Here is a 286,840-nt window from a genome sequence, read left to right on the forward strand (position 1 = left end):
TATAGGGCAAGGCTGTGCTATGGGTGGCTTGGCCAATGGCAATCTCAAGGGGGACAAAGAGGAATAACAATGAAGCTTCGTTACAGTATGATTACAAATGCAATCTCAAGACATTCCTTCCATCTAAGTCGACAATTATGTGTTAAGTGTTAGGAATTTTCTTTGGAATTAACACACGATGACCTATTTGGATTTGCTAAAAGTATCTCTCAAAAGCTTGTACAATGCCCAATATAATCAATTTGTCAGATAGGTCTGTTAGGAATTTGATCGAAGAACGAAAATATTCCTAAATTTTAGTGATCATGCTCATGTTTCATGTTAAAAAATCAAACTCAAAAATCTGAACTGATTGGTGAAGGACGGCCACGTGAAGATATATAGCATACGCGACCCATTATTAAATAATGTCATATAAGATTTCAACATTCATTCTCACGTGTAAGCTGTAGGAGCGCAGCATGTGGAATTTGACTAATAGGAGATAGATACACAAACGAGAAAGGGATAGCATGTTAGAAACTTAGTCTTTATCCTCTTTAAACAAGGACAAGTACTAATTACTTTATATATTTCTCTTAAGAATATAATGTTTAATCTATTCTAAAAATTAGAAATCAACAAACGAAAGAAAAACTAAGTAGACCTAGCTAGCCTCATATATGAGATACTAAGTACCTATTTGAATTGATCTTTACTTGTTACTTTTTGTTTAGTATTTCGATACTCTAACGACTTCAAATGACATAATTTTTTTTTTGGGTCAATAAATGACATAAATTAAGAGCCTTTTTATTTAGGATTAGTTGAAACTAGAAAGACCTCGCCAAATTTTAATATACTATCCAAATTTCAAAGAATTATGGAAAAAATCATGTGTAAATCAATGTACCAACATCTAAATGTTGTAACAGTTTCGAGCGGGTTAAGTGCATCTATTGTGAGATTGACATTTCCGTTAAAAATTAAAAGTAAAGGTCTATCTTGAAACGGCCTAAATAGCCAAAACAATGATGGTTGATTACGGCGGACTCAAGGTTGGCAAGTCAATTCTTATAAGACATGCGCAATTACGTAGGAAGATCATCATGGAACCTCGGTTGAAGTCTTCAATTACTGTGAATTAAGGTTGCATTTGTCTTGTAAAAAATAAATGATTCAGTAAATACTTACCAGAAATTGATCGTTTGTATCACTTATAAAAATGAATTAATGAGAAAGATTTTCATCGTTCTGAAAAATATCTACACCTAAACTCCTGTCGATAACGCAAACTTTTTCGAGTGACTAATTATTTCAAGTCATAAAAACGATTATTTAAAAAAAAATATTTTTAACATTTATTTTTCGAGAAACGATGGTTTTTTTTTAATATATATATTTAACATTCATTTTTTGCGCAAAAAATATGTCGAATCAATGCATTTTTTCCATTGACCCTGCTAAAGTTTTGTCGTGACAAGTCATGCTAGTTAGATAACTATAAAATAATCAATTGGCACGATGAGCTGAAAGCAATCGATGCTTTGCTAGGTCCTAAAAAGACTTGTTTAATCCTGTGCACAAACAGTACAGAAACAAACCAAGACAAAAAGCAAAAATTGCCAACAATAATAATTAAACGAAGAATCCCATTTCTTCTTAATTAATCCATAGTTTGGAATAGATTTGTATGTGTCACGTGAGCTTTGGTGATGTGTACCGGCAAGCCATTCAGAAGATGTAGCTTTTGGAATTGAAAAAACCTATTGATTTATTCAGTTTAGTTAAGATATTTTCTATTATTGATTTCCCTTGCCTCCCCACGACTCTCCCACTTTTTTCTGGAAGTCAATGATCTCGACGCTTAAACCGATATGGGCGTTTGGGCATCGAGACAATGCCCCCGTCCACAATCAGAGGACCTTGATCTGGAAAATTGAATAAAGATTTCAAAAGTGCCGGATCAGATGCTGACATAGAACTAAATTCAATTCCCATGGCTTAGTTCAATTTCATTTGATCTTGTCATCTGAAATTATATATCAACTACCCAGATTGGTAACATATGAGACGTGAATCCCCACGTCATGTAGAGGTTTTTGAGGTTTCAATAATAGCCCCATTTCTAATGTGTGCACATTTAATGGTGGGGTGGATTAGGTTAGTTTGAAGTGTTAAACCGGGTTCCAAATCCTACGGTCGCTTGGTGTTAAATGAGTTTCAAGATCGATTTGAGTTGGGTATGTAACGATATGGTCCGACAGGAAAGGAGAGTGGTCATCGGCCAAATGGCTCGGACAAGGAGCAGCTCCCGACTGGTTTTAGGATGGAGAAAGGGTAGAAATGAACCAATTGCACATCGAATAGGGAGAGAAAGTGTTTGAGTTATATATGTATGAAAAAAAGAATTAACTCGCAAATGCGCCTTTTGACGTAATGGCAACCTTTGCTCTCTCTCTCTCTCTCTCTCTCTCTAGGTCCAATTAACTGATGAAGACGTGAAGGCGCCTTTTGACGGCAATATTTTCAATGAAACTCCAATGTTAAGCGTGCTCAAGCTAGATCACTACAAGGATTGATGACATCTCGGGAAAGTGTTTGCATATACGTCAAAGAACAAAACTGTGAGACTCGATATGGGACGGGCCAAAGTGGATAATATATCAAGTGAGTTAATCTAAAGATATCACGGGGTGTCATTACGTCGTTGTGTAACCCGACTCTAGACATTTTGCGCATTTTTAAGTGTATTTTGAATTCATCTTACTTAGGAGTAAGCAAGACGAATCGACTGAATTGAAAACCACCCGGATGGGCCAATTATGTCCAATTTTCAAGGGTATTGGTCCGGATCCCGATTCCATAAATCTGGTTCTCGGTTCCCCCTTAACTGGGCCAATTATTTTATATTTTATTTTTTTAACTTCTTAAATGAAAACCTAATAATCCTCCATTGTTTTTATTTCTTAAATGCAAACTTAATTTTTAATTAATATATTAAATATTAAAGTTTGTATTACTCACCCCTACTAATCATCCACTGGTTCTATTGGACCGTTGGTGATTGATCACTCCAATCAAGTCCGGTTCTAAGACCATGTGATCCGATTTTCGGTTCTTGGACCGGACCAGACCGGGCCGGGCTGAGAACCGATCACCTCTAGTTTTACTTTTTTTTTTGGTCGGATCATCTAGTCTTACTTAGTCGGGTTTGTTTTAGGACTCCCCATTTGAAAATTCATCTCGGATTTCTGAATTCGAGTCGCCATTGAATGTTGAATTTTAAGTAGAGTCACTCGTTCCAAAGCCATCCTGTGTCCATCCCATCGTGAAACGTCAACCAGGGGAAGGATATAGGTGACGATAGAATGATGCAATAGTGAGGTGCGGAACAAATTTGCTATTTTTGGCCAGTGATTAAGAAATAAAATTCACCTTATTGTAGATTCTACCCGTTTGGAAGATATCAAGGTTGCTTTTTCTATTCCCATGTAAGGTAGGACCAGAATCAAAATAAGAAAAATCCATCGAAGTTTGCAAAATGCAGTAAAATAAGGTCATGATAGCTTCTTACATGTGGCATGAGAAAATTAATGAGGTGGGGGTTTAGTTTTCGTGCCACTTCTACTCACTAGTTCCGTCCAAAAAAGACCGATTCAAAGTTGTTTTCATTCCAAATTAGAGAACTTTCCCCAACGACCTTCTTTCATCCGGTTCTAACTTCTCCTCTGTTCATTAATCTTATAAACCGGAAATCGGATCGAAAACAGGAAAGAGACATAAGTTTTTTTCTCTTTCGATGTCTGCGCACAATTATTTTATTACTTTAAATATTTTTGTAATGAGACAATCCTAGCAAAAAGGTTATAAATGTCAATTTATCATGTACCCACAAACGATGCGCGCGTTTTTTTTTGCTAATATATATAGCGCGAACCATTATTGACATGAACATATTAAGAAAATATTGTCTTCTAATAGTTGCGACTCATACGGAAAGATTGCGGATAATAAAAGTACGATATTAATTGATGGACCATAAATGAGATTACTGACCACGGCTAATATGCCGTCCTTTTGGTGGGTCAAAGAGAAGTTTGGAGGCATGCGACAGAGATTGAAATGTGACTAAAGAACGATGCAGGCATGACGTCTGAAACGTCTACAAATATAGTAACAAGAGCAAAATTCAATGCAAGCAAGAAGAAAAATACAATACCAACTTGTCAAGAAATCATTATATCATGATGCATAGATTATTAGGAGTTATTACGTAAAAATGACGCTGGGATGATATCATCAATGTCTACATGCTTATGTATCGTCGGGGGAAAGAGATCAAATATGTCAATAATCATAAAAATCAAACGAACTTGTCTAAAAATAAATGTACTTCAAAACTAGGATTGTTTCTTTAAAATATAGCACGGAAAAAGTACAAATGGTAAAACAATATCGATGTGATGAATAACATGTATGATTATCGGCATTACAAATGCAAATATAATGAATCTAAGGCAAGGGGCTCGAAAAGAAAATTCTTGGATAATCGACATAATTATCTCGAAAAAAATCATGATCGAAAAGTGTTACTACAATTTTTTTTATAAATAAAATTCATAAATGGTAAGTGGAATATAATTAAAACTGGTCACCCAGGAAAGAATTATCTTTTTTGCAAAAAATAATAATAATAATAATAAAATCCATAAATTAATAATCATCGGTACACTTATCTGTTATATCTTAGTAATAATAAAATTACAAAAAAATGTCTAAAAGATTGAAAAGATTCAAATTTTAGAAGTTCAATTTTTGCATCTATCCCACGACCGAGATAGTTTCGGCCAAAAAAGATTTTGAACCCAACACCTTACGGCATGAGCATGCGTGGATACCTTTACTAATATATATAGTGCCAACCACAATTAACATGAACATTATTGAAAAAAGTTGTCTTTTAATAGTTACAACCTAAGTTGCATGGACACGCGACGCGATGCGACACGACACGAGCTCCGACAAGTCATTTCTAAAAAAAATAGAGAATTTCGATACTTTGGGAGACATTATATATTAAATGTGCGTGCGTGTGTGCGTGTGTCTGTATATATATAAATATATATGATAAATTATTTATATATAAAAATTTAGCGATGAGTTTTTTCTTCTTCTCTTCTATTAGGAATTCACGATTAGGTTTTTTGAGGTCAGTTGGATATATAAATTAAGTATATATTTTTTATGGATTTATATTTTGACCCGTAATTTATTGAAAAAATTTAAAATTGACCCCGTAGATGTCGGAATGGCATGTCGGGATGTTGGACTTGCATGTTGCTAGCGTGTCCGGAGTGCTAACCATGTGTTGGATGTCCGACTCTTGTTGACCATGTGTCGGTCGCGAGTTGAAGAGTGTCGATGTTTCCTAGGTTACAATTCATACGGAAGGATTGTGCACAATAGAAGTATGATATTAGTTGGAGGACCTTAAATGTAATTGCTAACCACGGCTAATTTACCTTTTCTTTGGTAGCGCAAAGAAAAGTTCATTAGATATATTGGAAATATTGAAATGGGACAAAAAACTGTCAATAGCTTTTACATGGGAAAAAATTATTAAAAGAGTTTCAAATCTATTGCAATTATGTCAATTCAGTCTTAAACCATTTGCGATTATGTTAATTCAGTCCACATGGAAATTTTGGGGACGTAATATTTTAATAATTTTTTTGAATTTTGATTTTTTTCCCCTTCCATCTTCTTCCTCCAACCGATCGCCGGACCTTAGCAATCGGCTAGAGGGAGCCGACGAGGCTCACCGGCCTAGATCCGGCGAGGTCGGTCAACCCTTTGGACGATCGCCGAGGTCCGGCGATCGACCGGAGGAAAAAGAGGGAGGGAAAAAGAAAAGGAAAAAGAAAATAATTTTTTAAAAAATATTAAAATATTATGTCGCCGACAGGCCGATATTCATGTCAGTATTGGCCGACAAAAATTTACAGGATGGACTAAATTGGCACATTTGTAAAAGGCTTAGGATTGAATCGGAAAAAAAAAAAGTTTAGGATTTTTACTTTTTTGAATGAGTGTTTAGGATTGAATTGACACAATTACAATAGTTTTAAAACATTTTTGATAATTTTCCTGCTTCTACATATAAACAAGGTAATAAAAAAAGGTACGAGAATGTGATTGTTGACATCGAAAACGTCTACATATATGGTAAAATAAGAACATACAATGCAAGCAAGAAGAGAGATACGGAATGAACTTACCAAGAAATAATGATATCATAATGCACCGGGTGTTAGTATTATTACGTTAAAATGACGCTCGGATGACATCGACAATGTCTAAATTCCTATGTATCGACGTGGGAATAGGTTGAACATGTCAATAATTATAAAAGTCAAACGAAATTGTACTTCAAAGCAAGGACTATTTCTTTAAAAATGTGGCCGGAAAAAGTGCTAGTACTAAAACAATGTCGATGCGATGGATAACCAGTCTAAGGCAAGGGGGCTGAAAGAGAAAGTTCTCGGATGATCGATGGAATTATGTCCAAGAAAGTCGTGATCGTGAAATTGCTACTACATTTTCCTGTAAATGAAGTTCATGAATGGGTAAGTGGAACATAACTAAACCTAGCCGCGCAGAAAAGAGTTATATTTTTGCTAAAAGAGAAACGTGAAAATCATTTAATTAATACTTCCATTTTTATCCGTCATTTATTTAGAATTTCGAAATTCGAATCTTTTCAATCTTATATACAGTTTTCCAAAAAAAAAAACTTTCAAATCTTGAAATATTTTTCTCTTTTCATATGCATGCACTATGCAATTTCTTCGCATTGGGAATAATATCTTTTAATTAATTAATACTTCAACTATTTTGGAGCAAGACAATTTCGCAATATGTTTTAAATGTCAATTTTTTTGCACACATGAAGACGGTCGGTACTCCTACTAGTGTATATAGCGCCATTAATACTATTAAGAAAACATTATCTTACCATAATAAAAACTCAAAACTAAATATTGTGGATAGTTAAAGTATGATATTTTTCGAAAGGACCTTAAATGAGATTATTAACCACGGCTTATCTGAAAGAGAAGTTTAGAGATATATAATAGAGATTGACGGTGACTAAATAACGATGCAGGCATGACGTCGACAACGTATGCATATAAATAAGCAAAAGAACAAGCGTGAGAATTTAGATTGTTTGACATCCGAAACGTCTACAAATAAGGTAAAATAATGAAATCCAATGCAAGCAATAAGGGACGGGCAAGATGAACTTATCAAGAAACAATGATATCATAATGCGCAGATTATGAGGGAATTATTACGTAAAAATGATGCTGGGATGACGTCGGCAATGTCTGTTTATGTACCTATTTATAGCTGGGTATATGAGGTTGAACATGTCAATAGTAACTTGAAATCAAACGAAATTGTCTAAAAATACATGTATTTCAAAGCAAGGATTAAATTCTTCGAAAATATTGCCCGGAAAAAGTGAGATCAATAAAAGGAATATCGATGTGATGACTAGCATGCGTGGATATTAACATTACAACTACAAGTATAATGAACCTAAGGCGAGGGTGATCAGAAAGAAAATCCTCGGATAATTGATGGGATTATGTCGGAAAAAAAATCATGATCGAAAAGCGTCACTATGTATAATAAAATTCACAAATGGGAGAGGGAGAGATAGTTAAACTTGGTCACCTAGGGAAGAATTATGAGAATTACCAGAAATGTGTCTTGCAATTGTGCCAATTCAGTCTTAAATATTTTGCATTTGTGTCAATTTAGTCTATTCGGCTAATTTTGACCGGAAATCTTTGAAGTGACATGACTGGCGCTGACATGAATAATTTTTAATAGCATTTTAATATTTTTTTGAATTCTTTTTATTGTTTCTTTTCTTTCTCTTTCTTCTTTTATCAGCCGGTCACCGATCTTTGGTGAAGCTCGCCCTCGCCGGCCACTTGCGAGGGTGAGCCTCGCCCACCCCTAGCATGGTCAAGAATATACATTGGTGGGCCCACCATTCACTGTAAAAGTTACAAAGTTAAAATACGACGATCGTTTGGAGAAAGAAGAACGGGAGAAACAAAAGAAAGAGAAATAAAGAAAAGAAAACTGAAAAAGAACTTTTTTTTTTCGAAAATGCTATTAAAAGTCGGTGCCGGGGCCTCGCTTCATTAGCGGCTTTCGACCAAAATTGCCCTGAAAGGACTGAATTGATACAACTGCAATAGGTCTAAGACTTATATATATATTGATTTTCCCTCTTTTTGAGAGAAAAAGATAAATGAAAAGTACATAAAAGGGAAATAAAATCGACCGGAAGTATAAATTGCAAGGCGACGATTCCTATTCCTCAAACAATGTTAACATAAATGGAAGTATAAGTACACACAGCTCACGCATGACGAAATCAACGTTTAAAGGTCGACCGGATTCGAGCATTCGACGGGACTATAAATAGGGGAGCCTCATTCGTTCTCCCTCTGTCAAACGCTTCGCAGTCCATCACAGATCGGATCACCATCTTCCCAGATTACGCCTAGGAAGAAACTTGAACCAGAGCTCCCCATCAATGGCCACCAAAGTCTACATTGTGTGAGTAGTGCTGTTTCTTTTCATCGCTGCTCTGTGGCTTTCATGGGGGTTTTTTCTGTTCTTGTTTGTGGTGCTCTGTTTTTGTTCTGTTTGACTGTGAATTTCTTTCTCTACCTCTTTCTTTTGCTTGTTCTTGCTCCTTGGTGATCGGGTCTCGAGTGTAATTTCAGCCCATTGTTCATTGACGAGAGTTCTTTTGACGATTTTTCTCTTGTGGATCTCAAGAAAATTCCGGGCTTTGGTCTTGGATGTGTTGCTGGTTCACTCTGTGTTTTTCTGTTCTTTTGGAGGATCTGAAAAGCCTTCTTTACTGCCAATGAAGCACTGACTAATGGGGTCGAATTGAAGATAAAACTATTTCTAGAGCAAAATTGCTTCTTTTTGATTGATGGCTGCAAGTTCGTGATCTCTCATTGATCACTATGGAGCGATTTCGAGTTCCTTGTGGGCATCGATTTGTTAATTTGCAAGAAGCCAAACTGAAAAGTGATGGTGAAGTCCGACCAAACTTTTGAATCATGATTGGAGGAAGAAATTGCAAGAGACCTCGCCCGTGCTTTTCTTTTTGCCCTTTGAGCCCGTGTGGTCCCCCCTGCAATTCATCATTCTTTTGATTAGCTTGCACTGCAATATTGTAATGTGGCACCAATCTCAGCTATTGCTTCTCCTTTTTTCATTTTTTAATAGTTTCTGCTACTTTTTCCTGTCTCTTCTATGGTCACTGCATGAACAGAATGAGCATGATTCTGTATGTGACTAGTGACCAAGTTCTAGTTTCCATTGAGAGTGTGATTTTGTTACATGAACTGTGGATTTGGGCCTCCGGATGCAGTTACTATTCGATGTACGGTCATGTCGAGAAGCTCGCAGAAGAAATCAAGAAAGGCGCCGATTCAGTGGAAGGAGTAGAAGCAAAATTATGGCAGGTATGAATTCCATGTCAAGATCACATCTTCAACTGTAGTTGTCGTAGTTGAAACAATGCTTCCAACTTCTATTGTTTTGACCCTGCGAGAGATTGATTAGGAACAAGAGCAGGTGTCCTGAGTTTGAGCATTTGCACAACTTTTTCTTTTCTGTGATCTTAAGGAAGCATTTTCGTCTGCAGTTGCGTGACTGAATGGTTTTGGCAAAAATGGCAGGTTCCGGAGACATTGCCTGAGGAGGTTCTGGGTAAGATGGGCGCTCCGGCGAAGAGCGATGTGCCGATAATCACTCCGAACGAGCTCGTGGAGGCCGATGGCGTTATGTTCGGCTTCCCGACCCGGTTCGGGATGATGGCTGCCCAATTCAAGGCCTTCATGGATGCAACCGGCGGCCTCTGGGGCTCGCAGAAGCTGGCAGGCAAGCCCGCAGGGATATTCTACAGCACCGGGTCTCAAGGAGGTGGACAGGAGACCACTCCGTAAGTTGCCGATTCACCGACCGAGTTTGCGAACATCATTCAATTTCGATTTTGTTCATAGACTCATTGCCCGATTTCTCCACTGACGTGCCTTGGTTCGATCAGATTGACCGCGATCACCCAGCTGACCCACCACGGCATGATCTTCGTCCCCGTTGGGTACACCTTCGGGGCGGGCATGTTCGAGATGGAGAAGGTGAAGGGGGGGAGCCCATACGGCGCAGGGACTTTTGCCGGTGACGGCTCGAGGCAGCCTTCGGAGCTCGAGCTCGGGCTCGCGTTCCACCAGGGCAAGTACTTCGCCAACATCGCAAAGAAGCTTAGGGCCTCTGCTTAAAATTTCTACTCTGATGACATGAAAACTCCGTGTATCTGTTCTCTTCAAGTTGCCTCGGCTTGCTACATCCGCATTGGAATAAGAGCTTTTCAAGATGATGAAATATTTTGAATGTTACATATTTTTTGGTCTATAGTTTATTTTGATTACATAGTATTTAGCCAACTGCTTCGATCGGTGAAGAGTACGCACGTGACGATATTCCTGAACCTATATAGACATTTTAACAAAGAACAATGGGCAGTGATACTATTGTTAATGTGCTATATAAGCTGGCTAGAAACTTATAAATCAATCACCGACTTTGATAAACTATTGTTCCCGAGATACTAATCAAGTTGTTGATCGTGTGGCGAAGGCCCATCAACTAAGGGTGCGCATGGCAACACTTCCGCTTCAGAAATCGACTTTTACTCTAGAAGTTGATTTCGATAATAATAATAAAAAAAGCGTTCGATAATAGGACAAAATTTCTGCTTATGAAATAAAAGTTCAGTTGGTAGTGGTTACTAACACAAAATCTTCTATGGAAAATTACTATCGGCGGCCGAAAAATTTCTACTTCATTTTTAGTTTTTTTTTAAAATTTCTTTAAAATATAATTTTTATTATTAAAAATATTATATGATTTTTAAAATTAAAAAGTATTATTTATTTTTACTCCGGCGGCGGAGGTGGGCGGTGGTAACGTTGGTGGTCGGAGGGGGACGGTGGTCCCGGTGTCCAGAGGTTGTTGTGGGAACGGTTGGGTGGGTGGCGGTGGGCAGCGATGGCGGAGACGTGATTGGAAGAGATAAAAATGAAAGAGGCCGAAGTGAGAGAGATATTAATGTTGAGAGATTTCTATTTCTGAAAAAGAAGCAGCATTTTTTTTTTTAAACTTCTGGAATTGGCTAAAAAATAATTTCAGAAGTAGAAATTTGCTTCAAAAATAGAAATGTAATGCTGCGTAGCGAAACAAATTTCTGTTTCAAAAGTTACATTACCAAACATATTTTTACTTTAGAAGCACTTCTGGTAGAAACTCAATATCAAAAGTGTTACCATGTGTGCCCTAAACCCCCTCACTATCTTTGGTCTTCGGTATATTTTGATTTCGAAAAATCTTGTGACTCAAGTTCTAGTTATTTATGAAAGTAAGATCGTTATTGACAAAAAAAAAAGCCCTGACTTTTGGGTTATGGATTTTAATTCGACAGATTATTTTAAAAATTTATTAATATTTAAGAAAAATCAAAGCACTTTGAATAATATATTATTAGTCCCTTATTGTCTTGTTCTTGCTTTTACATTAACGCAGTAGCACCACATGTGCTCTTGGAGGGCCCAAATGAAGATGTGGCCATTGCTTTTGCCAAAACAATAGTATAACCAAAGCCCTTCTCCTTCTAAAGTATGATTATCCTTGCTGTTTTTCATTAATATGTTGTAATTATGACCATATATGTTTTCATTTCTGATAATTCATTTATGCCCCTATGAACCTATCAAGTGTCAATATCAATCCAATACCATATGTATTCATTTCTGGTAACTTATTGATGCCCCCATCAACGTATCAAGAATCATTCCCTAGCCAATACCATTCGAATTTGTGGGCACTAGAGTACATAAATTACGAGTTACCGATGTCCTTCGCTTAAGGATTAATCTCTTTCCTAAAGTATTATTTGGTATTGTGCGACTTTTTATTGGGTTAATTATCAAAAAACAGTGCCGACCGAGTCTCCATGTTCGTGCCCCTGAATTATGAAAAATTAAACATCAGGGGAAGAACATTAGTTTCGGAGGCAGTGGCAATAGTTATATATGCTGGTATTGAAATTATTAGAACTTAATCGCGCGTGCGAGGGCCAGATCTTGATTAGCTATACATGTGGGCGACGTTAAATTTGCATAAGCTTGCATCGCACCGGGATAAATTGACTTATAAGTTGATAAGCCTTGTGAGATTAATCGCATCATACCCGGAAAAAGAAGAATGTACAAGATAACTAATTAATCGATAACAAAATAAGTCTGTTCAATATCTTCAAACGAATTAGCAAATTTACATTTAAACAAGTCACGAATGTATAGCCCTATTATTCAATCCCAGTTCCTAATGTATAGCAATATACGTATATATATGTGTGTGTACATATGTATGTTTCAAAAATTAAGAAACTAATGCCAACAGTTCCACCTGAAAAAGCAACTTATATTCCCGGTTCCAAACCTAGTCACCCTTATCTTCTCAGTAGATGGCCCAACCCTTGTCTCTCCTATTCCTTTTGCTTTGCTTTTCCTTTCCTTTCCCCCCTCATGACAGCCAAGCTAGAGAGGTCTCCCGGCTTTTGTGTCTTCCTTTACTCCTTTCTGAACTGAACTGAAGTCAATGTGTCCTCCAAAGTAATGCCTGTTGAAAGAAGTGATCGGCTGCTGTAGTCAATTGTCTCAGTGTTCACGATTCCTTTATTTTTCCTGGCCGAGTCATCCTTCTCTAAGTGGGATTTCGCTCGAGGGTCGGCGCCCAAAATTGCGGCATCATACTGGTTGCGACCGGGAATGTGCTGGAAATCGGCACCAGACATAGGCCTCTGCTTCTCAGGTCTAGTTTAGAAAGCCCTAGCTGATCGTCTTTTCGTTTTCCTGGAGCCTGCCAATAAAATGGACATAAGAGTTTGGATCGGTTTACTACTGATACATGATGGATAGAACTAATTACAGAATAAATCTATCTTGTTGAGAACTTCAGATCGTCTAAGTTTTAAATTTTATGATTCATCGATTGTTACAATGGGGTTTAGACCGACATATACAACATAGAATTAAGGATCCAGACCATGTAGGCAACTGGCTAATTTATGAAATGACTGCAGAAGCCTGTTGAATGAAGAAGGATTTTATGCTATACTTAAATCTCATGACATGTTTACCGCATCCAATGTCTGCTTGACAATAACATCACATATAGTACCATATAGTCATTAACTTGTTATACGAAGCACATGAATACATTATTAGATGGTAATATGCAATGAGCATAGTAGTAATATTTAGTGTTGCATAGATGTTGTACGAAGCAATTTTTAAGTAGAACATTGTACCTCAATTGGCGCTTCATTTCCCATGTATGGAGAACACAAAACCTGAAATTTGTGAACATAAAACACATATCGTCAGAATGATGCAAGAGCTGGATATGGTCCAGCATTTGCTGTTAGCTAGGGAAAGCAAATATTTCCTTCATAACAACATGGATTTAACAAAATGAAGAACAAAACGTACACTGACTTGATCGTGTAAAAATTTGATATACTCGACGGCTTCATGGAGAACTGATGCCGTGTCTGTCTGAAAAAAGAGAAGAAAGCAATAGAAGCAAATCAACTTGAGGTGAATTAACTGGCTGGAGCTCAGAATTATTCATCTCCGTAAAGTAAAGTATTTCCATTTTTGTACTCCTGTATCAAGAAGGATAAGTGAATAATGCTGAAGCGAACCTTTCCAAAAGGCGAAACTAGTTGCTGGAGCGCGGTCACTCGGTCCCCTAGCTTCTCTTTTCGCACCTGTTAACAGATTCTTGTGTTGAAATTCGAGTTCTTGATATCTTAAAGTGACATAGATTTTAACCGGTTTGAGGTTGCATCAGTTGTTACTAAATTGGTTCCCTATGCCCTTACCTTGAATGTGGGTAACGGTGATGGTGTTTCGAATCGAGGCCTTTTAAACACAGGTCCAACGCCAATATTCTTCGCCGGGGAACCCAAGTCTCCTACATCTTCACAGCTGGTCTACGCTTACCAAAAGGGAAAAACAAAAAGCAGCTACATATTCATTCAGTCTCAAAGCCCTAGCTAATATCCCCCAGGGCCCAAGCAACTCAATGTCAACAATCCCAAAGAGTTCATCTCACCTTCGGGCAACTGGGTTGTTCCTCTTCCAGCGTAGGATGAACAAATTGTGCAGGCAGTGATGAATTGATAAAGGTAGATTCATTCCGGGCTGAGTTGTTGAAGTGCAAGCCACTAAATTGCTGCTAAAAAAAGAGAATTATAAGTGAGCAGCATTTCCATCATCAAGGTAATAGTTTTGCCTAGTTAATCTGTTGAAGAGGGTGAGAAAATAACAATTACCTGGTTGTTCAAGGGTAATGACGGTTGATGCTGGTGATGTTCTGGTTCTAAAGAACTTTGGATTGAATTTGAAGGGTAAACATAAGAAGTGAATGACCCATCGGTAGACATAACATGACAAGTGGGTGCACAATGACTCTTCCGCCAGTAATCAGTCTGAATTTGATGTGAAGAATCATCAATCATCACCTCCTTTTCTTGATTGTTGTTGTAGTCTAATGTTGAACTCGCCATGTCTTCTTCTTGCAGCTTGGAATTAACGGTACTGCTTTCATCAATTCCACTGGATTGCCTGCGCAATCATCAACATGAATAATATAAATTCAGTTACAACATGCTTGATAATTATTCATAATTCCCTAAATTCGGCATCTATATATGGCCCCCTTTTCTCCCTTTATTCTTTTTCGCACTATAAATATCATAAGCGCAGAACTTCCTTGAACTCATCAAAATACATTCTATTTAAACAAGTATCTTTAAAAAAAAAAAAACAAAAAGATCAACCTAGTAATTAATAGTTGGACAAACATCCCTTAGCTATAGCTTATTAGTTGGCGTGAATTGATGTCTGGTTGTTGTCGCCGCGAGCAAGAGTTTAAGAGATCAATCTAGTAGTGATCCAATCTTATTAGGGAGCTCTAAAGGTCGAACGGTCTGATTCCTCCGTGAAAGAAAGTTAACCATATGAATGATAATACTAATAATATAAGGAAGTTCATACTCACAGTGCAGTAAGGTTCCAATCAGATGATGCAGAAAAAAGATCAAACCCCATCATATGCAAGCTTGTGGAGTCCATCATACAATCTATTTGATGAGCTGTTTGCATGAAATCATCTTGGAAAGCTATGGATCTATCATCATCATTCAGTTCCTTACTACACCTTCCAATCTTGATGATCTCCATCATATCCGCCGAACAGTTGCTGAAACTTCTGCCCTCGATATCATTTGGCTCTCTCATCGAACACGGGGATGATGAGAGGAGCACGTAATCTCTTGGCGGATTCCACCAGTTCTCACCACGCATCCCCATCTCGAAATCTTCCGACATCACCGACGAATCGAAACAAGCAGATTCGAGTCCAGGAATTCCTACCTGTTGTTGCCTTCTTTTTGGTCAATATCTTCTTGCAATGGTCTTGAAAAGCCGGTGGTCTTTTTCTGAGTACAATTGTGGGTTGAATTTATATAAGCAGAAGCTGAAACGCTGAACCCGGTTGACATTTCTAGGGACCATTGGCCGAACGACAAAGAGCGGACTTATTTGAATGGAATTTTCTTATTTTATTGTAGTTTTTCTATACGTAAGTTATGCATTTTCATTGCTTCAAAGCAGGGAAAAAACCCTCAAAGCAGGCAATACAGATGACAAAAATATTATTATTATATTGTTAAGCATATATGCTTATAAAAATATTTATTTTCTCACATAGTCGTTATCTTTTGGTCTATTTATATATCTTGGTCGTCCTTTTTTAAAGATCGTCGTTGCTAAAGAATATTGTTCTCTATGAATAAAGGGACAAGGGTGTGATGACAGCATTTGATATCTGACCCACCTCACGTCATAGTTTTTCCAACTTTTTCTTTAGATCCACCGGCTGATAACTTTTGAGCTTTTCAAGGGAAAGAGTAATAGCAGGTTAAAAAGATTGACCAAGCTTGGCATACAAAGTTCTATGTTATGATACAAAATTTGTTGATTTAGTATAAATCATGACGGGCAAATGATGTAGGTCACGTAAGTTTTTTCAATATCCATCTTTATAAACTTTTTATTCCCTAGCATCATATCATTTACTACAGTGACAATTAACGGTATTTGTTGTCCTTTATTGTAAAACGTAATCGATATAATACTAAATTGGGAGGATCCATGTCCAACCGAAAAAAATGTCGTACACTTTTAGTTTTTCCCTTAAACTAGGTTTTATTTTCATCTTCAAGTTCTTGATTGATTGACAATATATGATCCTAAAATTTTCCGTTGACCCCGCCATGATCGAAAGATAGGATTAATTCATTACGCTAAGTTGGGAAGAAAATGAGGATGGCCTCTTGATTCTTGAATGGTTAGTTGGTAGTAGTAGGTCCAAATCAAATCGAATACGGTTCTATATAATTGGGTAAAGTCTCCATAATCTATAAGCTTGTAGTGGATTTTCTGGGTGTTGCTTTCGAAACTTATGTTCGCATTTTCCGGCATAAAGTTATGTGGGACAAATGAATCATTGAACAGCCAACCGGATTGTAGGCATACATGCATCAATATTACCTTTCATAATGCAAACCGAGTTGTCCCTTTCGTGAAGGACCACAAATTATCACCGAATCCCACCTTTTATTTTTAGTTATATATATATAATGTTAAAGAACTTTTATTTGGTGCACGAGTTGCTAAAATAAAATTTAATTTCATGAACCATCCAACCGTTTGAAACCCTGTTTTTCTAGAGATTATTTTTGACAATTGACATGGAATGATGAGCCAGCTTGTTTGACCATGGTTGGTACTTTATAATCCATGAATAATATGCGTATAATCCCTGCATGATTCGTCATCGCCATAGACCATCACCTAATAACATCAAGTGATTGTTTCCAGAAATCGATCTAAGAGAAGAACGATGACAACAGCTTTGATCTGCAAAAAGGGTTATGGTGAAGACATCATCAGACGTCTAGAAATAGGATCGGTTATTACCTAAAGTCCACACCAGCTTGGTCAACGACATTCTAGTGTTTGGGAAGTTAGTTCCTTCATCTAATCCGCAAAAGGAGGCCATTAGGAATATAATCATAAGATACTCGCCACGTAAACTTAACATATATTCTGTCAAAAAATAAAAGTTAAGATATATAGTTAATTTAAAAATATTGATTATTCGATCCATTGTAAAATTATGAGCTCACATTCTGTAAAATTGGCAAGATTACGTTATACAAAGCATAAGACTTTTCAAAAATCAGCTTCTTATTATCTAATTAGCTGTTAAACAACGATTTTACTGACTAGTTTGGCTTCGTCATAAAAATTCATCTGACATATATACATGGATTTTCATGACATCTTTTTAAAGAAAATTTGAGATGAAAATCCTCTTTCAAATTTTCTTTTCATGCTGCATGTTAGTCAAAATGAAAATTTCATATTTAAGGGTGTGTTTGGTTTGAACAAAATTTCATGATAAAGGATTTTTTTTTTTTTCTGGGAGATCATTTTTCGAGAAAATGTTTTCTTCTTTTCAGGTTGGAAGGTTCATTTTATTGACTTTAAGCGTGCACATAAATGTTATCTTGGACCGTAAATGATTTTCTGTTGGCCGATCATTTTCAAGACACCAAATACGTGAAAGTCCATAAAACTAATGAGCGAGTAAATAATATATCCAAACAAACACGCCTTTAAGTAGGATCCAGAACGGTATTTGAGTAATAACAGAATTTTCTCAAGGCGGATTTGGCCGACAGTACTCAATTGAATTCTGTCGGTCACTTGCGAAAGGTTAATGTAGTCAAAAGTAGGGTCAGGGCGGCGGGGGCTTGCGGCAACATCCAGGGACCCCCCCTCCTCTTCGATCTTGACACCTCCTTTTTCCAAATCATGATTTGGCATCTTCTTTTTATGGTTTTTTCAACTTTTTTCCTTCTACCCCTTTTTCGAGTGTCCTTAGGGCCAATCTCTCGAGTGCTCACAGATGTCCTCATCTTGCTTTACAAGATGAAGAATCCTCACGAGTACACATGTCGTTTGAAACGCACCCAGGTCAATAATCTTACTGTCCAGTATTTTTTTTTTTTTCTGTTGACATTAACGTATGGCACGAGACAATAATGCACATCACTGTATAAATAGAAGTCCGTGATTGCGAAAGTATTCTCAAGCTACAACTTGCCAGTGATTTGAGGATGGAATGTCTCCCATATGGTTGAACAATTTCCTCAGACTCTAATCACTTGGCTGCGAGCAATTGGCGAGAGGGAGGACGCCGCATCGCGGGGGGGTGGGGTGGGGGATAGGGGTGGAGGTTGCCGACAATGATAGGCTCGTCGGTGAGGATCATAAAGAGGGTACTTGAAATTCGGATGAAACTTTCTCAAGATTCGAAAAAGATATGTTGCCCACTTATCATAATTCTCTTATTGAGCTAGTTAATATTCCTATAGATAAATATCATGAAAAACCCCCAAATTGATATATTTGTAATAAATTTATCCCAAACTAAATTTTGGATGGTAATTTAATGATAATTTACCCCGAAGTTAGTGGGTTGTGGACTCGTGAGTGTCGCGTGGATTTTGAAAAATATGGCTTAAGACCTATTTTTTGGGCCTTACTTTTTCTCAACACATTTCAACCCATTAAAAAAACAAAAAGGGGTTATCCATGTAAAGTTGGGTTTCTTGAAATTGAGTTAGAAAATGGGTACATGACCCATATTGTAGGCCCTACACTAAACCGTTATGAATTTTCACTTGAACTTATCATGTCAATTGCGTCATTGCCATTTATTATCCAATTCAGCAATTTCATGGTAAAAGCTGACGGAAGTTAATGGAGAGTAAATATGTCTCGAGTTCATCAATTTGGGATTATAAGGGACCCAAAATTTAGTTTGGGATAAATTTATCACATATGTATTAATTTGAGATTTTTCGTGGTGTTATTTCTATTACTATTATATTTCAAAACCGTGCAAATTGGCTGTTATATCTTGGTGCAAGAATGGCTTTTACTTTTAGGCCACATCCCTGGATTTTCCACACAACTCCTTGCTTGAATGTTTTCTCTTGATGTTCAAACTGGAATGACCCTTGCGGGCCTCGTGGTTCATGCCAATAGCAGCTCCAACACGCCTACCATCCCCGAAAGAACTTTCCAAAAGGCTAGTATGACATGGAATTTGTTAACAGATACTTTCAATTGTGCTTGTCAAATAACTAATTGACATAGTACTATAATTTTTATTACATTAATTATGGTCGCGCAGTTGTTAACAGGATCCTTGTTATTCAATTGAAAAGCTAGCTCAGACTAGCCACGTCATTCCAAACGTACTTTGTTTTTCTCCTGCGTAAGCCAAAACAAAAGCGGATCGATCTGAATAATAATTGGAATGTAGGGCAGGAAAAATAAAATAGGTCATGTGAAACAAGGATTTATAAAAATTAAAGATTGGTCTCCTTTTTCATGCTCATTTTCAGGGAGTTCCTCGAATGCAAACAACTTTTGTTAAACTGCCGATAGGAACATGGATTTGGTCAAGCCATCTGCATATAAAGAAACGTTTAATTTTCGCCCCTGAATCTGTTTAAAGTGTAATTGCAGTTTAGCTGCCTCTCACGACCATTACTAATAAAAGCGTTTGAACCTGCCTCTCATACGACCCTCCTCGGAACCAAAAGATGTGAATGGGATAAAATAATCATCGTACACGCACTCTTTGTGCTGAAACATGGTATTCTATGAACCTAATGCATATATTAAATTTGATATAGATCATCTGATCTAATAGGATCCGTGCAAGGTCGCATATTTTAGATGTCGGATTAGATCGGCCGGTTCAACCACGTATCTACATGTTCCTTCATTCCTATTCATATTCTATGCCGGTTGTAATGAAAGCCGGTGAAACCAGCCAAAACCAAGTTGGGCCGGTCATACCGTGTCATTGAGAACTGGGTCCTTGATTTCGTAATATAAGTGAGAGATGTTGGGGTGTTCCTACACCGGTTGTGGAAGAAGTTAATGCCAGATTTATTGTTAACCTAAGTTCTGATACCAGTGTCGGCGATAAGAGAGGCCCAAGACCACCCAACAAGAGATTGAGTCGACCGAAGTTTCAAGCTTATGTATGGATGGAACGCAATTTGGTAATCATGCATATATAAAGTCACTTCATTTCTCAATTGGAAAGAGATTTTCGAAGTTGAATGCCATGAAACTCAAACTCGAGTCCCCATGATACACATCGAGAGCTCATATTAGCTGAGCCACGCACCTAAAATTTACGCGCATATTATTGTATGCCTTTAACTCACCTCTATATATAAACCGGCCGGCTCTTCAGTCTAGTCTCCGGTACAAATTTTATAACATCGGTAGGATCCACGCAGGTAATCATCTTCAGTGCTTCGGATGTACCACACACTCAGATACTAATTTCTCCTCCGCTCATGCCTGTGGCAAGTCTTGATATGACATGGGAGCACGACGCGAACACAACATCAACTTATTGAGAGAATGCAACGCGACACGACACGCATTAATTTGACACGACATGACTTAATTTGAGACAAACATGAATTGACAAATCTTTGGCCATTTTGAATGACAAGAACATTGTAATTAGACGTGGCCGGTTCCTCAAAAAGGTGGAACCGGAACTGGCCCTTGAAGGGCCGGCTTCGGTTCCGGTTCGGAACTATCGGTTCCTAGGCCCAATAGTTCTTTTTCCTCGGGCCTTCTCCCTTTTTTTTCTAATTAAAAAAACCGAGTCAGAATCGGCCCGGAATCGGTAGTTCCGGGCCGGTTCCGACAATTGTGGAACCGTGGGCCCGGTCAACGGGCCGGTTCCGGGCCCTGGTTCATTTTGGCTATGTCTAATTGTAATCACGTTGGAACGTTTTTGTAATGGAAGACGATGACACTATTCACCACGAATGTAACGTGGGAAGCCGAATCACTAGTCCTCCCATATACACGCTACTAATTCACCGGAGAAAACGCAGAGATCCATGGCAACTTAGGCATAACGAACACGAGGACTTGAGAATAAACCCAACTTGAAGATTTACTCCTCAGAGATATGTTTAGAACGAATATATGGCTATCTTTATTTCGTGGAAAATTTTCCGAGAAAATACTTCCCTCATTTTCTGGTCTTTGGAGTGCTTAGGAAATGTTTCAATGGATAACCCATGATTAAATTTAGGAAAATGATACGTTTAAGCCAAACACCAAAACATACTGCTAATTTCTTGGAAAATGACTTACTAGAAAACATTTTTCATAAATGTTACATTTTTTGTGAAACAAACAGAACGTATTTTTGCCATAAACGGCTTATTCTCACCAGATTGTATCGATGGGTTATTTGGTAGACTAGTTCGAGAGGATATAGTTTCTCTGTCAAGCTCATGTTGTAGATTCATTTTGCCATAAAATGGACTCTAGAGATCCATATATGGTGATTGAAATCCATACAAAATCTGCAAATATATATAATTCCACAACCAAATATACAATCATAACCTAAATAAAAGAGAGACCAGAAGGTCATAAAAAATAAAGGCTTGGGAAGAGTTTGCTTGTTCATCGGCCTTCTTTGCCTCATCTCTCTTTGATTCGCAGGTATTGTTAGCTTCTGTTTCATCTTTATCGAGTTTGTTTCTATTTCGGTTTAGACCATGCTTGAGACTGGAAAGCTCGAAGGACGAATTTATCTGTTCGATCAAATTAAGGAAGCACCTTGTCCTTATAATTTATATTACGTATTACGTGGATTGCTAAAAATTTCTTGAATTCTTCAGTAACATCAGTTGCGAGGGATATCAAGCAAGAAACGGCTAAGTATGTTGACAATGGGCCGTGTTCAAAGTTCCCGGACTGCAACAAGGCTTGCAACGAAATGTGGGGGAAGAGTGGGTTCTGCAAGGATGACGGAGCCGGCAATCGTTGTTATTGCTTAATTACTTAGATGTAATTGCATAACTTTGAGTCATGTGCATCTTATGATCACAAGCCCCACAAACCATCGACCACCTTTTCCTCCTTCGTGGCTGGACAAAAGCAGTATGGTCCAACCTAAGCATTAACTTAAAAATCTTCCCTTTGGGCATTACTCGTATGGACAAGTGGGTAATGGAGGTGCTCAGCTCAAATCGGGACTAACTCCTTTGTTTACGTTTCTTCTTTTCTCTTCATTGATTGGTGAACATTGCACACTTCGCAAGCTTGCCATGTGTACATAATATTACTATAATCCGATCTATAGTTGAAAAAGTTATTTTTAACTTTTGGGATCCTATAAGCTCTCCTTTCCCAAATTTCATGCCTATTCGTGTTATTGGCCTCGAGAAAAGATGAAATTTATTAGGCAATTTTTCAGTTCAATCTTCGCAAGATCAATTTTCAAAATGGAGGTGACAATTCATAAACCATCAATGTTGTGATACACTGTTTCCATTTCGACACAGGCATGACATCAAACTACAACTATTCGTAATAGTTGTGGTGGTGATGTAGTAATCCGAGATAAGGTAGATGAACTAAGACAAGTATAGTGTTGCATAACCTCATGGACAGTGAATCTTCTCAATTTGTAACACTGATAACTGCTTAGGCTTCTTAATTGCTTATGATAGCATGAGTTGTTTATGTAGACGTTCCCTTCATTCTTTTCACGTTGAAATGACTATTTAACACATATGTACCATCTACTGGTCCATTCAAGTCTTAATGATCCCACCTTCCACAACTTGTTCACCTTCTATACAGGCCAATCCAAGTCTTAAGGATCCCACAGTTAAAACATGTTCCCCTTCTATACAAGTCCATCTAGCTTTAGACACCCTTTATGTCCAATACCCTGTTCACCTTCCGTAGAAGCAGAGCATTACCCGCCTTCATACATCGTTGTTCCAAACTCGATTTATATTCATCCGTGCATCTACAAATGTGCTCTATACAACTAATGAACGCATTATTAGGCTTTGAGTATTTTATCATTTTCAAGTTATTGAAAATTTTCTCAACAACCTCTCCCTTTTGTATGATTACAAAACAATATCTAAATTTCAATTTTCATACTTGTTCACATGACAAATGAATAAAATTTTTGAATGCATGGAATGTAAAAGAGATTTGCCTATTATGCCGAAATCATATGAGTTTAGAACAAGGCATAAAAAGCAAGCATTGCAATTTCTAAGGTCCGATGAATATGGTAAAGAGATAAAATGAAATGAAATGAAATTTAATATTTTATCATGGGCGTACAACGTCCAAAGTGGACACATATTAATGTGCCAAAAATGCACACATGATGCTCATGCTTTTTTGTTTTAATTTAAAAAAAAAACCGCACATGGTCAACAATAGTTGCTGACCTTGTGCGGTGTACACAATCAACAACTGTTGCTGATCGTGCGCATAGATGCATGCTAGAATGTCGGGGCCTTTTAGACTCGGGCCAGCCATCGATCGACTCGAGTGTGCGGAATCTGGGTACATGACAATTCTCTGGTCTAGGTGCTTGGATAGGGGTATATCGTGGCCGAGTAGGGTCCATAGAAGCCGAGCTCGAGATCCACTACTCGTGCTGAGTTCCTCTGCTGTCCCTAGGGCCTGAATAGTGCATCTTTCTTTAAGAAAATAAAAGCAACTTTATTATACAATACTACGAAAAGTATTTTCAAGTTCACTTTTAATTTTCAACCAAACTCGAAAAATATTATTATTTTCTTGGAAAGTGACTTCCTCGAAAATAATTTTCAGGAATGTCACTTTTTCCGGAAACAACAACAACAACTTAAATTCCCAAGATAATGTTTCATTATGTCTTTGGTAAATGGCTTATTCTCACCAGATTTGATCAATGGGTGTAAATTTGTTAGACTAGTTCGAGAGGATATAGTTTCCAGCGAATGCCTTAGTAACTAATAAATGGAGATAACCTGCCCTTGGTCTGAATATAGAAATGAAATTAGTTGATTACCAAACAAGTCCAAAAAAAAAAAACAAAATGTGCACCCAAATCCCCAAAAGTAGAAGATGAAGAATTATGAAGAAAGTGTACAAAAGTGCAATATCCCACGAAATGCATATTCAATGGAATTTAATTTAAAAACTTTCCGAATGACATGAAAAGCTTATCCTAACAGATGCAATTTATAGAAAAATAACAATATGCCCTCAAAGAATTCTCTATCAGGCTCATATTTCTAGATTCAGCTTGGCCATAAAATAGGCTCTAGAGATTCATACATGGTGATTGATATCCATACAAAATCGGCTAATATTGTATGGCCTCAATTTCCATATATGTAAGGTGGATGTTGTGGTGGTAGACATGGTCAAAATGAACCGGGGCCCGGAACCGGCTCTCAAGGGCCGGTTTCGACCCGGTTTTTTTTTTTTTTTTAAAAGGGAGGAGGTCCGAGGAAAAAGAACCATTGGGCTTAGGAACCGGCGCTTCCAAACTCCGAACCGGAACCGGCCCTTCAAGGGCCGGCTCTCATTCCACCTTTTTTAGGAACCGGAACCGGCCACGTCTATGTGGTGATGCTCCAATTGCATATACATTGTTAAATTATGTCTCGAATTTGAGCCTAGAATCCGACTAACTAAAAAGATTTATTTATATTTTGTTGGAGAAGATAAGCATTATTACTCGTGACCTGTTTGACCAATCAAGATATGCTGAACTTCTTGATATCGGGGCACTACAGGACAAAAAAGAAAGGTGGCACTCATATATTATGATGTTATGTTATTGTAGGGCCCAGAGAGTTCAAACGAAACAAAACAAAAGAGAGAGGAAAAAGCCTACGCAAGTTATCTGAACATGAAATTGTGGGGCCAAGTTTCGTCAGAGAGAAAAGTAAAATAAAAGGGCGTGGGTGCTTTATTTTACTTGGACTGCAGCCGCTCGATGGAAGGCGAAGAAAGAAGCGACGCGCACAGTGACGCTGTTTTTGATTCCACGGAGGAGTTCTGAATGCGGGGATTTTAGTGCCGTGAGTTCTACATCCAAATTGAATTATTATATCCAATTAAGATTTGCTTATTTGTAAATACTTAAGGATTTGGCTATAATCTAGGTTTGGAAAACACGAGCGTATTGAGCGATTGTAACTCCGATTCTTCAATTATAGTGGATTGTTCTTACTGGCTCTTCCCGTGGATGTAAGTACCAATATTCGTACCGAATCACGTAATCTTTGGTGTCTTTTATCGTTCCTCGTTAGTTTTCTACGTTTTTCTCATTTACTTATTTGCAAGATCCCGATTAGTTTCCGCGTTACAATATATATAAGCTGGAATTTCGTGTAATGTTTCACAACCAAATATACAATCATAACCTACATAGAAGTGAGAAAAAAAAGTTCATCGAAATGGCTTCAGGAAGAGTTTGCTTGTTCATCGGCCTTCTTTGCCTCATCTCTCTTTGCTTCGCAGGTATTGTTATCTTCTATTTCATCTCTATCGAGTTCGTTTCTGTTTCAGTTTAGACCACACTTGAGACTGGAAAGCTCGAAGGACGCATGATCAAATTCAGGAAGCACCATGTCCATATAATCTATATTATGTCTTCCGTTGATTGCTGAAATTTCTTGAATTCTGGTGCATCTCAGAAACATCAGTTGCGAGAGAGACCAAGAAAGAAACGGCTAGGTATCTTGACAATGGGCCGTGTTCAAAGTTCCCGGACTGCAACAAGGCTTGCAACGAAATGTGGGGGAAGAGTGGGTTCTGCATGCATATGGGAGCCGGCAATCGTTGTTATTGCATAATTACTTAGATGTAATTGCATAACTTTGAGTCATGTCAAAAAGTGCTTGTTATCATGGTTTTGATTGTTATGAGTAAAATTCCATCTTCGGTTCAACTTTTCTCATTGGATAATGGGTATTTTGTGCAAGTTCACTCATCACCTCTCATGTCTACCCTCTGTTCATTTTTCGTTTTATTTTTTTTCCCTTCAATTGATTGATGGACATTACATACTTGGCAAGCTTAAGATGTGTACCTGAATTTGCTAATATGTGATCTATAGTTGTAAAAGTTAACTTTTGGGATCCTATAAGTTTTCCTTCCCACAATTCTTGACTATTCTTGTGCTTGACCTCGAGAAAAATGAAACTTACCAAAGGCAAAGTTTTTAGTTCGATCTTTCCAAGATCAATTTCAGAGTACTTTGTTGGTCGACACAAAAATGACATAATATTACAATTTTTTTAGAAAGTCCTGCTCGACTTGTCAAGAAGTGGAGAGTGAAACTAGTGATTTTGAAATATGTGATTGTGTGTGCTACTATCAGGTTATAGGATAGTGAAACCCTAATGAGGCCATACTCTTTTAGGTGTGCTTGCTGTTTGTGTTGTCATGCTCTTGAGTCATTGTATGGCCGATTATTTTTTATTTATCAAGCTTCCACATGCTTCTCTCTCTCTCTCTCTCTCTCTCTCTCTCTCTCTCTCTCTCTCTCTCTCTCTCTCTCTAAATATTTATCTATATATATAATGTTAGATTAAAGTAGAGCGCGTAAGCAGGTTAAGCAGTTGGCAAGGCCTTGGTAGTCACAGAATGGTATCGGAGCGGGTCATTAGAGTGATAAGGTGCACTAATGGATGAAGTGTTTAGTAAGCACGTACACGATAACACTTACAAGTGCACGTGATTATGTTTGTCCGAGATTGGCAGTATCTTATGCTACTTATTGGTTAAGAGATTATGTTGATCACTGTTTAAGATCGACAACAATCGTTGTGCTTTTGAAGTTATGGCAGGGTGATCAACAGGTGGATTAGACGGTAAGTTGGATGGCGAACATCAAGCCTACAGATAAGCAAGGCTAATTGAGGTTTACTTCTAGGCCTGAAATGTTGTGGTTTAGTGGTTAGCCTTGTATGACTGATTGTGGATATGAAATTGCAACGAAGTGATTGAAACGTTGTAGATTATAGGACTGAATCATGTTGGCATGTTGATGGTTTTAGATATCGATTTTCATCGAAAGGCCCCGATTGATAAGGTGAGGTTTGCAAGGAAGCGAATGGTAATTACAAGTTACAGGCTTGAACCTATGTAAGTGCATTGAGGTTTAGTTGTTGATAATGGAAGATGGGCCTATTGAATTGTGTAAACTTGACTCTTGATATTAACAGCAACCAAGAAAGAGAAGTTAGCGTGAATCATAGGTCGTTGATCTTTGATAATGAGTTGCCTGGGTATCGGTTGGCGCTGGTGTACCAAGGCATTGTAGACTCGGGCCAAGCCTCGATGGACTCTAGTGTCGGAAATTCGATATGGACACTAGTCCCGGCTTGAGGTGCCCGGTCAAGGATCAATCAAGGCTAAGCTTGATTTGCAAAGGCTGAGCTGGGGATCGTAGTGCTTGGGCTGGGTTCCCCCACTGCCCATGTTTAAGTCATTAGCGCTTAGGGGTAAGCAAAAAAACCATGATCCACCCAAACTGGATTGGACCATACCCAACCGGCTGATTTTGGGTGGTAACCAGCGGGTACTAGTCCAGTTCTTGGTTCCAATTTTCTAGAACCGGCGGGTATTGGTTTGGTTCCCCGGTTTTAAGTGTGAACCATCCAACCGGCCTAACCGGACCAGACCTAAATATATATCCTCTTTGTTACAAGCAAGGAAGTGTTCAACATAATTTGCAAAAGCCGTAAGATTAGGAGCCAGATTTTCAGACCATGAATAACTGTGAAACCTTCGCAAACTGAGGCTGCATGAATATCATCTCACAAACCCAATGCCTAACATTATGAAAGCATGCCATTTAAACAGCCTGACCCAGCGAGAGATAAATTAGGCATAATTGGACACACTAAAACGGAGCATGAGCAAGCACAAGTATGTATATGTTCTGGAAGGAAAGACAGATCCATTAGTCCAGTTCGGTAAAGTTTTCAACTCTATAAGGCAGGTCTCCAAAACAAAATTAACAGCTAAAACGAAACCACGTATTTACTCATTTGGCATCAAAACTGAATGGAAACTTTCCACTTCTATTCGAATTGGAAGGATCATAAGACGCATTAGTTCGAATTCTTACTTGGTACCATATGTATTCAAAAGCCTATCAGAGTCTTCCTAATAGAGTACATTCCCTTATTTTCTACTTTTAGCAATTAAAGATAAATAGACCCCTCAAATCAAATGAAAACAGAGGAATTACGGCTAATTTTGCGCAAATGCGCGCACTTGAGACTCCACGATATCAATTTTTATCGAATCTTCATCTGAAGTTACTCCCCAAACATTCCAAACGACACTAGAAGCAAGAACTAAACCATGTACCACAAACAACTCAAGGCAACGTCCCCGCATGTTCAAACAATATGGACTGGTTCCTTTTTCTTTTTTAATTGATGTTGATGCTCGGTAGTACCGATTTTATAGATCCATCCGGAAACCGGACCGGACCGATGGTTCGATTCTCGGGTGGATCCATGGAACGAGCGGGCGATTCATGGTTTGCATTTTAGGGAACCGGTCCCTAGAGGGCGGTTCTTGGTTCTAGGGCGGGAACCACCCATCTTGGAACCGACACCCCTACTAGCGCCTGAGTGGTGCATGTCTCTTTAGGAAAATAAGAGCAAGTTTTCTTTTCCACACGACGAAAAAATTTTCCAATTTATTTGTGGGTTTAAGCCAAAATCAAAAAATATTGTCATTTTCTTGGAAAGTAACTTCCTCAAAAATAATTTTCAGGAACGTCACATTTTTTTACGAAACAACTTCAGCCTACATTCCTAAAATAATGTTTCTTTATGTCTTTCGCAAATGGCTAATTCTCACCAGATATTATTAATGGGTCTAAATTTGTTAGACTAGTTCGTGAGGATATAGTTTCTAGCAAATTCCTTAGTAACTAATAAATGTAAATAACCTGCCTTTGATCTAAATATAGGAATCAAATTAGTTAATTACCAAACAAGTTCCAATCAAATCTTCACCTAAACCCGCAAAAGAAGGAAATGAAGATTCTGAAGAAGTGTAAAGAAATGCAATATCCCCCGAAATACATGTTTAATGGAATTTAATTTAAAGCTTTCCAAATGACATGAAAGGCTTATCCGAACGGACGCAATTTTAGGAAAATAATTATATGTCCTCAAAGAATTCTTTGTCAGGCTCATATTGTAGATTTAGCTTGCCATAAAATGGACTCTAGAGATTCATATATGGTGATTGATACCCATAGAAAATGGGCTAGTATGGTATGGCCTCAATTTCCATATATGTAAGGTTGCTGCTGTTGTGGTGCTTGAATTGCATATATACACATAGGCTGGGATTCCACAACCAAGTATACAATCATAACCTAAATAAAAGTGAGAAAAGAAGATCATCAACATGGCTTCAGGAAGAGCTTGTTTGTTCATCGGCCTTCTTTGCCTCGTTTCTCTTTGCTTCGCAGGTACTGTTCGCTTCTGCTTGAGACCGGAGAGCTCGAAGGATGCATTTATATGTTCGATCATATTAAGGAAGCACCATGTCCATATAATCTATATTATGTCTTACGTTGATTGCTGAAATTTCTTGAATTCTGGTGCATCTCAGAAACATCAGTTGCGAGAGAGATCAACGAAGAAACGGTTAGGTATGTGGACATAGGGCCATGTTCAAAGTTCCCGGACTGCAACAAGGCTTGCAAGGAAATGTTGGGGCTTAGCGTGAGAGGGTTCTGCAAGGACAATGGAACCGGATCCAAACGTTGTTATTGCATAGTTACTTAGATGAAATTGCATCACTTTGAGCCATGTCAACAAGTGTTCGTTATCTTGGGTTTTTATTGTTGTGAATAAAATTCCATCTACTGTGCAACTTTTCTCAATTGTCTACCCTCCTCTTTTTATGTTTCTTTTTATTTTTTTTCCCTTCAAGAGATTGATGGACGTTACATATTTGGCAAGCTTAAGATGAGCAACTTAGTTTGCTAATATGTGATCTATAGTTGCAAAAGTTGACTTTCAAGATCCTGTAAGTATTTCTTCCCACAATTCTTGGCTATTCTCGTCATTGATCTCGAGAAAAATGAAACGTGTCAAAGCAAAGTTTTTAGTTTGATTTCTCAAAGACACAATTTCAAATTACTTTGTTGCATATTTCAACACTAGCATCACATCATATTACAATTGTTTCTATGGTGGTGAAGTAACTCGAGATGAAATTGAAAGTATCATTATTTCTTCTGTTTTCATTAAGATCTTGCCATTGCGACCATTTTTGTTTTCTTTTCTGGTGATTTAACTTCAAAAATCTGCCCTTTGGGCATTACTCGGATGGACAAATGACTAATGGAGGTGTCGGCTCAAATCGGGACTCACTCACACTACACACTTCGCAAGCTTGCAAGGTGTAGATGATATTGCTGTAATCTGATCTATAGTTGTAAAAGTTGTCTTTAACTTTTAGGATCATATAAGGTCTCCTTTCCCGAATTTCATTCCTATTCGGGCTATTGACATCGAGAAAAAATGATAATTCATAAACTATGATAATGTCAGCGTTGTGATACGTTGTTGTCATTTTGACATTGGCGTGTTATCAAACTATGACTATTCGTAATGGTTGTTGCGCTGGTGTAGTAATCCGTGATAAAATAAAAAAAAGGTTGATGAACTAAGACAAGTATAGTGTTGTGTAACCTCATGGACAGTGAATCTTCTCGATTTGTAACAATGGAAACTGCTTAGCCTTCTTAATTGCTTATAAAAGCAAGAGTTGCTTCTACACACGTTACCTTCAGTTTAGCTGTACTGTCTACTGGTCCATCAAAGTCTTACCGATCCCATGTTCCACAATTTATTCACTTCTATACGGATCCATCCAAGTCTTAAGGATTCCACATTTACAACTTGTTCACCTTCTATGCAGGTCCATTTAGCTTTAGACACCCTTTTCGTCCAACATCTTGTTCACCTTCCATAGAAGCAAAGCATTACCAGCCTTCACACATTGTTGTTCCAAACTCCATTTTCATGTTCGTCTGTGCAACTATAAACCGGTTCTATACAATCAGTGAACGGAGTGTTAGGGTTTGAGTATTTTATTCTGTTCAAATTATTGAAAATTTTCTCAACAATATCTCCCTTTTACATGATGACAAAAAAATCTCTAAGTTTCAAGGGGCATATATGTTCGCATGTCAAATGAATTAGAGCTTTGAGTGCGGGGAATGTAAAAGATATTTGCTTATTATGCCAAAATAATACGAGTTTAGAACAACGCACAAAAAGCGAGCATTGCAATCTCCAAGGTTCGATGAATATTATAAGGTGATATCAAGTAGAATAACTATGAGCAAAAGTACGATAGTTTGTAGCAACTCTTGCGTCTACACAAATTTCTTAGTTACATGAAAATTAAGTAAGAGTGGTATTTTCATGTGAACAGGCTTTTATAAAGCTTAACTACAAATTCTAAAGACTGGTCTACTAGGTGGTGGAGCATTTCTGTCCCTTTAATTCGGCTCTATTAAATTACGTCTCTCAGATCCAACCTAGAGCAATACCTTTAGGTCATTTTGCAGATTTTGTGGGCTCGGCTGCACATGTTTTTTTTTTTTTTTTAATCAAATGTCGGTGGCGCAAGAGCTGCAGTTTTTGTAAACTGCACGTGGTATCATTTAAGAGAGATATGTTCTCTCCATGTTGAAGTTAAAGGAGACTCCAAATGCATGAAGACAATCAAGACGAAGAATTCCGCTGGGTGTATGTTCTAAAGCAACCATGTACTAGTTACATATTAGGAATTCAGTTGTACTATCATTTTTATTACTTAATGAAAAAGACGTATTCATTTATTTGACCAATTATTTATTTACAAATATATATATTCACATATATGATTCCATAACATCAGTTGTGGCTAAGCCTACTTTTGAGGCGTTAAGAATATGTGTGACAGGTTCACAATTAAAGTACATCTTTTAACTGTTCCCAGTTGATAGATTATCGAGAGGATATTAATGATCCTATTGAGACCCGAGTGTTCTTAGCTTCACCATTAAGTATGAGATACTTTAGGAATTACGAGTCACGAGTCATTGGATATTGTGATGCTTAAGTTGGAACACAGGTGCTTGTATCAAACAAGTTCATTGAACGTGATACGCATAGAAATATTAGCAACATGGAAGTTTTTAGCATGGTCCATATCTAATCGTTCATGCTCTGATTTTGTGTAAATAATCCTTACACCTAAGGTACAATGTTGACTTGTGTGTTGGAGGGCTATGGTTCACGGGTGCCGGTATTGTTGATTTGTTGATCCGTCTCTATACTTGATAGTCATAGTTCGTTCACATACGAAGTCATGCTTGTGCGTAAAATGGAATCTGCCTCCTTGTTACATGCAATGAACAACAATAATGTCCTATGCGATCTAATATTGACATAGCAATGACATCCTCGGCCGGGGTTGTAGCTGAGAATGAATTGCCAAATATTGCACGATCTTTTGTTCGATCGGAACATAGTAAGACATATGAACTGAATCACACTATAGCCAAAGTTGAAATATTCATTTTGTTCTTAAAACATTCAAATTGTCTAGTTAACCACGAGATGTTGCTAGATGTCAATCAAGGGTTATAGAACCTGGAGATTGATTGGGACTATCAATTCTCTTGAAAGTAATAATATGTTAGTGCAAGTCTTATTACTAGCTCAATAATGAACTTAGAGATGTCACACACTTTAACCAATTCAGGATTATTCAGAGAATCGGATCCCATCTTTTAAGGACTGGTCGTATTGATGACCAAGAACACTCTAGAGAATCTAGATTCAAGGGTTACTACTATAGCCAAATACGAGGGAAATATCATTTACACCAATATTGATCTAGCTAGCGGAATACTTCACCGAATACGCCAACCAACCTCTAGTTTCGGGCCTACGTGTAACAACTTCAACTAGGAAACTATTAGTGCTTAGGCCTAAGCCGGCTTAAATTAAATTAAATAAAACGATATTTAATTCGCCCAAAGTGGACACAGATTAATGTGCCCAAAATGCACACATGCTGCTAATGTTTTTTTTTTTATTATTTAGTTAAAACAAACTGTTCATGGTCAGCAAAAGTTGCTGTAGTTGACCATGTGCAGCACTCGATCAACAACTGTTGTTGATCGTGCGATGTGCGAACAATTAGCAACTGTTGCTAATCATGTGCACAGATGCACGCTAGGGTATCGGGGCCTTTTAGACTCGGGCCACGTGTCGTTCGACTTGAGCACCGGGAATCCGGGAATGGGCACCGGTCCGGGTTTAGGTGCTCGGGCAGGGGTACATTGTGGCCGAGCAGGGTCAATAGAGGCTGAGCTCGGGACCCACTGCTCGTGTTGAGTTCCTCGGCTGTCCCTAAGTCACTAGGGACTGAATAGTGCATCTTTCTTTAAAAAAATAAAAGCAAGTTTATCATACCTAACAACAAAAAGTATTTTTCAGTTCATTTTAAAGTTTCAACCAAACACCGAAAAATATCGCTTATTTCTTAGAAAAATGACTTACTAGAAATATATTTAAGAAATGTGACACTTTTCGCGAAAGAAACGGAACCTACGTTCCCAAATTACTGTTTCATTATTTCTTTCGTAATCGGCTTATTCTCACCAGATTTTATCAATGCGGGTAAATTTGTGAGATTAGTTCGAGAGGATATAGTTTCCAGCGAATGCCTTAGTAACTAAGAAATGGAGATAACCTGGCTTTGATCAGAACATAAGAATGAAATTAGTTGATTACCAAACAAGTCCAAAACAAATGTGCGCCTAAATCCCCAAAAGTAGAAGATGAAGAATTATGAAGAAAGTGTACAAAAGTGCAATATCCCACGAAATGCATATTCAATGGAATTTAATGTAAAAACTTTCCGAATGACATGAAAAGCTTATCCTAACGGACGCAATTTATAGAAAAATAACAATATGCCCTCAAAGAATTCTCTGTCAGGCTCATATTTCTAGATTCAGCTTGCCATAAAATGAACTCTAGAGATTCATCCATGGTGATTGATATCCATACAAAATCGGCTAATATGGTATGGCCTCAATTTCCATTTATGTAAGATGGCTGTTGCAGTGGTGCTCGAATTGCATATATACAGGCTGGGATTCCGTGTAATGTTTCACAATCAAATATACAATCACAACCAAACAAAAGTGAGAAAAGACGGTCATTAAAATGGCTTCAGGAAGAGTTTGCTTGTTCATCGGCCTTCTTTGCCTCATCTCTCTTTGCTTCGCAGGTACTGTCAGCTTCTGTTTCATCTCTATCAATTTCGTTTCTATTAAGGTTTCAACTACGCTTGAGACCGGAAAGGTCGAAGGACAAATTTATCTGTATGATCAAATTAAGGAAGCACCGTGTCCACATTATTTATATTATGTATTGCGTTGATTGCTGAAATTTCTTGAATTCTGGTGCATCTCAGAAACATCAGTTGCGAGAGAGATCAAGGATGAACGGGAGTGGTATGTGGACATAGGACCGTGTTCAAAGTTCCCGGACTGCAACAAGGCTTGCATCGAAACGTGGAAGGCGAGAGGGTTCTGCAAGGATTATGGAGCCGGGAGTCGTTGTTATTGCATTGTTACTTAGATGAAGTTACATAACTGTGAGTCATGTCAAAAAGTGTTTGTTATCATGGTGCTGATTGTTATGAATAAAATTCCATCTTCCGTACAACTTTTCTCAATGTCTACCCCCCTCTGTTTGTATTTCTTTTTATTCTTGTCCCTTCGATAGATTGGTGGACATGACATACTTGGCAAGCTTAAGATGTGTACCTGAATTTGCTAATATGTGATCTATAGTTGTAATAGTTAACTTTTGGGATCCTATAAGTTCTCCTTCCCACGATTCTTGACTATTCTCGTAATTGATTTCAAGAAAAATGAAACTTATCAAAGGAAAAATTTTAAGTTCGATCTTTCCAAGATCGATTTCAGAATACCACCGATTTATCAGTCAAGGAAGAAGAATTTGGAGATATCAATCAAAATCAGAAGCGCTGATTCTTGGAGATACTAGAATCAAAAGATTAACAACTTTTGTAATATGATTATCTCTTTATTATTATTTTCCATTGTTGTATTGTTCCCTTATATAATACTTTGTAATATCTTTATATAGTGAAATTCATCTCAACAATTGTATGTTGAGATCAAGAATCAAACACTTTTGGTCTTTTACTTTGGCTTGTTCGACACAAGAATGACATCATATTACAATTGTTTCTACTAGTTGATATGGAAGTGAAGTAACTCGAGATGAAATTAAAAGTTTTATGAACCAAAAAGTATTAATGTTGTTTGGGCTAATCTTTTCGATTTATAATGGTAGGAGCTACTTTTGCATGTGGTCCTTACAATCTTTCCACAATTCATGTTGGAATGACAATTCACCTTCTATAGTTTCATCTCCAAGCTGTTCACTTTCTACTGATGCCCGAAATATCCCACCTTCTACAGTTTGTTCACCTTCTGCACGAATCCATTCAGCTTTAGACTACCTTTACGTCTAATACTTGTTCATCTTCCTTAAAATATCATTATAACTTCTGTTTTCATTTATAGCTTGTTATTATGACCATTTATATTTCCTTTTCTGGTAATTTATTTATGCCCCCATCAACCTATCAATTGTCAATTCCAAGCCAATGCCATGCCGACTGGTGGCCAATAGGAATTGAGAGCGCACAAAATGATAGTTACCAATGTTCTTCACGACTGATTTCTTTTCCAAAGTTCAGTATTGTGCGACTTTTTATCGGGTTGATTACAAACATCAACGCCGGATTTCCTTAAACCGGCATTTCTCTATGCAGTATCAGGCCGAATGCGCTTCCCGTGCCTGAAAACCTCTACAATAGAAAGATCGTACCAGACCCCATGTGCACGATATGCTCACAAGCCCCTCAAACCGTTGAGAAAGATGGCCGGGTAGGGGTTGGACTACCGAGACCTAAATCGGGCCAATCCCAGAGACGATTTCCTTTGTCCAAAGCCAACTTCTTGTAAGTAGCCAAAGTTGCCTCCGTTGCCTTGTAATCACCCAAGCATTAACTTAAAAATCTGCCGTTTTGGCATTACTCGGATGGACGAATGGCTAATGGAGGTGCACAGGTCAAATCGGGACTCGCTCTTTTGTTTTCGTCTCTTCTTTCCTCTTTATTGATTGATGAACATTACACACTTCGCAAGCTTGCAATGTGTACATAATGTTGCTATAATGTGATCTATGGTTGAAGAAGTTATCTTTAACTTTTGGGATGCTACAAGCTCTCCTTTCCCAAACTTCTTCATGCCTATTCGGATTATTGACCTCGAGAAAAAAATGAATTTATTAGAAGCAAAATGTTTTAGTTCATTCTTCACAAGATCAATTTTCAAAACCGAGAAATTTTCGAGTACATGACAATTCATAAACTATGAAAATGCCAATGTTGTCATAAGTTGTTGCCATTTCGACACCGGCGTGACATCAAACTACAATTATTCATAATAGTTGTTGCGGTGGTATAGTAATCCGAGATAAAATCACAGGGTCAATGAACTAAGACAAATATAATGTTGTATAACCTCATGGACAATGAATCTTCTCGATTTGTAACAGCAGAAACTGCTTAGTATTCTTAGTTGCTTATAATAGCAGGAGTAGCTTCTGCACATGTTCCCTTCAGCTTTCCACGTTGAAATGGCTATTAACACAGTTGTACCGTCTACTGGTCCATCCAAGTCTTATCGATCCCATGCTCCACAACTTGTTCACCTTCCATACAGGTCCATCCAAGTCTTATGGATCCCACATTTACAACTTGTTTGCCTTCTATACATGTCCATCTAGCTTTAGACACTCATTATGCCCAATACATTGTTCACCTTCCGTAGAAGCAAAGCATTACCAGGCTTCACACATTTTTGTTCCAAACTCCATCTTCATGTTCGCTTATGCATCTACAAACCGGTTCTATACAACCAATGAATGCATTATTAGTCCTTGAGTATTTGATGATCGTCAAATTATTAAAAATTTTCTCACAATCTTTCCCTTTTGAATGATGATAAAACAATCTCCGAGTTTCAATTTACATTTTTGTGTACATGATAAATGATTTAGAATTTTGAATATGCCAAAATAATATGAGTTTAGAACAAGGCATAAAAACCAAGCATTGCAATCTCCAGGGTTCGATGAATATTAAAAGGAGATACCATGTAGAAGAACTATGAGCAAAAATACAATAGTTTGTAGCAGCTCTTACTTCTACACAAATTACTTAGTTACATGTCAAAATTGAGTAAGAGTGGTACACTTCTTGTGAACAAAACATATTTGATGTTAAATAAGTTAAAAGCTTCTGATCGGAGCTTAATAATAAATTTTAAGGCTTTTATAAAAGTCGACTACAAATTTTAAAGAGGTATGAGTCACCACATTTTGCAGATGAAACATATTCACCAGTAAAGGAGAATCAACTAACCAACATAAACGTCATTCACTTATTCTTAGGAGTCCATTAGTCAACAGAAAAATATGAAAACATAGAAGCGAGTTGATTTCGAGGTCTGGTTGAGGTCAGGGTAAAGGTCGACAGGGTTAAAGCACTATAGAGATTGTACCTTTGGTTCTATTCTGAAGAGATAATAGCCAAAAGCTTTTTGGAAAGCTTGCGCCTTAAGCACAGTATTTGCAATCTCTGAATAATGAGACTGATGGAGTGGTGGAGTCGGACAGAGAAAGGTTCTATTAAAACACAGAGAGAAAAGTACCGCTGCAATGAGCATATATGGAAGTTATGCTACAGTGTTTTCTGCCCTACAGCCATGCTATATATTGGCGCAATTTCTCTAGTAACTTGTAACTTGAAACTTGATATCGATACTGGTAGTGAAGAGATTGCTTAGGGCTTGTATAATTCAGATTCTCCGATTCTGTTTTTGGAACAGAAAAAGATGAGAAACCTGTTTGGTAAAGTAAATGATTCTAATTCTCAAATACTCCGATTCTATTCTCGGGAATAGATTTGAAACAGTAGAAATAATTAAAAAAAAAAAAGCTGATTTTTTCGTTTTTCACTATTTTTTTATTTTTTTTTCATTATTTTTTTTATCTTGTGCCAATTCAATCCATTTGGCTAGCCAGTGCTAACGTGGCACCGCCGGTGTTGATGTGGCAAATTCATAATAATAGTCTAATATTTTTTATTTTTAAATACTTTTTTTGTCTTTTTTTTTTGGATTGGGCCGGCAGCCTTTTTGGCCATTCGTCGAGGAAAAAATTATTTAAAAAATTGTAAATATTTAATTATTATTAAAAAAAATTACGTCAATCTTGGCCAGCCAAATGGACTGAATTGGCACAATTGCAAAAAATTTAGGACTCAATTTGAAAAAAAAAAAGTTTATGACAGAATTGACACAATTGCTATAAGTTTAGGACTTTTTTGATAATTTTCCCGAGAAACAAGACCAAAATTTAAGTCCAAATTGCCTATTGAGTTTATGTTCTTTCTTAAGGATCTTACATATGTCTTCATGCTCCATGAAATAAATAGACTTTTCATGGATTATGCATGATCTGTATTCATTTTACTAGTGATGCTATATAGGTTGACTTTATAGTGACAAGACGTAGTATTTAACTTAAATGAAAACAAATTGAGAAGAGAAATTTTTCCTGAGAACAGAAACTTTGTGCAATTGCCAAACACGTTCTAATTCTCTATAACTCGTCCAGGAAACAGAATTAGGAAAAATCAATTCGAATCATAATTGATTTTTTGGATCAGAATAGTTGTCAAACTCACCCTTAGTGCGACATCGTGGTTTTTCCGCTTCTGATTCTACAAGGGCTTCCCACATAAAAAAATTTGTCTATCTTCTTCTCTGATTTCTCTCCTTTTACTTCCGCGTTCCTAATAACCGGTAACAGAGCCAGCATACTCGATTAATTGAGTTTATTATTCATAATTAAAGACCCATCTAAAACGGTCTTTCAGTCTTACTGGAAAATGGTCCACATGGACTGAGTTTTGTCATCCGAAATGGAGATTCGAGTTCAAATGTTAAGTTGTTTAGAGAATAAATCATGTAGAGAATCTGCTGTCCCCCCTTTTGTGAAGATTACACCATGTATTTATAGATGGAATGAGTCGAGAAACTGATATATACTGCACGGATATGAACATGTTTTGTGAAATTGAAAAGTTTTTCTACGGGCGCCCGAAGAATTTAGATTTCCAAGAAGAAACTAATAAACTGTGTTGACTAATAGAAGCATTTACAGCTTCCGACCTTGCCACTCTTCTGGAAACCAAACGCACTGGAAGCCAAAGAAGAAATTATAAAACGACTCACTCTCTATTCCGAACATTATGTTCTGTGAATATAATACATATGCTAAATTTAATTTAGGGCATAATATTTAGTGGGACACGCGTAAAATGTAGTGTTTTTTCGAGACCCGTAAATCCAACTGTTTAACCAGTTGTTGTGGGGATGCCTTACTGTGATTGCTGATATTTCTTGCGTTCTTGTGTGTCTCAGAAACATCAGTTGCGAGGAAGGTCCCGGCTCCGCCGCCACTGTCTGTTTTGTTCTCATGGCTTGAATCGTTATCAATAAAAATGCCATCCTCCATTCAACTATCTTCAATTGAAAGTGTCCGTTTGGCGCAACTTCACTCTTAGCTTCTCCTTTTTTACACTCCTGTGTTTATGTTTCTTCTTTTCTCTTTGTTAATTGATGAACATTTCTACAAACTTCGCAAGCTTGCAATGCGTACATCATATTGCTACAATCTAATCTGTAGTTTTAACTTATATCTTAACTGTTGGGATCCTATAAGCTCTCCCTTCCCACCACTTAATGCGTATTCTCGGTATTGACCTTGAGAAAGATGAAATATATTAGAGGCAAAAAATTTTAGTTCAATCTTCACAAGATCAATTTCGAAATCAAGAAATTTTCTAGTACACTGCACTTCGTAAACTATGAAAATATCAATAGCTGCCTCTCACCACTATTGGCTGAAAATCAAAGTAGGCCGGCCGGCTCAACCGAGTAGCAACTTATCCTTTTATCAATTCATATCACATGCCGGTTGTGGCAAATGGATAACACCTCAAAAAAGAATGATGTTTAATGTGTCGTTCCCTTTGTTAGTCCATATTCTCTCTCCTTAAGTATCACAAAATCTTATGTGTCACTAGAGAAAATCCTTATGGTACCAATGAATTTACATATGTCTTATCCTTATAGTTAACTTCATTTTATGTGTGACAAGATAGATCTATAAGGCTAATAACTGAATGCTCCTAGCCTTTATTCAAGGTTACACTATTCCTTTAAATATTCACTATATATATATATATATATATGTATTCAACTTGATATCGATACATTCACAAATACTTTAGTGAATGCAAAAAAGTTATTATATATGAAAACATTACGAACAATGATGAACACATATATCAACTTATTAGAGCAAAAAACTAAAAAGCTTCCACTAAACCACAGCACCCCATAATTTCCATAAGCCCATGCTAATGACATGTCATTCAAATACACAAGAGAGAAAGCCTCTAGTTAGTGGATATGCAACCATATCATTTGTGAAAATATGCTCTACCGCAATGTTACCATTCTGAATCGTATACTTTATAGTTAAAAAACTAATCGCTAAATGCTTAGAGCCCTTAAGACCTCTATTATTGTTGATAAACAACACTGCAGATATAGTCACAATACAACTTCATGTGTCTATCCATAAAGTCAAATATGGTCGACTTACTAATGAGATTTCATACCCAAATAGCCTTAATGGTGGCCGTAAAGCATGCTATGAACTCCACGTGCATGGTAGATGATGCTATAGATTTATGTTTCTCACTTTGCCATGATACTGCACCTCCTGCTAAACATAAAAAGATATCTTGTTGTTGACCTCAAGTCATCCCGACAACAAGTAAAGTCTGCATCTGAATACCTTACTAGCTACGGGTCTTGAACATGTATGTAAATCAATATATAGTCCTTTGTCCTCTTTACATACCTTAAAACCTTTTTAGCAGCAACCTGGTGATTGTGTCCTAGATTTTAATGATATCTACATCCGCTTTGTATCATGCAGTAATCCAAGATCACTACTCGCAAGCATGATATCGTCCACAAAACGTATGGCATATATAAATTTTCTCCCACTAGCCTTACAATATATGCACTGATCTACTTTGTTCTCACTTGTGACAAAATCTTCGGATTGTACCATATAGACCTGTTCATCAAGGTCTCTATTCAGAAATGTAGTTTTAACATTCATCTAGACTATTATTCAAGGCGATATACAACAAAAACATTTTGAAACACCGTACTATGTATGCATCAAATCTCATAAGATTTTTCTATTACATCTTTTAGTTTAACGTGTACGTACTTGCAATTAAAAAAAAATTGAAGATAAAGTCATTAACTCCAGATAAGTAATTATACATGTATCTCGCCATTTGATTTTTTTAATCTCTCTCTGTCTCTCTGTCTCTCTCTCTCTTAGGAATATTATGACGATCAAGTATGATCTACCTAATTCAATAAAATTATAGACAGAGGACAAACATTGGGCCAAGGTGAAGAACGAATCTCATGACTACATGTTACAAGATGTTGCCTTAAAGAGCCGCAGAAACTATGAGACAACAGATTAATAATTGAGTGTTTATTTTATGGTTACGCGTTCCATCATTTCGGGCACTGATGCGGCCATCAATTGATTGTTTATTCTGTGATTTTTTTTTTTTGGTCAAAATTATTATTCTGTGACAAAATATGCTTCTTTAGCGTATTAGATTTTGCTTTTGGTACCTCCTGTGAAATATGATGTAACCACGCAGTTCATTGAAGAAGCAAGTATCTCCCTGACAATGAAAAAAGGAAGTATTAGAGAAATCGATTTGATAGGCTACAACATATGTGGACCTGAATATTCTTCAGCGTAGAATTTGGAGGATAATAGGAAAACTTTTCTTTGTCATAAATTTAAGATTTAATACCATTTAAAATCTCCAATGAGTGTCGATCATGAAGACACATTTACTTAAACAAAATTTCGTTCACAAAAATATCTTAAATCGATACCTCTGGCTCGAATTTACCATATGTTAGCATTCCGTCCAATATTCGGTTAATATAAATACGTGTCAATACACGCGAATTTTTCAATTCGAATATGTCAATCTACACGTTAGATCCGTCTTATGGTAGTCTGCCACACTTGCTTTTCAAAAAGATAATAGACGGAATGTTAACCGGATATATTTGAATCGGGAGAATCGATTTGAGACTTTCCGTGGAACGAAAAATTGTTCCGGTTGCTAATTTGAGATTTTTAACTAATATCAACCGAAAGATTTAATGCAAGTTCAAGTCACCAAATCATTTACATTGACGTACTAATGACTTTACCGCTTTCTGGTTTTGACTGTAACAGTTCATCTAAGCTTCTTTCTGTGATTGGACCCAAGTTTCAAGTAATCAATGTGGCTTTTACTAAAGGGCAAAAACGTGGTGACCTTTTGGTCTTCCACTTCATATTGTCTGCAGCACTAGGATGAAAAGAGGAAATACAATTATGATTCTTATGTTGAACGTTTGAACTTTAGGAGCAATTTGGTGCATGAGCACAAAAAATAAAAATAAAAAATAGAAATACATTTTCCAGCCGATCATTTGAACTAAAAAGTAAATTCTTCAATCTCATTAATTTGTGTTATAGTGAGACGGCGACGGCGCCATATTTTTTCCCTCGTTTATTTTAAATGCAATAAAGAAATACATTATTGATCAAATGGTCCCACGTGTTTTCGCATAAAATACTAATTGATTAAGAGATTATATGATCGAAAATATCTAACAATACGATCGGACTGTCAGAATAGCAACTTTCACCGTGATATATTATCATAAGATTTTTTATGGCATAATATAAAAAAAGTTAAAAAAAGAAAGAAAAAAAAAAACAATTCTATTGTTCTGGCGTTTAAAGGAGAGAGAGTCAACACAACAAACCCAGCAGTCCCAAATTCTGCAGAATCGCAAGAATGTCACTGACATACAAATCTTTCCGCTTTCTCTCTCTCTTTCTCCCTCTCCTCTTCGTCTTCCCTCAGTCCACGTTCTCATCATCCAACTCCATCCAGAACCTCCTCCAAAGCCAGGGCTTGCCCGGAGGGCTCTTCCCGCACGATGTCAAGTCGTTCACGCTCTACCCAGATGGCCTCCTCGAAGTCATCTTGGACCGCCCGTGCCTGGCCAAGTTCGACACCAGAGTCTACTTCGACAGCGTCGTGAGAGCCAACCTCACTTACGGTAGCGACAGAGCAACGAGAATTCAGCATAAAAATCGTCTCTTTCTTGGGGTTTTTACACTGTTCTGATGTTTTTGGGTTTTGGGTTTTGATTGGTTTTAGGTAAGCTTATGGGGATGGAGGGTCTGTCTCAGAAAGAGCTGTTCCTGTGGCTTCCGGTGAAGGATATTATAGTGGACGATCCATCTTCTGGTGTCATAGTGTTTGATATTGGGGTTGCTTATAAGCAGCTCTCTCTTTCTCTATTTGAAGATCCTCCTGTGTGTAACCCTTCAGGTCTCTCTCTCTCTCTCTCTCTCTCTCTCTCTCTCTCTCTCTCTCTCTTTTGTTGAGGAAGAATGTAAAAGTTGGGATTTTTTAGGTTCTTGTGCTCTGTCGAGAACCTGAAACAGATTGTCATTGATTTACTTCTTTTCTGTTTTGTATCGATGTTGCAGATTTGGAGGTTCTACAGCCAAAGATTGGGAGGAAGGAAATTGGATTTGAAGCTCTGAGATGAAAGTCAGTTCCAGTTTTGTTTCTCGGAGAATTTACAGTTCGTACAGCATCTTTTGGGAGTTTTGGGTGTTTGCTTTCACTCTTTTGTTTTTTTGCCCCTTTCCCTTAAGGTTTGCTTGTAAAAATCCACAAGGAAATGAAGTTCATAAATTAGATAGACGAAAATTGCAGACAGAGCTAGACAAATTGTATGTGGGGGATGAGTTTATGAATCGAAGTAGATGAAGCCCTGAAGCTATTTGGAAGAACAGAGTTCAGATCATTACCATCCAATCTTTTGATCCTGATTGATCGTTCTTCATTTTCTTGCACAAAGCACAAGAAAAAGAAAGAAATTATTCTCACTTATCTCTCGTCTATTGGTCAAGCCGTTTCGATGGATTATGATTCAGGATTACCATCATGCAGGCATAGACCCTGGCTAGATTCTCGCCTGAGAATAAGAAACCGCGTGGTATTGTATCATGAATTTTGCTTCTCATGGTCTCTGCTGCCAGAGTTACATAGCTAACTTTTGTTATTTTATACAAATGCCGCCGGAGACTCGTGTAGGGAGTTAACAACAACGATTTAAAGGGTCTACAAAATCATCGAAAAGATGGGTATGTTATGGAATCGACACCATGTTGAACTTGAAGATCATACTTGAAGAATGCGTTATCCCGGTTAATCGGGCATGTGCGGTAAGTCGATGAGGCTACACGATGTGTTGGGAATAGTCAAGTGCTCTAGAAGCTCCAACCTCACTCCCAGAATGACAGTTCATACCTAATTCAAATCTTTTGGCATGAATCGGACACTGGAAGAAATCAGCTTGCAATGCTGTTATTCAATACCCAATGCATTACTTTATGGGAAAATGCCAAAAAAGGGCCCCAAGTGTACTTGTTTTCTCAATTAAGGGCCTGAAGTGCAACTTGTGTCAAAGAAGGGCCTCAAGTGCCTTTTTTTATTCAAACGAGGGCCCGAACAGGGACATTTTTGTCTTTTTACATTTTGTGATTGTTTTCCTTTTTTTTTTCTTCTGTTTTTTTCCTTTTCTTCTTTCTTCTTCCCCTTGCACCCGCCGATTGTGAGCTACGTGGCCTCGCCGGCCACTCGCGAGGGGAGCCCTCGCTAGATCGGGCGAGGTTGGCCCTCGTTCTGCCTAGGTGAGGGCTCGCCTCGCGGCCGCTAACAAGGGGAGCCCTCGCCGGATCGCTTGAGGCAAGCCCTCGCTCCGCCTAGGCGCAGGCCCGCCCTGTGGCGAGGAGAGATTTTGCAAAAACTTGGAGAGAGAAAGTGGGCCGTAGGCTGCAAACGGGCGCGAGGACCCCCACCTCGGCCTCTCCACCCCGCGTCCTCGCCGCCCGCGATCTCGGCCGCTTAGCCTGCGGCTCTCTCGTCGCCGGCCGCAGACGGGTGCAAGGTCGCTTCAGCCACGATGAGCGACGATCTCGAACACGAAGCTCGCCCTCAACCGGATCTTGACCCCCGCCGCTGCCTCCACCTCGGCCTCGCCGCCGCCGTCGCCGCGTCCTCGCCGTCTGCCATTTCGGCGACTCGGCCGGCCCTCACCCGAGCTAAGTGAGGCAAGCCCTTGCGGCCGCTCAACCCACGGCCACTGGTGATGAGGAGGAGAACAAAAGGAAACAAGAAAGAAGAAAAGGAAAAAAAACAGAAGAAAAAAACGGAAAACAATCACAAAATGTAAAAAGACAAAAATGTCCCTGTTCAAGCCCTCGTCTGAATAAAAAAAAGGCACTTGAGGCCATTCTTTGACACAAGTTACACTTCAGGCCTTTAATTGAGAAAACAAGTATACTTAGGCCCTTTTTTGGCATTTTCCCTTACTTTATTGAGCATGCATGAGCAGGGCGTTTCCAAGAAGTTGTGTTTTCAAGGCTATCGATTAGGGCTATCAGAGCTGGAGAAATCTTGGTCTTTGGTTGGACTTGGGAGGCTTTCAAGTGTAAATGGAGTCCGGTCAAAGCGAGGGACAAAACAAAATAAACGAAAGATTTCCGGTTTGAAAACATGTGCTCTGCTTTTCCATTTGTCTGCATCGCTCATAACAGCTCATATCTCTCTAGCACTACCTCATATTAGTATGACCTCTCTGTTCACCAGAGCTCTGCTTTAGTTTTATATCGTTCTTCCGATTTTTTAGTCTCCGGCAACCGGCGCTCGTTTCTTTTAGCCATTTGTCCGCTACTTTACTCAAAACCGCACTTCCATCGTAAGATTTGATTTTCATAGTGTTTTTTCGGGTGCCTTTGCTCTTGTGCCGTGTATCGGCTACAACTTGTTCGCTTTTCCTTTTCTTTTTTTTTCGCTCTCTTTCTTCTGTGTGCTTGCTCAAGCCTAAGGTGTTTTAGGTGCACATAAAGCACGGATACCTCCAACCTCCCTCATCTTCTCCACTCAATCCGCTTGTAGTGTAGCAGTTAATTGGATACTTCCAGTGTTCGATTACCAAGAGTCATTATTGATGGTTAACAGATGCTCCTTGACTATACTTTCTGGCGAAATTATGTGTCTATAACGATGATTCTTCGAATGGGGTCTCAAGTATGTTTGAATTGCATCCCATATGGTACATACATTTAGGTTGTTCATAGGATTTACTGAATATCCTGCTGGATCGATCTGTCGGTGTGTAAAGAATCGTGATTATCTGTAATGCCTGATCGAGGCAACAGATTTGCTGCTTTTCAAAGACCAATCTGGACTTCAGGCCAGAAGACAACAATATGAAACTGCATCACCTCATGAGTATACAACATAAAGAGATCAACGCGGTTTTAGAAATTGTGGAGCCATTGTTCGATCCTATCATTCTAATCCAAGCTCTCCATCAACATAACGTACAAATTGCCTCTCTTCTATTTGCAAATTGCACTAAAATTTGTCTACCACACGATGCGCTAGTACCATCCTTGCGGACAACTGCCGACGCCCATTTCACATTCTACTCATAATCGCAGGTCCATTTTGTTCTTGACATCTGGAATAAACATCAGATGTGAACGACTCAAATCTTTGAGATTCTCAGACATGATAAGTCTCTTTGCTCTTTCTTGTAACCCGTATGTAGCACAAGACTACTACGACCAAGGCCATCACAAATCCTCCAAGGATCACATCCCCACCGGCCGCCCCGGAAGAATGATGCCTTTGCACTCTTCTCGTGGCTCTCATCACCGGAGCTTCTGCCATCACGCTCGATCTAATCCCACCTTCAGATGGAGCCGGGCTCGGAGCAGGTGCATATAAACTTCTCTCCATCGGCAATCCTGACATGCCTGAATGGTCATTTGCCCTTGTCTCGGCCACAGACATGAAGAACATGGCTAATGCAATATACATGACTGGATGCAGCCGAGCCATGTAATTGCTGCCTTGAAGGATTCTTGGACCAAGATGCAGAGCAATGCAAAGGCATGAGACATGAGAGGTTTATTTATAAGGGAACGGGTAGGATCTAATTTATTCCTTCTTCGTAAAGTAATGTCGAAAAAGTGGGTAAGACCACGGTCTGAAGACTGAAAATCAATGAGAGCGGGGAGAAAAAAGCAGGCGTCAAAACTTAGGCAGATGCTTTAGCATTTAACAAGGGGAGGTCGTGTTTGGATAGGTTTGATCTGAGGAAGCATCTTAGGACCATGTATTGAGACTTTGAAGTTATTATTTGATATGCACAGCCAGTGAAGAAGATGGATTGTCAGATTACATAAGACAAGCAAGAACAACTGTGTCTTTCTTCCTAACGAGGTCTCAGGATCACTCAACAATCTTGTGAAGAGGAATTTATTTAACGGGATTTTTTCTTCCCTTTTGCCAGGAAACACTCATCTGTCTTGTTGGATATGTAATGGCTCTCTCACAACAGGACGAGCGTGCGCTGACTGTAAACAAATCGGTGAGTCGGAACATATTAATCCTCAGCTGCGAAATCATAGTCACGTGGAATCAAGCAGATTGCAAAGTTCGTATCTTGATGACAAATATGGAAAAGAGATTTGAGTGAGCCTGTCTTGAGCCAAGAGTCAGATCACAATATAAAACTCTGTTTGGTATCCCAAGTTCCTGTTTTCTTGTATTGCCTCTCTTGACAGGCATGATGATCTGAAGACAGCTTACTACTTCCTCGCTTCTTGAGAATCACTTATTCTCACACACTATGCACTGGTTTTGTAGGCTCTGTTTAATGTGTTCCCACCATTCAGAGAGATCTTTAATTCTACAGTTGATCCATCATGTTATCGTTACGTATAAGAAATGTAAATCACTCTTACGGATAGATTTGAAGCTTAATCTGACTTTCCAACTGCTGAATCCATGGAATTAACCGCTACTCTTTGCATAACCATAAATGCATAGGGTAATTTATCTAGGGAAGACAACAGAAACTAGGAGAGGTGTCCCTCATTTTATTATGTCTCAAAATGTTTTGCTGGTTAGAAAAGTTTGTCTGATTAAATGCCTTTGATGATCTCTAGGAGCAAGTCTTTGGTCCGTGAAGCCTTAAGCATTTCGCCAGAAGCCCCCTGAAAACAGACCAGAAAGCACCTAATCACATTCCATTGATCAACCATGTTCAAATGCCAAAGAAGGCCATTTACTCTTGTTGAGCATACCTCCACACATGACAATATAAGCATCGCGCCTTTAAATGCGGTGACACTGGTATCGGTCAGTTCGAAGCCGCAAACGCTCAGCGTCTCCAACAACTTGGTGAATCTGCTCTTTTTCTTCGGGATTATGATCTTAATCCACAGCTTATGTTCGTCGATGCTGGTCACCTGAACATCTGGCTGCGCACCCGCCAACAAAGAGCTAGACCGATGAGTTTCAAAAGTCAGCATCAAAAGACCATGCAATGTCGAAATTTCAATACCTTGACACCATTCGCTTCCATCTCTTGGGCCGTGTCAATCTCATCGACCGATGCCTTTGGCCCGTCTTCACACGGTGCCTCCGTTTCGAGAAGTTGGTCGCTCAGGGCCTTCACATTCTTCTGCAGATCCACTATGTAAGTCACTGCATCATCTATAATTGTTGCCATGTTCATCTGACATAGACAGAAAAGCACCAAAAAATTCGCGGGGTCAGAATCTACACTCGTATATGTCCGCACAAAAAATGATAAGTAGGTTCGCGGGTTTTTGCATTTGTGATTTTCGGGACTAATGAGCGCAGCGTCAGGAGCCTCTGGCTCAGCTTTAATCGCCTCCGCCTCTCGGCTTCCAGGTTCTTGGACTTGTACTGAGTGTCGTCGTCGTCGTCATTGTCCTCGAGCTGCCCTCGGCCGATCCTTCCGTTTTCGCCACCTCCAATTCCACCTAAGCACAGTCCATCCATGGCACAAATCAGAGGAGGGACTGGACTTCAAGCGAGTGGCCAATTGGGATGAATCTTGTTGAGGAGGACAGAATGGGAATGAGAAACTACTTGAAATGGGAGCTTGTCTTGGGCTAATTATATATAGCTTAACCTCACAAGGGTGACATGCCATGTGGGAGAGAAAAACTCTGTTGTTTGCTGTGAGTTTTCTCATCTTGCTGCTAAATGTGCTGGGTAGTTCAGCCCAGTTGTGCCATTCCATTCTGTTGGACAATCTCATCATTTATGACAAGACCCCAGCAGACAAAAACATAAACATAAATTGATTTATTCATATGGGCTTGTAAGATAATCTAAGGGTGAGTGATTACTGAGCAAAATTATAGGGATCATGCACACTTCCTGTAGAAAAACAGAGGGTTGATCAGCATTTTGGAAGTGTGGTCGATTTTAGATTTTATATGAGCAGTTGCCGTAGTTGACTGGAAAGAAGGAATGAGCCCGGAGCCGTAGACGCCGAGTTTATGTGCTCTCCAAGAAGCGAGGCAATGGAAAAGTCGTGTACTTGACTTACCAGAACACTAACAGAATGCATCATCATTCTTTTGGAACTTGGAAATCCCACCTTTTTTTTCATACATATAATATATAACATATAAATCTACATATAAATAACTCTAAATTCGCAAATATCGAAACACACACACACACATATATATATTGACATACTCATCCTCTGTCAAAATCCCGTCAATAAAGACCGTTACAAATCAATGTACATGAACGACGAAAAGGCAAATGATGTTGAGGCTTTGCTCGCCGAAGAGTCGCGCATAGTCATGGCCCTCAAGTTTCTTTCGATTAGTTCAACTTAATCGAGAGATGTGTAGGTGATTTTATCGGCGGATATCCACAGAACAAAAAGGGGATGTGTGAAATCTACGTACTTACTTTTTTTTTTTTTTTTTGGGTCCAATTACGTACTATTTAAGCATGTGAAATATTCGTGTTTTATGATTTTTTTTTTTTTTTGCAAGGAGAGCAAGGATTTTAGAGGAGAAGAAAATGGTATAGGAAAAATTTTGTTTTTCCCCTACCCATCTTCCAATGCGATGCCTACAGCCTCAAACAACTCAGCAAATTTGGACAAGTTGCCTTAAGACACAAGTTTGTAAAAGTTTGAAGTCACTAGCAAATGGCCCCAGTGGTTACTTGGGGCTTTGGACAAAGCCATCAAATATCTTCTATTTCATTCAATTAAGAATTCCATTCAATTAGAATTTTAATTCCTTCGCATTTTCTTTTATCGTAACAAACTTTTCATTAAACTAGTTCAAAATAGAAGCGCTCGAAAGATGGGATTCAATATATAGTAAATCCCAAAGAAGGGGGGGGCGACCCAATTCTGAGATAATGCATTCTTTCTATGAGTTTTAGCTACCCAATCCGTAACTAAGTTGGCTTGTTTCGATGCATAAGATACCCGAATATTAGGAAAATTAAGCAAATATTCTTTCCACTTCTTGATGGGCCCGTGTGCTTCCCACGTGAGTTTGTGGGGGGCTTGAAAGTGCTTCCACTAAAAACAAACAGTCTGTCTCTGTCTCCACCTCATCGTGCAGAGGAGATAGATTTTGGGATTTAGGGCTTCGTCTTCTACTTCCTTCATGTTATTCGTTGTCATAATTTCATAATTTTACTGCCAAATATTAACTCTCTCTCTCTCTCATTCTTCATTGTGAAAATTATATACAATGTTGAAAGTCAATCTTTAGCAACTTATAATCGAAATATCAATTCTGCCCAGATAACACATACCCATAAAAAAGCTTAAAAGTGGGTTAATTAAGAGGATATGAATTTTCATAAGTTCCATTAACTCTAGAAGTATTTTATTATGTGGGTCAGGGTAGAGTACAAGTCACTAAATTTTGTATTGCGGATAAATAGGTCAAAACAGGGTAGATGGATCAATTTAAGTCGGATCATTTTTGACCCGACCTAATCCGCACATTTTACGGCCCTACCAGTCTCTCCCTTTGTACGTGCTCTATCTCTCTAGTTTTTTTTTATTTTATGGTAATCTTAGGACTTTTCGACAGAAAAAAAAAGGTAATTTTAGGACTCGGAGATTAATTTTAGACTAAAATCCATTTTATACTTAGGTACAAGTTTTAGGAAATGGAATTTTTCCCAAATAGAGAAATAAAACGACTTATTATTATTATTATTTTTTTTGGGGGTTAGAGAAATAAAACGACTTCAGTCTTCAGCTGTATCTTTTAAGTTTTATGGGTATCCGACTCTGCTGTCGCTTCCTCTGAACTTGGGAGGAAGCGACCCGCCATGTCCACAGTGCTTGGGCGACTCCATGGCGTCTTCACCAGACGCCCCAGGCTCCCCCGCGTGGACCTCGGCAAACAATGCGACCTCCGGAAACTGGTCACCCAGTTCAAGCAACTCTCCGAGTCAACCGAGTTTCGTCGCAGACGGGTCCTGTACGAGAAGACCGTCCAACGCCTCGCCAAGCACCGGCAGTTCGCCTTGATCGAAGACCTCCTCGAAGACCAGAAGCAGTACGTGGGGAGTTCCAGTGACAAATTCGCGGTCCGTTTGATAAGTCTTTATGGGAAAGCGGGCATGTTCGAGCATGCCCAGAAGCTCTTCGACCAATTGCCCAGCCTAAAGAGGGACCGCTCCCTGCTGCACCTGAATGCCCTCTTGGCGGCCTCTATTTGTTCCAAGAAGCTTGATAAGGTCGATGAGATTTTCCGGCTTTTGCCGGAGAAATTGTCACTGGATGTGGATGTTTGCACGTACAATACAGTTATTAAGGGTTATTGCCTGATGGGTGCTCTTGATCCGGCTCTTTCATTGCTTGATGAGATGGAGAATATGGGGACGGGACCTGATTTGATCACGTTGAATACCCTGCTTGAGGCTTTTTATGGAAATGGCAGGTTCTTGGAGGGAGAGAAGTTATGGGATCTAATGGTGAGCAAGGAATTTAGCCCTAGCATCAGGAGTTACAATACAAGAACTCGTGGGTTACTTACGCAGAACAGAGTCGCCGATGCCCTAAAGCTGTTTGATGAAATGCATGATAAGGGAATCGAGGCTGATACTTATACCTTCAATGCTTTCATTGTTTGGTGTTGCCGAAACAGAGATTCAATGGGGGCCAAGAACTGGTACAGCCGGCTCGTGGAGAGTGGATGTGTTGTTGATCGGGTAACGATATCTGCTCTTGTTCCTCTCCTTTGTGAAAAGGGTGATTTTGAATTGGCTCACAGGCTTTGTATCAAGGCCATGGATAAGAAGTTATTTCGCGGAACCGATACTCTGCAGTATGTTGTGGATTTCTTGGTTCGGGAATCGAAGGTTGAACTGGCAAAAGAGATTGTGGAACATGGCAAGGCGAGGAAAAAACCTCAGGATCTAGAATTGCCTCAGGCAGAGTAATGCCTATTTTTCGCCCTTTCAAACACTCAATTCTTGCGATTACTACTTGCCAGATTCATTTCTCCGAACGGTGCTTGCTGGCGTGACCCTCAATATGGTGTAGCGGATGTCACGCATCAACAAATGCCAGGATAAAGTAGGGCTCGTCCAGCCTCTGGCAAAACTGAGATCTAAGGCTTGGGAGCCACAGATCTCAAGATCGTTGTGTCCCCATCTTATCGAGTCATGCGAGTCTGAGAATTGAAGCCTGAACCAACCCACTTTGAAGGGGTTCGTCTCAAGTTGGCATTTTGACGGGGTCATGGTGATAAGCTGCCCTTTCCTGGATGATCTCTCTTAAGGTCAGTCTGCAACTCTGGTGCACATTGCACAGTAGTTTAGTGAGGATGGTTCAACATTAAACTCGGTGAATTCGCAAGATACACATTTTGCAGCAGAGTGAGTTCGAAACAGGCTTTGTACTTCACAAATGTAAGTTAAGAGTTAGTTCGTTTGTTAAATTGCTTCCTCAGAATGGTGATGGAGACACCATAATGCTCATTCGAGAAAAGGAGCACATGTATCGCCTATATCCAAAACCTTTTTGGTCTCATAAAAAAATCATAAAATTTCACTTTTGTCTTAATTCTACCAGCCTAATAAAAAAAAAACCCTCAACTTGTATCCTAATTATATTCAAAACATTTTTTTGTCTCGTAAAATACTCTTAGCTTTTATTTTTGTCCCAATTCTACTGTCATCAGCCTTCCGTCCATAGTAAATATTCGTTAATCCTACATAGCTCGAATTTTGTCGCCAAACATACCAATGAATCTTCGAAATTAGGAAACAACGGGTTTCATGGACGATGAGATTTGAAAGCATCCGTCGAAATAATGATATCTCCACGTTTAGTCATCCTTTGGGCTGTTGAGTGTCGAAATGCGCTATCTTGAGTGGCTATGTATCTCCCAATAATGTGTATGGAAAGCGGATAACGTAAAAGAAGTGGGAGTTTTTTTTTATGTCAACTTTTCTGATATATAATTAATTAATGACGTGAAATTTGGAGCCTCCGCTCTAAAGGAAGGGCATTTTCGAGTACTAGCCCACTTCCTATTAGTCAATAGGGTACTAGAGCGTTAGCTACATAGAGGTGTGTAGCATAAGAATCGTCATGTGAAGTGTGCGAAGGTAGACAAATCTAGTGCAATGGACGCTACTCGCTCCGTAGTGTCGAGAATCGACTTGGAACTAGGACACTACAATAGAATACAACGGTGTCAAGTAGGCTTTTTAACATTGTCCAGGCTTATGAAATAGCGGTGCTGATAGAACGGGTTAGGTAAAAGTCTTTTTTGTCCTGTAAAGAATGGTGTAACCATTGCGCCTATGGGTTGCCATAACTATCCAAGAAGACACTTGAAACTGGAGGGAAAATGGAACTCTTAGATTTTTTGTGAAATACCAGGAGAAAAGCTAAGAGCTTAGCAAATGGAGTTAGGCCGGACAACTTGCCATTACATAGTGCATTCGGGTCCAGAGCAGCATCGTCGGTTCTACAAGGTTATCAGTGATAGAATTGGGGTAAAAGTAAAAGTTGAAGGTTTTTTATGAGACAAAAAAATTTTGGATATAATTGGGACAAATACTAGAATTGAGGGTTTTTTGGGTATTAGGCTGGTAAAATTAAGACAAAAGTGAAAGTTGGAGATTTTTTTTTTTTTTTGGTATTAGGCGGCTTGAATTAGGATAAAAGTGAAAGTTTCGGCAATGCCGGCGACCAGCCACACAGGCGAGGCTCCGAATTTACAGCTAGACTGAAATAACCTCGATTTGATAAGATACTCAAATAACTCAAGTGTTTGGAAAAAAAAAAAAAAAACTGGGGTGCCAACTCAATACGAATTTATTCGACCAAAAAAAATAAAAAGAAAAACTCAATATGAATTTAAACGAGTCAATCTCAAGTGATCATTGAGCCAAGCTCGAGCTACTCGAAAAACCCTTTCTCTGAAGTTCTGAACCATTCGTGCAAAGGAATCGCTCCCCATGTCTTCAGTACTTCGTAGCCTCCGGCGCGTCTTCGCCAAACCACCATCCCGCCCTCGCACAGACCATCTCGGCGGACAACACGACCTCGGCAAGCTGGTCGCCGAGTTCAAGAAACTCTCCCGGTCCACCCAGTTTCGTCGTAACAACGTCCCGTACGAGAAGACCGTCCAACGCCTCGCGTATCACCGGCAGTTCGCTTTGATCGAGGACCTCCTCGAGCACCAGAAGCAGTACGTGGCACGCTCGAGCGACAAGTTCGCGGTCCGCCTGATCGGCCTCTACGGGAAAGCGGGCATGTTCGAGCACGCCCGGAAGCTGTTCGACGAAATGCCTAGCCTAGCACGCGAGCCCTCGCTGGTACACCTTAATGCCCTTTTGGCCGCCTGTGTTGATTCCAGGAAGTTCGATAAGGTCGAGGAGATTTTCCGCCAGTTGCCGGAGAAACTGTCTCTGGACATTGATGTCTGCACTTACAATGCGGTTATTAAGGGCTATTGCCTGATGGGTGATCTTGATTCTGCTCTTTCGTTGCTTGATGAGATGGAGAGAAAAGGGATTGAGCCTAATTTGATATCTTGGAATACACTGCTTGAGGCTTATTATGGGAGTGGCAGGCTATCGGACGGAGAGAAGATATGGGATTTAATGGTGAGCAAGGATGTTACTCCTAGCGTCAGGAGTTACAATCCGAGACTTCGTGGAATACTTTTGCAGAACAGAGTTGCGGATGCTGTTAAGCTGTTAGATGAAATGCGGGATAAGGGAATTGAGGCTGATACACACAGCTACAATGCTTTTATCATTCGGTGTTGCCGAAATGGAGACTTGGATGGAGCCAAGAAATGGTATGGGCGACTGGTGGAGAGTAAATGCAATGTTGATCGGGTGACAGTGTCCGCTCTCTTCCCTTTGCTTTGTGAAAAGGGCGACTATGAATTGGCCCATAGGCTTTGCATCAAGGCCATGGATCAAAAGTTACTTCGTGGATCAGATACTCTGCAGAATGTTGTGGATCTCTTGGTTAGGGAATCGAAGGTTGATCTGGCAACAGAGATTGTGGAGCATGGCAAGGCCAAGAAGACACCGTACAATCTAAAATTGCCTCAAGCAGCATGATGGCTTTTTTTCGCGTTATGTAACAATCCACTGTTATGGTTGCTACTAGTCGGACTTCATTTCCCTGACGGTCTTTGCTGAACTCAACGGGCGGTATATGATGTCGCGGATGGCATTTTATCAATCAACTAGGCCATGATGAACGAGGGGAAAGCATCAAAACAGGTTCCTGTTAATGGAGAAATGCCTTTTCCATTCATTGTTTCCACTGTTTTTGTGGTTGTTGTGGAGTGACAAATCGGTATTCACGCTGTTCATAAGACCCTAGAGTCTTGACTTCCAGGGTTTTGAACTCTTCGGTGTAGCTGTAACTGAAGCATCATTAGGTTTTTAATTCAAAGCAAAGGGAACTATGATCTTGTCCTAATTTGGTTTTGTATGTGGGGAAGGCATTGTGTAATGCATAGTTTGGGGTTATCGCACATCTCGAGTTCCTTGCAGGGACAAAGCCGAGCGACAAAGCATTTTTCTCTTCGCTCTTTTCCCTCTGTATTGTTGCATTGCATTGTTCTTCTCATATCTAAGTGCTTTTGTTGCCATGTTGCAACAGATAAGTAGGCCAGTTATTGGAGAATTACTTCCTTGCTGTCTCTTGTTGTGCTTGTGGTGTTTTTCCCCCCTTTTTTCCGACTTCATTCAAAGAGGAAATGCTTGCAGAACAGCATAAGCCTTGTTCTTTACATCTACCACGGGCAATAGTTTGGCCGTTGTGATCAATGTTTAAACGGATACAAACGTTTTCGGTACATCAACGAAGATACCTTATAGAGACCGATGATCACTGCCCATTTTTTCCAAGGCATCCGCAGACATGTTAGCTTGGCGATGGAGGACACACTTACCACTGTCGTAACTGTTGGAACCAACAAAACTAGGAATACATTTTGCTGGATAGATCTACCTTTTATCGGATGGATCATCAAAAAGAAGCCCAAGTCCGAATCCATCAACATACGAGTTGAATTCACCTTCATCGACAAGTTAAAGCTAGTTAGTTATGATCCAATTAAGATAAATTAAATACTCCACACAAATCATTTTTTGGATGTGTGACTTTTTTTACACAATTCATACTTACATATGAACAAATTCTCATGTGTGACCTTAGTGTTAACTCTACCACCTTCAATTCACGTATCCTTCTACATCAACACATTTCAACTTGAATCTCCAACTCTCACGTTCATCACTCTCTTTCTCCATATCCAACCATGGCAGTTGTTGTTAAAATTAATATCTTGAGTTTGAATTGGTTTTTGGATAGAAATCTTTTTGTTATACATATCGTATCTAATATTTGACCGGTTTGAATAGCTGAGATTTTGGCATCGTTGGCTAAGGCATAAGATGAAGGTCACCTGCAACAAAAGAAAAGAAAAGGGGGGAATCTTGGTGGGTCCCAGTCAAAGGAGCTTTTTTAGTTCACCCTTATTAGAAGACATAAGGTAAAAGAAAAAAAAATAAGGGCACATATATATTAGGCGTGGGTTTCTTCCGTGAAAAAGCCGCCGCACAGAGAACTCCTTGCTGAAAAATTACCGCAGCCGTATAGAGTGAGACTCTGCGAGAAGGACGACATGAGATGGAATGAAAAAAGGACGACGCAGTGAAGTTCTCTTGATCGCGCGAAGGAGTCTGAACACAGAAAATTTGTGCGTGAGTTTATTATATCCAATTGAGAGTTGTTTTATTTGTAAATAGCTAGGGTTTGGATATAATCTAGGTGTGGAAAACATGAGCGTATTGAGCGATTGTAATTTTGATTCTTCGATTATAGTGGATTGTTCTTGCTGGCTCTCTCCGTGAATGTAGGTACCGATATTCGGACCGAACCACGTAATCTCCGGTGTCCTTTATCGTTCATCGTTATTTTTCTAGACTTTTCGGATTGACTTATTTGCAAGATTCTGATTAGTTTCCGCGCGTTAATATTACAAAAATTAGTATCAGAGTACCAGGTTTAGATATTCTGGATTGTGATTTGGGGCTTTTGCTTGTCTGATTATTATCTAGATATTCTGTGATTGCAATTATGTCCGGAGTGAAAGCTGAAATTAATAAGTTTAATGGGAAGAATAACTTTGGGTTATGGAGCCTCAAGATGGAGGTGTTATTGACAACTCAAGGTTTAGCAGAAGCATTAGAGGGCAAGGCTGAGTTGTCCAAAGACAGATCTTGAAAAAGATGTGGTAATGAGGAAAGCTAGAAGTTTAATCATATTGAATTTATTGGATGAAGTGTTAATAGAGGTAGGTAAGGAGAAGGATACCGCAGCATTGTGGGCAAAACTCTAGGCGCTCTATGTAACGAAGGGTTTGAACAATCGCTTATATATGTTAAAGAGGATATTCCGGTTCGGATATATCGAAGGTACGTCTATCAGAACCCATTTAGATAAATTTAATAAACTCATGATGGATTTGAAGAACGTCAGTAAGACACTTGATGATGAAGAGCATGACATGATGTTGTTAGCTTCCCTACCAGAGTCATGGGAGCACTTTACCGATTCATTGTTGTAGGGGTGTACTTCGATTACCTCGGAAGAGATAAAGTCCGCCTTATTTTCTAAAGAGTGGCAGAGAAAGTTGCGAGATAACAGTCTAGTGCGGAATGTAGCACGGGGACTAGTGATTCGAGATAGAGAACAATAGCGGGGGTCCAATAGCAGTAGAGGTAAAAGCAGATTTAAATCATGCCATAGAAAATCCAAGGGACGTGTGAAGTGCTTTGAGTGTCACGAAGAGGAGCACTTCGGGAGAGATTGTCATAAGTTGATAAACAGAGGTGATAAGCGTAAAGTCATAAGCAGTGTGGTGAATGTTGCTGAGGAAAGCACTAATGATGTAGAGGTTGCCTTATGTGTGACTACGGGTTCTTCGGGAGACGAATGGGTGCTAGATTCGAGGTGTTCTTATCATATGACGCCTCATAGAAACCGGTTTACTACTTATCGACCGCGAGATGGTGGTAGAGTTCCGTTGGGAAATAATGCAGCCTGTAAGGTTGTGGGGATAGGGACAGTTCGGATTCGGATGCATGATGATGTAGTACACACATGACAGATGTAAGACATGTACCGAAGCTCAAGAAGAACCTTATTTCTCCGGGGACGCTTGTTGATATCGACCGTAAGTACACCGTTGAAGGTGGACTGCTGAAGATCTTTCAAGGCGCCATGACAGTGATGAAAGGGAAGAAAGTAAGTTCTATCTATCATCTATTGGGAGAGATTGTGACGGGGAGCTCTGCCGTTTTATCGGGTGAGTTAGATTCTAATTTAACTCGTTTATGGCATATACGTCTAGGACACATGAATGAGGCGGGTGTGACGATGCTGAGTGATAGAGGTTGTTAAAGGGTCAGAATACAAGTAAATTAGACTTATGTAAGCACTGCATGTTTAGGAAGCAGCGCATGATTAAGTTTGCCACAAGTATTCATTCGACTAAGCAACCGGTATAATATATTCATTCAAATGTTTGGGGCCCCTCTCTGATTCCTTTGAAAGGAGGTGCCCGTTATATGCTGATATTTATCAACGACTATTCTAGAAAGGTATAAGTATACTTTTTGAAGCATAAATCCGACATGTTTTATCGATTCAAGAAATTTAAGACATTGATTGAGAAGCGATCGGATAAACATATCAAGTGCCCGAGAACCGATAACGGCATGGAGTTATGTGATAAAGATTTTACCAAGTTCTGCGAGAGAGAAGGGATTGTGAGACACCGCACGGTGCTTGGAATACCACAATAGAATGGCGTGACGTAACGGAAGAACATAACTTTACTTGAGCGGGCTTGGAGTATGCTTTCGCATGCTGGAATAGGCAAGGAATTTTGGGCCGAAGTAGTGAACATGGCCTATTACCTTATTAATAGATCATCATCATCTGCTATCGAGTGAAAGACTCTAGAGGAATTATGGTTGGGGAAACCTCGTTGATTACTCCAGTTACGAATGTTCGGATGTCCTGCGTATGCTCATGCGAGTGATGGTAAGCTTGAGTCGAGGTCGGAGAAGTGCATATTTCTGGGTTATGCACATGAGGTGAAAGGCTACTGGTTGTGGTGCACCGATCCCGGATCATCCGATTTTCTAATCAGTAGAGATGCGATCTTTGACGAAACCGCAATGCTTCAACAGAGGAGTTACGAGACACAACCAGCAGAAGAGGCAGATTATGGTGTTAGTAGTGAGGTGGAGCTTCAGGTGGAGACTCTGGAGATCTCAGAAGAATGAGATGTTGAGACTGCAGATGAGGCCGCAGTTTCTGAAGTCGGTGATGGCGAATAACCAATATAACCGCAGCATAATATAGCCACATGCAGACAGAGAAGGCAAATCAAACCACCGGTACGTTATGCTTATACAGATTTTGCTTATGCTTTGATTGTAGGTGACGAGGTAGAGACAGATGAGCCTTCATCTTACTGCGAGGTGATGACTAGTTCTGAATCATCGCAGTAGCTAAGGGCTATGAGTGAAGAGATGGAATCACTCCATCGAAAGCGTACATGAGAGTTAGTTAAAATACCCAAGAGTCAGAAGATTGTCGGAAGTAAATGGGTTTACAAACGAAAAGAAGGCATTCCCGATGTCGAGACAACGAGGTATAAGGCGATGCTTGTTGCGAAGGGGTACACCCACCGGGAGCGCATTGACTACAATGAGGTGTTTTCTCCTATGGTAAGACATACTTCTATTCGTGTTTTATTTGCCTTAGTTGCTGCACGGGATCTCGACTTGGAGCAGCTTGATGTAAAAACGACGTTTCTTTATAGTGAGTTGGAGGAGCATATTTACATGAGGCAGCCAGAGAGATTTGTTATTCCAAGTAAGGAAGACCATGTTTGCTTGTTAAAGAAATCATTATATGGGCTGAAACAATCTCCTAGGTAGTGGTATAAATGTTTTGATGCTTTCATGGCTAGTCAAGATTATTCAAAAAGTCAAATTGATAGCTGTGTTTATTTTAGGAGATTGGAGGACGGGTCTTTGATATATTTGCTGTTATACGTTGATAATATGTTGATAGCAGCAAAAAATATGTATGATATTGATGTGCTGAAAAGGCAATTGAGTGCTGAGTTTGAGATGAAAGATTTAGGTGCTGCAAAGAAAATATTGGGTATGGAGATTTTGCGTGATAGGACCGCAAGATTATTATGTCTGTCTCAAAAGAAATATATTGAAAAGATTGTTGTACGTTTTAATATGCGGTCAACGAAGTCCGTGAGTACACCATTAGCGAAGCACTTTAAACTTTAACTTAAGTTATCACCGCAGATCGAAGAGGAGGAGGAGAATATGTCTCATGTTCCTTATTCTAGTGCCGTGGGTAGTATTATGTATGTTATGGTATGCACTAGACATAATATTTCATAAGCTGTCAGTGTAGTTAGTCGGTATATGAAGCATCTTGGTCAAACTCATTGGGAAGCTATGAAATGGATTGTCGGATATTTGAAGGGCACAACAGACGTTGGTATAGTATACCGGAGGGACATTAATGGCAGTGAGACACTGGTTTTGTGGATTCCGATTATGCTGGTGACTTAGATGAGTGTAGATCTTTAGCAGGGTATGTATTTACGCTTCCAGGTGGTGCGGTTAGTTGGAAGGCGTTCTTACGGGACCACGTGGCCATGTCGTCAACTAAGGCCGAGTACATGGCACCGACCTTTGTAGCAAAAGAGGCGACATGGTTACAAGGTTTGCTCTTGGACTTTAGGTTAGAACAGAAAAGTGTTGATATACACTATGATAACCAAGGTGCGATATATCCGGCGTATAATTCGGTTTATCATGAGCGAACGAAGCATATCAATATCAGGTACCCCTTCATCCGAGATGTCTTAGCGAATGGTAAGATTGTTGTGAAAAAGATAGCTATAGTAGAGAACCCTGCGGATATGATGACTAAGCATGTTCCTTTGGCGAAGCTCAAGCTTTGCTTGACCACTATTAGCGTCTACAAAGAGTGAGCGCTCGTGGGGGCATTGAGAGACCAGTATGGATGATGAGCATTATTGACTTTGCTTCAAATATCAAGCCAAGGTGGAGAATTGTTAAAATTAATGTCTTGAGTTTGAATCGATTTTTGGATAGAAATCTTTTTGTTATACATATCATATCTAATATTTGACCGGCCTGAATAGCTGAGATTTTGGCATCGTTGGCTAAGGCATACAATGAAGGACGCCAGCAGCAAAAGAAAAGAAAAGGGGGGAATCTTGGTGGGTCCCGGTCAAAGGAGCTTTTTTTAGTTGACCCTTATTAGAAGAAATAAGGTAAAAGAAAAAAAAATAAGGGCACATATATATTAGGCGTGGGTTTCTTCAGTGAAAAAGCAGCCGCACAGAGAACTCCTTACTAAAAAATTACCACAGCCGTATAGACTGAGACTCTGCGAGAAGGACGACGCAAGAGGGAAAGAAAAAAAGGATGATGCAGTGAAGTTCTCTTGATCGCGCGAAGGAGTCTAAACACAGAAAATTTGTGCATGAGTTTATTATATCCAATTATAAGTTTTTTTTTATTTATAAACAGCTAGGGTTTGGGTATAATCTAGCTGCGGGAAACACGAGCGTATTGAACGATTATAATTCCGATTCTCCGATTATAGTGGATTGTTCTTATCGGCTCTCTCCGTGGATGTAGGTACCGATATTCGGACCGAACCACGTAATCTCCGATATCCTTTATCATTCATCGTTATTTCTCTGGACTTTTTGCATTGACTTATTTGCAAGATCCTGATTGGTTTCCACGCGTTAATATTACAACAGTTGTTAACGAAAACCATTGGCCATGACATTCCCTCTTTGAAGTATTCAGCAAATAGCAAAATAGATTGGGCACCGGAATAGATTAGGGGTAATGTTGGTCTTTTAATTGCATAAAAATTAAGGACTAACTTTAGCCCCTAGCAAAAATGTTTAAATCTTTATTTTTTTTATATACGTTAGTTTAATTTTCCGCACTCATACATTTGCATTTAACCAAGATCTCCGACAGCTGAATCTCACTGAGCCTTGCCTTCTCCTCACGTCCTACTGCGGAGCAGACCACTACCCCCTAAACGATAGGGAAGACTCGGGTCTTCACTTTGAGCCGTTGTCCTCGTCCTCGCACTTGACACGAGGACTCAAAAGCAGTCTTCCCAAGAATGCTTTCTCAAGCACCACAAGCAGTCGGAGAGAGTCCAGCCCCCATCGCACGAGACCGTTTGCTGCGGTTTTGTGGCACTTGCTGGTCGATCTCGCCATCGAAACGAGCAACTGTTGCTCGAGGACATACCTTCCCGTCGGATCAGCTTGATCAGCCGGCGAGTTCCGTTGCCGTCCGATGATCTGGTCGGAATTTCTAGCACGAATTACCCACAGTCCGTCAGGCAATTGGGGATGTTCCTAAAAGGGCACGAAGGGAAGAGAATCAGGAAAAAGCCAATTTCTTTCTTTTTCTCTGTAGCTTATTTGCCCTGAGTCCCAACAATGGAATCACTGTACGTCTTGAACCTCCCGAACTCTATCAGATATTTGCTCGCCCAGTATCCGAGAGTACCTCTGCTGGCAGCCACAAGTCAGCGATCGTGCCACCTTCGATTTAGCCGTGCCATTACCGGTCCGTGATTCGCAAAGCCAGTCTCGCTTCATTTCGAAATCGGAAAGCGAATATTATTGGATTAGGTGATTTTGTTGATCTCAATTTGATTTGAATATATGTCTTGCCTATTTTGCATAAAAGTGGATATTTTTCAAAATACAGGTTGACTATGAAATTTTTCTTTCCTAATCCACAACTTACCATACAATCGAAAAAGTCTATCTTTAAGATTATTGATGGAATATTCAATTAGATAAGGATTTGGATTCGATCATTAGCCCGTAAAAGTAAGGATTAAAGATTAGTTCAAATATTGTGAAATATTTTAAGAATTGATTGGCATATATGCACTTTCTTGATTTGATATGAATTTGATTTGAATTGATTGATTGCATGTCTAATTTTGAAATATATTCGTCGCATGATGTAATTCTTTCAAAATGATTTGCATTCATCAATTGCCATGTCAAGAAAAATTTTGCATCTTAAAATCGTAATCATGTAGATAATTGCATATTTTTAATCTACCTTGTAAATATTTAGGTGAGATTGCATTTTCTTTTAAAATTACATCTCCGAAATGGTAATTCATGTTAAAAATACATAATCTTTAAAAAGCTAAGGTTAAGGGCGATTTAAATCCTAACATATTTGAGAAATAAAGTATTTTGGCATAGTTTTACTTAGGGTTGTAATTAAGTCCGAAAAAAAAAAATCATTCATGTCATGCATTGCATGTAGTATAGTTCTTTTACCTTTGCATAAATAAAAATCCCAAAAATAATTGTCTGGCGCATGCTCCTTCCAAACCATTGACTTCTGATTGTTGATTAATCGATGGTGCACCCATTTGATCATCTTTGTTAGTGACTTAGGTTAAAATTTAATCAAAGTTGCTTGACAAATTTTTTATGAAATAAAATGGTACCCAAAGGGTATTAATTGAAAAATTAATGTAATCAAATGCTCGGATTCTCAATCCATGGTTCGTAGATCCGATTTGGTTTTCCCGCTAATTTACTTAGGTTTCTTATTAACCTATCAAAAACGATTAGTAGTGGCTCCAATTGAAAACAGTTACATGTTAGTCATATTGAACCTTAAGTTGCGAATTGGTAGGGCTTGAGAGAGTGCGAGTTAGGTTAAGTAAATAATTAATCAAATAATCCATTAACCAAAAAATTAAAATTTGATATATATACCGCTGTCTAGCGGATGTGTAGGTTGATGCTTTGGTCCGGCCAGTGTTGTCTTTGTATAGCTCTCCTTTTTGCCTATACAACCTTGCACCCGTTGACACATGTCTGTGTTTCTATACGTACGAGGGTGGTATATGGTTTTTATTGTATGTAGTGCTTTTGAAAAGTCAATATACACCTTACCTTACCAAAAAAAAAAAATTAAAATTTGGAATTTTATGTCGCGACAAGCACTAATTTGCTCCACTCAACCATCGGCTCCGATCACATTTGTGTGAAGTGCCTAGTAGAAATAAAATAATTCACATGGGGAAATCTCTAGTTAGGTGCCGAGTGACACATGGAATTTGATGAACATGTGGACATACATCAAAATTAATTGGGACAAAATTTGACGCTGAGTTAGAAAATGCAACCAAAAGTTTAAACACATATAAGGAGCATATAAACCTATAGATAGACTATATGGAATATTTCAACACGGTTAAATCTCTTCCTTTCTGTATTTATTTTGGTAAATCCTTTCATTTTTTTTTTTTTACCATCTTGCCGAATATCCCTTTCCTTATCATTGCCAGTCGAAACTTCCTTAAATTCTGTCGTGGCGCGCGAGAAAGAGAGATAGAGAGAAGTAGGTGGGGCCCAAAATATATTGCAACTTCAGATATTTATAATAGACTGACCGTTAATTGAGTTTTCATTAAACAAAACATAAATAGGACACCCTAAGACACTAGATAATTAGAACTTGCGCTTGCATATCTCAATCGAGAGCGAGAGGCTCGATCACAGTAGATAGAATTTGCCGTCTAGTGTCGGCGTCATGGGTGCCGAACCCATCTCCGTTTTGGTAAAGCATATGCGCAGCTCGAGCCGCATTCACGGTGACATCGATATAGGATCGGAGAAATGGTGTCAAGTCATCGCCGAAACAATGAACATTAACGCTTTTCCATGCTCTGTCTATCAATCCCTTGATGTGCTCCTGAGCGACGTCTTCTGATACGTTAGCTTCTCGCATGTAACACGCCACTGATGATGGAGCATCTCCTCTGTCTATTTCAGCCTAATCAAACAGATAAATAAATTTAATGAGTTAATGAAGAATCGATCTCCTTGATTCAATTAAGCCGTTTGTCGTGTTAGTATAGGATTTTTCCGCAAATTCACCTTGGATGTCCTTAAGTCATTGCAGAGTCGAATTATCATGGACACATTATAAATGAGATCCTTGTTTTTCTCCAGCAAATCTGCAACATCCTCCAATTTCATGTGTCCCGCAAAGAAATAAGCATGAGACAAGAGCAGTGGTCCTGAAGATGATGTCCATGCATTGCTCAAGTACTCATCCAAAGAGGGTGCGTAGCCCGAATGGTCCCACTTTGCTTCCGTAAGTAATGCTTTGCAAAAATCAGCCCACTGTGAAAAATAAGGAAAGAGAGAGATTTAATCAAAGATGATTAAATTGTGTAAAGAACATTAATTTACTAGGATGACATGCATTAATGTGCACTTATCCAACTGTTTTTTGCTTACGGCTTTGTTGAGATGCGGTAGTACTCTATGCCAATCTTTGTCCTTGCTGATATCATACGCGATCTCGTATGTAACATTGCGAAGCGCTCGGAAACAGACCTTCATGCACTCGGGAAGCTGTTGAATCTGCTCCGAGTCCCACCTAGAAGCGTTGCATTTTCCGGTCAGCAAAAATGAACTGGACAAAGCCGAAAGCAAAAGACTTGGATGGCATCTCGACCAACCCGGTAATGGCGCGGGTGAAGCATTCTAATTCCTCCAACGAACCATAAAGGTCATAGACATCGTCGATCACCAGTATGAAGATGACAACTTTTGTGAGAGATTTTCGGAGTGAGCTGAACCGTGGTTCCTGAGAGAATCCGAGGGCGTACAAGAAACTCTCAACCGGCCGATCCCTCGTGAAGTCCACATGTTTCATAAGTCCCAGATCCCTCCACCACCTGAAATTACCAAAGCAACTATCAAGATCAAAAGCTACGCAAAACACATTGTGTGTGGTGCAGATAACTTCAAAAAAGCACATTCCTAAAATGAATTTAGACCATATAAATCATGACCGAATTTGTCGTGTTTTAATCTCGACATGAAGGGAAGATACGAACAAGACATCCATTAAAAGAACGATAAGTCTCTACATTTTCTACAGCATTTACGACTACTTCTGAAATTTACCTGAATATGTCTCTAAGATCTTTTTGGTGTGTGGCTTGGACCGTGTTGAAATTGAGCTTGGCAAGCTCAAGCAGATTACTTCGCTTGTTCTCCTGTTGCTCGTACAAGTCGATTTGCCATTTGATGTCGAGCCACTGGACCCTCCAGTGCATCGGAAGCTCCAAGGCACGGACGGCGCGCTCGGAGAGCTGACCGTCCAAACCGGAGAGGCTCTCACGGAGAATCCCAGTCGAGAAGGCTTTTGCTTCGTCCAAAATGTTTTCCCCTTCCAAAGCCAGGTGTGATGCCTCAAGAAGCTGTACCATAGCTTCAATATCTTCGCGATTGCTTCTGTCGAATGTGTTGCTTCCTTCTTTGAAGCTCCTCAATTCATCTGATTACAAATTGAAAGTCGAAGATTTACGGCCGGATGAGAACTGGGAATAATTGCTAACGCTACCGACTATACTCGATATTACTAAATATTAGTACTCGAGTTTTCTTTCAATGAATAAGTGCACTGGAAATCCTAAAACTTATTAAAAAAGTGCAATTGAGTCATGAAACTTTCAAAAAATACAATCAAATTATAAAACTTGTCACATAAATGCAGTTGAGTCCTAAAATTTTCAAAAAATGCCATCAACAAAAGGATTTGATTTTACCAAGCTGGACACGTTTTAGGACTCTTGCACTTTTTAAAATTTTAGGACTTAATTACACCTTCGTGATAAGTTTTAGGACTTTCAACACACTTGTCCGCTTTTGAAATAATCATTTCTCTAGAAATAAGAAGGATTTTTCAGTAGAATTAATTCCATAAAGGTATGTTGATTGTGCGGCTTCTCCAATAGGATGCACTTAAAATTCCTCAATGAGTGACATCAAAGCCGACGCGTGTCAACTTTCAAATGACACACTAGTAACGGATTGGAAATTCTTGTCAATTTTTGTCGGTACATAAACTGGAGCAATTGGTATCCTCAATTGGCTTTTGAGCTTTGGAGTGATACCAAGTCCACTTAAACGTACGAGTGGCCCATGATTTAGACCGAAAGTTGTAACGATAGGGTCTTTAATGTTTAGTGCAGTAGTCTTTAGTATCTGCAGCATCGGACAATCTAGAACTTACCTTGTGAAACGACGTAACCATGCTGTCGAAGTAGCCTAAATCGAAGAGCGCTAGCATAGACGTGACCTTCCATGGTGAAACCATTGGTGGATGCAACTGCTTCAAGAGCTTCTTTCATCTCTTTGTCGAAAAGGTTGGACAACCCCATTTTTGTGATGTTGTCGATCAACTCTAGCTTCGCAAGTGAATCGACTGCTTCCTCGAATATTGGCTTTACATCCTCCACAAGCCGTTCAACCCGTTCTTTATTTCTTTCAACCCGTTCTTTATTTCTTTCTTCCTACATAATGGGGTCGAATTTGCTAGATTAAAATCTAGGGATAAGAGCATAGCAATAGGAAGAAGTCAGTGCTGCTCGACTTTGGTGGTATCATAATTCTAAAAGGAGTTGCTTTGTAAGTTTTAAAACTTGTCATGAAAATACAATTGAGTTTTAAAATTTTCAAAAAGTGTAATCAAGTCCTAAAACTTATCACGGAAATCTAATCGAGTCATATAATTTTCAAAATGTGCAATCAGGTCATAAAACTTATCATAAATGTACAATCGAGTTGTAAAACTTTTAAAAAAGTGCAGTCAGTAGAAAAACTTGATTCTACCAATTTGATAAGTTTTATAACTTGATTATGCTTTTTGAGAATTTTAGGATTTAATTGTACTTTCTAATAAATTTTAAGACTTAATTACATTTTTTGAAAGTGTTAAGACTTAATAACACTTCGTGCCAAGTTTTAGGACTTTCAACACACTTATACCTAAAATCTAACATGAAAAGGCCTCAAATAATTCCAACCATAGAGCTTTGCCAAGAAGTTGTCCTTTTATATATGCATATATAGCTATATGAATTGGTTTGCGTATATTATAGGTTAGCAATAAATCAAGTGTATATGTGATGGCTGACGTGTATTATGACATTGCCTAACACTTGAACATTTCTTGCTACATTTGATAGAATAACCACATATACCAATATCATGCATGTGGTGTTACAAATGAATTTGGAGCGAAACTCTACCGTTCTCAATTTCCAAAAACATCAACGTATGTCTCATGTGTAAATATTTATATAGTTGTATGCCAATGTGCGGCTACTCGTGTGAGGAAGACATCACTAGACCTAAGGAGAACAATCGAAAGAGATCAATGTCGACAATTAACGTCCCAATAAGCTTGAACTCATAAGCACTTGAGGTACAAATTAAAATCTTACGTGGTTGTACTTGTTGTCAAGCGACTTGAGGAATTCGTAATTCCAAAGGTTAGGCTTGTAATTGGCAGATCTCCTTTGATGCATCTTCTCTGTGGCTTGCGGCGAACTTGCTTGGCATGGTCGAAATCGGACTTGATTTGTTTTGTAGGTTGGGATTATCTCACATCGATTGTAGAAGGGGCTGGTGATTAATTTATAATTGCGAGATAAAACCCCACTCGTTGAACTAGCTTTTAGGGTGAGAGAGGTACAAGACCATCCAACAGTATACTCCATAATGAGTGAGTGAAAGTTCAGAAGACTCGTGAGATCACGAATTTGAACAAGTTTGAAGATTGAACGAGCGTGAGTGTTGTTAAGGATAATGCTTTGATTTATATAGGCGAGTTTTTTTTTTTTTTTCTTTTTCAGGCGAGTTTGCGCGTGATTGTTGTCGACCACGACAACGACCGCCTCGTACTACCGCACGTGAACCTCGTACTCGGTCGGTGCCAATACGGACCGCACCCAGTAATCACCAATCACGTTCAGAACATGCCTAAAAACTAGATGAATATACAAGTGCCCGCCTGGCAAAATGCAAGCCATGTTCAGTCCATTGGTGAGTACTCCGTTTCGCAGGTCGTGGAATGCCGAACGCCACCCTCGGATCAACAAGCCCTTATTTTTATTCGATTGCTTCTTGTAATCCCCAGAATTGGGAAAAGAGGGGAAAAAATCTATTTGTATACATCAATTAATTTTTCTAGTCCTCAGAAAAGATATGTAGCCATGAAATAAATTTGAAATAGAAACAAAATGTAAAAAAATTTACTTTTTTTTTTCCAGAGAATAGAAAGAGAAAAAAGCCCAGCGTAACCTAATGCTCATCGAGAGAATTATCAAAAAAGTTCTAAACCTATTGTAATTGTGCAAATTCAGTCATAAACATTTTCTTTGCCAACCGAGTCATAAATCATTTACATTTGTGCCAATTCAGTCTATCCGACCGGATATTACTAAAATGGCATGGTCGGCGCTGACGTGGATAATTTTTAATAATATTTTAGTAATTTTCAAAATTAATATTTAATAATTAATATATTTTTATTTTATTTCTCTCTTTTTTTCCTATCTTCTTCCTCTAGTTGGTCATTATTACTGGGGGAGGTTAGCCTTCCCATGGCTACACGACGCTTGACCTTGCCAGAGCTAGGAAGGTTGAGCCTCACTTAACGATGTCTTGCCCCTACCGGCACCCTCATCGATGGTCGGTGGGGGCGAGCTTCACTTGAGGTCGGTGACCGGTTAGCGGAAGAAGATGGGAAAAATAGAAAGAGCAAGAAAAGAAAAAAAAATTAAAAATTAAAAAAGTGTTAAAATATTGTCTAAAAGTGCCACGTCGGTGTCGGGTGGTCAAACTTGGCTAGATGTACTGAATTGATATAAATGTAAAAGGTTTATAACTCACTTGATAAAAAAAAAAGATTTAGGACTGAATTGGATCAATTGCAATATATTTATGACTTATTAAACAGTTGACAAATACTGAGAGAAGTCGTCTTCTTCACAATCAGAGTGTGGACTTGATTGAGAGTGACACTCTTCTTCACTAACATTATTAATCAAGCTTCAACCACGTGGGTGTGGCTTTGAGGTGAGTGAAATTGCATATTTTATTATAGATATGTTGGTTTGCGAATCTTCAAGGGCAATCTTCGTCGATCTAGGCGAGAGCTGCCCATGCTCGAGTTTAGGATTTCAATTCCAACTTCTTCTTTCAAGAATTTTATATAATCAACGATTATTGGGACATGAATGTTGAAGTGTTTAGACTAGCTATTACCTTGGATTTTTTGACGCCATCTTAAAATATTTTGATTAGTTAAGTATTTACAAAAGTTCAATTTTATCCAAAATTTGAATTGTTAATTTTCCACTGACTTTTTATAACTAAATTAAAAAAAAATTGAGAATAGAAATATTTAGGGTCATACCAAATGCATTTATGTTATTCTTCTAATTTCAGAAATATAAATTTTGTGCAGTTATCAAACGCACTCTTCCGCTCGTAAATTGTCTAGGAAATAAAAATAAAAAAATTACTGAAAAGATATTATTATCGAGAACATAAATATTACCAAATGCATCCTAATATCTTGATGGGGTTCAATATGACACTAGTGAAGCATTTGCGCATTACATGAGATTGAAAAACTGTTTTTTTTTTTTTTACCGTAAGATATTATGTACCAATTATTGTCTATGTTCGCATCCCTCTTTAGGCTAGATAAATTTGAGGAATAAAAATGCGAAAAAAAAAAAAAACAGTTGGGGACATAAGTGGGCCCTCAACTCACTTTGTCTTGTCCTGGCAGAGAGAACTAGACCACGTAATCTTGATGGTACTGAAACGCGAATCACGTTCGTTAATCTTAAACGCGAATCACGTTCGTTAATCTTTGCGTGCACGTTCTTAAAGGTAGAAAGTTGTGGACGTATTGTACAATCACTGCAAAATTGATGGGACGTAGTCCCGCGCCAATATCACTTGCCCAGGCACAGGTGGAGAAGTTGAATCTAACCATTGTGATTTTTATAGAGAGAAGATTATCTCGCAATTTCTTTCTCTCCAAGTATACAACCATTTCGAAGCAATAATAATGCTGCAAAAAACAAGTGATCAAGCAATAAAATGGGCAGAAAGAAGAAATAAATGGGTCAACAAATTTATTTTGATTCGATCGGTGTGATCTACTCTATGGGAAAAGTAATACGGGGTTCCATTACAAATCAAGTGATACAATGAAATTTTAACCACACTTGAATTATTCAAATATTCTAAGTGTTTTCAAGCCTCCAATTATACCTAATTCACGCAATATTTAACTCTCGTAATTCCGCATAAGGTAATCTCTCAATCATACAAAAATCACCATCAACATGCGACTTCCATTGCTTGAATGAATTCAAAAGAGTATAGCAAATTCCATATGAGCAGTGAAAGTTGAGTCGATGTAAAGATTATTAGAACATGTCTCAAAAAGTAAGTGCAAATTCCTTTGATATAGATAATCTTCGGTGCGTTTCTTCCAAAGTCCAAAATCCTTCCAACCAAATTTACTGATTTTAGCTATTTCTTCTTCTTTCACCATCAGTTCGATTTAAGTTAGCCAAGTTTGGATGTTATACTAATTGTTACAAAAACAAGTGATTGAACAAGAAATAAGTTTCCGACCAAAAAAAGAAAATGAATTGGACATCGGGTTTATGTGATTTGATCGGTGTGACCTAGTTCATGGGGAGACCAACGCTAGATTTTCTATAGATCAACAGATACAATGAGATTTCAAGTAGACTCAAATCACTCAAACATTCATAGTATTATCCAGTTCTAATTATGCTGGATGACTCACATAATGTTTAACTCTCACAATTTTTCATAAAATCATGTCTCAATCTTTCATAGGAATTCACAACTAGTACCAAAAGATTTATCAACTTTAAAACACTTGCAATTTCATTGGGAGGTAATTCATGATCATGCTGCAATTTGATTGTTCTGATAATAAAAAAAAAGTCCTCTACTCAGTTGTGGAGTTACGATACCGACTATTATTATAAGTGATGAAAGTGACCATACGCATTCTTAGCCTAAAGGGTCACACATTGTTGAATATCCACCTCATCAAATAAGCTTACAATAATTTTAGAATGTGTTTCCGCGGCACACGGGAATTCTAGCACTATCCTATCCTGTTTTGTCCGTGCAATTTAATTTTTTTATTTCATTCGGATGGTATCTAAGTCACAAAAAAAATAGAGAAATGCTTCCCTAACAGTACTATTAGGGGCAGTACAATCTCAATTGTAGACCTATACACAATTATCACGTATTTTGCATAAAACATTCATTAATTGAGAGATCATTTGATCAGAAATAACCGACAGTACTATTAGACAGTCAGGCTAATAGCTTCAAAAAAATATCCTGGGAGCGCAAGAGAGATGTGCTATGATTTTCACCCGCGGATTGACTGATGGATTTGGTTTTATTCAATATAGTTAAATAACAAACCTTCGACTCGGCATAATTGTAATAAATTGAGGGATGATCGAGCATTCATTAAACAAAAAATACCAACACAAATAGTACACAAGAAGACACAATTTAATTAGAGCTTGTGCTAATATCTCAGTTGAGAGAGAGAGGCTCGATCATGGTAAATAGAATTTTCCGCCCTATATCGCCTTCCTGGACACCGAACCCATCTTCAAATTGGTAAACCATATCTGCAACACGAGTAGTGCTCATGGTGACATCGATGGAGGGTTGGAGAAACAGCGTCTCGGCATTGCCAAAGCATTGAGCATTAATGCTTTTCCATGCTCGATTTATCAATCCCTTGATGTGCTCCCGAGCGACGTCTTTTGATACGCTTGCTTCTCGCACGTAACACACAACTGATGATGGAACATCACCTCTGTCTATTTCAGCCTAATCAAACAAATAAATCAATTCAGTGTGTCAATGAGGTTCGATGTACTTGATGCAAACAAGCTGCGTGTTGTGTTAGTACAAGTCTTTTTGGCTAGCTTGAATTTGTACATCCTGTCAAATTCAATGTGTTTGAAGCTTTTGTCCAGAAGATTGATAATTACCTTTGATGTTCTTAAGTCGTTGCAGAGTCGAATTATCATGTACACAATGTAAATGAGATCCTTGTTTCTCTCCAGCGAATCCGGAACATCCTCCAATTTCACGTGTCCGACAAAGAAATAAGCATGAGACGAGCAGTGGTCCTGAAGATGATGTCCATGCATTGCTCAAGTACTCTTCCAAAGATGGTGGGTAGCCCGAATGGTCCCACTTTGCTTCAGTAAGTAATGCTTTGCAAAAATCAGTCCACTGTGAAAAATAAGGAAAGAGAGATTTAATCAAAGATGATTAAATTATGTAAGGACCTAAATTAATTGGGGGCGACGTGCATTTATATGCAGTAATACAACTATTTTTTCCTTACGGCTTTCATAAGATGTGGTAGCACTTGATGCCTGTGACGTCCCGGAATTTCGATATTCGTAAGAAAAATGGATTCGATAAATTTTAGTCATGAATTTCAACTTGGTAGATAAATATGAATTTTTGAGGTTTTAAAAGGCAATATCTGATTTATTTTAAGATATCGGTTAGAGAAAGTCGAGTTAGAATAGTCAAACCGTCGAATCGCAGGACTGAGATCCTTCACACTTGAACCTAACCTTAATTTATCCCGGCGAGTCAATTTACTAAAACTCCTTTAGATATTTTCATATCGGACAAAATAATTTGAAATTGATTTGACTTGTTGGACTCCCTTTCCTTTCTTTTCACGTCAGCCATCCCCTCGCTCCTCTTTTCTATCACCCTCTCTCTCTTACTTTTCACTTCCTCTCCTCTCTCTCCCCCATCTGCCCATGCGACAGCCCCCATCCTCACGTACTGTTCTTCTTCCTCTTCTTTTGCCTTCTTGCTCTTCTTCATTCCTTCGACAACCCCACCTTCACCGAACGCAGGCCACCACGGCCAGTCCATCTCTGTCGCCCCTTCGTGGTCGCACCGCCCCATCTGCCGTCGTCAGCTTCGTTGGCCACTGAGTCACCGATCCCGGGCCAACCGATGCCCGACTGTCGCGACCTAAAAATTAGACTTTTAGGTTAATGGATTACTAGGTTAATTAGATGAATTAACTAACCTAATACGGATTCTCCCAAGCCCTACCAATTCGCAACTTAGGTTTAATTTTTAATTTAGGAGCCGCCACTAATCTTTTTTGGTAGGTAGATTAGATACCTAAATAAAGTACGGGAGAATACTTTATTTTCTGCCAACCAGAGATTTAGGGTTCGGGGACTTGATTATGTTAATTTTTAATTAACACCCTTTCGGTACCAAATTTCGTGAAAATGCCTTTTCCCGATTGATGATTGTGATTTTGATTTCCATTTTTTTTATTTTCGGAGTTTTTTTTCATTTTTTTTATTTTTTGGATTTTCCATTTTTTTATTTTTTCAAATTTTTGAATTGAAGCAGATGAATTTGAACAAAATTAAACGAAAATGCCCATAATATACCTTTAAATCCGATTTTCCGATAAATCTTCCAATTCCCGAAGATCCGGGCTAGAGCAAGATTTTATTCGTTACATTCTCGGGGATTCGAGCTAGTATGCGGATAGTGGTATAAGATATCAACATCCCTTCTCGCCAAAGGGTAGAATACGAAATCTTATACTAAATTGCCATCCCACCCCATAAGATCATGGTTAAGGCTTGCAATTTAATATTATGAAGGGTCAGGCACAAGGGAGCATATATTATAGGCAATTTTGTTTAAAAATGTTCAAATATTTATTAAATTTTCGAAAATCCTTAGGGGATTCCGGAATTTTCAAGGAGATAAGCTCATATCCACAAAGGATTGATATCTTTTAATTCAAGAAAATTTATCTCTCGAGATCTGAAATTTTTTAGATAATTCCTCGAATTTTAAAGATATATTCGGAATTCCCAACCGAGATATAGATCTTATCCGATATGCTTAGGATTCGAAAATTTTAAATAGAGCAACAAAAGATGTCAAATATTCTAGAGATAGGCATAATATCCACAAGATTTGCTCAAGATTCCGATTTTCCAATTTAAGCAAAAATCCTTACGGATAATGTCAAGTAATCCGGAAAAATTCAAACAAGATAACTTTGATATCCAAGTGTAGAATTTTACCTTTATCTTGCGAATTGCAATCTCCTAATTCGAACTTTGCTCGAAAAACCCTGCACACCAAGCTTGGGAATGGACTGATCGGCTAGGGAATTCCGCACACCTAAAGGACTTTGGCAAAGAGAATTTTGTATTGTCGATAAAGCTTAATTTGCAGCGGCAATTTAAAGCATAGATCCACCTAAAAGAAACAACAAATTGCAGGGAAATTGTGCAAAAAATGGTAGAACACGCAACCCCGAACAGCCCGTAAAAAAAAAAAATCGGCTCAAACTAGTGTTGATGGCTTGGCAACGAACAACCCATCTCAGCGTGGTCATGAATGGAGTCAGATTTTCCATTTTTTTATGCACGCACTCCTGCTAAATGTTGACCGAACGTGGTCTTGCATTGAACATATAAGTCTCCAATGGATTCATGCGTGAACTTGGAGTTAGCTGCATGTGAGGGTGATCAACGACACGATCTGGCACATTGGACTGTTCTGGCATCACTTTTATTTTCTTCGGTCCTGCACTCCACTTAGCAAAAAATATGACAAAATTAAACTCCGTTAGAATCCTTCCAAACCTGATCAAAAAGTGGTGAGTGATGCGAGGAAGGATAGATTTTTCCGATCTTAATTCTTAAAACATCAAGGACCAAGATTCTTGAAGGAAACTCCAGGGTTGTAAACACTGCAGCGGCTGCATCGTCAACAGGTTGGGAGGCGGTGAACGGCCATGCGGCTCTCCGTTTGAAGGTCTATTTGTCGAAATTTGCTCGAATATCGTCGAACGTAGATCAAATAGCCTGCAAAAACCAAAACTTTATAAGTGGTAAACGGGTCGTCGGCTCAGGGAGCACCAGATGGATCGACATCGCTGGCTGAGTGGCGGACGTTGTTTGCGAATCTATTCAACTCATCCTTTGCCTTTTCTTGAACGTTCTGTAGGTAGTACCCTTTACGTGTGCTGCCCCATAGTGGAGATATGTGTTCTCCCTCCTCAATCGTCAACCTCCTACATGCTGAAGACTCCTCTTGGCCTCTTCTCCGATTGTTCCATCTCCAAGGAGAGCAAGAGTTTTTTTTCTTTTCTTTCTCCCAGTGATCACCTTTTTCCTCTCTCACGACTTTCTCTCCATACTGTGATCATGTATGTCAATGAAGGAACCTCCAATGGCCGTATATTACAATTGAATTGGCCTCCTCAAACCCTAGGCATAACACTTGTATTTATAGATAAAAGTGTCACAAATCAAGTGCCTAAAGTTTCTTAATTTTTGCAAAATAAACCCGGGCTCAAAATATAACTTGAATTAAGTCCCGAAGGGTGTAATTGCACAAATTGATCCTTGAATGAGATGAAAATTTTGGCCTAGCCATATGGATGGGCTAGTCCAATTTTTCATGTCAATTGTGAGCTTAATTAGGCTTTTTCCAAATAATTGCCATTTTAGATAAAGCCTTTTTTTTTTCTAAAATGTAAGCTCCAAAATAGTTTTAAATTTTCGGCACATATGTCCATGAATTGCCAACAAATTTGCCCATCAATTTAAGTCCAAATCATCTGGCAAATTAAGCTCGGTCTCGCACCGCTGATCCGGATAAATGCTAATGCAATGCATGAATGAAAAATGACTTAATTATTTTTGTCTAGAACTAAAAGATTAGCTCTAATTTTCATGCAAAAATAACAAAAAAGGAAAGTCAAAATTTAGGTGTCAACACCGACTACCGTCCTCCAAGCCGCGGTGCCCATCGAACCGGACCGCCACCTCCGTCCCGCCTGCAGCCAAGCCGCTCGAGACCCGCGACCTTGTCTCGATCCGCCGTCGTCGTCGACCCTCCACCTCGTCTCGATCACCACCAAACCGCGAGACCCGCGACCTCGTCCATTTCCGTCCACCCACGCCCCACCTCCACCTGCCTGTGTCGTCGTCGTTCACACGCCACCACCGCCCGGCCTCGGTCGTTGCGGCCCACCTCGAGTCGTCACCGCCCCGACCTCCTCCAAACCGCGAGCCACAACCTCCAGCTTAGTCGCCGAGCCCCGCCGATTTCGCCCTCTACTCACCCGACCCCACAGCCACCACTCAAGACCCACAAGATCCGGGTGTTCCGGTCGCCGGAATCGCAACCCCCGTTGTCATCTCGAGAGCGTGCCATCGAAATTCCTGCTCTGTGAAGAGCACCGGCCATGAACAGTATCGGCCGTGAATAGTATCTGTAAACAGTTTTCGTGAAATGTCTTGTAGTGAATAGTATCCATGAATAGTGCTCGTAAACAGTGTACTGAATAGTACTCGTAAAAAAGTGCCATTAATCATATTCATGAACAAGATCGTGAATAGTATCCATGAAAAGTGCTCGTGAGCCGTGCATCCGTAAACGATAATCGTGATCCGAAATCGACCCAACACCAACCGTCGATTTTTGTGTGAGTTAAATCCCTAAACCCGATTAGGGCGCTAATTGTGCTTAGTGCAATTAGTGTAATTAATTTAATATGACGTTTAGGTAGTTTAATCGTGGTCGGTTAAATAGAGATTGAGTTTAAGTTAAATGGTCACGATTAATTAAGTCGGTTTACTAGTTAGGTTGTTTGCGGCTATTGTTGATAAATTGGACCGATTGTTTGGGTAGTAATTGTCGGTGTGTATTGGCGAGCGAGCGATAGGACAGAGTCGAGTGAATGCTTGATTGCTGGTTGGATTGGACCGTTGATAGTTCAATTTTATGAAATTAGATCAGTATGTATCGTCGAAATTGTGGCGCATGTCCGGCTATTTGTCCCGATTATTGCTAGCTCGGATGTTGTAATTGGATTGTTGGATGTTATGGACGAAAATTGTGGGTATCGGTTCCACGTTTTCTAGATGCAAAGTCTGGTGGATAATCTGCGCATTCATGCAAATCGAGTGAAATCAAACTGCATATTTCAGCATGAAAACGGCATGGTGTCGAGTCTTTGATCATGACTGCATGAGCATCCGGCTAAGTGTAAAGATAAGAATTTGACCGATTGTTGTCGGATGCGCTTGAGTGGTCACTTAATGGTTGTTCCCGACATGATTGTGCCGTGTCAATCGGAAGTACACGACTTGTCGGATGCCCGTCAATCCGTGTCGCCGGATTGATTGGATGCCGGTCGCAGTTTGTGACGGACCGACGCTCCTTTTGGAATGCCTGCTATGTCGTGCCGTGTCGATTGGAATTACACTAGCATAGTAGTCGCCATCGCCGAAGTAATGAGACGATGCTCGATTCTCGCAGTAGAGCACCAACTGTCTAATGTGTTAGGCACCAACTATCTAGTGTGCTAGGTCATGTGGCATCATCTGTTAATAATTGGACTTCGTGTGGTGTCTCATGTGTGCAAGTTGATGTGATGCCTTGCCGGTTGTTTGTCGGTCGTGATTGTTGATTTGAGTTAAGAACAAGACCGGCCATGAACAGTATCGACCGTGAATAGTATCCATGAACATTGCTCGTGAACAAGATCGTAGTGAATAGTACCCCGTGAATAGTGTTCGTAAACGATGTACTGAATAATACTCGTAAAATAGTGCCATTAATAATATCTGTGAACAGTATCGTGAATAGTATCCATGAACAGTGCTCGTGAACTGTGCATCCGTGAACGATAATCGTGATCCGAAACCGACCCAACACCAACCGTCGATTTTTGTGTGAGTTAAATCCCTAAACCCGATTAGGGCGCTAATTGTACTTAGTGTAATTAGTGTAATTAGTTTAATATGACATTTAGGTAGCTTAATCGTGGTCGGTTAAATAGAGACTGAGTTTAAGTTAAATGGCCACGATTAATTAAGTCGGTTTGCTAGTTAGGTTGTTTGCGGCTATTGTTGGTAGATTGGATTGATTGTTTGAGTAGTAATTGCCGGTGTGTGTTGGCGAGCGAGCGATACGACAGAGTCGAGTGAACGCTTGATTGCTGGTTGGATTGAACCGTTGATAGTTCAATTTTATGAAATTAGATTAGTATGTATCGTCGAAATTGTGGTGCATGTCTGACTATTTGTCCCGATTATTGCTAGCTCGGATGTTGTAATTGGATTGTTGGATGTTATGGACGAAAATTGTGGGTGTCGGTCCCACGTTTTCTAGATACAAAGTTTGGTGGATAATCTGTGCATTCATGCAAATCGAGTGAAATCAAACTGCATATTTTAGCATGAAAACGGCCTGGTGTCGAGTATTTGATCATGACTGCATGAGCATCCGGCTAAGTGTAAAGATAAGAATTTGATTGATTGTTGTCGGATGCGCTTGAGTGGTCACTTAATGGTTGTTCCCGACATGATCGTGCCGTGTCGATTGGAAGTACACGACTTGTCGGATGTCCGTCAATCCGTGTCGCCGGATTGATCGGATGCCGGTCGCAGCTTGTGACGGATCGACGCTCCTTTTGGAATGTCTGCTATGTCGTGCCGTGTCGATTGGAATTACACTAGCATAGTAGTCGCCGTCGCCGAAGTAATGAGACGATGCCCGATCTCGCCAGTAGAGCACCAACTGTCTAGTGTGCTAGGCCATGTGGCTTCATCTGTTAATAATTGGATTTCGTGTGGTGTCTCATATGTGCAAGTTGATGTGATGCCTTGCCGCTTGTTTGTCGGTCGTGATTGTTGATTTGAGTCAAGAATAGTATCGGTCATGAACAGTATCGATCGTGAATAGTATCGATCGTGAATAGTATCCATAAACAGTGATCGTGAACAGTACCGCAATGAATAGTGCTCGTAAACATTATCTTGTATAGTACTCGTAAAAAAGTGCCATTAATAATATCCGTGAAATGCACCGTGAATAGTATCCATGAACATTGCTCGTGAACGATAATCGTGATCCGAAACCGACCCAACACCAACCGTCGATTTTTGTGTGAGTTAAATCCCTAAACCCGATTAGGGCGCTAATTGTACTTAGTGTAATTAGTGTAATTAGTTTAATATGACATTTAGGTAGCTTAATCGTGGTCGGTTAAATAGAGACTGAGTTTAAGTTAAATGGCCACGATTAATTAAGTCGGTTTGCTAGTTAGGTTGTTTGCGGCTATTGTTGGTAGATTGGACCGATTGTTTGAGTAGTAATTGCCAGTGTGTGTTGGCGAGCGAGCGATACGACAGAGTCGAGTGAACGCTTGATTGCTGGTTAGATTGGACCGTTGATAGTTCAATTTTATGAAATTAGATTAATATGTATCGTCGAAATTGTGGTGCATGTCTGGCTATTTGTCCCGATTATTGCTAGCTCGGATGTTGTAATTGGATTGTTGGATGTTATGGATGAAAATTGTAGGTGTCGGTTCCACGTTTTCTAGATACAAAGTCTGGTGGATAATCTGCGCATTCATGCAAATCGAGTGAAATCAAACTGCATATTTCAGCATGAAAACGGCATGGTGTCGAGTCTTTGATCATGACTGCATGAGCATCCGGCTAAATGTAAAGATAAGAATTTGATTGATTGTTGTCGGATGCGCTTGAGTGGTCACTTAATGGTTGTTCTTGACATGATCGTGCCATGTCGACCGGAAGTACACAACTTGTCAGATGTCCGTCAATTTGTGTCGCCGGATTGATCGGATGTCGATCGCAGCTTGTGACGGACCGATGCTCTTTTTGGAATGCCTGCTATGTCGTGCCGTGTCGATTGGAATTACACTAGCATAGTAGTCGCCGTCGCCAAAGTAATGAGACGATGCACGATCTCGCCAGCAGAGCACCAACTGTCTAGTGTTCTAGGCCATGTGGCTTCATCTGTTAATAATTGGACTTCGTGTGGTGTCTCATATGTGCAAGTTGATGTGATGCCTTGCTAGTTTTTTGTCGGTCATGACTGTTAATTTGAGTCCAGCATTGCATTATGCGTGGCTGAAGATTGGTAAGCTTGCATGTGGTTGAAATATCTGCTCTTAGATGATGGGACTATTTGTTAGGATGTCTGAGCGAATCAACGCCCTAGCCGGGCTTAGGCGTTGACTCACCGAGATTTTATATCTCACCCCGTTGTTGTTAAACATTTTCAGGCCCTTAGATGTGGAGAACTGGAAGTGGACGTGGACCTTATGGGAGTAGTTGGGGAGTCGTGTTAATTTTGACCTGGTATCTCTTAGAATTGTAGCAAGTGGCCTGAATAATGGACTTATAGATATTTCACTGCTTTGAGGTTAATAAAGATAATTAAATACAATATGATATTTGCTAAACTATCGTGATTTGATTGATGTGATGTCTTACTTATCTATCCCCGTTGATTGAATTGTTATTTGGGAGTTGTACGTTCCGCATGCACCTAATAAAAGATAAAAATAAAGGGATAGATCGATGACGTGCTTAGGATGTCGTCATTTATGACCCGAGGCGATTTGGTAGGGATGCCGCGGGCCTGGGAATCGGGGCGTGACGATGCCAATCTTCCTCCTTGCCAATATCATAAGCGATACCGTATGTAACATCGTGAAGTGCTTGGAAACAAACCTTGATGCACTCAGGAAGCTATTGAATCTGCTCCAAGTCCCACCTAGAAGATTGGAATTTTCCAGTCAGCGAAATTGAACTGAACAAACATGAAAGGAAGAGACTCGGAATGCGCCATGGCGAACCTAATGATGGCACCGGTGAAGCATTCTAGCTCCTCCAACAAGCCATAAAGGTCGTAGACATCGTCGATCACCAGTATCAAGATGACGGCTTTGGTGAGAGATTTGCTGAGAGTGCTGAACCGTGGTTCCTAAGAGAGTCCGAGGGCGCACAAGAAACTCACGACCAGTCGATCCTTCGTGAAGTCCAAATTTTCCATAAGTCCCAGATCCATCGACCACCTGAAATTGCCAAAGCAATTGATCAAAACCAAAAGCTATGAAACTCACAACATGTCCGGTACAGATAACCTCAAAACTGGCACATTCCTAAGCTGAATTTAGCCCATATATTGTGAGTAATTAAACGAAATTCTCAAATGCCCTACATGCATGCATTGAGACTATTCTTGTTTCTATATCTAGTTAAATGTTTTGTAAGAGTCAATGAATCTAAATGCTAGATACATTTATGATCTATTTTAAAAGTAAAATTGAGAGTCGCCTTGTGATCTTTTCATTACGGTTAAAAAAAAAAAGCTAAAGACTATTCGTCTCATTCTCTTCCTTGAGTTGTGAGTGTTTTCACTTTTGAATTCTATCATATATCATGAGTGCGTTTGTTGTGTTTTTAATCTTGACATGAATCGAAAAAATGAACATGCCTTCCCTTAAAAGAACGATCCCGGTTGAATGAGTCGCTGCATTTTCTATGTCTTTTATCATACTTAAAAATTATCTGGATATCTCTATAAGATTTCTCTGGTATGTGGCTTGGACAGTATTGCAATTGAGCCTGGCAAGCTCCAGCAGGTACTTTGCTTGTCCTCCTATTGCTTGTATAAGTCGTCCCATTTGATGTCCAACCACTGTACCCTCCAGTGCATCATCGGAAGCTCCAAAGCGTGGACGGTGCATTTGGAGAGCTGACCATGCAAACCAGAGACTCTCGTGGAGAATACCACGTGCGAAGGCTTTCGCTTCATCGAAAATGTTTTCGCCTTTCAAAGCCAGATGTGATCCCTCAAGAAGCTCTATCATAGCTTCAACATCTTCACAGTTGCTTCTCTTCAATGTGTTCCTTCCTTCTTTGTAGCTCCTTAATTCATCTCATTTCAAATTGAAAGTCAAAGATCTAGAACCGGACATAACCTAGAATAATTGCTGATACTACCACTAATACTCGATGTTACCAAATATTAGAACGGACGACTACTAATGACTAAGAAAATATTGTTGGAAAACAGTGGATAATAATGACTATTGAGTGGATTGTATGCATTCAATTCGATAGGACGTCTCTGGGGACGATCCCTTCTTCGCCGTCTAGTATAGTCTACGCTTTCCTTTTGTGATCCTTTCTCCAGAAACAAGAAGGCTTTTAAGTAGAGCTAAGTCCCAATGGGAATGCCGATTGCGGGACTTCTCCATTAGGATGTACTGAAATTTCCACTTAAATGTATGCAACGTCTCCATTATTGATTGAAAGTAATTCTAGGGTGTTAGGACTGGTGTGGGGGCAACCAACTTTTGTACGGTAATCTTCATTATCTTCTGATCTTATAATACCGAAACGTGACAGAAAATTGGCTAAATAGAAGAATTGGAATTGATAATGAGGAAGAATTTGTTCTCTCACGTACGAATATCAAATCGATTGAATAATGTCAAAGTCTGCAATCTAAAATCTGTAAAAGTCTGCTCCAAAAGAAATCTTAAACACCTTTTTTTATAGTGTTAACCCTAAATAACCTAGAAAGCACAAAATTACAAAAACGCCACTGGAATTAAAAATGCCTAAAACAAAAAAGACTCGCAAATGCATCATCCTCCCCTGCTAGAAAAAAATATTCACCCTCGAATCTCCTTCGACTTCATTGATAAGAACACCTACTTCTGGAATGCCTCTTCCTCTTTCTCATCTTCTTCCTCTTCCGGCCTCTTTTTTGGAACTCTGACTTGAACAACAGACTATTCTTCACCCCCTTTCTCAAATCTGATTGACCTAGGGTAATGGTCCGGCCATCCTTCTCAAAAGTGTAACTATTTCTGAAGCCGTCATAATTTCTCCATTTAGAATGTGCAGCTCTACCATTATCATTGTTAGCAGCTTCCGCAGCCAAGGTCTCATATATAGGACAAATTATTTGCTCCAGGAATGATGCCGAACCCCTTTCTGTTCTACAGCTTGCAGCAATGTTAGCCTCTCCATGATTCAACATTGCATCTAATTCGTTTGCCAAATTGTGAAAGATATAGCAGATACATTCAGGAAGGAACCGCACATTTGCACCTTTACCCCATATGAGAAAGTATAATGAAACCATAAAGAGCTTCCTATTCCTAGTAATTGCTTCTAAGCTATTCCAAACAAGTCAAATCCGCAAGTATCTGCACCACTTGATATAGTTATCCAGCACCTTCAAGAACACCTCATTGACTGCTTTCTCAGCTATTTTAGGATCAGTCTCAACTGGTATGCTAAGTCGAGTCTGTGGATTCGCTAGAGCAAGAACAATATTCTCACGCTGGATGAGTTTTCCAACACCATGGGGATTTTTAATAGCATTGGAAAGCACTGGTGCTTCCAAAGGAACAATATTGTAGGGAGTAAGCTCCCTAGCTATTGTTGCATCTCATTTCTTGAGTCTTCGCAACTCTTCTTGGATGAGTTTTCCAACACCATGGGGATCTGCATCTTTGCTAAGTGTCTCCATGACCTCAACTAAAGCTCTCAAGGTACTGAACACCTTTTTCCTCGCTGAATATCTGAGTTCCAACTCTCCAAAATTAGCACTATAGCTCCCAAATTCGAGCAATCTTTGTTCTTCCCTCTGCATATCATCCACTATACCGCCTCTTGTAGCGTTGATAAAACTCCCACAAGTTTTCTATATCTCCACTGCGATCAATCGGTGCCCCATCCTTGGCAAGTTTTTGCTTACTAATAGACATTAAACCAGTCTTGAATTGGAGAACGCCTTCGAACACAACCCTAGCCATTGGCTCCCCCACCGGCCCCTTCTCGAAAGCGGCAAAATCTCAGCCATCCACCTCCCACGCGGCCATCCGCGCAGCCGCCTGGGGGACGTCGCCAAAGGTGACCTCGCCGCTCTTCGCCGACATGATGGCTTCTATCGTCTTATCTGGATCCGCATCCTCTTGCTCTCCATCGGATTCATCATAGACTGGATGTTCATCATAGACTTGATCCTCATCAAAGATTGGATCTTCATCAAAGATTAGATCTTCATCAAAGATTGGATCTTGAAACTCAGGAATCTCGATCTTTATCCTGAAATTAAGAAAAGTGGACTGACTTCCAAGTCGTACTCCTCGATTCCGTCCTTGGTTCAGATCCTTGAAAGGATTGACGTCCTCTTCTTCATCATCGGATGGATCTTCAGATTCCACTCCTTTTTCAGATTGGACATTCAACCTCGCTCGCACAAGTTGTCGCTCCAAATCCTGGATTCGCCTTCTCTGCTACTCAATTTCTATATCTCGTAGGTCTCTTAGACGCAGCTGTTCGTCCGCTTCGAGAACGACTCCACGTCCCCGGCCACCACGAGCTCGCCGTCCACTACCACCGCGATTCTGTTCAGCCATCGGTTCAAGACAACCTATACCAAATAATGCCGAAACGCGATAGAAAATTGGTTAAATAAAAGAATTGGAATTGATAATGAGGAACAACATGTTCTCTCATATACAAATATCAAATCGATCGAAAAATGTCAAAATCTGTAATCTAAAATCTGTAAAAGTATGCTCCAAAAGAAATCTTAAACGCTCTTTTATATGGTGTTAACCCTAAATAACCTAGAAAGCACAAAATTACAAAAATGCCACTAGAATTAAAAATGCCTAAAACAAAAAAGATTTGCCTTAAGTGCATCATCTGACCTTGTGAAACTACATGGCCATGCTGCTCGAGGAGTCCGAATTGAAGTGCTCTGGTATAGAGATGATCTTCCATGTTGAAAATGCCATTGTTGGTGGATGCAACCGTGTGAAGAGCTTCTTCCATCTTAGTGCCGAAAAAGTTGGACAACCCGAATTTTCTCATGCTGTAAATCAACTTGAACTTGGGGACTGGATTGATTGCTTCCAACCAATATTCCTCCACAAGCTGTTTTACCAGTTCTTTGATTCCTTCTTTCTACGAAATCGAGTTGAATTTGTAAGATGGAAATCTACCATGAAAACGCCTCAATTAATTCAATCTATAGAGCGATGCCAAGATGTTGTGATTGTAGTACAAGAATATTTAGAGCTATATGAATTGGTTTTACACGTTATATGTTAGGTACAAATATCAACACTTGAACATTGATAGCTACATATTATTGGCAATGACATATATCAATATGAAGCATTTGATGATACAAATGAACTTGGAGCAAAACGTTACCGTGCAAAATTTCAAAAGGCATGTACAAATATACTTGCATGATTGCATGCCAATGTCGTTCTCTCGTGTGAGGAAGAGATCACTAGCATTGAGGAGGACAACCAAAAAGATCGGTGTCGATAAAATTGGCGTAAAGGGGAAACAAATGTTCACTAAACTTATGTAATTCGATTAGTGTGACCTACACTATGGGCAGGGTAACACGCTGTTCCATTATGAAATAAGTGATATAATGAAATTACAACTAAACTCAAATCACTCAAATAATTAAGTGTTTCCTAACCTCCAATTATACCTAATAACACTTACATTATTCAACTTTCGTTATTCGCATGAGATAATCTCTCAATTGTACATAATATTTCACAAATTTTACGACAATAATCATTGACTTCAAAACACTCACAATTTCTTCAAGATGTAATTCACAAGCATGCCGCAAACTGATTATTATAGCCAAAAAATTCTCTACTCACTTATAGGCAAAAGTCAGAACCACCTCTGATATATGTAGTATTTGGATAGAAAATAGGAAACCCTTTTAGCAAATTAGGACGAGGTTTCATAAATGGGCTTAAATTTGAGACATATTTTAATGATCTTCACATTGGCTCGACATCGAACTCAAATAACAATTGTCTCACTAGAATCCAAAATATGCTAATACTTTCCTACAACCTTTCATGGGCTCAACGTCACGGGTATCTTCTAAGTGAAAGTTGTGTTTGAACTTCTCTATAACCGTGTACCTCAATGCAGCACCAACACCACTTGCACTCTTAGATAGTCCATAATGATATTTAAATTCAACCTCGCTTATCACGGACATAGAAAAACTACCATTGCATCCATATCTTTAAGGAGATAAACAACATACCTTGTCGAACTAAGTTGCTATGGTAATTATTTTTTCTACGGGCTCCATCTTAGTACAAGCACCACTTGTGTTGATTATTGCACTAGAATACACTACCTCATGAGTTTCTGGATGCAACTTCATATTAAGTTACCATATGTAAATTTAATTTAAAGCACCATGACCGATTACCCCATCCTTCCGTAAAGCCTATGAATATACACGTTCTAGCTTTCCTAGGGAGATTACCATTACTAGCTTCAACCCGACATAGAAAACCCAATGCTTGAAGAACAAAATAATTCGCAACATTACCGACCACATATACTTGGGAGTTCGACACCTGATCGCAATCGATTGGTATCTATTCACTAGGTAGCTCGTTATACTAATCGTATCCGTCAGGAATCTCTTAGCCATAACATCACTAGGGCATTTTATAGCCCGATTCTAGTAATCTTTTGCTGATCAACTCAACAACCTATTGATGTGCACTAAAGCGGTGTCTCATTATGCCTTTCTTCATGTATAGTTCATTTAACAGCTCCAAGCAAAACTTTATTCTACTATTAGTCAACACATGCTCGATCATCTTACTAGTCTTCGTTCTAATCAAAAGCTTTTGATTATCTTATCCTTAAAACAATTTCAAGTTTGTGCTGCAACACAAGCACCCATATCTTTCTTGAGTAGTTGTCCACAATTATAAGCATAAATCCGTCACTCTTCATTGAAGGAAATTGTGATAGCCTGCAAACATTCAAGTGAGTTAACTATGTAAATTCCATAATTTCTATGGCAATTATAATGGATTGCACTTGTCATTGCTTGCTCAAATTTCAAAATCTACATGCATTTAATTTCTTAGCCATATAACCACGTAGTGGGATCCTTTCACTTAAAACTGTCAATCTTCTCCTACTAATGTGCCCCGAAAGCATATGCCACATAAAAACTCTCGAATAGTTACATTCGATGTCTCCGCAGCAAAATCTGCTTGTGTCTCCTCTTGAAGCTCATTCAAGCCTTTGTACTTGATTTCTCTCATTATCACAAAGCTACCTTGAAGAATTTTCAGAATTTCACTTTCTAAAGAATACTAATACCTAGCCGAATCCATGGAACTCATGGAAATTAGATTCTTCTTCAACTCTAGAATATGCCTTATATCAACCAATGTCTTCACAATGCCGTCAAACATTTTGATTTTGACAGCATCAACACCCACAACATTGCATTGTTTCCTAACAACGCTTTATCGCTATCCATTCTCCGATAAGTAGTAACTAGTTCTTTTTGGTGTAGCGGAAGGGATAACAAGAATCTATAACCTAGTAGTCTAACGATGAATCCTTAGTCAATGACAAGACACGATCATTATTATTCAACCATTGTAGTAATACTATCGGTGACTCAACTCTAATTCTCTTACTTTTCTCATTTGCTAGATTAATTCATTCCAGTATAAGATGCCCCTATTGCCGCAATTATAATAGACAAGACCACCATTCCTAAGTTAGTACTTCTATCAATATGAGTGCTAGTTCTTCCTCTACCTTCTCCTACTAAATCTATAAGCCAAGGTTTACCATATTCTCTCTTGTTGAGGTCTTAAATCAAAATCAAATCGCAAACCTTTTTATGCACCTAGCTTCTGGACACTAGTAACAGTATTGTTCCAACTGTCATGTAGTAAGGATAATACAATCAAAGTGCGTACCTTATCATTAAGTCAATTTCAACCGGAACCAATTAACTAAAGGTGACAATGAATTCATTGATATGCTTACTGATTGACACACCTTCATGCAACTTTAAGTGAAGCAAATGTCACATTAAGTAGACCTTGTTAATTATAGATGGCTTCTTGAACATGTTCGACAGAGTATTCATCAAACCTGTAATTGGACTACTCTCCAATGCCAATTACTATTTTTCATTAAGCTAATTGAAACATTATAAGTCAATTGTTGGGTGGTCTTGAGCCTCTCTCATCCTAAAAATTAACTCAAAAGTTAAGGCTTTTCCTCACATTTATAAATCGACCACCGGTCCCTCTACAACCGTTGCGGGACAACTCCAACAATCTTCCCTTCACACATCGGGCCCTAGTTTGGAGGCAATGACAATCAGTATCTCTCCCTTGTGACTCTTGGATCAAGACTTGTTGGTAACCTATGCTCTGATACCTATGTTTGGTGATCTTGGGCATCTCTCATCTCAAAAACTAGCTCAAAGGTTAAGGCTTTTCCTCATACCGATAAACCAACCACCAAACCTTCGACAACCAATGTGGGACAACCCCACTATCAACGTCAGCCGAATAACTTCTAACTCCTATCTATTTAGCAAAGCCTAATCATTTTGCTTCATCAATTTAGCTTCTTCCAAACCAAAAGTAAGTGCAAATTCTTTTGGTATAGATAATCCATATTGTGACTCTTTCAAAATCAAAATCCTTCCAATCACATGTGTCGATTTTAATTTTTTCTTCTTCTATCACCGCCAATTCGATTTAAGTAAGCCATGTTTGGCTCTTATACTAATTGGTACAAGTGATTGAACAAGAAAATAAATAGAACAAGAAAATGAATTGAACATTAGGTTTACATGATTCGATCAGTGTGACCTAGTCCATGTTGAGAGCAATACAAGATTTTCTATAGATCAATCGATACAACGAGATTGCAACTAGACTCAAATCACTTAAACACTCTTAGGGTGGGTTTGGATTAGCTTTTCCAAAGCCCCTTGGGGAAAATGCAAGGCATTTGACAACCATTTTCGAGGGGATTTTTTTTTATGAAAGTTGGCCATGGGAATGCTGAAAGCTCGATGCTAGTAGCTCAATGCTGGTAGGGACCAACATCGAGCTTTCAGCATTTAGCCAAATGCTAAGCTAGGGTTTTTTCTTTCAAAACTGTCCTCACCTTTTCTTTCAAATTCCAATTTTATCCCTTATTTTTTATTAAAAAATAAATTAAAAAAATAAAATGAAATAGTAGCAGCTGGCGAACTAGATCTAGCTTGCTAGTGGCCATAATCGAAGCCGCTGGGGGTCATGCGACCTTTGGCGAGGGCCGCACAACCCTCGCCAGCCGTTACCTAGGCCGCGAACCTAGGCAATGGCCATTGGGGTTTGTACAACGATAGCGGCATCCGTTTGGGGTCACAGGCCCAAGCAACCCACCCTAGCCAAGGTTCACCCGACCCCAAGCAACCATCATCGGAGTTCGCCCGAAACCTGGCGGCCTCGACCAATGGCTGCCTGCTCTAGATCCGGCTTGCTGGCAACCATCGGCCTATACCCTAGCTTTGATTTTTTTATTTTTTTTATTATTTTTTTTTTGAAAAAGAAATATTGTAGGAAAGCTCATTTACAAATTTTTCTTGCCAAACACTAGTTAGGTCAAAGTTGCTTTTCAAAGTATTTTTTACCTAATGTTATTTGCATTTCTCCAAAGCTCATTAGGCTAAAGGTATTTACATTCCTCCAAAGCTCATTTGCAAAGCCGAACCAAATTCACACTTAGTGCTATCTAGTCCTAATTATGCATGCTCACATAATGTTTAGCTGTCATAATTTTCATAAAATAATATTTCAATCTCACATAGAAATTCACAGTTCTTACCAAAAGATTTACTGGCTTCAAAACACTTGCAATTTCAATGGGTGGTAATTCACCAGCACGCCGCAATTTGATTGTTACGAAAAAAAATTCCTCTACTCAGTTTTGGAGTACGATGCGGATTAATTTTGTGAATGGTGAGTGAACATACCCATTCTTAGCGTAAAGGGTCACACATCGTTGAACATCCACGTCATCAAATAAGCTTGCAAGTTGGAATGTTCTGGTGCGTCACGCGGGAATTTTAGCAGTATCCTATCCTCTTCTGATTGCGTCGTGCAATTTAATTTCTTTATTTCATTTGGATGATATCCAAGTCACAAAAAATATAAGAAAATATTTCCATGTTAGTATTGTCAGAGATGATATAATTTCCATGGTAGATCCACACACCACACCTCATGTTTTGCGTAAAATACTCATCGATTGGGAGATCGTACGATAAAAAATAACTGATAGTGCTATGAGATTGTCAGGCTAGTCGCTTCCAAAAATATATCCTGAGAGTGCGAGAGAGATGTGCTATGATTTTCCCCTGTGGATTGACGGACGAATTTGGTTTTATTGAATGTAGTTAAATAACAGACTTTCAACTTGGGATAATTATAACATACCGACGGATGATAAATAGGACACGAAGACACGGTATAATTAGAGCTTGCACTAATATCTCAGTCGAGCGCGAGAGGCTCGATCACCGTAGATAGAATTTGCCGCTCTATGTGGCCGTCTTGGACGCCGAACCCATCTCCAAATTGGTAAATCATATGTGCAGCACGAGCAGTGTTTACAGTGACATCGATGAAGGGTTGGAGAAACGGCGTCTCGGCATTGCCAAAGAATTGGGCATTAATGCTTTTCCATGCTTGGTTAATCAATCCCTTGATATGCTCCTGAGCGACATCTTCTGATACGCTCGCTTCTCGCATGTAACACACCACTGATGATGGAGCATCTCCTCTGTCTATTTCAGCCTAATCAAACAAATAACTTAATTTAATGCATTAATGTGATTCGATCTAGTTGATTCAATTACGCTGTGTGTCATGTTAGTACAAGTTTCTTTGGCAGGCTAGAATTTGTACATCCTGTCAAATTCAATGTGTTTGAAGCTTTTGTCCAGAAGATTGATAAGTACCTTTGATGTTCTTAAGTCGTTGCAGAGTCGAATTATCATGGACACATTGTAAATGAGATCCTTGTTTCTCTCCAGTAAATCTGCTACATCCTCCAATTTCATCTGTCCCACAAAGAAGTAAGCATGAGACAAGAGCAGTGGTCCTGAAGATGATGTCCATGCATTGCTCAAGTACTCTTCCAAAGATGGCGTGTAGCCCGAATGGTCCCACTTTGCTTCGGTAAGTAGTGCTTTGCAAAAATCAGCCCACTGTGAAAAATAAGGACAGGGAGAGATTTAATCAAAGATTATTAAATTATGTAAAGAACATAAATTTACTAGGATGATATGCACTTATGTGCAGTTATCCAACTGCTTTTCGCTTACGGCTTTCGTGAGATGTGGTAGCACTCGATGCCAATCTTCATCCTTGCCAATATCATGTGCGATCTCGTATGTAACATCGCGAAGCGCTCGGAAACAGACCTTCATGCACTCGGGAAGCTGTTGAATCGGCTCCGAGTCCCACCTAGAAGCATTGGATTTTCCAGTTAGCGAAAAGGAACTGGACAAAGACGAAAGCAAGAGACTTGGATGGCGTTTTATTGCGACCAACCTGGTAATGGCACCGGTGAAGCATTCTAATTCCTCCAACGAACCATAAAGGTCGTACACATCGTCAATCACGAGTATCAAGATGACAATTTTGGTGACAGATTTTCGGAGAGTGCTGAGCTGTGGCTCCTGAGAGACTCCTAGGACGTACAAGAAACTCTCGACCGGTCGGTCCCTTGTGAAGTCCACATGTTCCATAAGTCCCAGATCCCTCCACCACCTGAAATTGCCAAAGCAACTAATCAAAACCAAAAGCTATGAAACTCACAACATGTCCACTACACATAACATCAAAACTGGCACATTCCTAAGCTCAGTTTAGCCCACATATTTTTATTAATAAACAAAAGTCATAAATGTCTTACATGCATGCATTATGACTGTATGTATTTCTATCTCTAGTTAAATGTTTTGTAAAAGTCAAGGAATCGAATTGCTGGATATATTTATGATCTATCTCTTTTAGAGAATCTCCTAATTTTTCTAGAGCAACTAGAAAAAGATTCTTTAGTTAGAAAGAATTTAGTAAGTGCCATAACTTTCATACGGAGTTCACTTGAAAGCCATAATTTTTTTTTTTTACCGCTTAAGTGTTATAACTTTCAAAAAAACGTTCACTTAAGTACCATAACTTTCAATTGAAGTTAAATAAGAAAAGAAAAAAAAAATAGCCCATTCGTCTTGCTCTCTTCCTTGAGTTGTGAGAGTTGTGAGTGTTCTCACTTCCCAATTACTCTATCATATATCATGAGTGATTGTCGTGTTTTTATCTTGACACGAATCGAAGATATGGACATGTCTTCCCTTAAAAGAATGATTTCGGTTGAATGAGTCGCTGCATTTTCTATATCTTTTATGTGTGCTTAAAATTTACCTGGATATCTCTACAAGATCTTTCCGGTATGTGGCTTGGACCGTATTGAAATTGAGCTTGGCAAGCTCCAGCAGATTACTTTGCTTGTCCTCATGTTGCTCATATAAGTCGATTTGCCATTTGATGTCAAACCACTGGACCCTCCAGTGCATCGGAAGCTTCATAGCATGGATGGCGCGTTCGGAGAGCCGACCGTCCAAACCAGAGGCTATCTCGCGGAGAATCCCAGTTGAGAAGGCTTTCGCTTCATCCAAAATGTTTTCGCCTTCCAAAGCCAGATGTGAGGCCTCAAGAAGCTCTATCATAGCTTCAACATCTTCGCAGTTGCTTCTGTTCAATGTGTTCCTTCCTTCTTTGAAGCTCCTTAATTCATCTGATTACAAATTGAAAGTGGAAGGTTTAGACCTGGGCAAAACCTAGAATAATTGCTGATACAACCAATTATACTCGATGTTAGCAAATATTGGAATGTACGACTACTAACGACTAAGAAGATACTGTTGGAAAACAGTGAATAACAATGACATATGGACTTTGTGTGGATTGAATGCATTCAATTCGATAGTACCTCTCTGGGGACGAAACCTTCTTCACGGTCTAGTCTAGTCTACGCTTTCCTTTCGTGATCCTCTCTTTAGAAACAAGAAGTTTTTTATGTAGAGCTGAGCCCCAATAAGAATGTCAATTGCGGAACTTCTCCATTAGGACGTACTGAAATTTCCACTTAAATGTATGCAATGTCTCCATTAATTGATTGAAAATAATTCTAGGGATGTTAAGACTGGTATGGAAGGAACCAACTTGCGTACAATAATCGTTAGCATCGTTAGCATTATTAATTGACTTATTTGATCTTACCTTGTGAAACGACATGGCCATGTTGTCTTAGGAGTCTAAACCGAAGTGCCCTGGCATAGAGATGATCTTCCATGTTAAAAACGCCATTGTTGGTGGATGCAAATGTTTGAAGGGCTTCTTTCATCTCAGTGTCAAAAAGGTTGGACAACCCCAACTTTCTCATGCTGTCAATCAACTTCAACTTGGAGACTGAATTGACTGATTCCGATAATATTGGTTTTACTTCCTCCGCAAGCCGTTTTACCCGTTCTTTGATTCCCTCTTTCTGCGGAATCGAGTCAGATTCGTAAGATGGAAATCTATCATGAAAACGCCTCAATTCAATCAATCGAGAGAGCGATGCTAAGATGTTGTGATTGGAGTACGTGCACATTTAGAGCTATATGAATTGGTTTGATACATTATGTGTTAGGTACAAATATGAACACTTGAACATTCATTGATACATATAATTGGTAATGACGTATATCAATATGAAGCATTTGATGCTACAAATGAACTTGGAGCAAAACGTGACCATGCAAAATTTCAAAGGCATGTGCCAATATACTTGCATGATTGCATGCCAATGTCGTTCTCTCGTGTGAGGAAGAGATCAATAGCATTGAGGAGGACAACCAAAAAGATCAATGTTGATAATCAATGACCAGCTCAAACTCATAAGCGCAGAAGGTACAAACTAGAATCTTACGAAGTCGTATTTGTTGTCAAGCGACCGAAGGAAATCGTACTTCCAAATGTTAGGCCTGTAATTGGCCGATCTTCTTTGATGCATCTTGTTTCTGACTTGCGGCGAATTCGCTTGGCATTGCTGGAACTGGACTTGTTCTGTTTCGGACTCCATGACGAGCAAGCGAGCGTTGAGAAGATTGGTGAAATCGCGAATTTGCACAAGATTTGTGAGGGAATCAGTGCGAGTGTCGTCGAGCACAATGCTTCGATATTTATAGGCGAGTGCGAGTGCGAGTGTTGTTGGGGCTTCGATTTAACAATCCTCAGACGGCAATCACTTGATTGGATGTCTCCTACCACACGCAGTAATTGCGGTGACATGACACAGCCTCATAAAACTAAAAGTTGATGATTGATTGGTGGCCCACTCTCAAAATGTATCGGTATTTGGTGAATATAACAAGAAAAAATCTGGTGACCAACACGATTTTTCAGGTTGGTAGGCGTTGTGGTGTAGCAATGTGAGCTCGATGGGTATTGATGGAGATTCAAGTTGAGATATATTGGTACAGAATGATACTTGAATTAATGGGAAGCATACCTAACACTGGAGCTCACACTCAAGGGGGAAAGTCTCATCCTTTAAGTTAGTTTTTGGGATAAGAGAGGCCCAAGACTACCAAACACTAGTATCATAGCCTAGGTTATCAACAAATCTGGACCCAACACTCACATGGGAGAGATACGGGTTGTCGTTGCCTCCGACCCATGACCTGATATGTGAGAGGGAAATTATTGGGGTTATCTCGCATTGGTTGTAGAAGAGGTTAGGGGTCAATCTATAAATGTGAGGGAAAGCCTCATCCTTTAAGCTAGCTTTTAGGATGAGAGAAGCCCAAGACCACCCAACAGCTTTTCATGCCTTGGTCCAAACAAAACTAAACAATTCTATAAATGCCTAACTAGCAAAACGCAAGCCTCATTCGTCTTACCTAAAAATCAAATTTATGAGATTAATTAGGAATGAAGTGGGTTTGCAATCCACTTCTCTAGATATTACGGATATTTGTTGGTTGAAAACCACAATCAGAGATCTTAATCAAGCTGGGCATGTTGAGGATTTCATCAATTTTTTTTCTAGAAAAGCATAGACTCCTCTAGAATTCGTGTCTTCAAGTCTCTAGTTTAATAGGTGGTAGTCGAAATTTGTGGTCAGGCACAAAAACAACAATAAATCTTTGGCTCTCTAGAGGCGCATGAAAAAAGAACGTCGATACAAGATGAAGAATAAGTTAAAAGTGTCTTTCAGTGTACAATAAACATACGGTGTCATAAATCTAAAAGTGGTGAAAGGAGTTTGAGGAAAAATTTTAAAAAAAGGAAAAAAGAAGAAGGAGAAACCCCTCCAAGAGAAAAATATCCACCTTGTAGTATTTGCAAGAAAACAAATCACTTTAAGAAAATATCGAAGTAAAATTACCAACCTAACTATGCCGAAAGGAAAAAAAAAATATAAACAATATGTTCCACGCAAGTCACGTGGCAAATATGGAGGAGAATGGTACGTGTTATATTGATAGCGAGTGTAGTAATCACATGACAGTGGTATATTCTATATTCATTGATATTGATACATCGGTGAGAGCTAAGCAATATTGGGTAATGGTGCATTAATGGATGTAAAAGGATAAGCTACTATACCCTTTGAAACAAGGCCTAAAGTACATTAGTCATATATAATCCCCAGCCTAGCACAAATGTTATTCAGTGTCAAAGTTCTGATCAATTTTTTCTAAAAAAACCTAGACTCCTCTAGGATTGATGTCTACAAGTCTGTTTAATAGGCGGTGGCCGAAAAGTGTAGCCAAAGTAGAAAATAAGAAGAAAATATCTGATAAATGCAGAGATAAATTGCATGCATAAATCGGCCGCTGAGCCTATAAATAGGCAAAGCTGTTTGGCTGAGTGTACGGAAAAAGTTGGGAAGAAGCATATTATGTACATAAGCTTATCGATCGTCCTTTGCTCCAAAATCGGCTACCCACTACTATTGACACCCGAATTTTGCCAACGAGTTCATCGTGGATTTATTTTTCGGAAAAAATCCTTTCAGAAAACCAAATTTGCAAGTTACGGCATATGACCCTTCATTCCTTGCTCGCGTCACGTTCCTTATGCACGTATATGTGGTAAGCATGATAGTTTCATAATAATTACGGCACATTTTGTGTAGGCCATCCATGCATCTCATGAAGATTAGCAATCATATAGGCGCAATTCGATCCCTAATAAAAAAACGTCCATAATACGTCGTCTCGAGTCCATATTTTTCGCTGTATTTCTTCTACACTTTTAAGCCAGTGACATTGTACTATTAGAACCTCAAACCTCAAGCCCGATGCCTAAAATTTTGGTCAACGGCAACTCTAGAGAGCCTCAACCGCACCCCAGTTCAGACTTGGTCTCAACATCTTGTCCGACAATTTTTGCTTGCCTTTCTCTGATCGGTTGAAGGATCAAACGATCTAAAAAAATTGCAAATCACATGCCACGACCAACGCCTTCGAGTTTATTTTCTAAAGATATCTGTAGCTTCCCAAGTTTGCCGTTTTCCGAGCTGGCGTCGGCTGAGGCTCCTGGACGAAATCCCGTCATGTATTGACTTCCCGATGCCCGTTGGACGCGAAATTTTAATGCAAGCTGCATCGATGTGTCAGCTATCACCCATCAAAATTTCACCCAATCAAACGAAGGACGAGTGCATACTCGCCATTTTTGCGCAACTGCACAATCAGTCCCTACTCTACCAAAGATGACCAAACCTTCCCTCCAGTCCTCATCTCATAGAGGTGCCCACTTACCCACTCTTGTTTCCGCTTAATTAGGCTCCTTAGACCTTCTATTGGGAAAATCCCTCGTGATATTTTGAAGAGGAAAAATAATCAAATGCTACTAATGTGAATACTGGTTGAGTAGAACCGGATGAAAGATGCACAAGTGGTTATGCAGATGGCGTCCTAACATTATGTCTAAAGGTATGCAATTCTCTATCAATGGTGAATAAAGGATTGGGCGTAAAGGTGTCTACGAGCTGGAGGTACCTGAGTAGAGGTGAACAAGCATAGAATAGGGAGTTTGGTAAAGCTTAGAGGTACCGTGGATAGTTGAACAACGAGGTAGAGGCAACACTGCTAATGTCCTTGGAAGGAGTCGAAGATGAAAGCTAAAGTGAAGTTAATACAGCTTGCCTACATCAAAGGTATTCGAAGTATGAAGTGAAAGATTGAAGAAAACTAGACGGAACTTTATGGAGGTGAAAAAGTTATGAAGAATGGGAAGTTCATGGAGGTACCGGACAAGGTGAGTAGTTTATATAGCCTTGGATTACTGAGATGCTGAGGAAGACCAATGAGAGAAGTGATAGGAAAATCAATTCTCACAAGCTAGAAAATCCTGAGAAAAATTCACTCGTAAGAAGGCTGATGGATGTGAGTTTTAGGTCTTCTTTGGACCATTCTCTTCTCAAAATCCTCCAGACCTTCAAGGTGGAAATTAGAGAGGAAAAGTGAGGGAAAATTAAGCTCTAAAATGGGGCAAGTCTAGCCGAGAAAAAGAGGAGCTTTGGGCGTGAGTTTGAACACCTCTCCTAATTCTCATCTCTCTCTTCCTCGAGAATAAGAGGCCATTTCGGTTCCTTTGCAGTCTCGTTACGGTCCCACTCAAGGTAGGAAACACTTCTCTTTTGTGTTCAACTAGCCAAGGATGCCTCGATAGAACCGGAATTCAAAGTTGAGGCATGATGGTTCGCCTCGCCTAGCGGGCATGCGACCCGTTGCCTCGATTTCTATGTTTGCCGAGCAGGCTATGACAACGGTTCATATTGCAATTTCATATTTTGGTCGGTTCCACTCTTGCATGTCTAGTATGTTCTCCAGTCGATTATGGACTATCCCGTCTCGTCCAATGAATTATTTTGGCTTTTCACGTGTTAATATGCTGGTGCACGTTAGTCGTCCATGTCAATGTAGCGTAATATTTCATCGTATCTAACCAATGGAGCCATTTGGGGTATTTCAGTTGCCATTGGGGTTCATTTGAGCTAAAAATGAGCACCGAGAGCCAGCGGTTCCTTTAACATGCTGCACAGAGGACTCTAGGTCTCATTACGGTCCATTTGAAGATCTGGACGGACTCGGGAAATCCCTTGTACTTGTATAGATTAGCCGGAACGATTCTGAGCTTATTCGAACCGATCTAGGGCCTAATAAGCACTCAAAGCCTGATGTACAGCAGCCTGAGCACGCTGGATTCGGCCTTGGGTTCTCATTGGCACTAAAACTGGCCTCATAGGAAAATTGCCAAAAAAAGTCTTAAGCATACTGCAATTGTGTCAATTCAGTCCTAAACCTTTTATATTTGTGCTAATTTAATCTTTAACATTTTCTTGTGTCAATTCAATCTTAAATTTTTTTCATTTTTGCCAATGCAGTCTATCTGGCCATTTTTGGCTAGTCGGCATTGACATGGACCCGACCAACGCCGACGGAGCAATATGTAATAATATTTTTTAATTTTTAATTTTTTTTTTATTGTTCATCTTCTTCATCCTTCTTCCTCATTGGCGACCGCCTGGAGGTCTTTGCTAGCCACCGGCACCGCCATCCCTGGGCGAGGCCGACGCCACTGTGTCTAGGCGAGGCTCGGCCTTGCCATCGCCTAGTTGGATTTCCAGCCAAATCCCTAGTACCCACCAAGCGCACGCTGAATTAGAAGAGTACGAACTCACGCCCAGTTCTAGGGGTTCGAGTCTTTTCGATGATGGAGGGCGATTATCATCAAAACCGTCTTTTCCCAAAACTAGTCTCCTAAGCTTAACATATACTTTTTTTTTTTTTTGGTGGTGGTGTTTGTCTCACTGGCTAAAGAGGTATCAGCACATGAGTCATCGATTTCATCGGAATCTATTACAAATGAGGCTTATCGATCTCCCATTGACCTCCAACTGGGTGAGAGTGCCGCTTGCTGGGCGAGTTCGGCCTCGCCCAATTTTAGCGAGGCTGACCCTCGCCCAGTCACGAGGTGGCTCGGCCTTGCCAAATCTAGGCAAGGCCGAGCTTGCCCAATGGCGGTGATGCCGGTGGCTTGTGAGGATCTCACGGCCCTTACCTCCAGCCGGTTGCTAATGAGGAAGGAGGAAGAAGATGAACAATAAAAAGAAAATAAAAAAAGGAAAAAATGAAAAAATTTGGCTTTTTAAATATTATTAAATATTGCTTCGTCAACGCTGGCGGGATCCACGTTAGTGCCAGCCAGGTCCACGTCAAAGCCAACCATCCAAAGAAGCCCGGATGGACTGAATTGGCAAAAATGTGAAAGGTTTATGATTGGATTGGTACAAAAAAGGGTTTAGGACTGAATTGGAAAAATTAAAATATTTATGACTAAATTGATAAAAGTGCAACAGGTTTAGGACTTTTTGATAATTTTCCTCGGTCTCGATTGCCCCTTTTAATGCATGTTTAAGTGTAATTATGCTTTGATTAGTGTAAGCATGGTCTATTGATGGTTAATCGTTCTATATAATGTGATCTTAGTGATTAATCATGTTGCTGTTAGTGTTATGTGAAAAAGTGGCACAAAAGGCATGTAAATGAAAAAACATACAAAAGAAAAATGGCATATTCGGAGATATAATGGTAGCTTAGTGCGAAGTTATAATTTTAAGTAATGTGTTGAGCCTATGTTTAATTTCCCTTTAATCTAATCCAATGTGTGGTGTAGCTCGCATTTTTTTAGTATAATATTGATGTTAGATCATGTCATTTTGCATAAGTAAAAAATAAAAGAGTTGGTAAAGAAAGATAAAAAGAGTCGTTAGCGTGGCTTTTAGTATAGAATCTTATTTAGGGATAGGCTTAACTTGTTATCTGGAATTTAGTTACTATTACTTTGTTGGTCACGTCGTCTTGTGTAGATAATGGTCGTTGTTGTTCAGTTGAAGACATAGGCATTATTGGGTATGGGTACCGCTCACGGGGTCTTATGCCAGGTCACGATAATAAGGTCTGGTATATTCCTTTCCAGACATCGTATCGGGTTTAACTTTTCTCGCTAATTGTTGTCTGTCTTCGTTATTTGCGTTCCTGTCTTGATTTGGCGTGTTGTTTATTCTATACGCTTGATGGATCCTCGGTTTTGGAAACAACCATGCATGATCTCCTAGTGGAATGTTCCTAAGAGCTTAAAATTTGGTAAGAAAACTTAAATCATGTTTTCAACAAACAAAACGATTTTAGGAACTAAAATGATGCTAATTAGATGATTAACATAACCAAGTCCCCATTCCTAGAAGCTTTAGTTCGTGGAATCCCCTAACCGGCCTAGAATATATTAGTGACATCTCTAAAAGGAAAGAATTTTTTAATCATAGTAAACTAGGGTGAAAATGATTCCGAGTTAGAATCAAGAATCAGAGAATTAGATCGGTGGGAATGGGTCTTGTTTCAAGTTCTAGGATATGTAGAGTAGGTTCCTGATTTCAAAAATTAGAGAACCGGTTTCAATCTGCAAGTTCCAAGTTCCAGAACTTGAAACCCGTAACATAATTTTATGTTTTTCTTGTTTTATATCTTCACGTTATCTTGCGGTATTCCATGACGTTCGATGATGATTATGCAATCTAGAACCATTAGTATGAGCTTTCATTTCCGGAGAAATCCATAAATGAAACTTTTACTTTGTTAATATTTCATATTCTTTATGTGTCTAAGTATGAATAGTGGTTGTGAATTTTAGTAGCAAATAGTAGTCTACGGGTAGAACCCGAGTGGCCTCTAGAACTGACCCAAGAACTTGTGATGGGATAGGTTTCAAGTTTCATGATATGCATAATAGATTTGAAGTTTTAAAAATTGAAGAACCGGTTCTGACGGGTAGATTCTAGAAGGAACCTAGACCAACCCTAGAACCGTTCACCCCTATAATGAACTGAGTTGGCCAAATGTCATGGATTGGTAGGTCTAGGAGAATCTACGACGAGTGTTGGCACAACCTTGTAAGAAGCTCTACCTGCTCTCACTTTGGAAGCCATCGCTCGAACAGATGCTTGATCCTCATATGGGTGACAGTAACTATCTTTTGGGAAAATTACTAGTCAATTTGTACAAATGTTAATTAAATCCTAAATTTTTTATTTTATTAATTTATTCGTAGACCTTTGTGCGAAATTTCAATGTAGCCTTTCTAATCAATTTCTACCGGAAAATCACTAATGTGGCTATACGTTAGTGATTTTTTCTTTTTTTTAAAATAGATCGGAAATGACTACATTAGAATTTTGCACAAAGATTTAGGACTAAATTGAAATTTTTGAAATTTTTTTTTACTGAATTAATCTCCGTACAATATTTTTAGGATTGATTGGATAATTTCTAACTACCATTTTATAATCAATCTTTTTAGCTATTTTATTCTATATCAAGCTAACATGGTCATTGTTTGCGTCGATAATAAGTCTCGAGACTGAACTTGTTGAATAAAACTCGCGTGCGGAAGTACAGTCCACTTCGTTCGAACATTGTTCGCGCCCTTAACGAAGAGTCCGACTAAAACTTTAAAGTTGCCTATTTATTATGACCGACCAAAGCTACGAAATTTCCTCTTCGAGTCGGTCTCATGGTTGAATGTAAATGTTCTAATTTCGAGCCTTTTTTGTGGTTTGTACTTTTGGGTGCTAAAAATGTACGGATAAATTTTTCTCGAGTTTCTATCGATTTTGCACACAACTTGAAGTAGCTTTTTGTCGTGAGATCAATTTCATATGGGAACCAAGTACTGAGTCCGGACGTGAATGGAGATTATTGTAAATAAAGGCTTGAAGTGAACAATTGGAATGGACATTATCTCAAATAAAGATCTGAAGTGGCCAACTTAATCTAAAATAAGAAGTCCAGCTCATCAAATCTTATTCACAATTGGGGGCATTTTCATCCAATTTTTAAAATTTTCTTTCTTTTTATCTATCTTTCTACTTGCTTTTTTCTTCTTCTTTTTTCTTTCTTTGTCTTCCTCAAGCCTACTTCTTCACTTTACATTACCTCCATCAATGCCCAATTTCATCCCTAGTCTCTTTCTCTAGACCGAACCATGAAGTTTATCATCGGCCCGCGTTGCTACACCACAACTCCACCTCATAGAAATCGGGTTAGTCACTAGATTCAATCTTTTAGATATTCACCAAACACCATAGTAGATTAGGGGCCTACCATTCTACCACCGATTTTGATAAAATTTGTTAGGAGCATGCAGCAGAAGTCTAATACCTTCACTCGGGGAAATCATCAAAAGGAAATCCAAGTCTGACCCTGTTAACGTATCCAATTAGATCCGTATTCACTCAAAAGTTTAAGCCAATGAATTATGGGTCAACTAGGATATATCAAATGCTTCACACTACATCGATTCTTTAATGTAAGGCTTTTTTAACACAACTCACATATGTATCTTAACAATATTTATTTTCTCATTCTATCTATTTCACTGTTCAATCACTTGTTTCCACAACAAATAATTTGTATACGTTTCTGCGAAGCAAAACAAGTGAGCTTACAAAAATGTAAGTCCTTTATCTCGAGATTCATCGCAAGTTCCGATCGGATATAAGCCTCTTCCTTCGAGGTACACTGCTCGCCCCAAAGATGTTCGATGAAATGCCCATTGGGTCTATTTTGGCTATTTTTAGCGCCCTTGAAGTCGCATAATCCGTGAAAAGACGTAGTTTTGCATAAACGAAAGCAATGTCAAATCCACGTTAGTTCCTTCTGTCAGCCATTTTTGCCCATGCAAGCCACCACTTTGGATTTGTAACCATCGTCCTTCAATGGCAGTTATTTTTGTTACATCAGTATAAGTTTGGGGGATTTTTGCGGAAAAAAAAAAGAAAAAGAAAAAGAAGTTTGGCTAATGGTCTCGTACTTGACATAATTTAGGGGCGCTCGTGACCCCAAAAAAAAAAAAAAAAACAAGTTTATTCTATCAAGCTGATTGAAGATGCTGGAGAGAAGATTCTCAATCTGCACATGATAGCCTCGTTATTGGACCTGATGAGAATAGATCTTTCTACCATGGACGACATAGGAATACACCAACCAGCAAGCTGTTTCCTAACTTTCTCACTAACTAGCAAATTTGGAGGTCCCTCTGCCATCTCCATTCAGAGGGGACACCTAAATGCTTGTTCATATCATTTGAATTTATATCCAGTATTGGTTCCAACCTGCTTCTATCATCCTCAGTGACAGTATTGGATAAAAGTTATCTGACTTGTTCTTGTTCGCTCTTCACCCCGAAGCTTCACGGAAGAGATCGAGCACTCAGGTAACAGTTTTCCCGATCCGCCTCACAAAGTAGAAAGAGACCATTCGCGAAGAGCAAATGGATGGTTATCGGTGCCTTTTAGAAGCATTCATTCCTTTCCAATTGCCACAAGCATGCTCTCTTTCAATAAGAAAGCTAAGAACTTTCACACACAATGAAGATGTCAGAGGAGATGGGTCTTTTTGCTGATGCAAAACTGTCCGGTTTGGCTTCCTGGGTTTTCAAATCTTGGATGTAACCGAAGCATCTATGATCTGTAGATTTGTGAACATTTAGAAGTGTGCGGGGCCCAACAAATTATGTAAAGTGAGTTCGAAGTTGTTAGGCCAACTTATTATGCAAGAGTTTGGGTCATTTAATTGTTTCAAAAGGAAATGGGTTCGCGGTTGGCCCACCAATATTTGAGACGGAAAATACTTGAGGGACAACATGGTTACTCTCGGTGTTTTCCACACCCCACAATTTCCCAAGGAAACCGGATGACTTTTTGTCTAGTTACCTTGTGAAATCAATTCCCATAAATAACAAAATTTTGCTAAAAGTAAGTTTAAAGTGAAAAAGATCTAGAACTATTAATAACCAAAAGTCACATAATCAAATATACGAAATGGTGTTTAGTTGATTCAACTCTTCGATTACATTTTAAGGTTATTTATCTTGTATTTTGTTTACATCAATCTTTAATCACATTTTTGTAACTTGCTACCCAATTAGCATTCGGTATTTTATTGGGGACTTAAACAGAACATTTTAGCAGTGCATGAGGTTGTTTTCAACCTGGTCCAAACATTTTTTCCATAGCAAGATTTATTAATGTATCGAGGAAGTTGGTTTGAAAGGGCTTTTTGTTAATTTCAATTTCTGAGACTTAGCTAGAAGAATTCGCACTCTTTTTGGATAACAAATTGAGTTAACTGACCATTGTTTGATTGCCATTAACAAATGTGACCAAAGAACTGCCCCCAAGCTTTTCCTCTCTACTTTTCCTTTTCTATATTTATGAAACTCTAATACAAAATTTATTTAGCGATTGGCGTAAATATTTTATAGTAACATTTTCATCCTTTTATTTGTTTCGAATTTCAAAAACTAGTTTTTCTTTTTAGAAATTTCTGACACAATGCGAAAACAGACTAAATTCTACAATCGTCTTATTTAATTATATATGTTTTAGGAAAAATGTTAAAGTATACATTTGATTTTGGAATATTTTCCATCGCCTGAAAGTTATAGCTTATATCTCATGGTTTTTAAGGTCCATGTACATCTTCGTCTAGAGATTTGAATCAACGGGGTAATTTTTTCGTCTACTAATTCAGTATCCGAATTTTCATCTTTCTTTACTTCATTATTTTATGCATGATCAATATCACCGATCTTGATTTTAGGTCACTGTAGAGTCATCCTAGAACAATGCAATTTTAGTGAATGGAACTATGGGCCATTTCATTACACAATAATTTCGTTATTAATAGCAAAGCCAACATTCCAAGTGTTCTTTTCTCTTTAATATAATAGATCTTTACGATGACATTAACGATTTTCTATAGTTAGTGATAAATTTTCTACTTATACTTTTCTACATTTTGGTACTTAATTTATTTTTTTGTTTCTTCATATCCAAGAAAATTCACTTAACGGGGTTTAAGATTAGAGAATTTAATCAATTGGGAATTAATCTAGGATTAGAGGATTTAATTGTGTCTTCCAGCAATAGTGGAACAATGGTGGGCTTTCCTCTGATTTTGTCTGTAATTTTTAGCTTGCCAAAGAAAACATAGAAATCAGAACATTGAAACGGGTTCAAGAAGTCTTTCAGTTTTCTCACAAAGACATGTGGCTGGCGTTTGACCGTTTGATTGTCAAACTTTAAATCACGGTCATGCGAGCCTCGTCCATTTGAGAATATGTAATAAAAGAGCCCTTGTTCTATAAATATATGCATAAAGTATTATGGTCACAATTAGTTCATCAAGTCTATATAAAAGAGTGAATTTTCAATCAACAACATATCTTTGTTGATTTTATTTCATCTTCTTAAAAACAAATTTTCAGATTGGGATATCTGTAGTAGACTGACCATTGATTTAGTGTTCATTAAACATAAGGCATAATAATATTAGACCTTGTGCTGCGTGTGCTGGATGGGAGATTGTCGTTTTGAGTAATGATCCATGGAAGTAGGGATAAATGAGAGTGTTTGGAATGGGTGTCGATAGGTAATTGCAAATGCAAGACAGAATACGATTAGAACTAAGGCATACAAGATGCCCCACCAACCAAGGTTCACGATCGGGATTGACAAAGTTCATCACCAAAGCCAACAAAATATCACTAGCCGAGGAGACAAAACTCGGACAGGAGAAGCACACCACCGAAGCCTACTTATCACCAACCAATGATACAGTGCTTCTTTGGCTAACCACCAAGAAAGAACCAAACTTCCAAGAATGAAGATGTTAGGGATAGATATTTGCTCACACAGAGAGAAATCTCATATATTTTTATTCATCACAAATCACCTGCCTTAGATTTGAGAATTCGCCTTTTTTATAAGTGGACTATTACATAGGAAATGGACAAATATGAAAGAGAAGAGAACTGGCCGACATTGACAACATAGGAACTAGCAAAGGCAATATAAAACTAGGAACTTGAAAATGCATTAAAACACTAGAGACTTTGACTTTGACTCTTGAAACCTACGGCATATTTTAGCTTCTGGGACAAGGTCTTCCATCCATTGTAATGCATCACCTTGCACTAATATCTCAATCAAGAGCGAGAGGCTCGATCACAGTAGATAGAATTTGCTTCCCAATGCTACCATCTTGGATGCCAAACCCATCTCCGAATTGGTAAAGCATATGGGCAGCACGAGCGGCATTCACAGTGACATCGGTAAAGGGTCGGAGAAATGGTGTCTCAGTATTGCCGAAGCAATGAGAACTAATGCTTTTCCATGCTTGGTTGATCAATACCTTGATGTGCTTCCGAGCAACGTCTTCTGATACGTGCACTTCTCGCATGTAACACATCACTGATGATGGAGCATCTCCTCTGTCTATTTCGGCCTAATCAAACAAATAAATCAATTTAATGATTTAATGAGATTTGATCTCCTTGATCCAATTATGACGTATGTCATGTTAGTACAAGATTTTTCTGCAAGCAAAGAATTTGCAAGTCAGAAGATTGATAACTACCTTGGATGTCCTTAAGTCGTTGCAGAGTCGAATTATCATGGACACATTGTAAATCAGATCCTTGTTTTTCTCCAGCAAATCTGCAACATCCTCCAATTTCATATGTCCCACAAAGAAATAAGCATGAGACAAGAGCAGCGGTCCTGAAGATGATGTCCATGCGTTGCTCAGGTACTCTTCCAAAGAGGGTGTGTAGCCCGAATGGTCCCACTTTGCTTCAGTAAGTAGTGCTTTGCAAAAATCTGCCCACTGTGGAATATAAGGAAAAAATATTGATCAAAGATGATTAATTATGAAAGGACATAAAATTAATTAGGATGACTTATCCACAAGCTTTTTGCTTACGGCTTTGGCGAGATGTGGCAGCACTCGATGCCAATCTTCGTCCTTGGTAATATCATAAGCGATCTCGTATGTAACATCGCGAAGCGCTCGGAAACAGACCTTCATGCACTCGGGCAGCTGTTGAATCTGCTCCGAGTCCCACCTAAAAGGATGGAATTTTCACATTAAGCGAAGATGAACTGAACAAACATGAAAGGAAGAGACTGGGAGGGATCGTGGCGAACCTAATGATGGCACCGGTGAAGCATTCTAGCTCCTCCAACGAGCCACAAAGGTCGTAGACATCGTCGATCACCAGTATCAAGATGACGACTTTGCTGAGAGATTTTCGGAGAGAGCTGAGTTGTGGCTCCTGAGCGAGTCCGAGGGCGTACAAAAAACTCTCAACCGGCCGATCCCTAGTGAAATCCACGTGTTCGATAAGTCCCAGATCCCTCCACCACCTGAAGTTATCAAAGCAACTACTCAAAATCAAAATCCATAAAAATCACACCATGTCTGGTACAGAGAACTTCAACAAGGGTAATTTCCCAGGATGAATAAGTTTGTCGTGTTTCAATCTTGACACCGATCGAAGTTACAAACATGACATCCTTTAAAAGAATGATCTCGGTTGAATATGTTCGCCACACTTTCTAGATAATTTATGTGTACTTTGAAAGTTACCTGGATATGTCTACAAGATCTCTCTGGTGTGTGGCTTGGACCGTGTTGAAATTGAGCTTGGCAAGCTCAAGCAGATTACTTCGCTTGTCCTCCTGTTGCTCGTATAAGTTGATTTGCCATTTGATGTCGAACCACTGGACTCTCCAGTGCATTGGAAGCTCCAAAGAATGGACAGCGCGTTTGGAGAGCGGACCGTCCAAACCGGAGACTCTTTCCCCGAGAATCCCAGTTGAGAAGGCTTTCGCTTCATCCAATATGTTTTCGCCTTCCAAAGCGAGATGCGATGCCTCAAAAAGCTCTATCATAGCTTCAATATCTTTGCAATTGCTTCGGTTTAATGTGTTGCTTCCTTCTTTGAAGCTCCTCAACGCATCTGATAACAGATTGAAAGCCAAAGAGTCACGACTAGACAAAACCGAGAATAATTGCTGATACTGCTAACTATACTTGATATTACTGTAATATTAGAAAGAACGACAACCTATGACTCGAAAGATATTATTGTAAAACAATGAGTAATGACATATGAACATTACGTGGAATGGCAGAAGCCAACTTTTGTATAGCAACATCTCAGATAAATGAACTCAGAGAGGTTTACATCTAGAACTTACCTTGTGAACCGACATAACCATACTGTCGAAGGAGTCTAAACCGAAGTGCACTGGCATAGACATGATCTTCCATGGTAAAATAGTTGGTGGATGCAACTGTTTCAAGAGTTTCTTTCATCTCATTGCCAAAGAGGTTGGACAACCCCATTTTTCTCATGCGATCGATCATCTCTAACTTGGCAAGTGAATCGACTGCTTCTGCAAACATTAGCTTTACGTCCTCGACGAGTTGTTCAACCCGTTCTTTAATTCCTTCTTCCTGCAGAATCGAGTTGAATTTGTTAGATCCAAATCTACATCGAAAAGGCCTCAAATAATTCTATCTGTAGTGCAATGCGATGCCAAGATGACGTGGTTTTAGTAATGACATACATTAATGTCGTGCATGTGATGTTACAAATGAATTTGGAGCAAAATGCTACAATGCTCATTAAAAACATTGATGTGTCTCTCACGTGGAAATGCTTGCGTGATTGCATGCCAATGTCCGTCTGCTCGTGTCGCTACGGTCAAGGAGAACAAAAATGTCGATGGTTAATGACCAAAGTAGCTAGAACTGGTTAGTGCGGAAGATACAAATGATAATCTTACGATGTCGTGTTTGCTGTAAAGCGACTGGAGGAAATCATATTTCCAAATGTTAGGCTTATAATTAGCAGATCTTCTTTGATGCATCGTGTCCACGACTTGCGGCGAATTCACTTGGCATGGTTGGAACTGGCCTCGTTCTGTTTTGTACTCCATGACGAGTGAGGGGAAGTTGAGAAGATTGATGAGATCACGAATTGCACAAGTTTTGCGATGGAATGAGTGTGAGTGCTGCTGAGCACAATCCTTCGATATTTATAGGCGAGTCCGAGTGCGAGTGTTGTGGGGACTGAGAGTACCTGTTCAATCTGGACGGCAACCTCGTACTCGGTCGGTCTCGTCTTTTTTTTTTTTTTTTTCCACACGCGGTTGTGGCGTTGAGAAAATGACAACCAGTATTGCTCCACCTGAGGAGTAGTCCATGCCAACAAAACCTTATAAATTAGACATCCGATTTACTTTTTCATTCTTATTTTGGGTTTATTATTATTCGATCGCTTATCCTTTTGCAACACTTTGAGCTTGCTTGGTCATTGACATCTTGATGAGGTTCAATATGAGACCAGTGGAGTGCATCCCATGAGATTTAAACATTAGTTTTTATGCCTTACTCTAAGATATTATGTACCATAATTAGTGACTATGTTCCCTCTGATCCAATTATCCAATTTCTTCAATCTAAGTTTGCTTTCATATAAGAACAATCTAGTAAAAATTTAAGTGATCTTTCACACGTTTAAATTGTACAAGCGTACATATGGATTTTCATCACAACTATTAATCTGGAATTAACTATTATTTTTGCTCATCTCATTATGCTTAACTTTACAAGGCCAAAATGTTAGTCAAACCAGTGTTCATGTGTACTAGGGGTGAGCATGGACCGAGTGTGCCGGGTTCGGACCTAGACCCTGAAACCGACTCTGTTATAACCGGTTTCCAGTTTTTAGAACCGAGAACCGACCTTGTTTGTTTTGGAACCTGTTTTGGAACCGACCTTGTTTTTCGGTCCGGTTCAAGGGTCTACCCGAAAACCTGTTTTTTTTTTTTAATCAAAATAATATAAGTATTGATGAAATAATCAATAAAAATTACAATCCGTCAAAAGCAACACTCCAAAATATAATAGATAATACGACAAGATGGGAAGAAACAGATGACTGAGAGGAGGTGAGGGATGTGAGGCAATCAAAGGACAAGCGACGATGGACTAGACACTATGGTTTCTTTTTTATAAAAAAAATAACTAAAAATCGGTTTTAAAATCGGTCCGGGTGGGTCTCTACCTAGAACCGGAAACCGGACCGGTTTCAACTGGTTCCCAAAAATTGGAACCGATTCCCGGACCGGTTTAAGCAGGAATTGATTCCCGACCCTGTTTTTCGGGTGGGCCGATCTAGGTTCAGGGTAAACCCGGTCCAGTTGCACACTCCTAATGTGTACACGCTTCGCCAGTTATTGTCTGTGTTCGCATGTCTTGTTTGACTAAATCTTGATTACATCTTAATTAAATTTAAGGAAGTGAATCACGTTAGCCTTTGTCTCACTGTTGTGGGGATAAGATCCCCCTAATGATAATATATCAAATTGACCTTTAGCGGGACTCCAACCACATTCGACCACGCTGAAGCCTCGATCTTTACGTGCACCTACCTAAAGAACAATCTAGTATAAATTTAAGTGATCTTTCGCAAGTTTAAATTGTACACACGTACATATGGATTTTCATCACAACTATTAATCTGGAAGTAACTATTATTTTTGCTCATCTCATTATGCTTAACTTTACAAGGCCAAAATGTTAGTCAAACCAGTGTTCATGTGTACACGCTTCACCAGTTATTGTCTGTGTTCGCATGTCTTGTTTGACTAAATCTTGATTACATCTTAATTAAATTTAAGGAAGTGAATCACGTTAGCCTTTGTCTCACTATAGTGGGGATAAGATCCCCCTAATGATAATATATCAGATTGACCTGTAGCGGGACTCCAACCACATTCGACCAGGCTGAAGCCTTGATCTTTACGTGCACCGACCTTTATCTTTCTAAACGGTATGCACACGAATCATGTATTAGTTACTTCATGCTAGTATTTATTGGGACTTAATCCCACTTGGAAATCATTTGCATAAGCACAAAATCACTCGATGGTTGGCGATTTTCAGTCTAGGAAGCATATCAATATTATTTCTTTAGCTTTTTTGTTTCATTTTTTGTTTGCTTTACAGGATTATATTTAAATTTCACTGAACAAAGTTTGATTATTGGAAAATCATTCCCTACGCTATTGAATGCAATCCTGCGAAAAAAGTTGTTGTGCCAATCAAGTTGCTTGATATGTATCGACCATTCTGTGGTGAGGACTTTGCACGATGTGTTTGTTCTCTTTTCTATGCTTAATTGTTGAGAATACTGGATACATCTCAAGCTTCAGTCTATAAAAGAAATGTGATCCAAGTAGATTTTTCTAAAAGGGATTTCCTATTTTGGATCTAAACATTATCTATATAAAATAGGAAGTTGGTTTAGGCCCATTAGAGAGCAGAGTAGTTTTTGGCAGTAACAATCAATCATTGAGATGTCAAAATGGATTGAAATCGTATTTGATAAGTTGGATCATATATAGGTTAACTGAACTTTGCTAAATGTGTTGATATGGGTTTGAGTAATAAAGCCCAATAAAATGTGGATTTTTAATGGGTCTAAAGCCCAATTCACCCTCAGTCCCTCTTCACTTGTCTTCAGGTTCAGCTTGGGGGTTTTCGGGTGGGGGAACTTAATTTTCATTTTTATCTTCTACTTACGATATTCTTCTTTATTTCAAATTGAAAATTATTTAAAAAAATCATGATATTTTCAAACTTTAAAATATCATGAAGATTAATATACAATTATACATGTCAATACTTAATGACTTATTGATTCTAAGAGATGCCGGATACTTCATTGAAAAACTTGAAATTTTTAAAAAAAGTAGCAAATTTATTTGAAACATTATAAAACTACTAAAGATTTTACCTTTTACATAGTACAGGCACACAATAAAAGTTCTTGTGTGCCTAAAGATCTATGTATTTTAATAATGTGGGTTAGGTCAAGTATGAGTCTCTAAGTTGTATTGCAAATAAATGGATCAAAAAGAGTTAAAGCGATCGATTTGGATTGGATCATTTTCAACCCGACCCACCTATTTGACAGCCCTAATCATTCGACATGCTCATGGATTACATCCGGAAGAAATTGCAAGTAGGATTGATCAGTTCAAGGGTAGATAGGCTTCAAACTTGGAACATAACCTGTCATGACTGATTCCCAATTTGGAACCTGAATTTACCTTGTAGAACCTAGAACCGAGCATGTAAGTCCGATTCGATTTCAAGGCCTGGACGAGAACCGGCCAATTCCTCTCTTTCTTTTGATATTGTTCTTTCATTTCTTGAAAGGACAAACTTTCCGGTTAGCTTACCAAACCGTGAGAAGGAAATCATCCTCTTTTTAGTGAGACAAATAGTGGTTACAGCGAAAAAGTAGTGCAGCAAATTGGTGAAATGTAAAATACCAGTGCAAAACAAACCGAAATATAAAGCAATTGGTAAATATCCATCCCATACCTTGGTCATATAAAATGAAAGTTAAATCAACAACAAAAATCCTCATCCGCTGAAAGCAAAAATCAATAAAAGAATATGAACTCGTGAAATTACATAAATAATAATAATAATAATAATAATAATAATAGTGCAAGATGCTAGTGTCAAAAGAGAGAATTAGGGTTATCTTGGTCCAGTTCTCCAGTTTGGTCCTATTTTACACCCGGCTTGGTAATAGTAAGCTAAAAAAACTTGAAATCCGGACTCGAACCACGATCGGTTAGGTATCGGTTCCCAGGTCTATATTGGATTGGTAATCATCCTTAATTGCAAGTGCTTTGAAACCAATAAACCTTGTGGTAAGATTTGTACATACCCTTATAAAGTGATTGTGTGTAATTTAGATTGGAAAACATTGAAAGTATTTGATTGACTTGAGTATTATTAATCTCCATTGTATTGCCCGATTCATAGTGGAATGATATGTTGCTCTCGCCATGGCGTTGGTCACACCAATCGAACCGCATAAAGTCGGTGTGCAATTTTTTTTTTCAGTCCTATTGTTTGGGTTTTTTTTTATGGACAATCCTATTGTGTTAAGTCACTCATTTTTCACAACACCAATTGTAAGAGATTATGTATGTATTCTTTGGTAGGGAAAAGTACAAAAAAAGTTCAAAACCTATTATATTGGTACCAATTCAGTTCTAAGCCTTTCAATTGGGCCAATTCAGTCCATTCAGCCAATTTTAATCAGAAATAGCTTATGTCGACACCGGTGGTCCTACGTGGCAATAATATGGACATATGAGGTAATTTTTTTTAAAATTGGTTGAAGACCCATTTATTATGCCATACATGATGAGTTAAGTCATATATGGGTTAACTGAATTTTGCTAATTGGGTTGACATGGGTTTGATAAATAAAGTCCAATAAAATGTGGGCTCTTAATGGGTCTAGAGCCCAACCCACCTATAGTCCCTATTCACTTGTCTTCAGGTTTAGGTAGGGGGTTTTCGAGTGAGGCAACTTGTTTTTCAGTTTTATTTTCTACTGATCAACTAATTTTTCAGCTTTGTCTTCTTCGGATTGCATACGGATCGGGTCGAGTCCAGTATGGGTCGATGAATTTGTGTTTCTTATAAATAGTACAAGTTTGGTGGTTCTTGTGACTAAAAGAAAAATCATAGACTAAAGCAGTCTCGGATCCACATTAGCTTTGTTTGCCTACTGTTGTCCACGAGAGGCACCACTTTGGATTTTTAATGATTGTCTTATGATGGTGGTTATTTTTATCGTACCGGTACAAGTTTGGTGGTTCTTGTGACTAAAAAAGTTTGGGTATTGATGTCATAGTTGACATAGTTTAGGGGTGCTAGTGACACAAAGAAAAACTTGAGGTATTAGTATTTAAGGTAAATAATTTAGAGTTTTTATGGTGTTAACCAATGAGGTTCAACATGAGACCAGTAGAGTGCATCAAATGAGACTTAGACATTAGTTTTTATGCTTTACTCTAAGATATTATGTACCAAAGTTAGTGGTTAATGTTCCCTTTGATTGAATTATCCAATTTCTTTCATCTAACTTTTGCTTTCACACAAGAACATTTTAGTATGAAACTGATCTTTCACATGTTTAAATTGTACACGCGTACATATGGATTTTCATCACAACGATTAATATAGAATTAAATAACTATTAGTTTTGCCCATTTGATTATGCTTAACTTTAGAAAGATAAAATGTTAGTCAAACCAGCGTACATGTGTACACGCTTCACCAGTTAGTGTCTATGTTTGTATGTCTTATTAGGCTCAATCTTGATAACATCTTAATTAAATTAGGCAAGTGAATCACGACAGCCTTTGTCTCGCTATAGTGGGGATAAGATTACCCTAATGATAATTCTATCAGAATTTTTTTTGGTAAAAAAAAATCTGATAGAATGAACATGAATCATGTAATGTTGATTGCGAGTTTGAGTATGATTTTTTATGAAGATGAATGATTATGAAAATATTTTCCTAGAAATGATAGCTTGTCTCGCTTACAAAAGTGAACGAATGAAAAAAAAAATTCATTTTTCACAGAAATATATTGTCATAAATTGGCATCGATGAAGAAATTCTTTTTCATTGACTAATTATTTAGAGCAATAGAAGCGGTTATTTTCAGAAAAAATGTCTTTCAATTTTTTTTTGCAAAACAAATAAAGATTTTGTCCCGAGGGAAAATCATTTGCATATGCACAAGCAGGCAGATATATATAGTTATACGATGGTCAACGATTGGCGTTGACGACGTGTTGACCATGGACAATCGAGGACAATGATTTGACAATTCCACAAGACAATCATTTAGCTCCAAACAGTTATGTATATACCTGAAATATAGCCAAATAGCATTCAGTAGTTTCAAGAAATTTTCCAAGTAATGTAACTTTCCTCCGGATGATTTTGGGGAACAAAACTCTTAATATGCACTTTTCAATTGTAATACCATTAGCTAGTAACCAGTACAAGTCTCTGTAGCGAAGTTGTACGAAGGAAAATTTATTTCACATCTATATTGGATTTAGATAAATGCACTTCTGGGTTTTAAGCACAAATCATGTCTTCTTTGTCAAAATAAAATATAGCAAAGCATCTATCAAATTAGGCAACTTTATGAAACATATTGAGAAAGAGATAAACAGTTGCAATGGCTTCTAGCAAGCATCTCAAAATTAGAGGTGATCGGTTCTAGGGTGGGTCGGTTTTCACCTTGGAATCGAACTGGGCAAGGTTGTTTCCCGGTTTGTGGAGCCGGAAATTGGCTCACTCAGTCCTAGAATTGTTGATTCTTTTTTTCTTTTTGACAAGTGGGGTAGACATGGCCGATTCCGTGGAACCGCCGATTCCGGTTCCACGAAAAGTTGGAACCGGAACAAACCCATGAAAATATCGGTTCCAGACCGGTTCCCGGGCCAATTCCTTCCAGTTCCGTTTTTTAATTTTAATTTTTAAAATAATAAATAATAAAATAAACATAATAAATTATAAAATATAAAATATAATCAAATTGTACATTGTAATAAAATGTGGGGAAAAAAAAAAGAGATGAGGAATGAGCTTGAACTTAATGAATTATTATTAAGCGCCTACATATCTTCTTGGGGATAGAAGAATCAAAGCCCATGTAGTTCTTTTACCTTTGATAACCCCAACTTACCTCATCGTCAATCGTTGCTACTCGTTGTGGTACCCGTGGCGGTGGTATTTCCACAATCCTCGCTAAAAAATTCGTGTTTTCGATTCAGCTCTTGGTGTCGAAATTTCGCCCTCGTCCAATAGTCGACACAAGCTTGAGCTTCCACGGACTCCGGGCTTAATCTTGAACGGCGAGAGTCCAAAACTAATTCTCCAGTACTAAATGTTTGTTCAACTGCAACTGTTGAAGAAGAAGTTGCTAATATCTAGCGAGCGATGAGGGTGAGAACTGGGTAATCGATTTGGTGACTCTTCCACCACTTTAGGATTTCGAAATCTGTACTATGTTCTGCATCACAAAACTCAAATTGAGTGGTTAAATGTTTTTCTAATTCAGAAATACTACCTGTTGCCCCTTTTTGTTTTTTTGCTTTTTTGCCTACTCTTGAGCATATTATACCATATACTAAGTGAACTACCACATTCACTACGTGAGGCAGTAGATTGTAAAGATCCAGAATCACTTAAACCATATCTACTACAAAATTCTCCATATAATACTACTATAAATTCTTTAACATCTCATTGTATATTTGAAATATCTATTGAATCTTCCAAATGTAAACAATCATGATAATACACATTCAAATAATCTAGTAAACCATCTAATTTAATACGTGGATCAAAAACAATAGCAACTAAATAGACAAGAGGAATTTGGAAATAATAATGCAACCATTTTTCTCGCATTACTAAAATAGTTCGAGCTAATTCAGTATCATTTTCATATTCATTAAAAATACTACTAATATTAACACACTCTATTAAAAATAAATGCGTAGTAGGATAATAAATACCAGATAAAGTCTTAGTAGCATCATTAAAAATTTTCAAAAAATCTAAATTTTTTTTTTCAAACGTCTCAATGTTGAGGAAGTAAAGTAATTTCGGGAATATTTTGTGAAATAAACATACATAATAACTATTTGTAATAAAAAATTTGCCAAAACAACTCATAAGTAGAATTCCAACGAGTTGGAATATCTTTTGGAAATCTTTTTGCCCTTCTCCCATGTTGTTTACAAAATTTTTCCCATGATTTCATAAAATGAGGACGACTCCATAAAAATTTAATTGCACCCTTTATTGGGGCGAGAGAAGTGTCAAGAGTTCGTAAACTATCTTGTACACATAAATTTAAAACATGGCAAGCACATCTAATGTGAAAAAATTGTTCGCCAAAAGTGAGTTTGCAAATATTTTCTAATTCGGGAATATAAACGATATTTGCGGCGGCATTATCAAAACCAATTGAAAATACTTTATTTATCAAATTATATTCTTCTAAAACTTGCCTAATTATTCTATAAATATTATGAGCCAAATGTCTTTCATCAAAAACTCGAAATGTAATAAGTCTTTTTTAAATGGTCCAATCGTCACCTATCCAATGACACGTGACACCCATATAAGAATGAATTTGCCAAGGATCACTATAAATATCGCTACCTATATGCACACGTCCATTGAATTCCATAAAAAATTTTGCTAAAGATTTTTTTTCTTTTTTATAAAGATGAAAAACTTCGCGTTTAAGAGTACTTTTTGGAATAGTTGGTGCTTGCGGAACCAACGCAGTATTTATCAAATATTTCAAATTAAAATTTTCACCAGTAGTAAACGGAGCATGATCAAGGGCAGCATATTCAGCTAATGTTTGTTTATAAAGTGCATCGGTGTAACGGAATAAAGGATGAGGATTAGAATTGGCGTACCCGGAAATTTTTTATTGCGTATTGTCCATCCCCGCTTGCGTTAGATGTTTTTTCGTCGGATGCCGACGTAATGTTCCGTAGCCGTCTCCTTTCGTAAATTTATATGTTTGTAAACAATATTTACATTTTATATTATACTTACCTTTGCCTTTATCACATACCTTGTCGAAGTGTAGCCACAAGTTGGATGTACTATCTCGGCTCTTCCGCTTCGGCTCATTTGCCATTAACGTTTCATCGATACCGGTAGGAGAATGAAGACTTTCTTGTGTTGGGATGTGCTTGACGGTCGGAATGGCGACAGTGTTGATATTATCGTCATTGTCTTCCCAACATGCATACCGACGAGGATCATATTCGGGAATGAGATACTCGGAATCTCCCATAGTCATCTTGCCCTTTTCAGCATTTCTGCTTCCACTTGCCATTTTTGAGAAAATTAATTGAAAATCTGATTGAGAGAATTGAGGCGGGATTGAGAAAATTGAGCGAATTGAGAGAATTTGAGCGAATTGAGAGGATTTGTGAGAATTGTTGAGAGGATTTGGAGAAAAATGAAAGGGAGATGATAGGTATTTATAGGCAAGAATTAAAAACAATTCAATTTTTTTTAACCAACGGCCAATTGGCCATTGCATGTTGCAACGGCTCTTTAGGCCGTTGCCAAACAGCCCAAAGAGCCGTTAAAGGGGGGGCGGGGGGCCGGTGGGGCAGAGAGCTGTTGGGCTCTCTGCCCCATCGGCCCATATTATTATTATTTTTTAAATAACGGGTTGGAACCGGCGGTTCCGAGCGGGTTCCCACAATTATGGAACTGTGGGCCCAATCAACGGGCCGGTTCCGGGCCCACTGTTCCATATGGCCATGTCTAAAGTGGGGGTTTCCCAAAATTTTTTTAAAAAAAGTAATTTACTTATTAAGGTTCATTAAAATAAAAATAAAAAAATGAAATCTTGGCCGGTTATTGGTCCAATCCGGTTTCCTTTGTCGAACAGGGAACCGAACAGATCTCCCCAGAAACCACCGAGACCTGGCCGATCCGATCCGCTTCACCATGTCACAACCTAAAATTCATAACTTTTCAGGTTTATGGATTACTAAGTTATAAGACCTAGCTTGGACCCTCCCCAAGTCCATACCAATTCACTACTTGTGGTTCAATCATTTCATGCAAAATATTTTTATTTGGAGTCGCCACTAATCTGTTTAGTGTAGGTCAATTAGACACCTAAGCAAAGCATTGGGAGAAAATTTTTACTTCTACGAACCGGAGATTATAAGTTCCCGGACTTGGTTACGCTTGACTATCCTAACGCCCTTTCGATATCCTTTTTTTCTTTTACAAATGTTTGGCTGACAATTTGGATTCATTTTAGAACCTATCTCCCAACATGCAAAAATGTCGACAAATAGGAAAGATAAATTACAAGAACAAAAAAAAAAAAAATCAAGCAAAACGAATGATTTTTTTTTGTTTGGTCCTAACATGCAATTTAAAAATGCGATCTTACTTAATTTTTTTTTTTAAATGACAACTAGGCTAAAATGCAATGCATGAGATGCACATTCAAAATTAAATGCAGCTATTCTACTATATATAATGTGGCATGAAAAAAAAAACTAATTACAATTATCCTTATTTAACATGGGATTCTTTTTTATGCCTTTTAAAAAAGGATGCTTAGTACACAAGAATGTAACTCAATCCAATGCATGACATTTCGAAATTTAGGCAAAAGACTACGATATCCAAAAAAATAATCCGTATCTCACGTCATAAATTAACGGATATCATAATCTTGATAAAAGATTGACCGCGGCAAATTCAAGCTTATTAAAGAGATGACCCATGTCTCGCGGCTCAAATTAATAATCAAATTTGATTATTATGCGGTAACCCTTGATGGTATGATGCCTCAAATCACCTAAAACTAGATCAGTACAACAAAATGGTTCCGGGCCGGTTCCCACAATTATGGAACCGTGGGCCCGATCAACGGGCCGGTTTCGGGCCCACGGTTCCATATGGCCATGTCTAAAGTGGGGGTTTCCCAAATTTTTTTTAAAAAAAGTAATTTACTTATTATGGTTCATTGAAATAAAAATAAAAAATTCGAAATCTTGGCCGGTTGTTGGTCCAATCCGGTTTCTTTTTTGGAATAGGGAACCGAACAGATCTCCCCATAAACCACCGAGACCTGGCCAATCCGATCTGCTTCACCATGTCACAACCTAAAAATCATAACTTTTCAAGTTTATGGATTACTAAGTTATAAGACCTAGCTTGGACCCTCCCCAAGTCCATACCAATTCACTACTTGTGGTTCAATCATTTCATGCAAAAGATTTTTATTTGGAGTCACCACTAATTTGTTTAGTGTAGGTCAATTAGACACCTAAGCAAAGCATTGGGAGAAATTTTTTACTTCTACGAACCGGAGATTATAAGTTCGGGGACTTGGTTACGCTAGACTATCCTAACGCCCTTTCGATATCCTTTTTTTCTTTTTTAAATGTTTGGGTGACAGTTTGGATTCATTTTAGAACCTATCTCCCAACATGCAAAAATGTCGACAAATAGAAAAGATAAATTACAAGAACAAAAAAAAAATCAAGCAAAACGAATGATTTCTTTTTTTTTTTTTTTTTGGTCCTAACATGCAATTTAAAAATGCGATCTTACTTAATTTTTTTTAAAATGACAACTAGGCTAAAATGCAATGCATGAGATGCACATTCAAAATTAAATGCAGCTATTCTAATATATATCATGTGGCATGAAAAAAAAACTAATTACAATTATCCTTATTTAACATGGGATTCTTTTTTATGCCTTTTAAAAAAGGATGCTTAGTATAGGATAAGAATGTAGCTCAATCCAATGCCCGACATTTCGAAATTTAGGCAAAAGATTATGATATCCAAAAAAATAATCCGTATCTCGCGTCATAAATTAATGGATATCATAATCTTGATAAAATATTGACCGCAGTAAATTCAAGCTTATTAGAGAGATGACCCATGTCTCGCGGCTCAAATTAATAATCAAATTTGATTATTATGTGGTAACCCTTGATGGTATGATGCCTCAAATCACCTAAAACTATATCAGTACAAAAAAATGGTTCCGGGCCGATTCCCACAATTATGGAACCGTGGGCCCGATCAATGGGCCGGTTCTGGGCCCACGGTTCCATATGGCCATGTCTAAAGTGGGCGTTTCCCAAATTTTAAAAAAAAAATGTAATTTACTTATTATGGTTCATTGAAATAAAAATAAAAAATTCGAAATCTTGGCCGGTTGTTGGTCCAGTCCGGTTTCTTTTTTGGAATAGGGAACCGAATAGATCTCCCCATAAACCACCGAGACCTGGCCGATTCGATTTGCTTCACCATGGCACAACCTAAAAGTCATAACTTTTCAGGTTTATGGATTACTAAGTTATAAGACCTAGCTTGGACCCTCCCCAAGTCCATACCAATTCACTACTTGTGGTTCAATCATTTCATGCAAAAGATTTTTATTTGGAGTCGCCACTAATCTGTTTAGTGTAAGTCAATTAGACACCTAAGCAAAGCATTGGGAGAAATTTTTTACTTCTACGAACCGGTGATTATAAGTTCGGGGACTTGGTTACGCTAGACTATCCTAACGCCCTTTCGATATCCTTTTTTTCTTTTTTAAATGTTTGGGTGACAGTTTGGATTGATTTTAGAACCTATCTCCCAACATGCAAAAATGTCGACAAATAGGAAAGATAAATTACAAGAACAAAAAAAAAAAAATCAAGCAAAACGAATGATTTCTTTCCTTTTTTTTGTTTGGTCCTAACATGCAATTTAAAAATGCGATCTTACTTAATTTTTTTTTAAATGACAACTAGGCTAAAATGCAATGCATGAGATGCACATTCAAAATTAAATGCAGCTATTCTAATATATATCATGTGGCATGAAAAAAAAAACTAATTACAATTATCCTTATTTAACATGGGATTCTTTTTTATGCCTTTTAAAAAAGGATGGTTAGTATAGGATAAGAATGTAACTCAATCCAATGCATGACATTTCGAAATTTAGGCAAAAGATTACGATATCCAAAAAAATAATCCGTATCTCGCGTCATAAATTAATGGATATCATAATCTTGATAAAATATTGACCGCGGTAAATTCAAGCTTATTAGAGAGATGACCCATGTCTTGCGGCTCAAATTAATAATCAAATTTGATTATTATGCGGTAACCCTTGATGGTATGATGCCTCAAATCACCTAAAACTATATCAGTACAAAAAAAATGGAATTTAAAATGAGATCAAGTAATCACCTAGTTGAACAATTTAATTTCTAACGACGGATGACTCGGACTGTGAATAATGATTATCGCAAGTCACTGTGGAGGGCAATGGGGGAAATGCCCAGCTGCTTTTTTTAGCGTGATGGCTCAACAAAAGGGAATCTGGAACGTCGAGGAAATCTGCAAAAGCAAAGAATTCTCCAAACTGCGGACAAGTATAAAAATCCACAGGAAATCAGCAACGTGAGTGATGGCTAAGGGAGATCAGCCGAGTTGTCTTGGAGCAGGTATCAGCATTGGGAAATCGCTGCAAAAAGAAATAGGAAATTGCCGCAAGTAAATGCCGGCTGCTGTTGTCAAGTCGGAGAACGAAAATTTGGTCACCGAGGCGGAGTAGAACAGGGGTCAAGGAGTCGCAGTGAGTCCGCAAAGCATGCTAGTCGTCGACTGTCGAGGGGAAGGACGCAATAGTGGAGTTCGGAGTATCAAGCTGTGAGATCTCCACCGAGATTTCTGGTTCTCACTCGTATATCTCTTAAAGTGTGTTCTGAAGAACTCTCACTGTGGACGACCCTTTTTCTCTCTCTGTCTTCTCTGTTTTCCACTTTTTTTCCTTTTTGTGTCACTATTCGTGCGTGGAAATCATCAATTCCCCCACTATATCTCACTTTTCTTGGCCGTGAAAAAATAATGGCAATGAACCTTCTCTCTTCTTTTCTCTCTTCAACGATGCGTCTCAGTTTTTTTTTTTTTTTTTAATAGGCCAAGAGTTCTCAATCAATCCTCTCTTCCTCCCGACAGTGAATGGCCCTTGTATATGCGTTAATTTTGACCTTAGAAGGCAAGAGAATATCACGGAACAGTCGATGAATCATTGATCCGCTTCATGATCTCACTGATTTGCAATATAATCCTTGATAGTCTCGTTAATTTGCTCACAAGATGATGCCAATAATGATTTCATGGGCTTCTTTCCTTTCAATTTTTCTTTCTTTCCATAAGCCCTCCCCATCAGTGGCCGGTCCCCATTTTTTCCGATGTGAAAGACGTAAGACATAACCCACTCAAGGAAAGGACAGAACCTCTCCTCCCCTTTCGCGTGATTTGGGCAATGAAACAGTCCAGCATTTCTCTCCGCCCTCTTCATTTTCCTGATTCACTCCCCTTTTAATGCTTGCTTCCCAAATTAATGGATTATGCATAAATATTGTGGGATTGTGCCGATTGCTTCATATGTGCAACGTGACCACCATTCTAGTGTTATAAATGCTCATCAACGAAGTTTCCTTGTTCGCGCAAATTTCAGCAATTTGAAGTTTCCAATAGAAGTATTCCAATGCGAGTTTAATTCAACATGCTCATCTAAGCTCATGTGCCGCTGTCCAATTAATATCCAATTGTACGATCCTATTCCAAATGCTCCTAATATCTATATGCGATTAACTAATAATATATATATTTTAGGAATTGAAGTTGGTTCCTAATTTTTCTATGCAATATGCACCTAATGGGACGTCAAAATTTAGGTGTCAACACACCAGTTGGATCGGGATCAATGCCAACCCTATTTTTCTAGCTTTTTTCCTTTCTTTTTTTCCTTCATATGATTATATTTAAGTTTTCTCGAAGGAAGTTTGATTATTGGACTATCATTTCCTTCGAAGCAGCAAGGCTGAGACCATAGGAGCATAACTATACCTAATCCAACACTCTTGAATGTAATAATGTGAAAATAGTAATTGAGCTGGTCAAGTTGTTTGGTATGTATCGACCATTATGTAGACTTTATAAGATATGTTTGTTCTCTTTTTCTATTTTTAATTGTTCTAACGTTTCGAGCTAGAGTCCTAAAAAAAAAAAAACAAGCAATCCAGTTAGTTTTTTTTTAAAAGGTATTTCCTATTTTGGATCCAAACAATGCATATTATAAAATAGGATGTTGGTTTAGAGTAGTTTTTGGCAATAACAATCAATCGTACAGCATGCTCATAAATTACATCATGAAGAAATTACAAGGATGGTAGACTGGTTTGAGGGTGGGTAAGTTTAAAACCTAAAACCTATCATGTTATTATCAGTTCTCAATTTTTGGTACCTCAACTTAACTTGTTAACCCTAAAAACGTCGATTAAGCATGACTCATGCTTGGAGAGCTCTTCCTTCTCCCTCTCCCTTAGGGTTTCCTCTCTTTCCTGCCACCGCCGCCCAATACCTTTTCTGAGGGAGAACTTCTCTCTCTCTCTCATCTTCGAGACTTTTTCATTGATTTTGTGGACCACATGATCGACATTCTCCACAGGGATGTATTGCCTTTTGGCAAAGCTGTATTGACAGAAGAGGAAAATTTTGGCATGTGCTCATTACTGATGATGATGTGAGATTCAATGATCGGCACCGTTTGTGCTTTGATGCTATGATAGATTCGTCTTCTTAGAATAAACAAATCTATTTAAGATTATGCTAAGTTGAATCATTTTTAAATTTACTTGCTTTGTTGGATTCTCATTTTTGTCTTGTAGTTATGTACATCTTTTTCCATGTGAAATGAAAATTTCCTTTCCGACAAAAAAAAATCTGGAAACGAATCTATTGGTCCAGTCCTATTATAGGATCTGCTTGGGAAGCGGCCAATTCACTTTTTCTTTTGTTGGTATCATTTTTTTAGTTCATGAAAAGACAAACTTTTCCAATTGGTTTATCAAACGGCGAGAAGTAAAACATCTCCTTTTTACAACCGAGACAAGTGGCGGTTATAGTAAAAAAAAAAAAGTAGTGCAACAAAACATTGAGAAGTAAAATACCGGTACAAAACGAACAGAAATATAAAGTAATTGGGGAATGTCCAACTTATCTTTTAATCAACCAAAATTAAAGTTAAAATAGGTTTTTTTTTTTTTTTGTTGGAAGGTGTCAAAATAGGTTGAAGAGCCATTTATTATCCCATACATGATGAGTTAGGTTATATTTGGGTTAACTAAATTTTGCTAATTGGGTTGACATGGGTTTGAGAAATAAAGTCCAATAAAATGTGGGTTTTTAATGGATCTAGAGCCAAACCCAGGTATAGTCCCTATTCACTTGTCTTCAGATTCAAGTTCGAGGTTTTCAAGTGGGGCAACTTGTTTTTCAGTTTTATTTTCTACTTATCAACTTATTTTTCAGTTTTATCTTCCTCGGATTGCGTACGGGTCGGGTAGGGTCGAGTCAAGTGTGGGTCAATGAACTTGTATTTCTTATAGATCATACAAGTTTGGTGGTTATTGTTACTAAAAGAAAAATCATAGACTAAAACAGTGTCATATCTACGTTAGCTTTGTTCGCCTGTCGTTGTTCACGGGAGGCACCACTTTGGATTTTTAATGACTGTCTTATGATGGTGGTTATTTTCCCCGAATTGGTACAAGTTTGGTGATTCTTGTGACTAAACAAATTTGGGTATTGATATCACCGTTGACATAGTTTAGGGGTGCTAGCGACACAAAGAAAAATTTTTAGTACTACTATTTAGGGTAAATAAATTGGACTTTTTATGGTATATAACCAATGGCTTTCAATATGAGACCAGTAGAGTGCGTCACATGAGACTTAGACATTAGTTTTTATGCTTTACTCTAAGATATTACGTAAAGTTAGTGACTAATGTTCCCTTTGATTGAATTAGCCGATTTCTTTATCTGACTTTGCTTTCATACAAGAACAATTTAGTATGAATTTAACTGATCTTTCACATGTTTAAATTGTACACGTGTACATATGGATTTTCATCACAACGATTAATCTAGAATTAAATAATTATTATTTTTGCTCATTTCATTATGCTTAGCTTTAGAAAGATAAAATGTTAGTCAAACCAGCGTACATGTGTACACGCTTCACCAGTTGTTGTCTATGTTCGCATGTCCTGTTAGGCTCAATCTTGATGACATCTTAAATAAATTAGGGAAGTCAATCACGACAGCCTTTGTCACATCAATAGTGGAGATAAGATACCCCTAATGATAATTCTATCAGATTGATCTTTAGCGGAACTCCAATCACATTTGACCACGCTGAAGTCTTGATCTTTGCGCGTACCTATATTTATCTTTCTACAAGGTATGCACATGAATCATGTAATGTTGATTGCAAGTTTGAATACGATTTTTTCGCGAAAATGAATGATTATGAAAATAGTTTTCTAAAAATGAGAGCTTGTATTGCTTACAGAAGTGAATGAACGAAAATAATTTCATCATCCATAGAAATACTTAGTCATAAATTGGCATCAATAAAGAAATTATTTTTCATTGACTAATTATTTAGAGTGATACAAGCGGTTATTTATAGGAAAATATCTTTCGAATTATTAATCTTTCGCGAAACAAACGGAGCTTTAGTCCCGAGTGCAAATCATTTGCATATGCATAAGCAGGCAGTTATATTTAGTTATACGATGGTCAGCGATTGGCATTGACGACGTGTTGACCATGGACACTCGAGGACAATCATTTGACAATTCCATAAGACAATCATTTAGCTCCAAACAGTTGATGGATATAGCTGTAATATAGCCAAATAGCTAGAGAATTATATTCCGTAGTTTCAAGAAAATTTTCAAGTAATGTGACGTCCCCCCCGAAGATTTTGGGGAACAAAACTCTTAATATGCACCTGTCAATTGTAATGCCATTAACTGGTAACCAGTAAGTCTCTGTAGCGAAGTTGTACGAAGGAAAATTTATTTCGCGTCGATATTGGATTAGATATATGCACCTTTTGGTTTTAAGCACAAATCAGGTTTACTTTGTCAAAATAATAGATAGTAAAACATCTATCAAATTAGGCAACTTTATGAAACATATTGAGAAAGAGATCAACCGTTGCAATTTTTTCTAGCATGCATTTCAAAATTGGGGATGATCGGTTCTAGGGTGGGTCGGTTCTTACCCTAGAATTGAACCGGGTAGGGTCGTTTCACGGTTTGTGGAACCAGAAATCGACCCACCCAGTCCTAGAATCGATGATTCTTTTTTTCTTTTTTCTTGACAGGTGGGAGTTTCCCAACATTAAAAGAAAAGGTAATTTACTAATTAGGGTTTGCATCAAAATAAAAAAGAACATTAAGAAATCTTGGCCGGTTATCGGTCTAGTCTGGTTTCTTATGTGGAACAGGGAATCGGATAGATCTTCCCATAAACCACCTAGACCTGGCCAATCTGATTTACTTCCCCAGTTGGACCGGGATCAGTGCACACCCAATTTCTCTAGCTTTTTTCCTCTTTTTTTTCCTTCATATGATTATATTTAAGTTTTCTCAAAGAAAGTTTGATTATTGGACTATCATTTCTCATGAAGCAGCAAGGCTGAGACCACAGCAGCATGACTCTACCTAATCCCACGCTTTTGAATGCAATCCTGTGAAAATAGTTAATTGTGCTGGTCAAGTTGTTTGGTATGTATTGACCACTCTGTGGTAAGGACTTTACAAGATATGTTTGTTCTCTTTCTCTATTCTTAATTGTTGAACGTTTCGAGCTAGAGTCTAAAAAGAAAAAAAGCAATCCAAGTAGTTTTCTTTTAAGGGTATTTCCTATTTAGGATCCAAACAATACATAATATATAATAGGAAGTTAGTTCATAGTAGTTTTTGCCAGTAACAATCAATCGTGCAAGTATGGTAGACTGATTTGAGGGTGGGTAGGTTTAAAACTAAAACCTATCGTGTTATGACTAGTTCCCAATTTCTGGTACCTCAACTTAACTTGTTAACCCTAAAAACCTCAATCAAGCATCACTCATACTTGCAGAGCCCTTCCTTCTCTCCGGTCCCTTTTCTGAGGGAGAACCTCCCTCTCTCTCTCTCCCTCTAAGATTTTCTCGTTGTACATTCTCCACAGAAATGGAGAGTTTTGTATTGTGAACTCCGAAAATAGAAGCGTGAGCTTTGCCAAAAATAAAAATAAAAAAATAGAAGCGTGAGTACCTCGGAAGAATTTGCTCTTCCCGAATCCACTTGTTCACTCTGGGTCTCGTTGCTCGCTTCGTAAGTCAAGCACTCCGCAAGTCTCCAAGACTAATCTGCTACTGCCTTCAGTATTCGGCTTATATGAAGTGATTTTGTGTTCAACCGGTATCTTCTTTGAAACTATTCTCTCCTGATCTAGAGCTAGATCTATATTTTAATGCTCTTCTATTTCAATCTAGGTATAGATTTAGGATTTACACGACTTTTTTTGTGCTCTTTCAACTTGGTATTGTTGTTGTCTCTATACAATGATGATATTGGGAAGCCGAACCTAGGGGGTGTTGTCTTTTGGCAAAGTTGTAGCTACTGAAGAGGAAAATTTCGACGCATACTCATCTTTGTTGATGATGCGAGAATCGATGACCAGTTACCGTTTGTGCTTTGATGCTATAATAGATTCATCTTTGTAAAATGAGCAAATCTATGCAGACTATGCTAAGTTGATTCATTTTTCAGATTTACTTGCTTTGTTGGATTCGTGTTTTTTTCTTGAAGTTATGTACCTCTTCTTCCATGTGAAATGAAAATTTTCTTTCCGACAAAAATTTTTTTTTTCTGGAACTAAAACTATTGTTCTAATTCGATTCTAGGGTCTACTCGGAAACCGGCCAATTCCCTTTTTTGTTGTTGGTTTCATTTTTTTTATTTCATGAAAAGACAAACTTTGCCAAATAGTTTATCAAACAGCGAGAAATAAAACATCTCCTTTCTACAACCGAGACAAGTAGCGGTTATGGCAAAAAAAGTAGTGCAACAAAACGTTGAGAACTAAAATACCGCTACAAACAAACAGAAATATAAAGTAATTGGGGATTGTCCAGCTCATCCTTTAATCAACCAAAATGAAAGTTAAAGCAACAACAGAAATCTCTATCCACCAAAAGCAACAACCCCTAAAAATATGAACTCGTAAAATGACATAAACAATAAAAAAAAATCCAAGATGTGAGAGTAAAAAGAGAGAATTATGGCTATCTCAGTCCAGTATTCCGGTTTTGCATGCCGAACCTATAATAATACATTCTAAAAATTTAGAATAAAAAACCGGACCAAAATCAGTTACGTACTAGTTCCCGAGTCTATCGTAGATCGGTGCTCACCCATAATTGCAAGTGCGTTGAAACCAATAAATCTTGTGGTAAGATTCCCACATTCCCTTGTATGAGATATTGTTTGGCGAGAAACTGTGAGGAATATATGTTGTATACGTATTTAGTGTAATTGGAGTTTGAGAAACACTTAAAAGGATTTAGTGACTCGAGTATTGTTGTAATCTTTATTGGATTGATTGATTTAGAGTGGAATCCTATGTTACTCTCGCCATAGAGTTGGTCATACCGACCGAATCACATAAATTTGCGATTGGTTTTTTTTTTTTTTTTCTAGTCCTATTGTGTTCCATCATTCAAAATCCGTCGTTCATTTTTCACAACACTAATTGTAAGTGATTTTGTCTGCGTACTTAGGTTTGTTAATTGTTCCGATATTTACAGTGATACCACATGAGAAGAAACTACTCCGTCCGTGAACCAAAAAACCATGACATATGTGATGTAGGTACCCCACAAGTCATTTTCTTTAGATGGAACTATAAACACACCGTACAGGAAAATACGTTTCTTCTCTTAAAAACAATTTAATTCCATTATCTCTGTTTTGTTACTATTTATCTTTTCTTTTAACTGAATTTTCTGCAATAATGTAGTAATGAAGTTCGAATTTCCTTTTCATGACTTCTATTAATTTCGATTGTTGATTACTGACAACAAATTGAAAAAAATTGTGGAACCATTGACAACTGTTCTATACATTTAATTTGTAGACAAAACCGTGGTTTTATATTTGGATACTCTAACACCAATTTTGTAGTAGTAGCTTCGTTACCCATTTGTCCGGCCTCGTCTAAGATTCTCCACCAGGCACTGAAATTGAACTAACAGTTAAAGATGTCCATATTTAGATTCGGTTAAGTGTTAAAGACTAATTCCAGGGAAATCATTAAGCAATCAAATAAGGATACATTGCAAAATCCAAATGAATATATTTTCCTCGGGATATATATATAATTAATATGATGTAAATCAAATAATTTCTTATCGTGCATATTTGGGTTGCGTACATTCCGCGAAAGATGAATAATTTGGAAAATAATTTCCTAAGAACGGTCACTTATATGCTTATAAAAATAAATGAACAGAAAATATTTCAATAGCCCTGAAAGATGTTTGGGCATGAAGTGTTATCAATCATAAAAATTGTTTTCATTAACTAATTATTTTAATCATTACAGGCGATAATAATTTTTTAGATCATTTATTTTTTGCGAAATAAACGAGCTTTAATGATGATCATTTTTCTAATTACGACATTCAAGCCTGAAAGTGAAATAGCCCACATATTTCATTTTATCTGTCTTTAATGCCGGATGTGAGTTCTCATGGATTCTTTTAAAGAGAGTAGATTTGTGAACTCAAGTTAGACATTGAGCATGCCCGAACTATCATCTGTCTTGTATTAAGTGGAAAGATATACACTCCACGGGAAAGAAGAAAATATCGTAATACGTACTTCATATTACGTATGCATGAGACGACCAAGAAGAGTTGGCAAGAGTTTTGATCTCAACTCTATAGCCGTGTAAGACTCTTGAGGATAAAAGTTCCTCAAATAAGTCCCTCACGACTCTTACTTATTCTCAAGATTTCTTCAGTGTTCGTTATCTTAGAGTGTTGACAATGGTCATGAGATTGATTCGATCTAATGGGACATTTCTAGAAAAGCGAGCTGAACTAAGATTGAGAGGTTTAAGGGAAGAGGAAGATCAATTTATTTTGATGTCACATTCAATCTTTGTATTCACAAGTCGATCAATTATGATTATTTGAGTTTAATCATGATTGTGAATACAATGTATTGTATTTGAGTACTCAAGAAGATCAAGAAAGTTATTATGTAAATGTGAGTGATTGATCTAGGGTCCGCATACTGAATCTACTCTAAGTTAATATGCCCTTTTTAAGCTGCTATATACTCCCAACGAATGTATGGCAATGAGCTCTCACAGTATGCTAGGCGCACAAATTATTTGTTGATATGAACTTTACAAAAAAGAGAGAGGGAGAGTTATGTTTAACCCTTTGTGGGTGAATGAGAGTTGTTAACCCTTCGTGGGCAAGTGAGAGTTATAGGTAGCCCATCATGGGCGAACGGGAGATGTTGAATTTTATGGGGTATACGGTAAGTACCGTGGTCCACCACACCCCTTTCCCACATGGATAACTACCAGGCGGTTATCATTTTTTGAACATGAATAAAAATCGCATTTCTTCGTTACGTCGTAGAGTTGTCGTTTCGGACGTTCACCGTGTTGGAGTTGGCAAATATTTCGGGGACTCTTGTTTCTCATACCGGGCACGCCTACATGAGCTTAGGGAAACTGAAGAATGATCCGACGACATGTAACCCCTGCGCACGGAATGCGGGGATTCGGGGGCGGCGCCCAAAACAATAACGATTTTGGGCTTTTGTTTAAGTTGACCCATTTGTTGATGGATTAAAGGGATTTCGGATAAGTTTAGATTTTGGGCCCGTTTATGGCATATATATTTACTCGTTTTTGGCTGATTAGTGTAATGAGTTGTATGGTTGTAAACCTAAATCATAGTGAAATCTCTTTGCGGGATGTAGCCCTATTCGGGAGTGAACTTGGGTAAACCGTGCGTCGTCTAATTTTCTTCTATTATCTGTGTGATCATTCTGAATTGGTTTGCGATACATCCTTTCACACTGTACAAAGAGAAAAAGTGAGAACAAGAAGGAAAACGACAACGAATCTCTACCGAACATCAAACGGACGAAGGACTCTCTCGTTGCATTGTGAACATTTAATCTGCAGAAAATGAGGTACGTCCGTTCTATGATGTATTTTTCCGATCGGTGATTCAATATGATTATAGGGCTTGTTAATTCCATATAATCCGCTGCGTATGTTATTGGGATCGGTTCCCTTCATTTAATAATACTACAATTCTCATTTACATTTTCTAAGTTACAAAATATGGAAAATACTACATTCTACAAGGCAATGTCCATTGCGATCAGGGTTTTAAAAGTCGCAAATTTTCCTAATTGTAAGAACATAAATAACATGTATCCCGAATTAATTATTTACTTATCTCTAATAATTTATTAGCTATTAGGGACAGACATTGAGTTTTTGAGAGAATCGAAGTGGGCAATGGTCATGCATCAAGTTCTAAACTGCCTCGAGAGAAAGCTTTCTCGACTTTACCATCCATTGAATGCTTTCACCTTCCAAAAAGGGCGTTGAAGACTTGAAAAATCACAGAGATCAAAGATGTCTTTCTTCTTAGTATTTTTTATAATTTCCGCCAGCCCAAGCAACTGTACATTTGCAAAAATCGATGGTGTTTGTCCACGACGTTGAGAATTGAGGCTGCTGTAATTAGTTTCAAAACTTGCATTAAATGCTCACGCTCACCGGTGGATGTTGTCATGTTGTCCAAATTCTTTAATCTAACAATGGTATTTCCTTCTCTCATCACATGAATATACTTCGTATTTGTGAATATTTTTACGATTATTTCTTTTTCCAGTTCATTGCAATATATACTTTGAGATATTCCATACATCAACAATGAGACACGCTTCATTCGAAGATAAAAAACCTCGTGGTGAAGTTATCAGACAGATGGTTTCTTCTTTATTATTAAAAAAACACACTAGATAAAGAAAGATAACACGTCTCAAGTCAACATTGGGTTTTCTTCTTATGAGTGCAATCGGTTTATTGATAAGAGAAACTTTTCTCAATAAATTTCTGCAATAAGAATCGACATTAGGGATCGAGATGAGTAAAGTGAACTTGTAACCAAGCAGTGTATTATTGGGACTAGACCGCGAAAAGGACCAAGACCCTTTGATCTATGCCGCCTTTTCCTTGCCCTCTTCCTTGGATGAAAAGAGACGACCCAATCACCAAAAATCGAGCTAGCAAAAAAAAAAAAAAAAAGTCTTCGTCCCTTTAAAAAAAATGCCGTGCGAGGTAATATTCAGAATGTGATTAATTCACTCATTGAAGCAAGATACGAATGTCAAGCGAAAAAAATACATGAATCCAAGTCCATTTTTTTGTTTTGTGTGATGGAAAATGATAGGATTATAGTCTTTCTGGCCACAATGAAGCAAAGGAATTATAAAATAAGAAAATCACTCCTCTATAAGAGCCAAAACTTGACACAGACCCAAAGCATATATTCTGTCTTGAGAGTGACGAAAAGAAAAGAGGGGTGACGTATTTTTGTATTGTGGCCATCACTCAAAATTGTGGGTCAATCTTATAATAATTGAAAAAATTCAAACGAATAATAATAATAATAAATTCAGAAAGTCCGAAATCCTTCGGTTTCTGGGACTTGTCTTTTGTAATGAGCCCCTAAACGAGCGTCTTGTTCTCCGCGGTCGGTGATGAGCAGGAACTCGCAAAACGTTACGAATATTCTTTAGAAACATCCATTCATTGCATTAGTAAATTGTCCCATTAATCATGGTATTGGGTTAATTGAAGGACATGGGTTCTCAAATTTTGTCTTGATAAATGAAATTTTGTTCTTAAGAAATTTCTTGTCCTCTTGAATTTCTCGATCTCCCTTCAAGTTTATTTCTTCACTTTGAATCTGAGCAACGAAATCGTCGTTGTTGAAAATTCAAATTGATTCCACACTTGCAGTAACATTGTATCAGAGCCGGCACGCTTATGATTTTGGTTGAGGAGAGCATCTGATTTGTTAGACTTTCTGTAGATTTCGTGCCCTTTTTTTTTTTTTTTTAATGTGGTAGCGCCTAGGTCGTTTTTTCGCTGGCGAGGATATGATATGAGAAGACCTCTGTTTTCTATAGTTCTGAGATGATTTGTGTGGATCTCAGAATTCACTAAATAGTGAAATTGATACGACATATTTACGCCAGTGATAAGTATTAAGCGTCATACAAAGCAACTTTACTATTCTAGAATGACTAGCCCAACAAAAGCACAAAGAAATGGAAAGAAAAAAGCTCCTAACTCTGAACACAGTGATATGCAATTGAGATGCCTGCATTGCACTGGCTAGACAATCAAGTTCGCCGAGTTCGCAATTTGCGATCGCACCGACTCGTGAACTCCCTCTAACACCAGCTATTGTGCGGTTTCCTCTTTCCCTTGATCTTATCGCTGGCATTCTCTCGTGTTGCCGGGACCAGGTTCTTGAGCTTATTTTGCAGGATAAGCAGAGCTTTGACAGTGATTTTGGGTGGAAAATTTGCGTTGTAAGCTAAGTCTCCTAGAGCTCCAGCAGAGAGCTTGTCGTGATTTAGCGCAGCACATATTCTCAGCCTCTCTTGTGGACATAATTGTTGATGGACCTGCAAAACAAATTCTCTCCTGATAAGCATTTTATACAGGAAATGCTCAAGCATCTACATAGAATTTGTCGGAATAAGCAAGAAAAAGGTAGAAACCAATACGAAAATGATGTTTCCGCCGTGAAAATTAAGCGATCTAGCTATAGCACTCAGCGGTCTGTAACTTTCTTGAATGTTGTACTAAATATTAAGCTTTGAGAATGTGCTGTCGAAGTATGGTACCTCGACATAGATGTCTATGGCTCTGTATAGGCTGTCATGAGAGTCTCTTGCAGTCTCCGGCAAGATTGAGACCAGCTCTTCAAACGTCGTGGGCTTCACGTGCAAATCGGCAGCTACTTCTCCCATGTAGGAGTCAATCAAGTGGCCGACCTTCTTGAGCCGACCCGCGGGTAGTTGATCGCCTTTGTGCAAGAATGCTTTCATGATCCTGATGATCAAATTGACATCATAAGCATACTTTTTTCCCCTAGGCGATCGAATGGGCAGATGATTGACTGTCGCTTGGTCGAACCGTGAGCCGATCAAGCTCTCCAAGAGTTCTTTGTGACGAATGCTTATGCTCCACCTCAGTCCGAGGCATAGTAGCTCGAAGAGGCATTTGCAAGAGATGGTGCTCGAGTCCCAATCCACCAAAGATAGCAGACAGATCAAGCCCTCTAAAATCCTGCGTTTCTCGATGACCGTGGCGCCGACGGATTTCGACTTTTGATAATAGAGGAGGAATCTACTTATGGCAAAATGGTCATGTTCTTTTGATACCATTGCTCTCACTATTTTGTCTAGCCAATCAATTTCCAAGAACATAAGATCTTCAAACCACCATGCCATGTGAGAGCCATTGCTTTTGACACTATCCATGCTTGAACGAGGGTAACATGAACTGTCCGATGAAGACGTGCACGAGCTTTCAACAGTAGGCAAAGCTAACCTTTCTGTTATGCAGTCCACAATTTTCTGTACCAAAAAAGACGAATCTTTAGCAGGTAATAAATCCTGGCATTGTTTCAGAGATGCTAGTAGTTCGGACCAAGGCCAGTAGCTGATCCCTTTGAGGGAACTCTTGATTCGTTCCTCCAAATTTCGATTACTCGGTGCTTCGTCGCTATACATTTCCATGAAACGAGCCACGCGGTTCAATAGGACAATGTTATGAGGGTTTATCTCGACTTTGCCGTTGTTGTAGCAGAATCTTGACATGAGCTCAAAACCCTCTGAGCCTCCCGGAAAATCATGAAAGATCACTTTCAGCTTCCCATTTTCTGCTCCTGATTTTTGACCAAACAATCTGTTAAGCCTACTTGAAAACGATGCCATAATTTTCTGCACAAGAGACAAAAAACAGAGAGAGGGTAAAGAAAGGGGAAAGGAAAGGGAAAAAAATAATGCTAAAGTCAATTCGGGAGGGTCTAAATCTTTCAAACCCAATACAGGGATTACTTGAAAAACTTCAAAAAGTGTGACAGGCCTCTCAAATTTAGGAGAGACATTATTTTTTCTCAAGAAACAGGAATCCATCGATTAAGCAGAAATCCATCTCATCAGCAGAGTGACTTCACAGTTCGAGAAAGCCAAATCCCAATTGCAACAGTAAAAACTATGACAAGTAGCAACATCAAAAGAATTTCAACTGAAGCAGGTCATAAGAACAGAGAGGTGATTAACTGATAATTGAGAGAGAAAGCAGAGCAAGCATGTACCTTGTCCACCAGGAAAGTCTCAAGGCCATTGACATCTACTTCAAGAATGCAGCATTTTTCCATTGTTGGAGATGAAGACTGCAAATTAAAAACCCCTTCAGAGACAGAACTTTACCGCTTCATGAAAAAAGTTCTGCATATGAAAGAGCTGGAACTTTTGGGATCTTTTCCAACGAGGGAATTAAGTGAAAGAGTTGGACTAAGTACCCGATATGGGAAGGTCAGTGGGAACTGAGAAAGTGGCCAGAGAATCTGATTTCTATGCGTGGTCAAAAGACCTTTCTGACAATTGTGGGTCATAACATATAAATAGACAATGGAGGGAACAAGAAGCAAAGGTTCTGTTCTGTGTGTGTGTTTTATTTGTAGGAGTGTATGATCTCTCTTATCTGAGGTGGTTAAAACATCGGTATTTGCTTTGTTCCATCGCTATTTTGGATTTGTTAAGCTTAAAAGTCTTTTATGTACCTCTCGAATATTATTCTACTTATTAATTGAAAATTTACTTTCGATAAAAAAAAAAAAAAAGTACTACGGTTTGCAACAGTCAACACTTATACGAATATTTACAGTATCACGTGTTTGCAATAGGGTCGACTTAGATATCAAACTTAAATTCATCATGGGATAATGACACAAATATTTCCTAAGTTTTGACCAAATGTGCATTATGATCCCTAAACTTTTAATTTGTTTATTGCGGTTCATGTTTAGCCCAATGTGGAATGTGGTCCCTGAACTTTTGGTACATGTTCAAACTAGTCACTGGACTCTATGAAAATATCTTGTTCATAAACTCAAATTAATGGAAGAACAATATTAAACATTTTCATGTAATCCAAGAACTAGTTTGTAAATGTACCAAAAGTTTACTGAGCACATTGAATTAATTAAAAGTTCATGAGACCTTATTACACATTGGATTAAAGTATATAAACCACATTAAATAAATTAAAAATTCATGGATCGCATTACACGTCTGATCAAAGTTCGTGGATCATTTGTGACATTTTCCCATTTTGAATAAAAGACATGCATCATAAACATGAAGCAAAACGCCACCCCTTTTACAGTTGGTGTCCTGGATTTTGGTTTCGTGCTAGAAGCCAAAAGTTGGGGACAAAGCCCCGAGACACATTCATAAATTTTCATTGTTGAGCTAGAGGTAACTACATATAGAATAAGCGCACCAAAAGTCTTAAAACTTGTTTGTAATTGAATTCTAAAACTTGCAAAAAGTGCAATTAAGTTCTAAAACTTGTCAAATTGATGCATTCAAATCTTTTGTTAGCTCCGTCCAATTGGGCTAAAGAAAAATGATGACATGATTTTTTTATTATTTTCTCTGTCCTATGTAGCGCTGGGTGACTTGAATGCACTTTCGTGACAAATTTTAGGACTTGGAGTGCACTTATCTCTTACAGATATGACTAAAGTTCAGTCAACTCAATATGGTCTGTCATCTGATTTCAACTTGAATATATTGAGTTGGATGCTTTTTTTTAAATCAATACGAGCTTGACGGAGGTTGATTTTGTACGTACATGCACTTTCGTGATAAGTTTTAAGACTTGAGTTGCGTATTTTTTTTTTTTTTCCTGTTTATAGTTTTGACTGCGCCGGTATGTCAATACAGCATCAAACCCATATCTACCAGCTTGAAGAAGCATCTTCCAGCAACTGAGACCTGATGACAAACTTTCAAGTCAAGACCCCAGAATCAAAGTTTCGGACTGAGGAGTGGCTGAAGGTTGTGAAGGTCAAATGTTTGACACAATTTAACCTTTTCGCCGTTTCTAGTGCCGCCGATGAATGCACTGTCATTTGACTCTGAGGCTGCTTGTTAGTGGACAATGGATCCCATCCCACCAATAAAACCTCACAAATCATCCCATAACAGGAGGAGAAAGTATCTTCTGATCTCCTGTAGTCTGGCCGATCCCGTGGACAGAATTAATCACAGTGCGTTCAATATAGGAAACGCATTCGTTTTCCCATGTCCAAAGCGGTCCAATTATTTGTGATTGATTTGATTCGGTAGAATGGGTCTCATCACGATTTTTGTGCTATTGAGAAAATAATGTACCGTCACCGTCATGTACAACATTCAACCCTTGCAACAAATGGAAATGGTCAAATTAGGAAAAATGACATACATGGTTCTTGAACTTTAGCTCAATGAGCAATTAGATCTCTGAACTTTTAATTTATTTAATGTGATCCCTAAACTTTGACACAATCTACATTGTGATCCCTGAATCTTTAATTTGTTCAATACAATCCCTGAATTTTTGACACATTGTATAATGTGAAAATGTTCAATATTGTCGCTGATCATAAATTAATGGAAGGATTACATTGAACATGTACAAAAAAAATTCAGTAATCACATTGAATAAATTATTAGTTCAATGATCGCGTTGAACATTAGGTTAAAGTTCATGGACCACATTGAACAAATTGAAATTTCAGGGATTACATTGCACATTGAGCCAAAATTCGTGATCCATTTATATCATTGTCCCGTCAAATTATTATCACGAGTGTCCTTTCCTTTTCTGAGAGTGTGATTCACGTGGATAGGATGAAGTACGCACATGATTACTTCGTGTGATGTCCGATATGGTAAGATGGACATTTTGTAGAAATTGGACCCTTGCAAACTGTAACATCAAAAAATGATCGAGTTTTTTTAATCGACATGACGTCGGCTTGAATAGTTATATAGCTCGATGTTAAGTACGATAATACTATCGACGAGCTATTGGTAGCAGATTCGCTTGTCGACTACTATGATTACCAATGACCATGATGTGATTATCGGCATGATGGTGATTGGTCTACCATTATTAATTTGCATAAAGTGTTGAACACAGAAACTGAAGGCAAAGTGAAGATGTCAAGGTAAAGATACCGATTGATGGTTATGTCCAGTGGCAATTAAGAGTTGTAATCACTTGTGGATATGGTCGAAATGCCATCATGGAATTATAGGGTCGAGATGCTGTTGTAACTATTATTTTGAATATTAACCGCTCGTGAGCAGTTATACTTTGTACAAAGTTATATAAAGCCGTGTTGAATTGTTGTAAAAGACACGAACATCAACATAAACACTCATGTTGTGGTTATGCAATTTGCTTCCTGTCCGAATCGTCACTGAACCTGGTTCAATAAAAGCCAAAAAGCAACTTTTGAAAAAAGGCATTTGGCCGATGTTCTCGACGGGATACTTACACAATTATTGCTTAGCCTAGGATACAATTTGCATATAGCCCTCAATCTTTGGACCAGCAGCAGCTAGTCTAGCTTACACACCTGCTCTGTCATTACACTTGCACTAACATCTCAGTCGAGAGGGAGACGCTTGATCACAGTAGATAGAATTTGCCGCCGAATGTCGCCGTCTTGGACACCGAACCCATCTCCGAACTGGTAAAGCATATGCACAACACGAGCCGCGTTCACGGTGACATCGATGAAGGGTCGGAGAAATGGCATCTCAGCATTGCTGAAGCAACGAGCATTAATGCTTTTCCATGCTTGGTTTATCAACTCCTTGATGTGCCTCCGAGCGACGTCCTCTGACACGTTCGCTTCTCGCATGTAACACGCCACCGAGGATGGAGCATCTCCTCTGTCTCTTTCGGCCTAATCAAACAAATAAATCAATCTAACTTGTTAATCGGAATCGATCTCCTTGATTCAATTTCCCCGTATGAACACAACCACAAGATTTTCCAGCAAGCTAAGAATCTGTTCATCATGTCACATTAACATTTGCTTAGAAGTTTGATTATTACCGCAGACGTTCCCAGGTCGTTGCACAGTCGAATTATCACGGACACGTTGTAAATCAAATCCTTGTTCGTCTGTAGCAAATCTGCAACATCCTCCAATTTCTTGTGTCCCACATAATAATAAGCATGAGACATGATCAGCGGTCCAGAAGATGATGTCCAAGCATTGCTCAAGTACTCCTCCAAAGATGGTCTGTGGCCGGTACTGTCCCACTTTGCTTCAGTAAGTAACGCTTTGCAAAAATCAACCCACTGCGAAAAATAAGGGAAAAAGAAGATTCAATCGGAGATGATTAATTATGCATGGATATGTAGTTATCCAACAGTTTTTTGCTTACAGCTTTCGTGAGATGTGGTAGCACTTGATGCCAATCTTCATCCTTGCCAATGTCATAGGCAATCTCATATGTAACATCGCGAAGCGCTCGGAAACAGACCTTCATGCATTCGGGAAGCTGTTGAATCTGCTCCGAGTCCCATCTAGAAGCATTGGACTTTCCGGTTAGAGAAGATGAACTGAACAAACACGAAAGGAAGAGATAGGGAGGCATCACGTGGCCAACCTGGTAATGGCAGCGGTGAAGCATTCTAGCTCCTCCAACGAGCCATAAAGGTCGTAGACATCGTCGATCACCAATACGAAGATGACGACCTTGGTGAGAGATTTCCGGAGAGAGCTGAACCATGGTCCCGCAGAGAGTCCGAGGGCGCACAAGAAACTTTCGACCAGCCGATCCCTCGTGAAGTCCACCCGTTCGATAAGTCCCAGATCCCTCCACCACCTGAAATTACCGAAGCAACAAATCAAAATCGAAAGCTGTGAGAATCACACCATGTCTGGTACAGATGATTGAGCTTTGAGCGTGTTGAAATTACCTGGATATCTCTCTAAGATCTCTTTGGTGTGTGGCTTGGACCATGTTGAAATTGAGCTTGGCAAGCTCCAGCAGATTGCTTTGCTTGTCCTCCTGTTGCTCATACAAGCCGATTTGCCATTTGATGTCGAACCACTGAACCCTCCAGTGCATCGGAAGCTCCAAAGCATGGACGGCGCGTTTCAGGAGCCGACCGTCCAAACCGGAGACTCTTTCTCTGAGAATCCTAGTCGAGAAGGCTTTCGCTTCGACCAAAATGTTTTCGCCTTCCAAAGCCAGATGTGAAGCCTCAAGAAGCTCTATCATAGCTTCAACATCTTTGCAGTTGCTTCCGCTCGATGTGCTGCTTCCTTCTTTGAAGCTCCTTAATTCATCTGATTTCAAATTGGAAGTCAACGCCGACACGTGTCAACTTTTTAGTATTATCTCAAGAAAGAATTTCATGAATCGTTGATTTTAGGCGAGACTTGTCCTCACTGTAATAACAAGCTGCAAATTCCCGCCAAGTTTTGTCTGTTCATGTATATAAATTGGAGCAATTTATGTCTATAATTTACGCTAATTCCTCATGCATTCTCTCCATTAATTGGTTAAAATTAATTCTAAGGATATTAAGACTGGTATGGGAAGAACCAACTTTTGTCTAGCAATCTTCATTGATTTATGAGAAAATCTCAAATAGTGGCCTGAAGTGCCTTCATTTTCTCAAATAAGGGTCTGAAGTGAAGATTTTTTCAAATAATGGTCTAAAATGCCCTCATTGTTTTAAAGAAGGGCATAACCGAGGGCATTTTAATCATTTGTTTTTTTCTTTTCTTTTATTCCCTTCCTTCTCGCTGGTGGCCGATGGTCGGCCATCGCCCGAGACTCGCCATAAGCAAGAAGGAAGGGCAAAAAAGGGGGGGAAAAAAGCAATGGGAAAAAAGAAAAGAAGAAACGAAAAAAATATTTTAAAAAATGGAGAAAATGCGGAAATTTCCCTTAATTTGCTTGATTTTTGCTATGACCTGATAGTAACATCTCAAACGAATGAGTTCACAAAGTTCCATGTTTAGAACTTGCCTTGTGAAACGACATAGCCATCTTTGTCGAGGAGTCTAAACCGGAGGGAATTGGCATAGAGACGATCTTCCATGGCGAATACGCCGTTGTTTGTGGATGCAATTGTTTCAAGAGCTTCTTTCATTTCATTCTCGAAAAGGTTTGACAACCCCAATTTTCTCATGCTGTCGATCAACTGTAACTTGACAAGTGTATCGACTGCTTCCGATAACATTGGCTTTACATCCTCCACAAGCCGCTCAATTCGTTCTTTAATTCCTTCTTTCTGCAAAATTCGAGTCGAACTCGTTAGGTCCATGAAAAGGCTGCAGATAATTTCAATCTATAGAGCAAGGCAAGGCCAAGATGATGTGGTTTTAGTACGCGCATAATCGATTAGCTAAAGATCAAGTCTAGATGTGATGGCCAATATATATGAGAACATTGATCAATATTTAGGCTCCTTTCGTTTCCCGAAAAATAATTTTCAGAAAAATATTTTTTCATATTTTCTGATATTCTATTCCCGAAAAATAAACGAGTCAAGGAAAACATATTCCATCACTAGAAACGAAAAAAAAAAAAAGCCTTCAAAAATGGGGAAAATGATTTCCTCTTTTTGAAGAGAGGAAATCATTTTCCCTCCTCTTTGAGTCTTTGCATCCTTTCTTTTTTATTATTTAATTTCTTTTTCTTTCTTGTCTTTTTCTTTTCTTTTCTTTTCTCCTTCTTCCTCCGCCGACCGCGGGCCTCCACAACAGCCGGCAGCCCAACGACCAGCCATGACGTACGTCAACAAGCCCGAGCTCGCCTATGATTGCTCTCCGACCATTATCGTTGCAAGCAACTAACCAAAGAAGCGGGGAAAAGAAAAATAAAAACTACAAAGTCCAATTTTATATATACAAAATAAAATAAAAAATAAATTATTAAAAGAAGTGCACGAAGGAAAATCAAATATGATTTTCTGTACCAACCGATGGAAAATATTTTCCGGGTCCTTTTTCCATATTTCAGCCGAACACCCCAAAACATTGTTATTTTCCTAAAAAATGACTTCTTGAAAAACATTTGCCATAAAAAAAAAAGTTATATTTTCCGCAAAGCTAACTGAGGCTTAACCGATAATGACATTTATTAATGTCATGCATAGCAAAATAATACAATGCTCAGTTACCAAAAACATCAATGCGTGTCTAATGTGCAAATACTTGCATGATTACGTGCCAATGTGTTTGCTCATGTAAGGAAGAGATCGCTAGAGTTAGGGAGGACAATAATTTTAAAAAAAAAAAAGGGGGGGTCGAACTTATTAGGAGTGCAGAAGGCACAAATTATAATCTTACGATGTCGTGCTTGTTGTTAAGCGACCGGAGGAAATCGTAATTCCAAATGTTAGGCTTATAATTGGCCGATCTTCTCTGATGCGTCGGGTCCACGCCTTCCGGCGAATTCGCCGGGAATGTTCGGAACTGGGCTTGTTTTGTGCCGTACTCCATGACGAGCGACTGAAAGTTGTGAAGATTGGCGAGATCACGAATTTGCACGAGTTTTATGATGGGATGAGTGCGAGTGATTTGGTTGAGCACGATCCCTCCGTTTATATAGTGGAGTCCGAGGCCGTGTGACACGACCCAACCTCATAAAAAGCCAAAACTTAGATGACCCCTTAAAATAGCAAAGGCACGCGAGCTTGTTCTGTCATCATCGTAAACTTAGACGAGTGGTGCTTTGCATTTCGTACCCTTGGCGCTCGCCGGCCACAAAACCCTTGCCCGGTCACCTCACCGGCAGCTGGCCGAGTAGCGAGGGTTGTCAGTGACCATCGCCGATCAAGGAAAAAAAAAAACAAAGCAAAAAATAAAAATAAAAATAAATCCAAATAAATAATAATAATAATAATAATAATAATAATAATAATAATAATATATTTTATTATTATTATTATTATTATTATTATTATTATTATATCCATGAATCACTGAAAATTTAAATAAAAAGTTCACGTAGGACGATTTGCCGGATATGGCACTGAAATGAATGATTTTATTCCGATGTAACCGCTAAGTGAGCGGAAAAAAAAATTTATGGCAATCAAATGACATCGTACACAAATTATGACACTACGGGTGTTCTACGGGCATTGATACGATGTTATTGGTTTATAAAAACTAAATTTATACAGCACTTTTTCTTCGCAAATATCCTCCGTTGAGCTCAAAGGCTTTTCTAGCTAGGTCCCTACATTTCTGGGTCAAGAGACATTCGCCGCGAAACGAAGATTCGAACTTTTCCCTTCGGAAATATTCTCTTCGAAGCTCACAGATTTTTCAAGTCCCCATACCTTCGAGACTAGAAAGAGACCCAAGCGTGTGGGTCGCACGAAAAGAAAATTGGAATATTCCTTCGCCTCGGTTTGTTTGAGTAAAAGTGTTTCTTGAGAATTAGCACACTCGAGGTGCAACTGATGCACTCAAAGCTTCCTCAGGATCGCCTAACGCTTACATCAAGATAAGAAAAATGCGGAAGAGAAATGTGAAATTTCTGTATATTTCAATGTGTTCTGATAAAAAGTACATGTGTCTATTCATATGCGCTATTAAAGAACTATCAAAAGGTATCACAATAGTAAAATATAAATCATAATCCGTCACAAATATGCACAAATAACACAATTTTAAGAGATGCAGAGAATCAAAGGTAAAAATTACAAATATCTATGACGATATACACCACGACCCCCCCTCATTTCTCGTAAGTGAAAGCACTGCCGGAACTCCATTCTTTGTCTCCTTCCAATTCGTCTCATGCTTCTCTTTCCCGTCATTTTAGCATCGGAGATATGGCGTCCGAAGTTTTCGAAACACAACACGTGGAACCATTCTCAATGCTTTTGAAATATCTCTTAAATTGTTCTAGACCACAAAAAAGAAAAGAAAACTAATGTTTCAAGTACAATCAATGTCGACATGACCAAATAAGCTGCCAAATAGTACTGGAACGAGGTTATCCGTCACATGGAAAGGTCAGCACTGCCGTGTCCTGTTGAATTGGATTCACGGAAAGAGACATCCTAGGAGCGTGAAAGAAAAACGTGCCACAAAGATTCCCGGGCGGATCGATCCAACGTTGGACGACCTGCTTGTCAGTTCATGTCTACGTGATTGGAATTGCTTGGAATGGAAACGTATAGCACCTGACTACCCTCTCCATGGGTCGTGCCCCACACGCTATTGCCACGAGAGGGAAGAGTTAGCCTTCGACTGATATTCTCACTTCACCTATAGCGCAACATTCGAACATCTCTAGGTCGTTTTGGCCTAAAAAAAAAAAAAAAAAAAAAACCCCTCTTGAAATGGTACTCACTCGGAAGCTCAGAACCAAACATAGGAAAAAGTAACAAAAAAAGCCTTAAATAATTTAAATTATTACCCATTCAGTCCTAAAACTTCTAATTGTATCAATTAAGTTTTACACTTTTTGCATTTGTATTAATTCAGTTCATCCGATCAATTTTGATCGGAAATCGGTTACGTGGACGGTGTTTTGATAAATGGTACATGAGCCTATTTATAGGCTTTATTAGATAACCATCAAGGTATCGCAATCATAAAATATCCATCACAGATATGTACAATCAAAAGAAATGTGGAAAAGTGTATTGAAAGTCTTAAAATTTATCACGAAAGTACACTTTAGTCCTATATCTTTGAAAAAGTGTAATTAAGTCTTAAAACTTATCATGAAGATGTAATGGAATCCTAAAACTTTCAAAATGTATAATCAAGACCTAAAATTTGTGCAAAACGAATTCTAAATCTTTCAAAAAGTACCATTACGGAAGAACTTAATTAGATCAATTTGACAAGTTCTAGCTCATACTTACACTTTTTGAAAGTTTTAGGATTCGATTGCACTTTCGTGACAAGTTTTAGAACTTGATTACATTTTCTGACGGTTTTAGGACTTCATTATATTTTCGTGACGAGTTTTAAAACTTCTAGTGCACTTATTCCAAAAAAAGTACATGAAGAATCAAAAGAAACATTGTAAATATCTATATCTGCATGCATCGTTCTCTCCCTCCATTCGTATCACACTTCTCTTTCCTATCATTTTAGCATCTAAGATATGACATCCGAACGCTTCCAAAGTATAAAACGCGGAATCATTTTCAATGCTTTCGAATAGGAAAATGCTTCCCTAGTGATCCTAACAATCTTGTCAGTTATTTCTGACCGTAAATCCACACGCTATCACCGCGTGTTTTACATAAAGCACTCATTAATTAAAAAATCGCGGAATTAGAAATAATGACATTATTGTCGGACTATCGGGATAACAACTCCCTTCGAAATATCTCTCGAGCTTTTTCAAAGCTCAAAAAAAGAAAAGAAAAGAAACGACTAGTGTTTCATGTGACGAAATCGCACGTACCTATTCTTAGAATAAATGGTTACGTAATCACTTTCGACACCACCAATTGAGTTGGCAAAAATAGTGAAATGGGACTGTCCTTGCATGGGAGTGTCAGCACTGCCCTCTCCTGTTGAATCGGAGTCAACGGAAAGAGTCATCCTAGGAGTGCGACAGAGACGTGCCATGAGATTCACGAGCAGATCGGTACAACGTTGCACGGCCGGCTTGTCCACCGCGGAATGATGCATGCCATTTGATGGCCATGTAATTGGAGCCGCCTGAGATGGAAGTGTCTGGATCCTGCACAGCCTATCCATGCATCGTGCGCCACGTGTTATGGATGGCCACGCGAGGGCAGAGTTAGCCTTCTACTGATGTTCTTACTTCCACCCTCTTCTGACGCTACGAATTATGTAATCCACAACATGGCCCGTGGGGCACCATTTGAATATCTCTCGATTCAGGTACTACTCGGAAGCTTAGGACCACACGTGATGAAAAGTGCCGAAAAAGTCCTAAACAAATTGTATTTATACCAATTCAATTATAAACCTTTTAATTTGATCAATTTAATCATAAACGATTTTACATTAGCACCAATTTCATCCGAAAATCACTGACGTGGACACCAGTCATCTTACATGGCACGATCGGTGCTGGCATTGACATATTTCATTATAATTTAATAATATTTTGGATTTTATAAATGTATATGTTTTTTGAGCTTTTCCTTCTTTTTCTTTTCTTCTCATTTTGGCGGGCGAGGGTGTTGGGTGAGGTCTAGCGAGCCCTTTTGGCCGGCTGATTGTGCCATGTAAGATAGTCGGCGTCCACGTCAATCATCTCCGATCGAAATTGATTGGATGGACTAAATTGTTAACAATATAAAAAAATTTGGGACTAAATTGATCTGATTGAAATGTTTAAGATTGAATTGGTATTAACGTAATAAATTCAAAAAAAAAAATTGGTAATTTTCCCTTACACGTATGTATGATAAGGCAAATGTGGACATGATGCACGAGAGAAATCTGTTGGCTGAGCTTTCATTGGACGAGCAACACCGGAAAGATTCAATGATAATGATGGTGTCAGTCTAGTAAGACGAGAAAGAGACGCGTGTGGTCGTTTTCAATTAATTGGACCACACAGAAAGAAGATTCGAATTTGAATGTGAATGTGTTCAGAACTTCAAAACTCTAGTCTCCACGTTTAGAAATCCAAGTTTGCCTACAGCGTCTCAACAATTCAAATACAGCTTACTTAACAAGTTGCAAAGTCACATAGAGGTAGTGGCGACCGCAATCCATTTATTAACTCAGTCTTAGTAGATCTAGGTTGAATATGGGTCACTTAAAATTTTAAAAATGAGTCAAATCTAGTTGGATTGTCTAATGTGGTTTTGATGCAAATCTATATTCAACCCATTTAACTTGGACCCCAAACGTATGTAACCTGCGAAGGCCTCGGGCGAGTCTCGAGCTCGCCGGGATTTAGCCAGTCATCCCTAGCCGCTAGTTGCCGATCTCCATCCGCCGATCGTCGGTGGGTAGCGACCCTTGCCATACCTAGAAGAAAAAAAAAGAAAAGAAAAAAAATATAAAATTGGAATAAAAATCAGAATATTTTAAAGAAAGATAAAAAAAAAATTATCCACAGTATTTTAGCAATATGTATTTTTTAAAAATCTATAAGAAATAATTTTTTTTACAAAATAAATTTGATATCGAAGTGTTTTAATAATATAGATCAAGTTGGATATGGGTAAAATCGGATATGGATCGCTAGAAAAATGAGTCAATACAAGCTAAATGGATCAATGTGATGGGTCGGACCATTTTCAACCCGACCCTACCCACCCGTTTGACGGGTTTACATAGCGGGTTTTGTATAAATGAAATTGAGTTGTCAATAAATTAATCTCTTAAATTTTATTTCTAAGTTGGGAATATACTTGTTCGGAGACGGTCTTTAATTAGTTGAGCCGTATCTTAGCCTTATGTTATCTAGGATAGTCTTGAAGATCATGAAGTTATGTTGTCAACAAAGCTTAGTTTTCCATATGTGTCGTCGCCCTTAGGATGGTTTGGAAGAGATTTGAGAGAATGACTTCGCATTTCGACAAGGACTTTCGACTCAAGGACTTTGGTCTTCACAAGTGAGCTTCCGGCTCCGTCGCAGCTTATTTTGCAGAGCTAAAAGCGCGGTAGCTTCGAAGAAGACGACTCCCACCAGCCAGTCGCGTTGTGCACGGCCGCCAGCCCCGAACATCGGACACGAGCATGCCCACCCAAGCCTCCACCTCCCCAGCGGCTCCGCTAGCCCCCACCCGCGCCTCATGACGACCCAACAAACGTCCCCGACCCAATTGGGCTCCTCACCAGCAGTCGCATTGCGAGTCGAGTTTGGTGCAAAACGCCGCCGCCACTGTTCAACCTCAAATTGGGTCTGGTCCATGCCGTCGACCTACATGTGTCCGGACTTTGATCAGTTAATCTTGGATATCCATTTTTCACCCACAGTAAAGGCAAATTTCAAAACCCATCTCTGTTGTTGCCAGGAATTTGACGACTTAGTCTTGGATACTTATTTGCCTCTGCAATACATGAGCTTGGAATTTGACTAGTTACTCTTAGATACTAAATTGCATCCATAGCACATGTGAATCCCTACAAGTTAAAATCTTAGATACTAATATGCATCTATACTAAATTGCATCCATAGCGCATGGGCAAGTAGGTCTATTCGGTCCGACCAGTCTAGTCCCTCTTTAAGAATTGGGAACCGGATCGATTCCCGCATGAGCCACCTAGAACCGATCAATTCGGTCCGTTTCCTGGGTTGGACCAGACCAGTGGACACCCCCCACTACACAACGTCCTATCACCACCCCAATGATAATTCACTTCTCTATATAACATTGATAGGGCCAAGGCGGCCTGAAGTGGGTAGGGCTTGGTTCATGAATGGAATTATTGCCTAGGCCTGCCCATGTTGCAGTTTTGGTTGATCGGGGAATGGCCCGGCCCATCCGCGCCGCCATGCCAGGGTCACCTTGATCTTCATAGGTTCCTTCCGTTAGACGTGGCCGAGTTCTATGGAACCGCGGTTCCGGTTCCAGGTTTGGAACCGGCGGTTCTAGGCCGGTTCCGGTTTCGTTCCGATTCGGAATCGCCGATTCCTAAGCCCAATGGCTATTTTTCTCCAGGCCTCCTCCCCTTTTTTTTTTTTAAAAAAAAAACCGGGTCGGAACAAGCCCGGAACCAACCCTTGAGAGCCGGTTCCGGTTCCGGGTCGGAATTGTGGGCCCGGTCAACGGGCCGGTTCCGGTTCCGGGTCGGAACCATGGGCCCGGTCAACGGGCCTGTTCCGAGCCCCGATTCATTTTGGCCATGTCTACCTTATGTAATTCTAGTTCATTCATTTATATCAATTTGAAATATAATTTGTCGATTTTACCCTATCCCTCACATGGTTCGGACTTGTGGGAAGATATATTATGCTATTTAGGAGCCTGGTTCTCGAAACTTTTTTACCTGACCGAATCGTGTAAACCATAATCATTGATTTAGTAGGTCCCACGTGATCCCATATCATTCACTCTGTTTATGAGTATTTGTTAATCTATTAGGGGAGAGTTTAGAGAATAGGATGAATTTGTTTCGTGTAAAATGAATGATTTGAAAATAATTTTTTCAAAAGTGATCGTTTATTTCTCTTATAAAGATGAATAAAGGAAAAATGTTCTCATCCTTTACAACAACGTTTTAGACATAATGAGTTGTCAGTAGTAATTTTTTTTATCATTGACTAATTATTTCAAATCATACAAGTGAAATTTTTTTTTTCAAATTATTCGTTTTTCGCGAAACAGATGAAGCTTACAATAAGATCTAGGGCTTGTGCCCACCTGAACTCTATGATTGCTTATAGCCGGCCTAAAACCCAAAAGCTGGGCCTTTAAGAACATCACTGGTCATCTTCATGGGCTTCCTCTGATCTTTGGACTGTTCTATCTCACAACAGCCCTCTCCATACTTCAAAAGATTGCAATGTCAGTTTAGTGCTTATGACAAAGATTGAATCCAGAACAGTTAGTCAGGACTTAGGAGTGATTGGACCTCATAAAAGATTGAAACGTTCTGAAATTGTCCGAAGCCTTTTCCCAAAAAATATATATAGATGCAAAAATAATGTGGTTAATTTTTTCTACTTCGTCTTTCGTGAAATAATCGAGGGTTTAGGAACTAGCGTCGAATTTGCCATGCCTGCTTATTCGGATTTACCCTAAAAAGGGATTGTCTGAACAGTTGCAATAATTGGATTAATTGATATTCCTGATATAGTTCGACCAGAGCAGGTCCTTAAAAGACTCGAGGAGAGACATGGAAAGGAACTTCCGATTATGGTGGAAGGACCTCCCCCATAAGTCTCTTCGTATTCCCTCTATCCGGGGGAAAAAAAGGTTCGGAGGAAACTTAGAGGCCTTTGGCAGAAGAAAGTAGACCGTTGGCCAACTTCGATTGGCAATTACTGAGTAGGCAGATATAGTAGCCTCCATCGTCTGGAGTCACAAAGGGAAAGCTTCGGCTTCCTACTAGGTGAGACATGTGCTTCGCACATTTCCAATAATTGGATTCATTGATATTTCTAGTATAGTTGATCCGATCAGACATACGGTCATACTCAATTCGATGGGAATTGTTTGATCTTAAAAAGGGACTTCTATAATTTCTCACGTGATCCATTCCATTTCATCCCGTGTCTCCTCTAGTTCAAAATAGTTTTATTTGCACTTCGTCGTGTTTGATTTTCGGAGGTCATTCACTTGGTTCCGAATCCGAACGCATATTATTGTGCCTACACATATCGTGTCACTATCGATTGCTGCAAAAGATAAAGCGGAAAGCTATTAAAGTTCTCAGCCGCTACAGCAAACATTTCGATGATAACTAGATGACTTGCTGCAATCTCACCCGGTTCATGGTTCAGACAAGATGTAAGAGCTACATTTTCCAATTCACATCCATGAATCATTCGACTGGAACAAGCTGATCGATGGATCTCCATGACCTGTTATTCTTTCACCCTCTTCCTGGTCAAGCATTGCCCCGGTTCCCGCAGAACCGTGACGCCGGCAGCAATTACTACACATGCAATAGCCCCTTCTCCTCGAAGTATTCGACGCATTGGTCATAGATATCCTCAATGCTGTACTTGTAGTTGAAGCCCTCCTTGATTAGCTTCTCCGAAGAGATTATCAACTTGGCCTTGGATGGGAAATCCCCGAATCTGCATGCGGCAATCGGCAAAAAATCAGAATGACCGCCAGATTGGATCATTGGATGCCCAGAACCTGCACGTACAAATATACCGGAAAGTTTTGGTCCACATTGGTAGTGACTTACTCTGTGGGGGCTTTGTATTGCGGGTATCTTTTGTTCAGGAACTTTGCGAGTTCGGGAACACTGGTGTTAGCAGCGCAGCAGATGTATCGTCCAGAAGCAGATTCCTTCTCAGCCACGAAAATGTGGGCGCGGCAGACGTCCTCAACATGCACGATGGAAATAGAACCCGACAGCATTTGCATGCCTTTCAGGGCGTTCATCAAGAACTCGTTTCCTGCAAGAAGAAATATCAGAGGCATTAGGGCAAGTACGCTTGTCTTATGGTTTTCTGTGATTAGTTTTGTTCTGACATGGGATCAATTCTGTCCGGCCTCCCAAGTTAGTGAACTTATAAGTACTGTGGACGGTTTCGGACCTGTTAGCATAGACATTCCGAGACAGGCGCTGCTAGGGACATCCAGAGTGAGAGAACGGCCAGCCATGAGGGTCGGGATGACAGTTATAAGTTCGATATCATTTTCCTCCGCGAATTTCCACGCTGCCTTTTCTGCCAGCGTCTTGGAAGCAGGGTACCCCTGAAAAGAGTGAAATTGAAAAGCCCATCAATTTCAATTTGGTCTTCTTTAACAGCTCAAAAGCAAATCTGCATCCTATGGCCAACTGGTTTTACCCAGGTAGGCGGCTTCGCAGAGGTCAAGAAATCAAGGTCCGTCCAGTTTTTCTCGTCCATGACCAGACCCGTTTCCTGAAGATTGTTGATTGTAACTGAGGCTGCTGATGAAGTCAACACGACGCGTTTCACCATCTTCGCTTTGGCACAGGCTTTGAGAACATTCAGGGCACCCTGGATTGCCGGCTTGATCATGTCATTCTGTAAAATCAGAGCAGAAGCAGTTTCAAAACCAATATAATGTCTCATCGAAAATTACTGTAAGCTCCAAATGATGCACTAGTTTCATACCTCGGGGTCTTCAGAAGCAAAGTTGACCGGGGTCGCGACATGGAAAACGTAGTCGCAGCCGGCTACAGGAGCATCGAAGCTCGATTCGTCTGTGAGATCAGCCCTGAAAATCTTGAGGTCGCCCAACTTCTGGAGCTCATTGAGATGGGACACCTTCTTTTGATTAGCTACAACAATGAAAAATAGCAAATCAACAAACAGTTCCAACTTCAGCGCCTCATCCATTAGTTCCTCAGCTTCCACCCAATTAAGTCATGACATGTTGCTAACTCGCTGGAGTAAGAGAGTACTTCAGTAGTCTTTGAGCACGACCAAAGAGCACGACCAAATTACTAAATCGCAGTCTATAAAGTCAGAACCATGTCGCAACCAATTTTGTTGCGTTTGCCATCCCCGTTGATCATGGCAAATGCACGCTATAGCATCGACAGCCCGAGTCGGGCTGTTCATATTGAGCTAAATGGAAGAATTTGGTTTCATCCATGGGTGAATTGGCAACAGCTTCGAAGCGAGCGAAATGAAATTTCCCCTCGTTTCTGAGGGTAAATAGGCATTTTCTCAAACAAATGGGGGGTCTAATTGAAAGGAACTAATCAGCAATCAACGGGGGAATATGCCACAAAAGCAGAGCAATTCCCCTGTACCAACAGACCAAACAGATGAATCTTTCAAGAGGAGAAAGTTCAAAGAGAGGAAATCAACCAGGGTCCCTGACGGTGGTATTCACAGCATAGCCCTTCTCCAGCAAGAGCTTGACCAGCAAAGAAGCCATGAAACCAGTCCCTCCAACAACACATGCCTTCTTGTTCCCTACAACCTCTGCGGCCATCTCTCCCTCTCCCTACCCCTGTGGGATTTTCGATGCGGGTGAAGGCAAAACAGACAGCAGCAGCAGCAAGAAGAGGAAGAATCTAATAGTGGGCAAGTGCTGGAATTCTGCAGGGGAGCTTAGTTTTCTTATATGGGCGTTGGGGATGGTCCTCTGTATGTTCTTCTTCCCCCATCTAACCTGAGGGAAGAAGGTGAGCACGTGACCCTCTTCTCGTACCTTCACCTACGACTCAAAGCACCTAAAAAAGCACCTAAAAAAAGAAAAAAAAATTGCCCCTCATTCAATCTGAGATACCCCAAAAAAAACAAAAAATTATATATATATTTATCTGAGATACAGACATGGTCTACGTCAAAGTGACGTCACTGTTTCGTTTTTCCCTTTTAATTGGACCGCAACGAGGAAACATAAGACAGAACCGAAGACAAAAGTCGTCGCACCTAATTTTTGTAGGTTGGGAACTTTCGTGCGGAGAGTGTCAACCGTACCCAAGTCAAGCTATGTAAGTTTCACACGAACTTAGAGATCATATAAGAGTCCAGCTTTCAACATGGTTTGACAAGAAAAGAAAAGATGAGCTTGAGTATTGGGTTATTCATTCGGCTCGGGTGAGTCCATCGTATTGTAATTTCCTCATTGATTCTGCGAATTATTAATTACGAAATGCATTCTTTTTAAATGATTCTGTCGACGCCCGGAGATGACCAACTTTTGATTATTATCGACAAGTGACAGAATTAGTCAATGAGAGCATAATTTGACGAAAATAAAAATCTTCGATAATCGACAAGGTCATCAACATAGAAGCATAACTGATGGGTGGTTATGTTTATTGTAGATAAGTATTGTTAGATAAAATGGTATCTAGTAACATTTTGTGACCCCCCCGCCCCCTGGGGCCGTGCACACACACAATAGTATTAGGAAGTTATTATGTAAGCATCCTAGAGCCTAGAGGGTTATGTACACGCAAGTGTATTCATTATATACCTCAATCAATCCAAGAACTCAATGTCCTTACACAAATTCATTTTTCAAATTTTTCGCCAGCATTTCTACCAATTGTTACTAATGTTGTCCTTTTAAATTTTTTTGTCAATAAGCTTTCGTGTCCAAAATCAACACATGATCTTTATGATGTCAATTCGTGTCAATCCACCTATTTTCTTGGAAGATACTTCACCGCCCTTTTGGTGAAACAGATTCAAAGAGTTGTGTTCTCTGAGGACATATTCCATGACATATATAATCTTATCTACGATCATTTTTTTTCACGATTAAAGGTGAGCGGTTCGAGGTCTCACTTGAAACCTATTCTTGAGAATAGGTTTATCATTTTATGGAACATGAAATCTACCTTACGTAGCTTGAAATCTACCTTGTGATAGATTTTAGGGTCTACTCGGGTTTCACATATATTCTTAATTTAAAGATTGCCGTGAATCAGCACATTTAATTATCACCACTCGTTGTTACAATTCATTAATCACAACTCATATTCAGATATACTAATAAATCTAAAACATTAACAAAATAAATTACTCAATCATAAATATCATCGAAAATGGAAACTCAAATTAGTGATCCCGGATTACACACTCATCATCGAACACGATGAAATACTAGAGGATTGCGTGAATACATCTACAAAGAAAACCACAAAAAAAAAACTCGTGACGAGTTCCAAGTTCTAGACTGGAACTCGCTCCGTCGAAACAGGTTTCACAATTTTTAGAACTTGGAACGTACCATACAAGCCCTAAAACCATGCTCACCCCTGTTTGCAAATCACTTAGGATTCACAACCCAAACTTTCCCTAAATATGATTCACGAATATGACTTTGGCATCATCCACTTGTAATAATTAAGTTTTCATAATATGCACATAGCACAGCATGCAAAAGGGTGAACCGAAGGTCTTTGTTGCAATGCCAGGGGGTAGTTGTCGACTCCACCGGGTAGAGGATCATCACGTGGACAACTTCACGTTAGGTAAGCTTCTGAGCATTTTATGCAATATTCAAGATAGTATTTTTCTAGAAAAAATAAAATTAATTAATTAATGGATAAATAGATAGGTGGTCTTATAATTCTGTAATTCGAAAAAAAAAAGATATTCTAAATATTTATACCGATATAATTATATCAGTATCCCTTCCGTATTTATACAGTTTCCATGTGCAGATCAGAACGGACAAAGGTAACGAGAGCGAAAGAACACCAACCAGTAAGCAAAAGAAGCAAGCCAGCTTCGGTAGCAATAGTAGCTTCAAAGGAAGAAGACATGTCTGGAGAGCAAGGCACAAGATCGCGAGACATCGGTAACATGCCGAACATCACGAAGTCGCAAACGATATCGTCTTTCAAACTTTTTGATTGGTTCAATGTGATCTCCGAAAAAAATATATCTAGTAAATGCAGCTGAGACAATTCTAAGAGGATCCAATCGAGGACCCAACCTGGGTTTGAAGCAGACTTTCAAGGTATGTAAACGGGCTCGTCAAATTCAGATCCGAAGCTAAATCGGGCCTCCCAAATCCGATGAGCTGAAGCCTAACTCATTATATGTCGAAAAGCCCAAAAAAAAAATTACATAAATAAATAAATAGAAGCCTAACCCCTTTAATGGCGTGATTTTAATGGAGTGATCTTGATAATCCTTAATAAGAAAGATTCCACCTTTACTTAGGATCGTTATGTTTTAGACTGAGCCACTCACTGAAGTGATTCGACCTTTATTAGGAGGCAAAATTAATTAAACAAAAAAATTAGTTGAAATGAAAAAGCGATTTTTTCTTAAATCAGAAATGATTAAAAGCTATTAATGATGAAAAGTTGTGTTTACTATAAGCGAGTGTCGTGAGACACTTATGTCAACATCGGGAGAATTATAAAAAAAAATCATAAATATAGTGTAATTATATCAATTCAGTCCTCAACTTTTTATTTTTACCAATTTAGTCTCAAATCTTTTGAATTTATACCAATTCAGCCCATCTATCCAATTTTGACCGGCCGGTACTAATGTGGTGCTGCTGGCTCTAATGTGGAAATTTTTAATATTTCTATATTTTTTTTGTATTTTTTTTGTGTTTTATTTTTTTCCTAAATCCTTAGGGCCGGCGAGGCCACACGGCGCATCGCGACCTTCACCGGCCATGGGCGAGGGTGTCGCGGCCCTCGCTCGGACTAGGCAAGGGTAGCAACGATCTTGCTCGCCCACAAATCGAGTGAGACCGTCACGGCTGTCATTCGGACCAGGCGAGTCCTGGCCCTAAGGTTGGAAAAAAGAAACTAAAGAAAAAATTATTAAAAATTATTAACATATTGTTAAAAAAAAGTCTATGTCGGCGCCACGTCAGACCTTTTTGGTCAAAATTGGTATGATGGACTGAATTGGAACAAATATAAAAGGTTCACTACTGAATTGGCAAAAAAAAAAAAAGTTTAGCACCGAATTAGCACAATTATAATAGGTTTAGGAATTTTTTAGTAATTTTCCCCATAAATGTCCAAATAAAGAAAATTTACAACTTTCAACTTGATGTTTTTCTTCATGTGTAATAAGCATATTGAAAATCGCATCAAGTTTTGATATTGGCTCCTTATCGGGCTTGGAACTTTGGTCTGTATTGTGGTCCAAATGCCAACCATCCATAGTTCCTCAATTATAATAATTGGCATAGAAAGCTAGGGAAGGAATTAAGAGGGTAACATGGAGATAGAAACTCAGACAGATGACATGAAAATGACAGCACAAGAGAGAGAGAGAGAGAGAGATGGGTGTTGCCCTTAAATATCCAAATTGCTCTTGCTTCTCTCTTCTCCACCAGAATGAGATGGTCCCTGCCTCTTATCTTTTAGCATGGACATTTGCCTAGAGATCTTTCAGCATTTGCAAAGTTTGAGGGCACATGCCCAGCAGGTACACCGAAAGAAACCATCCTTAAATGCATTATTCACAACCTCTTGGGAGTCTATTCCCTCCATTACAGTCCTTGGTGATCAAACATCTTCCATCAAGACGGATGACCAATCGAACTTTTTAAGTACAGACTCACCGATGGTCGCCTTTCGTTATGGCCAGTTTGCTAATTTGGAAGGCGCTGCCCGATGCGGTAGCCACGAGTCACAGCGGGATCTGCTGAAGTTCACGCGCAGTCCTTACGAAAGGAATTACCTAAGCACTTGCTGATAAATTGTAAGGGTCGGTTTATCTTAACCGTTGACGACGCTGCAGAGACATAACATGCCGAGCATGTTCGTCTTTCATAGTGTATCGAAAGGTAAGTAGCTTGGCATCACAGGCAGAGAAAGAAGACATTTCGATGATACAAATGGATGCTTCACATAAAACAGGAGGTCAACATCCTCCAGACTGGACAGAAAGGCTCATCCGACAACCTAAGCTACCACAGCATCCGCAAGAAAGAGAACTCCGCATCGACTCAGGACATCACGTCCTTTAAGACATAGTTCTTCGTGGATTATGTATATTAAACTGTTCATCAACTAGGTTGCATAATTTCGCGGTTAGTATGAGATGTTTACGTTCTAATTTTTGTACAAACGCATTCAAGCTGACAAAATTTTTGTGGTCCGTCTTTCTTTAATTCTCCTAACAGAAACCTGCTTATTCAAACAGATCGGTTATACTTGACAACGCTCGGCACCGGCAACTTTGAAGACAACTTCTTAAGCATAGAAGAACAGGGAACTGTTTAGTGTTGATGGATAAGATAAGACTAGAATCAATATCATTACTGTTGTATCTATCTATAGGAACAAGAGCAACATATATATCAGAAGAACTCTATATGACTGTAAAACTGGAAGAATTTTCTTGTCTAGCCCCGACTTCAATCTGGCTTCAGTGTTTGCAAATTACAACAAAGCAAGGCAAGAGAGCTTTCGGATTCCATAAATAAAGTTCTTCGATGCTCGAATACGGACCCAGTTTCCCGGCCAATGAGTCGAACCCGGATTGGCTCGCCATCTCATGAATATCTTCGAGAGGCCTGTGGACTCTCCCAGCAATCACTCTGCAAACCACCAAAACCTTCCTGAGGCGCTCACCTCCTTCGCCTAATATAATTGATCCAAAGGCTCTTTCGCTTGTGGATGAAGTGAATATCCCTACACCACCAGCCAATTCCTTCTTTGAAGGAAAGCCGTGTCTCAAAACCCGACAAACGCCGCAACTGTTGAGATTACATAGGCCGGAAGATCCGAGGCCGAGCGAGCAAGCCACAGTCGTGCCATAGAATCTTAGGAGCTCGTTCCCATCGGCCAAACAACGGGGGTGCTTCTTGGATAACTTGCTGGCTCTGATCTTGACCGTCTCTCGATATTCTTCGAACCGGGCGAGGGTGTTTTGCATGTTGTGGACTTTCAGGACCCTCTCAATATGTACACAACTGCTGTACTCAGACTTCAACCAGCTTGTTTGGCAAATTTTTTCCACTATCCTTTTGGATGAATCTCCATCACTGAGTTCAGTTACTGGAAAGAGAAAAAGTTGCAATGACATTAACAGAATTGACAGTTCAGGTTTAGAGACTCGACACCACATTGACAACAACACCCAATTCTTGCTGATTCTCCATCCTCAGATAGATTAAAACCAGAAGTTCAATCCCCAATTCGTTCAGACCACTCCAAAATCCAATAAACGATTATATATTTATCTACCAGAGACTGAGAAACTGCAAAAGGCAGTGCAGAAACAGACATGATCATGTAGTTCAAGGTGAAATGTTATTTTACCAGCATGTCTGGACAGATGATGAGCTTCAACAGCATCCAACTTCTTAAATTTCTCCCCGCACTTTTGGCACATGAGAACCGAAGATCCCAGATGAGCATCAGGGCCTAAGATACTCCTGGACTTTGGGAAACGGCCGCTTCTGCCGCCGATGGACATGGCCGAACTGCTGCCAATCTTCCTCGGCGGAGTACTCACCGACCGCTGGGAACTGTAACTGCTCGGAACCGTGCACTGGCCCCTAGGACCTGGTGTTCCAGGCCGAAGAGTCCCGACGAAAGTCGATGAATTCCAGTCGTTCCTGCTGTGATTCCCGTCGACTCTGCCTCCGACACCCATGATCTTGATTTCGCATTTCGAGTTATTGAAGACCACTTCATGGGTTATGGGGTTGATGAAGTCGCTGCTGGCAATGGATCTCGGGCTACCCGCCATCCGAGCGTGCCGCCTGCTTCCATGAACAACATCCCTGAGATTCGACATGGACTTCGAGCAACCACAACTTAGCCTTCTCGTGACGATGCTGTTGAGGCCTCTCGACTTCGGTTCATGAACATCTGACCGATGATTTGACTTGCAGCCCATTGATCTCTTGACGGCAAACCAAACTGCAGGCATCTTATCGATCCCTCCACTCGTTCTTCTTCGTTCTGTGCACAAGTTGGAAGCAATACAGAGATATGACTCGGGCGAGGAGGAAGGAAAATGCCTTGTTTTCGTTAGGACCAGCGCGCATTTAGGGATGTCTTTTTGTAGCCTTTGAGAGAGACAAGAACCTTGTTATAGAAAAATCTTAGGTATAGGGATGTCATGATTTTTTTTTTTTTTGTGATCATAAATGGCACTGTTCATTATGGAAAATTTTGGTGTCCATTGTTCCAATGGAATTGATTAATTTGCTAGATCCGTCCTATGTGCACACATCCAGCGAATGTGTCTAGCACAATGCGTACTTGCCCGAATTCGGAATCCTCTTGCCGAAACATTCGCTTTGCTAATCGATTGGGGTTCTAATTATTTTCTCCGACCAGAGGGTTGGCTTAGCGATTAAGAAGTGGACATGTGCATAGAGCGACAATCGAATATAAACAACTCCATGCTGAGAATAGTTTGTTAGCCGTGGTTGCCTAAGACTCTCAAATTATATCTCCATAGAATATGTGTTGAGTTTGAGCTTATAATAAACACCCAGTTCTCCGGCCCCGCAATAAAATAAAATAAAATAAAATAAAATAAAAGGAGATCCTATTCAAATGGGTTTTTTAATTTGAGTGCTTTCCTAATTTGAAGAAATTTTCTAGTATTAGTTTCCTATCTTGGATCTAATCACCCTGTATAAGAGGACAATTTTTTATTTGCCTATAAGTTTGTGGGTAAGAATTTGTTTATTCCTTTATAAGATCAATGTATCATTTCACAAAGATTTATGAGGGCTGAAAGTTGCATTAATTGTCGGACGTAATTAGAAATACTAAAAGCGTCCGAGTAACTCGAGCATGGATTTAATTCCCGTGATATCATCTAAGCTTGTAGCGAAATCCCACGCCGGCCTTTTCAAGAAGTAAGTTTCGCCGACCGAACCACGCAGATCCCGTGCCCCATTAATTTCCTTGTTTGGCGCATTACTATAAACTCAATTACGGCAGAATATGTTCTCATCGAGTTGATTGTAGAACGCGCGTATACATCGTTCAGAGGTTGCGATGGAGTCTTTGCTATTCCTCCACATGTGATGGGGAGACATTCTAAAAATCAACGTCGACGGGAGGGATGGTAGCCGCTGGCGTAGACCCAAAGGATCGATCGGCAACCACCGGCTGGTCAGCATCCCACGGACCCCTTATAGAAGCCAAAAACAGTCTAATCACTTTGGCTACGCCATGGCCACATCGGACCTAAGTTTGTTTTCACTTGAGTTAACTACTCGTTAAAAGTCCCACTTGAACTGCCGACCGTTTTTGTTTTGTACCTTTCGGACTGATTACGAGGAAAAATTGCCAAAAAAAAAAAATCTTAAATTTATTGTAATTATGCTAATTGGGTCTTAAATTTTTTTGGCTCAATTAAGTCTTAAACCTTATGCATTTGTGCCAATAAAAAAAGAGATTTAGTATTAAATTAATACAATCATAATAAGTTTAGTACTTTTTTGATCATTTTTCCGATTACGAGAGCTGTCAGGAGGCTGTTTGTTTATTTGAAAACTTGGTCAGCCCGTTTCGACGCTCTTAGACCTGGTTTTTATAGGTCCCATCCACTCGGTCGAACTTGAGATGCGACTCTTCCCCGCACGAGAAGGAAGCTCGCAGAATCTTGTCTCAACGCGACAAACGGCGCTGATAAGGGGCAGACTAAGGGCCTAACTTTGTTAGTTTATACGCAGTTTTTAGGACTACGATGATTGAGAGATATTAAACCAAATAACAAGAGAAGTAGAGCATACGAAACCCGGTCTATGCTCAATCAGAAGGTCGAGAGTAATTGTTGGTCTTTGACTTTTGAGAAATAGATTCGTCGGCACATGCCCAGATTCCATCACTTCTGCCGCTGTAGGGAGAGAGTTGAATTGTCATGTTCTTCGTTCACTTGATCGTCATCGACGCGGTCCTGCATGCACGACACGGTAGCACGGTCCACCTCATCGGAGAAGATAGTTTTCCGATGCTCAAGGTTTGCTGACTGCTAGACATTGTCCCCACCCAATTGTTCTTCTAGTGCTAAGGCGGCCAGTGATCATTCTTGATCTGAACCGGTGGTAAGTACGAGTACCATCTCCGTTATCCAGCGGTGGCGGCCCCTTATAGTTGACACTAATGTTATAGGAGAACGGACGTTATCCAGTGGAACAACTATACTGGTCAACCACAAGAGCAAAAGCGATCTGACCAATCATTCCATGCCCATAGAAGTGCACATGCAGATGTTTGTGAACAGATGCGCTTACGAATGACAGAAGTATGCAAATGTGCCCTTCGTCCAATGGAAAACCCCATTGAAAGAGAAAAGAGCCGTAGCTGAAGAGGGGACTTGGTGACCGACGCCGTCTTTGGATGGCCCTGGGTGATCTGAAACTAAGCTTTCCTTCTACCATATCGATTGCAAACTTATCAACTACTTTTGCACTTTCGATTGCCGATCATCGTGAAGCCGTACACATTAGTTATTCGACACATGAAGGCTTCGGATGAACCAACTCTCCATACTTCAATGTTTTAACCATGAGGTTTCAAGATGGACAAAATTCGACTTTTGTGAATCAACACTTCTACCACACAAGATATAACAAAATCCCCATTGCAGGCAACTGTATAAACAGTAGTACCAATCCATAAACAAAGAACCCAGCTAAGACCCCAATAAACACGAGGAGGTGAAAAGAGCAGCGCCCGAGAAAGAGAGTTATTACTAATTAAATTATGTTACACTGATCATATTTGTTGCATCACAGACAATGGTACAATGCACAGAACAGCAGAATACCGTCACAAAGGAAGTTTCCAAGAAGGTACACACATCATTACAATCTCCTATTCAGGACAGAAAGTAGGAGGATCCAAGAACCGATGAATGGTTTTTACCTAGCTTGCGCCCTCTGAGACACTCCAAATCCATGACTTGAGAGTGATCAACAAAAAGATTAACCTGAGAATATGGCATGTGAAAAACACACAGTGATCATCAAAGAAAGGTAAGCGATCCGAAAGCACAGTTCGCATTCCCGAATTTACATACCCTGGGACCATAGCGTTGGATGAACCACTCCGAGGTTCTAGCATTCGATGCTTCAAACATGGTTTTCTCGAGACCTAGACGTCCTACAATCTTCGCGATAATGTCTGCTCGGACAGCATCAGCATTGCAGACATCATCAGGATCTATCATTATCATGTCCGCCCCAGCTTCCAAGCATCTCTCTGCCCTTCTGATCAAGAGATCAACATCCTCGATGAATTCTACAGAAGCAGAAACCACGAAAGCAAGCAAATGTGAAATATTTTCTGCAACATCCAAGTAAAGTGCCACTTCTTAACAAATGATAGAAAGTTTAAAGAAGTACTTTAACAAATTTCCATGGTGTGGTGCATACCATCTAGACATTCCTTGAAACTTAGTAGTATATAAAATAGAAATTCACATCATAAGGTGAAGTACTTGGCTATCTATTATGGTACAGAAAAAGGGCGAATAACCAGATACATGGATTCAAATGCTGCTATGGAAAAGAACAACATATGAAACACATAATTTTGAAGTTCTAGAGCACATATTCATACATACCAAGTTAAAGCAATAATTGAGTTTAAACCCATGAAACCCACAGTCATGCATATCAAGCAAGAAGCAGCAACTTACCAACCAACTTGAAAAGACAAGCAAACTCAGTTGAAGTTCTCCCATGATATTAAAGGTACACAGCGTTACCATCATAAAGGATTTTCGTTACATGGAACTGGTAGGCACCAAAAATGAGAGACATATGGCCTTCAAAGTTATTTTCACAAGTACGATCATCCAGTTAAGATGTTGATTTCATTGAGAAATTAGCAAGAATACTAAGACAGGACTTCACATCCTCTCCAAACCATTCGAGTGATGACATCGGTTGCTCATTTCACAACTATAATTGCTAGTACGCTTCACCATCTTCGTAAGCAAATGTGTATCCATGTATCACTGGTATAAAGTTTCTCATCATACATCATAAATAACCAATATGGCACTGAGTAAACCATGTAGATTTAGATAAGTTGCTCCTTACCAGAACTTCGAGGCTCTGGAACTACATATGCCCCAAAAGCTCTATCACCAGCTCTAGGGATGTCAGACTTGTTAAACTTCACAGCAAACTGTGGCTTGGCTCTAAGACCGCCGCTCTTAACAGTGCGCACCAATCTCAGAAGAGTGTCTTCTGGAATTTCCAGAGTCCCAACATTCAGCTCAACTGTGTCGAATCCCAGCTGCTTACACTCCTGATTAATATCCATGAACAGCATACTGCATCAGTCACACATAGAAAACCTCAAAAAGGGAAAGGAAAGACGAGGAAAGAACCTCTCCGGAGCATCTCACCTGAACATATTCTTTGAAAGCGGATGGACCCCGGCGCAGCAAGTGCTCAGCCCAATCCCCAGTGCTCACGTACACATTATGCTCATGAGCTATATCAGCAATCTCTTTGATGAAAGACTTGGGCATTAGACTGTGCGAACCCCCAGAGAACTTCAACCCATCGACAAATGGCCCCATCGACTCGAAAAGATCCTGCATTGCACAACACATTGCTTGCTTATTAACAAGAAGAGCGAGCAGTAAAGTAACTGTTTGAGATAGTACATTAGCTTGACCAAACCAAGCATTCTTTGATGCAATCAAATATCTTAAGGTGAGCCCTTCTATTGAAGAAAAACTGCAGCTTGCTCTGTGCCGTTAAGGTATCGCCAATTTCTTTCTTATCTGGCCAACACAATCCTCCCTCTGCCAGAGAACTACGCCCCAATTTTGCAGCAGCAGGTAAGTCGCCTAGGCGCATTGGATGCGTGTTCCTTCTCTCTCGTGCTGCTCAATTAAATCAATAACTACACATAATTCGCTCCTAGAACTAATCCGTAGCACGCGTGGACTGCAATAGATCTTCAACACTCAACCTCAGATCATGCCTCAACAGTCCAAAGCAAAAAAGTATCACTCCGCAGATGCTGATTCGCTGATGCGCACACTCTAAGCTACTCTCGGACAGAATCATCTTGAATGCACAACAAATCGGAGAGTTCAGGAGCTCCATCGGAGCCATCGCGCACGCTCAAATCACACACACATGCACCAAACAGAACAAATAAACAGAAAGAGAGAACGAAACAGGAAGGGAAAAACAACGGAACCTGGAGGAGGTTCTGGTTGAATAAGGAGTAGTGCGGGCCCCTGATCTCCGTCACGCCGTACCGCCGCGGCTTCTCGGGGCGATCCTCGTCCTCCTCAAAGCTCTTCCATCGGCAAGCCGACATTCTCTTGTGTTCTCGGATTCTCCGGCGATCGAATCAGATGTCGGAGCTACGAATCGCTCTCTCTCTCTCTCCGCGCAAATGATCGTGCTTCAATCTGGAGCGCTCTTCGACTGGGGAAAGATTGGAGAAGTCGGGAGGTGGTTCTAGAAATGCGTCTTCTCCAACGTTCGTAATTGGTAATACACTTTGCCCGCCACGTGGCGCTCGGCCATGCATATTGAGCTCAAGAGGGCCCCACTCTCCGCCCAGCTCCCGTACGGCGTGTCGTTTCGGTTGATTGACATATCGCAGCTCGAATGTGGCACTCGGGATCAACTCACTTTTCATCATATTAGAATTTATGACTTAACTTCCATCTTGAAATGTAGTTTTTCTTTTCCTAGCTTTTTTCACATGATATTCTCTATTTCTTCCGATTTGTAATTCAATACATGAATTAATTGGCTAATTTCGTCAGACGAATAACATAATATGTGTTACTAATATTTCTCGTCTTGTCAAAAAGAGTGACGAAGGTGAGTGATAGCCGTTTTGACTAGAGATGATTGATTTTTGATTCGATCCAAATTTTGAATAATCTAATAAAATCGATGAATTATTAATAAGAGTGAGCAATAAAAACTTTAAGTGTTATATATTAATAAAATTATATTAAGATAGGTTATTAGGTTTAGATATGAAAAATATAAAAAAATATAAACCAACTAATCCGACTAATGAAGGTGGTTCAATTCTCTCTTAAAATTGGAGCAAAAATCATCGATTTTAATTTTATGAAATTGAGAATCGAATTGAGGCCCTTGGAAATCGAACTTGGATTAGTTGCACTTTTTAACACTTTCGGTAAGTGCACTTTCTCCAAATTAAAATAATAATTTTTTGACAAAAAGAAAGAAAAGAAATAATTGTGTTTCTTCTTTTACTATTTTGCCCTTCCCTGCCCGCTGCCCAGCACTTTGGGTGGCCGCTTGCTTATTATAAATCCACCAAATATCTCGGAATTCCCGATATCGCCCCCCCGGCCCCCCTCCTTTTCGTCCCTCGCTGATCGACCGTGCGCTAAAACCCTAACTCCGCCTCTTCTCTCTCGCATCCATGGCGCCGAAACGACCTCTCCCGTCGGAGGATCCGCCGCCCGCTTCCTCCGACGAGGAGTCTTCCTCGTCCACTGAAGACGAAGAGGAAGAAGAGAAGCAAGAATCTGGAGAGTCGGAGGCCGGGTCTGGGTCTGACACCGACGACGAGGACGACAAGGAGGAGCAGAAAAGACCGTCACAGCCCAAGCTGTCGTCTCCTCCTCCTCCTCCTCCGCAGCAGCAAAAATCTCAGGGACGGTCCGGGTCCAAGACGGAATCCGAGTCGGAGTCGGAAACCGAATCGGAGTCGGAGTCCGGGACGCGGCAATACACCGTCAAGCCCATAGCTTCGAAGCCCATGGAGGAAATCGAGACTCCGCCTGCGAAGAAGCAGAGGCCGGAGCCGCCCTCCTCCTCGAAGCAGCCCTCGGCTAAGCGTAAGATCCAAGTGGAGGAGGAGCAGTCACCGGCTAAGCGTAAGGTCGAAGTGGAGGACTCGAAGGAATCTAAGGACTCGAAGAAGGGGAAGAAGAAGGACGTTGCCGAGAATGGGTCCCTGCAGAAACCTGGGGAGGAGTCGAAGAAGCCGATGTTCCACAGGATATGGGGCGACGATGACGAGGTAGCGCTGTTGCAGGGCATGATTGATTTTCGCGAGAAGAAAGGTGTGGACCCTACTGCGAACACTAACGCCTTTCATCATTACGTCAAGAAATCGCTCGGACAAGAGTTTACTGCTAGTCAATTGGCGAACAAGATTCGAGTTTTGAAGAAAAAGTACAGTAATAATGAAGGAAAGGGGAAGGATGGTGGGGATAGGGCATTCTCGAAGCCCCATGAAGAGAAGGTTTTCCAATTGTCCAAGAAAATTTGGGGTTTTAATAAGAGCAACGATGCCGGCGGAAGGGGCGAACAGACGCCTATGCCCAAGGCCAATGGTACCGCTAAGAAGAGTAAGACTGCTGGTACTTCGTCCAAGTCGAAGTTGGAAGCCTCAAAGTTGGAGGCATGGCAGGAGAGGCCCAAGGAGAATGGTGGACTAATATCATTTGAGAACAGTGATACAATAGGCATGTTGTCCTGTGATAAGATGTTGCAACTATCTGGGATCGGCTTGGATGGGGACTTCTTGAGTAAAGGGTGGGAGATGGTGGACGAGTTGAAAAAGGAGGAGTTTAAGGAAAAAAGGAGGAAACTGCAATTGGCTGAGATGCGAGTATTGGCGGAGAGAGCCGAATTGATTCAATGTCAGACTAATCTAATTTTAGAGGCTCACCATCAGGCTACTGGGAAGTAGCATGGGACTGTGGGCTCTTTTCGATGGATAATAGTGTGCTAGGATATATTTTGTTTAGTTTGGTTTTGGGTTCATCGGAGTACCTTTTTTCTTCAATTGTTTTGTATGTTTGATGCATGTAAACCTTGGATTTCCGCATCTCTACCGAAGTTTGATGCTATTCTCTAAATGCTTCAGCCTGTTGCTATTACCTGCTATTGCTGTCTGCTGGTTCTTGGCCATGACCTAGCTGGTTAGTTGTCATCCTTTCTCTTGACTCTGATGGCATTATAACTTGTGTTGGTTTTTTAAGCAAGTTATGTTGCTGATGCATTATTTCTTCGTCTCTTGTAAATTGGGTTGTTTTTTGTCCGTTTATATTGATCAGCAACCATTTCCATCATATTATGCTTGTCTGGAAAATAGTTCGATCAGAAAACGCTTTGGGCTTAGAAGCATTGAAATTTCCTCGTGACATCCTAGTCTCCACTATTTTGTTTGCATGAACATTCATTGTCTAAAGCAAAGCATGAGATGCTTTCTCTGGTGATAGATGATGGATCAGGGGGATACAGCAGATTATACAAAACAAAATTAGATTGAACAGGAGATAAATCAGGTAAGATCAGGTAAAGCTTGGGTTTTGGTTTTGTCTTGGATTGTTTTCAAATGGTCCTTTGGTGGGTAGTGGACTGAAGGTTACCTTATTATCGTTGTTTATAGGTGTAAGTGTGTTTGACTACTGCTACATTTCTTAGTTGATTTACCTTGAGAGAAGCCATGGACATAAGTGCAACAAGGACACAAATCCTTGCCAATACATGTTACTTTCTCTCAATAGGTCTGTTCTGCTTCCTCAATCTTTGGAGAATGTGGCTAATCTCAGAAGTTGAAACAAATGCTAGTTGCTTTATTGTGGTTGAGGTGAGCTTGCTTGGTCACTGCTAGAATTGCAGTCGATTAGCTTGAGAAGAGCCATGGACATAAGTGCAACAAGGACACAAATCCTTGCTCTTATGTGTTAGTATATGAGTTGGAAGATTTCTTTATCTCAGGATTTGAAACAAATGCTGGTTGCTCTATTGAGGTTGAGGTTGCTTAATGTCTTCTATAGAGAGATTTAGCTCTCTCTCAGTGCAAGCCGCATCTCACTAGCAATAGGGAGACACTTGGACTCTCTCATGATATCATCTTGCATACAGCTAATCAATGCAAAACGAGTCACGTCATCCTAGCTTGAGCGTTTCTCTAAATGCCTGCTGATCTCTCCTAGCTTGAGCTTTTCTCTCATTAGGGTCATCCATGAGTTGGGATCAAATCTGCGTCACTGCTTCTTTTTTCAGCAAATTGCATTTTTCGGTACCATTGAGTTTTTTCACCTTCGTTCAATTCAGTTATGTTTTTCCTTTGCTGGAGCTATGATTAGTTACCAAATAAATAAATGTTACGTGACAATTCATCCTCAGCACAGCATACATTATTTTGTGCAGAATTACTGAGTTTTCAGTATCATCCTTGACTACATTGTACAGAATACATAGTTCCACAAAGGGACTACCGCTTAATTAAAGCATACCCAATGTAGAGCGTAACGCTAAATCACATGTATTGTAACATTATAATGCCTGAGTACATAAGGTAGAACATGATTCTGCAAAGTAGAAACAAGTGATATTCACAATCACAAAACAAACCAAAGGAGATATACGGGTGCTATTCCTCAACTAGCATTCTTTACTCGCCTCAACATTCCTCTGTTTTCTCGGAGACTGATTGAATCTGACATGGTGGCCTTTTAGTTTCGAAATCATCTCTTCGAAGATCGCATGGATTAAGCAGTGATCACAACCACCATACCATCAAAATGGCCGGTGCTGAAATCATCTCACACTTTCTGCAACCGGTGTCTTGGGGCATCAAGCAGTGTGCCCAACAAGATTACTTCTTTGTGAAAGTAATAGCTGCCTCCTCCTCCATTCCTCTCATATATATATATATATATTTAAGAGATACCTTGGAAAGTCTAGCGCTTGATACAACAGAGTCATTCCAACAAGTTTCACCAATTTCGTAGCGGAATACATTCATGCAACATTATTGAATAAATACAGATATAGAGAAATTGCAATACACAAGTATTTGGAGGGGTGACGTTGCCGATTATATGGCATGCCTCTTGCTTATGAGAATTGCTGCCCGCCAGGATCGCGATCGGCAAAATAAGGTCACAAGACAAGCATGCAAAGCTTGTCGACTTCATCTGGATACAGGAGGTGGCGCAGGACTGCAGAGCCAACCTGGATGAACCCTGCCTCAAAATCTTGATGGTGGATACAGAGGCACACCCCCGACAAAGTGATGGGAGATACGAGCAAATCGGTGTTGTACGATGCGTGCTTGTTGGCCAAAGGATTGATAACAATCCTGAGTGAAGATCGGAGGAGGACGGTGGTGAGCAGGGTCCGGGTGGAGTGGAAATGATGTCATATGCAGCAGCAAGCCATTGCAGAGCAGATGCACATTCCCGGCTGCTCAGTAAAGGAGGTGCGCTTGTAACTTCAGTTTGGCTCTTGATGGCTGAATCTTACTAGACCCGAATACAGCGAGACATCTTCAGTCTGAGAATGTGAAATTCATAGCGAATACAGCCATGAGACGCCTAAGTCAACACAATGAAGGCGCGAGATAATGCAAATCGTTAAAAAATCGGCTCATGAGATGGCGAGTTTCCTTCTGCTTCATGTTCAACCATGTGAGCCGTTCAATGCCGCAATCCCTTCTGCTTGAAAAGGCTCACATCGAGTATGCTTTCTAATCACGTGCCCTTTCGTTAGTTCATGAATTTGTTGCTCGAAAAGAGTTGATAGGATTCGAGTTTCAGCATAATGCCGGTCTTCGCGTTAATTTTGAATGAATGAGCTTGTTATCCATGTTAATAGGAAATGCTTCACAAGTAAGAAGCTGGTCTCTCTAGTACAGCTCCCTCCCTCCCTCCCTCCCTCCCTCTCTCTCTCTCAGCATGAAGCACAGGAGTTTTCAAATTCATCTTCGAGAAAACGAGACTGTAGCAACAGTGAAGGAGGAGAAAACAGAGTATTCTCCAGTTAGGAAAAAGAAATCCCTTCAAATAACCTTAACAAAGTGTCCGATAAAGGGTGACAAATTCACAAACTTGCTTTAGCCAAGCTTGGCAAGAACATCATTAAGGCTAGATACAGTCTCAGCATAGTATTTCTCCGCTTGCGGGGTGCTCTTGATCTTCGCCGCATGGTCCAACTGCTCGGAAAAGCACACAGAAATCGAAAATCGCATCAGTCAGATAATTTCCTAGGCTAACCGAATGAGCAAGACATGTTTCAAGATGTTTTTCCTGTCGGACTCACATTGCTGATGGTCTGGAAGAGCTTGCCGGTGAGTTCCTTGAGCGACTTCTTCTCCCCCTTGGGCTTCGCGGCGATGACAGTGTTGAGGTCGTAGCGGAGGTACTCGGCCCTGAGGCGGAGATCGTTCTGGACGTACGGCCACGCCTTCTTGTCTATGAACGACTTCACGTTGACGATTTCCTTGGCCGACTCCTTCGCCCTGGCTGCCGCCTGTGCCGGGGTCAGGGGCTGAATGAAGAATCTGTCCTTCAACGGAAGGTCGAGATCTCTTGGCTCATCAGAGTTCAGGGTTCCAGCTACATCAAGAGAAGGGATTCCACAACTTTGAATTCTACAGTTCTTCATTATACTTGCATTCTATAGTTCCTCAAGGTTAAAGAGAAAACAAAATCTCTCTGAACAATTCAGTCACTGTTCCAGCAAAAGGCAGGAGACTTACACAGTCCGCCGGACGGCGGGGGAGGCCCGCCCACCTTGATCGCCCTGACTTCGGCCCACACTGCTTGGACAAAAGAACCCGAAGCCAAAGCGGTGGCAACCAGACCGAGGACTGCCCTCCGGCTACTAGTCTCGGCATCGGCCGAACCCTGTTGAGCTCTAATGCTGAAGCCAGGCCTGGCCAAGCCGACCCGGTTTCCGCCGCCGATGCTCAGGCGGGTCGAGCCGCCGCTAAACTGGAGGCTGCCTTCCAGCACGGCCTGAGAGGAGCCACGTAAGCCAGCCATCAACGCCACAGCTTGGGCCATATTCACCTTCGATACCGATTCTCAAGTGCTGTTGCTGGGCAAGCTTTGATTCAGGAAGGAAAATATATTTCTGCGAATCGGATGAAGTTTCTTGGATCGGCCATGAGGTTGTGTGGTGCGAAATGATCTGGGGACACCACCTTATCTGCCATTTTCCTGCTTGGATAACTTGGATATGGTCCTGGCCACTCCCCCGCTGCCACGTGGATTACGTGCGGGTTTTAATTTGACAGGTAGGATTGGGTTGGGACAATGGGCTGCTTGTATTTCGACACGTGGACTGGGGGATCGATTTTGGTTCAGGGCATCAAACAGCAAGAACCGTGAATTTTGCTTTCATGATCTCTTATGCTGATCGTGTCACTATCAGTAGTCTTTCCCCACGTCTTTGCACGGGAGCTGCTACTATGACAGTACCGTCGTTATTTCCGACTCCACGATTTTTTAATTAATAAGTGTTTTATGTAAAATACGCGGTGATGATATGTAGATTTATGATAAAAATAACTGTCATGAAAGCATTTCCATTCTTGCACCAGCCATATGATGTTCTTAAATTGTTCCTTTTTTCAGAAGATATCTTATCAATTTCTACTCACAAATGAAATTGGGTAACTGGGTCAGAAACGTAAATTGCATTTTATGCAGTGGGCTATCTGATCTATGCAGAAGCAGGCCAATTAAATCTTACATGCGAGATTCACGTGAAATTCTAATAGGGAATTTGCCTTGGGAAGAGGGAAAATATGAAACTCTTTTACAATTGTCATTAATAATATCGAATGTCTGTCGTACTAGGATGAAATTGGAGATGGGCTAATGCCAGGACAAAAACAGCTGTGCCCTGTAGCTTCATTTGATGGACAAAAATTGTATTTAAATGGCTGATGGTACCTAGTACTAATACCTATCCAAAAAACAACATAAATGATGTGAAATACTTTCAACTCTCTTTGCTTGCAAATAAGATGGGGAACACTGCTTAACTCATGGATACATAATTGAAATACACCGAGATAATAAAATCTATCTTGTGATTTTTCACCGAACTAAACTTGAATCTTGAATCTCAAAAACAAGACAAGGCCTCGAAGCACACATTCATCAAATTCTATCATCAACTTCTAAAAGAGTTCGCACGCAATTCGAGACACACCCTAACAAAATTTATTAGGAATTGAATGGCATTCTTACATTTCAACGCAAGAAAAAGTAAATACATAAGTGGAGAAACCAATCGTTCCAAAAGTTAGACGGCTGGTTTATCAAAATCAATTTTGCAAAGTGATGTATGTAATGGGCTTCCGCTGAATGCTTGAAAGTGATTTGCTCATTATCTAGGTATCCACTTTATTACATGACAAATCAGTTTGCCTGATCCGAGCAATTGTTTCATTAGCCAACGTATTAGTCACGACACATTTAAGGATAGACACATGCAAGTGGGCCATGGGGCCCATCAAAGAAGATGAAGTGGGCCATGGGCCAGATGAGGACACATTCAAGTGGGCCATGGGGCCCATGAAAGAAGATGAAGTGGGCCATGGGCCTGAAGAGGGCAATACGGTGGGCGCCCCCAGGACAGGATGAAACTGGAGGGACTCGAAATTCTTCCCCAGCTCCCAATGCATATCCAAAATTGGGTCCCTCCTTTCTTCTTCTCCAATTAATCCAAAAAGGCATAAACTTTCGCTTTAAAGTGAAATGGAATCTCAAAGGAGATATGATCTCTTGAAGCTTCAGGCGGAGGAGGCAGGAGAAGAATCAGAGAGCAGCAACAATGGAAGGGCAAGAGCAGCGGAACAAGTCCCGAGCCGTGAAAGTCGACTCGCCCGAGTCGTGGGATTCCTACTTGACTCAGGCCACCACTCAAGCCTGCCCTGTATAGTTTCTTCTTTCCCTCTTTTTCTGCATCCTCTCGTGCTGTTGCGCCTTCTCTGTCGTAATTCAGAAACATTTCGACTTGGGTGTTGTCAAAGTTCCGAGCTTTTTGCCTCCTGATGACTTCCCCTCGCTCCAATCCCGGTTTCTTTCTATGCCTTTGCGTGCCGAGTTTAATTTAATCGATTCGTCATTGGAATTTCTTTTTCTGGGGCGATGAGTTTCGAACAAGTTGTGCGGTTGGTCGGTGTGTTTGATCTTGGGGTTGTGTGATGGGTGTTGATACAGGTGGTGGTGCACTTCACTGCTGCTTGGTGCATGCCTTCGGTGGCCATGAACCCGTTCTTTGAAGAGCTGGCCTCGACGTTCCCAGATGTTATGTTTCTCATTGTTGATGTTGACGATGTTAAGGTGAAATCCAACTTTTTTTTTTATTCTCAGAGTTATTTTGCAGGATAATTTGAGTTGTAGCTCGTTACATTAGAATGGAATCGTTTATTGGCAGTTGGAAACATGCAGTTACCTCGTACTATATCCACTGTGTAGACTTGGTATATAATTGAGATCATTAGGTGTTATGTACCCTTTTCTTCTTGCACAGAAGTATGTGACATAGTGTTTATAGAGAAGTGGAGTATATGAGATTTTTTTCATGTTCAAGATTAGAAAATGTTTGTTTTCGCAAAGCGTTAAGGATATCATAATTATCGAAGCATCACAAAGTTTCTCCGACGTTTTTGATGGTTTGATCCCAATTGTTAATTATGTGCTTTCTACTGCAACTTAAAATCTGTTTTGGTGTTTGTCTCATGGATGTTTGCTTTAGTATTAAAGCAACTACATAGTAAAAAACTTAGGGAGTTCATTCTTGATGTGTGGTGGAACTGTTTCAAATTCTTTGGAAAGCAAGTAAAACTTCCAAAGCAGATGCTGAAATTTCTCGCAGGCGTGATTATCTTTTCCCATTTATGATTTAGAATGTCTGTTGTCTGGGACGGCTTCGTGGTTCTGAAAGTAACTTAGGCTTTTGAAAATGGCACCCTAAACTTTATAAGCTCGCATTCCAACGTGGACACGTCTCTTTTGATATGTATTTGGGGGGAGAAAGTGTTTTTGCGTTGCAAAGCTTGTCGCGTTAATCTTCCATTGAAGAGCAGATGAGGCTTTTTAGGCATAATAAGTCTGCAATGATACTCTTTTGAAAGATCTTGTCACTTATTCCTCTGGCTAACGAATATGTTTATGCCAAGCCTTGCCTGTGAGGAAACATCATTCTTGAGGTTTGCTTTTCGTAGGAGGTAGCAACAAGAATGGAGGTTAAAGCCATGCCGACGTTTCTACTGATTAAAGACAAAACTCCTGTTGACAAGCTGGTGGGTGCGAATCCTGAAGAGATAAGGAAAAGGATAGACGGTTTCGTGCAGTCCTTTCGCGCGAGTGTTGCCTAGTGACAGCTTCTTGCCCCAGCCCGGCTGACACTTTACATTTTGGTCTTTGCAAGATTTGTGCTCATGAGTCTGCCATGGTATTGGTATTTGCAAGCATGTTGTTTGTATATTTGATTTGTGGTATATCGATCTGGAAAGTGCCAAATGTTCTTACGGTGGGTTGCCACAATTTCAGCAATCTTTTACCTTTGTCTTTGGAGTTTCATCGACAGCGTTCATCCTGTGCCGATTTCTACTGTTTGCTGTTCGAGTTTTTAGAACATCATCTCCAGATAAATTCTCGATATCGAATTGTTTCATCCATTGTTAATTCGCATGAATATTACAGAATAGGGTATTATATACGAATTCCATTAATGTTTTGTCCATTCCAGAAATTTGAAGTATACTAATTCTATGGATGAGTCGGCCACTTGAATGGCAAAGCTGCATATATACTGATACTTTCTGGATAATGTCATGCATAAATCTTCACAATTTATTGATCTTTCAACTGCATACTGCATAGGAATTCAACTCTCCCTCATGTGCCGCCCTTTCTGCTCCCATGATTACATAACGAAATAGCCGACATTGTAGAACTAGTCAGTTGAGCCAATCTCCAGTAGATAGACATTGTGAAGTATGTTGGCCTCTTCACCGAGAGAACGCCTACCTCTTCACCGAGAGAACGCCTAACTCTCCTTGTACCATATTGAGTTGAAGAGAAACGAGCCTTTTCTAACTTTTACGGTGTGCGGGCGTAGCGAAGTTCGATGCGCAAAAATAGTGTCGTCAACAAGGAGGTCTGAATCCCATATACTTGCCTGAATTGTAGTCTTTCCTGATCTCAACGGCTCTGAGCCCGGTGATGAGAACCGTACTCAAAGCCATCACGATGCACACAGAGAACACGATGAGTGAGGCCCTCCCATATAATCTTATGGCCCTCTGAACCACGATTATTCCCAGGAGAGACGCGATGAAGCAGATAGAGGAAAATATCAGGGCGATCTCCGTATGCTCCATCCCCAGTAGGAGATACTGGAGCACGGACATTGTGGACGAGAAGAAAACCATGAACGAGCAAGCCGCTGCTGTAACCTGCAAGACGAACCGCAGGTTATGGCTGACAGAGTTTTGAGTTAGGCTCGGCCTAACAGATTCGGCCATTCAGAAACGGTATGAGTCAACCATAAAGTAGTTACCTCAGGTGCAATTCCCACTTGCAGGAGAAGTGGGCTTATAAACTTTCTGCCGCCTATTCCAAAAATTCCGCCCAGAAGTCCAGCTAACACTGCCATTACCGGACAGGCAAGTGTGTTGGCCAGTTCTTCTCTGTTCGGGTCATCGATGCCCTTCAGAAAAGAACCCAATCTTGATGAGCTTCTCTAGTTCATTCATGTTGGGCTAATGTACATTAACTCTTTTATGGTTCCTGAATCTTTTTCTTGTATATAACCAAACACCTGCCGGCTTGTAAGTTGAGGTTCAATGCTTTCTTTCCTGATAAGAGTGCACGAAGTGAAGGCAACAGCTAGTGGAATCTGAATGGCTGAGAGTAACCAATATTCTGAACCCCAGGGCTCAACTGGGATGATAATCTGTACATGATTTCAAAAATCAAGCACATTGACTCTGTAGTAAGAAGTTGGAGCAAAAGATAATGTTGCGGGAGAGTCGTTTGAAGAAATGAAAATCTAGCGGGAAGTTAGCGTAAATGTAAACTTTAAGGAAGAAATGGTGCAGTGGAACTAAGATGAGCGGTATCATGATCACAGGCTGGCCATGTCTGTTAAGTGTTATACGAATACAAGACAAGAAACGCGGTCCATGGGATCAGTATAGTCATTTCATGGCAAAATTCGAGATTGCGATGCTTGAGCTTATTTGCTGTTTTCTTCCTAGGTTTGATTTGCTAGCACAAAACATATTCCAATTTGCATTCCCTGAAACCAACTCGAATGGAACATTGAAGCCCATGTAGTTTAGTTAACTCCCATCACTTGTGACTTTAAAATTGACTTGGAGCAAGCTGAAGTCACCATCCATAGACAGGTGTTCTGTCTGAATGGAATTGGAACAGAAGAGAAGACAGAAGAAAGAGCTTTCAATGTAACGCTAGAATGAATGATAAAAAACCAGTTCAAAGGAACCTTCTAAGGAGACAAAAACAAGGAATAATATGCTTTTTCTGTTTCGTAACAAAGCAAAAGGATGTAGTACGATCTGCCTATAGACTGACCACGATCTGCTGTTTGGTATACCATGTTCATTCACATAATTGGGTCACAGGGAGACATGATAAACATCCTTAGCCTTAACTAAGATGATGAAGTTAAAGGAGACAGAGACAGAACAGCAAAAAAGAGTGTACCAGAAGAAACTCACCTTTCCATGTCGATTTCCACTAAGAATATACACCGTGGAGAATGAACACCAGATCAGAACCAAGACCCCCAATTTCATGCATGCGAACTTTTCTTGACCTTTTGGTTCATCCCACAAAACAGGCTCTCCTGCAGTTTTGGCTTCCTCTGAACCACCAAGACCCCCCTCTATCACAGACCCGTTTTCCAAGTTTACCATCTCTATCCCTTCCTCAGACTCCTGTTTCCGATACGAGACCCCTTTTTGGCAGGTCTTGAAGGTGGACCAAGCAAGAAAGACTGCAAATAGTACAGAGATGAGCCACTCGGGGAAGACAACATTGCATATGACCCCTCACTCCCAACAACAACCATGGCTCTGAGAGGACCGCAATGTCATAGTCGATCAAGCACTTGTCACCAAACTTGGGGCTCTTGATGATCAAGTTGCAGATGACATTAGCAATCGACACACCAGTGACCATGAAAGCTGAGAAGCTTGAGGCTGTCTCGAGCCGGAGGCCTGCAACTATAGCAAGAATTAGTATGAAAAGCCCACATCCACCAATCCCACCTGCGCTTGAAATAGCAGCTGCTACGAAGCACAAGACACCCGCTTGCACCATTGGAGGTGAGGAAAGCTTGAACTTGAAGTTGGTTTCTTGCGATTTCATCATCTGGGTGTGCCTCCATTAATGAGTGGTGGGAAAGATCCTGACGTCTTGTGATTCTCGAGATGGGTTCCCTTCCTTCGGCATGTGAAACGCTGAGGACTGTGAAGAAGAAGAAGAAGAAGGTTGGGAGTAGGAGTTGAGCAGAGAGTCTGTGACTCTTCATATTGAGAGAGCCTTGGTGTATGGACAGAAGCGGAAACTGCACTGTCCTTATACCGAGGGGTTGAGAAGGCTCTTTGGTCTTCTGCCAAGCATTATTCACGGAACCAACAAGGAGCAAAATGAACGAATGTAAAATGTGATTGTCAATGCTTATCAGCACAGCAACACGTGAAGTAATTAAAAAAAAATGTGGAACTGGTGAGACTACCAGGCCTCGCAATGTCATCCAATGTTTTCAAGAATTTGCTCACTGGTTCAGAGCCGACTCAAAATGGATTTTACTCGGGAACTCACCCAGTCGGTTCAGTTTCTAAGTTGATGGGTTCAGGACTCAATCGCGGGATCAAATTGAACTGTTCGGTTTCCAGGTTTAAACCACTGAACATACTTAATTCTTGATGTTGAACATCACTCATGTTGAGTTTGCCTGAAGCACTTTGAACTCTGAAAATTTCACCAACCCGAGAAATGGAGAAGTGAATTTCAATTGTCAGAATTTCTCGTTTTTCTTTCAGCTCTTACTAGTTACAGCTTCTTGCCTTGTCAGGGCTGACGCCGAACGTTTTGGTCCTCGTAGAGTTTGGGGATCTGAGTCTGCCATGGTGTTGGTACTTGCAAGCATCGCCGATCTGGCAAGTGTTGAATGTTTTAATGGCGGGTTGCCACACAAGTTCAGCTATTCTTTTCACCTCTGCCCTCGGAGTTTCCATCGACGGCGATTTATACTGTGCCGATCGCTACATGCTGCAGTTTGAGTTTTCAGAACATCGTCCCTTGATAAATTGTCGGCATCGAAGTGTTTTGTCCGTTGCAAGCGCCGAGTGTTTGTCGACGTCGAAGAGTTTCGTCCTTTGTAAGTGTCGAAGGTTTTAATGTATACAAATTCCGCAGATGGTGCAGTCATTTTCAAATTTGTACTGTACTAATTCCATGGGTGATATGGCCACTTGAATTACAAAGCTGCATATTTTACTGATGCTTTCTGGAGATCTTTCACGCATCAATCTTCACAATGTATCAATCTTTCGACTATGATCTCTGGAACCACTTACTGCTCTTGAATCGCATAAAAGAGATCAAAATAACTGGGGAACCTATGTGATTACTCAGTATCCAACATGAAATATTCAGCTAAACAAATCGAAAAAGAACAGATGGACGAATCAAAATAATTCCCCGCGTTGTTCTACTAATTTGATCAGGGTATCAGGATCGCGTCATGGAAATGAGTGAATCCTCTGTTGTGCTTATACATTCAAAAGTCAATCTCATGGCAAAGATTTATCATACCTTGTCATACGAGATTCTACAAACGATCATCTTTCCAGATTAAGAAATCTCCATGCACAGCCCTTCCGCTCCCGTCTTTAAACAAGAAAATATCCGATAACGTAAACTAGTCTGTCGGAACAATCTCCTGTAGAGAGACATGTTCAAATATGTTGCCCTGATCCCACAAATGGGACAGGCTATTACGTGAGTTCGTGGACAGCATGCGTACCTCTCCCCATTCCATATTAGTTGAAGAGAAACGAGCTGTTTCTAAAATTTTCAGCGTGTGCGCTTCAGCTAAAATTCCGTGCTGCGCTAGAGTGAGTCAGTCAACAGGGAGGTTTGAATCCCATATACTTGCCTGAAACGTAGTCGTTCCAGACCTCAACAGCTCCAAACCCGGTGATGAGAACCGTACTCAATCCCATCACAATGCTGACGGAGAACACGATGAGCGACGCCCTCCCATATTCTCTTATGGCCCTCTGAACCACAATTATTCCCACAAGTGACGCGACGAAGCAGATAAAGGAAAATATCAGGGCGGTCTCTGTATGCTCCATCCCCAATAGGATATACTGGAGCGCCGACATCGTGGATGAGAAGAAAACCATGAACGAGCAAGTCGCTGCTGTAACCTGCAAGATGAAGTGCAGGTTATGGCTAACAAAATCTGAAATGGGCTCGGCCTTTCATAAACGGTATGATCCGAACTTGGTGGGGCAGTTGTCTACAATTGGCTTCGCCTATGACGCTAAACACTAAAATGACTTCACCTAATAATTTCTCCCAGCTTGTGCGAGGAACAGGTAAGAATTACAAATGTTGTTTTGACCAAGAAGTTACCTCAGGGCCAATTCCCACTTGCAGGAGGAGTGGGCTTATAAGCATTCCACCACCTATTCCGAAAATTCCGCCCAGAAGTCCAGCTAAGAGTGCCATTATCGGAAAAATAATCCTGTTGGCGGGTCCTTCTCTGTTCGGGTCATCAATGTCCTTTAAACAAGAACCACATCAAAATGAGCTTCAAGTAATCGAGCTAATTTGCTACAAATTGTGTTACGGTTCTTAGTAATCTCTTTCTGTATATAACCTAAAACCTGCTGGCTTGAAACTCGATGACAGACGCTTTCTTTCCTCAAAAGGATCCACGAAGTAAAGGCCACAGCTAGTGGAATCTGAATGGATGAGAGTATCCAATATCCTGTACCACAGGGCTCAATTGGGACGATACTCTGCACATAATTTCAAAACTCATGCACATTAAATCTGCAGTATAGTTGGAGGAAAAAGATAATATTGCAGGACAGTCATATAAAAAATCTTTCCAATGATTTACTCGGGAACGCGGAAAAGGAAAAGAAAGTAAAGTTTAGCGGCGAGTGAGTGTGATGTAAAGTTTAAGCAAGAAATGGCGCAGTGGACCTAAGATGAGTAGTACCATCATCACAAAGTGACCATTTCTCATACAAGACAAGAACGGAGGACTTTGTGATATCAATATAGTGGTTTCGTGGGCGGCAAAATTCGAGATTGCGACACCGGAGCTTATTTGTCGGTTTCTTCCTAGGTCTCGTCTGCTAGCATGAAGCATCTTCCAAGTTGCATTCACTGAAAGCAACTCAAACTGATACTGAAGCTTAAAATAGTTTACCTCCATCTCTTGAAACTCAAAAATAGATTTAGAGCAAGCTAACGAGCCACCATCCATAGATAGACATAATCTGTATGAGTTGAACGAGAAACTTCAGTTTGGAAAAAGAAAAGACAAAAGAAAAAGCTTTTAATATAAAACCAGAATGAGTGACAAAAGATCTGTTTAAAAGGACCCTTCTAGTTCTTTTAAACAGATCTTTTGTCACTCATTCCGGTTTTAAAAGGACCCTTCTAGTTTTTGGACCAAAAAAAAAAAAAAGGACCCTTCTAGTTCTGAGGAGACAAAAGTAAGGGAGAATGGATCTACTTTCTTTATCTTCTTTGGAGGTATCTGTGGAGCTTTTCATTCTTAATACAATCAAAAAAATTTAAACTTCACACATTCAGAACCTTATATTAGTGTTAAAAGTCTAGCCCCACATGTGTCCCACATTTAAGAATCAAGCGAGCCATCCCTGAAATATAGAACACAAAAGGAAACAAATTTGCTGTTCTGTAACATTGACTAAATGTCCCCAGCATGAACAACAATTATCGGTTATTTAAAATATCAGTTGAAGGTGACTCCCTACATAAGGACAAGCCAAAAAGATCCAGCATGATCTGCCTCTATATTCTGCATGATCTGTAATTGAATAATGAAGAATGAAAATGAGAATAACTTGGCTAGATCTTTTGATACTGTACTAGCTTACATAATTCAGTCACAGGGACATGACACTTCTTTAGCTTTATCTAAGATGACGATGGAGTTTAGGGAGACGAAAACAGAACAGCAAGAAAGTAAGTGTATCAGAAGAAACACACCTGTCCATATCGATTTCCACGAAGAACATACACGAAGAAGAACGAAAACCAGACCAGAATCAAGACCCCCAATTTCATCCATGGCAACTTCTCTTGACATTTTGGTTCAACACGCAAAAGAGGCTCTTTTGCAATTTTGGCTTCCTCTGACCCACCAAAACCCCCATCTCGCCCCGACCCATTTTCCAAGTGCACTATCTCTCTCCCTTCCTCTGACTCCAATTTCCAATACAAGACCCCATTTTTGCAGGTCTTGAAGGTGGACCAAGCAAGAAAGACTGCAAATAGAACAGTGATGAGCCACTCAGGGAAGACAACATTGCATATGACCCCAATACTCACTCCCAACAACATGCATGGCTCGGAGAGGAGTGCAATGTCATAGTCGATCAAGCACTTGTCGCCAAACTTGGGGTTCTTGATGATCAAGTTGCAGATGACATTCGCCACTGAACCCCCGGTAACCATGAAAGCTGAGAAGCTCGAGGCTGTCTTGAGCTCAAGGCCTGCAATTATAGCTAGAATTGGTATGTAAAGCCCACCTCCGCCAATCCCACCCGCGCTCGAAATAGCAGCTGCGACGAAGCACAAGACAGCCGCTTGCACCATTGGAGGTGAAAAAGACATGAACTTGATACGGGTCTCCTGAGATTTCGTCATCTGGGTGTGCCTCCATTGATGAGTTTGGACGGAAAGTTCACGACTTTCTGGGATTCTTGAGACGGGTCCTGTTTCACTAGCATATGAAAGGCTTAGGATTGTGAAGAAGAAGAAGAAGAAGAAGATGAGAGCTGAGAGTAGGAATCGATTGCTCATATTGAGGGACTCTGGTAAATGGACAAAAACTGATTCTGCACTCTCTTTATAAACAGGGGCTGGGAAGGATGTCTGGCCTTTTGCCTGGCATTTGTGACGCAACCGACGAAACGCGAGCGGATAAATTATATAGAGTTCAAAAGTGACAGCACAGCCAAAAGTGAAAATGATTGTTAAAGAATGTGAAAATGGTGGGAGGCTACCCAGCTGTCGTAATATCATCCGAGTTTGGTCAGGGAAAAGCAAATGATGCAATTCACCGACGCTAAAACGTGGCTCCATTCATGAACTGATTAAGCTCCGTCCCACTTCCAGAATTGTGTGAACTCCTGTTTACTCTCGATGTCTAAGAAGTCTCAAAGTCAGTGGAAAATCATTCAAGAGGGAGAGAGATAGAGAGATGTGCATCTCTTGGAATGTCATTGATGAAAGGTTGTGGAGGACTGCACTGGCACTTGAGCGACGGTTGAAGCTTTGATTATGGCTAGAAGGAGAGAGAGAGAGAGAGAGAGAGAGAGAGAGAGAGAGAGAGAGAAGGTAGCAGATGAGAAGGTTTTTGTCGTAAAATTCAAATTCTGCAAGGGCGAATGATGCGTTTCTTTTTTCCAACTTTAATTATAGCGCTTATACTTTGTTTTAGAGAGAATGCTACCATCAATGAGAGCATGTCGGAGCGGGGACGATTCCGGAGCTCGAATTGGAAACGGAATCAATGTACTCGTTCTAAGAAATTTAGGAATTGGGGATCAAACCGATCTACTCTAAAACTAGCTTGGAGCCGAGCTCCTCGTTTGGTAGAACCTGAAACTTATCCTCGGTTTTCGCCAATTTTTTCTATTTTTACTTGAAACTTTGGTTTCGGGATCCGTTTCCCTTATTTGAGTTGTTAACTTGGTAATAAAATAAATTTTTCAAAAATATGCTCGCTGGTTCAGAACTGATTCAAGATCAATTATACTCGAGAACCAGCATAGCTAGTTCGCTTCCTAAATAGAATGCACGGGTTCACGACTAAATCAAGGGTCATGCGGTGTCTCATCGGTTCCTATGTTTTAAACCCCTGAACCTACCCGATTTTCATTGGAAACCTTGGAAGTAGCCTTGAACCGGGGGATGAAAATGTCTCGGAAACCTTGAATGTTCAGCCTTTTTCATTTGGGGAGGGTGATGTGGTGCTTAGATCGCATTAGTTCTACAATTAACAGAGGGGTTGCTCATTTGGGGAGGATGATGCGGTGCTTAGATCGCATATCTCAGAGTTCATATTTTAGAGAGAGATTTTAATTCGATTTGGATCCAGAAATAGAAATTCAGTTTTGCATTTGTAAGGGTGAGTGGTTTCGGGGATTAGTTTAATCGAAACTCATCCATTGGAACCGGTTCTAATATTTGAAACTTAGAACCTATCATGCATACTCTGAAACCTGAAATCTCCTCTGTCATAGGTTTCAAGGTCTATCTAGATTCCACATGTATTCTTAATTAAATGATTGCAGTGCATCATCAATTCTAATGACCAGCATTTATCGCTACAATCTACCGAGCACAAGATATTTAGACAGACAAAAAATATGAAACATTAACAAAAGAAAAATTTTAGTTTTGGATATTGTCGAAAATGGAAGCTCAAACTAGTGGTTCCAGATCACACACTCATCATCGGACGCCATGGAATGATAACAAGAAGACATATAATAAGAAAAATACAAAGACCCATTCTAAGCAGCAGGACTTGGAACCTACCTATTGAAACCGATTTTCCAATTTTTGGAACCTCGACCTTATGTGGGGCCCGCCCAATGCCCTAGCACCGAATGGCACTTCTCGTGCAGCACTTGTGCTTCCGGCTATATGTGGTAGGGGGCTTGGCTATGAAGTCCGGTAGCCAAAACCATGCCTAATTGTTGGTATAGGCTACTCGACTCGTTTGGCTGGATGCTAGGAATTTGAACCGGGCTCATGGTGGGTTTGGTTCAACTTCGGAAATGAGTGAATGCAAATACTTTTAGTCCAAGGGGCTTTGGGAAAATGAAAGTGGCTTTTGGTAAAAGAACGATTTGAAAAACAGCTTTGGGTTAACTAGTATTTGGAAAAACAAATTTGCAAAGGGGCTTTCTACCATATTTATTTTTTCAACAAAAATAATTTAAAAAATCCAAACCCTAAGATTATAGCCGGCGGCGAGTCAAATCGTGTGTCGGCGGCCGAGGGCTAAGGCTACTTGGGGTCAGGCAAACCCAGACAAAGTCCGCCCGGGGTTGCACGACCCTTGCCTAGGCTCTGCCGGTGGTTGCGAAATGCTCGACGACCGTCTCTTGGGTCGGGGAACCCAAGCGACGGTCGCCTAAAGTGGTGCGACCTCGGACAACCGTCGCTTGGGTCCCGCAATCCTCGATGACCCTCGATTGGGATTGCGCGGCCCAAGCGACGGCCGCCGGGGTCACCCCAACCCCGGCAACCTCGGCCGACAGTGCCGGATCTTGTTCATCGGCGGTAGTCGCCCTAGGGTTTGATTTTCTTTTATTTTTTAAAATTTTTTAAATACAAATAATATAATAAAAAAGATGAGGGGCAATATCAAAATTTTAAAAAATAAGTAAAGATAGTTTTGAAAGAAAAAATCATAGCTCAAGATTTGGCCAAATCTTGAAAGATCAATGCCGGTCCCTACCAGCATTGAGCTTTCACCTTTCCCAGGGTTAGCTTTCATCCCAAAGCTCCTTAAAAATGGTCGTCAAATGCCTCACATTTTCCTCAAGGAAATTTGGAAAAGCTGGACCATCTCTTTCATTATTGCGATCTTGACCTCCCTAAGCACGATTTCGACCAGTCTTACTCTCCAAGCTTCAATCCGAGCTCCGATTTGGTAAGAACTTGAGCCCGAAGCTCACCACCAATCGTCATCGCTAGCCAAGCCTTGCAATGGAATCGTTCATCCGGAATACTTTTTTTATTAAGTAGAAAAAGAGTGAGTTTTTATGGTTAATGAATGAGGCATATGCTCTTTGGATTCAAACATTTTTAGACCTATCAAATTTAATGTTTCAAATTGTAATGGTTAATGACGCTCCATAAAGCTAAGTAGTACCGACACCGATACGTGACACGCGATACGGTACTACACGACACGATAAGCCGACACGCTATTTTTTAAAAGATATATAATTTCAACATATTGGAACACGTTGTATTTTGAATACATGTTTTCACATATACATAATAAATTATCAGCGGTGAGTTTCTTTTTTTTGTTCTTCTCTTATGGGTTCACAATTATGTTCTTTTGGGGGTAACTAGGTTTATTAGTTTGGGGTGATTGGGTAAATGACTGAAGTATATATATTTTTGATAGATTTATATTTTAACCCCTAACTTATTAAAAATGTTTAAAATTGATCCCGTGGTAGTCGGAATAGTGTGTCGGAATGCTAGACTCCCCATATCTGGATGGTCGACCACGTGTCGGTAGAGTATCGAACGCCCGTTGATCCGACATGACATAGGAGGCTCTTGGAAATTATCTGTGCTTCCTAGCCACACAGTGAACATCCTTACATTTGATGTATCATTAAAAAAAAAATTCGTAAAAAAAAAAATATATTTTTGTCTTGATGACATAATTTCATATTATAATTGGAAGCAAGACCCCGGTTGTGTCCTGTAAATCGACAACGATTTGACATGTATGGGGGATGAGTAAGACCCCATGAGAAACAGTGCGATAATTTTTCTGAGACTTATCCTACTTGACGAAGTAAATTACTCGTCAAAAATCTAAAATCTCCAGACAATACTCATTTTCAAACAAATTTTCTCTTCGACAAAAAAAAAATAATAATAATTTTCTCCATTGTGATTGATTATTTGAACAATGCAACTAATCTTATGCATTGAATACCTACACTATGTATCGTACATATATACAATGCAACACCAAATCAAATGAATGTCCTTGTCAAAAAAGCACAAGCTTTTAAAAAGTTTCACAAAGTACCAAACAAGTGGAAAGAAAGACGAGCCATCAATAGGTTTTCTCATAGAGTGCACCAAATCATAACTCAAGTAGTCAAGATATCTATGAAGTGATCTCGTACTATCCTCAAATTCGCAATTTGTATTCACTTTTTCTAAGTCACTAAAATTGCCAAAAATTTTAAAAAAAAAAATTTCTCTTTTCGTGCACAATTTAAACATTTTTTCTCGCTCCGTTGCTAAAGCATGCGGAATTATTCTTTCTTTTGGGACCATCTGTGGTCCAGAGGGATCGATCTCCCTATTCGTCACCGGTCATGATCTAATTACATGGATTTTATTGTACTTCTTATCCGAAAGGTGTTGACGCCTAAATTTTGACTAATCTATTTTTTGCATAAAAATTAGAACTAATTTTAGTTCTAAATAAAAATCATCTCACATATTTATTTTTAGCGTACATTGCATTGGCATATAATTGGGCAAGCAGAACACTTAATTTAGCATGCGTCTAGACTAGGCACGGGATGGAAAAATACACCGAGAAGATTTGAAACTTCAGGGACTGTATTGCAAATACTTAAAATTTCGGGGACTGTATTGCAAATACTTGGAACTTCGAGGACTGTATTGCAAATACCAAAAGAAGATGAAGAAGGGAAGATGATGAAGGGAAGATAATGAAAAGAAGATGAAGAAGGGAAGATGATGAAGGGAAGATAATGAAGGGAAGATGAAAATGGAAGGTGAAGAAATGAAGATGAAGAAGGGAAGATGAAAATGGAAGGTGAAGAAATGAAGATGAAGAAGAGAAGATGAAAATGGAAGGTGAAGAAATGAAGGTGAAGAATGAAGGATGAAGAACTTTGCCTATAAAAGAGAGAGCTCTTGAGAAGAGTTTTAGAAGGGGGAAGTGGAAGAGAATTGAGAGAGAGAGTAGAAGAGAATTGAGAGAGGTTTTTTAGGAAGAGTGGAAGAGAATTGAGAGAGTTTTGAGAGAGTTTTTGAGAGGAATTTTTAGAGAGGAAAAAGAGAGTTCTTGAGAAAAATCAGAAGAGAAAATTCGAGAGTGAAGAAAAGTGTTTTAGTCGAGCATCATCTTCGACGAGTCCCGACACATATTTCGCCCCTCGCAACCCAACAACGCCATTGCTTGCCATTTTCGACGACACCTAGCGTTCTTCCAAGCTCCGAGATCTTGAAGGGAACTATAATGTGTATGTGAGTAAGATTTTATGTAATAGAAGGTAATCCTTTCCATCTCGATCTACAAAAATGTAATCGTTTGGTTTGAACATTTGTTTGTTTATTTTAGACATGCCACGTGTTCCAAATTTTAGCATTATTACATGTTAATTTATTTTTATAAATACTCGTGATCGGCTGCGTTTTCTTTCTTTCTAAATCACCCATGGTGTATATCGTACAAAGTTCAATGTTTTACATCCCCATAAAAAAGAAGAAAAAACCAAAAAAATTGCATCTTTGAATTTCAAGCAAAATCCATCAAAATTGCCAAATCAAATATTTTTCATGAAAATGGTACCGAAAGGGCGTTAGAGAAATCGACGTAACCAAATCCCCCGAATTCAAAATCTCTCGGTTCGCGGAAATAAGATAGTTTTCTCCCGCTATTTTATTTAGGTTTCTAATCAACCTACCAAAAATGATTAGTGGCGGCTCCAAAAAATGAAAAATCTTTTGCAAGATAATCACATGAACCATAAGTTGCGATTTGGTATGGACTTGGGAGAGTCCGAGTTAGGTTAGTTAATTAATTAACCTGATAATCCATTAGCCCGAAAATTAACGTGTTTATTTTTTTTTAGAAGGTCGCGACAGCTTGGCGACTCCATTGGGGATCCAAAGAGGACTTAGGCCGGATAATTTCATGAAAAAGAAATCACTTGATTTGGTAAACTTTGGTTGAATTCTCATTCTTAGGTGTTAAATGTTTTTACAGATTGGGAGTTATAAGGAGAGGAGTGATCGGCTAACCCTTTGTTTTGCAGGCTTGGTGAATTGGAATTGTGATTTAACTTTTGAATCATTGAAGCGGTGTTTGCCTTTAATTGTTGTGCATGATTTATCGTCTTTGCACTACACTACACACAACCCGTGACCGAACCCGGGTCACACTAATAGTTTTAAGATGGTATTTAGATGGTCCTTTAACCTTGGCGGTAAGGTTTCGCTAAAGGTTATCCCATCTGGATCCCGAAATTTTTTTTTAAAAAAAATGGCTCAAGGGTCGTTCTTATGCACGTGAGACTACGATGCATGAGAATTGCCCTTGTCGACCGAACCAAGCCGAAGTGATTGGACCCGACTAGTCATGACTATTGTACGCGAGGTTGCGACTAGTCATGATGACTGTGCGCGAGGCTGCGACATGTCGTTTCGTTCATCATTTCACTTTGCAAAAGCCTTTTGGATAGATAGAATAAGATTTAAACTCACGATTCATGCGCATGTCTTTGTGATTGACATTTTCTTCGTATGAGAGGTAAATTCTTGTCTCTTGTACTTGTTATCTCATTTTTATTTTTGGCCGGTCCATGGTTTAGGTTGATTGTTTAGAAGTTTCATTGTCTTATTTCCAATTTCGCACTTTGCTTCCGTAGCTTTTACAATTTCATTAGTTGTCCTCAATTCTGATTTGGCTTATTCCTGTTGTGCGATTTTTACTAAATTCTACGATCGAGCTTTCAGTAAGTGCCAAACACGAAAGTTGTAGACCTATGTTTCAACTAATATCTTGCAAAATTTCAGAATTAAATTCATAATTTAAGATGGCCTTTCGTTTTTTCAACTACCTGCGGTTATAACAGTTTTCTGAATGTGATTTTTTTGGAAAAACACATTAAACTGATTTGATCTGTGCATTTCTAGTCCGATTGGCCAACATAAAAGTTGTTCATCATCTTCTCAACTATAAGCTCGTAAAATTTGGACATGTTTTGATCAACGTACGAATTAATACGAATTTTTTCGTAAAAGCGGACAAACTGAAAATTACATGTTTCAATCCTTTGGTCATAATCACTTTGTTCGTTTGAGTCTAGATGGACGCCATGGGCCGGCTCGCTATTCTTGCTCCCTGTACTCATTTTGGGTTTGTTACTGCGTACAGGTAATTTATCACGAATCCTCCACATATTACTCGATCGGCCGCAAAGAGGATGGCCGACATTAACGCTGCCGTTAGTGCTGCCCTAGACGAGAAACTTGGCTCCTTGATCGAGCGCTTTGAAAGGATGATGTCCCGAAAGATGGAAGAAATGATGGCCGCCTTCACCGCCAAACTTCAATCATCCGCCGCCATCCCGCCGCTTCCTGCTCTAGTTCCTCCTACGGACAACTTCGGTAAAGCCCCGGGAAGCTACTCCCTATCCGACAATGCCGGTAGAGGATGTGATCATCACGGGCGTGAGCTCGAGCACGCCGCCCGTAGTCCCAATCCCTCAAGCCAGCCCCGTGGCCCCCGGATTGAATGGTGATACGGCCAAGCTATTGGCCCAAATGGAACAGAGGATCCGAGAGGTCAAGGGGACTCACAACATACCCCAGGTCGACCTGTCTGTCTTTTCAAAGATCATTGTGCCGTAAAAGTTCAAGATGCCCGACTTCGAGAAGTATGATGGAACTTCCAGCCCGGTTCAGCATGTCCGGAGTTGTCACAAATGTCAGATTCATGGTGACAAGATTAATGTCTCTCCGAACGAGTTGCATCGGTTATCCGAACCATGGCCGTTTTCTATGTGGGACATTGATGTTATCAGCCCTATCAATCCTAAAGCATCCAATGGGCATCGATTCATCTTGGTAGCAATTGACTATTTCTCTAAATGAATCGAAGCCGCATCTTATTTAGCGGTCACAGCACGAAATATCGTGAAATTTATCCGTCGAGATATCATCGCTCGATATGGTTCACCTGAAGCCATAATCACCGACAATGGCTCAAACTTGAACAACAAGCTAATGGACGAATTGTTCAAGGAATTCAAGATCAAGCATCCGAACTCTTCCCCATATCGTCCTCGGATGAATGGAGCAAGAGAAGCCGCCAATAAGAACATCAAGAAAATCTTAGCGAAGACGGCTGAAAATTATCGCGATTGGCATGAGAGGTTGCCATTTGCACTTATGGCGTATCGGACCTCGATCCGGACATCTACGGGAGCAACCCCGTATTCTCTTGTATATGAAATGGAGGCTGTTCTACCAGTTGAAGTGGAAATTCCTTCCTTACGTATACTGTCTCAAGCTATGCTGACGGAAGCTGAATGGATCTAGCAGAGGGCGAGCCAATTGAATTTGATCGATGAAAAGAGACTTAAGGTTATATGTCATGGCCGGTGTTATCAGCAGAGGGTTGCCAATTCATTCAACAAAAAAGTTCGGCCTCGATATTTTCGGATCAATGACCTGGTCTTGAGAAAATTATTGCCAATAGTCCCACTCCCGGAAGGGAAATTCGCTCCAAACTATGGTGGTCCATATATAGTAAAGAAGGTGCTCCCTGGTGGTGCTTTGATTATGGCCGAGATGGATGGTCATGTCCTTACCAACTCGGTCGGTTCTGACTCTGTAAAGAAATATTATACTTGATTCACTCTGATGTTTTCATAATCGAGTTATAATATTAATACTGATTCACGAGTTGTTCACATTTGGGCATTCGTTTGTTTCCTCGCTACTAATCTTTGCTGAGAGATTGTTTCAAATGGGGGAGTCTCTCCGGCCCAATTGAATTGACCATCAGTAGCGTGAGATTTACATATTCACAGAGTAAAGGGGTTATCTTGCAAAAAAAGATATGACGACCAAGATGAAATGAGGAAAATGAAGAGCCCCTTCAATCCGTCAGCATATGGAAGATCGAATAATGCGAAAGCGAAATGCAAATGAGTAAAAACTTGCATTTATTTCATCCATCGGAGAGCCTTACAAACAGATCATCGGGGTGGGAACGTAAAGCCAAACCGAGCCCTAATGAGCATCACAAAGGAGTTTAACCGACTCTCCATACGGTTGATGCTCCGCCTACACCGATCGCTTCGAGAATCGAGATCCGCCAGCTTAAAGAGGAGGAGCTCACATTTCTCTTTAAGCTTGGCCACCCTATCCTCGTGATACTCGGCAGCAGATTCCAAGTCATGGATCGGCATTCTCCCGCGGGCTATATCCAGGGTCGGATCGTCCAGCCTTTCTTCCAGCCATGAGCATTGAAATTTCAAAACAATATCGAGCGGATCGCGCTCGAAGATGGTCCGGGACATGGCCAAGCGTTCCACCAAGTTCCCCCTCTCACGAATCAGCGGTGAGACTTGATCATTACCATAGTCAAGGGCCTTCTTATAATTGTCGGCTACAAGATCGGCCAACATCAAGTTATCCGACCGATCCCGATAGCGTGCCCTCACAAGATAGGCCAAAGTAACATCTTGATAAGCATGATTGTAAGCCTTCGGGAAGTTAGTGAAGAGGGTAGGGAAGATCCTATATTCCTCTTCTAACTTGGTACCTTGAATAGAAACGGTGTCCATATCCGTAAACATGAGACGGATTTCGGTTTCGACCTCCGGATGGTTGGCTATATAAGAGTAGCCCCGGCCTAAGAGATTATAAAGTTTCTCCCATTTGGCCAAAACTTCAGCCGAGAAGATGCGTGCGGGGAGGGAGGCCATTGTTGCTGAAGTTGCTGAAAAAGAGTGGATGCGAAAGAGTGCTTAGAAGGTTGGAGATGAGGATATGGAAGCGATAATCGTCTCGGCGTTAAATCCTAATTTAAAGGGCAGAAAAAGTCATAGCAATAATTATTGTGGGGGCCGAGTTAATTATCCGGGTAAAACTACAGACGTTTCGTCCGTGAATCACGGATCTACCATCTCGAGGCTCACGAAATTCGAAAAGTTGCGAAATGACTTAAAGGTTCCGCAATATTAAAAGAGGGACAAGCATACCGTGAGAAAAGATTTGAGGGTCCCACCATGTTAGAAGGAAATGAAGAAGACAGAGCGGGAAACACGAAATCTTGGGAGAAGCACTGGCTTAGTGGTTTTCATCCACGTTAAAAGGGAGGCTCTGGAACATGCATGTTTACTCAGAAGAATTTGGAGAGAGTAAGCATACAGCGGAGAGTAGAGTGAACAAAAGGCAGTAAGAAGTATTTCAATCCAACATGTTTGGAGGCTACCAGCACTTACTGGAGGCAACCAACCTAGACATCCCCGAGAATGAACTGCTGAATTTCGAGGCCGGATCCAGCCTTGAAGCCGTAAAACCCAACTCCCTTGGCGGTGAAGTTCAAGATCTCGATAACAAAGCAACAACAATAGCAAAGCAGGCAGCAGCCGTAGTCAACCCCGTAAAAGAAAACATCAAATCAAAGAGCTCAGAAGCTGCCTTTAAGGAGTGCCCTTACGTGAACGGGAAACGAAAAAATGAGTTGAGCCGGAAGCTAGGAATGGAGCCCTTGAAGGTCAGGTTTTGGTTTCAAAACAAGCGGGCCCGAGTGAAAGTTCGAAGTGAAAGTCATGAACTTGCGTCTCTAAAGGAAGAAAATGAAGAGCTTCGAGCGAGAGATCAAGAGGTATAGGGATGCTCTTAACATCGCTATTTGCCATGTCTCGCAGCAACCCCATCACCTTTGGTGGCATGTTCCTTGATGAGCCACATCCGAGCATTGAAAATGCTCATTTATCGATTCATCCTCCCGAGCAAGTTCTCGCACAATCGGATTTCGTTGGGGATACATCCCGGAATGTCGGCCTTGCGGAGGCGTAACCGATGCCCTTCGAGGGAAGTGACATGCATCACTACAATTGGAGTTTCCCCGATGTCACAATCGGCCAATTCAACACCGATGAAACTCCGAATCCGTAGCCTACATGAAGCTTGAGTTTTTATTATGGGCTTTCAAAATATCACTCTTTTGAGCATTACTAGCTAGCCCTTATGAATTCTCGAGAGAAGTAGAGACATGCGTGAATGAATGTACTGTTTGTTACAAAGTCCCCATGTGAGACATTCTTCCTTTTACGCCTAGAGTTAATCAAGGGGCAAAGAACATTACTATCCGCAAATATCATCATGCTTAAATGCGTGAATTCTTTGTCAGATTTGATTGAACGCCGAAAGGAAAAGCATTAAAAGCCTTCACATAGATAGATGCAAAAAGATTTGAGAAAAAATAGCTGCCTCGTTATTAGAGAAAGCAAAAAGATTCGAGGAAATAAGCGCCTCGGGAGGAAGTGAAAAGATCTGAGGAAGGAAATAACTGTCTCGTTCGTAGGGGGAACCGAAAAGATCTGAGGAAGGAAATAATCGCCTCGTTCATAGAGAAAGCGAAAAGATTTGAGGGCTCCTACATATCAGAAAAGGAAAAAGATGACAGATTGAGTGAGAGATGAGAGTTATTACGAAACGGATCCAAGGCACTAAGACCGAAAAGGAGAGAAAAAGCTGTCCTCTTTCGTAGAAAAAGCGAAAACCTGTCTGCAAGACTAAAAAAAAAAAAGAGAGAGGAAGTTTATAAAGAACTTGAAGTCTCCATGCACCTAGCGACCTTCGTAATCCGTCACGAAAGGCCATCATCGCTTTTGTGATTTTCGGGCAATTTGTTTTTGCAAGTCCAAGAACATCTAAAGCTCATTCTCTAGTCGAAACAGCCATTTTCGGTCTACATATGGAAGGTTTTAAAAGAAAAACACGTTCATCCCAAGCGGAAGTATGGGAACCTTCCTATCCCGAGGATCTGCGAGTCATGGCCATTGATGGCAACCCCGTTTCCCTCTCAATCCTCGTTGCTATCTTGAGAAGTTGCATGTACGGGGTTTTTGCTTATGCGAAGGCAACGGATGCCTTAGAAGTGCTTGAGGCAAGTACAAAGAAGAGTTTGACATCGTCGTCACAGCCGTGGTAGGGATCAATATGGACGGTTTCAGTCTCTTAAAGATCATTGATTCTGAGTTAGACATACGGGTCATCGTAGTATCAGCAAGTAATGATCGCCAGTTCATAACGAGGGCCACATTGCATGGTGCTCGAGACGTCCTACTGAAGCCGGTCTGCGTTCGAATGCTCCAAAACATTTGGCAGCATGCTGTAAGGAAGCAATTACTCGAACAAAAAAACTACGACCAAGCTGATGACGACGATTTTGTCCAAAAGAAAAGGCCCCTTTGGTCCGCCAAGCTTCATTCTATATTCATTGAGGCGGTTCGACAGCTAGGAATCAATTCAAGACGACCAATGGCTGTACACAGAATAATGAATATAGACGGACTCACCATGCAAAGTGTCACGAATCACCTTCAAAGGGTTAGAGATAAGGCGAGGAAGCACGATGCAGGTTGGGACCAACGCGACCGGACCAAAGTTGATTGGAAGATCAATACCGGGAAAATCTACCGAGCAAAAGGTACTCGGCCACTTCCCAATCAAGAATACATGTCATACCAACCTTCCGCTGGTGGTTCTAGCAGCAGACCAGTTGATCATCCCTACAAGTTTCCGAGCAACGGCGGAAGCTCAAGCTCAAGGGGTCAGATCGCTCACGGTGAAAACAAAGTGGGAAATCCGTCGCTAGTGTTAGCAAGTAATAATGCCCAATTCGAGTATCAATTGCTCGAAAAATCAGAAGATTACTTTGATGATGAGCTCACCACCTTGATTAGCCGGTTCGGAGCTGAAGGACCTCCCGAGTTGTGATCCGAAGCAAGTGATTATGGATCCTCAAACAACGATCGTTGGTGTATGATCCAAGACAAAATCGATCGATCATTGGAATGGCCAGCAAAAGAGGCGGAACCAATCTTGCATGAATACTCTTTTAATTCCATGTATAGTTCCCCTGCGTGGGATATTTTTTACTTTTTAGCTGTCTAGAATTTGCCTAGAGTTAAAGGGCGAATTTTCTCCTCTCTTATCAAATGTGTAAATTCCTTATTAAGCTAGGCCTGTAGCAAATCAATTTGTGGACGACGCCCCTGAACGCCCGTAAAGAGAGATTCTGAATAGGCTTACTTGGGAGAATACGAGTAAAAGGCCAAGCGGACTCAAAGATGGGTAACTCCGTATCGTCCCAATTGGCTCTCAATCATTTCAAACTCTGATTTAAGCTTATTTCATTCTCGACAGGAGATTGCCAACTGTTTTGAGAACAATATAGCAAAAAGCGAACCAACCGTGGACGCCAACATCACCACGGCCTAGTGGTTGGGGGAATGACAGTGGTCCGAGGCGTCCCAGGTTCGATCCCGGGATTTGGCATCAATGTACAAAGATTAATAAAAACCTTTTTGCTTCGCAGTTCAATGCCGATTGAAACTCAGCCCGGATGGTTACAAGACCGGAGAGATAACATCCCGGACATACAATCCAATCCAGATGAGTTGATCCTTTCAATTCAAAGTTCACAAGAAATTCGTACAAGGGTAAAGCGGTATCGTTTCAACTCGTTTAGAACATGAGAACGTACATTGATGCTTTCCCTTTTGATTTTTACAGGGGTCACTGCCTTTCCGGATAGGGAAGTATCCCTTCTCCCGAAAAATTAATGAAATGAGAAATTCCTGGAGCCTTTGACAATCTCATGTCTCAAACTAGATAATGAAGTTTTGCAACTCATTTGCATGAGCAGGGGCAACTCACAATTCACGCCCTTAAGAATTTTCTTACGTGCTTGCACCAAGATAAAAAGTTGCTACATTTTATATGCTCGAAAACACTCATACATTGCATAGTTTGTGCATGACTGTTCCTCATATTTAATTTACCAACTCTGAATAAGGAACATGAACTACATAAGATACATCGAATGTATGGAATGGGGCAGGGCAGGATGATGAAAGGCAATCCTTTCCCAAACACGTCCCATTTTTTCGGGAGAGTTGAACGGTGGCTAAGTTCCGCATTTCACAAGGTAAAAGGTTTTCTCGCAAAAGGTACGATAGCCGAAATGACAGAGGCATTCAATTCTCTATCCCAAACACTACGGGTGATCCATTGATTACCCCTTTTTGAGCGGTGGTTTCATTTCTTTACCCCTGTCAAGAACCACCCCACATCGGGGTCCAGACGAGTTAATTCCAGCGGCAACACGAGGTAAATGGTTAGAAATTTTCTTGCTGGGACTAACATTAATCTTCGGGTGTTTCTTTGCATTTATACTCGAATTTTAATTCAAGTGCCTTAGGATGATGAAGAGCATTCACTTCTCTATCCTATACACTTCATTCTTTGCATAGCCCACTTGAGCCTGCAAATTCATTTCTTAAACCCTTGTTGGTGATCATTTGCTCATTCCAAAGATGAAGATAGCATTTTCCCAAGGATTAGAATTGGAGATGGTCGGGTCAACAGACAATTCCCGAATGGACTCATTTCTTGTATGCTAGATTTTTTATGTTTACATAATTTTTCTTTGTAAATGTTTATGTTTGTTGTAATTCCTGGTTCAAAATCATGGGATTGTAAAAAAAAGGAGAGGCAAACTCAGCTTAAAGGAGAAGGGCCCGCTCTCGAAAGAAAAACAACAAAAAAAAAAGTAAAATAAAGAGATGTCGAAGAGCTCTCAAAGAAAAAGGAAAAGAAATCTCTTCTCGAAAAAAAAAAAAAAGAAAAAAAGAAAAATGAGAGTCGGGAGTAAGAAAAGCAAAGGCCGATCTCATACGAAAATTTCAAGCATAGGAAAAGCAAAGTGCCTACCAAAAGTAAGGCCAATGCACATTCATTTGTAAAGTACTTCTGAATTTTGAATGTACGTTTTTGCCTGTTAAGTTGTAAATTCCATGTACATGTTTGCATTGTGTCTCTTGCAAATCCTTGACAGACACTTGTTATGAAGAAGACTCCCCAAGAAATCGGTTTGCAAAGTGCAATTTTCAGTAGAAATCTACCATCCCTCATTCAATGATGGTATTCTTTCTGAAGACATTTCCGGAAGACCAAGATCGGTGACTAGTCAACGATGATCACCAACGTCAAGCCCCTTCTCATTTAATTTCTGAGCCAAAACGAGCCTTTTCGTTCCTCGGTCCCCAATCCTAGCCTACGTTATAACCCTCCAAAGTCTCTTCTGATTAAGGCACTTGAGTTAACGTAGAGTTAAATGATTTTAAGCATCACTCGAAGAAGTTCGAGCAAGATTATTTCTCTCTCATTTTTGCAGGATTCTTGACTTGTAAATCCGGAGCAAATGATGAAGAAATTCATTTCAGCAGCCTTGACTCAACCGGAGTCCCCTTTGTAAACCTTTGACCTAGCTCTCATTACGGTCCTAATCAAGACCTCCGGATCGACTCGGTCGTATCAATTGCGAGATTACTTGGATCCTTATCGAATGCGATGATGGAAAGATTGAGTGATTTCTCTTGAATCCTGCAGACGGGATAAATAGCTTTTCTCGAGAGTGAGAGAAAGCCCTTTCGGACTGAAGTCCCCCCATTCAGCTCACATTCGAGGTATTCGTAATGTGAGAACCTCCCTGGACAAAATTGGTAATGCAAACTTGACAGAATGGTTATGCATGAACCATAGTATGAGTGATTGCATTATACTCATTGTTGAATATGTTTGTGTGTGTTACCTCCGACATTCTATGATAGGTAATACATTCCCGATGTTCGAGTTCCCTCCCAAGGTCTCGAAATTCATCCAAGGATTATTGAATGAGCAAGTTTTGCTGGCAAATGCCTACCAGTACGATACTGACAATCGCTTCGTTCCTTGATTAATCGTTTGGAGAACCCGGGTAAGTTTTCTTCGAACCCCTTTTCAAATTAACAACTCTTCTCATGATAGTTGTTATGATTCAATTCGTGCAATATGCCCCTTTTGTACTTATCGATTCCATTCGATGGTGCTCCTATCAAATATTGTTCAATTCGGGCAATATGCCTCTTCCGTCAAGTCGTGTAGACATATGCACCGGCGATCTTGACATCTTATCAAATCATAACGACGTAGCTCTTATGGTTTCAATCTCGGGACGTGAAGACATATGCACCGGCGATCTTGACATCTTATCAAATCATAACGACGTAGCTCTTATGGTTTCAATCTCGGGACGTGAAGACATATGCACTGGCGATCTTGACATCTCTTCAAATCATAACGACGTAGCTCTTATGATTTCAGTATCAGATCACGAAGACGTATGCACCGGTGATCTTGACCTTTAGTCGGCTCATAATGACATAGCTCTTATGATTTTCGGCTCCTTTATCAAATCATGAAGACATAAGCACCCATGGTTTTGATCCAAACCAAATCATAATGACGTAGCTCTTATGATTTTGTTTCCCCTTTGTCGAATCGTGAAGACATATGCACCGGCGATTTCAACATTTAATCAACTCACAACGACGTAGCTCTTGTGAACTTGATTCCACTTCTTTCGACTCACAACGACGTAGCTCTTGTGATCTCAAACGACACACATATCTTGCGCTGTCTTGCATTAGGGAGAAGTCTCGATAACGAGATAGGCCAAATACCTTAAAATCCTTGCATCCGCAAAAAGAAGCTTGGAAATTAAGAGAACCATTAGCTTACGAGAAATTTGGTAAAACAGGTATTCTTGTATGCGATCCATGTGCAGGTTTCTCTAACATGAAAAAGGGAAATTATGACACGTGTTATTTACGGTCTTGCATATCACGCATCACTTCATTACATAAAAAATGGGATTAAAACTCCCGCCAAAAAGTTCATCCATAATTTGCACTGTGAAAATTTAGGATTCAATTTTGTCTTTGAGCGGAACCTCTACGAGCCTCCACTCAAAGAGGGGCAGCTGTTGACGCCTAAATTTTGACTAATCTATTTTTTGCATAAAAATTAGAACTAATTTTAGTTCTAAATAAAAATCATCTCACATATTTATTTTTAGCGTACATTGCATTGGCATATAATTGGGCAAGCGGAACACTTAATTTAGCATGCGTCTAGACTAGGCACGGGATGGAAAAATACACCGAGAAGATTTGAAACTTCAGGGACTGTATTGCAAATACTTAAAATTTCGGGGACCGTATTGCAAATACTTGGAACTTCAGGGACTGTATTGCAAATACCAAAAGAAGATGAAGAAGGGAAGATGATGAAGGGAAGATAATGAAAAGAAGATGAAGAAGGGAAGATGATGAAGGGAAGATAATGAAGGGAAGATGAAAATGGAAGGTGAAGAAATGAAGATGAAGAAGGGAAGATGAAAATGGAAGGTGAAGAAATGAAGATGAAGAAGAGAAGATGAAAATGGAAGGTGAAGAAATGAAGGTGAAGAATGAAGGATGAAGAACTTTGCCTATAAAAGAGAGAGCTCTTGAGAAGAGTTTTAGAAGGGGGAAGTGGAAGAGAATTGAGAGAGAGAGTAGAAGAGAATTGAGAGAGTTTTTTAGGAAGAGTGGAAGAGAATTGAGAGAGTTTTGAGAGAGTTTTTGAGAGGAATTTTTAGAGAGGAAAAAGAGAGTTCTTGAGAAAAATCAGAAGAGAAAATTCGAGAGTGAAGAAAAGTGTTTTAGTCGAGCATCATCTTCGACGAGTCCCGACACATATTTCGCCCCTCGCAACCCAACAACGCCATTGCTTGCCATTTTCGACGACAGCCGCGTTCTTCCAACTCCGAGATCTTGAAGGGAACTATAATGTGTATGTGAGTAAGATTTTATGTAATAGAAGGTAATCCTTTCCATCTCGATCTACAAAAATGTAATCGTTTGGTTTGAACATTTGTTTGTTTATTTTAGACATGCCACGTGTTCCAAATTTTAGCATTATTACATGTTAATTTATTTTTATAAATACTCGTGACTGGCTGCGTTTTCTTTCTTTCTAAATCACCCATGGTGTATATCGTACAAAGTTCAATGTTTTACATCCCCATAAAAAAGAAGAAAAAACCAAAAAAATTGCATCTTTGAATTTCAAGCAAAATCCATCAAAATTGCCAAATCAAATATTTTTCATGAAAATGGTACCGAAAGGGCGTTAGAGAAATCGACGTAACCAAATCCCCCGAATTCAAAATCTCTGGTTCGCGGAAATAAGATAGTTTTCTCCCGCTATTTTATTTAGGTTTCTAATCAACCTACCAAAAATGATTAGTGGCGGCTCCAAAAAATGAAAAATCTTTTGCAAGATAATCACATGAACCATAAGTTGCGATTTGGTATGGACTTGGGAGAGTCCGAGTTAGGTTAGTTAATTAATTAACCTGATAATCCATTAGCCCGAAAATTAACGTGTTTATTTTTTTTTAGAAGGTCGCGACAAAAGGTCGCAATTCACATAAAACTTTTAGAAAATTTGCCATTAACGGATGAGGTTTTCTATCACATAACTCAATTACTGTCGGGTCTCTCCGAAAGATTAGATTTTCGGGATTTTTCCGAAAACTCCTTCTCTGGGAAATGATCCAGTTCATGGACCTTTACATAAAGAGCAAAACCTACACGACTTCCCGCACCTTCCTATCCTTTTTTTCCTCCCTAGTGCTTCGAAACTCGCTTCTGGATGAGGCTTAGGATCGAGAGCATGAGATTGGACCACATATCCAAAAGGGTCATTGTCATTTCTGGTCTGCCTCATCTAATCACTTCACGACAGACACTTACTGTAAGCTCGTTTTGTCTGAATTCTTTCTTGGATCCTATGTTGGAACTGGTACCGCGTACTCGGGAAGAGAAACCTTGTACAGCTTATGTCATGTCAAATGAAATTCAAAAATTTCCAGCCGTAGTACTGTATCGAGGAGGAGACACCATGTACATAAAGATTGCGATGATTAAATCTCGTGAAATTTAGCGCACGGAACTTTGTTACGCTCCGAAATAATGATCAGGTAGATGCACTTGCTGAAGATTTATCAGAAGAGAAGCATCCGGTGCCTGTGCCGGTGGAAGATTGATCCGGCATGAAAGATCTGCCTATAGAGAAGGGAGGCGATTTCGGGAGGGGAAGGTCCGATTCGCTCCCAAGCATGAGGATGACCGTCGACATAGTAGGCCTGACATTGGGATCCTCCTGAACGCACAACAGCGATATATGGATCAATCTTAGAGCTTCGTTGCTTGGACGCGATCCGATCAAGTTTGCATCTACTAGCTCTGTCCCTTTCCCTTCGTTCCACAGTAGCCATGCCTGTCAAAATCCTATCTTCTCTTAGTTTTCAACTGAGAAAGGAAACAGTGATTCTACACATTCAGTATGGTCTAATTGCGAAAGATAGAAGAAATATGGAAGCTCACGTTTGATAATAGGCTCTGACCATGCTCATAAACCGAGCTGCACTTTCGGCCGCTGAGGATCTCGAGCAGCAAGACCCCGAAGCTGTAGACATCGGATTTCACTGAGAATAGTCCCTTCATAGCGTATTCCAATGCCATGTATCCACTGTCAATAACCGACACTAATTAGGAAGAAAGAGAACGTTTGAACCAAGGGAAAGAAAGCAAAATTGAAGGATATCTATTAGGAAGTTGAATCAGGTTGGCTCATCCTTTTACTTTGTTCCAACCAAATGAGACAATCATATGATCCAGGTTTTTCCATAGCAGTGAACTCATTGGAAATGTGCAAACGGGAGTCGCTCACTATGTCCCGACGACCCTGTTAGTGTTAGCTTCGGTTTGATTGCCCCCAAAGATTCTAGCAGTGCCAAAGTCTGATATCTTCGGGTTCATCTCATCATCCAATAGCACATTGCTCGCTTTCAAATCTCGATGGATGATCTTGAGCCGAGAATCCTCGTGCAGATACAGAAGGCCCCTCGCAATTCCCTTGATAATGTGCGCATGCTTTGTCCAGTCTAACTCCCTCCTTTTCACAGGATCTGCCTCAGGAAAATCGGAAATTGTGTTTTTGTATACAGTGAGCGATGCTTCATAGAGAACACAATAGCTAAAGAAATGGAAAGGTAGAGGTAAGAGACTGAACCAAATAGGAAGGCATCGAGACTACGGTTGGCCAGGTACTCGTATACAAGAAGCTTTTCGCCTCCCTCTAAGCAGCACCCCAGTAGCCTCACCAGATTTCGGTGCTGAAGCTTAGCAATGACCATCACTTCATTCTTGAACTCTTCAATGCCTTGGCTCGATCTCATCGAAAGCCTCTTCACTGCAATTTCTTTCCCATCAGGTAGCTTGCCCTGCTTTCAGTAGTCATGTTCCCCAACAAGGAGTTAGGGTGAGTAAATTGCAGACTAGGATATCACGGGACATGAGAGTAGACATCAGTATGAACTATATCAGTCCACGATGGAAAGTAAGTTTCCTGACCTTGTAGACTGGCCCGAAGCCACCTTCTCCAAGCTTATTCGCATCGTCGAACTTGTTTGTAGCTGTTACTATGGTAAGCAGGTCGAAATAGTGCATCTCGCCGCTTTTGTCTTGGAATCCTTTGTGTGCGCCTCTGTCCTTCAAGTTTGTCCCTTGCGCAGCACCCTCCATGCTTTGTAGAAGTATTTCTTCCCTTGTTCCTCCATCTGTATAATCACTACGTGATTAGAACAAGATTAAACTAGGGTTACCAATTGATGGTTTTGTCCATTACACGTACCTCCTTGCTGACTCCTTCTACGCTTGGATAAGAAGTAACAAGACACCAGAAGTGCTGCCATTGCTGAAATCAACGACAGAGTGATGGCTACGATCTTCGCCGTGTTTTTTCCTCCCTTTCCTGCTTTCAATTAGCCCATCAAACAGGGGATCAGGAACAATGCTGATACTGAAGTGACCATGCTCCTAATTGCTGATGAACTTGAATAACAGAGAGTGAGCCTAAAGGAAGTGATTCTCTAGCCACTATTATCGGAATTCAGCAGAGACAAACATGACAAAAGGCACGTATGAACTTACAGCTGATACCTCAGAGCACACTAGTGACCAGAATTGAATCAACCATATATCTGAAAAACCAAATTACTGTAGTCAACTCGGTCTAAGGTTTACATGAGAAAATGACAACTTCTCTTCTATGTCTAGCAAGACATCATTCCCTGAACTCGTTCCGATTGACTCAACCAATACTGCTTTAAACACAGGGTGCTCCTTGTCAGAGCCTACTTTTAGAGCAGAGGAAGCAGAAAACGGATGTCCATGACCACGTAAACTAGAGTGATCGCACACTCCGTTAGCATCAAAATTGGTTAATTCTCCGACTTATGCTTGTAAATTAAACCATGTCTACTTTTCCAGTCCCAGGAAAGAGCCGGCGTTACATTACATTGCATATGCTTTTCTGAGTACTGACCTTTATCTGTAGATGAAGGCGGGGTCGCACTGGGAACCGGTTGAGGTGAAGCCGCCTGCTGCCGATAGAAAAGGTAATCCTCGTACCGGAGATTACAGCTCGGGGTCAGAATTCGCCAGCCCATTTTCCCTTCACAGCACTTACCGATATACGTTGTCAGCTGAGCCAAACAATAGCCGCACTGACTACCATTGATGTCTCTACTACACTGCTCAAGTCCATATCTTCGTTGTGAGGCATCGCCTCCGTCAAATTCCTGCACTCCATACAACATAGCATTATTCGGAACTGTAGCCGCGAGATTGTATATCAAAGCTAGTGCTTTCACATCCGGCTCATCGGGCGATGTATTGTTCTGGACATTCCACATGAAGACCACCACGTCCGTCGCTATCGCTCCAAAGAAGTCGGTGTCCGAGTACCGCAGCATGCACTCGTCGTACCATATGATCGCTGTCCGGTTTGATGTGCATCGTTGGGGGAGCATCTGAGTCGCGTTCCCGACACAGGACTGGCAGGTGCTGCTCAGAACATCGCCCCGGCAGAGGAAAAGGCCGAAGACGCCGCTCGAGCCGTTCCTGTAGAAGCTGTTGCCTGCGGATGCGCCGGCGGATAAAGAACCTAAAAGTGAGGCAAGATTGGAACTGAAAGTAGAGTTTGCTGTGTCATTGGGTGAGCCTAAACAGGAATGGTAATTGTAGGTCGGCTGGCCGGTGACAGGTCGGAATTCAATGAGCACAAATGAGGCGATGACGACGACGACGACGACAACGCGGACACCAACAAAGGGCATAGATTTCTTTGGCGAAGTCATTGCTCACCACACAGATCCATTGGAGACGATATGCAAGAACATTTGAGGCTTAGAAGGGAATAGGAAAACAAGAAAACTTTGCCCAGGTCCAAGTTTGAGCACTTCAGAGAGTCATATTCCAGTTTCATTCAGACAGATTCATCACCTTAGCTGGTGGCGGTAGGTCTGACGTCGCTGCATGATTTAACTTGTCAAAAGAAACACCTTGACGGGGTTTACCTGGCTAATATACAAAATTCAGGTGTTTTTTTTTACGGCTTAAGGAAGCCTTTGTCCCTCTGGAGACTTGCGCTTTTTTTAATTAGACTAGCGTAGAATAAAAAACTTAAACCGTTCGATGAAAGCGCGATTTAATATTTAAATATTTTATTACTCTTCCTCCCATTTAATTTTTTTTTTTAACCTAGTACTAAGTGTTGATATATTTAATTGGAGCCTCGAAATATTTAAACTCGAGACCTTTTGTCTTGAGCGAAATTTTATGAAATTATTATCAAATATTTTAAAAAATCAAATTGATAGGTGAAAAAGTGATATAATATTTAAATAATTCTACCATGTACAATGATTGTTGTCGATGGTCCGAAAATTCCAACCATTGAAGTCTTTGTCGTTGCTACACGCCACGAAACTGCGTGCAAGTCATTACATCCTAGGTTATCAAAGTTGACCCGTTCGAACTTATACGGCGGTAACATGGAAATAATGACATTGGAAATGTCAAACTCTCGTAGAAATTTGGTGGTCTTTTCGTGGGGAAGAAAAATCTGAAATATATCCCATTCAAATTTGAGAGAAAATGAAGAAAATGGGACAATTTCACATTTCAAAATGGCATTTCTGTAGTTATGCAAAGGGCAAATATTGTTACTTTTGAAATGTAATCCTTTCCTATTCACTTTCACTGCATATTTTTAGAGGTGTTAATAGTTCAATTCGGTACCGAACTTAACCATTTGGATGTAAGCCTGAACCGAACCCAATTTCATCATGAATTGAACAAAAAACTCTGCGGTTCGGTTCAATTTTTTCTTTTTTTTCTTTTTTGAGTTTCTAATTTTATTTTATTTTTTCCTATTCTTTCGTTTTTGTTCCAAAACCGGCAAAGCCATTAGCCACTGGTTGAGGGCCAGCGACCCCCGGAGAGGGCAAGCGAGGGTCACCGGCCCCTAGGCGAGGCGTCGTGGCCCACGACAATGATCAAGGTTGCGGCCCTCACCGACGCCTCAACCCCAAAAAAGAAAAAGCTAAAAGAAAAGAAGGAAAAATGAGATAATAAAAGAATGATTATTTTCAAGATGTTAAGGGCGATTTGGTTAAGCGAACCGAACTAAACCAAAATAAGCGAACTAAAAAAAATGAATGGTAATTTTTCGATTACCTAAACCGAATCGAAATTTATGAAATTTTCAACTTAGTTCGATTCGATTAGCGGTTCGGTTTTGACACCCTTACTGATTTCCCCTCCATCCGTACAAGATCAAGGGAAGAATATTTTGCCGCCACTATTTTTGTACCTATGTGCTTACTTTCCTGTCTTTGGTTACATTTTCCCCAGACAAAGGTTAAGTGTTTGCTGACTTGGCTGCAATAATTATTCAGAGTTTTTAGTGTGGGGAAGTATCTTCCAACTTCAGAGAATAAGTTCGCATCATTAATTTATCTAATGTTGATGATTGTACATCAATATTGCTTTTAGAATGGTCGATGAGGATTTCCTTCTTGTTTTTCCCTCTTCTTTTCTGCTCTTTCATATGACCTCATACCGCGGCCGGGTGCACCTCCAACCATCGCTGCCAACCTCGGTGCCCTACAATCAACCTCCGTCAAAGCCTCCCTCCCTTTCTCACTCTCGGGTTGAGGTGGGAGAGGGTATAGGGCAAGCTTGAGAGTGCTTGGATGGAAGGTGTATGCATATGAGACGGATCAAATGTTCCGTGTCTCCATCCATGCGCATGTATGATGTGACAAATCGGAAACCGTTTGCCCCATCTCCTCCCACTCTCATGTACCCTTTCGGAGTGAAGCTTGATGGTGTTGTCAAGCAATGTAGCGGGGAAGAAGCAACTGGTTTGTAGGAATGGCGTCATGGCAGTTTGTGTTAGGAATTTTAGGATAAAAAGACTATATCTCTAGGGAGCTCTAAAGGCAGGGTTGGCCTCCTATATACAAATTGGTCGGGAGCTGATGTCACTCTCCTAATGAGGCCATGGTAAGCCGAAACCAGTTACTATACCTAAAGTAATCTACTTGTCTCACTTGATGGACCGGATGCCGAAGCTAAGCGGGCAACGGTATGACTCGATACGAGGATACTATTTGTCGTACTGTTCTAAAGGATAACATGATGAAGAAGGCTGGCCTAGTGCGTTCTCGGCCCTCTAAGCACTGCACGGGCTGATTCCGCGGCTGAAATCTGCTAACCCGTGACACATACATGACTTATGTCTGCATGTGGAGTTCTCTCCCAGGCTCGAACTCTCTTGCCCCCTGGCACGACCTTAAAATTGATCGCGTCCTAAAATTTTGGCCAGGGCTGTTTATATAGGCCTACTTTCTTTGCCAAGCTAGCCTATATGGTGGGCAGTCTAGTAAGCTATCATATTCATGATCAGGCCTACTTCAAAGGCGACTCGCCGCTTCGAATGTGGTACACTGAAGACGTTTTTAACTTTTTTGTACAAAGAATAGCCCGTATACAATCGGATAGTGGCCTTGTAAACAGCTAGTAAAGATGCCAAATGAAAAAGGAAAAGAAAAACTTTGACATTTGACATCAAGGAAAATTTATGCATTTTTCTATTCATTTTATGGCAAACTCCCGGTTCCCCAACGTTGAGTTAAACTAGACAAATAAGGCAAATTGGGTCTATAAAGCTCTAGTTTACTAGTGCGACAGTTTGTGGTGGCACGAACGAAGGACCTCCCACAATGTGTCAACGACATCCAGGGCTCGGTCTTGGGTTGTCTGGATCTACTCCACCTGCAAACTCAAATCAGAAATACATTAAAAAAAAAAAACGGGGGGAAAAAGTAAGCATTTTGACCATTAATCACATACGCAGTTAGCAAATTTTAGGCTTTATTTGTTTCACGAAAAAACAACAATTTTCAAAATATTTCCCTAACTTAAATCATTGTTACCACTTGATATAATTTAGTTAATGAAAAGTGCTTTTGTGATCGAAAACAGTTTATGTTTAAATATATTTTTTCGTAAACGATGAGAGTAATTTTCATTCATTTATCTTTATAAGCTATACAAGCAATTGTTTTTAAGAAAATATTTTCCACATCATGCAATTTTCGGGAAACAAACGGAGTTCTCCAAAAAAAAAAAATGATCACTTGCATCGCTTTAAATAATTAGTCAAAGAAAAATATTTTCATAATCATTTCATGGACGATGAAAATAATTCTTGATTGTTCATTTTTCTAAGCGATTGGAGCGATCATTTTCTGAAAAATACTTTTCAAATCATTCATTTTCGAAATCACATGTGACGACGACAACAGCTACCTAAAATAGCCAATGAGCATGAAACCCAAATATAAGATTACACGCACCTTTTCTGCATGACTTGCCAAGGAGGATCACAGCCAAGAGAAGGCACCAAAATCTCACCAAGGAACGATGAAAGCTGAAAGAGGAAGAGGAAGAAGAAGAAGAAGAAGAAGAAAAAGAAGCAGCATTCCGTGCCATCTTTCTGTGATCAGTTCTGAGAACCCTGCGGTCGTGTTCTTATAAAGCTGTTCAAAAGCCATCGCCCATGGAAATTCCACAGTCCAATCTAACTTTCTGGCCAAACAGCACTTTCCACACTGTGGTCTTCAGTCATCTTTTTTAAACACGCCATACGTGGTGACCAAGGAAGAAGGAAGTGAAGCGGAAGATGGGGAAAAAGGTGGTATTCCCGCCATTTTCCTGATTTCTAAATTGCATGAGGGGGCAATAGAAAATGGGGTTGGTGGAATTTACACACAAAAATATTAAAACAGAAAGATTGTGAGATTAATTGAAGTATTCACGAGTTTCACGGCATGTTATGGATTATGTTACTGTAGCTGACTAATAAAGATTTTGTTTCGTCCATTAGCGGTTGATTTGTTTCATGAAGTTCAGATGATGGCATCACTGTTCTTTAATTTCGGTCATACAAGTATGGGATTTATATGGCTTCATGGGGGACGAATGCACCATTTACATGGAGAAAAACATTTCAAGAATTTCAATGGACAGTTCTTTTATGATCCAATTGTCACTGATTCTAGGGAATCGGATCCTTCGCGTTTTTAGAAGTGTCCGGTATTAGTATTATCTTATCATGATTTGTCGCGGATATTCAGCTCTTCGCCGAGGTTGTGCGACCCGGTCGTGGTCGTCTATCCCTCCTCTCTCTCTCTCTCACACACATACACACAAAAACACACAGAGTGTTTGAGTTTTTCTTTTCAATTCTCTACCATTTGTATCCAGCTAACACAAGAAAAAAATACATTTAACTACCAGTTTATCTAATTCAAGGCTTCATTTCCTTCTTCTTTTCTTAAAAATGAAGGACCAATTGGAACACAAATTACATCATTTAGGGACCAAATTGCACACAAAAACTGTCAAAGGACATGATTCAACAATTTGCAATAGTTCAGAAACACACGGTGCCTTCATCCTATATACTTATGACTAGTCTGCATCTCCACTTGCGTGTTATCTGGAGAGGTTTTCCGAAGCTAACTCTTAAATATAAAAATCACGCTAAATAATTTTTTTTTTTTGTGGGGAATCCCTCAAAATTGTGCCACATGCATTGGCAAATAATTATTGTTAATAGATTGAGTATTTTCAAAATTCTGAAAGAACTGTGGCAATTCGAGACCCAGAAATCATATCGAATTTATACAATTCCGTGCGACCATTTAAATTCATTGGTTGCAGCTGCACCAGGTTACTTTGTTTGAATAAAAATTCATGTGGATCTAACTGCGGGGCTCGTATAATTACAATCTATATCGACTTATTTTACATGGGTTTTAAAGACAATGTAATAATTGCTCGAGAATACATGGGTCCAGTATGGAATACATGCAGCACTGTTGGGGGAAAGCATTGAAGAGAAAAATAAGACAGATGAGACTTATTAAATTCTAGTTAATTAACTGGTGCGGCAGCTGTGATTGCCCGACACCCTTCATTCCGAACGACGGACCACCTGCAGTTAATCGTAACAACATAATTTCAGTCAATTTGTTTCCGATAGTAATAATCTGATGCACAAGAGAATCCGATGTCAATGCGTAATGACGCAAATTTTCTTGGACGCATTTGTATTTAGGTGGCTTACATGCATCAACGACATCCGGGGCTCGGAGACGGATTGCGATTTGGGATTCCGTTACCTACATTCTCCAAGAAAAACAAACGAAAGTTACAAACATTTCTCTTGCACAACTCGTCGAATTTTAACAATTTACGGGTTGCTAAATCTCACGTGAACAAGCCGATAAATTTTTCTGGGCGCATTAAGATACAGAGAAAAAACGCACCGTCTGGATCACCTCTGCATGAACTGCTGCCTTTAAGGATTATCACAACCAAGAGAAGACAACAGAATCTCACGAAGGAATAATATAAACTGAAAGAAGAAGAAGAAGAAGAAGAAGAAGAAGAAGCCCTCTGTGCCATCTTCGCTCTGGTCTTTTCACTCTCCTCTCTCCTTTTGTTTTATAGAGATTATGTTCAGTCAAAGTCATCGCCCATTAAATCTTATAGTGCTGTTGCAGTCTTTGGTCTATTTTAATGTCATAACAGTTGAACATTTTCCTTACTCCTGACTTGTATTAAGGGCTTTCACATTCGCATAACTGTTGAGACTGAAAAGAGAGAAAGGACTATAATGAGGGAATTGGTCTGTTGCATTCTTTGGTCTATTTTATGTACTGGTACGTGTGTAGAGAAAGGGTCTCCCTTTGAGGGTAAAACAGAATCCCTCGGATTTCATTTCGTTTGGAAATTATATTTAGGGGGGAGAAGCCATCCTCAGCTAAAGCGGCTTCCACTCTCTTTTCTATCAAGAGTTGGGCATTGATCATGCGTTCTATTGATTCGACAGGTAGGTCTTTACCAATCGCGGTACCAGTGAGCGCCTATAGAGTTCTTTTCTTCGCTCTAAATCGGATAAGTGAAGACCCACCTCGACACATCCTCATCCTGGTCCGGCATAATCGAGATCGCGGCCTTGGCGAGGGGCTGGATGGCAAATCATGATGGAGATATTACTCATGCAGGGCACTTCTAAAAAAAAAAAAACCCTAGTGATCCGATCCTTGGGATTCAGTGACCATTCGATAATAAAGAACAAAATTCCGGTCGTTCGTTAAAATTCTTGAACTGTTGCTGTTTGGCCAGAAGGTGAGATTGGACTGTAGCATTTCATGAACAAAAGACTTTTGAACAACTTTACAAAGCACGACCGAAAGAGTGGTAAAAACTGACGGCATAACGATAGAGAAAAAGGAAAGTTACGGTGCCATCTTAATGTCATAACTTTTCAAGTGATCGGTTAAGTGCCACAACTTTTACAAGATCGATCATTCAAGTGACATCGGCCACTTGCGACATTGGAAAGTCACATGTGGCATTATTTTAGAGTAGATAATCTGACATGCCTCGCTCAAAATAGACAACTTAAATTTTTCCCAGATGGACAAATTTTAGGTTTAATTTGCACCATAGTTCCAGATGCATTTACACTTTGGTAATAAACTTGCGTTGACGGCATCCTGGGCTTGGCCTTGGGTTGCCTGGATCGTCTCCACCTTCGAACTTGCGAAAGAGAAACGGCGGAAGAATTGATAATTCTACTATGACAGTTGCAGGCTCAAAATTCTTCATCTGATACACAACCGCCTTCCTGGACTTTCCAAATGTTCCAGCAAGTATAAGAAATCCTCCTCAGCGGAGCTTTCCGAGTTCCCTTGCTCAACCTTTGTCCTTCCACCTGCATCGAAAGCTAGTTATGAAAAGTTCGAATTGATGCTCAATCTCTCTTTGACACGAATTTTCAGCAAATCTTGGACTTAGATGTCGACACCTAAATTTTGACTAATCTTTTTCACTTATCTTTACATAAAAATTAGAACTAATTTTAGTTCTAAACAAAAATCATCTCGCATATTTATTTTTAGAGTACATTATATTGGCATATAATTGGAGTGACAGAGCATTTGAGCTTAAATTGACAAGCGCCTGGACTAGACGTGGGGTGGAAAATGCACCGAGAAGGGACTAAAATGCAAATATTCAAAACTTGGGAGATGAAGGAAGGAAGGTGAAAATGGAAGATGGAGAAGAGAAGATGAGGAAAGGAAGATGAAAATGAAAGTTGAAAATGGAAGATGAGGAAAGGAAGATGAAAATAGAAGATGAAAAAGAGAAGATGAGGAAGAGAAGATGAGAATGGGAGATGAGGAAATGAATATGAAGAATGGAGGATGAATAAATTTGTCTATAAAAGAGGGAGAGTTCTTGAAGAGATGGGGGGCTTTTGGGAGAGAATTGGGAGAGTTTTCGAAAGGAATTTTTCAGAGAGAAAAAAAAAGAGTTCTTGAGAAAAACTAGAGGGGAAAATTCGAGAGTAAAGAAAAGAGCTCTAGTTGAGCACCATCTTCGACAAATCCTGACATATACTTTGCCGCTCGCCATCCAGCAACGCTGCTGTTTGCCATCTCCGACGACTAGCCACAATCTTCCAGCTTCGAAACCCTAAAACGAAACTACAACGTGCATGTGAGTAAGATTTTGAGTAATAGAAAGTAGTCTTCTCCACCTCGATCTGCAAAGATGTAATCGTTTAATTTGAACATTTGCTTGTTTATTTTGGGTATGTCACATATCCCAAAATTTAGCATTATGTAATAAATTACATGTTAATTTGTCTTGTAAATATTCATGATAGGCTGCATTTTCTCTTTTTTTAAAAAATCATCCATGGCGTATATTGCATGAAGTCCAATGCTTTACATTCTCATAAAAAAGAAAAAAACCCAAAAAAACTGCACCTTTGAACTTCAAGCAGAATCCATCAACATTGACAAATCGGACATTTTTCATGAAAATGGTACCGAAAGAGCGTTAGAGTAATCTAGTATAACCAAGTTCCTGGACTCAAAATCTCTGGTTCGTAGAAATAAAATAGTTTTCTCCTGCTATTTTATTTAGGTTTCTAATCAATCTACTAAAAATGATTAGTGACGACTCCAAAAATTACATTACATGTTAATTATTCGAACCTTAAGTTGCGATTTGGTTTAAATAATTAACATTCATGTTAAATTACTATTTAACAAATCGCAACTTAAGGTTCGAATAATTAACATTCATGTTAAATTACTGTTTAACAAATCGCAACTTAAGGTTCGAATAATTAACATGCAATGTAATTTGAATTTGGAGTCGCCACTAATCATTTTTGGTAGGTCGATTAGAAATCTAAATAAAATAGCAGGAGAAAACTATTTTATTTCTACGAACTAGAAATTTTGAGTTCGGGGACTTAGTTATGCTAGATTACTCTAACGCCATTTTGGTACCATTTTCATGAAAAATGTCTAATTTGGCAATTTGGATGGATTCTGCTTGAAGTTGAAAGGTGCATTTTTTTTGGGTTTTTTCTTTTTTATGAGAATGTAAAGCATTGAACTTCATGCCATATACGCCATGGATGATTTTTAAAAAAAAGAGAAAATGCAGTTTATCCTGAATATTTACAAGACAAATTAACGTGTAATTTATTACATAATGCTAAATTTTAGGATATGTGACATACCCAAAATAAACAAACAAATGTTCAAATCAAATGATTACATCTTTGCAGATCGAGATGGAGAAGACTACCTTCTATTACTCAAAATCTTACTCACGTGCACGTTATAGTTTCGTTTTAGGGTTCTGAAGCCGGACGATTGTGGCTAGTCATCGGAGATGGCAAACAACGGCGTTATCGGATGGCAAGAGGCAAAGTATATGTTGGGATTTGTCGAAGATGGTGCTCGACTAAAGCTCTTTTCTTTACTCTCGAATTTTCTCCTCTGGTTTGTCTCAAGAACTCTCTTTTTTTCTCTAAAAAATTCCTTTCGAAAATTCTCCCAATTCTCTCCCAAAAGCCCCCCATCTCTTCAAGAACTCTCCATCTTTTATAGAAAAATTTCTTCATCCTCCATTCTTCATCTTCATTTTTTCATCTCCCATTCTCATCTTCTCTTCTTCATCTTCCATTTTCATCTTCCTTTCCTCATCTTCTCTTCTCCATCTTCCATTTTCACCTTCCTTCCTTCATATCCCAAGTTTTGAATATTTGCATTTTAGTCCCTTCTCGGTGCATTTTCCACCCCATGTCTAGTCCGGATGCCTGTCAATTTAAGCTCAAATTCTCTACCGGTCCAATTATATGCCAATGCAATGTACTCTAAAAATAAATATGCGAGATGGTTTTTGTTTAGAACTAAAATTAGTTCTAATTTTTATGCAAAGATAAGTGAAAAAGATTAGTCAAAATTTAGGTGTCAACATTAGGCCTCATTGCTACTTTATAAGCAGATTTAACAGAAAATACTCCATTTCTATTCCACGGCCAAAATAGGTTGTCTTTCTCCATCCTCTTCCTCCGGAAAATTGCAATGTAGGCTCCGTTTGTTTCGCAAAAAATGTGACGCTTTTGGAAAATTTTTGCCGGAAAGTCATTTCCTAGAAAAATGACAATACTTTCTGAGTGTTTGGCTGAGACCGGAAAATAAACTGCATAATATTTTCCATCATCTAGTAAGAAAAATCTCATTTGACTATCTGTGTTATTGGTTGGTCAGAAAAATTGCTGAAGTGGACTCAGCCGTCCTGTGTGCCATAACCGGCGTTAACTTGGACAACTTTTGTGAATTTTGAAAGGAAATTACCAATTTTTTTTCGTAATTTCTTATTATGGTATTTAGTAATAATACTATAATTTTAATTATTTCGTATTCTTTTCTTTTTTCCTCTGCCGCCCACAGCGACGGCCGGCAACCAGCCATATACGAGGGATGAGCTCGCCAAAGGCCGTCAAGGCTCCACCTTACCAGATTCGGCAAGCTCGAGCCTCACCGGCATGGTCGAACTCGCCTGAGGTTGGCGAGGCTCAGCCTCTCCCATCCGACCTCAAATGACACTTGGAACGGCTTGATCATATTCACCCACGAAGTTGGCATTCGAAATCTGATATGATGGCGTTCTCATACGTTGTATTTTGGGCAAGACATGCTTGCTAATAACGTGATATCTTCACTTGCGTATTATCTAGAGAGATTTTACGAAGCAACTCTTAAATATCCAAATCATGCTAAATCATTTTTTGTTTGTTTGTGGGGAATCCCTCAAAACTGTGCTCCATCGCCAAATAATTATTACTAATAGAATCAGTATTTTCAAAATTCTGAAAGAACTATTGCAATTTTCGACCGAGAGATCATATCGAATCTAAACAATTCCGCCCCGACCAGTAAAATACAGTGCTTGCAGTTGCACGAAGGCACTTTGCCTGAATGAAAATACATGCAGATCTCATCGTGGGGCTCGTGTAATAACAATCTAAATCGACTTATTTTACATGGTTTAACGACCATGTAATATTTGCTCGAGAGTGCATGGGTCCACATACAATACTTTGGGGGAAAATATAAAAGACAAAAATAAGATAAGAAATATTTATGATATTCTAATTAATTATCTGGAGCGACAGTCGGGACACACCATTCATTCTGAACGACGGACCTGCTGCAATTAATACAATAACATAATTTCGGTCAGTGTAAATTGGTTTCCGACAGTAATAATCTGGTGTACAAGAGAATGCGATGTGAATGCATAATGACGCAAATTTTTCCGGACACATTTGTATTTAGGTAGCTTACATGCATCAACAACACCCGGGGCTCGGAGTCGGATTGCGAGTTGGAATTCCGTTACCTACATTCTCCAGAAAAAACAGAGAAATCACTAATAATTCTCTTGCACAACTAGTCAAATTTAACGATTGCTAAATCTCACGTGAACAAGCCAATAATTTTGTGTGGGTGCATTAAGAAGCAGAGAAAAACGCACCATCTGGATCAAGGCTTCTGCATGAAATGGCCTCAAGGATTATCACAACCAAGAGAAGACAACAGAATCTCACGATGGGATAATATGAACTGAAAGATGATGATGAAGAAGAAGAAGAAGCCCTCTGTTCCATCTTCGCTCTGGTCTTTTCACTCTCTTCTCTCCTTTTGTTTTATAGAGATTTTGTTCAGTCAAAGTCATCGCCCATGAAATTTTATTAGTGCTGATGCATTCTTTGGTCTATTTTAATGTCATAACAGTTGAACATTTTCCTTACTCCTAACTTGTATTAAGGGCATTCACATTCGTATAACTGTCCAGGCTAGAAAGAGAGAGAAAGGACTATAATGATGGAATTGTTCATGGGTGAGTGGAAGAGACGAAGAAGGAAATGATAATTTAGGTTCAATTATCGGTCAGCCCTGTACACATCCTCCACCTGGTCCGGCATAATCGAGATCCCGGCCGTGGCGAGTGGCCGGACATACATGGCAAATCATGATAGCGATAATACTCACACATGGCACTTCCGGAAAACACCGAGGATCCGATCCTCGGGATTCGGTGACACTTCGATCATAGAGCATAAATCTTGACAGTTCATTGTAATTCTCGAATTATTGTTGTGTGGTATTGCATTTTGTATAGAAGGTACGAAAAAATGCACCCCAAGTACGTTAATTCTAGGATGGTTCACTGGTTCCTTGAGATAGGGGTGAGCATGTTTCTGGAGTGAAATCAGGAATCAAACTGATGGAAATGTGGTAAGTTCTAAGTTCGAGAACATAGAGGATATGTTTCAAGTTTTAAAAATTAGGGAATTGGTTCCGATATGTAGGTTTTAGATTCTACCACCTCAAACTTGAAACTTGGAACCTAAATCAAAACTTTGTGTTTTTCTTGTTCTATGTCTTCGCGCGATCATGTAGTATTCTATGGTGTTCGATGGTGAGGGTGTAATCTGAAAATATTAGTCCGAGCTTTTATTTTTGGCGATATCCATGACTTAGACTCTTATTTTGTTAATATTTTATACTGTTCGAGTTTCTAAATATGAAATATAATTAGTGAATTCTAATGGCAGTAAATAGTGGTCATTAGAGATGATAATTTATTGCAATAATTCAATTGAGAAAAAATGTAGAGCCTAGGTAGACCTTGAAACTCATGACAGGGTAAATTTCGGATTTCGGGATATAGAAGGTAGGTTTTAAGTTCCAAAAAATGAAAAATCGATTTCAACCGGTAGGTTTTAGAAACCACTAAAACTCTTGATAATTAATTAGAACCTGGAACTGCTCACCCCTATCTCGAGAAACCATTGAAACTCCACACTCATAAAAGTTTGTATTGCTGATATTAATTTGCATAAAATGCGTTTATCAAGACTAAAAATTACGTGTAATTTTGGAACCCGACTTAAGGAAACAAGTTAATCGCGGCCACTAACCAGAAAAGAAGCTTTATTAGTGAGCTACGATAACAAATTTCGGAAATATGCCATGATACTCACTCATATTTCGATTGATCTCACTACTTTTGCATTTAGTCTTTGCCGGAGGTGATTTTCGTCTATTTCATTTGGTCATGACATCATCCTTTACTGAATTAAGGGAAAATGACACAAATGGTCCCCGAACTTTGGCTTAATGTACAATGCGGTCCCTAAAATTTTAGTTTATTCAATGTGGTTCCTAGACTTTTGGTACACATTGAATTTAATCACTGAACTATATGAAAATGTTCAACGTTATCCGTTGACGCCTAAATTTTGACTAATCTATTTTTTGCATAAAAATTAGAACTAATTTTAGTTCTAAATAAAAATCATCTCACATATTTATTTTTAGCGTACATTGCATTGGCATATAATTGAGCAAGCGGAACACTTAATTTAGCATGCGTCTAGACTAGGCACGGGATGGAAAAATACACCGAGAAGATTTAAAACTTCAGGGACTGTATTGCAAATTCTTAAAATTTCGGGGATCGCATTGCAAATACTTGGAACTTCGGGGACTGTATTGCAAATACCAAAAGAAGATGAAGAAGGGAAGATGAAGAAGGGAAGATGAAGAAGGGAAGATGATGAAGGGAAGGTGATGAAGGGAAGATGAAAATGGAAGGTGAAGAAATGAAGATGAAGAAAGGAAGATGAAAATGGAAGGTGAAGAAATGAAGATGAAGAAGAGAAGATGAAAATGGAAGGTGAAGAAATGAAGATGAAGAATGAAGGGTGGAGAAATTTGGCTATAAAAGAGGGAGAGTTCTTGAGAATTGAAGAGGAGAATTTTGGTGATAGAAAAGGTAGAGAGCTCTTGAGAAGAGTTTTAGGGGAGAGTGGAAGAGAATTGAGAGAGTTTTGAGAGAGTTTTTGAGAAGAATTTTTAGAGAGGAAAAAGAGAGTTCTTGAGCAAAATCAGAAGAGAAAATTCGAGAGTGAAGAAAAGAGTTTTAGTCGAGCATCATCTTCGACGAGTCCCGACATTTCGCCTCTCGTCACCCAACAACGTCATTGCTTGCCATTTTCGACGACAGCCGCGTTCTTCCAGCTCCGAGATCTTGAAGGGAACTATAACGTGTATGTGAGTAAGATTTTGTGTAATAGAAGGTAATCCTTTCCATTTCGATCTACAAAAATGTAATCGTTTGGTTTGAACATTTGTTTGTTTATTTTAGACATGCCACGTGTTCCAAATTTTAGCATTATTACATGTTAATTTATTTTTATAAATACTCGTGATCGGCTGCGTTTTCTTTCTTTCTAAATCACCCATGGTGTATATCGTACAAAGTTCAATGTTTTACATCCCCATAAAAAAGAAGAAAAAACCAAAAAAATTGCATCTTTGAATTTCAAGTAAAATCCATCAAAATTGCCAAATCAAATATTTTTCATGAAAATGGTACCGAAAGGGCGTTAGAGTAATCTAGCGTAACCAAATCCCCGAATTCAAAATCTCTGGTTCGCGGAAATAAGATAGTTTTCTCCCGCTATTTTATTTAGGTTTCTAATCAACCTACCGAAAATGATTAGTGGCGACTCCAAATTCAAATCACATTGCATGTTAATTATTTGAACCTTAAGTTGCGATTTGGTATGGACTTGGGAGAGTCCGAGTTAGGTTAGTTAATTAATTAACCTGATAATCCATTAGCCCGAAAATTAACTCGTTTATTTTTTTTAGGTCGCGACATTATCCTTCCTCTATGTTAAACATTTTTATATAGTTCAGGGTTTAAGTTAAACATGGGCAAAAGGACACTTTTAGTGCCAAAAATTGTGTACTAAGATCACTTTGGTGCCAAAAGTTTCAACCGAATCACTTTAGTGCCAAGTTTTTGAAAAACGATCATTTTAGTACCAAATCCGATTTGATCCGCCGGAAATATAACGTGGCATTATTTTATTATTATTTGAAATTGACATGACTTGAGCGAGGTCCAGTCAACAATTAAAAGAGGTAAAAATTGAAAAAAAATTACTAAAAATAAAAATACAAACTTAATTAGTTTACAAAAATAAAAAAATTCAAAAAATTGGAAAAATAAAAAAAAAATACAATTTTTTTTCAAAACAAATTGAAAAATTAGGTTAAAAATTAACAAAAAAAAGTCAAAAGTCAACATAAAAAATGTGAACGTTTGCAGAACAGGCGGCGATGGTTGTACAAGCCCTCGCCGCTATCGCCGCCGCCCCACCGTTGCCGGCAATAGACGGCTGGGGTGGGGCATGGCCGATGGGGGTCACCGAGCCCCTTGGTTCTCTACTCAGAAACGTCCTCCTTTTTACTATCATTTAAGTTTAAAGATTTTTATTAAATTTTTTAGCTAATTATTTTAAATGAATTTAATTTTTAGCTAATTTTAAAATTTGAATTTGATTTATTTTAAAGTGTAGAAGTTCACGTGGCAATCCACGTGGACTCATTTTTTTTTAAATTCAATTTTACATTAAAAATTAATTACTAATGCCATGTGACAGTTTTCACAAGAAGATTTGGCCGGAGGTATCAAAGTCATTCGATTGAAACTTTTGGCACCAAAGTAATCTCCATAAACAGTTTTTGGCACTAAAAGTGTCATTTTCCCGTTAAACATGTATCAAAAGTTCATTTGTGACATTATCACTAGATTAACATCCAAATTATTTTAAAAATAATGTGGAGAAAAGTTATGTAAATAATCATTACTATTCCGATCAGTCTCTTCAATCACCACCAACCCTGTTTCTATGCTCCTTATGCAAGTTAGAACTAAGGAAATGGCGCGAATACCACTTTTCTTGGTCATCACCAACGACGTATATAAATAATTGAATAGCATAAGCTGAAAAGTTCTGTTTGGCCAGAAAGTGAGATTGGCCCCTAGGATTTTATGAACAGAGGACTTTTTGGACCACTTTAGAAAAGACGACCGAAGAATTGAAAAAACCGATCAAATAAAGATAGAGAAAAAGGTCACTTAATTGTCATCTTAGTACCATAACTTTCTAGGTGATCATTCAAGTGACATCGGCCACTTGTATAGTAAAAAAGTCACATGTTCCATTATTTTAACATAGAGAATTCGCTGTGTCTGGCTCATAATTGATGATGTGATTTGAAAACTTAATTTAATTCGTCCGAGATAGAGAAATTTTAGGAGGTTCAATTTGCGCCATAATTGTAGACGCAGTTACACTTTGATAATAAACTTGCGTCGACGACATCCCGGGCACAGCTTTGGATTGCCTGGCTGGATCTGCTCGACGTGCGAACTCGCAAAACAGGAACGGCCGGAAGATTGCATAATTCTACTATGACAGCCGCAGGCTCAAAATTCTTCATCTGATACACAACCGCGTTCCTGACTCTCCAAATGTTCCAGCAAGTATAATAAGAAATCCTCCACGGCAGAACTTTCCGAGTCCTCCGAGTTCAAACTTCGTCCTTTCTACCCGCATCAAAAGTTTCTAATGAAAAGTTTGGATTGATGTTCACTAGTTTCAATTTCCATCATAGAAGACATGTTTAGAGGATTCTATGATCTTTCCTCGGGAAAACTGTCCAAAAAGTTCTAAACATATTGCATTTTTTACCAATTCAGTTTTAAATTTTTAAATTTTGTCAATTAAATTATAAACCATTTCACGTTTTGGCAATTGAGTTGTCCGGCCCATTTTGGACTAAATCGTTGACGTGGACGTTGACCGTCATACGTGACAGAGCTTGTAGCTTGACACTAACGTGAACAATTTTTATTAGTATTTTAATATTCTTTTCAATATTTTTATATCTTTTTTCTTTTTTCTTTTCTTATGTTTTCCCTCTTTACTTGTTTTTTTTCTTACTTTTTCTTTTTTCTCTTCTATTTTCTATTTTCTTTTTTTTCCTTTTTCCCCTTCGCTGGCCATTGCCGGGCCTTGTCGATGGCTGATGGCGATCCTCGCTAGTCCAGGAGCCCAGGTCTGGTGGACCTTGCTTGAGGCTAGTGGAGGGAAAAAGGGAAAAAAGAAAAGGAAAAAAAAAGGAAAAAAGAAAAAAGTAAAGAAGGAAAACAAAAGAAAAGAAAATAGAAATAGAAAAAAATGGGATTAAATAGTTTGAAAAATATTAATATATTAGTAAAATTCTCCACGCCAGTGCTAGTCGTGTCATGTAAGACGGCCAACATCCACGTCAACGATGTTCACCCAAAATCAGGCGGATGAACTCATTTGCTAAAACGTGAAAATGTTTAGGACTCAATTAGCTAAATTAAAATGTTTAAAATTGAACCGACAAAAGTGCAATATATTTAGGACTTTTTAGACAGCTTTCCTATCTTTCTTCTATACGAAATTTCAGCAGTAGCTAATGCACAAGAACCCAATTTCCACATAAAATGATTAATTTTCTACTGACAATCAATTTCCCCGGATCAGCTTCCACACTTAGTGTCAGTCCTATAATTAAGGACATGAAGGTTCATTTTCCATGCAAATCTTATCCTTAGGTCTCATAGCTACTTTGTAAACAGATTTAACAGAAAGAAACTCCATTTCCATTCCATGGCCAAATCATGCTGTCTTTCTCCATCCTCCTATCCCGGAAAATCGCAAGGTAGTATCATATTTGTGATGCCCTTCACTTTCAATAGAACAAAAACCCAACAAGCTCCTAAGGAGGCCAAGGAGGAAAAGCATATGCTCCTCTCTCACTTTAATCTCAATGAAATTGGCAGAAATTTTATCCTTGCACTTCGTCATATTCGCCTCTTTTGCCTCTCACCAGGTCTTTTGTCCCGCAACTACATAATCATCTCCCTCAACGAAGAATGGCATGGCCTTTCTCTAATTTTGCCCAAGAAATCTTCCCTTCTGAGACAAGGAACTTCTATCTATGGCTGCTTCATGTCTTCTCTCTTTCTTGGTCCTCCTCGCTTTTTGTATATACCTAAGCCTGCGTCCCATTCCCAAACACCTTTCCTTCAGAGTGGTGAAACTCCCCGACCCGACCTCGAATGACATTCAGAACGGCTCGATTTTTGTTGACCTACGAAGTTGGCCTTCGAAATCCGATACGACGACGTTTTGTATGTTCTATTTTGGGTAACACATGCTTGCCGATGACATGATGTCTTCGTTGTACCAAGGAAAGGACGGTATTCTCTTCATGTGACACACAGCGCGGAGGCAAACGATATGCGGGATTTGGAGCCACATTGTTCTTATGTTGGAGAACGCGACGGTCGAATAGAAGGTGAGTCTGATAAAAAACAAAAAAATTGAAGGTGAGTCTAGCAACTTGGAGTTCGATATAGAACATGGGGTAAGAAGAGCAAACATCGCGGGATGACCGTAGAAGATGTTGTTCCTGTTGGTTCTAATGGGAAAATTTCCAGCTAAAAGCAGGAGGAGATAATGTACACCATGCTTCCGGGAAGAGGAAAGCGTTCACGAACCATTACTTTGGAGTTTGATAATTGGGGAATTATATTCTTAGGGAAAAGTACCAAAAAGTCCTAAACCTATTGAGTTGATACCAATTCAGTCTTAAACCTTTTAATTGAGCCAATTTAGTCCTAAACCTTGTTGCATTTGTAACAATTCAATCCATCCGGCCAATTTTAGTAGGGAATTGCTGGAGTGGACGCTGATGGTGCCACGTAGGAAGGTCGGCGCTAACGTAAATAATTTTATAATATTAATTTACAAAATGTTCTTTTAACAATTTTTTCTTTTTTTTTTTTCCTAAACTTTTGCCCCGTTCCTTCTCTCTTTCTCAACCTCGGTCTCTCTTTCTCTTCTTTGAAGGGAAGTTTTGCTTTTTTTTTTTTCCTTTGACGACGAGTTTCGGGGTACTTCTCCCATTATTCTTATGTACCTATAAATCGTCCAGTTATTTCGGAATCCAATTGAAATGTGCCCCCTAAGTTGTTCATCTTTATGATTTCTAATGTTTTGTTCCATTGCCTTCCTCCTTTTGTCCGCAGAGTTTGAAGGCGCGGAACTAAATATCTGGGGAGTTATATTTTATTCTCTCGTGTTAGCAAAATGAAGGAGCATGATTAGCTTGGTGATGGCCGCTAATTAGTACTTGGTTGTGAATGAGTTTCCGGGCTCGCCGAAGTAGAATTCACGCAATTGCTTAATCCATGGGCTGTATGTTTTCGTATGGTTGTGTTACTCGGTCCACAATGTCTGTTTATAGCCCTCCACCTAGAGCTAATTCGAGGTCGTTCAGCCACAAAGTTCATTAGTATAATGGGTTTCAAGGGTTATTTATACGTTTGATCATTTATTCTAATTGATTCTATACTGTCAATTTAGCCGAAAATCGCTAACATGGACGCCGGCCATTTTACGTGGCACGGTCGGCGCTCACGTGGACATATATTTTTGGTAGGGTAACACCACCAAAAATTCTAAACTGATACACATATGATAAATTTACCCAAACTAATTTTTTAACCTCTAAAAATTCCAAACTTGTACAACCGTAATAAATTTACCTCCATTACTTTATATTAAATTTTATCGTCAAATTGCTAAGGTGGATGACACAAGGCAGTTGATGGTTGTGCCGGTTTAATATTTTTACCCTTCGTTTGTCACAAGTGTACCAATTTAGGATTTTTCGTGGGATTAATCCAATGTAATGGAAACTAACGGAGGATAAATTTGTTACGGGTATACCAATTTAGGATTTTTGGTGGTTAAAAAATTAATTTGGATTAAATTTATCCCAAGTATATCAATTTAAGATTTTCGATTTTCAAAAGATTAATTTGCGGTAAATTTGTCACATAGTATCGGTTTGGGATTTTTCGTGATATTAATAATAAAAAAAAAACTGAGGAGGAGTGTTCTGATTCAAATTGTTAAAGTGCCATATCAGTCCAACGTGGGATTGTGAATATTTTGATTGTGAATTTTCAAAATGGAAGAACATTGAAAGAGAGAGGAACTATAGCTGTAAGCTAGGTAAAATCGCACGTCGTTTAATCTCGGGTCAATTTTCTTTTTCATGAACTTAAATAATATGAGAAAGATAACTAGCGCTACAACCCTTTTAGGTGTTGTCATAAGGGTCTTACACTTATTACGAAATGTTTGGTTTGAGCCATAATTACTCCGCATCGCTCGCGATCCAAAGATCTGAGATTGACAAGCCTCTCGCCCCTGCCATCACGCCGTGTGAGCTTCATGTGAAACTCCAAGATGTGCAGATAGTCCGCAAACCTCTCCACACAAAGATATGTCTGTCGCTAGGTAACGCAACCAAGCCATTTAGAAGTTCGCTCACAACGCGAATCAAACTCGCGACCTTGTAGAAATGTGTCCCCTCTGCCACCGGGGCCAACCATTATGATGTTTAAGCACGTGTTGGCTAGTACATACTTTGTGCTGTACAAACCCCTTGAGACAATGTTATGATCTTCCCTGAACGTGAATCACATGGAGGAGGTCACTCAACGAGATTCAAAAAAGGAGTGTTTATAGGCTATAACTAATGAAGGGTCCGACCACATTTTCGATTCTATTCTATGATATTATCCTCTCTTTTAATTGAAAGGCAGGTATGTTTCCAACGTCGGCGATGAAAAGCTTGGACCCTACCACCAAAGAATCGCATATTAGGACACATAATTGAGTTCCTTAATCAAGAATGTGGTCAATAGTCAATACACTGTCTCTATTCTGTCCTAAGTCGTCAAAGATTAATTATTCTGGTGCGTCCACACTCGTAAAGTTATGTTTGTGAACCTAGTAAACTGGAGGGGACATTACAAAAGTTGTCCCCATGCTATTATCCTAACCAAGTTTTGGTCTCTATACTATGCTTCATTATAGTTTAGTTCCCCTAACTTTTCTCCGGCAACAATTTGAGGATTAAACTCAATTGCTGTGACGCCCCGAAAATTTGGCAATCTTAATATCGAAATCTAGTCTATGGAATGATTAGAAAATTTTAGCTCGATGCCCAAAATTTGATATTAAGGAATTAGGAATCGGAAATTGGAAATTCCTGAAATCATTGCTTGAATTGGGATAAATTTCGATTAAGCGAGTAATTGCATCCTAAAATTAGAAAACTTCACATTAAGCTTTGTTCAGGCTAAATGGACTCGAGTTCGGATTAAATAACCCTTCGTCGGGTTTCCGGATGTCCGAATTACCTAGGATGTGAAATTACCAAAATACCCCTGGTCAAAGTGTAAAATTATCATTTTGCCCCTAGGATTTGTGAGTACAAGATAAGGGTAATTATAGCTATGGGTCCCACCTTATCTCTAAGTCTCCTCCAAGTCAAACTTCTCTCTCTCTCTCTCTCCACCGCCACTCTCTCTTTTTTCTTCTCTGTCTCTCCTTCGTTCTTTCTTCTTCTCCTTCTCTGTTTTCTTTTGTTTTGGGGAAAACAAACGAAAGCCCTGGAAGGTCACCGAACCACCTAGACACCTCCTCCCCCTCCTCTAGTTGTTGCCACACCACCACCAAATGCCGGCGAGCTACCGGACAGCCGCAACAAGACCAAACAGTCGCCGAGAACCCTGGTTCCCTTGTTCTGACCCCTGCTGCGTTTGCTTCTGCTGCTGCTGCTTTGCTTTGCTTCGTTCTTACTCTCTAGCCACCTCCGACCCACACCAGCTATCCCCTCGTCGTCTCTACGCCTCACCGGACCGCCTTTACGCCTCACCGAACCGAACTAGACCCCCTGCTCTGCTCTTGACGCCCTGTTTTCTGCTTTGTTTCCCTGTTCTGCCATGGCTACTCCACCCTTACTGCGACAGCTCCGACCATCCTCAGACCTCCACAGACCTCCCTTGACGTTATCCAGCCATCACCAAGTCAAGCCGCCGCCATAGCACGCCGGAACAGACACGAACAGCCCTGCATAGTCCTGGTTCCCCTGTTCTGCAGCTCCCCCTGCTCTGTTCCACCTGCTGCAGCTTCTGTTTGCTGCTGCTCCGCCCTACTCCAGCCACCACGAGCGACCAACGACGTCCCCTGATACTTCCTTAGACCCCCACCAGTCTTCCTTGCCACCGCCTTGGCCGCCTGTCGCTGGGAAAAGCTGCCACGGTCCTAGAACCCTCCCTGCACCGCCTGCTCTGTTTTGCCCGAGTGCCCTGTTCGGGCCTGTTTTGTGGGCCACCGAGGTGGGCCGTGGCCGAGATTCTGGGCCAAGTGGGCCGGCCAAGTTGGCCGAGAGCTCGGGCCATGTGCCGGCTCCATGGGCCATGTTGGCCGAGAATTTTGGCCTGTGGGCCGAGAAGATTCGGCCGATTGCTCGAGCCATGTCCCAAGTTTGTGCTTGAAGATTTACAAGGATCGCCGCGTCTAATCGACGGTGAGTCAACCTCTACTCCTTGGCTAAGTCGTTAATTATGTTTGGATTAGTTTAATTAGATTATTATGGTGTTTTGGTAGATTAATTAGGGCCGGTTTAGGCTAGAGACTCGGTTTAGGTTAAATGGCCCTAATTAATTGGATTAATTTGATTGTGGCTAGTTTAGACGGAATAATTGATTAATTGATTGACATTGCTTGATCGCGAGCGAATAATAGGTCGAGGGTGAGCGTATGATTGATTGGTGATTTGGATTTAATTACGCACGATTGGATTGAATGTTTGTCATTGAATTATTGAACTATGCTCGATTATAATTTTTGTGGATTAATTGATGAAATGCCTTGACGGATGGCTAGTTAAATTGATTGATTGGTTGGAATTCGATCACTCGATTTATGGGTGCGAGGTCGCATGGACAACATATGCATTTGTGTGATTACTCAAGAGTTTTGTTGTGTGAGCATGTCGTGTGAGCATTTGACTAAATGCGGATTATAAACTAACTATTTGCTGAATATGCTTGAGTGATCACACGATGGATTATTTCTGTCAAGTTCGTACCGTGCCGGTCGTACGGAACCATACGACTTGTCAAATGCACGTCAATTCGTGCCGTGCCAATCGTACGGATTACATGAATTGACGGATGCCGGTTGCGGCTTGTGACGGATCGAAGCCCCTACGGGGATTCCTAATAGTGCCGTGTCGTGCCGGTCGTACGAGTCATACGGGCTATCAAATGCCGTCGCCGGAAGTAAGGGACGAAGCACGGTCCTGCCGGTAGACACCGTCCGTCGTAGTGTAAAGTCACACCGGTCGTGTGCAATTGGGCTAGATGGCCGTTAATAATCGAACCACGTGTCGTGTCCGTGTATGCGATTGACATGATATCTATGGGTTGTTATGTGTGGCATATTATGTTGAGTATTGCATACCGTGTGATTTTCAAGCAGTGAGCTGCATGTGATTGAGATATTTATATATCAATATGTGATTGATCGATAGGACCCTCTGGACGAATCAACGCCTTAGCCGGGCTTAGGCGTTGACTCATTGAGATTTATATCTCACACCATCGTTGTTAAACCCTTTTCGGGTTCTAAGTGATAGAGCTAGTAATTCTTAAAAAACTTATAAGGATGAAAGTGATGTAGCCCTATTGGAGTAGGTACGAAGTTGATCCTATCCCGTCCCAAAGTATGGGATTAATTAGTGTGTCATTTCGGTTGACTCATGACGTGATTGTAAATAAGATCATGTTTTTGAATTAATGCGTTTTCCTACTTACCTATCCCTATTTTATATTTTTGTCCGGGAATATTATACGTTTCCGCATGCGTAATTAATCTCATGGGTTGATAGCGTGCCCGTGACGCTATCATTTTGACCCGAGGGACGAGATGACAGAGATGCCGCGCGCTCGAGGATCGGGGCGTGACAATTGCCCGTCAAAATGTGGATGGAATATGTCGAGTCAACACTCACAAATCGACGCGTGCTATTTGGGATGATCGGTTTTAGTACTAGTACTTAGATTGAGTTACAATACTACTCATCGTATTATTATTCAACAGGAACTTAATTTCTTTCATCACATCTAAATTCAAAATCTTATGAGGATGTCAAATTAAAACCAAGTACTAATGGCTAGTTCCTACGTCTACAAGTTTATCAAAATCTGATTAAACGTCTTATATGATAAATGCCATCGTTATGCATTTTTTTCATTACTCAAATCACAAAAATGTTAATGGAATTCTTTTATTGTACTAATTAGTCATGTTTTAGAATTTGATTGTACTATTTAAAAATTCTGGAGCTTGATAGCATTTCTGCGACAAGCATTCTAGCATATTTGTCCTTTATCTATTTTTTTTTTCATTTACCAAATTTTCTGTTGGGTTATCATTTTCATTTTTTTTATCTTGGTTATCAACTTCTTAAAATTGACTAACACTTTTTTAAAAGGGAAAATGACACAAATAATCCCCGAACTTTGGTCCAATATGCAATGCGGTCCCCGAACTTTTAATTTGTTCAATATAGTCTTTGAACTTTAGTCCAATGTGCAATATGGTCGCTAAACTTTTGACTTGTTTAATGTAGTTCCTGAACTTTTAGTACATGTTCAATTTAGTCCCTAAACCATATGAAAATATTCATTATTATCCTTGATCTTCAATTAATGGAAAGACTACATTGAACATTTTCATATAGTTCAAGGATTATATTGAACATGTAGCAAAAGTCTAGAGACCACATTGAACAAACTAAAAGTTCATGGATCATATTAAACATTAAGCTAAAGTTCAAGGATCATATTGAATAAATTTAAAGTTCGGGGATCATAATGCATATTAGATCAAAGTTTGGGGATCATTTATGTCATTATCCCTTTTTAAAAAGCACCAACTTTAATTGGGCTCGCTGTTCCATTAAGTTACCAATTAGTTTGCATTACCAACTCTATTTTGCATACTTATACCTTGATATCAAGTTTAGAATTGGTCCATCAAAACTAGTTGATAATCTTACAGGAGAAATTTTGGTTAAGTGAGGACAAATAAAACGTGGTAAGTTTATAGTAAAGTTGATAAATTTAAGGCGTTACATAAGCATATCCAAACACCCATCTCAACTACATATGAATCATAAGAACAGAACTTGTTCCATTTAAAGACCAATCCCGCTTGAGGACCACGGGGAGGTGTTTATTGCTTGTCATCCATGGGCAAACACTCGGTGTTAGGACATTTGAATATTAAATCACACATTCATTATACGGCTTAAACTTTCTAGAGCCATTGGAGCAGTCTCACAGAATCGCACGCGCAGATCTGGTCCAAAGGGTTCCCGGCATGTGCCGATCTTCGCAAGTTTGACCTGTAATATTCTAATTAGAAATTTTCCCATGTGTTATACTCCACAAGCACACTTAGCAGCTGCTCACCTGGGACTACCTTTTTGTCTTTTGAGAAGCTGCGGTAGAAGGAGGCCGGTGTAAAGTAGTCACTGTTAAAATATGTCTCGAGTTTGATCCTAAAACGAACATATGAATTGCGGAAACAAAAAATAAAGGCCGAACTTCTGTGGATGTACAAAATCAAGAGAATCTAAACCAAAACGAAAAGGATATATTCTTGTTGGATTTGGCAAGGGACTTTATACGATGCAGTCTTGCATTTGGTTTTTTGATTATGTGGTTTTTCAATAGAAAGTCCAAGTGGACTTTGATTTGGGGATTATTGACTCGGTCAAGAAAGGATAAGGACTTGTTCAAATAAAAGGAAAGGATAAAGAAAGAAAAACAAATAGATACGGACTCTATCATGCAGAAGTTGTTTTGCGTCCAGCTTGCATATATAATAGCAAGCGAACGTCTTGGCCGAAGATTATCGTTGAAGCGCCGACGTACGAGCGTTTGATAGAGGATTTTTCTCCGTCATCGAATTCTAAGTGTTGAAGCCAATAGAAATCTTGTATCAAGGTTTGTGTTATTTTTCTTTTGCGAGACTATTTCGTGAGGAATTGGGGCTAAACATTGTGTGCGTTATTTGATGTAATTGGGGCTTGGGAAATACTAAGAGTGTTTGAGTGACTCGAGTGTAGTTACGTAATCTCCGTGTATCGCTCGTTCTATAGTGGAATTCGTGCTGCTCTCCCCATGGACGTAGGTTTCTATGACCGAACCACGTACATCCGGTGTCCGATTTATTTTCTTGTTCTGTCTATTTTATTATTCGATCGCTTGGTTCCGCGCAACAATTGGTATCAGAGCTAGGCTTATCGAGTTGAAGCGAATCGATGGCGACGGAAGAAGTAAAAGTGAAAATCAACAAATTTGAGGGGAAGGACTTTGGTTTCTGGAAGATGCAGATTGAAGACTATCTATATCGGATGAAGCCGCACTTGCCCCCGCCCCCGTGCGGGGAGAAACCAGAGACGATGAAGCAAGCCGATTGGGAATTGCTAGATAGACGAGCGCTGGGTGTTATTCGAGCGACGTTGGCTCGTAACGTCGCGTTTAATATCGTCAAAGAGAAGACCACTGCGGGTTTGATGAAAGTCCTATCGGATATGTACGAGAAGCCCTCTGCGATCAACAAGGTCTATCCGATGCGACGTCTGTTTAATTTGAAGATGAGCGAAGGTGCGTCGGTTACTAATCATATCAATGAATTCAATGTGATCGTTAGTCAATTGAGTTCAGTTGATATTGACTTTGAAGATGAGGTATGCGCTTTGATTCTATTATCCTCATTGCACGATAGTTGGAATACTCTCATTCTCGCTGTTAGTAATTCCTTTGGATCAACAAGTTTAACTTTTGATGGGATTCGAGATTTGATTTTAAGTGAGGATATCCGTAGAAGAGAATCTGGCGAATATGTATCTACCGCTTTAGTAGGTGAACATAGAGGAAGAACTGATACTCGTGGTAGTAGAAGTAGTATGAACTCGAATAGACGCAATCGATCTAGGATTAGCGGTGCTGTCTGTTGGAATTGTGGCAAGAGAGGGCATCTTAGAAGGAATTGCTTAAAGCTGAAAAACGAAACGGGTAAGGGAATTAGAGTTGAATCTACAGATGATATTGCAGCTGTAGCTGATGATTCCGATGGTGTCGATAGGGTCTTGTCTATCATCGAGCATTCGTCATTTGACGGATGGATTATGGATTCTGGTTGTTCTTTTCATGCTACACCAAACAGGAACCGGTTTGCTACTTATCAGTGCACGGATAGTAGTAAAGTGCGGTTGGGGAACAACGCTGAATGCGATGTTGTGGGTGTTGGTGATGTTAAAATCAGGATGCATGATGGTATTGTGAGGACATTGATTGGAGTAAGATACGTTCCAGCATTGAAAAAGAACTTAATTTCCTTGGGTGCCCTAGATTTAGTTGGATGCGGGTATTCTTCACAAGGTGAAGTTCTAAAGATTGTTCGAGGTGCCATGGTGATAATGAAAGGAATCAAGCATGGAAGCCTGTATGAACTTCAAGGTGAGACATTGACAGGTTTTTCTCCGAAGACGTCGGTATACGTTCGAGGGTCTAACGATTGCTCGAGGAAGACTTGGGTAAATGTTTCGAAGCACAAGTTTGATGCTGTTGTTAGGAATACGCGATCGAGAGCTTTGATCGAGACGGAGGCCGGTAAGTCGATCAAGCATGTGTGAACCGACAGTAGCATGGAGTCCCGCTCGAAGCTGGTAAATAAATTCTGCATGACAAAGGGCATAGTGAAACACCGCACTAGTGCCGGTAAACCACAACAGTTTGCGGAATTGATGAGCGGAACATTACTAGAGATGACCCGTAAAATGATCTCTAGTGCTGGTATGGCTAGAAGAATTCTAGCGGATGCGCTTGGTGTAGCGAGCTACCCGATGAATAGATCTCCATCGGCTGCGATCGGATATTGGACTCCCGAAGAAGTATGGTCAGGTAACGTTGCTGATTATTCTACTTTTAGAATGTTTGATTGCCCGTGTTATTATCGAGTAAGTGATGGTAAGCTCGATGTGAGGGCAAAATGTATATTCCATGGCTATGCACGAGGTGAGCAAGGCTGTCGGTTGTGGTGCTCAAACATAAATTCACCTGTTCGCAGCAGAAAATTTACCTTTGACGAGTCTCCAGTACTTTAGGTTAGGAGTGTTTGTGGCGGTGTTAACACGGATCCGGACGGTGTTCAGCTTAAGGTGGAGTTGCAACCAGAAACTCCCGAGGTAGCAGATACCAGCGTGGTAATCAACACATATGGTGCTTGTAGCGAGGTGGAGCCTGTAGAGCCAACGGTTGCTGTAATCGCTGATATTGATAAGGTACGTGTTCGATCTCCCGACAGATATGGATGCAACGGTGGTTTTGCTTTATCTGCGATTAAGGAGCTTGTATCGAAAGTTATTGTGAAGCGAGTTAAAAGTGCATGTGGAGTTAGTGTTCTGTTGAGATCCTCGGTTATGGCGAAGTTCAAGCGCAGCTTGGACTTGGATGATATCCGTGGCGGTTGAACCCATTGGGGCTATTGGGAGAGTAGTAGTGGTTGAGTTCGGATACTAGCGAAGCGATTGTGATTTGGCTTAAACGTCGAGCTAAGGTGGAGATTGTTAAAATATGTCTCGAGTTTGATCCTAAAACGAACATATGAATTGCGGAAAAAAAATAAAGGCCGAACTTCTGTGGATGTACAAAATCAAGAGAATCTAAACCAAAACGAAAAGGATATATTCTTGTTGGATTTGGCAAGGGACTTTATACGATGCGATCTTGCATTTGGTTTTTTGATTCTGTGGTTTTTCAATAGAAAGTCCAAGTGGACTTTGATTTGGGGATTATTGACTCGATCAAGAAAGGATAAGGACTTGTTCAAATAAAAGGAAAGGATAAAGAAAGAAAAACAAACAGATACGGACTCTATCATGCAGAAGTTGTTTTGCGTCCAGCTTGCATATATAATAGCAAGCGAACGTCTTGGCCGAAGATTATCGTTGAAGCGCCGACGTACGAGCGCTTGATAGAGGATTTTTCTCCGTCATCGAATTCTAAGTGTTGAAGCCAATAGAAATCTTGTATCAAGGTTTGTGTTATTTTTCTTTTGCGAGACTATTTCGCGAGGAATTGGGGCTAAACACTGTGTGCGTTATTTGATGTAATTGGGGCTTGGGAAACACTAAGAGTGTTTGAGTGACTCGAGTGTGGTTCTGTAATCTCCGTGTATCGCTCGTTCTATAGTGGAATTCGTGCTGCTCTCCCCGTGGATGTAGGTTTCTACGACCGAACCACGTACATCCGGTGTCCGATTTATTTTCTTGTTCTGTCTATTTTATTGTTCGATCGCTTGGTTCCGCGCAACAGTCACATCGACTGCTAGTCCTCCACCACATTTGAAAAATCTGTGTCGTGGCCTCGCCACTTAGTACAAAGAGCAAATCCCACTTGTTCATCGTAGAAACCACACACACACAGACACAACAAAAGAGAGAAAAGATGCCAATGGAACTTCTTCTGCTTCTTTGCACACTCAGCTTTTTCACCATCAAAACTGCTGAATCCACCCTCACCATGAGCATGCTTTACTGCTCAAACTCAAGCACCTTCACTTCCAATAGCACCTACCAAGCCAATCTCCGTCATGTTCTCGATGATCTCGTCTCTGATTCGTACGCCGATAAAGGGTTCTTCTCCACTTCAAGGGGAGCGAGCTTGAGTGAGGCCGTCTATGGGAGCTTTATGTGCAAAGGTGATGTCTCGAAGAAAGAGTGCGCGGAATGCGTCAAGGACGCGAGCCTCGAGATAACCCGCCTGTGCCACATGACCAAAGTCTCCGTCCTGTGGTACGATCAGTGCATGTTGCGCTGCTCTGACGCGAATTTCTCCTCGACTGTGGAGATGGAACCTCAGTTGGATGGATACAATGGAGAGAACATGACAAAGCTGGATGAATTCATGAAGCTACTGAACAAGACGATGGTTCACGTGGCTGGAAAGGCTTCTCATCATCCCATGATGTATGGTCATCGAGAAGCGGAGTTCACATGGGATATAAAGTCGTACACGTTCGCACAGTGTGTGCCTTATCTTTCCCCAAACGATTGCTGGGAGTGCCTTCACAACGCCACAACGAGCATCTTAAGCCTCCAAAAGGGGAGGATCGGGGGCAGAGTGTTGCCTCTGAGCTGCTTTGTCATGTTCGAGATTTACCCGTTTTACAGGAGCAGCTCTCAAGGTGAGGCAGACCCTCGTACTTTATCTTCCAAAAGTTCATCATCATGCTTGTTACTTCTCTAAGATCACAACGGAACTCACGTTGAAGCTGTGTTTTTGTTCTTCAAGATGTTATTAGATTTTTTCTGCCAGCAAAAGAATCTTTTACTTTCAATTCGGCTACGAATAAAAGCTTTACAGTTAGATCACTCGCTCCGTGTTTCAGCTAAGTACAGTCAATTTAACTGTCTGAAACAGCTTCCGAATAGAGTTGGGGAATATCTTGTCCTTATGTATGTGCTGGAAAATGAAATTTTTATGACTAGAAGGAGCCATACTTTCATGTCTGTCAATGATAACTAATAACTCCGGCTACAAATGCAGGGAAAGTGCTCTTTCCGTTGAAAATATCTGCTGCAATCCTCACCGCAGCCATAGGATTGATGCTACCTTTTTACATGATAGTCCGGCATTTACTAAGAGGAGGAAGAAGAGGAAGAATAGTTGTAAGAAGGAACAGCGAAAGTTGCATAGAAGAATATCCGAACGGTAGCTTGGCAAAACAATGCTATTGCATGCATATGACTTCTCAATTTGATTTCAATAGAGTCTAAAGATATCTAAACTATTTAACTGCCAGTAAGGGAGGCAAATTTCTGAACTCCATTCCCTGCAATTTGATCTGCAAACAATAGAGGCCGCCACAAGTAAGTTCTCGAAGTACAATAAGTTAGGGGAAGGTGGATTCGGACCGGTTTACAAGGTTATTAAGATATTCGATCAGATCATTCAGCTTTTGATGCCCAATCTTGGAAAAACTCCGAGATTACTATTTGGTTACCCTATATTGATGCCCAATGAGGTGTGTCTGTTTTGGGCAAACTTTTTTTATGTCTTTCTGTTATCAGGGTACACTACCTGGCGGTCAAGAAATTGCAGCAAAGAGGCTTTCTAGGAGCTCTGGACAAGGAGTCGAGGAATTCAAGACCGAGGTTGAAATAGTAGCCAAGCTTCAACACAGAAACCTGGTGAGGCTCCTGGGATTCTCCGTGGAAAGAGAGGAAACAATACTGGTCTATGCATGTGTGCCCAACGGCAGCCTCGACCGCTTGTTTTTTGGTTTGCCTCTCTTTATCTCCTTTTCACCGAGTTAACGTACCAGTATTTCAGTCCAAATGGTATATTTCATTCATGGAAAATGACAAGTAAACATTATTCTGGCTAAATAAAACCAGAGATATGAGAACATTACTGAAGTAGATAGGGGAAACGAATGACAATGAGATCGAAAGTTGATGAAAGCCAATATGTTGATTATCTGCGCAAGAGGCATTATGCCAGTATGAGTTGATGCAACTTACACGTTAATTCTTTGATTGATGTACAGATCCCAGGCTCAGAGGACAACTGGATTGGTCGGTACGTTACAAGGTCATGGTAGGGGTGGCGCGCGGATTGCTGTACCTTCATGAAGATTCTCGGCTTGGAATTATTCATCGTGATCTCAAAGCCAGCAATATTCTGCTAGACACTGAAATGAACCCAAAAATCTCAGAGTTTGGTGCAGCCCGGATCTTCGGTTCTGATCAGACTCAAGGAAGCACAAACAGAATCGTCGGAACACAGTAAGTTCAACATTGGCTAATCTGACTTGTTGTCCTAATTTGTTTCAGGCAATTTATACCCATAATTGAACATCATCTCATTTCTTTGTTAACATGCTGGGCTCAATGTAGTGGCTACATGTCTCCTGAGTATCTGATGTTCGGACACTTCTCCGTAAAATCTGACCTCTTCAGCTACGGTGTACTAATGCTGGAGATTACGACTGGCAAAAAGAGCAGCCAATTCTTCGTATCGGAGTGCGATGCGGACCTGCTAGGCTATGTGAGAATCTTAATAAAGCCCTGTGTTTTTTTTTTTTTTTGGGCTAACGTCACTTTTAATAGAAGTACGACAGTACTTTGAAAAAAATTACTAATATTTTTCTAGGTTTGGAAGCACTGGAGCAACAAATTGCCGTCGGAAGAAGTGGACCCAGCTTTAAGTAGTGCTTATTCCATGAACGAAGTGATCAGATGCATGCACATTGACTTGCTCTGCGTGCAACACGACACGGAAGACCGACCTACCATGGATTCGGTAATTCTCATGTTAAACAGCGAGTCTATTAGCATCCCAGTGCCGCAAAGACCTTCATTCTTCTTTCCTGGTAAGAAATACAAACAGGCACCTTGTGTTCTGAACTCAGATCAATCTAGCAGCAAAGTGGACCAATCTATTTAGCAAGATAACGTCGCTGTGGTCTCTGACCGACAGCGATCTTGCTGATCCAGGTCCACGGTAGCCGAGATTTTGAGTGTGTACACTTCATAGTACATTTTCAGTGCCAGGATCCTGTAAGAGGATTGCAACAGTGGATACCTTTGATATCTATTGCCAATACTGAATCTGTCATCATTTAGTCAGAGATCACCAACCTCTAAGTTTCTGAAAACTTCAGTAGCTTGTGCATATCATGACATTAGCTTATTGAGCTCTCTCAACAATTTCTCAAGAAGTCTGCGTGAACCTATTGGCTGCTAACATGTTTCACATGGGATTTTATTCATCGTCAGAGTATTCTATGACAACCAGTCAAGCTAGACAATAACTCGTCGACATCGGTGTTCAGACTCAATTGCCGGAACTAGTTTTTAGGAGGGGTCTATTGACGCAAGATTCGAGTGAAAGTACGAAGTTACGCATTGATATCAACTTTTTTTTAAGGATTTTTGATTGCCAGGGGATTTTATACCGATGCTCAATTTGGATGAGTTACTTCGTTCGAGTAAAGGGTGTTGATCCATCAACACAAGTGCTTCAAACAATATAGAGTTACCCATTAAAACATGCATGCATTCTATTTCAGTTCTTCTCTAAGAAAAAGACAGTCAAGGATTTTTGGGCGTTCCATTTAATAACTTTATTGTGTTCCTATTCATTCTGCAAGATCACCTTCACTTGTATACTAAAAGATATGAATGTAATAGTGAATGATCAAGGAGAAAAATGGGTGGCGTACGAATTTGATATAAGTGGTAATATATAATCATCTAAAAGCCCACTTTTACGTGCCGTAGAAAGGAGACATAGTGAGGGATAGAGTCGCCAAGAAAGATCGCGAAATGAAAAAAAAAAAAACTAAATCGTGTACAATGACTTAACCTCATTTTACAATAGTTATTCGAATCGAAATCGTAAAACGATTATCGATACAAATACTCATATTTAATAGTGTAAAAGGATTCTTATTGTAGCACTTTGTAGTGATACTAGATATAGATGATTAGCAGTATTGTGAAACTGCCGGGCTAGTAGCTTTCAAAACAAAACGATAAGCCTAACCAGTAAATTATTCTTGACTTGCCATATAAAAGTTGTGATACATTGAAGTAAACCCTATGGATCTACTACAATGACAAATAACCATTCCGGTCGCCTGATTTGGGTCGGAAACTTACACCATTAACATCCCGGGCTCGTAGGCGGGTCGTGTCCAACAGCCGGACCTGCAAACTCCGACGAACAAAAAGTTAAAGAAAAATTTCAATTGCTGAAAACAGTTGCTTAGTAATATTGGGCACCGAAAATAATATCCGGACTTTTTGAATTTAGACAATACAAGTTATGATAAATTACCACCAAAAAACAAAATCCCATGATGTCGTGCATAAGAACACTTTTGGAGTAGAATTTCTGGTCTAAAAATGGTTATGGAGCAGAAATCTGTTTGATAACGAAACTACTGGAGCAGAAATTCATTTAGCTACGCAATTTCATTGTTCTATTTGTGGATCATCTTTTTGCTCGAGAAGTAGTTTGGAGTCACTTGAGCAAGTAAAACACATTTACTTCTCTCTAGAAGTAAAAAAATAAACTTCTAGTTAGAAGTTTATTTTTAGGGCAGAGGAGCTGCCATGAAGCTAAGGTCCCGTCATACTATCCAATATATATTAGTTGAAGCATGATCAAGGTAAGGGCAGCAAAAAATTAACAATACATCGCTACTTGTAGTTTGCCATGCACATCTATAGTACCCAACACACCACTCTCCGAGGCGCTAAACATATTTACAAATTGGGGTTAAAATTTTTTGTCTTTGACGTTGGTAAAACAACAAAAAATACGGTAAATGCTTCATTAGAAAGTCGATCATCTCACATCGATTGCCGAATAATACATTGAATCCCGATAAAAATGCAAATGTCAATAAGTGAGAGAGAGGCCCGAGTCTAAGGTGCTTAGTCAAAGTTTCGAAATCATCTAGTTTCCTTAACGGATCAAGATGCAAAGAGCACTCACCTTTACCGAATCCTCTGCATGATGAGACTTTCAGGATCATCACAACCAAGAGAAGGCTACAAAATCTCGCGACGGAATAACATGAACGGAAAGACGAAGGAGAAGAAGAGGAGGAAGAAGAAGCCCTCTGTGCCATCTTTGCTGTTGTCTTTCCACTCTCTTCTCTGCTTTTCTTTTATAGAGATTTTTGGCCAGTCAAAGTTTTTTTTTTTTTTGGTCGAACAGTCAAGGTCTTTGCTCGTGAAATCTTCTGAGTGCTGTTGCTTTCTTCGTTCTATTTTCTCGTCATGTCCGTTGAACGTTCTACCTACTCCTAACTCGTGTAAAGGGCACAATAACAGTGGCGATCATTGCAAAGAGAGAGAGGATAACTGACAAGATGAAAATTGTTGTAGTGCGAGTGGAAGAGGCAAGATGGGATTTATTGATACTTTAGGTTTGCTTGCCATAATATCTTTCATTTACAAAACGAATGACATATGCAACTTCATCGGCAAATTCGGGAATCAAACTTTATTTTGCGATTGAGATTTGGACATATCTCTATTTTTATATTAAGGCTCTGTTTATGTTGCTGAAAATGTGACGTTTCAGGACATTGTTTTTCCGGAAAGTTATTTTCCAAAAAAATGACAATACTTTTGGGTGTTTGGCTGAAATATGAAAAAAAAAAAATTTCAGTCGTTTGGTATGGAAATTCGGATTTGATTTTCCTCCATTCACTCCTTTCAATAATTTTTTTTTATTGTTTTGTTTTTCAATTTTGTCTTTTTTTAAAATGATTTTTTAAATGATTTCTCTATTTTTACTTTAAAAAAATTATTTCCCTTTTTCTTTTTTTATCTTTTCTTTTTTCCCTTTAACTTTTGACTTCGGCTGGTCAACGAACACGGCGATGGCCGGCGACCTGCCGTAGGCGAGCTTGAGGCACGGCTGGTCCCAGCGATCTCGGGTTCAACTGAGGTTGAAGAGCCCCGAGCTCGCCAGATCAGGACGCTGCCGATCATTGTGTTAGAGTCCACGTTTCGCATTTTCAGGATGCCACCGAAGGATCCGCATCTTGATCTGACCCCATGAAAAATCTTGACACCATCTCATAAGCTATTTCTGACCACGACATCTCAGAATGGTTCCCTTTCGTCCTCGCGCAAGAAAATCTGGACAAAGCGGGAGAAATCATCCCCATGCACATCTGTTTCTGCAAAGCAGAGAACCAACCAGTGGAGGTGTGAAATGGCTCGTGGGTTTGGGTCTGGGCATTCATCTCATCATGTTTCCTAGCTTTCTAGCTCTAGATTTTTTAATGAGACTCCTCGATGTTTCTCGCCGACATTGGGTGAGCTCGGGGCTCACCGGCCTCGAGCGAGCCCGAGACCGTAGAGAGCGACCAAGTCTCGAGCTTGCCTAGGGTGGGGCCAGTCGCTGGTGGTTGCCGTAGCCCGCGATAGGCAAAAACCAAAAGTTAAAAGAAAAGAGAAAAATAAAGAAAAGAAAAATAAAAAAAAATAGTATAAAAGATAATGAATACAAAGGAATTGAGAGAGCAAAGAAATAGAGAAAATATTTTATTCTCCTCAAAAAGACAAAAATATTTTCTCCACTTTCGAAAGAGTTTTTACGATGAGTAGAAAATATTTTCCTAAACTAGCTTATTTTTCGCGAACCAAACACCAAAAAATTCGGAAAATATTTTTCTGAAAGTTGTTTCCACATAACAAACAGAGCTTAAGAGTCATGTTAACACGTGCCATCGTGTATTAAGCATATTTTTTATGGAATAATTTCTGTTTTCAAGACAATTTACATATCAGGAGAACGCATTTCCAAACAGCAAAATATCTCTAATTATTAGTTGTTTAACAAGTGTCCTAGAAAATCTGTGAAGATTTTTTTTTGGTCCAACTGCAAAGAAGTTCAAATGTTAGACTTCATAGCTTTTTGTAGATTGGGGATGAGATCGTTATTAGTTAGAGTCTGATTCCAAATACTTAATGTTAAAATAAAAGATGAATATCGACTGGCACATTCATATACTTAAATGTGAACGGAAATTTGTGAAGTTAATTATTTAAAAAAGCTAGTAATTCACAATTTGCTCCTTCTTAAACTACCACTTACTAAATGTACCTGTTACTTTTGACAATATACACACGCGTTATTCATTCGAATCACTGTTACGTCCACTATCCTTGTAGAAAAATTATTACGCATTCACCGTCGGGTGAGTGCCGTCTGTGTTTGGAGTTGCTTTTTAACCGCATTATTCTCAGCAATGGCCGGGCCGGGTAGATTAGTTATTTGGTACAACTGATTGAGGGTGCTTTGGTAATTTAGCATCAAGGGTAAATGGTAATTTTGCAAAGGGATAGAATGGTCATTTCAAGGTAAAAGGGCAAAATAGTAAATTTACCTTTAAGGGCAAAATGGTAAATTCACTTCTAAAGTTCGGCTAGGACTAGGCTCGAGCGCGAATGGCCTCTATACTTTAGTTCGACGTTTAGGCTATCCGGGCTTGATTTTCTCTGATCGATACTACTGGATATTTAAATCCCTTTTCGGATCAATTACAATTGCGTCCAACTATTGTCCCTTAAATCTCAAAAATCCCATCTTATTCACTAGACCGAAATTCGAGACTAAAATCCATCGAATTTATTTTTCTTATGGACTTCAAAATTTCGAGATGTCACAACATTAGACAATTGAAAGGAAGTATTCAAGTAATTTAATGTAGTAGAACCAATGTGATTGATACTCAAACCCGAGCCATCCCCAATGACTATCTCATCCGGGTTTTCATACTCGCTATGCAGAGATAAATTAGCGAGATCATTTGTAACATGATGTGAAACTCCATAATCAATCAATCAACTCTCTTCTCGGATTGAACTTAGGCCATCGGCAACATTTGCAACCGGAGCACAGATTGCATCTCGAGTGCGGAAATAATTTTTGGCGGAGTGTCCTACGCGATCACAGTATTGACAAACAGGCCGGGACCCGTTGACCGTGGAGATCCTGAGTCACTGCTTTTGTGATCTCTTCGCCAATTCGAATTGCGGGTGCCAAGGAAATTTCTAGAGTCTCCAACAAGCTGTCCATAATAGCCAGAGTTGTTCTATCGAGATGGGACTCTCGGAGCTCAAGTGTTTCGAGTGCCAAAATTGGCTATGACTGGTAGGACTTCAGCTATCGTTTCTTCATGATGAAGGAACATTTCATGGGCGACTAATTTGTCGTAAATTTCCTCGAAAGTGATTGTGTTTTCATGAGCACGAATCACCACTGCGATTTCACGATATTCTGGTCCTAATCCCCGGAGAGCATGGATGACAAGGTCATCGTCATGGAGAGGTGAATCAATCATTGTCAACTCATCTACAATAGATTTTAGTTGCTGTAAAAAATTAGAGATGGAACGAGAGTTACATTTAACCGTTGATAATTGGTCCTCGAGATGCATAACACTGGATCGGGATTTGCTTGCGTAAGGTATTGCAAGTTTGTTCCATGCACTTTGAGATGTTGCACAAGAGGCAATCAGGGGAATGATGGCTTCGAAAGTGGAAGCAAAAATCCCGTTGAGCAAGAGCAAGTCGTCTAATCCAATGAAGGTGGGCAGCATTCGGGACTGTTTGATTGCCACAGGTAATTTCTTCTGGTAGGTAAGGATGTGTTCCGTCGTTGAATCCTTTAAGGTCATATCCGACTAGCAAGGACATGAATTGAGCCCGCCAAGAAGCGTAGTTAGTGGAAGTTAGCTTTATGGGAAGCTGCGCTTCAGCAGAGATTACAATAAGTCCGGTTGAAGTAGCTGCATTTCAATTGAAGTGGCTGCAAGAATTTCAGGGAGAATTGTTTCAGAAACAGAGTCCGTGGTAGCCATGGCTAAGGTAAAAGGAGGTAGAAAAATAAGTTAAAAAAGAAAGATTAGAGAAGACTCTTGGGAGCAGATTGCTCTGATACCATAAAAGAGGAGATTGAGAGAATATTTTCCAGGATGATTTCCATTACTGTATTTCTAAGATATTTATAGTACATGTACAAGGATGGCAACAACTAAAAACATGGAGAAAATCTAAACTAATTGACAGTTAGAAAATCTGAACTAATTCACAGCTATTAACAATAATGAGAAAGGTTGAAATTATGGAGGACAATTTGAATTTTAAATTGATTCTCTTATATAAGCCGACTAAGTTGCTGAATGAACGGAAATTGAGCACATGAAGAATTTTGGGTCTGACTAAGTCAAAAAACCAAAGTACACGGCGTTGTCTAAGCAAAGATATAACAAAGTATTGACCGAGACAACATGACAATATAGAGGGCAACTTGGAATTGACCCAAAAGTAGAGATCATGATAGTGGATATGAATGGAGAATATATGTTACAATTAGTAGTGAGTTAGTGAGATACTTATTGATACAGAAAATTGATGAGCTATATATAGGTTAGACGAGATTAATATTGAATACTTGATACAGAGATAAATAGCGATTAAATTTCGCAATTACTTAGGGAGCATAGTATCGAGAACCGATAGAAATGCTTAGGATGGAGATTAGTTCTTGTGAAAATAATAGATTTGACCTTCATATCATTTTGTCAATATATTTTAATGTAAAGAAGTAGTAACTCAAATAAAATTGTTACCTCAAACTTAGGTGAGCAAAGTTTTTTTATCGTCAATGTAACTATATACTCTCATTCTCATTATGCAAGTACGAGTTAATGCAACTTACAGATTATTTCGACTAATCTACAGGTCCCGTGCTCACTGGACAACTAGGGTGGTCAACTCGTTACAAGATCATGGTAGGGGTCGCGCGTGGACTGCTGTATCTGTTGGGATTCACGTAGACATGTACGGGCAATTTTAAAAATTAATAAGCGCAGCGGAAATAAATACAACCCATACATGTATCTCCGGAGGCGTAGTTCGTGCATTTTAATCGAAAATATATTTATCAGAGGGAGATAACATATTACCTCTCGTAGCGTGCTTGAACCGGTAGAGATACAAATGTTCTTTGATCCGAGCCCCACAAGCGTCGGGCCTCTAGTTCAGACACACCACCAATCGACGAACGAAGAAGACGACAACAAATTCCACAATGATTGTGCTAGCAGTTTGTGGAATCAGTATTCCGAATTTGATTATATTTTGTTCACTTCAAGAATATGAGAATGAAGAGAGTGTTTGTGTTTTTCTCTCAAAGCTCTCAAAAATTCTGCATACTCTTCACATTCATCAACATTTCTCAAAACTCTTGCCCTCTTTAAATAGCCAAGAACATCTTTCATTTTATAATAAATAAATGCTATATAAAAATAGCACCAACAAATTATAAATGCTATATAAAAATATCACTCACAATTTATCATAAATAAATGCTATCTAAAAATAGCACTATCAATTTATAAATGCTTCCTAACAATAGCACTAACAATAAATGCTATTTAAAGTAGCATAAACAAATTATTAAATGCTATCTAAAATTAGCACTCACTATTTATAATAAATAAATGATATTTAAAATAGCACTAACAATTTATATTAGCTATCTAACAAAGCATTAATCAATAAGTACTATTTAAAGTAGCACTAACAAATAAATAAATGCTATCTAAAAATAGCACTCACAATTTAATAAATGCTATCTAAAAAGCACTAACAAAGTGCTCTTTAAAAAATAATAATCATTATTATTATTTATTAATGCAAGAGTAAAAAATAATTTTACCATACAGTAAAAAATAATTTTACCATACAGTAAAAATATGTATATCGTATATACACGTAGAGCATACGTGTGCATCGTATGCACGTGTGACCAAAATGTGAAATAAAATTAAATCCCATTTAATTTTAATTTTACTAAAAATTCGGTATACAAATTTGCAAACAGATTTGCAATGTCGTCTTTCCGTCATCATAAATTGGTTAAGGTGTGTGACATTCCTAGGTTCATCATTGAGCTGGCAGTAAGAAATGCACTAACACATTAGTACTTCCAAGAGAATCGATTGTCCCCATCAACCTCTAGGTCCTACAAGCCATGAGTGACATCTAGCAATATGTCATGGCTACCCGATCAATGTGAATTCTTTAAGAACATAATGAACCCGTCAGTTTTGGCTACAGTGTAATTCAATCCCTCTGTCTTACCATGTCCCGATCGAACAAAGGCCATGGAATATTTGTCAAGCCGCCAATTCGATCATATGTACAAATCTAACTCGACATGCATTTATACGAGACATGAACATTTCATTCTCTATAACAACAACCCCGGCCGAGGATTTCAATGCAGTCACAATTTAGATCACATAGGACATCAAACCTTTAAAAAGGAGACAGATTCTATTTTGCGCATACGTGTGACTTCGTATGTGAATGAACTATGACCATCAAATACAGAGACGAATCAACGACTCGCCAATATGCGCATTTGTGAACCACAGCCACCCAACACACAAGTCAACACTATGCCTCAAGTCGAAGGATTATTTACACAATACCAAAACGTGAACGATTAGTCATTGACCACGCTTAAAGCTTCCATGTCGCTAATCATTCGGTGTTGTCACGTTCGGTGAACTTGTCCAGTACAAGCACCTATGTTCCAACTCGGATATCACAATATCCAATGACTTGTGACTCGTCATTCCTTAAGTATCTAATACTTAATTATGAAGTTAAGAACATACCGATCTCAACAGGATAATTGATATCCCTTCAATAATCCATCGATCGGGAACAGCTTTAAAGATTCAGTCTAACCGCGAACCTGTCACATACATATTCTCAACGTCTCAAGAATAAGTCCGGTCACAACTGATCTTATGGAATTTATTCATATATATAAATATTTGGACAAATGAATAAATACGTCTTGCCATTAATAATTTGAAAGTTCAATTGAAATACCCAAATACGTAACTATCACATAGTTGTTTTAGGGCATATTTCTAACAGTATCTTCATGACGATTCTCGGCTTTGAGTTATCCATCGTGATCTCAAAGCCAGCAACATTCTGCTAGATGCTGACATGAACCCAAAAATCTCAGATTTCGGTTTGGCCCGAATCTTCGATGTGGATCTGACTCAAGCAAGCACAAATAGAATCATGGGAACATAGCAAGTTCAACATATGCTAATTTGACTTGTCATCAAAAAAGAGAAGGGTGCCGTTAGCATAGAACTTGGGGCATTTGTCCTAATTTTGTTCAAGCACTTTATATCCATTGTGAAAATTTTCGGGTTATCCTCTGTGTTAATAGATTGTGCTATTTGACCAATATCAATATATATATATATATATATATGTGTATGCGTGTTCGTGCTCAATGCAGTGACTACTAGGAGTGACCAAATCGGATCGGGATCGCCCGGACCGGACCAGGAGTAGAGGTCCGGTTCCTGGTTCTAGAGAGTGGTGGTCTGGTTCGCGGTTTTTAAAATTAGAACCGGTAACTAGGAGATCCAGTTCCCAATTCTAGGGAATAAAACTTGACCGCTCAGACTTGGCCGGTTGAATTTTTTTTTTATAACTTTTAAAAGTAGCCCTAAAGTTTACTAGGGAACAACTGCATAGTCTCCAAGAAAATATGTGAGAGTACAGTTCATCAGCCATCTGCAAAATCTTTAGGCAATATATATCTTAACCTTCTGCGAATATACCTCTATCCTCGAAGAACAACAAGAAATTTTGTAAAGCGAATCGACAATTTAGTATCATCTCAGAGCACCAGCGTTCCGAAGCTTAGTTCTACTGCTTTTGCTAGGTCAAAGGAAAGTCGGCCCTCTAAAAAATTGCTGCAATAGAGGGTGTGGAAGATATGAAAGTAAGTCCCAGCAATATTGATAGTGGCAGGAGTCATGGTGATGCAGATGAGTCTAGTGAAGAAGGAGCTTTCAGTATAATGCTTGACGAGGTCCTTGATCTGTTGAGCCGAAGGTGCGATAGAATCAATGGAGCACAGGCCCTTAGACTCTTACCCAGAGAAACTAAGCCACAGGTATATAGTTGGTGAAAGCAAGAATCGGACATCAGTAGTTTTAATGCTCGAATATTTCTTCTCTAGAATCATCTTGCAAATGTTTCTCTGGGTTGCCATTATGTTTACTTCAAACTCCCTATCCAAGAGCCTCACGTGGGAGGAAACATGCACGATCCCATTTTTTGGCACGATCATATGTTGACTTTAACGCTGTTTTGTTCCATTTTTTGTCATGTTACCGGTTCCAAGGGACCACCCGGGAACTGGACGGGACAGACGGTCCGATCCAGTTCTCGGTCCCTAGGATAGTCGGTCCGGTCCCCGGCTCCGAACAATGGGAACCGAGACCATCGGTCCGATTCCCAGTTCTTGAGGGGAACAGGACCGAACCGAGAACCGATTACCCCTAGTGACTACATGCCTCCTTAGTATCTAACGTTTGAACATGTCTTGGTAAAATCCAACTTCTTCAGCTATGGTGTGTTAATGCTAAAGATTATTACTGCAAAAAGAACAGCCAATTCTTCGCATTGGACTGCGGTGAGGGCCTGCTAGGCTATGTAAGTATCTTAATACGGCACCTCTTGTTTTGGCTAACATCACTGTTGATAGTAGCACAACAATAATTTGAACAAAAATTACTAATACTAGCTAATCTTTTAGGTTTGGAAGCACTGGAACAACCAATCTACACAAGCTAAAGTGTGTATGGAGATAAGACTATTTAGTGTAAAAAATTCTTCAGAGCATCAAAACATTTGAGGTATGGGATTATCCCGGCTTAATGACATTATTTCCAGCCATGATATCCTTCCAGAATTTGACGAAGCTAGTGGTGAAGAATTCCTCTGGATTAGTACATCTAGTAATAGTTGCAACGGGGAAAAAATACACTAGAAGTGCCATAACTTTTGTACGGCGTTCACTTGAGTTCCATAACTTTCAAAACGTTCACTTAAGTGCCATAACTTTTAAAAAACGTTCACTTGAGTGCCATGTTGACGTGGCAGCCGGAAAAGCTGACGTGGCAACCATAAAAGTACTGTAGACGCCGGAAAAGTTACTGTAGACACCGAAAAGATGACGTGACATGCCAAAAAACTGACGTGGCACGCCGGAAAAGTTATTATAGCACTCAAGTGAACGATTTTGCTCCGACGTAGCACTCAAGTGAACGATTTTTGAAAGTTATGGCACTTAAGTGAACGTTTTGAAAGTTATGGCACTCAAGTGAACGCCGTACACAAGTTATGGTACTTCTAGTGTATTTTTCCCGTTGCAATGGTCACAGATTTGGTGCATCTCATTAGGATGACTATAATAGAATGTGAAAAAACGAAAGAAATAGCGGCAAAGGATAAGAACAGAGAATGAAAAGTGATATCTCTTGGGAAGCTTACATGGTTGACACTCCAAAATTTGCCAAGCCTAGAATGCTTTTCCTCCACCACAAGTTGCAGCTTGAGGTTTCCATTCTTGGCTTATATTGAAGTGGAGGAGTGCCCCAAAATGAGGATCTTTCTAAGGGTAGGCTAAGCACACCAATACTATATGATGCTAGAGTGTTCAGATGCGATTGGAATGTGCCATTGATGGGTGATCTCACTACAGCCATACAAAAGTTATCATCATAAACAAATTAGTAAGATTTAAATTAATATCTTTCATAGTCCATTTTTCCATTTTCATTTTGCCCTGAGAGAAAGAAATCTTCAATGATGATAAGATTTGTCCATCTTTCATTTCTTGCTTCAGTCAGGCGACATCATCAATCCATCAATCTCGCATCCATCTTGCGAGACAAACTGAAAAATGTGCACTCCCACCATTCCCTGAAGACCGTGGCCCTCACTGCATCAACATCATACTCTCTATACACTCTTTAGCTCATGCAGCTTACTCAACTTAAATTTTCTTAAACTTTCAAGCACCGGATATTTTCCCTTCTCAACAAGCCGTTCGACTAAGAATATATTTTTAAAATTTCTTCTTTAGCTCGTGCAGCTTGCTTTAAGTAATGCTTGTTAGCTGCAATTAAATCCTTAAGCAGTGGCTCAATATCACCATAATCATTATCGCAAATCACCAAAACTAAGTAAAGGAATTTACGTACATTGTTTGGGATCCATCGTTCTTGATGCGGAATTACGATGAACCGATGCTCAAGAGCTTCTCCTCTATAACTCCCTGAATCAGTGGGTTTTAACGACTCTTTATGTGAGGTGATTTGTGCATTAGGGTTAGAAGAGAGACTTGAGCTCTATTTATAGAGTTTGTAACCTGACCCTCTTATTACGGATAAGGTTTAACTCGGCCCACACTATCTAGTCCCATATTGGATTAATTAAGAAACCTTATCTCTAAAAAATTCTTATCTCTTTACTTTATTAGACCAATTAATAATCACAATATTCATTAATTTAGACCACAATAAAGGAAACTCTTACAATGCTTACTCCTTGAACAAAGTGATCTGATGCATGCACATTGGCATGCTCTCTGTGCAAGACGATACAGAAGACTGACCTCCCATGGATTCAGTTATTCTCATGTTAAACATCAATTCTATTATAGACCCAGTGTCTCAATGACCTTCATTCTTCTTTCCTAGTAAGAAGTACAAATAGCCACCTTGTGTTATGAACTTAGATCAATCTACCAGCACACTGGACCAATCTAATAGCAAGATGATGTCATCGTGGTCTGCAACTGATAGTGGTTGTGCTGATCCAAATCCATGGTAGCCGAGATGTTACGGCTATCATTTAGATCAAATCATTGTTTAGATTACAAAATGAATGGTGTATGTACACTTCATAGTACATCTTCATTGCCAGGATACTGTTGGAGGATTGCAATGGTGGGTTCCTTTCACGAAAAGTAGATACCACTTTTGCAAACATCGCTAATGATGGTAACCTATGAAAGGTTTTGGGATATGTTCACTAAAAATCTTAAAACTTGTCGTGAAAGTGCAATTGAGTCCTAAAACTTGAAAAAAGTACAATCAAGTTCTAAAACTAGTTAAATTGGTCCAATCGAGTCTTCTGTTAACACCGTCAATTTGTATAATGGAAAATGCTGATGTGGCATTTTTAATTTGTTTTTCTTATCCTACATGGCATTTTAATTATTCTATTTTTCAAAATATTATTTAAATTAAATTGAAAATTGAAAAAAGCTAAAAATTTATTTGAAAACAAGAAAAAAAAGGGGGAAGAATGCCTAGGGCCTCTCCGATGAGATCCGCTCGCCGCCACTGCCCATCGTTGGAGGGGCCGGTGAGGCTCGCTAGGCGTGGGCTTGTTAGATATTTCAATAGTTTTGAAATAGTATTTTGCAATGTTTTTGATAAAATTATGACGGCAATCATTATTTTCAACGGCCGTATAACAGTTTTTCTAACGGTTAGTTTACTAAAGGTTTTATAATGGTTTCTAATAGTTAGCTTTCTAATCATTTACTAACGGTTTTGTAACGATTTTCTCGGCTATTTCTTAACAGCTCTATTGTTTGAATATAAGAGTTGTAAACCATAATTCAAAAGCGATCTCTCCGCATTACAAGCTTTCTTTCTTTCCTTTTCTTTGCTGGGTTATACACATAACATTGTTCATATTCCTTCTAATATTTAGTGCGGAATATAGAAGACGGTCTGTTGTATCTTAGGAGGATAGCCACTAGAGGCCTTATGCATCGAGTTTCGTACTCTGAGGGGCCGAATTATCCTTAAGGACAGTGCTTGCACACCTCAGATAATTGATCTTACTTTTCTTGTCTTTTCCAACACATTTCCTACGATTGTTATTTTTATATTATCTAATATTTTTCCAAAAATCTTAAGGATAATACTTAAGGTGCATAACGACGTGAGCTTCGATGTGATTTGGTGACATTGCAATTGGAGAAGCAATGCGGTGAGCCTGAACATCAGTCCATGCGAGGTGGAGGTGAAGCTGACCAAAAGCGTGTAGGTGATGGATTCTGAGGGCTTGCTTAATAGAATTTGAGGTAGCCAATTTGATTCTACCATGGAAGAAGATTCTAGAAATGCACTCATCTTGTTTAGAGGATTCCGCCTCCTATGAATAAGCTAAGTCCAATATTTCATTCTTTTGATTTTTGGTAACATTAGGTGTTTGTATTTACATTTTTTTTTTCATAGAGGCATTGGCCATTGAGACCAGTCTAAAGCACCATCAATCGTCCGTGAAGTTGGTCCTTGCTTGTGGTCCTTTGTGGGTAGATTGAGTTGTGGTGTTGATACAAATCTTAACAAATAAATGGCTTATGGATTCCCCCGCTGAAATTGCCGCTCTGCTTTTACCACCGTTGGAGCCTGGTATTCCATTTTCACGTGAAACTGAGAGCTCTCAAGCTTGATTGTTCTTTATGCCAAAAATTTGCATGTGTGCTGGTAATTCGCTTGATAGATCTCGATTCATATTTGTGTCTAGTACTCTTATTCTATGCATTTTAGAACTTGGCCTAAAGCTTTTGAATGCAATTATATGCTAGTATTCTTTCATATGAGTGTCATACTCTTTATTTTGATTAATACATGTTATCGTGCTGAAATGTATTGGAATTACACATACATAGTCTGGTAATAATATTACTTCACTAATTTGACCATGATTTAGTTTGAATTTGATATCATTTTGATCATACAAGTTTACATGTCTTTGTGATATAATATGATACAAAATGATGTTAATTCTTTGCTAAGTAATCGGATGAATTTTAGTAAGTCCGTGAGCAAGTGGATGGCGAGGAATGAGTGAATCATTTGGCTTTTAGGTTCGAGATTGGATCTAGTCTATTGCCAATGATCTTGAATTTGATGTAACAAAATGTGAGTGGGAGAATGGAATAGTTGGAGAATTACATGGCATTGCATTGCGTGCTATAGGTACAGATTTGTATTTCCAAAGATACTCCTTTTTGGAAGTTGGAATTATAAGCTTTAATTAGTCTTGTTATTCTATTTCCGAAATTCTCCTCTGTGCTTTACAGTTCTCTAGTCTTTGAGAAATTCTTTTAAACATAAGTGGTTGATAGTGTGTGCTTAGTTGCATCCGTGTCCATTAAAGGTGGAACAATTTTAGCCATTATTCATGGCAATGTTGACGGTTGGCAACATGATTGTGGACAAATTGATGGACTATGTTGCTAGTTATGACATTTCTCGTACAACATATTATGTCCAGGGGTTGCTTTGAACTTCTTGTGGTCACGAAAGTATAGATTCGAATGAGACAAAATTCGACAATGGATGTATGTTCACCTTGGTGGAGTACTGTAGTTTGGAAATCAACCAAAACAATTGTGGGGGAAATGATAATCTTGTTAAACCAAAAGTGGACTTGGTTGAAGCAGATGATCCGATGACGTAATTGTTGCGATCATTTTCCATGCTAATATTGTGGCAATGTGAATGGGTGGTAGACTTAGGTACTATCAAGCATATATGTAAATACATAATGCTTTATCCTCTTACGCTTTAGTGGGGGAAGCAAGATAAAATATTTATCTTGGTGATTCGAAAATTGCTTAGCTTTTTGGGAAAGGGAAAATGTTTCTCAAACTCAGATTTGTAAATAAGGCTGAGTAATTAAGAAATTTATTAGCATATGTTCATTTGTGAATGAAACTGACACCTTATGTGTCTGCATTGTGATTGTCAAGGCAATAACTATTGCAAAGTGGCATGCCCGGTTAAGATATGATGTGGTAAAATAGCTACTTAAAGATGGAATTATGTTAATCGATTATGTAAAGTCAGAAGTGAATTTGGCCAATCCTCTAACTATACATCGAGGGGAATGGGACAAGCCAGTTGAAGAAAATCAACAGTGATGGTAACCCAACCTATGTGATTGGCGATCCTATGAATTAGGTTCATATGGGTAATAACAAGTCATGAGTTGATATAGTGAGGCATTATTAAAAATTTTGTCCTTCACAAGGTGAGAATAGTGCAAAGCTGCAAGGAAAAAGAGGTTGAGCTAAGCTCTTAATTCCATAGCTATTATTAGTGGTGTATCAAGCTGCAGGATATACTTGATGGAATCACCTATAAAATTGTGGAGTGGGGCCGCTCCTATGAGATTTTTTGGTGAAAATCTCTAGAACACTTATGAATAAACCAAGCACATGTATGGCCTATTAGCGCAAAACTGCGTTGAGCAGCAAATCTTGTGGGATTGTAATGTGATTGGTGAAAATCATAATTCACAAAAAGGAATTGTTGGTTCATAGAAGTTTGAAACTTCACCAATGATTTCGTGAATTATGTTTTATTCTTTCTATGGCTTGTTCATAGCCTAATCAGCACCAGTTCCGATACATTACGCTCCAATAACCCAACATTATTCTTTTTTGATTTTTCAAAAATTTTTGAAATATGTGGGGGATTGTTGAATATTTCAATAGTATTGAAATATTATTTTACAATGTTTTTGATAAAATTATGACGGCAATCATTATTTTCAACGATAGTATACAATTTTTCTGACGGTTAGTTTACTAAAGGTCTTGTAACGGTTTCTAATGGTTACTTTTCTAATAATTTACTGATGATTTTGGAACGGTTTTCTTAGTGGCTCTATTGTTTGAATACAAGAGTTGCATACCATAATTCAGAAGCAATCTCTCCGCATTACAAGGTTTCTTTCTTTCTTTTTCTTTGTTGGGTTATACATATAATGTTGTTCCTGTTCCTTCTAATATTCAGCGTGGAATATAAAAGAAGGTTTGTTGTATTTTGGGAGGATAGCCGCTAGAAGCCTTACGCACCAAGTTTCGTACTCCGAGGGACTGAATTATCCTTAAGGTCGGTGCTTGCACGCCTCGGACAATTGATCATACTTTTATTGTCTTTTCCAACACATTTCCTACGATTGTTAATTTTATATTATCTAACATTTTCCCAACAAGGTGAAGCCTTACCTAGATCTAGGTTGGTTTCGATTGATAAAGTGTTCTTGCCGTTTGATATTCATATGTTGCTTTTGTTAACTCAGACCAGAAAAGCTTCCTCCATAACCAAGTGCTTGTTTGGTAGGAGCCATGAAGCACTTTAAAAAAAGGAATAGCAACGTCCACGAGCACTTCCGGAAGAATTAGCCCCTAGCGAAGCCTCGTTGGCCTCCGGCGGGAGCCGATTTGGGCGAACCCTAACCTAGCAAGGTCGCCGGCATCACCCAAGTCCGGGTTTCTTCAACCCAGGTTTGGGCTTCTTCAACCCAGGTCTAGGCGACGCTTCGCTCGTGCCTAGCAAATCTCACCGGCCCACTTGGGGCTGGCGACCCCCGTCGGTCCATCCGACGATGGGCAGCAACGAGGCCCCGCCCATTTTTTTTTTTCCATTTTTTTCTTGTTTTCAAATAATTTTTTTAGCTTTTTTTAGTTTTTAATTGAAATAAAATTTCGGACAATAGAATAAGAAAAAATGCCAAGTAAAATAAGAAATTAATTTAGAAACTCCAAGTCAGCATTTTCCATTAGACAAATTGATGGTGTTAACTGAAGGACTCGATTGAACCAATTTGATAAGTTTGTAGAACTTAATTGTACTTTTGTGACAATTTTTAGAATTTCTAGTGAACATATCCTAAAGGTATTCTAACTTTGATATCTATTGCCAATACTGAATCTATCATCATTTACTTCAGATGATGTTATTTCAATCAAAAGGAAGAAAGACTCGTCATGCCATGCGAAATCTCATTAATTTGTCATCTGGTAGTTATTTTCATGCTTATACCTCATTCTCCTAGTTTGCATTCACTGGGGTCAATTCCTTCAAGGATAGACTTCAAATTTCAAAACACGAGATATTAATGTTAAATCATTGTATTTATTTCATGGAAAACTCCAAATGGATTCCATGAAAACGTAATTTCAAGATAAATGGCCAGCATTTGGTTATTCTCGCTCATAAAACGTTAAGTGAGAATGGTTCTTCATTCCAAAAAAAGTAATCAAAAAGTGATACCGCAATTAGCATCGAAATCCAACAGAAAAGGAAAGGAAAAAAGAAATGCCGTCATAGAATTTAAGAAAAGAATATACTAAATTGGCATTTCCTCAATGTGAGTCCCCTAGATTTGAGTGATAGTACTAAGATTAAAGGGTGTTAATCCATCAACACGAGTGCTTCAAAAAATTTAGAATTACACACATTGAAACACGTATGCATTCGATTTTAGTTCTTCTCTACGAAAAGGGCAGTACTGGATTTCTGTTAAAATATTAATAAAATTGATTGCCGTGCTGACAATACCTTCCGTGAAGACAAAAAGGAAATCTAACAGACGAGATTTATTGTGGGCTGCATGAACTCAAGAATGGAGAAGTCTATGAGAAAACCTCATTAAATGACAGCATGCGATAGGAATGAAGATAAGATGAACTACTGCATTCAATGAAAGAGAGCTATTGAAGAGGAATGAAGAAAAAGAAGTCCACGATTGTCTTTCAAATGCAATCATGGCATTTGTTTTATTTGAATTTTTATTTGCGTGTTTTCATTGTTGTATGACTTTCATGTCTCTCTTCATTGAATGTTGTTAGACTTTTGTATTAAGTTGTTTACGACTCGGCCACTAAAAAAGGCTATGAAGTTCAGAGTTGTAAACACACCGTAGCAAAAGAATTTGCATTTCAATAAGTTGTCTCTCCGTTCTTTGTTTGCGCGTTTATTCCAAACTTCTCGATGTTCCATTCAATAGCTTCATTGTGTTCATATTCATTTTGCAAGATCACGTTCATTTGTATAAGACAATCGGTTCATGCAGTAAAAATCTGAATGCAAAAATAGCAAATTGCACATACAGTAAAAATCTGAATGCAAACCGAAATAAAACGATAAGCTTAACCAGTAAATTATTCTGACTTGCCATATAGAAGTAGCGATACATTGAAGCAAACCCTGAGGATCTCCCACAACAAACGATAACCACTAACATCCTGGGTTCTTATGTGGGTCGCCTCCACCAGCTCCACCTGCTAAAATTAATTAATTAAAAAAATAGAAAAATTGGAAAGAAGTCAACGATCCTGCTACATCTCTTGTAGAATTCAAACAAACAATTACCTGCTGTAAACCTCATGTTGATGACCATGGATTGAAAGCCAAATAGGAAGTATCAGTTCAGAAATGTATGTACGTGTGTGCATACATATAAATATATCAGCTCAAAAATCTTTGGTCACGAAAATTGGGTAATGCTAGCAATACCGGGCACCGAATATAGCGTCCATATTTTTTAATTTGGAAAATAAATATTAGGATAAATTACAAAAGAAAAATCCCATGGGGTAATGTTAATGTGCTAAGGCCCCGATGCAATTTTGGTTTGTGCAGATTATTTTGACGGATTTGATTTTTGAACTCCTATTTAGTGCCAGTTTTATGACCGTCTCTTGTAAGAACATCTCCACTTTTCAACACCCTTTTTCGTGCATGTCTTAACCCACTACTTCCTAGTAGTTCCTCTTGAAGCATGATCAAGGTAAGGACGGCAAAAGATTTAACAATACATCGCTGCTTGTGGTTTGCCATGCACATCTATAGTAACCCAAGACACTATTCTCCGAGGTGGTAAACATATCTAAGATTGGGGGAAATTTTTTTTTGGTCTTTGACGTTGGTAAAACAACACGCAATATGGTAAATGCTTCATCAAAAAGAGCCAATCATCTCACATTGATTTGTTGAATAATATCTTGTGTACCGATAAAAACGACAGTCATCAATAAATGAGAGAGATGCCCAATCTAAGGTGCTTAGTTAAATCTTCGATTTCGGAGAGGATTAAGATGCAAAGAGCAAGCACCTTGACCGGCGTTGATTTTGCACGATGTGACTTGCAGGATTATCGCAAGCAAGAGAATGCTACAAAATCTTGCGACGGAATAACATGAAAGGAACAACGAAGGAGAAGAGGGAGAGGAAGCAGAAGAAGAAGCCGTCCGTGTCATCTTTGCTGTCGCCCTTTCACTCCCTTGTCTGCTTTGCTTTTATAGAGATTTCTGTCCAGTCAAAAGTCTTTGCTCGCTAAATTCCATGGCGCTCTTGCTTTCTTCCCTCTCTATTTTCCAGTCATGACAGTTGAACATCTCTCGTCCTCTCATTCGCTTCCGTCCTTTTGCTTTTGCAGAGGTTTTGTTCAGTCAAAGTCTTCGGTCGTGAAATTTTCCCAGTGCTGTTGCTTTCTTTGCTCTAATTTCCTGTCATATCAGTTGAAAAGAGAGAGGACAACAAGATACGATGTAAATGGTCGTCGGCTGAGTGGAAGAGGCAAGTTGGGGTTCATGATAATTTAGGTTCATTTACCATAATATCTTCCGTTTAGGAAATTGATAATGTCCAGAATTTCGTGCGCCAATTCAGGAATCAAGCTTTTTTTTTTTTTTTATACGAAGAGTCTTGTTAACGAGTGCATTCGAAATATTGGATTAAGCATATTTTATATGGAATAACTTCTATTTAGAAGACTTTTACATAACACCGTAATGCATTTCGAAATTGCAATTTTTTTTTCTAATTATTAGTTGTTTAACAAGTGTCGTAGAAATTCTGTGATGAAGTTCAAATGTTAGACTTTATAGCCTTTTGCAGATTGGACTTGAGAGCGTTACTTTTTTATAGCCACAATCTGATTTCAAATACTAATAGCTAATGTAAAAATAAAAAGATGAATAGCAATAATACTTAAAAGTGAAGGGAAATTTGTGAAGTGCGTGTTTTAGAAAAGCAAGTAGATTCACGATTTGATCCTTCTTAAAAGAGATCTGTCCTAAAACCTATCACAAAAATGCAATTAGGTCCCGAAACTAGCAAAAAGTGCAATCAAGTCCTAAAACTTGACAAATTGATAAAATGAAGTCTTTTCGTTAACACCGTCAATTTTTTTAACGGAAAACGTTGACGTGGCACATTTCTCTCTATTACGTGACAAAAAGTGTATATCTTCCACGTCAGCACCGGTTGTGTCATGCAGAATAGTCGGCGCCTACATGATTGATTTTCGATCAAAATTGGCCGCAAGATATAAATTGGCCAAATTGAAAATTTTAGGATTGAATTGGTCATCGTAAGATAAATTTATAACACTTTAGACAACTTTCCCAAGAGAAAACACAATGTAAGCCGACAATTTTGCCCAACGAACGGAAATTGAGCACGCGAAGAATTTTGGGTCGGACTGAGTCAAAAAAATCAAAGTGCACGGCGCTGACTGAGCAAAGAAATAACAAGGCATTTACTGAGACAACCATAATGTTGAGGGCAAGTTGGAATTGACCCGAAAGTAGATATCATGATGGTGGATCTGAGTGGGGAATATGAGTTACTATTACTAATATAGTCATGTTAGAACTAATTTACAATGTCAGTGTATTAAGTTATTAAGATGCTTATTGATAGAGAAAAATGATGAATAACAGATAGGTTAAACAAGATTAATATTGAATAGTTGATACAGAGATAAATAGCTTTTAAACTCCGTAATATGTGGGAGGTATAGTACCGAGAACAAATAGAAATGCTTAGTATGGAGACTTGTTCGCGTGAAAATAATAGGTTTGACCTCCATATCATTTTGCCGGTTTACTTAATGCAAAGAAGTTACGACTCAAATAAAATCGTTACTTGAAAACTAGGTGAACAAATTTAATTATCATCGATGTCATTATATGTTCTCATTTTCGATCTTCATAATATAGCACTGAAAATATATTGGCCTTGACATAAATTACATCACAGATGCCTCGCTTAAAAGGATTATGATTCAATTTAGGGCAAGAGAGTTCAAATTCACACGTTTTATGTTAGCTTGACTTCGTCTATGACAATCTCTGGATAATTTCCGCTGACGGAACCTTCTGTTGGTCAACCCAAAATACTTTTCTTATCTTGACTTTATTTTGCTGATTGACTTAGACATTTCAATGACAGATGCAAACCCAACTGATATTTTTTTATCATATAATCCAATCCCTGTGTTGGTCTCCACGACAATAACCAAGCTATAACTTCCATTATTTCATGAAACTGTGGAGAGATAATTGATTCTCTCGGATCCATGGTTTTGTACCGAGTATTTTTGCTCACAACTTGTATTCGACTGTTAGGGACGAGTTGTAATGCGAAGAAGAATCCCTTGTGTATATATGGTTTTCTCTTGTGGTGACGTTCATAACATACGCTACATTTTCGATTGAAAGGCGACTCGAAAGGTTGTGGCCGCTCGAAGTATGAGCTAGCTTGCAAAGATAATCACACCGTTCTGTATTTGTATCCCGGCCGATATTATGTGAAGTTGATCAATTACAATTTCGATTCCGCAATGGGCCTTTACGGTAACATCAAGGTGGCCGATGATGGACTGCAAGAGGGCAATTGCTCATTCCTCCCTCATTACCCATCAGCACGCTCCCACTTAAGAGGCTCCTCCCCTCCACAGTATCCTCCTTACGAGTCTTCGGCGGCCGTCGTGAAGTGCTCACAACCCGTTACTTCTGCTGCATATGTCGATACAAAACCATGTATCGATGGAGCATACTCTACCGACCCTCCACCTAATTTTTCCCAAATGAAGGAGTACTCGTGTGCTGTACAACATGGGTCCGGTCTAACGGTAGGGGATATCAAGGATACTTGCACCATAACCATGACGGTGTGGGCATCGGACTTCCGGAGTTGGGAAGGGAATCAAAATAATGTGAGCACACCAGACAAGGGCCGCCACAATATGATGGCCGAGGGATTCAATCTCTCCTATGGGGAAGATACGTTTCCATTCTCGGCATACTTTTCGTTTTGCTTCTTGGGTTTCAAATATGGGGGGAAGGGGTGCGACTACTACAACGGTTGTGAGTATCTTTCCATTAAACTTTTCTTTCTTATATGTCTCGGTAACTATCGCAAAAGGTCTTCTTAAAAGATATTGCGAATATTTAAATATAGACAATGTTCACGTGAATTATTGATCATATTTCTACGATGAAACTCATATTATATTATTAGTTCGGATGATGTTTATTTACATATAACTCATGGCCGATACACTCAAGTCAGAATTTGTCGATAGATGTGTGAAAATAGGTCATCGACCCATTGTTTGACTTGTACTTTTAGGAACCGGAAGACCCGTCGTTTCAAAGAGATGAGAACGGGTTATTCACATTTTATTTGATGATCGGAGGCCCCACTCTCTCAGAGCCCAGTTATCATACATGCATCCAAAATAAAGAGCCTTTAATACTAGAAGAAAAGCACCTATGCCGGTGGATTATTTAAACATTAATGGGTCATGTGAACATGTGTTAAAAGTTTGAAGTTTAATCAGATTGGGTCTTAATGAATTTCCGAAGAGGGCAATGTTTCGGCCCACTTTTGTCCCTGACCAAGAAGGCAAATGGCTCGGGCTTCAAAGTATGTGCGTCAGGCTGAGGAGGAAGCAGTCACTTCCTGCCTCGTGGAGCCAGAGTAGGCCTTGATGTAACGTCCCAGTGTAGTTCAAGACTAAGAAGGCCCATCAAGGAATTATATCACAAAAAACATATATTTGTGAATAGTGAGTTATAACTATTTATCATACTTGGTTACTGTGAAAAAAATAAATAAATTAGGAATTTCATTTTACAATCTATTTTTCAGTTAAAAAAATAAATCCTAATTCATTGGCACAGCTTTTGTTTAAAAGTAAAAATTTTGATGATCTTCTATATAAAGTTCAAATTTGGCAATTAGGCCAACTTTTAAAAGACGAAATGCAATTTCGTGCATTTAATCTTTTAATTGGTTATCTCGCAATTGTTTTTCCATTTCTCTTTTGGCCTCAAACAAATGTGGATTTTTTCATACTTTCAATAGCATAATGATTTGTTAACATTGAAATGCTTTTCTATCAAAGTGGTATATATTGAGAAGAGATGTCCCTAAATAACCTATTAGATCTATATGCATATGAATTCATTATTTGTTCATTTCCTTTTTCTTATATTATTGCTTCGCCTTGTTTATTGGTACCTATTTTCGTAGTTAATCCGATTTATATTCCTTCCTTTGTTGGTTTCAATTATTATTCATTGATTTGTCGTTCATTATTCGAAAATTTTTAATGAATTTTCCTGTTTTTCTGCAGATAGACTTGTAGTGGGTATCACTACATATGTCGCATTAAAAACAATTGCAAATATCCTCTTTATTTTTGGTATGGATAATTCTTTTCCGCTTGAAGTTTTCACATCAATAGAAAGACCTAAGAAAAGATTATGCTAATCTTTGGACAATTTTCTCCGCAGCTCACCTCATCGCCGCAAAATTCATAGTTGGAGCTCCATTTGTTGATGTTTCTAATCTGTAAGTGGAGGAGAAGGCACCGAGCAATGGATGCCAGCGTCGAAGAATTTCTTCAAGCTCATAACAACTTTCTATCTATAAGGTACTCTTACTCGGACATCAGGATAATCACAAAAAAAATCAAACACAAATTAGAGAAAGGGGGATATGGTTCTGTGTATAGAGGACCACTTAGAAGTGGCAACGAAATTGCGGCTAAGATTTTGAACAAACCAAAATCAAATGGCCAAGACTTTATAAGCGAAGTGCCCACCATTGGAAGGATCCACCACGTCAATGTCGTGCAACTTGTTGGCAATTGTTTTGATGATTCCAAACAAGGTCTTGTCCATGATTTCATGCCAAATGGATATTTGTATAAGCACATTTTCTCTAGAGATGATGGTAGATTTCTTGATCATAAGAAAATATACGAGATCTCTCTTGGTGTGGCCGAGGGAATAGAATATTTATATCGGGGATGTGAGATGTAAATTCTACATTTTGACATCAAGCCTCACAATATTCTTTTGGATCAAAATTTCACTCCGAAAGTTTATGACTTCGGGCTTGCAAGACTTTATCCCGCAAACCACAACATAGTATCGTTGATAACTGCAAGAGGAACCTTGGGATATATGGCTCCTGAGCTATTCTACGGGGACATTGGTGGCGTCTCTCATAAAGCTGATGTTTTTAGTTTTAGGATGTTGCTTATGGAAATGGCCGGTAGGCGGAGGAATGTAAATGCAAATATGAAGCATTCAAGCCAAACTTATTTCCCTCTATGGGTTTATGATCAACTCAGCAAAGCAAATGAAGTTGAAATGGAGAAGTAGAAGAGGAAAAAGAGATAACTAGAAAAATCGTCATAGTTGCTTTTTGGTGCATACGGTCAATGCCTGATGATTGGCGATTAATGAGCTGAGTCCTAGACATGCTTGAAGGAGATTTTGATAAATTGCGACGGCCTCCGAAACCGCTTTTGTATCCGTCCGAGAAGCCAGTTGACGATGTTGACTTTGGAATAAGACTTGAATCATTCTCAATCCCGTCAAGTGCTCCAATAACTTTTGAAGAGTACCAATTTCGAAATAACAATGAAATTACGGAATTATGCAGCGTTTAATTTTATTTTCTTCATGTGTGAATGAAACGCAAAATGGACATAGTTGCATCAGAAGCATAATTGACATGTAATTGGTGAACCTAGATGATTTCAGCGTTTGTTAATTCCTCTGTTTTGTAGAAGAATTGCCTCATGGCTATCCATTTACACTTCTTATTTCGTGAGTGCTCTGGATATGAAGCTCTCTCCTTCCCGCCAAAACCTCTCACCCTCGGCCCTCGGGCCGCCACCTACCCGATCACCCACCCCGACGGCGGCCACCTCCGCAGAGCAATCTCCCACCTTGACCTCATGTCCCCATGATGTGTCCCATTCCGACGTCCTCCGCTTCTCTATCCTCCTCACAATAAGTGGAATTTGAAGCGGTTGATACTTTCTTCTTTTTTTTTTTTTTTGGTAAAGGTAAGATATATATTGAGTAAAGCGCAGATTACAAAACAAAACCTCCGCCGCACACCACCGGAGTGTCGCTAAAAGCGTAAGGGCAGCTCGGGTAGAAAAATCTAACTATACAAGAGCCACAGAGAGGCCAACAACCAAGACCAAACTGTGGGGACTATACAAGAACCTGTACAAGAGTGACGCAAGTAGTCGTATAAGATAAAGACCAAGCACCATGGTCCAAAATGATAATAGGAAGGACAAAACTTCCCAAAAATCAATCAAAAATCGCGGAGGAGATGCCCCAAGAAATCTGTATTCTTCGATTTACGGGGATGTCGTCAACACGCCTGAAGGTGGTAGCCTTATCCTTGACCACCTTTTGAAGACATTCCTTGATGGCGGTCAAATTAAGTTGCTTGTTGCGGAATAGGATGTGATTCCGTTCCGTCCGCATCACGTGGCAAAGAGCGCCAAATGAGAATCTTGCAATGCATTGATAAAAGAGGTGGCCCCGAAAGTGCTTCATCACCCACCTAAGGTTGTCTTGCCAAGAAGCATTATGCCAAGCAAAGTTGCACTTAGCCGACCAAAATAGAGCAAGGGCATTTGTAATACTACAACCAAAAAATAAATGGTCAATAGAGTCAGGGCGATAATTACAAAAACCACATAGACCTTCCGCAATACGATGATAGGCAAGGAGGATGACCTGGGTGGGTAGTCCGTTAAGGGTAATAAGCCATAGAATGAAGGAATACCGCGGGGCAAGATGACGATCCCATATGAACGAGTGCCATTGAACGACCTGTCCCTTGCGCCGAAAAAGATCCCAAGCCGAAGCCGAGGAGAAGACACCGGAGGAATGTCCGAGCCGGATTAGGGTATCCTGTTGGCTCTCGGGGGTGATGGACGGCATAGGGTCGGACCAAGCTCCCATGACGGTGTTCACCCTCGAGGGGAAGTGAGTTGTAGTTAGGAAATCCCGAACCGTGGCCTTTCGGGATATACCGGACCGATATATATCCAGGTCGGAGAACAATTTGTATAAAGGACCCTTCGTATGCCATGAATCAAACCAGAACGATATATTACCACTGCCAACCCGCCAGCGGAAGAGATGCTCACTATCCTTTCTAAGATCGAGGATCTTTTTCCAAGACCAAGAGCAAAGAGTCGGTCTCGTAGCAACCCAAAAGCTCTTATACTTGAGGAAGTTCGAGTGTATCCACTTACACCAAATGGATTCTTTATCCGTGAAAAGGATCCATATATGTTTAAGCATTGCCGCTTTGTTACAATCCGAGAGCCTCCGGATGCCAAGGCCTCCCTCCTCTTTAGGTAAACACGCCTTATCCCATGACACCTTCACCCCTCCGGTGCCTAGGTCCGGGCCTTTCCGGAGGAATTGCCTTAGAATTTGCTCAATACGAAGCAAAACAGACTTTGGAAGAATAAAGACACTAGCCCAAAAAACCTGGGTCGCATGAAGTATAGTCTTTACTAGCAAGAGACGTCCCGCAAAGGAGAGGAATCGCTGCGTCCACGAACGAGCTCTAGCTGTGATAATATTAACCAGAGAAATGCAATCTCCTTTGCTAAGTCGGCTGGATATGAGTGGAACTCCCAAATAACGGATGGGCAAAACTCCTTCCCGAAAACCCATCGGAGAAAGTAGGTGGTGCCGAAGTTGGGGTGAGCCACCCGAGCAGAAGAGTTCACTTTTACTCATGTTCGGTCTAAGTCCGGACCAATTGGAAAACCTATCCAGTCCTGCTTTAATAAGAGCAACCGAGTTACTATTAGCTTCGGTGAAGATAAGTACATCATCTGCGAAGAAGAGGTGGGAAAGCCGAGTGGCTTTACATCTCCAATAGAACTTGAAGTCGGGCTGTCGAGTTTGGAGGTTGATAATTCCAGTGAAGATCTCCATTACAAGTGTGAACAAGTAAGCCGACATTGGGTCCCCTTGGCGCAGTCCTCTACCACTAGCGAAAAATCCATGAAGCTCTCCGTTGATGGAGATGGAAAACTTAGGAGTCGTGACACAAGTCATAATAAGGTTGATAAAGCCAACCGGGAACCCAAAAGCGTGCAAGACTAGTCGGAGGAATTCCCAATCGACGGTGTCATAGGCTTTCCTGAAATCCACCTTAATAGCACATTTTGGCAAGTAAGGGTCGTGATGGAAGCCACTAAACAGCTCCTGTGCCAAAAGGATGTTGTCACCGATACGACGGCCTTTGACGAAAGCATTTTGCATCGGACTAAGCGGTTGATACTTTCGTTCATATGCTTGAAGATGATTATTTTTTTCTGCCTGGTAATTATTGTTTCTAAGCGGTAATCCGAGCTCGTTCGGCTCCGGAGAATGCATCGATTGTTGATACGGTTTTCGGGTTTATTATCAAAAGCTTCGTTCACATGTTGACAAAGGGTAGTACGGGTTCGGTTTCAGCTCGTAAGGTATTTGAGAAAATGCCGGACAGGAATGCGGTATGAGACACGTTCTTGGACGGTACAACTTACTATAATATGGCCTAGTCCCCGAAACTTTCAGGCAATTCCTCAAATTTCATATTAACGTGCTGCCAATCTTTTTACGTTTTCACTTTTTTGACTGTTTTATTTTTATTTTATTTTTTGGTATGAACTGTTTACTATTTACTCCTTTCTTTTAATATACATATAGCTCGAAATTTCATTCATTCCGTCTTTTCGTGATTGCTAACCATTAGGAAATATCTATGTCTTAACATGAATGTCTTAATTTATACAGGTAAAAACCCACGACCTCTCGTTAAATTAAGATTTAAAACTTTGGGAAAGACCGATATTACTATGAATTTTTTATGTCGCTAAAATAGATGAAAGTTCACAAAACAAATCGGGAAAAGTATACTAGAAGTGTCATAACTTGTGTACGGCGTTCACTTGAGTGCCATAACTTTCAAAACGTTCACTTAAGTGCTATAACTTTCAAAAATCGTTCATTTGAGTGTTACGTCGAAGCAAAATCGTTTACTTGAGTGCTACAGTAACTTTTACGGCGTGCCACGTCGGTTTTCCGGCATGCCACGTCGGCTTTCCGCGCGTGCTACAGTAACTTTTCGGAGTGCCACGTCGGCTTTCCGGCTGCCACGTCGGCTTTTCCGATATCCACATCAATATGGCACTCAAGTGAACGATTTTTGAAAATTATGGCACTTAAATAAATGTTTTGAAAGTTATGGTACTCAAGTGAATACCGTACAATAAGAATTAGAAACTCTACTTATAGGAGTTATTACGATAATACTCTTTAGGGATAATGAAAAAAATGATACATAAATTTGGTCTAATGTAAAATATTGTCCCTAAACTTTTGTTCAATGTGGTTCTTGAACTTTAGCCCAATGTTTTTTAATTTGTTACATATTGTCCCTAAACTTTTGGTAAGTTTAATCTTGTTAAATTACAAAGAGATTCAATGTTATCATTCCATTAATTTAATTTTAGGGATAATATTGAACATTTTTATATAAATCAGGGACTAAATTGAACATTTACCGAAAGTTCGGGGAATATATTGAACAAATTAAAAGTTCGGGAACGACATTGTACATTGGGCTAAAGTTCAAACAAAATTTTGTGTCATTAGTCCAACTCTTTATTATTTCCTCTCAATAAAACATAAATGCATATTTTTCATTGGGTTTTGCATTCATCTAATATGCAATTCCCACATGTAATAAAAATAAATATTTGACTAAATGTTTTAGGCAGGTGGATATAAATCCCGGGGACAATTTCAAAAAAGGGCCCCAAGTGCCTTTATTTTGTCAAAAAAGAGCCCAGGTAGACATTGTTTCAAATAAGGGCATGAAGTGCTCAACTTTATTTCAATTAAGGATCTAAAGTGTCTAACCATATTCCAAATTAGGACCTGAGCTCTTCGGCCGGTCAAATGTTTGTTGGCCAATGAGCATGCGATATTTCCGACGGCTAGAACAAGGGCAAATTTGTCCAAAAAAATAAGTAAGAAAAAGCCAAAACTTTAAATTAAAATCTCAAAACCCACGTTCTTTTCCTTTTTCCTTCAACCCATGTTCTTCTCCAACCCACATTCTTCATCGAAAGAAATTGTTGCTTGAATGAGAAAGTGTCGCCATAGCAAGCACCGGCGAGTGTTAGCGGTGTGCGACCGGGAGGTGAGGCGAATTGGCCTCTGCCGGTAGTGATAATGATACAACCCACTCTTCCAAACAAAGGCCGCCCCCTCCCTCCGGAACAAGCAAAGATCCATGAGTTTACCGCACCACACTGCCATGGATGGAAAGATGAGAGAGAGAGAGAGAGAGAGAGAGAGAGAGAGAGAGAGAGAATCACGAGAGAGAGAGAGAGAATCACGAGAAAGTGAGAGACACAGTAATTGCATTCCCTCATCTCTTCACCAGTTCGACATAAGGATTTCGAAAGAAACATAAATGAAAAAACTCTGCTCCTAGGGTTCACACGGTCTTCGCCCTCTCAATTCGAAGATCGTTTTGCTTGTATCTTTTTGTTTTGCTTTCGTAATTCAGCCGAGGTCAATTTTTCAGAAGTGAAACTCTTAGTCGTAACACTAATTTTCCCAAATCCTCTAATTTCTTTCATTTTTATGAAGGTTAGTTTCTTAATGTGATTCAACCAGTACTTCGTTCGTCCAAGACAATGCCATTACACCTACTAAGTAACATATTGATAAGAAGTGGGTATGTGGTGGAATACGACAACGATAGCAATAGCGATGGCAGTGAGTTTCATTTTCTAATGACAAGTTGTATTTCTTGTGCATTTTTTAACTGTATTTGTTGTAGTTGTGGTCCATACATGTCGTTCGTGGTCCATGTTTATCAATTATTTAATATTTTCTAACATGTGCTTTGCGTATGTTCCGTTGTTAACATACACAAATATTTGTTTGAAAAAGCCACCACCGGCCCGAGAGCCCTTAGTTTTATCTAGGCTACGGTTGTTCTTCCGGGGGGCTTTGCCATTACCCGGTTCATCGACATCAATTTATTAATCACTTAATTGAAGGAGTATGAAAATTCAATGGGAGTCATGAGTTGGAATGGTAACATCAATCCACTTGATCAATATCTAATGCCAGAATTAGCAGCTTCTGAAAGCTAAAGCTCAGATGGAGCTATAGAGCTCTATTTGAATCTGTGAAGGGTATGTTGAGTCCCGTAAGCTCTACTATGAGGAAGCAAAGGGAAAATTTCAGAAACACAAAGACGAAAATGTTAGAGAGCAGACATTGCAAAGGAAGCCGGCCCGCATATGGACTTCTTCGGAAGTTCCTAATTTTCCTAAATTAGGGTTTCGTTCAAAATCCCTCACCCTTCGCACGTCGCCACCACCGGATCGTACGGCACCGCTGGCCCGATCACACACCACCGCCGATCAAAAGTCTCCGGTTGCACACCGCTAGCGCCAACCGACCCTTGCTCGGGTAACACTTGCATAATCCCTCACCCTTCGCAAGCTTTGTGAGAATCGTGAGAGGAAGTTTTTTGTTCAAAATCCCTCATCCTTTGCACGCCGATGCCGCTTAGTCGCATACCGCCGCCGCCGGTCGCACCCCACCACCTAGTCACATGCTACCGGTGCCCACTAATCCTCACTCTGTTCGGGTTCATTTGTTCACGAAGTGAGGAAGAGAAAGAACCATTGAGATTTATAATTTTATAAATTTTCTTTTTATTCAAAATTATATGAGACAAAAATCCCCGTATTTCAGCCGTCGAAAAAGTCATATGCTCAGCGGCCGGTGAGCATTTGACCGGCCGGCGAGCTCGAGCCTTTAATTGAAACATGATTGGGCACTTCGGGCTCTTATTTGAAACAAGATCCATTCTTGGCCCTTTTTTGAGAAAATAAAGACACTCGGGGCCCTTTTTTTAAATTCTTCCTAAATTTCGCAACCACCCTTTTGCTAATATCCTAGCTCTATTGAGGATCCATCAAAGCAGATAACATTACGAGTGACAATTTCTGATATAACATGATAACATGACTCAAACACGACAAACGTTGGCAAATGTTGTTGAGTTTTATCGTGTTCGGATCAATTCTAAGTCAACCCACGACATGATTAGTGATCGTGTCATATATTTACCAGACACGAAATTGACCCGTATAACTCGTTTAATTAATGAAGAGTATTAATACGACATTCGCATGACCCTTTTAACCATAACTAGTTAAAAGAGTATTCTATCTATGTTGTTCACTCTTAAGATTTATCGATAATAAACCGTGAACATTATGTTTAGTATAATCGACAAGGGGCACACATATCTTAAACAACCTCCCCAGTAGATGCTACCTCTAACTAACGAAGAGATCTTGACGAAACCGACACACACAAAATTAATTAAGCTCCAACTTTTACAAAAAAAAAAAAAATGATTTTCGGTACATTACTACACATTTTGCGAGCTGGAACACAAATATCAGATGGCACATTGTCTAAGGTACTTCCCTGGCATTCCGTAACTTAGAGGAAAACTAAAATAGAACAGGTGCACAATCATTTGAGACACGTTCATACTTCGGTAATAAACTTGCATCAACGACATCCGGGGCTCGGCCCCGGCTTGCTTGGATCTGCTCCACCTACAATGAAACACCGAAGAAATTAATAATCCTACTATATGAAATTGTCTTTTCTCTTTTTCAACGGGGAAAATTATCTAATTTTACTAATTGAGACCTAAGCCTTTTCACGTTTTAGCAATTAAGTCTATTTGACTAATTTTGGCTAGAAATCGTTGAAGTGGATGCCGCCGTCTAATGTAGTACGAGTAATGTTGATGTGGATAATTTTTAATAAATTTAATAATATTTTTATTTTTATTTTCTATTTTCCTTCTTTACTTTTTGTCCTTTTTTTTTTTTTGGGTCCCTTTTTCCCTTTGTCGGCAACCGCCGGGCCTTGTCAATGGCTGCCCTTCGCTAGATTGGCAAGGGTAACCCTCGCCCACATAGGGGCCAATGAGGTAGCCCTTGCCTAAGGCCCACGACCTCCACTAGCCATCGACGATGCCCGGTGGTGGCCGATCGAGGGAAAAAGGTAAAAAAAAGAACGTAAAGAAGTAAAACACAAAAAAGAAATAAAACAATTATTCAAGTTAGTACCGATCATGCCACGTAAGACGGTCAACACCTAAAGTAGCGGTTTCCACCCAAAATTAGCCTTAGGGACTCGGTTGGCAAAATGTGAAAATGTTTCAAACTCAATTAGTAAAATTTAAAAAAAAAAATTAAGACTGAATTGATAAAGGTGCAATAGGTTCCGAACTTTTGGACAACATCCCCATTTTCAATGAATACAACTAGATCAAATTCTCATGTGGCAAAGGTTCATAATTAGAATATAATTAATACAAGAACCAAATCCGGCGTATAGTCGTTTTACCCGTTATAAGTCGTGTTTGAATGTCCAATCCAAAAGTTCATATCAATACGTAGAGAAAGACCGCAAGTACATAATGAGAATGCAAAACCCATAATCAAGCGACACGTGCAGGTCAAGTTATAGATGATATGTGGAATTTGACATGAACGGTCGGTTGCGCATGCAAAATAAGCTAGTCGGACTACGGCATGACCGGGAATCCCTTTCTTTCTAGAAAGTTGTCGCGACCTAAAAAATAAACAGGTTAATTTTCGGGCTAATGGATTATCAGGTTAATTAATTAACTAACCTAACTCGGACTCTCCCAAGTCCATACCAAATCGCAACTTAAGGTTCAAATAATTAACATGCAACGTGTTTTGAATTTGGAGTCGCCACTAATCATTTTCGGTAGGTTGATTAGAAACCTAAATAAAATAGCGGGAGAAAACTATCTTATTTCCGCGAACCGGAGATTTTGAATTCGGGGATTTGGTTACGCTAGATTACTCTAACGCCTTTTCGGTACCATTTTCATGAAAAATATTTGATTTGGCAATTTTGATGGATTTTACTTGAAATTCAAAGATGCAATTTTTTTGGTTTTTTCTTCTTTTTTATGGGATGTAAAACATTGAACTTTGTACGATATATACCATGGGTGATTTAGAAAGAAAGAAAACGCAGCCAGTCACGAGTATTTATAAAAATAAATTAACATGTAATAATGCTAAAATTTGGAACACGTGGCATGTCTAAAATAAACAAACAAATGTTCAAACCAAACGATTACATTTTTGTAGATCGAGATGGAAAGGATTACCTTCTATTACACAAAATCTTACTCACATACACGTTATAGTTCCCTTCAAGATCTCGGAGCTGGAAGAACGCGGCTGTCGTCGAAAATGGCAAGCAATGACGTTGTTGGTGGCGAGAGGCGAAATATGTGTCGGGACTCGTCGAAGATGATGCTCGACTAAAACTCTTTTCTTCACTCTCGAATTTTCTCTTCTGATTTTTCTCAAGAACTCTCTTTTTCCTCTCTAAAAATTCCTCTCAAAAACTCTCTCAATTCTCTTCCACCCTCCCCTAAAACTCTTCTCAAGAGCTCTCTACCTCCTCTATCACCAAAATTCTCCTCCTCAATTCTCAAGAACTCTCCCTCTTTTATAGCCAAATTTCTCCACCCTTCATTCTTCATCTTCATTTCTTCACCTTCCATTTTCATCTTCCCTTCTTCATCTTCATTTCTTCACCTTCCATTTTCATCTTCCCTTCTTCATCTTCATTTCTTCACCTTCCATTTTCATCTTCCCTTCATCACCTTCCCTTCATCATATTCCCTTCTTCATCTTCCCTTCTTCATCTTCTTTTGGTATTTGCAATACAGTCCCCGAAGTTCCAAGTATTTGCAATGCATCCCCTGAAATTTTAAGTATTTGCAATACAGTCCCCGAAGTTTCAAATCTTCTCGGTGTATTTTTCCATCCCATGCCTAGTCTAGACGCATGCTAAATTAAGTGTTCTGCTTGCCCAATTATATGCCAATGCAATGTACGCTAAAAATAAATATGTGAGATGATTTTTATTTAGAACTAAAATTAGTTCTAATTTTTATGCAAAAAATAGATTAGTCAAAATTTAGGCGTCAACAGCTGCCCCTCTTTGAGTGGAAGCTCGTAGAGGTTTCGCTCAAAGACAAAATTGAATCCTAAATTTTGACGGTGCAAATTATGGATGAACTTTTTGGCGGGAGTTTTAATCCCATTTTTATGAAGTGATGCATGATAAGCAAGACTGTAAATAACATGTGCTAAAACTTCTCCTCCTCTTTTTTTGTTAAAGAAACCTGCACATGGATCGCATACGAGAATACATGTTTTATCAAATACCTCGTAAGCTGACGGTTCTCTTAATTTCCAAGTTTCTTTTTGCGGATGCAAGGATTTTAAGGTATCGGTGCCTTATCCGTTACTGCAGGCTTCTTTCCGGTACGAGACAGCGCAAAATATGTGTGTCGTTCGAGATCACAAGAGCTACGTCGTTGTGAGTCGAAAGAAGTGGAACCAAGTTCACAAGAGCTACGTCGTTGTGAGTTGATTAAATGTTGAAATCGCTAGTGCATATATCTTCACGATTCGACAAAGGGGAAACAAAATCATAAGAGCTACGTCATTATGATTTGGTTTGGATCAAAATCATGAGTGCTTATGTCTTCATGATTTGATAAAGGAGCCGAAAATCATAAGAGCTATGTCATTATGAGCCGACTAAAGGTTAAGATCACCGGTGCATACGTCTTCGTGATTCGAGATCGAAATCATAAGAGCTACGTCGTTATGATTTGATAAGATGTCAAGATCGCCAGTGCATATGTCTTCACGACTCGAGATTGAAACCATAAGAGCTACGTCATTATGATTTGATAAGATGTCAAGATCGCCAGTGCATATGTCTACACGACTGACAGGGAGAGGCATATTGCCCGATTTGAACAATATTTGATAGGAGTACCACCGAATGGAATCGATAAGTACAAAAGGGGCATATTGCACGAATTGAATCATAACAACTATCATCAGAAGAGTTGTTAATTTGAAAAGGGGTTCGGAAAACTTACCCGGGTTCTCCAAACGATTAATCAAGGAACGAAACAGATTGCTCGTATCGTACACCGGTAGGCATTTGCCAGCAAAACTTGCTCATTCAATAATCCTTGGATGAATTTCGAGACCTCGGGAGGGAACTCGAACATCGGGAATGTATTACCTATCATAGAATGTCGAGGTAACACACACAAACATATTCAACAATGAGTATAATGCAATCACTCATACTATGGTTCATGCATAACCATTCTGTCAAGTTTGCATTACCAATTTTGTCCAGGGAGGTTCTCACATTACGAATACCTCGAATGTGAGTTTGAATGGGGGACTTCAGTCCGAAAGGGCTTTCTCTCACTCTCGAGAAAAGCTATTTATCATGTCTGCGGGATTCAAGAGAAATCACTCAATCTTTCCATCATCGCATTCGATAAGGATCCAAGTAATCTCGCAATTGATACGACCGAGCCGATCCGGAGGTCTTGATTAGGACCGTAATGAGGGCTAGGTCAAAGGTTTACAAAGGGGACTCTAATTGAGTCAAGGTCTTTGAAATGAATTTCTTCATTATACGCCGGATTTACAAGTCAAGAATCCCGCAAAAATGAGAGAGAAATAATCTTGCTCGAACTTCTTCGAGTGATGCTTAAAATCATTTAACTCTACGTTAACTCAAGTGTCCTAATCGGAAGAGACTTCGGAGGGTTATAACGTAGGCTAGGATTGGGGACCGAGGAACGAAAAGGCTCGTTTTGGCTCAGAAATTAAATGAGAATGGGCTTGACATTGGTGATCATCGCCGACTAGTCACCGATCTTGGTCTTCTGGAAATATCTTCGTAAAGAATACCATCATTGAATGAGGGATGGTAGTTTTCTACTGAAAATTGCACTTTGCAAACCGATTTCTTGGAGAGTCTTCTTCACAACAAGTGTCTGTCAAGGATTTGCAAGAGACACAATGCAAACATGTACATGGAATTTACAACTTAACATGCAAAAATGTACATTCAAAATTCAGAAGTACTTTACAAATGAATGTGCATTGGCCTTACTTTTGGTAGGCACTTTGCTTTTCCTATGCTCGAAATTTTCATATGAGATCGGCCTTTGCTTTTCTTACTCCCGACTCTCATTTTTCTTTTTTTCTTCTTTTTTTCGAGAAGAGATTTCTTTTCCTTTTTCTTTGAGAGCTCTTTGACATCTCTTTATTTTGCTTTTTTTTTTTTTTTTTCTATTTTTTTTCGAGAGCGGGCCTTTCTCCTTTAAGCTGAGTTTGCCTCTCCTTTTTTTATAATCCCATGATTTTGAACCGGGAATTACAACACGCATAAACATTTACAAAGAAAAATTATGTAAACATAAAAAATCTAGCATACAAGAAATGAATCCATTCGGGAATTCTCTGTTGACCCGGCCATCTCCAATTCTAATCCTTGGGAAAATGCTGTCTTCGTCTTTGGAATGAGCAAATGATCACCAACAGGGGTTTAAGAAATGAATTTGCAGGCTCAAGTGGGTTATGCAAAGAATGAAGTGTATAGGATAGATAAATGAATGCTCTTCATCATCCTAAGGCAATTGAATTAAAATTCGAGTATAAATGCAAAAAAAACACCCGAAGATTAATGTTAGTCCGAGCAAGAAAATTTCTAACCATTTACCTCGTGCTGCTGCTAGAATTAACTCGTCTGGACCCCGATGTGGGGTGGTTCTTGAAAGGGGTAAAGAAATGAAACCACCGCTCAAAAGGGGTAATCAATGGATAACCTATAGTATTTAGGATAGAGAAATGAACGCCTCCGTCACTTCGGTTATCGTACATTTCACGAGAAAACTCTTTACCTCGGGGAATGCGGAATTTTGCCACCATTCATCTCGCTTGAAAAAATTGGACGTGTTTGGGAAAGGATTGCCTTTCATCATCCTGCCTCGCCTCATTCCATACATTTCATGTATCTTATGTAGTTCATGTTCCTTATTCAGAGTTGGTAAATTAAACATGAGGAACAGTCATGCGTAAACTATGGAATGTATGAGTGTTTTTGAGCATATAAAATGCAGCAACTTTTTATCTTGGTGGACAGAATTCGCAAGCACATAAGAAACTTCTTAGGGGCGTGGATTGGGAGTTGCCCCTGCTCATGCAAATGAGTTGCAAAACTTTATTATCCGGTTCGAGACATGAGATTGTCAAAGGCTCCGGGAATTTCTTATTTCATTAATTTTTTCGGGGAGAATGGATACTTCCCTATCTAGAAAGGCAGTAACCCCTGTAAAAATCAAAAGGGAAAGCGTCAATGTACGTTTTCATGTTCTAAACGAGTTGAAACGATACCGCTTTACCCTTGTACGAATTTCTTGTGAATTTTGAATTGAAAAGATCAACTCATCTGGATCGGATTGTATGTCCGGGATGTTATTTCTTCGGGTTTTATAACCATCGTAGCTGAGCTTCAATTGGCATTGAACTGCGAAGCAAAAAGGTTTTTATTAATCTTTGTACATTGATGTCAAATCCCGGGATCGAACCTGGGACGCATCGGACCACTGTCATTCCCCCAACCACCAGGCCGTGGTGATGTTGGCGTCCACGGTTGGTTCGCTTTTTGCTATATTGTTCTCAAAACAGTTGGCAATCCCACGTCGAGAATAAAATAAGCATAATTTAGAGTTTGAAATGATCGAGAGCCAATTGGGACGATACGGAGTTACCCATCTTTGAGCCCGCTTGGCCTTTTACTCGTATTCTCCCAAGTAAGGCTATTCGGAATCTCTCTTTATGGGCGTTCAGGGGCGTCGTCCACAAATTGATTTGCTACAGGCCTAGCTTAACAAGGAACTCGCGCATTTGATAAGGGAGGAGAAAATTCGCCCTTTAACTCTAGGCAAATTCTAGACAGCTAGAAAGTAAAAAATATCCCACGCAGGGGAACTATACATGGAATTAAAGAAGTATTCATGCGAGATTGGTTCCACCTCTCTTGCTGGCCATTCCAATGATCGATCGATTTTGTCTTGGATCATACACCAACGATCGTTGTTCAAGGATCCATAATCACTTGCTTCGGATCACAACTCGGGAGGTCCTTCAGCTCCGATCTTAACATCTTTAGGATTTTCCGCATCGCCTAGGTTGACCGAGACAGTTTGTTCACCGGTCAAGGGCTTGATCTCCTCATGTCGTTCGAAATCCCGACGAATTTCCTCATAATCTGGATTGGACTCATCTAGGTCGTATACTTCTGAATCCACTAAGTTCCCCTCCTCATATATCCCCTTGAAACATAAAGTAACAAAATCGGAAGGACAAACATGGCTTAATTGCGGTGTGATTTTTTTGAAGAACTTTTTTTATTTTTATTTTTATTTTTTCAAAACCGTGGGACATGAATTCTTGAAGAAGCCCAACCCTCGGTTCTTACCATGATGACAAACTTGTTGGTCGTTGGTTATCGTCATCGGGTTGGTTTGGGATACTTCAACAAGATTCGAAAAATGGTGCAATTTTATTGATATGAAATTACATCTTCTAGGAAAGAAAATCCAAGAGTGCAAGACATAATAGAAATCCAAATGCAATCCAAAATCTAAAGGAAACAGAAAATGTCCCACGTAGGGGATTGCATAAACATAATAATGTTACTCTGAATCTAAACCCTCTAGTGGATCATCACATATGGCATTAATGAATGATTTGGAAGGTTTAGGCGCCAGGTAAGGTTCCTCTTTATGCGCTCCGTCTTCGGATATAGCAGCAATGGTTACATCATCAAAACAACCGGCGATATCGAAGACTCCTTCATCCTTACTAGCACCAACCCTGTCGATTCCCAGCCCGAATACAGCATTAATTTTACCAAAATGATCCGGTAAAGGATTATTCTGGACATTTGGCTGTTTGTTGCCTTGGAACGAGAATGCCTTAGAATCAAGAAGATCTTGGATCCGATGCTTCAACACGAAACATTTGTCGGTGTCATGTCCAAGCTCCCCGCAGTGGTAATCACATTTCTTTGATGGATCATATCTTGGCGAGCTCGTGTTACTGGGTCGTAGAGGCTCGGAAGTCGGTAAACCTCTCTTACGTAGAACCGCGAGTACTTGCGACGGGGTTTTTGGTAGAGGGGTAAACCGCCGAGGGGACCGTTGATTCTCTCTTTGTCGTTGCACGCCGAAATTGGCCTCTTCGCTGATTTGGAACCCGTACGACTAGCGTCCGGGTCGTGGGTTTTTGGCTGTAAGTCATGTTGACCTGTGCGGCCGGCTCCTTGTCTTTTCTTACCGCAAACCTCTTAGTCGTTGTGGTGACATCATCGTACCAGCCTTTCTTCATACCGTTCTCGATTTCTTCAGCCATTGCGATGAGATGGCTGAATGACGTGGCAGCGGATCCCAAAATTCGGGTTCTCATAACTTGCGGCAAAGTGGAAACAAACAATTTCATGAGCTCCCTTTTGGGAGGGACCGGTTTCAGCTGGGATGCTATGTTCCTCCACCTGGTAGCATACTGCTTGATTGTTTCTCCTCTCTTCATCTCAAGCTGTTCAAGATCTTCTCTGGTGGTCGACACATCCAAGTTAAAGCTAAAATGTTTGATGAAAGCATTAGCTGCCTTCTCCCAATCATCCATCCGGTAGATCTCGTAGTCCGTATACCATCTCATGGCAGCTTCTTTTAAACTAGCCTGGAAAGTCTGGACCATTAGGGGGCCGTTGATCGCATACTTGTTCATTCTTGCCTGGTACATTTGGACGTGCTGAACCGGGTTGGAAGTTCCATCATACTTCTCAAAGTCGGGCATCTTGAACTTCTCCGGCACTGTGACCTTTGAAAAGACAGACAGGTCAATCTGGGGTATGTTGTGAGTCCCCTCGACCTCTCGGATCCTCTGTTCCATTTGGGCCAACCGCTTGGCCATATCACCATTCAACCCGGGGGCCACGGGGCTGGCTTGGGGGATTGGGACTACGGGCGGCGTGCTCGAGCTCACGCCTGTGATGATCACATCATCTAGTGGCATTGTCGGATAGGGAGTAGCTTCCGGGGCTTTACCGAAGTTGTCCGTAGGAGGAACTAGAGCAGGAAGCGGCGGGCTGGCGGCGGATGATTGAAGTTTGGCGGTGAAGGCGGCCATCATTTCTTCCATCTTTCGGGACATCATCCCTTCAAAGCGCTCGGTCAAGGAGCCAAGTTTCTCGTCTAGGGCAGCACCGATAGTGGCGTTAATGTCGGCCATCCTCTTTGCGATCGATCGAGTAATATGTGGAGGATCCGTGCTAAAATACCTGTACGCAGTAACAAACCCAAAATGAGTACGGGGAGCAAGAATAGCGAGCCGGCCCATGGCATCCCTCTAGACTCAAACGAACAAAGTGATTATGACCAAAGGATTGAAACATGTAATTTTCAGTTTGTCCGCTTTTACGAAAAAATTCGTATTAATTCGTACGTTGATCAAAACATGTCCAAATTTTACGAGCTTGTAGTTGAGAAAATGATGAACAACTTTTATATTGGCCAATCGGACTAGAAATACGCGGATCAAATCAGTTTAATGTGTCTTTCCAAAAAAATCATGTTCAGAAAACTGTTATAACCGCATGTTGTTGAAAAAATGAAGGGCCATCTTAAATTATGAATTTAATTCTGAAATTTTGTAAGATATTAGTTGAAACATAGGTCTACAACTTTCATGTTTGGCACTTATTCAAACCTCGATTGTAGAATTTAGTAAAAATCGCATAACAGGAATAAGCCAAATCAGAATTGAGGACAACCGATGAAATTGTAAAAGCTGCGGAAGCAAAGTGCGAAATTAAAAATAAGATAATGAAACTTCTAAACAATCAACCTAAACCATGGACCGGTCCAAAATAAAAATGAGATAACATGGTACAAGAGACAAGAAATTACCTCTCATACGAAGAAAATGCCAACCACAAAGACATGCGCATGAATCGTGAGTTTAAATCTTATTCTATCTATCCAAAAGGTTTTTGCAAAGTGAAATGATGAACGAAACGACATGTCGCAGCCTCGCGCACGATCATCATGACTAGTCGCAACCTCGCGTACAATAGTCATGACTAGTCGGGTCCAATCACTTCGGCTTGGTTCGGTCGACAAGGGCAATTCTCATACATCGTAGCCTCACGTGTATGAGAACGACCCTTGAGCCATTTTTTGGAAAAATTTTCGGGATCCAGATGGGATAACCTTTAGTGAAACCTTACCGGCAAGGTTAAAGAACCATCTAAATACCATCTTAAAACTATTAGTGTGACCCGGGTCCGGTCACGGGTTGTGTGCGGTGTAGTGCAAATACGATAAATCATGCACAACAATTAAAGGCAAACACCGCTTCAATGATTCAAAAGTTAAATCACAATTCCAATTCACCAAGCTCGCAAAACAAAGGGTTAGCCGATCACTCCTCCCCTTATAACTCCCAATCTGCAAAAACATTTAACACCTAAGAATGAGAATTCAACCAAAGTTTACCAAATCAAGTGATTTCTTTTTCATGAAATTATCGGCCTAAGTCCTCTTTGGATCCCCAGTGAGTCGCTAAGCTGTCGCGACCTAAAAAATAAACAAGGTTAATTTTCGGGCTAATGGATTATCGGGTTAATTAATTAACTAACCTAACTCGGACTCTCCCAAGTCCATACCAAATCGCAACTTAAGGTTCAAATAATTAACATGCAACGTGTTTTGAATTTGGAGTCGCCACTAATCATTTTCGGTAGGTTGATTAGAAACCTAAATAAAATAGCAGGAGAAAACTATCTTATTTCCGCGAACCGGAGATTTTGAATTCGGGGATTTGGTTACGCTAGATTACTCTAACGCCTTTTCGGTACCATTTTCATGAAAAATATTTGATTTGGCAATTTTGATGGATTTTACTTGAAATTCAAAGATGCAATTTTTTTGGTTTTTTCTTCTTTTTTATGGGATGTAAAACATTGAACTTTGTACGATATAAACCATGGGTGATTTAGAAAGAAAGAAAACGCAGCCGATCACGAGTATTTATAAAAATAAATTAACATGTAATAATGCTAAAATTTGGAACACGTGGCATGTCTAAAATAAACAAACAAATGTTCAAACCAAACGATTACATTTTTGTAGATCGAGATGGAAAGGATTACCTTCTATTACACAAAATCTTACTCACATACACGTTATAGTTCCCTTCAAGATCTCGGAGCTGGAAGAACGCGGCTGTCGTCGAAAATGGCAAGCAATGACGTTGTTGGTGGCGAGAGGCGAAATATGTGTCGGGACTCGTCGAAGATGATGCTCGACTAAAACTCTTTTCTTCACTCTCGAATTTTCTCTTCTGATTTTTCTCAAGAACTCTCTTTTTCCTCTCTAAAAATTCCTCTCAAAAACTCTCTCAATTCTCTTCCACCCTCCCCTAAAACTCTTCTCAAGAGCTCTCTACCTCCTCTATCACCAAAATTCTCCTCCTCAATTCTCAAGAACTCTCCCTCTTTTATAGCCAAATTTCTCCACCCTTCATTCTTCATCTTCATTTCTTCACCTTCCATTTTCATCTTCCCTTCTTCATCTTCATTTCTTCACCTTCCATTTTCATCTTCCCTTCTTCATCTTCATTTCTTCACCTTCCATTTTCATCTTCCCTTCATCACCTTCCCTTCATCATATTCCCTTCTTCATCTTCCCTTCTTCATCTTCTTTTGGTATTTGCAATACAGTCCCCGAAGTTCCAAGTATTTGCAATGCGGTCCCCGAAATTTTAAGTATTTGCAATACAGTCCCTGAAGTTTCAAATCTTCTCGGTGTATTTTTCCATCCCATGCCTAGTCTAGACGCATGCTAAATTAAGTGTTCTGCTTGCCCAATTATATGCCAATGCAATGTACGCTAAAAATAAATATGTGAGATGATTTTTATTTAGAACTAAAATTAGTTCTAATTTTTATGCAAAAAATAGATTAGTCAAAATTTAGGCGTCAACAAAAGTTCAATCCAAAAATTGAAATCAATAGATGTATGGAGACTCACTACTTGTACGTATAACAACCCCCGTAAACAAGCAATATGATATCGTTGTTCAAAGCACCATAAGAATATGATCTTCTGGCAGGTGTACAGTGAAAGGTAGAGATCAAGATAGAGAGAGAGCAGGATTACCTCCGGGTCTGTTTAAGCATGGCGAGCGTAAGACGTGAAGGATCCCAACCAAGAGAAGACACAAAATCTTCACAGATAAGGAAGAAGACGAGGAAACAGAAGCAGTCCTTGCCATTTTCTTTAGTTCCTGAATGTCTCTGAAGAGCTTGAAAGGGGTCCTGTTTTACAAACAAGTGGTTCAGTCAAATTTGCGCTTAATTAAAGTAAAAGTCAAGGTCTTTGCTCATGAAACTTCGACGATCTCCTCATTTTTTTTTTTGTGTGATTATCAAATGTTGCGATGCCACTTTCATCGTGGTGTTCAGACCAAGGAAGAAGGAGATTTGAGTTGGAATACATAGATAAGTTTGATAAGTCAGAATATATACCTAACTTTTGAGTTTAAATAAGGAGATGATAATCTAAAGTATTCTTCTGCTTTCTCGGCTACCTCAAAGTCAATTTAATTTTTTTTGTTAATTGTGAAACAATTTTCTATTTATGGAGGTTTGACATTAATTAGTATGCCCTCGACAATTAGAGGTGTTTGAATAACTACTACAAATATTTAAGCTGAAATAAGAGGTTGGACAACAACAGCCCACGATAAACAAACATCCAAATTATGTAAATTTATTAGGCTTATGGCCTTTATCTCATCATCTCCATTTCTAAGCTCGAAATATCCTGTTGATGACAGAAGTCATCATAAATTAAATGACCTATATATAGAAATTATAGAAAGGTGATCCAATTTAGGGTTGGTAAGTTTTGAGCTTGGAACTTGAAACCTGTATTTTTATAATCAACTCTCAGTTTTTAGAACCTAAAACCTAGCCTGTTATAACCGGTTCTCAGTTTTTGAAACTTAAAACCTATCCTATTTGCCTTGGAATTGATCTCGAAATCTACAATGTTTTTCCGATCTGGTTCCAGTGTTTACTCAAGAATTTGTTTTTATTTTGTTCATTTTTTTGGTTTCATTTTTTTTAGCAAAATAACATGAGCAACAAAACGGGTCACAGTAAAAGATAAACAACAAGAATCAATTATCCGGCAAAAGCAACAATCCATAAGACTTTAGTCACATATACTTGAAAACGATTGTTGACACCTAAATTTTGATTTTTTATTAAATTATTCATTTCAAGCATAAAATGAGAATTAGTTATAGTTCTCACCAAAAATTAATTCCCCATGCATTGCATATTTATCAGTCATGTAGAGCTTAATTGAACATAGCAACTGGACCAAACTTAGTCTGAAATTTTCAACTAAGGCTAGAAAGTGTGCCGAAAATTCTAACGGGGCTTGAGCCTATTTTCAAGTTTAATTCAGCTCACTTTGCTCACCTAATTGTTAAAGGCTTTTAATTAATTATTCATTTAATTAATTAAATCCCAATTTGAGTCCGAGAGTGTGCGATCAAGCCCGCAAGATGATGAAATTCGGATAGCCCATGATAGTCCAGTATGTGAGGAATTTTAATGGGATTGGACTCTTGAAGATCAGAAATTTAATCCTACGGTCATTAACGAGTTATATTAGTTTATAAATACCTCGTTATGGCTTAGGGTTGAGGGGGGCCAATTCAATATTCACGGACGGATTATTCGGGAGGCCGATTTTATTGAATACACGGCCCTATTGTGGAGAGCAATTGACGTGAGAGAGGGAGAGTCTTCTTCTTCTTTCTCCCTGCGGATCGAGGAGGCCACACAATTCGTCATATATGGCCACAAATCATCGTGAGGGAGGGTCTGAGTCTATGGAGAAAAGAGGACTTTTCATATGAAAAGGACGGAGAAAGGTCAAAGGAAGAGGGAAAGGAAGCCGTCCGTAAAAAAAATAGTGGAGATATTGTCTTCTTTGTTTTGTGCAGGATCGGACGCCCACAACGGAAAGCGAAAGAAAGTCTAAGGCGTAATACTTTGAAAAAGAGAGGAAAGATCGCAGCCCTCGAGAAGGATGAAGACGGTTCAAGCGATGGTGTTCATGGTGTTTCTGGTAAGTGCAAAAGAGGATCCATTTACTGGGAAGTCAAAGGAGGAATTCATCAGCACACACGCCAAAGAATAGCCACAAAAAGACAAGAGAAGAAAGGGACGAAAAAAGGAGTGTTTATCCTTCATCTTTATTCTATTCTGCAACCTCTCTATTTTATTTCTATTTTATTTATTTATTTTTTTTTTCTTTCCCATTCGTGGACTCTACTTGCAGATAAAGGAAAAAACAAAAGGGTGGAGGAGCCAACGACCAAAGCACACATCGACAACCCATGATGTTCCCAATGGTCTACCTTTTGCTAATCCGGGACTGAGCCCTTATTATTCTCCATCTTGTTTTATTATTACAGGTTAAGGTTGGAGAAATTATCTGTAAGTCCAACCCTCTCAGTCGTGCCCCCACGGCAACCTCAAGCACCTAAAGGAGACTTCATCTTCACAAAAGGACACAACGTGTGAGAGACGTTTATTCACAAATTTCTGCAGATTTTTAGGTGGATTCGTGGTCAAAATTACTGCTGCAAGTCGAGATGCGCCTTCACCGAAACCTTTGATTCGTGCACAAATCCCCTTGGCCAATCGGTTCGGTTTTCAAGCTTGAATCACGAGATTGGTTTGGAATTCGAATTCAGAAAGTTATCCGCGAAGTAGGTAACAATCGTAATCTGAATATATTTTAGATATATTGTTGCCTATTTCGAATTATTCTTATATAATCATATCTTGTAGAATACCATATATTTTCGGAATAATCAAATAACTCAAGATTCAATCAGATTTTCTTTTTAGGAATATTGAATGCATCTTTAAAATTTGGGAAGTTATCTAATATACTTTGAAAAATTTCAGAAGATAATCTTTCCATTTTTTTAAAAAGATATCAATCCTTTGTGGATAGGAGACTATCTCCTTGAAAATTTCAGAATCCCTTAAGGATTTTAAAAATTCAATAAATATTTGCACATTTTTAAACAAAACTGCCTATAATGTATGCTCCCTGGTACCTAGTCCCGTCGGAAAATTAAATCACACGCCTTAGCCACGATCTCGTGGAATGAGATGGTGATTTAAATATAGAAATTTGTATTACGCCCTTTGGCGAGAAGGGACGTTGTATTTCTATATATTATCCGCATACTGGCTCGAATCTTCGAGGATGTAGCGGATAAAATCTCGCTCCGGCCCGGATCTTTGGGGATGAGAAGATTTATCGGAAAATCGGATTTAAAGGTATATTATGGGCATTTTTGTTTAATTTTGTTCAAATTCATCTATTTCAATTCAAAAACCCGAAAATAAAAAAAAAGGGAAATCAAAAATCACAAATCATCAATCGGAAAAGGCATTTTCATGAAACTTGGTACCGAAAGGGTGTTAATTAAAAATTAACATAATCAAGTCCTCGAACACTAAATCTCCGGTTAGCAGAAAATAAAGTATTCTCCCGTACTTTATTTAGGTATCTAATCTACCTACCAAAAAAGATTAGTGGCGGCTCCTAAATCAAAAATCAAACCTAAGTTGCGAATTGGTAGGGCTTGGGAGAGTCCGTATTAGGTTAGTTAATTCATCTAATTAACCTAATAATCCATTAACCTAAATTAATTTTTAGGTCGCGACAACGATTAAACTGTTCAAAATGCGTAACATGAAATGTAAATGATAAAAGTTCATTCCTCGTTCATCTATAAAAATGTGCTCCAAATTCTAATCGCTTGAAAATGAAACAAACAACGAATTAAAGATAGTTTAATCACTTAAATATTGCTCCAATTTCTAAAAGTCTTTGCCTAAACTCCCTTGTTATTTGACAAATATTAAGTTTTATTTATAAGTGACCGAGTTTAAGCAAGGTAACTCGACCCAAGCTAACCGACCAAAAACCTAAAAAGAAAATTGTTTGCTCTGGTTTGCCAAATTTGTGCTAAGGACCTTTGAATTAAGATTTGACGTACAAGCACAACAAAGTAAAGCATAAAAGGGAGAAAAAGAAATTGAGACATAAGGTTTATTTTGAGTTACCTTTAAATTAGGGCTACATCTATTATCTTGCACTTCTCTATTACATTACTAAATTACATAAAAAAATATATTTAAAAATAGCTATTTATGAGCCAAAGTCCAAACTATCCATAAAATATGAGCTCAAACTATAAAAGCCTTTTGGTGGCTGGGGACACTACCCCCTGTCGAGGCGGCTTCTCCGAATTCCGTGCTTTCATGTCAATGAAGAGTATAAATCACAACCCAATACTTTGTGGGCTAGGGGCCCAATTAGACAACAGGCCTATGATGAAGTACAATACAAGGAAAAAAAAGTTTTTAGACAGTATATAGATAACTGTTGTCCTTCTATTTTAAGGATAAAGTTAACATTCTTTGCTTGTGACAAAAAAAAAAAAAATCAAAGAAGCATATATTTAAGCTCCGTTTATTTCACGGAAAAGATTTTTCTACAAAACATTTTCCATAATTTCTAGTATTTTGGGGGCGGAAAATATGTGGTCAAAGAAAATGTTTTTCGATCAATGGAAAATTTTCTCCTAAAACTAGAGAAAATGATTTCTATTTCTTCTTACGTCCTCGTCCCCTTAGAGCCCCCCTCCCCCC

At 39.5% G+C, this 286,840-nt stretch overlaps 20 protein-coding genes, 1 long non-coding RNA gene and 2 pseudogenes across 22 annotated transcripts; 8 read left to right on the top strand and 15 right to left on the bottom strand.

Annotated features, from left to right (window-relative positions):
- Nucleotides 1-8,397: 8,397 nt before the first annotated feature.
- Nucleotides 8,398-11,835, top strand: LOC115739813 (probable NAD(P)H dehydrogenase (quinone) FQR1-like 1). Its single transcript, XM_048285834.1, has 5 exons — nt 8,398-8,622; nt 9,455-9,548; nt 9,765-10,027; nt 10,133-10,367; nt 11,624-11,835. Exons 1-4 carry the CDS (start codon nt 8,600-8,602, stop codon nt 10,362-10,364), a joined length of 612 nt encoding a protein of 203 aa, XP_048141791.1. The 5' UTR covers nt 8,398-8,599; the 3' UTR covers nt 10,365-10,367; nt 11,624-11,835.
- A 576-nt stretch (nt 11,836-12,411) lies between these two features.
- Nucleotides 12,412-15,626, bottom strand: LOC115739766 (transcription factor bHLH112). Its single transcript, XM_030673014.2, has 8 exons — nt 15,211-15,626; nt 14,483-14,774; nt 14,263-14,382; nt 14,030-14,140; nt 13,850-13,915; nt 13,635-13,700; nt 13,454-13,495; nt 12,412-13,002 (listed from the first exon to the last, which is right to left on the bottom strand). The coding sequence occupies exons 1-8, from the start codon at nt 15,537-15,539 to the stop codon at nt 12,847-12,849; spliced, it is 1,182 nt and encodes a 393-aa protein (XP_030528874.1). The 5' UTR covers nt 15,540-15,626; the 3' UTR covers nt 12,412-12,846.
- A 27,673-nt stretch (nt 15,627-43,299) lies between these two features.
- On the top strand, nt 43,300-44,375 carry LOC115739830. Its single transcript, XM_030673109.2, has 3 exons — nt 43,300-43,611; nt 43,713-43,886; nt 44,048-44,375. Exons 1-3 carry the CDS (start codon nt 43,344-43,346, stop codon nt 44,107-44,109), a joined length of 504 nt encoding a protein of 167 aa, XP_030528969.1. The 5' UTR covers nt 43,300-43,343; the 3' UTR covers nt 44,110-44,375.
- A 4,078-nt stretch (nt 44,376-48,453) lies between these two features.
- LOC115739700 (transcription factor DYT1) lies at nt 48,454-49,710 on the bottom strand. The gene is made up of 4 exons (XM_030672922.2): nt 49,260-49,710; nt 48,988-49,161; nt 48,728-48,904; nt 48,454-48,637 (listed from the first exon to the last, which is right to left on the bottom strand). Exons 1-4 carry the CDS (start codon nt 49,449-49,451, stop codon nt 48,566-48,568), a joined length of 615 nt encoding a protein of 204 aa, XP_030528782.1. The 5' UTR covers nt 49,452-49,710; the 3' UTR covers nt 48,454-48,565.
- Nucleotides 49,711-51,708: 1,998 nt separating this feature from the next.
- Nucleotides 51,709-53,455, top strand: LOC115739747 (pentatricopeptide repeat-containing protein At1g55890, mitochondrial-like). The gene has a single exon (XM_030672978.2). It carries the CDS (start codon nt 51,780-51,782, stop codon nt 52,893-52,895), a length of 1,116 nt encoding a protein of 371 aa, XP_030528838.1. The 5' UTR covers nt 51,709-51,779; the 3' UTR covers nt 52,896-53,455.
- Nucleotides 53,456-54,881: 1,426 nt separating this feature from the next.
- Nucleotides 54,882-56,482, top strand: LOC115739827 (pentatricopeptide repeat-containing protein At3g13160, mitochondrial-like). Its single transcript, XM_048285820.1, has one exon. It carries the CDS (start codon nt 54,927-54,929, stop codon nt 56,043-56,045), a length of 1,119 nt encoding a protein of 372 aa, XP_048141777.1. The 5' UTR covers nt 54,882-54,926; the 3' UTR covers nt 56,046-56,482.
- A 6,368-nt stretch (nt 56,483-62,850) lies between these two features.
- On the bottom strand, nt 62,851-144,812 carry LOC115739702 (alpha-farnesene synthase-like). Its single transcript, XM_048285479.1, has 8 exons — nt 144,596-144,812; nt 109,963-110,221; nt 109,349-109,721; nt 108,907-109,125; nt 108,683-108,824; nt 108,338-108,586; nt 107,851-108,205; nt 62,851-62,909 (listed from the first exon to the last, which is right to left on the bottom strand). Exons 1-7 carry the CDS (start codon nt 144,746-144,748, stop codon nt 107,903-107,905), a joined length of 1,698 nt encoding a protein of 565 aa, XP_048141436.1. The 5' UTR covers nt 144,749-144,812; the 3' UTR covers nt 62,851-62,909; nt 107,851-107,902.
- Nucleotides 65,513-69,748, bottom strand: LOC115739772 (alpha-farnesene synthase-like). Its single transcript, XM_030673022.2, has 7 exons — nt 69,391-69,748; nt 68,181-68,436; nt 67,070-67,442; nt 66,619-66,837; nt 66,395-66,536; nt 66,029-66,277; nt 65,513-65,924 (listed from the first exon to the last, which is right to left on the bottom strand). The coding sequence occupies exons 1-7, from the start codon at nt 69,667-69,669 to the stop codon at nt 65,622-65,624; spliced, it is 1,821 nt and encodes a 606-aa protein (XP_030528882.1). The 5' UTR covers nt 69,670-69,748; the 3' UTR covers nt 65,513-65,621.
- Nucleotides 73,568-89,039, bottom strand: LOC115732705 (annotated as a pseudogene).
- LOC115739701 (alpha-farnesene synthase-like) lies at nt 92,292-95,928 on the bottom strand. Its single transcript, XM_030672924.2, has 7 exons — nt 95,776-95,928; nt 95,085-95,349; nt 94,227-94,599; nt 93,354-93,572; nt 93,125-93,266; nt 92,759-93,007; nt 92,292-92,594 (listed from the first exon to the last, which is right to left on the bottom strand). The coding sequence occupies exons 1-7, from the start codon at nt 95,926-95,928 to the stop codon at nt 92,292-92,294; spliced, it is 1,704 nt and encodes a 567-aa protein (XP_030528784.2).
- LOC115739773 (alpha-farnesene synthase-like) lies at nt 140,703-142,598 on the bottom strand. Its single transcript, XM_048285481.1, has 5 exons — nt 142,210-142,598; nt 141,897-142,115; nt 141,672-141,813; nt 141,337-141,585; nt 140,703-141,184 (listed from the first exon to the last, which is right to left on the bottom strand). The coding sequence occupies exons 1-5, from the start codon at nt 142,512-142,514 to the stop codon at nt 140,882-140,884; spliced, it is 1,218 nt and encodes a 405-aa protein (XP_048141438.1). The 5' UTR covers nt 142,515-142,598; the 3' UTR covers nt 140,703-140,881.
- A 7,843-nt stretch (nt 144,813-152,655) lies between the features above and the next one.
- Nucleotides 152,656-184,082, bottom strand: LOC115739777 (anthocyanidin reductase ((2S)-flavan-3-ol-forming)). 2 transcript variants are annotated; one of them, XM_030673029.2, is made up of 9 exons: nt 184,068-184,082; nt 167,891-167,896; nt 166,076-166,085; nt 154,680-154,874; nt 153,978-154,144; nt 153,687-153,887; nt 153,432-153,591; nt 153,077-153,290; nt 152,656-152,960 (listed from the first exon to the last, which is right to left on the bottom strand). In XM_030673029.2, the coding sequence occupies exons 4-9, from the start codon at nt 154,804-154,806 to the stop codon at nt 152,816-152,818; spliced, it is 1,014 nt and encodes a 337-aa protein (XP_030528889.1). In that variant the 5' UTR covers nt 154,807-154,874; nt 166,076-166,085; nt 167,891-167,896; nt 184,068-184,082; the 3' UTR covers nt 152,656-152,815. The 2 variants fall into 2 exon arrangements, with proteins under 2 accessions (XP_030528889.1, XP_048141439.1); XM_048285482.1 differs by lacking the exons at nt 166,076-166,085; nt 167,891-167,896; nt 184,068-184,082 and having other exon boundaries at nt 152,789-152,997; nt 153,031-153,290; nt 154,680-154,907.
- LOC115739776 lies at nt 159,544-161,320 on the bottom strand. Its single transcript, XM_030673027.2, has 2 exons — nt 160,577-161,320; nt 159,544-160,312 (listed from the first exon to the last, which is right to left on the bottom strand). The coding sequence occupies exons 1-2, from the start codon at nt 161,190-161,192 to the stop codon at nt 159,681-159,683; spliced, it is 1,248 nt and encodes a 415-aa protein (XP_030528887.1). The 5' UTR covers nt 161,193-161,320; the 3' UTR covers nt 159,544-159,680.
- Nucleotides 163,949-166,727, bottom strand: LOC115739778 (protein HEAT-STRESS-ASSOCIATED 32). The gene is made up of 5 exons (XM_030673030.2): nt 166,454-166,727; nt 165,645-165,836; nt 165,334-165,544; nt 164,307-164,527; nt 163,949-164,216 (listed from the first exon to the last, which is right to left on the bottom strand). Exons 1-5 carry the CDS (start codon nt 166,574-166,576, stop codon nt 164,106-164,108), a joined length of 858 nt encoding a protein of 285 aa, XP_030528890.1. The 5' UTR covers nt 166,577-166,727; the 3' UTR covers nt 163,949-164,105.
- Nucleotides 167,608-169,118, top strand: LOC115739774 (probable transcription factor At1g11510). Its single transcript, XM_030673024.2, has one exon. The coding sequence runs from the start codon at nt 167,672-167,674 to the stop codon at nt 168,947-168,949; it is 1,278 nt and encodes a 425-aa protein (XP_030528884.1). The 5' UTR covers nt 167,608-167,671; the 3' UTR covers nt 168,950-169,118.
- On the bottom strand, nt 172,033-173,146 carry LOC115739779 (oxygen-evolving enhancer protein 3-2, chloroplastic-like). The gene is made up of 3 exons (XM_030673032.2): nt 172,751-173,146; nt 172,312-172,607; nt 172,033-172,204 (listed from the first exon to the last, which is right to left on the bottom strand). Exons 1-3 carry the CDS (start codon nt 173,055-173,057, stop codon nt 172,106-172,108), a joined length of 702 nt encoding a protein of 233 aa, XP_030528892.1. The 5' UTR covers nt 173,058-173,146; the 3' UTR covers nt 172,033-172,105.
- LOC115739780 (thioredoxin-like protein CXXS1) lies at nt 174,758-176,732 on the top strand. Its single transcript, XM_030673034.2, has 3 exons — nt 174,758-174,939; nt 175,227-175,349; nt 176,234-176,732. The coding sequence occupies exons 1-3, from the start codon at nt 174,838-174,840 to the stop codon at nt 176,384-176,386; spliced, it is 378 nt and encodes a 125-aa protein (XP_030528894.1). The 5' UTR covers nt 174,758-174,837; the 3' UTR covers nt 176,387-176,732.
- LOC115739704 lies at nt 177,088-179,406 on the bottom strand (annotated as a pseudogene).
- Nucleotides 180,973-184,240, bottom strand: LOC115739775 (sulfite exporter TauE/SafE family protein 5-like). The gene is made up of 4 exons (XM_030673026.2): nt 183,306-184,240; nt 181,943-182,077; nt 181,689-181,838; nt 180,973-181,480 (listed from the first exon to the last, which is right to left on the bottom strand). The coding sequence occupies exons 1-4, from the start codon at nt 184,119-184,121 to the stop codon at nt 181,172-181,174; spliced, it is 1,410 nt and encodes a 469-aa protein (XP_030528886.2). The 5' UTR covers nt 184,122-184,240; the 3' UTR covers nt 180,973-181,171.
- An 18,545-nt stretch (nt 184,241-202,785) lies between these two features.
- On the bottom strand, nt 202,786-206,338 carry LOC115739836 (cysteine-rich receptor-like protein kinase 10). The gene is made up of 7 exons (XM_030673119.2): nt 205,353-206,338; nt 204,660-204,779; nt 204,380-204,585; nt 204,039-204,249; nt 203,697-203,934; nt 203,351-203,495; nt 202,786-203,243 (listed from the first exon to the last, which is right to left on the bottom strand). Exons 1-7 carry the CDS (start codon nt 206,164-206,166, stop codon nt 202,941-202,943), a joined length of 2,037 nt encoding a protein of 678 aa, XP_030528979.1. The 5' UTR covers nt 206,167-206,338; the 3' UTR covers nt 202,786-202,940.
- A 28,770-nt stretch (nt 206,339-235,108) lies between these two features.
- LOC115739705 (cysteine-rich receptor-like protein kinase 25) lies at nt 235,109-248,734 on the top strand. Its single transcript, XM_048285319.1, has 7 exons — nt 235,109-235,847; nt 236,210-236,377; nt 236,470-236,588; nt 236,734-236,944; nt 237,213-237,450; nt 237,562-237,668; nt 248,697-248,734. Exons 1-7 carry the CDS (start codon nt 235,109-235,111, stop codon nt 248,732-248,734), a joined length of 1,620 nt encoding a protein of 539 aa, XP_048141276.1.
- A 13,410-nt stretch (nt 248,735-262,144) lies between these two features.
- Nucleotides 262,145-263,832, top strand: LOC125316568. The gene is made up of 2 exons (XR_007199694.1): nt 262,145-262,404; nt 262,496-263,832. It is a non-coding gene; the product is annotated as an uncharacterized LOC125316568 (long non-coding RNA).
- A 487-nt stretch (nt 263,833-264,319) lies between these two features.
- LOC125316483 lies at nt 264,320-266,305 on the bottom strand. The gene has a single exon (XM_048284826.1). It carries the CDS (start codon nt 266,303-266,305, stop codon nt 264,320-264,322), a length of 1,986 nt encoding a protein of 661 aa, XP_048140783.1.
- Nucleotides 266,306-286,840: the final 20,535 nt, after the last annotated feature.

The sequence above is a fragment of the Rhodamnia argentea genome, chromosome 9, assembly GCF_020921035.1.
Source record: "Rhodamnia argentea isolate NSW1041297 chromosome 9, ASM2092103v1, whole genome shotgun sequence".
Lineage (NCBI taxonomy): Eukaryota > Viridiplantae > Streptophyta > Magnoliopsida > Myrtales > Myrtaceae > Rhodamnia > Rhodamnia argentea.

What these genes read in the sequence shown, in the direction of transcription:
- LOC115739813 (XM_048285834.1), top strand. Translation starts at nt 8,600, where the DNA reads ATGGCCACCAAAGTCTACATTGT. An exon ending in GCCACCAAAGTCTACATTGT is followed by an intron (nt 8,623 to 9,454) that starts GTGAGTAGTGCT and finishes CTCCGGATGCAG; the next exon opens with TTACTATTCGATGTACGGTC. An exon ending in TAGAAGCAAAATTATGGCAG is followed by an intron (nt 9,549 to 9,764) that starts GTATGAATTCCA and finishes CAAAAATGGCAG; the next exon opens with GTTCCGGAGACATTGCCTGA.
- LOC115739766 (XM_030673014.2), bottom strand. Translation starts at nt 15,539, where the DNA reads ATGTCGGAAGATTTCGAGATGGGGATGCGTGGTGAGAACTGGTGGAAT. An exon ending in CATTACCCTTGAACAACCAG is followed by an intron (nt 14,383 to 14,482) that starts GTAATTGTTATT and finishes TTTTTTTAGCAG; the next exon opens with CAATTTAGTGGCTTGCACTT. An exon ending in CACCGTTACCCACATTCAAG is followed by an intron (nt 13,916 to 14,029) that starts GTAAGGGCATAG and finishes ATCTGTTAACAG; the next exon opens with GTGCGAAAAGAGAAGCTAGG.
- LOC115739830 (XM_030673109.2), top strand. Translation starts at nt 43,344, where the DNA reads ATGTCACTGACATACAAATCTTTCCGCTTTCTCTCTCTCTTTCTCCCT. An exon ending in GAGAGCCAACCTCACTTACG is followed by an intron (nt 43,612 to 43,712) that starts GTAGCGACAGAG and finishes GATTGGTTTTAG; the next exon opens with GTAAGCTTATGGGGATGGAG. An exon ending in TCCTGTGTGTAACCCTTCAG is followed by an intron (nt 43,887 to 44,047) that starts GTCTCTCTCTCT and finishes TCGATGTTGCAG; the next exon opens with ATTTGGAGGTTCTACAGCCA.
- LOC115739700 (XM_030672922.2), bottom strand. Translation starts at nt 49,451, where the DNA reads ATGGATGGACTGTGCTTAGGTGGAATTGGAGGTGGCGAAAACGGAAGG. An exon ending in TAGTCCCGAAAATCACAAAT is followed by an intron (nt 49,162 to 49,259) that starts GCAAAAACCCGC and finishes TGTCTATGTCAG; the next exon opens with ATGAACATGGCAACAATTAT. An exon ending in TGGAAGCGAATGGTGTCAAG is followed by an intron (nt 48,905 to 48,987) that starts GTATTGAAATTT and finishes GCGGGTGCGCAG; the next exon opens with CCAGATGTTCAGGTGACCAG.
- LOC115739747 (XM_030672978.2), top strand. Translation starts at nt 51,780, where the DNA reads ATGTCCACAGTGCTTGGGCGACTCCATGGCGTCTTCACCAGACGCCCC.
- LOC115739827 (XM_048285820.1), top strand. Translation starts at nt 54,927, where the DNA reads ATGTCTTCAGTACTTCGTAGCCTCCGGCGCGTCTTCGCCAAACCACCA.
- LOC115739772 (XM_030673022.2), bottom strand. Translation starts at nt 69,669, where the DNA reads ATGGAGTATACTGTTGGATGGTCTTGTACCTCTCTCACCCTAAAAGCT. An exon ending in TGGTTACGTCGTTTCACAAG is followed by an intron (nt 67,443 to 68,180) that starts GTAAGTTCTAGA and finishes ATTTGTAATCAG; the next exon opens with ATGAATTGAGGAGCTTCAAA. An exon ending in TACCGCATCTCAACAAAGCC is followed by an intron (nt 66,278 to 66,394) that starts GTAAGCAAAAAA and finishes TATTTTTCACAG; the next exon opens with TGGGCTGATTTTTGCAAAGC.
- LOC115739701 (XM_030672924.2), bottom strand. Translation starts at nt 95,928, where the DNA reads ATGGAGTCCGAAACAGAACAAGTCCAGTTCCAGCAATGCCAAGCGAAT. An exon ending in TTGACAACAAATACGACTTC is followed by an intron (nt 95,350 to 95,775) that starts GTAAGATTCTAG and finishes TCGATTCCGCAG; the next exon opens with AAAGAGGGAATCAAAGAACG. An exon ending in GATCTTGTAGAGATATCCAG is followed by an intron (nt 93,573 to 94,226) that starts GTAAATTTTAAG and finishes TGGCAATTTCAG; the next exon opens with GTGGTGGAGGGATCTGGGAC.
- LOC115739773 (XM_048285481.1), bottom strand. Translation starts at nt 142,514, where the DNA reads ATGATAGAGCTTCTTGAGGCTTCACATCTGGCTTTGGAAGGCGAAAAC. An exon ending in GATCTTAGAGAGATATCCAG is followed by an intron (nt 142,116 to 142,209) that starts GTAATTTCAACA and finishes CGGTAATTTCAG; the next exon opens with GTGGTGGAGGGATCTGGGAC. An exon ending in TTCACCGCTGCCATTACCAG is followed by an intron (nt 141,814 to 141,896) that starts GTTGGCCACGTG and finishes CAATGCTTCTAG; the next exon opens with ATGGGACTCGGAGCAGATTC.
- LOC115739702 (XM_048285479.1), bottom strand. Translation starts at nt 144,748, where the DNA reads ATGGAGTACGGCACAAAACAAGCCCAGTTCCGAACATTCCCGGCGAAT. An exon ending in TTAACAACAAGCACGACATC is followed by an intron (nt 110,222 to 144,595) that starts GTAAGATTATAA and finishes TCGATTCTGCAG; the next exon opens with GAAGAAGGAATTAAAGAACG. An exon ending in GATCTTGTAGACATATCCAG is followed by an intron (nt 109,126 to 109,348) that starts GTAACTTTCAAA and finishes TGATAACTTCAG; the next exon opens with GTGGTGGAGGGATCTGGGAC.
- LOC115739777 (XM_030673029.2), bottom strand. Translation starts at nt 154,806, where the DNA reads ATGGCCGCAGAGGTTGTAGGGAACAAGAAGGCATGTGTTGTTGGAGGG. An exon ending in TTGCTTCTGAAGACCCCGAG is followed by an intron (nt 153,888 to 153,977) that starts GTATGAAACTAG and finishes CTGATTTTACAG; the next exon opens with AATGACATGATCAAGCCGGC. An exon ending in CAATACAAAGCCCCCACAGA is followed by an intron (nt 152,961 to 153,076) that starts GTAAGTCACTAC and finishes TGCCGCATGCAG; the next exon opens with ATTCGGGGATTTCCCATCCA.
- LOC115739776 (XM_030673027.2), bottom strand. Translation starts at nt 161,192, where the DNA reads ATGCCTGCAGTTTGGTTTGCCGTCAAGAGATCAATGGGCTGCAAGTCA. An exon ending in TCATCTGTCCAGACATGCTG is followed by an intron (nt 160,313 to 160,576) that starts GTAAAATAACAT and finishes TTCTCTTTCCAG; the next exon opens with TAACTGAACTCAGTGATGGA.
- LOC115739778 (XM_030673030.2), bottom strand. Translation starts at nt 166,576, where the DNA reads ATGTCGGCTTGCCGATGGAAGAGCTTTGAGGAGGACGAGGATCGCCCC. An exon ending in TCAACCAGAACCTCCTCCAG is followed by an intron (nt 165,837 to 166,453) that starts GTTCCGTTGTTT and finishes TGTGCAATGCAG; the next exon opens with GATCTTTTCGAGTCGATGGG. An exon ending in TCCAACGCTATGGTCCCAGG is followed by an intron (nt 164,217 to 164,306) that starts GTATGTAAATTC and finishes CCATATTCTCAG; the next exon opens with GTTAATCTTTTTGTTGATCA.
- LOC115739774 (XM_030673024.2), top strand. Translation starts at nt 167,672, where the DNA reads ATGGCGCCGAAACGACCTCTCCCGTCGGAGGATCCGCCGCCCGCTTCC.
- LOC115739779 (XM_030673032.2), bottom strand. Translation starts at nt 173,057, where the DNA reads ATGGCCCAAGCTGTGGCGTTGATGGCTGGCTTACGTGGCTCCTCTCAG. An exon ending in CCCGCCGTCCGGCGGACTGT is followed by an intron (nt 172,608 to 172,750) that starts GTAAGTCTCCTG and finishes CTCTTGATGTAG; the next exon opens with CTGGAACCCTGAACTCTGAT. An exon ending in TCTTCCAGACCATCAGCAAT is followed by an intron (nt 172,205 to 172,311) that starts GTGAGTCCGACA and finishes TTTTCCGAGCAG; the next exon opens with TTGGACCATGCGGCGAAGAT.
- LOC115739780 (XM_030673034.2), top strand. Translation starts at nt 174,838, where the DNA reads ATGGAAGGGCAAGAGCAGCGGAACAAGTCCCGAGCCGTGAAAGTCGAC. An exon ending in CCACCACTCAAGCCTGCCCT is followed by an intron (nt 174,940 to 175,226) that starts GTATAGTTTCTT and finishes GTGTTGATACAG; the next exon opens with GTGGTGGTGCACTTCACTGC. An exon ending in TTGATGTTGACGATGTTAAG is followed by an intron (nt 175,350 to 176,233) that starts GTGAAATCCAAC and finishes TGCTTTTCGTAG; the next exon opens with GAGGTAGCAACAAGAATGGA.
- LOC115739775 (XM_030673026.2), bottom strand. Translation starts at nt 184,121, where the DNA reads ATGAGCAATCGATTCCTACTCTCAGCTCTCATCTTCTTCTTCTTCTTC. An exon ending in GTGGAAATCGATATGGACAG is followed by an intron (nt 182,078 to 183,305) that starts GTGTGTTTCTTC and finishes AATTATGTGCAG; the next exon opens with AGTATCGTCCCAATTGAGCC. An exon ending in ATCGAGTTTCAAGCCAGCAG is followed by an intron (nt 181,839 to 181,942) that starts GTTTTAGGTTAT and finishes TCTTGTTTAAAG; the next exon opens with GACATTGATGACCCGAACAG.
- LOC115739836 (XM_030673119.2), bottom strand. Translation starts at nt 206,166, where the DNA reads ATGACTTCGCCAAAGAAATCTATGCCCTTTGTTGGTGTCCGCGTTGTC. An exon ending in TAGAAGGAGTCAGCAAGGAG is followed by an intron (nt 204,586 to 204,659) that starts GTACGTGTAATG and finishes GTGATTATACAG; the next exon opens with ATGGAGGAACAAGGGAAGAA. An exon ending in AACAGGGTCGTCGGGACATA is followed by an intron (nt 203,496 to 203,696) that starts GTGAGCGACTCC and finishes GGTTATTGACAG; the next exon opens with TGGATACATGGCATTGGAAT.
- LOC115739705 (XM_048285319.1), top strand. Translation starts at nt 235,109, where the DNA reads ATGCCAATGGAACTTCTTCTGCTTCTTTGCACACTCAGCTTTTTCACC. An exon ending in GATTCGGACCGGTTTACAAG is followed by an intron (nt 236,589 to 236,733) that starts GTTATTAAGATA and finishes TTCTGTTATCAG; the next exon opens with GGTACACTACCTGGCGGTCA. An exon ending in TACGACTGGCAAAAAGAGCA is followed by an intron (nt 237,669 to 248,696) that starts GCCAATTCTTCG and finishes CAAAAAGAACAG; the next exon opens with CCAATTCTTCGCATTGGACT.
- LOC125316483 (XM_048284826.1), bottom strand. Translation starts at nt 266,305, where the DNA reads ATGCAAAATGCTTTCGTCAAAGGCCGTCGTATCGGTGACAACATCCTT.